Source organism: Chiloscyllium punctatum, chromosome 25, assembly GCF_047496795.1.
Source record: "Chiloscyllium punctatum isolate Juve2018m chromosome 25, sChiPun1.3, whole genome shotgun sequence".
Lineage (NCBI taxonomy): Eukaryota > Metazoa > Chordata > Chondrichthyes > Orectolobiformes > Hemiscylliidae > Chiloscyllium > Chiloscyllium punctatum.
In genome coordinates this window covers 49,678,351-49,966,708 of record NC_092763.1, presented here as the reverse complement: position 1 = coordinate 49,966,708, position 288,358 = coordinate 49,678,351, and the positions used below count along the sequence as shown (strand labels likewise).

The following is a 288,358-nucleotide window of genomic DNA, read 5'->3' as shown; positions in this document are numbered from 1 at the left end:
AGTTAAACATCCAAGGATTTACAATTTATCGAAAAGACAGGGAGGTGGGCAGAGGGGGCGGGGTGGCCTTGTTAGTCAAGAACAAAATTAAATCTATGGCACTGAATGACATAGGATCAGATGATGTGGAGTCTGTGTGAGTGGAATTGAGGAACCACAAAGCCAAAAAAACCATAATGGGAGTTATGTGAGGCTCATGCCCGAAACGTCGATTCTCCTGCTCCTTGGATGCTGCCTGACCTGCTGCGCTTTTCCAGCAACACATTTTCAGCTCAGTTATGTACAGACCTCCTGACAGTCGTCAGTACCAGAGGCACAACATGTACTGGGAAATAGAAAACGCATGTCAGAAAGGCAAGGTCACGGTGATCATGGGGGACTTCAATATGCAGGTGGACTGGGTAAATAATGTTGCCAGTGGATCCAAAGAAAGGGAATCCTTGGAATGCTTACAGGATGGCTTTTTGGAACAGCTTGTCATGGAGCCCACAAGGGAGCAGGCTATTTTGGACCTAGTGCTAAAGTAAGTTCAAAATCATTACGACTGTTATAGTAACGGCACCATCAGTGGTGCATCTGCCAGTGGGAAATGGCTCAAATTATCCCGTATGGTGTTCCAACTTGTATTTATATGCACTTAGTATTAGAGCCCACTGCTGAATTCAGCCTGAAGCTATGGGCACCACTGCCTTGCCCTCTTAAAATAGACCTAGCAAGGGTTTGGGATACTTTATTATTATAAATGTACATCCATAAAGGTATTGGTGAAATTTCTTGACTCCAAATATGAGCACCAAACCTTCTGTCTTTATCTGGACGTATCTACGCTCTGCATTAAAGTCATTATCGCATATGCCATTGGGCATTCTTCTCCATTGGGCCACATATAATGTAATACTACCCTGATGCCATAAGGCGAGGCATTGCCTATCAATACCAGATCTCACTTGGGATCATAATTTGCCAACACCTGAGATGATGGTAGCTGTTTCTTCACTTGCCTGAAAGCTAGTGGTTGGCTATCCGACCATTTTCAAGGCTGACCCCTTTTTAAGAGTTGATGCACAGGTACTATGATGGTGGTCAGGTTATGTATGAACTTCCCATAATACTTCACCAGCCCAACGAAAGACCTAAGCTCCAATACAGACATGGAAGACTGGGCACCTTTGACCTACCTCACTGTACCTTATAAAGGGAGTAACCCGGTCTTGTCGACTCTGTAGCCCAAGCAGGTCACTTGGGGTGCCTGGAACACACATTTTTCCCTTGGACTGTATTCAAGTTCTCTAAGTGCTCCTTATTGGTCTTCCTTGTTACTCGCACATCCCTTAGATAAATGGCGACCTGGGGTGGACCTTGTAAAATGTTATCCATCATCCACTGAAAATTGCACAGGCTGACGATACCCCAAATTACGGTATCGTATATTAGTAGAAGTCCTTATGGGTATTAATTGGAGAATACTTTTAGGAGCCCTTATCTTGCTGCAATTAGAAGTACACATGGTTCACGTCCAGCTTTGCGTACAAATCCTGTATGCGAAGCATTGGGTATTTATCCTGTTGTGAAAAGCAGTTTACCATTTGTTTAAAATCTCCATAAAGGCAAAATGACTCGTTGGGCTTCATAATTGATACATTTGATGCTGCCCATTTCACAAACTGGACTGGTTTGATGATTTGATGATTTCTTTGCTTTCCAACCTTCTGATTTCTGCCTGCACTTTTGCCCAAAAGGCAAATGGCACTGGGTGGGCCTTGCAGAATCATGGAATTGCTTCCTGGTCAACATGCAAGGTGGCCTTGGTTTCTTTGATAGTCCCTAGACCTTCCAGAAAAACTTCTGGATATTTAATGAAGTCTTCACTCAGTCAACTATTTTCTAACTGAAAACTGTTGAAGAAATCTAGGCAAATCTTTCTTAACTAATTTTGCTCCATCAAGCTTGGCTGTGACCATTTTGCTATGAGTGGTAACTGAGCCTTTCATAAGAGACCAAAACCAAAGTTGTTCCCTTAATCTGTAAACAGTCCCCGGTATAGGTTCTTAAGGGTTGGAGTCCAGAATGAATTTTGTTAAAAACCTGTTCTGCAAACACTGAAATGGCCCTGCCGGTATTGAATTCCATTAGAACCAGGCGACCATTTAACCAGATGTTTATTTTGATTGGTTCTAATTTGGATGATGCTTAGCAATTTAACTGCTCCAAACCAGATGTAGGTGGACTTTCCAAGATGTTGTACACTCTTGGATACTGGCCTATGAGTTTTCTTACTCAATCTAGGCCTAGTGGGCCTCTTTTTCTGTCTTGAGTCCACATGCCAGCAGCAACTACAATGGCTTGCCAACCTGAAGAAAATTTTAACCATTTGGCCAAAGCTTGGCTTTGTTTTGGGATTTTGTTATGGGCTGGCCTCTCTGACCATCCCCACCTCCATCCACCTATTGTACTCTTGGCTACCTTCTCCCCAGCCCCACCCCCCCACCCCCCACCCCCTTCCATTTATCTCTCCACCCTTGAGGCTCCCTGCCTTAATTCCTGATGAAGGGCTTTTGCCCGAAACATCGATTTTCCTGCTCCTCGAATGCTGCTTGACCTGCTGTGCTTTTCCAGCACCACTCTAATCTAGACTGATCTCCAGCATCTGCAATCCTCACTTTTGCCTGGCTTGAAGGTAGAAGACAGAGGGTGGTGGTGGAGCGACAAGGACTGATGCTGGGCCACTGCTTTTTGTCATTTATATAAATGATTTGGATGTGAACATAGGAAGTAAAATTAGTAAATTTGCAGATTACACCAAAATTGGAGGTGTAGTGGACAGCGAAGAAGGTTACCTCAAAGTACAATGAGATCTTGATCAGATGGGCCAATGGGCTGAAGAGTGGCAGATGGAGTTTAACTTAGATAAATGTGAGGTGCTGTATTTTGTACAAGCAAACCTGAGCAAGACTTATACACGAAATAGTAAGATCCTAGGGAGGATTGCTGGACAAAGAGACCTTGTTCACAGTTCCTTGAAAGTGAAGTCTCAGGTAGATAGGATAGTGAAGAAGCATTTGGTATAAGGTTGAAGCATTGAGTATAAGGATTGGGAGGTCATGCTGCTGCTGTACAGGATATTGGTTAGGCCACTTTTGGAATACTGTGTGCAATTTTTGTCGCTCTCCTATCAGAAGGATGTTGTGAAACTTGAAAGAGTTCAGAAAAGTTAGAGGATTTGAGCTATAGGGAGAGACTGAATAGGCTGGGGCTGGCTTCCCTTGTGCGTCTGAGGCAGAGGGGTGACCTTATAGAGGTTTATAAAATCATGTGGGGCATAGATAGGGTAAATAAACAAGGTCTTTTCCCTGGGGTGGGGGAGTCCAGAACTAGATGGCATACATTCAGGGTGAGAGGGGAAAAATTTAAAAGGGACCTAAGGGGCAACTTTTTAATGGAGAGGGTGGTGCTTGTATGGAATGAGCTGTCAGAGGAAGTGGTGGAGGCTGGTACAATTACAACATTTAAAAGGCATTTGGATAGGTATATGAATAGGAAAGGTTTTAAGGGATGTGGGCCTGGTGCTGGCAAATAGGACTAGATTAGGTTAGGTTACCTGGTTGGCATGGATGAGTTGGACGGAGGATCTGTTTCCGTGCTGTACGTCTCTATGACCTTGAGTCGCTTTGTTCAGGATATGTCCTGAGGCTATGAAATTGTCTTCACTCAAATGGTATTCCCCAAGCTTAGTAGGACTGGTGATGGTGTCCACTTACATTGGAATACCCTACAACTCATATGCTCTACTTGCCACATTTTCCAATAACAGAACCAGTTGTAGCCACAGTTTGAAGTCCATTAGGGCTTCAGCTCCTAGGCACTTTTGCATGTTTACATCATTAATCCAAAGTATCAAACTGTTTCTCAGCATCTTATTAAGGGTTAAACTATACCTCTTATACCTCTGCCAGTCATTTTAACCTAGTCAAAAATCCCGATATGGATTTCCTTGGTTCTCGATTTGACAAGTAAAACCAATAATATTCCAGAATTAGATGAGACTTGGTGTTGGAATATTCCTCAACTAAATCCATAAACTCTTGAAAGGTTTTAGTATCAGGTGCCTGAGGGAAATTTGGACTCCTAATAACCAAAAAAGCTGTGGGTCCACAAACTGTCAGGAGATTTACTTGTTGTTTGTCACCTGCCCCAATGTCATATGCCTGAAAAAACACATTCTTTCCACATATTGGGCCCAGTCTTCGATGGCAGGATGAAACGAGTCAAGCTTCCCAAGTAACGACATCATGCCTGAAATACTTACCCAACTCAAAGATGATTGTTGTGAACAAATTTCTTAAGGAGCGTGCTTGTCTCTCATTGCTACTGAAATAACTCCACAGAGGCCGGTACCCTGTCACCAAGTCACCCTTTAATAACATCTGGAGAGTCCTTCACACTGATCCAGCTTCCCCAGATTCAGCTCTCATAGTTAACAGGATGTCTAAAACTCCTGTTTATATCTATCAGTCAGGGCTCCCTGATTGGACCAGATTAACAGCCCCAATCAGGGAACACATATTCTACAAGATCCACTGGCTGACTTTGTTTCAATCATTACACTATTTATCTCTGCCTGAAAAATATTCAAAATTGTACAATCCCTGCTTTATCAGTGAGAGAGTTTTAAGATTCATGAATATTCTGCCACAAACAATTTATCATTCTCTCTGTCTTAAATGGGTGACCCAGTTTTTTTAGTTCTATATTCTCCTATAAAGGAAACATCCTCTCCACACCCAACCTGTCAAGACTTCAGATTTTATATGATTCAATCAAGTCACCTGTTAGTCAACAGACAATAGATAATAGGGGCAGGAGGAGGCCATTCGGCAGCACCATCATTCATTATTATCATGGGTGATCATGCACAATCAGTATCCTGTTCCTGCTTTATTCCCAGAGCCCTTGATTCCACTACCTTTAAGAGCTCTATCCATCTCTTTCTTGAAAGTCTTCTGAACTCCAGCAAATACAACCCTCGCCTATTCAACCTTACTTCTTTAGACAACCTATCTATTCTAGCTGTTAGTCCAGGAAACCTATCAAACTGCTTCCAAAATAAGGAGACCAATATTGTACACCCCACTTCAGATAGAGTCTTATCAGTTCCCTGTTTAACTAAAGCATAACCTCCCTGCTTTTGTATTCAATTCTCCTTGCAATAAATGTCAACATTCCGTTGTCTTTCCTCATTCATACTTTCTATACTTTTGTGATTGAAGTACGAGGACACTTAGTACCTTCTGAACCTCAAACGTCTGCATAATCTCATCACTTAGAAACTGTGCTTATTTTTACATCTGCCTACCAAAATGAACAATTTCACATTTTTCAAATCATTCTCAATTTGCCAGATCTTTGCACACTCACATAGACTGTCTCCATCCCTTTGTAGCCTCCTTTTGTTCACCTTCATAACTATCTTTGTGTCATTGGGAAATTTAGCAACCACACCTTCGGTCTCTCTGTCCAAATTATTTATAAAATGGTGAAACATTGAAAGCTGAGCAAAACTTTCCTGGGAGATTCCATTTGTTGCATCACTCAACCATTCAGCCAGAAAATTACTCATCTATGCTTACTGCCTGCTTTCCATTAATCAGCTTGTCTTCTATATATGCCAACATGCCACTTCTTATGTCATGAATTAATATTTTTCCTAAGAATCTTTAAAAGGCATCGAATCAAATACCTTCAGGAAATTGAAATGCCCTTTTATCCACAGCTCATGTTATTTAGATTCAGAGTCATACAGCCCAGAAACAGATCCTTTGGTCAAACTCATCCACACTGAGTAGACATCTCAATCCAACCTAGTTCAGTATTCGGTGCATCTTCCTCTAAACCCTTCCTATTCATAAATCCATCCAGATGCCTTTCAAATCTTGTAATTGTACTCGCTTCTTCTGGCAGCTCATTTCATACATGCATCACTCTCTGTACTTATTAATTGTTTCATAAAAGCTGATTTCCGAGCCTTATGCAGTTTCTCAGATTCCAACTTTGCCATGTGGTCATTCTCTTGACACTCTCTCTCCTTTGTTTTTAAGGTATCTTTGTTTTTGATCTTCCTTTCAAAAGTTCCAAAAACAATGCAACAACTTGTGAAAAACAGCAATTTCTGTCCCTACGAAGCGAGTAAATCCAATTGAACACTGATAAATCTCAAAATGAAGGGCAGGTCTCACAGCCACATTCCTCTCCTGCCCACCATTTCTTTTTCTTCAAAGAACTCGAATGAATTAATTAAGTATGATTTCTCTTTCAGAAAAGGTGAAGGAGTAGAAGAAGGAGATGGAAGTGCTTTGCAGTGGGGGAATTCTGGTTGCACAGAATTTTGACAATAATTGCTGACAAGTGGACAATGTGATCAAAATCCTGATGGTTGCTTAGATACTTACCCCTGACTGTTGCTTTGTGTTTAAGTCATCATCATTTTAGTGTCATCAATTCAAGTAGCAGCAGATTCCCTTCCAAAGTGACAGTATGGTTTGTTGTCAGGAATATTAGTCGGGGAAAAATGTCTTGAAATATAATCTAAAAATTACTTCATAGGTATTAGCTACTTTAAAATACAGTTGACTATTAGGAAAATAGAATCACTAGTTTTTAGATCAGAAGACCCATAATCAGCAATGAGGTATTCTATTATTGATTCCATTATCAGCTATGAAGTAACCTGTGTTTAGTACTGCTGATTTAGGGAGGAATAGTAACTCTTCTTCAAATAGTGCACCAGGACTTTTAATGTCAACGTGAATAAGGCAGGTAGCAGTGTAATATTACTGCAATTTTGTACTCAAGGTCAGGTGTAGGATCTCCCAAATCCCCAAGCTTTGGCTGAGAGATGGGAGTATGATAACTGAATAAAGGAAAGCACAAGCTGCAAATAAAGAAATCCTTACAGCATTGAGAGTTTTCACATAATTGAAAATGAATTTTGCAGTTCCATTTTCATCAAACATTACCTTTTCTTTCTTGCAAGCAAAATTCCTTATTTAAGATTTAGTTCCATATTTCCATTCTCTATTAAAACGCATTACTATTCCAAAAACTTTCAAATATGCGACACTAATCTCATTTCATCAAAAGCACAAAACAGAACCACTTACAGGAGCAAATTTAACTTGCTTCCTGTAGCGATTGGATCCAGGTGAACCTTGTTAACTATGAGGTTTTTGATTGGGGTTGTTATTCTGGGCTAATCAGGAAAGCCCTGCAAACCAGGAGATTAGAATCTCCTCAGGTGAGGACTGACTCTGAGCTGGCTGGCCACAGCCAGTGTACTGTGCATGAGTAAATAAAGGGTGACTTGGTGATGGAACACCGGCCTCCGCGCAATTATTTCACTTCCATATTTTATAGTTCCAGGTATCAATTTAACAAGCCTCAAACTGCCTATTTAATGCAGTTCATTTTGGTGAAGTTTGAACTTCTCGAACTTCATGCATTATTTAAGATTAATTTTTCTGCTCAGAATCCTGCTTGCAATATGTTTTACGTATTTGAGTGAGGCACATCATGGTCAGAATGAACTATTAAAGTAAAGGATTGAGTTCTATGATAATTTATGAACATCATCAAATAAATTGTATTTCAGGAGACTGTCATAAATTAGGGTCTGTTTAAAACTTAATATTTCTAGCATTATCTGTGTAGCAATTTGGTGTCACAGTTACCTAATTTGGCCAATCAAACATTTGTAAGAAATTTTCAGAAAGTTTATTCAATTTGTAAAGAAGCACGGCTTAGACATGGGACACTAGTTAATTGGACACAAAAAAAACCTTTCACAATTGAGGATGATTCACTGATATCAGAGGCTGAGCACCAGCTGGCACAGTAGATGTGGATCTAGTTAAAAGTTGTGAAGTCAACATCCTGCACGTTAGCCGAAGTGTTAGGGGACTCTTTGGCTCTTTCCTCAATCTGTTCTGGTCCATCTGAAGAAGACAACTGTCTGATGAGGACTGCTGTCTGATGAGGACTGCTGTCTGTTGAGAACTTCCCTCTGTCTCTGACATGTTGTTTCAGAGTGGTAATTTACACTGCGTCAATCACCCATTTGAATCCATCTAGCCATTAGACAAGGAACAACTGCTCACAACATTAGAAAATCCATTGCTCTATTTCTCACCTTCATCTGAACGTTAGATTTATTTCTTTTGCTGGGGACAAAGCATTTATTTTCCAAAGCACTGCATTGGTAATTACATACTTATGGTGCCAGGTAGTTATTTGATGCAATTCCACAGAACATACTTGCCTCAATGGTCCTGGTGGCCTTCATTGTACCTTCATTTTGACCTTGTTTGTGAGTGATTGTTTATATTTGGAAAAAGAAAATAGAGCTTGAGCAGCTATCACCTGAAATCTGATGCTACACAGATAATGCTAGAAATATTAAGTTTTAAACAGACCCTATTTATGACAGTCTCCTGAAATACAATTTATTTGATGATGTTCATAAGTTATCATAGAACTAAATCCTTTACTTTTATAGCACATCTTGCCTATACTGACATATTGAAAGTTAGCCAATCAGTCTCACTTCCTTGCCCCATCCACAGTGACTACACCTTTTTCCCCTTCAAATATTTGTCCACTTCCACAGGGAGAATGTGCAAACTCCACACAGACAGTTGCCCGCGGCAGGAATTGAACCCAAGTCTCTGGCGCTGTGAGACAGCAGTGCTAACTACTGTGCCACCATGCCACCTATTTGACTTTATATTTATATTTGACTTAATTTCACTAAGTTGAACATACTGTTGCCATTGGGTTAAAAAGTTGTGGGTTTGAGCCCACCCCAGGAATTGCCTGCATTATCCAGGCTGATAAAAGTGCAGTATTTCAGCATGTATGTTTAATTGAGGTAGACGTTAATTTGTCCAGGTAGATGTTAGGATTCTATGCCGCTTTAAAAGCAGACCGAGAGGTTCATCCTGTGCTTGAGCCAACATTCCTTGATTAATCAGAATCATCCAAAATCAGACAGCTTGAATATGAATACCTGCTGGCTGTCTAAGGTCAGATTGCAATATTTTAACTAATCCAGGCTTTGAAAAACTTGACAAGGGACAGAAGTTAGGACCTGAATTGGCCATAAAGGGTGAAACAAAAGCAAATTGGAAGCTGTATGGGGTAATTGTGAAGGAGAATAGGGATTGGAGTGTGGTGTCAATCAGGGAAATGCTGAGTAGGAAGCCGAGGGCGGGGGGGGATCCTGAAGGGATGACCGAGAGATGAGACAGAGACTTGGTGCACCGACAACCTGTAAAATATGCTGTTCTTTTAAAAGTTTAGAACTTGTAGAGCAGACAATCTGGGTAACAAACATGTAGAGTTAGGAATTAACTAATTAGACTTTGAGGTAAAGTTGTGATGTTACTCTGACTTCAGCAGTGATTTCTTCATCTTCTCCTAACACGTCAGAACCTGCCCAGCACAGAGCAAGTTGCTCGATAGCCTTACCATCATGAAGAATGATTGATACATGTTATTTATCAGCAACCTATTTCTGGTCTGAAACAGTATGAAGACCAGAGGAACACATATTAGAACAAGATATATCAAAACATAGCAGAGAGATCAAAGGAAGGAACATCAAATCCCAGGGCATTAGATCAGTGTGTCCTTCTAACAGAAATATAATGTAAGAGGAACATTTTTCTTTGGATTAGCTACTAAAGATCTGAAAAGAATGTGATGCAAATTTTCTGAAGAAGTAGCTTTAAACTCCAGGGCTCTTTTACAAATTCAAAGTAAGTTGAAGGAATGTCAAGGTAAATAGCTTGCTCCTTTGACTTTCCCTTACAGTACATGTTATACTCCAAATACTACTCTTACTGTGTGTAAAGCATTTGATTGTGTGGGAAATCACAGACAAACGCTCCTCAATCTGTAGCACAGTTCTCCAAGGCCATGCTCTAAGATGTTATATTAACAATGTTGGTTAAGTATCACCTCATGAATCCCTGATCACCATATTTGAGGATGAGGATGGCAGTTATAGAGGCATAGAGTCATGGAGAAGTACAGCACGGAAACAGATCCTTTGGTCCAACTCGTGCATGTTGAACAGATATTCTATCCTAATCTAGGTATTTGCCAGCACTTGGCCCATATCCCTCTCAACCCTTCCTATTCATATACCCATCCAGATGCCTTTTAAATGTTGTAATCGTATCAGCCTCCACCACTTCCTCTGGCAGCTCATTCCATGCACGGACCACCCTCTGCGTGAAAATGTTGACCCTTAGGTCCCTTTTATATCTTTCTCTTCTCACCCTAAACCTATGCTCTCTAGTTCTAGACTCCCCCATCCCAGGGAAAAGACTATGTCTGTTTATCCTAGCCATGCCCCTTATGATTTTACAAACCTCTATAAGGTCACCCCTCAGCCTCTGATGCTCCAGGGAAAACAGCCTCTCCCCAGAGCTCATATCTGCCAAACCTGGCAACATCCTTGTAAATGTTTTCTGAACCCTTTCAAGTTTCACAACATCCTTCTGATAGGAAGGAGACCAGAATTGCATGCAATATTCCAAAAGTGGCCTAACCAAAGTCCTGTACAGCTGCAACATGACCTTCCAACCTGTATACTCAATGCTCTGACCAATAAAGGAAAACTATTGTATCTACATGCAACTCTACTTTCAAGGGACTATGAACCTGCACTCCAGGGTGTCTGTTCAGAAACAGTCCCTCGGACCTTATCATTAAATGTATAAGTCTTGCTCTGATTTGCTTTTCCAAAATGCAGCATCTTGCAGTTATCTAAATTAAACACCATCTGCCACTCCTCAGCCCATTGGCCCATCTGATCAAGATCCCGTTGTAACTCTGAGGTAACCTCCTTTGCTGTCGACTACACCTCCAATTTTGGTGTCATCTGCAAACTTATTAACTATACCTTCTATGTTCACATCCAAATCATTTACATAAATGATGAAAAGTAGTGGGCCCAGCACCGATCTTTGTGTCACTCCAATGTTCACAGGTCTCCAGTCTGAAAAACAACCCTCCACCACTACCCTCTGTCTTCTACCTTCGAGCCAGTTCTGTATCCAAATGGCTAGTTCTCCCAGCATCCCATGAGATCTAATCTTGCTAACGAGCCTCCCAAGGGAACCTTGTTGAATGTCTTACTGAAGTCCATATAGATCACATCCACTACTCTGCCCTCATCAATCCTCTTTGTTATTTCTTTAAAAACTCAATCAAGTTCATTTGCACTGCAGATTCAAAAGTCATCTTCAGAATCAATATTCAAGATATATTCAACATGATACAGGTCTTCTAGTAACAATTATAGCCCTTTGAACACCTGTGTATGTCACTCCAAACATAAAGCACCTGAGAGACATTCAGGGCATTAATAATACATACTTGCTAGGCCATTTGAAGCTATTGATGAAAAACAGTCTGAAGGTATCCATTTGGTCATGTTTTTCGACTTCATGTACTCATTGATACTGATCATTGAGCCCTCATAGTTCTCAACATATAGTTTTTGAAATCACCTTCAAAAGTATGATTCTTTCTCCTAGTATGAGCTCAACTGGTTGTTTGAGTGATGCTCCTTGGATCTTTGCTCATGTTGGTATCAAACCTATGCATCTGCACTGATGCCTGCAGCGGCGTCCTCTTCACACTCCAAAGTCACGTTTCAGTTTTGAAAACAAAATTGCTGCTTTGACAAGGGACAGTAAATCATTATAACATTATGTATCAGAGCATATTCTATTACATACAAAATACAAGGTTTGAATTAGAATTTAGTATGTTCAAAGGTGAAAAAGTAAACAACCTTTTGGGGTGTGATGGAGGACGTACCTGAGGCCTCATTTGTGGGCAGTGATTCAGCAACTTCTCATTATCATCATTCTTGGTTAATTGGTCAGTCGCTAATCTAAGTTTTGCCTAAAATAATGTACACACTACACGATAACTGGTAATAATGAAGTATTTTCAATTTCAGTTGATCTGATTTCATAAAAAATAACTATCGATCCTTTAGTCCTTTTGGCCACGTCCGTGCAGAATACTGAACGGACTACAAATAGTTTACGACATCTGCAAATCTCACAGAGCTAGCTGAAGATTGGTATGAAATACAAACAAAGGCAGAGACCAGTTGGGCTGAACAGTTTATTTCCATAATGTAGATTCTACATAATTTCATGAAGCTGAGGATGTGTCCATTTTGACAAGAATCCATTTTATCACTATCCTGCCCAGTTCAATTTTACAGGGATGGAAACAAAACGTTGACTTTGCTTTTTCCCCACAGATGCTGCTGAGTTCCGCAAGTAAATTCATGTTTTTATTTCAGATTTCCAGCATCCGCAATTCTCTGTTTAATTTTTGTGTAAATTTCGATGCTTTTGTGATGCCTTCAGTGCTTTGTTGGAAAGAAGCTGAATGAGAAGGGACAATGCCGCAAAGATTTAAAAAAACACGCCTGTGCTTCCCCCAAAACATGAATGAATATTGGGCAGTATTTCTAAGTGATAATGCCTCGAGTGTGGGAATTCAGTGAATGAGAATATGAGGGAGGTGGGAAATTGGAGGGGAATGAGTAGGCCCGCCCCTGGTGACGTCATCGGATAGTTCACCTCCCGGCATGCAAAGTGTCGCCGGAAGTGCCGCCATTTTACTCTATTGACAAAACAAGTGGCCGAAATTTAGCGGAGGGTTTTGGAGTCGGTACTAATCTTGTTTTTTTTCCCTCCCCGTTTCCCCCGTCCCCGATTTTTTTTCATTTTCGATACCGGGGGTGTGTGAGCACGCAAGTTTGTTTAAAAAAACAATAGGACGGCGTCGGCTCCAAGTTTTCATGTTTCGAACGGGCCTCTCTTCACAAAATTCACCGCAGGAGGTGCGACAACAGGCTGATGTTAGTCCGAGGAAGCGAAAGTTAGCCGAGGCCGGCGAGTTCGAGCACCATCAGCACCAAACACCTCAGCCAACCCAGCTCTTCCCCTCCGCAGCCCCCAAGTCTTCCTCCTCTACCTCCTCCACTTCCACCTGCTGTAACCACCAGCTTCAGAAGAGAGTCAAGTTCGAGGACTCGCTAGACTTTGTTGGACTCGATGTGATGATGGCGGAGGAGCAGAGGAAAAGCAGCGGCTGTTCCGTGCTCACGGGGCATGCTAACGGCCTGACCAAATCCACCACCTTCGCCAACAGCAAGCCGGGGACGGCTAAAAAATTAGTTATTAAAAATTTCAAAGGTATAATAGGAGATCTTGATATTGAAAATAAATAAAATGTAAGTGAGGAAAATGCAGGTACTGTAATGATGGAACTCGGTTTTAAAAAGCCATTTCCCCATCCTCCCAACTCCAAAAAAATCAAGTAAACTTCACATTCGTTTTTTTCAGCTCCTACACAGGTAAATGAGTTGCAGAAGTAATCAAAATAAGTTAATTGTTTTCCACTCAATTATGGCAAAAGCTGGATTCCATGGCCTTTAATTGCTTGAAAGCCAAAATAAAACTCCATGTACATTCGGACCAATTCGTAGGCAATAATCACTGAAGTACAGTGGTATTGCAATCTTTGCTTTTTGAAACGTTCGTTAAGTTAAAAATTTTACCCACGATAAACACAATTTTAGGTTTTTGATTGACACTGGAGAACAACTCAAACAAAGTTGTTTTCTTCATCTGTACCTTTAAACTCACCTATTATCATTGTAAAAATATATTTTCCGTCACAATTGTTCCACATAAACAATGTCAATTTGCTGTTGCTAGAATAATTTAAAATGTAATTTAGGCTGAATATGCTCTGCTAATTCCCGTGATAGATGGAAGTTGCATGTTTTATAAAAGTATTGTAGATTGTAGCATTTGAAAATGTGGTACTTTCAACTAATAATTACACTTTTTATTCTGAACATGGCATGTTGGAGATTAGTTTGGATTTTATTTTACTTGCCTTGCCATTGTTCATGTTCAAAATTTGATTTGCTGTGTATGCAATCTGCAGAAGATAAGTACGGGCTGATGGTCAGATCTGAGATACTTTAGTGCTTTTGGCTGAAGTAGCATGGCTACTTTGGAGTCAGTGGTAGCACTCTCAAGGAGGATAGCTAATTGAGGTTAATTTATTTTAACAGCATGTGAATATGGGACTTGTGATCATCCTGGTTTGTAGGTTTGAGTTTTGGATGAGCAGATTGGTGGCAGTATCCAATGATGTTTACATTAGTTGGCCATGATTTGGTTGAGCTGGTAAAGGTAGTGTATTGGAAAGACACTAATGTTGTTCCAGGATTTGAATGTGTCCCTGTGCAATAATCTCCTGATGTTTGATCCAATTGAATCGACTCTAATACAATCTCTTAGGAGATGAACTGCAACACCTATGCTGCAAGCAACTGTTTGAACAAGAGAGAAAAGTCAGCAAATAGTTGTTAAAATAAGGATGTTATATTTCAGGAAAAGGGGCAGAATTTTCTGTGAAATAATTCATTTGTATTTGTCAAATACTGACCAATCAAGGATCTGTAATACAATGTTGAAGGATAGTATAGTATTTAATATTTTGAGAAGCATATCTAATGAATGGATGGGAGAAAGTTGCAATTTATGGTTTCGTATAGTATTATCCAGTACATTAACTGCATGTGACTAATTTGAAATCTTGTTACTAACTCATGCATATAAAACTACTAACAGAGACTTGCCATGGGTTTCTAATCTGAAGCTTGTAGCTTTTTTGGTCAAATTGAAATACAAAAGCTAAAATGCCAAGTTTTTTAAAACCTTATTCTTGTTTTACAAAGTCATTAAATGTTGTACACATTAAGTAAATATACAGTGCACTAAATTTATCTTGGTCAGCATGTGAAGGATTTTGTTTTGAAGTTATTGGATATTCCTAAGAGAAAATCTCAGATTAATTCTGCCTCCAGCTAATTAGCGATTTCTATTGGACATCACTGTCCTAGTTCCAAAGCTGTGAATCAAAATACGAGAAAAGAACTTTGTGCTCAAGAAACAAATTGCCATTTCTTGTACTTGGAAGTACTCGGACTGTTGTATTGGATGTCTCGACCTCAAAAAGTAGTTTTAGTGGATTCCTTTTTGAGTTTTGCAATTTGTTTACTAATTTGTCTTGATTCTGAATTTTTAACTCCAAGCATTAATTCAATTTTAAACTATCTCGTAGCTGGTAAAATGTGAGATGCTATGCTGAACGTTTCTGTTGTGGCAGGATTGATGCTATGGAGAGGGAATATTGCTGATTTGTGCTTAGAATAATTAGCTATTGGCAATATGAGTTGTATGAATGATGGTTGTCTTGAAATAACTGTTAAAAGCATTCCCTAGTGGAGAACTGAGTGACACAATCAGGTGCATTACAGTTTGATCCTTGGACTGTGCTGAGTTTGCTGACAACAACTTGATGTTAATTTTTTTGGAATGGGTGAGATTCAGTTTGGGTTTCTGCTTCTCATTGCTGACTGAATTCCAGATCCACTGGGGCTGAGTCTTAAGTATCCTCTGAAATTTAGTTCCTAAGTATCCTCTGAAAGCCATTTAGTTGAATCAAACCACTTCCAAGGCTGAAAAATGGAATGATACAGGGCAAACCACCCTGCATGGACCAAGGCACTGGAAATGACAAAGGTGCACGTAGCCCTGTTGACCTGGCAAAGTCTTCTATTCTGACATCTTTGGGTTTATGCCAAAATTGGAAGAACTGTTCTACAAACAAGTGAAGCAATATCCTGACATTTTCTGGAAGAGAGAATTTTTGTGAAAATAACTTTGTCCAAAGCAATACTACTCCTTGGGATGTCCTATTCCACCAACAGGGAATGTGGCAAGAACAATAATATACAGTGAGGAGGGAGATGCTTGGGAGTCCTTGACATTTGAATCTGGACTTGTTAATGTCTCAAGGCATCAGATTGAACGTGGATGTGGAAACCTGATTTCAGTCTGCCTTAGCTAACTTACTGAAGATGCCAATGTACTTGGGGTGGGGAACATCAATGTCTATCACCAAAAGATGGTTGGTATCCGATACTAACCAATCAGTAAATGAAACCTGCCAAGTTGGATTTGTGGTGGATGGTTAGGGAATTGTTGACAGGGAAAATATACTTGAACTTATCTTCACTAATCTGTATGTAGCAGGTGCATCTGTCCATGACTGTTGACAGAAGTCACTGTGGAGACAAAATCCTGACTTTGCTGTCAACATACAGTTGTGTTTCAGTATCTCCATGTGGAGTTAGCTCGATATCAAACAGATATAGCAAGTCAAGACTGAAGATCCATGAGACATTCTGGCCGTCAGGAGCGACAGAATTGTATTGAACTGCACTCTTTAACCTCATGACCTGGCATGTCCCCACTCTTATGTCAAGCTCGGAGATCAATCCAAGTGTAATGAAGAGCGCAAGAAGTCATTTCAGGAACAGCAGCAGACAGAGCTAAAATTGAGGTGTCAACCTGGTGAAATTACCAAACTGGATTATGACCGTGCCAAACAGCAGAAGTAGCATGCAATTGAAAGGCGAAGCAATCTGACAACCCACAATGATTTAACTCTGCAGACCTGCCTCATTCAGTTGGGAATGGTGGTGCCCAATGAAACAACTCACTGGAGGAGGAAGCTCCACAAATATATCTTCATCCACACTGAAAGAGAAAAACAGCATTTAAGTACAAAAAAAATTGAAAGAGACACAGCAAGAAGTGTCAAGTGTATGAGGCTGAGGTTTTGGGCATCTCATCACCTTTCAACCAAGTTGATTCATTCAGGTCTTGTCAAGGAATAGCTGAAGGTGCCAGATACTGTAAAGACCATGTGTCCTGACAGAAGTGCTCCAGAACTCCGCCCCAAGCCAAGTTCTCTGTTGGGTTTCAAGACTGACATACAGAGAACTATAGAAAATCCCCTGCCGAAAATATGCTTGCTTTGCAAAATGCAGGGCAAATCAAACCTGGCCAACGTTAAACCATGAAATTTACCCTCAATCAACAGCATAGTTGTAGAACGTATCATCGACAGTACTATAAAATGATACTCTCAAAAATAACCACCTCAATTCGGGTTCTGTCAGGGCCAATCTACAGTTGACTTCATTTACATCCTTGTTCAAACATGGATAAAAGAGCTGAACTAAAGAGGGGAAGCAGGATGACTGCCTTTGACATTAAGGGAGCTTTTGACTGAGTGGTATCAAGAAATACTTGAAAAGAATGGAGTCAGTGGGAATTGGTGGGAAGGAAACTCTCGATTAGAGTCATGGTTGGCACAAACAAGGATGACTGTGGTGGTTGTAGGTCAGATACCTCAGCCCAAGACGTAGTTTCAGGTGTTCTTTAGGGTAGTGCCTTGAAACCAAACATTTTCAGCTATTTCATCAATGACCTTCCTCCGTCAGGTCAGAAGTATGGATTTTTGCTGCTGATTATCCAGTGTTCATGTGTGACTTCTCAGATAATGAAGCATTCCATGTCCAAATGTAGCAGTACCTCTGCAACATTCTGGTTTGGGCTAGTGTGGCAAGTAACGTGAATGCCACTGAAGTGTCAGAAAATGACCAGAGCTAATTCGAGATTTTCCCTTGACATTTCAGTTTCATTGCCATCCCTGACTAACAACATTGTGGGGGTTATCATTGATCTGAAGTTGAACTGGACCAGCTATATAAATAAGTGGCAACATAACAATGTCAGAGTCTGGGAATTGTACAGCGAGTAATTCACTCAACTTCTCAATCTGTCCACCATCTTCAGGTGATGAGTGCGATGGAATATTTTGAAAGCAACTCCAAACATATTCAACATGATTCAGGAAAAAGCATAGATGATTGGCTTGTTATCAAAAAAAACACTTTCAACATTAACTCCCCCTCACAGCAACACACATGGCATTATAATGTACATCCGTAAGTGCGTTGCAGCCACTTTCAAGGTCCCCTCTAAGCCACATACTATCATAACTTGGAACCAGATTGCTGTTCCTTTACTGTTGCTCAAAATCCTGAAAATAACTTTCCAAAGCCATTGCCTAGCTGTATACCACACAGACTGCAGCCATTCAAGAAAGAGTCTCACCAATACCTTCTCCAGGTTATTAGGATGAAAAATAAATCTGGCTTCACTTGCAATGTCCACATGCTATGAATGAATTTAAAAAAAAACTGGAGAGGATTCTTTTAAAAATATTTCAGCAATCCACTCTTTGGAGTTTTAAAACTCTTAATCACATGGAAATGCTTTTAATCTTTTGAATTATGTCCTTCTCTCCACCCAAACAATCAAAAGATAATCTACAGTTGAAGATTCACTGAAGTGTTGCATTCCTCACCCATTCTCCACCTTGGGTGATTTAGCATAAAGAGTAACGGCTACTGATCTGTTTAGAATGAGACAAATTGTCATCATTATGGGACATTAAGACATAGTGAAAAGCTTAACATTGTTGTAATTCCATTTGCTATGCTTCATAACGGATTGCCAATCAAGTTTCAGTCTGGAATTAAGACTGGTAATTATGACTTGCAATTTGAGACAAATTCTACCTTTGTCTTTTATTTGCTTGGATAGTAAGATTTCTTCAGGGAACATTAGAAATTACATGATTGCTGAAGATTCAATAGTTCATCAGTCTATTACTAATAGCTAACTTAATTTCTCACTTATTTGAATACTTAACCAGTTCAACATATTTTGCTCCCATTATTTGCCGCAATACCTCTATTTCATGCAAGGAAAGTAGAAGGTAATCAGTGCAAGGTGAAAAGCTTCACTAAACTGTGTCTTTATGTCAGCGATATACTTTATGACACACAGTACAGGATGGTTAGAACCTTTTAGGATTAGAGGATCTTTTAAACTAAATTAATAGTTCTTTCCAAAGAAATAGATTGTGACTGTGATTCTGACACCTTCCCTTTCCACTCGACAGTATTGTGAAAGTTTGAGATCTGACTCCTGCAGAGCTTCCAAAATGTAGGAATCCCAAGCTAATAACGTTATTAATTTAGCTTTCTATACACACTTCACTATCCTATCTACCCAAGACTCCACTTTCAAGGCACTATTAAAAAAAAATGAAAAGACTTCACATTTTTGACAATCAATCAAAAATGTTTACAGTATGGAAAGTGGCCTTTGAGCCATCTTGCCTTACAACTGATGTCTGGTTTCTCAAATAACTATCCATACGACAGAACAACTTAAACAGCATTTGTCCAAAAAAAAATCTGCACCCTGCCTCTAAAATCAAGATGATTCAGCACAAATGACCATTCAGCCCAGCAATCTAATTAATCCCGACATTTTGCCCAGTGATATTTTTCCCTTTCAAGCTTTTACTCAATTCCCTTTTACAAAACTTTAGAATCTGCATTGAACAACCTTTCAGACAATGCATACCAAATCACCACAACTTGACGCATTAAAACTTTCCAAATATTGCTTTTGGTTCTTTTGCCAATCATCTTAAATCAGTGCCCTTGCATCACAACCCTTGTCACTGCAAACAGTTCTAATTTACTCCAGCAAATCTCTCCTTAGCTTAGTCTATGTTTGAAAGAATCCCAGATTCATATCTCCCAGGTGCATAATTTTCTGCATCAGCTCTAAAACTGAACCACCTTAGGGTCTCTTGTGGCACAGTGGTAGTTTCCCTACCTTTGAGCCATCTGGCCTGGATTCGCAAGAGCCATCTGTTCCACGCATGTTAAAACAGATCTAAACAAGGTGATTAAAAACTCTAACAGCTAACTTAGATTACTTGCCTTAATTCTAACAAAAATGGGTTACATCACAGGAACAGGATTAGGCCATTCAGGCTGTTGAACCTGCCCCATAATTGAATGAAATCATTACTGATCTGTGACCTACTTAAGAAATATTTATATATCCCAGATTTAAATTTAACAACTGATGAAACATCCACTGCTATTTGTGGAAGAGAGTTCCAAACATCAACACCCCTTTGCATGTACAGATGCTTCCTAATATCTCTCGTGAATGGTCTGGCCCAATTCTCAAACTAAGCCCCCTAGTTCTAGAATCCCCCACCAGAGGAAATAATTTATCTTTATCTACCCAGTCTTTTCCTTTTAATATCTTGGAAGACTTTGATCAGACCACCCCTTAACCGTCTAAATTTACACATAACAGGACAAATTTCTGATTTTGTTTCTAATTTGTATCATCTCTTCTTAACCCCTTGTCCACGCATCATACTTGTAAAACTCACCAAGGTCAATATATCCTTCCTAAGGTGTCATTTGCCACGTCACAGGTCATTTCCGCAATTTCTATGTGCTTTTAAATTCGACAACCTAAGTTTTCTTATGGCTTATGAAAATTTGATAACTGCCAAAGACTTTGTGAAAATTGTACAGCTTTGATTAGATTCCCTATAGTCTCAATGGTAGAATACTTTATACAATGATATTTCAACATATTAATATTCCTACAAACACTATTCTTATTTTTACATAACAAAACAATTGAAGTTGCAATTGCTGAATTGAAGACAATTTCACCTTAAAAGAATTTAAGTAGCTTATAGTTCGCTCATTAGGGAAAATATTTGATGGGATAAACTTCCACACTGTATCGTGGCCTACATAACACAATTTTAAAAAGATTCACCAAACAGACATGCTGTAATTGTGTGTAGAAAGGATATTGCATGATATACATAATATACCTATGGTCATTATCAAAAAGAAGGTAATAATGAATATTCACATTTTACAACTATAAATGTTCATTTGTTCAAATGTTCAAATATAAATTTGAAATTGATGTTAGTGCAAGTAAATAATAGTTAGCCCTTTTTGATACTGTAAGCAATTGCCTGCTTTTGAGTCTTCAGCAATAAAAGCAGGCAATTGGTGGTGGGGACTGTACAGAAAGTAAAATTACTTATTTTCTTCCAATACCGCAGGTTTCCCACCACCTCTATGTTGTGCCCATTAGGTCTGAACTAATTAATTATATAACTTCCTTGTCAATTGGGTTTGTGCTAGAACAGCAATCTTAATGAAAACTCCAACATGAAAGCAATATCAATATCGCAAAAGTAAGTACGGTGATGATGGGAGGCAGAACATATTTTAACTACATGATGTAAAATCAACAACAAGGAGTGGGATTTAACATGAATCAGTGTTGGTTTGTTGCTGTTGACTGTTTATATAAATGATATAAAGGATAGGACAGAAGTATTTAGTGTTTTCATTACCTGATGCTGCTGCTTCAGGGGTCCAAAGTATGCTCCATGTTGTGCACAGCAATTTCTTAATGAAAACTACTGCCAACAGCATGCAGGAAAGTTTCAAATTATCTGGAGTAGCAGATAAGGGTAAAGGGAGAATCAAAGTGTTAACAGGGCAGGGAAAAATCCAACAACACAGTATGATGTATATAGAGAGCTAAATTAATAACTTTATTAGCTTAGGATTCCTACATTTTGAAAGCTCTGCAGGAGTCAGATCTCAAACTTTCACAATACTGTCGAGTGGAAAGGGAAGGTGTCAGAATCACAGTCACAATCTATTTCTTTGGAAAGAACTATTCATTTAGTTTAAAAGATCCTCTAATCCTAAAAGGTTCTAACCATCTTGTATTGTTTGGTATGTTTTACTTTATTGGTCAGAACGTTGAGTATTGGAGTTGGGAGGTCATATTTCAGGACATTAGTTAGGCCACTATTGTCTGCAGTTCCGGTCTTCCTCCGAGAGGAAGGTTGTTGTCACACTCGAAATTGGCAACATCCTTGTAAATCTTTTCTGAACAAAGTTGGAGGATTTGAGCTGTAGCGAGAGGCTGATTTAGCTGAGGGTGATCTTATAGAGGTTCATAAAATCATGAGGGGCATGGATAGGGTAAATTGACAAGGTCTTTTCCCTGACGTGAGGGAGTCCAGGACTAGAAGGTATAGGTTTAGACTGAGAGTAGAAAGATTTAAAAGGGATCGAAGGGGCAACTTTTTCAAGCAGAGAATGGTGTGTATATGGAATGAGCTGCCAGAGGAAGTGGTGGAGGCTGGTACAATTACAACATTTAAAAGGCATCTAAATGGGTCCGTGATAGGAAGGGTTTAGAGGGATATGGACCAAGTACTGGCAAATAAGACTAGATTAATTTAGGATATCTGGTCGGCATGAGCAAGTTGGACCGAAGGGTCCATGTTTTCTTGCTGTAGATCTCTATGACTCTGTGCAGTGAATGTATTAACCAGCATATGAATGAACTGTGGATATTTTTGCCTGCGAGATTTGCATGTGCTTGTGTAATGATTTCAAGCCTACTTTGAGCATGTGTTGTCTTTCACTTCGTAGGTGTTATTGCAATGATCACACCAGCTTTAGAGTTTTTGTAATCACCATTGTCAATTGATGCAAAGTTCAAATACTTTTTTTTCCCTAATTTTGTTAGCTTCTTTAATTGCCGAGGCTTTAAAGTAACCTAACAGACTCCTCGTACTTCATTTGAAGTAGAGTGCTTCATTTGGACTGAGATAAATGAAAGCCAACATCTTTGCAATGCATTTCGGCAAGCCATGATTTTATCATCTGTTCACAATGAGTTATTTTAATTTGCAGGAAGGCTTCATTGAATAACATTAACTGTGAAGTAAATACATGAGCTTCTCTTGTTTGTCAATGCTAGTTAAAAGCATACTTAAAGCAAACATGCCAGAAGTGATTTCACGGAGCAATTTTCTTTACTGCACAAATGAAACTAAAGTCATTTCCTTGCACTTACTCTACTCGTGGGGTATGATCTGTTATACTTCTGACAAAGACCATGTTGCTTATAATACAACAAGAACCTTAATTCACACCCACCTACACATTGTCCAGGAGTAAAAAGGTTCAATTAGAATGTACTTCGTGGTTGTACTGATATATCACATTGTTGAAAACAAAATGAGATCCATCTTGTTATGGATCTAAATCAGTTTTGTTTCCAACTGTTCAATTCGTTTATTGATACGTTGGTCAACACTCCTCTGAACTTGCGCTGTCATTCCTTGTAAACTCCAAAACTGATATCCTAACATGCTCTGTTTCTTGCATCCTCCTTGATTTGAAATCAAGACTCCCAATATTGCCTGTTATTGTCACTTATGTGAATTTTCAAAAATTGGCTACCTCTGTCCGTCTTTCCTTCCAACAATCTTAAGGTTTGTAAAACCCAAAGCCTAGAAACATGTATTTATTTTTCTTGGTTTGCCTTGATAGTACCTCTTTTTGAATCATGCTACTATATTGGCTATTTGGACCTTGGTCTTTTATCTTGTTGGATCAGTGAACATATAGGCCTGAGCTCTTCTCCTCTGCATAGTTCAATCACACAGAAGCTTTACCAATCAAAATATGAGTGAGGTTTTCTAATTCCGTTCTTGCAACATTTCTTTTTTGAAAAAAACTGCCAGTCAAACAGAATGATGAATGTGATGGTGAAATAATAAATTTTTGTTGGAGTCAAATTTTAACTTTATTAAATGAGGTCCCAGGTTTGATCTTCAGCCTTTGCTTGTTGATAGGTGATAACAGGCGACAAATTGGCATAGCCAATGATAATCATGCTTCCAGGGGTATGGATGGAAAAATGGCAAAAACTATGTCATGTAATCATTAACTGTTACCAAAAAATGCATGTGAGCATTTGATGAGAACAGAATAATGTCTACAGTTAAATAGTCTGTTGATACAGAGCTCATATGGGCAACAAGATGGTTGTAGCGTAATGAGGGAAAGTATATATTTATTCATTTGGTCATAAGAATAGATGGGCAGATCCTAAGGGTGAAACTTGTACAGTGTTGCTGTTTAATGAGAATTGCGTACTTTGTACATCATACTGATGAGAAGTACTTAGAGCATTGTTAGTGTTTAATTCTCTTCCCCAGAAGGTAGTTGAGGCTGGGTCCTTACATTTGGTCAAGACTGATGAGATAAATCTTTAGAAGACGTGAGTTAAGAGTTTTGGATGTAGACATGCAAGTGCAACGGAGACTGAAACCAGATCAGCCTTGATCTCGTCTGTTCTGCTATTTAATTAGAAGTAGCAAAAAGGACCAAATGCCACATCCATTCTCTCTCGTCTGTTGCTGTGAAGACACTGTAGCAATTGGGAAGAAAAATAGCTTTTTGACTCTTGTTATAAGTGGATTGGAGTACAGGAACAAGTGAAACTTCGCTTTAGTTTTACAAGGCAATATTTGGAGTGCTGCATGCAATTTTGGTTTCCATGTTAAAGGAATGATTTGCCTCTCAGAATTTGAGTTTTCTCTTTCCTGTCCAGGATCATAACTTTATAAAGGTGTGTTTGTTACCCTCAAAGTGAGTGCCTCTAATAATTCAGAAGCAAGCAAATGGGTTTAAAAATAAACAATTAGTATTCTGACTCACTTCCCCTCCAAGTCGTGCAATCTTTTACTCACTGCCTCTCAAATTCAAATATTAGATACAAACAAAAGCAACATGTAGTTACAGCTTATAGTTATCTTTTATGATAGGCTGGTCATTTCTTCAATGATGTTGAAGATTTGATGTTGACGTTGAGGGTCTTGTGAAGCAAGCAAGTCTCAACTGACTTGAGTTTTCTTGTCAGTTTCAAGGAAACTAGTTCTCAGCTGAAGTCAGGTGGTAGTGGTATGTTGGGGGAGTTGTCTTTGCTGTGAGGATTTCTGAATTTCATGGAATATTAATTTCCTTGGCTTGCAGCTAATCAAATTAGATTCCCTACAGTGTGGAAACCGGCCCTTCAGCCCAACAAGTCCACACTGACCCTCTGAAGAGTAACCCACCCTCCAAAGAGTAACTCACCCAGATTTATTTCCCTCCATTTATCCCGACTAATGTACCTAACAATACGGGCAATTTTGCATGGCCAGTACACCTAATCTGCACATTTTTGGACTGTGGGAGGAAACCGGAGTACCCGGAGAAAACCCACGCAGACACGGGGAGAATGTGCAAGCTCCACACAGACAGTTGCCCGAGGCTGGAATTATTTAGCTTATTCATTTGGGGAATGCTGGCATTGCTATCCAGACCACTGTTTATTACCCATCGCTAATTGCTAGTTTGAAAGTGATTGTGAGCTGCCACAGTCTATTTGGAACATTTTAACCCAGTGACAACGGAGGAACGGTCATATACACTTTACTTCCAAATTAGGATCTTGAGTAGCATGTTCACAATATCCTTTGTACCCTGTCCTTTTAAATGATAGTTGTGGGTTTGGAAGGTGCAGTCTCAGGTGCTTCAATTTTTTAAAGTACTTCTGATTCTTCTAACACACTGCTACCGAACAATAATAGTCAAAGAAGTGTTTGTGATTTTGGTGCTATCAAATGGGCTGCTTGGTAAATTTCCTGGGTGTTGTTGGAGCTACTTTTATCCACAGAAGTGGAGAATTTGCTGTCCAAGTTTTGACTTGTGCCTGACAGGTAGTGAACAGGTTTTGGGGAAACGGGAAGTAAGTTATTCGGTGCAGGCTTCCTCCCCTCTGACCTGCCCTAATATTGGCAATGCTTACATGGCTAGTCCAGTTCAGTTTCTGGTCAATAATAACTATCTGCAGCAATAACCTGCTGATTTAAACCGGACAACAAATTAGTCTCCTCATCAAGGGACTAGCATAGGTTCAAAGTATGTTTGCAAACAAAGGCCGATGTATATTTTCGTTATAAATCTTGTGGTCTAAATTCACTATTTTGAGAATTTGAGACTGCCAGTGTCCTTTTGTTTAAATTGCTCATTCACTTTGGTAATATCCATTATTGGTGGTGTTTCAGGAGGTTCAGTTTCAGGCAAGGTTTTTGACTCCGATTCCGTCTAGATTGTTCCTTTTGTTCCATCTTGAAACTGATTTCAGACACCAGCAGCAATTGGGGCTACCAACCTTTGCACCCTTCTTTGTTCAGTGTTAAAAGTGAATACTAAAAGCTCGTAACATAATCTGACAAAATGTTGTATGTGCTCTGGTGGTGGTGCAGTGAGGGTTTATGAAGTTGGTTCCTTGATATAAGCTGGTTGTCTTGTGATGAAAGGCTGAGGAAATTCAGCCTGTATTCTCTGTATCTTTAATAAAAGGGCAGGCAGTCTCATTGAAGCATATAAAATTGCAAAGGAGCTTGATAAGGTAGCCACTGAGAAACAGTTTCTGCAGACTAGGACTTTTAATGTGGGTATGGATATTTTCAAATTAACCTGGTCAGAGATGTTATTACACCTGTCTGGAGCAGGTGAGACTGGAACCCAGGTCTTTTGACTCAGAGGCAGGGACACTACCACTGTGCTATGGCAGGCCAAAAAATGAGAGTTTTGTCCCAGGATAAGGGCCACTCATTTAGGACAAAGTGAGAAGAAATTACTCTAAGGGTTTTGAATCTTTGGGAATTCTTTACAACAGAAAATTGATGCTCCATTATTTAGAACATTGGTCCCTGAGTATTGAGTGTGCGAGTGGGCAGGGAATGGAGTTGAAGTTGAAGAGGTCAGCTGTGATCCTATTGAATGGTGGTGCAGACTCAACAGCTCATTTGGCTTGCTTCTACACCTGCTTATTGTGAAAAATGATTTGTTGGCCAAGGCACTGGAGAGTTGTTCATGCTAAGCTGGTTTTCTTCAATAAAAGCCTGTGCCTCTCAGTTGTAATTGAAGTTTGTTATATTAAATGGGATGGATTGCCTGTTGTAATGTGTGAAGTTTGAGCAATATTTGTTCACTGACTGGAATGAATTGATCATTTAAAATAAATAGATCCTTGTTTAAATTTGAGATTTTCTTCAGAGCCAAGTCTTGTGTTATATCGTATGTGAAAATATATATTGCTTTTGTATTCATTTTTAAAAAATTTAGCTTGTGAGTTTGAGAGAAATGACCGAACTCATTATAATGTTCCTCTCTCTCATTATTGCAGTGAACTGTGATAAAGCATTTTCTATTACAGATAAACCTAAGTTGCCTGATAATTACACCAATGAAACCTGGCAAAAACTGAAAGAAGCAGTAGAAGCAATTCAGAAGAGCACCTCAATCAAATACAATTTGGAGGAACTTTATCAGGTAATCGAAATGTTGCATGTTTTGTATGTAGCGAGTTAAATTACTTTGAAAATATTGACAAAGACAATGATTTCTTATTCAGCCATATTTTGTAGTGTTGCATATTTAAATATCAATTTTAATCAATTGCCAATGTAATTGTTACTGTCTTTGTAAGGAAAGCAATATTTCTGCCCTGCCACCCCTTTAAATGTGCTGAATATTGCTCAAGTACAAATCTCAGTGTTACGAATTTCTCAGGTTGAAATTGAATGTGATAATTTAATGAATTTAGTGATATCTGAATCATAAAACATTAGTATGCAGGTGCAGCAAATAGAATGTTGTCATTTATTGTAAGGGGTATGGAATATATAATGAAATAAATTTTCTGAGAACTGTATAATGCCTTGGTGATATCTCCCTAAGACATCACAGTTGTAAGAAACTCTTCTGGTATACGATATAGTTTTGGTCTCCATATTCAAGAAAGAGCATATTTACTTGAAGGGAGACAAAGTTAAAAATCTCACAACACCAGGTTGCAGTCCAACAGGTTTAATTGGAAGCACACTAGCTTTCGGAGCGACGCTCCTTCATCAGGTGATAGTGGTGACGTTGCCAAATCATACTTGAAGGGAGTTCACTGAAGGTTCGTTCAGCCACTCCTTGGCGTGAAGGTTTATCTTATCAGTTAAAGTTTAAACTACTTAGTTCTGTATCCTTTTGGAGTTCAGAAGATTGAGAGATGATGTTATTTAACGCACGATCCTGAGGAGATTTGACAAGATAATGTTGTAGGAATATTTCTCCTTTTAGGGAGAAGGAAGAGAGAGTAAAGCTAGCAGGCATATGCAATGGAAGCATGGCTGTTGAATATTTTTAAGACCTCATTAGATTTTTGATCAACAAGGACATCAAAGGGTATAAGTGGTTGGCAGGGAAGAGGTGTTGAGATCACATTACGATATCTAAGATCTTTTCAAACGGCAGGGTGGAGTAGGGTAGTGCAGCTGAATGGCCCATTCCTCCTCAATTCATGTTTGGATGAATGTGACTGAGAATCAGCTGACGTTCCTTCTCCTGATTATCATTAAGTCGTACACAAAAAAAACTCAGAAATGATATTCTTGACAGTCAGAATAGCCTACTAATCTTTACTGTCTTGGCTTGTGTAAGAAAAGTAGATTCTAGTCCACGGCGATTTGAACTTTCAATGTTACCATAACTGTAAATTCTGAAGTATTGGCAAAATAATCTGCAAGGTAATTTTATTTGATGAGTAGAGTCTAAGACTCGAGAGATGTACAGCACGGAAGCAGACCCTACGGTCCAACTCGTCCATGCCAACCAGATATCACAACCAGACTTCCAATTCATTCAGAAATGGGGATGTATATGTTTTTAAATAAGTCAAACATAATAAGGTTTTCTCTCTTGACATGCTTTTCCCATGATATGTTGCACTCTCATTTTAATTATAGTGTGATAATTGACCTGGTCCTCGGTGAAGACAAACTCAAAGTCTTCAAGATGTCCCTTACTAATTCTCTGCCTCCACAGATAGGTTGCCACTTTGATCGTAATATAGCTGACTTGTTGCTTAATTTATCCTTTCACTTTACATGCTTCTAACACAAAAAAAAGTTTTTGTTTTGGGTGTAGCTTCTCCATACGTTTTCATGATCTGTTTGCTTTTCTTTCCTGAACTACTTTTTGTAATTCATCTTTATGCTTATTGTATTATTTTTGATTTTCTGCAGTATTTTGTTTGCTTTGCCTGATATTATTTTTCTTGCTTTTTTGAAATTGGACCTTATTGCAGCTACTCAGTAGAACAACGTGTAGAGTTTGTTGTTCCATGTGTTTGATTGATCAGATCATGTTCAGCCTAAATTTCCTTACTCACCTTTCTGCCAGTGTCCTCTTGGACTGTCACAGATTTCTGTTATTGATGCTATTTCCAGCTCACTTGCTTCTCAGCCAAGCATGTTTGAACTCCCTTTCTAGGAAATTTATTCTTATTTTACCCTTTTTTCCCCACAATTATGCTAAAATATGCATCACCTACCACAAAAAAGAGCTGTCCTACTAATACTCATTTGAACTGTTCCATCTCCGTCTCTGAAATTTAAATGTGGAATTTCCAAACGTTGGCAGGTGCACCATTGGACGATGACAGACTGGTTAATACTGTTGTACATTTAAAGTGTGAAGTGGAGTATTCATGCAATTTCACTGACTATGTGCAAATTATGTGGGGGCTCATAATGTTACTGTTTTTGTATTCTTTTTTTCAACTTAGTGGGAACTTGCCTCCAACATGTACAATTCTCCTCCCTGAGCTCTTGCAAAATGAGCAATATCATGCTTCATTTTTTTTGAACGTGTCTCTCTTCCCTTGTCGATCTATCTAACATATCCCACCTTCTACTATTTTTAAAAACTTTTATAGAGTCATAGAAATGTACAGCATGGAAACAGACCCTTCGGTCCAACCCGTCCATGCCGGCCAGATATCCCAACCCAATCTAGTCCCACCTGCCAGCACCCAGCCTTTATACCTCCAAACCCTTCCTATTCATATACCCATCCAAATGTCTCTTAAATGTTGCAATTGTACTAGCCTCCACCACTTCCTTTGGCAGCTCATTCCATACACGTACCATCTTTCCCCCCTCACCCTAAACCTATGCCCTCTCGTTCTGGATTCCCTGACCCCAGGGAAAAGACTTTGCCTATTTACCCTATCTATGCCCCTCATCATTTTGTAAACCTCTATAAGGTCACCCCTCAGCCTCCGACGCTCCAGGGAAAACAGCCCCCGCCTGTTCAGCCTCTCCCCGTAGCTCAAATCCTCCAACCCTGGCAACATCCTTGTCAATCTCTTCTGAACCATTTCAAGTTTCACAACATCTTTCCCATAGGAAGGAGACCAGAATTGCATGTAATATTCCAACAGTGGCCTAATCAATGTCCTGTACAGCTGCAACATGACCTCCCAACCCCTGTATTCAGTACTCTGACCAATAAAGGAAAGCACATCAAACGCTGCCTCCACTATCCTATCTACTTGCGACTCCACTTTCAAGGAGCTATGAACCTGCACTCCAAGGTCTCTCCGTTCAGAACTATTGCTGCCTACAACTTTGGTTTTCTATTATGAAATCCCATGTGAAATTTCAGGAATTCAAAACTTTAAGATGACGTTCATTCTCTGCTCTAAGCTGTGATCTTAATCATGCCACACATGTACCATGCATTGACTATCACTAACAGAGAATCTAACCGTCACCCCTTGACAGTCAACGACATTGTCATCATTGAAATCTTCATTGGAAGCTTCTGGACCTTATCTATGATCAGAATCTGAACTGGTTTATCCATTTGGAATGGGTCTGGGTGGGTTATTCTTCGGAGGGTTGGTGTGGACTTGTTGGGCTGTAGGGCCTGTTTCCATACTGTAGGGAATCTAATCTTCTAACTGTGAGCGTAATTTCTCCCACCATGGATTCCTTTACACTTCCAGAGTAAACTGTCACTCATTTTAAATAACGTGGAGCGAATGTGATAATAGTTAGTATCCTAACCACTGAGCGGCATAAAATTAAAAAGAATGCATTTCAAGAATAAGTCCTCAATGTTCCTTTTTGGAGGAGAAGAATGAGAAACTGGATATTAGCCTGTTTTTGTTTTCAGTATTAGCTGCCTGAAGATAACTTTAAAATCAAATGTAGATGTTAAGAAACGTTAGTTAATGAATAGGTGAATGGATATGTGGCAGGTAATTTTGCGGAATGATGTTTGGGAAGTATAATCAGGTTGGTTTGGGTTATAGTTTCGTGGTGTTGGGTGAATAAGGTTTGCATGTTAGACTAGTCAGTTGGGTCAGTGATAACAATGGGGGATGATATTGTGAGCAGGATAAGTAGTCAGGTGATAACTTACAGTAGATCGTTAAGTTGGTTTTTGGGAGTAGTCAGTTGAGTTGGACAGTGGGGTGGTGCATGGTTGGGTAAAGGTTTTGTCGGGTTCTGAAGTCGGTTATGGGGGAGTTGATTGAGTGGGTCGTTGGAGTCATTGGGTCATGGTAGCAATTTGAGGGTCAGTTCTTCAGTTACCTGGAAGATTGGTTTGATTTTTGTCGTGGGTGTCCAGTGACATACAACAGGCTAGTCTGATGTCTTGACTCTAATTTGGGTGCATAATCTTTAAAAAATTCACTCATGGGATTTATTGCCCATTTCTAGTTCCTGTGGTGTTCGTATAGGTTGCTGTTGAGCAGGGAAATTTCCAGTCAGAAGTTCAAACTTCACGGGCTATTCCTGCAGAGATCGGTATGTTGTGACTTTGAAGACAAACCAGCATACATATTGGATCGTACCTCCGGTATATCCTAAACCAGAAATCTGAACAATCTTGGCCAATGTAAATTGTTGAGACTCCAGTGCTGATCTTTGTGGCACCCATTATTAGTTCACCAATCTTAAAGTAATCCATTAATCCTGATTGTTTCCCATTAGTTAGCCAGGTATCTATTCCTATATTAACCTTAAGACTTGCGGATATAGTCAAGACTGAAGAGGGCAGACACTTTCACTTTCATGGACCCTAAGATTCTCAGGAACAGGCAGAAAAATGAAATTGAGACCAAGGTCAAATCAACCATAATGTTATTGAAGTGACAGCAATTGTGAAAGGCTATATGGCTTCTTACTTTAATTTCCTATGTACTTATACTGATGGTAAATTAACTTGCTGATATCTGCAGTGTAGTCAATTGAAGAGCATCTTTTAGGGGTTTTGAGGGAGTACAATGGGTGAAATTCATCTCCCGCCAAATGTATGCAACTTCAGTTCGTATATTTTGATTCAATTCAGATAACTGTGCGCCTCTATACTGGTGTACGTTAATTTCTATTGACTTGGAAGATTATAACCCCTCTGTAATTCTTTGTTCCGGATCTCCAGCATATCATTTTTACATTTCAAAGTCCTATCTATAGCTATTTTAACTGTATAAAGATCTTTGGTCACTTTCTGCGGGTAAGGGTCAGAGGACAGTGGGGTGACTATCAAATCCCTTCAAGCACTATGAATTGTTAAATATTCTAAATCTTCCTTCTATGACTTTTTCTGTTATAGGCAGTGGAGAACCTCTGTTCTTACAAAGTATCAGCAAATTTATACAAGCAGCTGCGACAAGTCTGTGAGGATCACATCAAAGCTCAAATTCACCAGTTCAGAGAATATCCTTTAATTTATCTGATCAGAATGTTAATTATGTGAGTTATTTGAGTTAATTATGTGGTTGAAGAACCGTAAATTTGCTGAGTTCAGTTGCAACATTTCAAAATCTGTGCATGAGCCATAAACTTGGAGTATAAGTGTATCATATATCTTTGATGTAAATGGTATCATAGCTCAGGGGACCATACTTATAAACGATCTTTTAAAGTGACAGTTGTTTTATTCGTATGGCTGTGAAAGAAGTCCAAGTTACATTTTGTCTTCAGCTGGGACAATATAAGTGCTTATGAGGAATTGATCTCGGAACAGTATGCGGACAGTAGTTTGTCTTGGATGGCCACAGCCACAATTTGAGCTGTTCCACATTTTTCGCTTTTGGATAATTGACCTCCTCTTCCTCTGCCCAATCTCTAATGATTGCGGTTGTCCACATTTTATGTGGTAGGTGGAAAGCTGGGACTTAACTCAGGTTGGTGATATTTGTCGTCAACCAGGATGTGTGCCTTGTTGTGGAGTTCACAACTGAGGTGGGTCAGTTTTAAATTGAAAGATTTTCCGTTTGAGATTGGGGTGAGGAGATATTTTTTTCTCTGGGGATCTGTGAAGTTTCCTTACTCTGATAGCAGTGGAATCTGGTTAATATATTCTTGGGAGTTGTGTTCTTTGGGGAGGATGTTTTCCTGCAGTTTATTTGAGGGTGGAATGTAGATTGCTTCACAATAACTAGTTAGTTTGTCAGGTGGAGAAAAGTGAATGAAGGTTCTGTGAACTATGGTTTCCACAAGAATTAGATAGTTGGAAATTGCCAAATTCTAAAGCAGTGAGTACTATCATTGATTTTTTTGCTTCCTTAGCTTTGAGGCCCGAAAGGGGAATCTGATATTTTCGTTTGAGCTCAGACGAGGTCATACTTTTTTTTTGGCATCAAAATATTTACAAAATGTGTCAATATCTTAATATGCTTCCTCCACATATCACAGTTTTCAAGAGCTTTGAATTATCTTAATACACTGGTTAATATTGATGCTCCAGTCATCACCACAAACGATTGCCAGATGATCTCGATATTGATTTATGTTTTGTTTCTCTCTCCTTGCAGTTTGCAAATTAATGTCTACTAACAACATTGGTTACAATTTCTTAATGGAATTTACTGAATCTGAAGTGTTTGCTAACATGCTCAATTTTGTTTTTGATTAGTCAATGCTTACATTATACTTCAACTGCTCAATTGTATATGGATGACTTCAGACACTGCTGAACCCTGTCATTAAATCATGAATGCAGCATCAGTAAATCTTCAGAATTTTTCCACAAACGTTCAGAACTGATAATTCCTGAAATATGCTTTTTACCATGTATTTTGTACAGCTGGTAAGCAAGCATATCTAATGCTTTTTAAATTGCCTCCTTGCTAGATTCCCGCAATATGTATGCACATGCACAAAAATTTCTGAATTGAAATTGGAATTAGTTCAGGAATATGAAATAGGATTTCAACACCATCAAGGATGACTCAGTCTAATTGCATCATAAGAACATCATAAGTAAAGTCCCAACAAGTTACCGTCCTTCTCCTTCACTGGTAGATCTGTGTAGACACTTAAAATTGAAGGTCAAAAAATTATTAAATGGGACACTCAATTGAAGAGAAGTGATGATGAATGTTAACATTTGCTGGGGTACAGTGTATGCTAAAGGAATTTAGTTTCCTTGATTCATTGTAGAACTAACTTTGTATTTTCAGTTTTCTTTAACCATTCCTTTACGGATTCCTTAGATAGTGTCCTGTTTCTAAAGAAAATAGATAAATGCTGGCAGGACCATTGCAGACAAATGGTAAGTAAGGTCACAATTAATATTGGTGTACATATTTAAATTTTTGTCTCCATTTCACCCTTCTAATCAAGATATTGCCTGCTGAATCTCAGGAATCAAGCCATGCATTTTCTCGTTCTTTCAGACAATGCTCAAAGCTCCAAAACCTCAATTGTGCTAATGTAAAATATCCACAACTTATTCCTTTGCTAATTTGGTTCTGATTGATAATTTGAATTTACACCTCAAAGCTAAATAGAAAAGTAGTAGGCAAAATGAAAATGTCTTGTTGCTGAACTGGCGAGAAATTAAAGGCAAGTCATAGCATTTGTAGATGATTTTTTAAAATCTGTTTTAACCCAATGTTAGAATTTGTGGGTGATCTGAAAAAGGAGTAACAGTGATCCATTTCCCAAAACAAAGTTTGATGTACAGGTAGATCAGTTGCGTGACAGGTAATTTACAATTTTTGGCAGGAGTTTTGAGGCCACACAAGTGGCTTCTGAACCAAGTAGAGGTTATGGGATGAGTATTGTACCTTGCATTCCAAGTTCACAGATGATTAGCTGGAACCAGCTCCTTCAATTTCCATTGTACTGCTGGGCAGTCCCATCCCATCCCTTCTATTCCAAACCAAGGACTAGTATTGATAAAATATATCTTTGGCAAAACCAACCCCATATTTTTGATCTCCAGGCCTGACCACCTTGATGCTAATTAGATTATCTACAGTAAATTGTCATTGTTCACTTCCGGCAAATGGATCCCTAAATTTTTCAAACCTACTGTTGTTCCTCCTATTTTAAAACCTTACTGATATTGTTTAAATGTCAAACCAAAATTTACTCAGTTTGCTGTAATCAAATTTAAGCTGTTTCTTTTAGCTGCCAAAGCCCATCTAACCTAAGAATCATGGAGTTTTACTTCACCTCAAGCTCAGTTTCTAACACTACATTCAATCTGTCACCGACACCACTTCCATGCATATCTCAAATAACATCTCTCTGTCCTCCCCTTTCCTTCAGTTGAAACTTTAATGCATGTATTTTATTACTTTGTGGCTGACTTCTCCAACAATCTAAAGGTTGACTTGTGCATTTCTAGTAGTTTTAAACTTCTCAGTCATCCAATAGGCCATCGTCTATATCTCATACACATTAAATCCCAAATTCCAAGCCTTCCCAGTTTCATGGCTTCTTATCACACAAAGAATGTTCAGGTTTTCCAATAGCTTTTAGCTTTTATGATTTTGACCAAATGTATTTTATGGTATGTATTCTTCACTTCATCAATACTAGTCCTGTCTATTTTGCTGTTGGATGTTATAGAATCATAGACTCATACAGTATGTAAATGAACTCTTTGAACCAACCAGTCCGTGCCAAACATAATCTCAAACTAAACTAGTCCCACCAGCCTGCTCCTGGCCCATATCCCTCGAACCCTTTCAGATTCATATATTTTTTAAACGTTGTAATTGTATCTGCAACCACCACTTTTCTGGAAGTTCATTCCACACGTGAAACATTCTCTGCCCCTCATATCCTTTTAAAATCTCTGTCCTCTCACCTTAAAAGATGTGTCCCTCATTCTTTCACTTTACTCAGCATCTCTTGACTTGCTGTTCTTGACTTCAGAATCTCCTTTGCAATTCCTTCATGACCAGTTTTTTTTAAAAATTATGTCTTTCACCCTTTATCCCTCCATTTTAATGTCAGCTAGCAATCCAGTGATTTGGGATTTACTAGTACAATAAAAGTGTAATTTATTGGAAAAACTTCCTCTAATATTTAGTTTCTCACTCCTGGAGGTATGTCTTTTGCTGTTTCAACCATGGATTTCATCTTTGGCAGCCTGTTTGCAGGTTGAGAGTATCAAGACTGAATCTGAACTGCCTTCACTCAATTACTGTATAAGGTGGTTCATTGGACCTGAAACATTAATTCTGCTTTCTCTCCACAAATGCTGCCAGACCCGATGAGTTTTCGAATAATTTTTGTTTGTGTTTCTGATTTCCAGCATCTATAGTTTGTTTTGTTTACTGCATACCTTTTGTTTTCTGGAATAGGTTGAAAGACTGACACAAAAATCCTGTTTGGATACTTCCCCCTAATACTAAACTGAACCCAATTCTAACTATCTCAGTTTAGTGAGGCAGTACTAATGATTTGAATCTGGAACAATTATTTGCACATTTGTGTATCAGGCAGAAACTATTGCATGAGGTCATTGGGAAACTCCATACATATAATTTTGAAACCATTCCTCATTGTTTTAGTCCCCCTCTGTTTTAATTTGATGTTTACGACATATAGGTTAGTAAAAACGTTTGCTTCGCTAAGATTTAAAAATGTACACTTGTTTACTGGTTTATTTCTTCCAGATCATGATTAGGAGTATCTTCTTGTTTCTGGATAGAACTTATGTTCTACAAAATTCAATGCTTCCATCTATTTGGTAAGTTTAAAGATTTGATGGTCTTCACAAGAAAACTGATAAAGTTAGCTAGGCCAGCAGAATGGTCAGTACAACTGACCTTACCATCCTAATCTGGGGAAAGGACAATGAGCTAGATGCCTTGCTCCTGATCAATATACAGTTGAATTTCCTTTCTCTAAAGAGTTAATGCAGGTTTGGGCTTGATTGATCTCTTGTATGTGCATTTGGGATGCTCTATAGAGTGAAGTTTGAATAATGAGCCATTTTGATAAGTTACTTAATTGTCTAGTTCAGCAATCATTGATGCAAATTTGGCTTTGAATTATTTTGCTTCAAAATTACCTATTAACTAGAATTGTATGAGAACAGCATTCCTTCCACTTTTGCTTTGTAATATGGGGTGAAATATTTACCTGATGGAAAGAAACCCATTTTAATTAAAGGTGACTTTCCAAGGAAGGTGTTCTGAATTGACTTCAAAAAAAGTCCAAGTAATGTATCAAGAATTGATAACAATCTACATAGAATCATTCTGTTCCACTTGTAAAATAAGTCTCCCATCGCAAGTAAGTTTGAGGAAGGCCATTTCATCTATTTTAGTCATCTGTCTCAATCTGTAGTTCATCATTCTCGTTGAGTTATAGGAAATTTAGGCAGAATGAGTCTGCTTATTCTTCTGGTTTGCCTTGTCTTTTTTCGGTTGTATGTTGGAAAAGAGGTTGTTTTTTAATACGAACACCAATTAACTTGAAATATATGCGCATTAAGAACATCATGTTGGGCACAAGTAATGTTTAAATCCTAGAGTCCACATTGTAAACCTACGTCACATTTCAGATGATTCCAAAATGTTTGACTCGAAAGCTTAGCTAAAATTTCACTCCATCATGCCTTATTTTCTGTTTTTGTTTCGGATCTAAAGTTGTCCTTTGCTGCCTTGAGCTAATGCCCTGCTCAGTTACAGTCTAATGTTATGATCGACTTTGTAGGCTAGCTAGGTTTATATGTCTCTTGTTATTTCATTTTGAAGATCATTTTGATATTTTTGGCAAGTCTCTATATATTAGAGGCTGGTATATTGTATAGAATTTTTGGATGAGTTTGCAATTTTCTAAGGAGGCAAGTTCTCATTCATGGATAATTTATCAAAATAAAGGAAGCAAGAAAATGCAAATGAAATGTGCTGCAACTGAGGCCATTTCCTGTGATGAGATACAGTACAGTATTAGTTTCTCCTTTCATTTGAGTCAGTGGGTGTGGCTTAAGAGCAAGGAATACGATTAGAGAAAATTTCTATTTGGCATTCTCACTTTATTATCTCTTAAACTAGCATATGGCAAAAAGAAGCCCATTGAACTTTTTTTAAAATTAGCTTTGGTTCCTAATAGAATGAAGACTGTGCAACTTATCACTGTGTCTGGTGCAAAAGGACAAAAAACATTTTGAAATAATCAAGATGACTGCATCTGAGGATTAGCAAATGGAGTATCATGCTGAAAAGTGTTCGTCTATACTGCAATGGGAAATAGAGTATAAAATGTAGGGAAGCCTTGCTACAAGTCTACAAGATATGGGTGAAACCTCAATGAATACTATGTTCAGTTTTGATTCCCTTCTTTAAGGAGGGATTTGAGGCAGCTCAGAGATTTACTAAATTGATTACTGAGGTGGAAGGTTATATTATATGGAAATGTTGAGTTGTATGGGCTTTTACTCTTTGGCATTTAGAAGAACTAGCGGAGATCTAATTGAAATGAACAATGTTCCAAAGGATCATGATAAATACTGAGAGGATTACATTTGCTTTGGGGGAATATTTTCAGAATAAATGGACACTCATTCACAATGGGTTTGGGGGGAATTTACTTCTGGTAGAAGTCATGTATCTTTTTTATCCCGAAATCTCTGCCGCTTAGGTCATTGAATATATTCAAGCATGAGGTAGGGAGATTTTTGAACATTAGAGAAGTATGTGCTATGGAGAACAGGTAGGCTTGTGGAAATGAGGCTATTATCGATCAGCCATGATCTGTTTGAATGGTGAAGCAGGCTTCAGATACTGTATGATGTACTCCAGTTTCTTGTGTTGTTTTGAAAAAAAGTTCATAAAGTTATTAGAAATGAGAATTAATTCCTGTAGTTTTAATGTGCTTGTACATTGGGAGTTTCATCTCTCCAGTGTGTCTTTTTCTTCCCCACAGTTAACTTCTTGTTAGAGATGGTATCATACACATATCAGCAGTATTTTAAGACTTTATCCAAGAAACCAATTTTTAATGTGAAGATTGTTAATTACATTGGAGTACTTTTGATCTAGATGCCTCCTTGATCAATACTGGAATACTTTCAGGGAATCACTGAAAAATGAAGTTGAGAAGGGTCCGTAATTGATCATTGTCTCCACTCTTTTCACCAATGACTGACTTTCAACCATTGTTACGCACTGATGTAGTTGAAGTCATTTGTTGTTTATCTATTGCCAAGAAAGTTCACGTCATTTAAGATCTCAGACTTGTGTTGTAGTTGAGGTTTTTCTGATTTCATGTAGCTTAGCAATTGGGAAAAATAAATCTGTGCAGTGCAAGACAAAACCTAACAAATGTATCTAAATGTGTGAATGATGGTATTTAACACTACTTTAAAGATTGTGTTAATTGATCTGTTTGTGGTTGCACATTTGTAATTGCATCAAAGCAACATCAGAATTGAGTTAAAGCAGATGATCAAAATCTGCACTAAAAAGCAAATGCTCTTTTATTTCTCAAGTGTAAACACAGTTCAGGGAGCATGGAGGAATGTCTGCACTTTGCAAGATAAATGTTAATGTAAGACTTCAAATAAGTTGAAAGGAATTCAGATTTATACACCTCTTGATTTTTCTTAAGTTTAATTTTCTTCTTGGTCAGATCTTATTCTGTAGTCACCCCTTACTGTTTATTTTCAAATCCATGGGTAAGGAGGTGAACTGCTTACAGATGTTGACTGCTGACTGAGAGATGCACTTCAGATGAATAATTTCTCATCATTCTTGTGAAGTTTTTATTTTGCTGAGTATCACCTTTGACAGTATAATAATATTGATAACTCTGTCAAAGGAGACTTGATACAGAGCTGTGAGTTCACAAGAATAGCCTGAAACGGGTGGGAAATATAGAAAATTAATTTACTTAATGATTATAGCTAAAATAGATTTTAAATGGAATAAATAATTCCTAAAGCAAATCAATTGTTTGACCATGTTATGTACTGACAAGAGATAGCTTTAAAAATCAATTACTATGGATTAAATTTTGTCCTTCTAATTTTCATTCTAAAACTAGATCAAGTTTTTTGAAGATAACTTGCTGAAACTATTTGAAATGGCAAGTCATGTCTTGTCACTCACCCAAAGCCCTGAGACTTTGTTGTAATTGCTTGTTCGTCTAAACTGTGACACTGTCTTTAGACACTGAATAAATTATTTTCCCAATTTCTTTTCTTTCATCTCTTCCTCTTCAATCATTGATGTAATATTTTTGGTTTTCCTTGAAATCTGTTTATAGCACCTGTAGGCTCCAATACCTGAGATACAGATGGATGTTTTGTGCACCAGCTCACAAATGGTCGCTCCTTTTTATCTTCATTACCTTCTGCATGACCACAACATCGTCCATTGCAAATTCTGCTAGTTCTTTGAGATTGGTGAATAGATTTAGCTTAAAAGAGCACCAAAGATTTTCAAGATTCAGTGAAGGTGCACACCTTAGGTTGCTGAAGTAGAAGCAGCAACAACTCAAGGGATGGAGGCCATTTGGAACAATTTGCTCACTTTGTTGTTTCTATTGAGCAAATGACAAATGGGGAACAACCTACCTTAGTTTGAACACAGTTTTTTGTAAAGTATGTCAAATTCATTGAAGATCCATATTCACAGGTAAGAAAAGCATCCAAGAGGGAAAAAAATCTTTAGTTCGTGCTCTGAGTATTTTTTAGGTCTTCCTTCAACTAAGAGAAGAGGAACTTTGAGTACAAAGGCAAGCTATTTGAGTGCTTGATGCATTTTGTTTGGCAGCATTTCACCAATTGGAACCAGGATCTGTCAGCAAGGCACTCTCCTTGATGTTGGCAGGTGCTAGTTCATTCTTGTCTAAAGAACCTGTGACCTGTGAACCATCTTACTTCACTGCTGGTATGATTCTGCAGTGAGGTCTCCTCTTGAGCCAACGAGCCCCTCTTTTGGTGTGCCTTTCTTCAGCTGACATTAATGAAGAGCTAATGACATCAGATCATGGGGCGTCCTCCAGGAGCCTAATCCCAGCGCAGGTATCGTTCAATGCCTTCGGTGCAAAAGTCACTTCCACTTGAAGTATCAGCATCTCTTGATCCCAGGTGCATAAAGGGAACCTTGTAAATTCAGTCAGGTATATTGCTCCCCTTTAAGGGAAGTAGTCCTTACACTGATAAGGGTATACTCCATGTACAATATATTTCGCCAGTAATACCTAACTGGGACTTGTGTTTATAGTCCTAATGCTGGATTGACAAAGGTTTTGATCTTTTTTGTGTTTTATATGGTTCATGTCCCTGTATGTCAAAATATTAAGGCGTAGTACTATACAGTACAAATAAGATTGAGACAAACCGTATTCCCTCTGCATTGGTCTGGAATGTCTCGGCTGGGCATGGCAATTGATCTCCAGGCTCCTGAACTAATGTATGAATTGGCCGCTGATTCTGCTCTTGTTTGTTGTCCAGGGACATTTCTTAGACAGTGCATAACTGTGGATATCGGGTGACAGAGTTTGGAGGAAGATATAATACCATCCACAATAAAATAACTAGCATGGAATTGCTGTCTTGGCTCATAAGAATGTTAATTAGAAGGTTTGTTCAGATCACAATCAAAACATTGAAAATGATTTGTGAAGATGGCATTATAACAAACTGAAAGAAGGCTACTTGGTGTTCAGCTGATTTCTCCTTTAGAATTGTTTCATTGTGTAGATGATTAGGGCAAATTACTACTGACAGTAATATTCTAAGCTTAAATCATTTAGAATGGTTTATTGTTTGAATTTTATGATCAAGTCTCATGTTCTTTCAATCACGTGCACTCTCAACCTGACATGCAAGGATTCAGAAGGGAAGTGCAATGTTTTTGAGGTCAGGTAGAAGTATTGGGAACAAGATGAAACAGCAGTATGAGTCATGTGCTGAAGAGCCAAAGTAGAGACACTTATCTGGCAAGACATGGGTACTGCCACTCAGAATTTTCAAGACTTTGTGTTGTACTCAGTTTTGATGATCTGTAAAGTTTACTATCTGATCACTGTTTCTCAGTGATAACAATCCATCTTCTTTAATCGATATTGTGATTTCTTGTTTTGTAAAAATTCTTTGGTATGTCGGTATCGCTGACAATGCCAGCATTTGTTGCCCATCCTTTACTGCCTTTGATCTGAATGGCTTGCTGGGCCATTTTAGAGGGCACTTCAAGTCCCAGCCAAGTTGCTGTGGGTCTAGAGTCGCATTTAGGCCAGATGAGGTAAGAATGGCAGATTTTCTTCCTTTTAAAGGACATTAGTGAAGCAGCTGTATTTTTTATTACAACAATCAGTTGATTGACTAGTTTCCAATTCCAAGTATTCATTAATTGAGTTTAAATGCTACTTGATGCTGTGGTCTGATTTGAACCCAGACCTGAAGGTATTCACCTGGGCTCTGGATTGCACCATTTCCCTTGCTTTTGTTCATGAATTGCTTAAATAACTTGCAAGTTTTAGGATTATACATATTGAAAGTAAACTTTAAGAGCACATTGTATTTATTTCTCCAGTTCTCAGTTGATTTTTTAGCCTTTGGTTCAGACTCAAATCATGAATGAAGCTAGGTTGTACCAACATAAATAGACCACACAGCTGCGGCCAGAAAATAGCCAATGAAGCACCAGGCATTTTGCCTCTGAAAAATATTACTTCTCATAAAATCTCATTTGTCAGCATTTATTGTTGCTTATAATCATTGTGTAGAAAATGTCTACTTGCAGATGACTTGCTAAAGAAATGTAGTTTTGTTGCTCCTTTCTCTCAGTGTACTGACTCCCTCCAGGGAATGGTAATTTACAGATAATGACTGATGCTTTGCACATCATGCTCATTGGCGACTCTTGACAGCTTATTTGTGAAGGGCATCACAGTCTAATTTGATTGTCTCACTACCTGATAGCCAAAGGAATTTTCCAACAGGTGGTCACTGGATAATGATCAGGAACCAAAAGTCAAATTATATGGTTTCGCTTCCCTAACCATTTTCAGGTGTAGGGTCCATTGTCATGCACCAGTAATATGTTTTCATGTTACAATCGGTGTGATGGGATACAGACTTCCAGGTTTATTTCTGTAAAAAAACTGACTTTGTTTTCAAATACAGGTTTCCATGTCTGTTGTTTTGTTCACTTAATTCTGAAAGCATATATATAGAGTTAGGTATTCAGTTTTTGTTTTCACATTATATGTGTACGTGCATGTTTATTCCTACTAACTTGCACTTCTTGGATGAGGATGGTGAGCCATTCCGATATGTTAAACTAAAGACATTGATCTTATTGGTATTTGTGTTAAAGGAGGCCCTTGACTTAAACCATTAATCAGAAATCAGTGTACATAGCTGAAGTGATGCTGCGGTCTGAGTTTGAAAGGCAGCAAGCTTGAACGGTTAAAATATTGGCATTATTTTCCATATTTGCTATAATTCATGTGTTGCAATGTCCCACAAAAGGAAAATATGGCTCTTTATTTAGTAGATATTCGATTTGAAATGGATGTTGCAGTCCAGAAAATATCAAGTAATGTAATTGTTACTGTTGCCTAAAGCAAGAGTAGTCCAATATTGGCCTCCCCTGCACTGATGAGCTGGGAAGTGTATCAGCTCCAGTTTCTGTCCTGCTTCCCCTCTACTGAGTTCTTGTGTAATTACTGGTCGGGTGAGAGTGAATGCGCTTGACAAAGAAGCAGCATTTGATAGAGTGTGGCATCAAAGGTCCCTAGCAATGCTGGGATCAATGGGAATTGGGGGAAAAAACTGTCTCGATTGCTTGGAGTCACAGAGGAAGATGGTTATAGTTGTTTAAGGTTGATTATCTTAGTCTAACCATGGCTAAATGGTCAGCACTGTGGACTCAGCACGAGGGACCATGTTCAATTCCAGCCATGAGTGACTGTGTGGAGTTTGCACATTCTCCCTAGTGTGGCCTTGATGGGCCAAATGGTCTGCTTCCACACTGAAGGGATTCTATGATCTCCAACAAGGGAGATTCCTATCATTGTCCCTTGATATTAGCATGGCATTGCCATTGCTGAATCTCACTACCAACATCCTGGTGAATTGCTCGTGACCAAAAATTAAACTCTACCAATGATATGGCTACAACAGCAGGGTCAGAAGCTGGGAATTCTATGGTGAGTAACTCCCCTCCTATCTCTCCAATGCTTGCTCACTATCTCGGAGAAACAAGTTAAGAGTGTGATGCAGTATGCTTCACTTCTCTGGAATGATTTAGCTCCAAGAACACTGAATAGGTTTGATGCTATTGAGGATAAGGCGGTCCCTTTATTAGCACTCCATCCATATCATAAACAGCCATTCCCTTCCCCAGCAACTAAGTGGCAGAAGTGTGTTCTACCCAAAAGATATGCTGCAACAACTCTTCAAAAGCACTTTCCAACCCAGAGCCTCTACAACTAAGGAGGACAAAAATAGCAGATGAATGGGAATGCTACCATTTCCAATTTACAGAGCATCCTGACTGGAAAAATAGATTGCTATTCCTTCACTGTTAATTGGTCAAAATCCTGGCATTCTCTTCCTAATAGCACTATGACTGTTCCTACCTTGAAAAGAGCTGCAGAATTCAGGAAGGCAGCTAATCATGTGCTTTTCCTTGGCAGTTAGGGATGGACAATAAATGTTGGTTAGTAATGACCATGTTCCCTTGAAGTGGAAACAAAAGATAGAGTTAAGCTGTGCTGTGATTTTCTCTCTGCTCACTGTGTAAGTTCACATATAATAAATTATTTGGGTAAGGTCGCTTTTGTTCCATGATATCGTAAGACGTTGGAGCAGAAATTAAGCCTTTCAGCCCATTGAGTCTGCTCTGCCATTCAGTCATGGCTTATAAGTTTCTCAACACCATTCTCTCGCTTTCTCCCTGAAACCCTTGACCCCATGAACCTTTATTCAAGAACCTACCAAACTCATTCTTAAACATTCTCAATGACCTGGCATCCATAGCCTTCTGTGGCAATGAGTTCTGTAGATTGGCCACTCTCTGGCTGAAGAAGTTTCTCGTTACCTCAGTTCTAAAAGGTCTTGCCTTTACTCTAAGGCTGTGCCCGCGGGTCCTACATAAATACAAGAATTGCATCTAACTGAGAGGAAATAAAATTGTTTGCAATAAACAAATGGATACAAATGCAATGCTTAGACATTCTTGGATATAGAAAATATCAATTTAGCTTAATGGTCAGTTTCTGCAGAACAAATGATTAAAGAAAAGACTAGTGTTTGAGGTAAGTTTTCACTTGAAAACAAAATGGCATTTTAATGTGCCAGTTCTGTCAATAGTCTCCATGTGATCCTTAACAATCCATATTTATTTGAGCTGTTTTCATTTGTAGGGACATGGGCCTTGAATTATTCAGATCCCATGTAATAAGTGATCGGAAGGTTCAAAATAAAACTATCGATGGGATTCTTCTCTTAATTGAGAGAGAAAGAAATGGTGAAGCTATTGATCGTAGCTTGCTTCGAAGTCTCTTAAGTATGCTTTCAGATTTGCAGGTAAGATTTGAATCCTTTCCGATGATCTAGTTTAGTTATTTTCGTTTATAACAGTTAAATCTATTTTTTTTTCTCTCTTAGATCTATCAGGATTCTTTTGAACAAAGGTTTTTGGAAGAAACTAATCGTCTATATGCTGCAGAAGGTCAAAGATTGATGCAAGAACGAGAGGTATGCAGTCTGTTGGCTTTGCCAGTCCAGTTAGAGACGTTTGTGTGGAAGTAGCATATTGATGAATAAATAAATTGTGCCAAAGAGCTGTAGATATGATTTATTTGGGTTATTACCAGCGCATTGTATATTTTTATGGGCATGGGCCTATAATTGGTTATATATCCTAGTAAATAATTGGAAAATTCGGAATAAAATATTGATGGGATTCTTCCATTAATCAACAGAAAACACACAACTTATTTTTAGTTTATAGGAAATACATTTTTGCCTGATGGAGAAATTGGCACATGAGTAATTTTCCAAACATGTCCTGGTGAAGGAGGTTCCTTCTGCTGGTTAAGTTCCTAAATCAATTCAGTGTAGGTCATATCTTTTGAGATGTTGGTTAAGTTGCATGATCTTTATTCCATTTAGGTGCCAGAGTATTTGCACCACGTTAATAAACGTTTAGAGGAGGAGGCCGATCGGGTTATCACTTATTTGGATCAAAGTACACAGTATGTACAAATTTTGAATAAGATTGTGTTGCCATTGCATCTAATGTGTTATCTAACATAAGTATCCACAAGATACCCTTTTGGATATTTTCATTTCAACCTTACAGAATGCTAATTTGCTCTATTCACATTACAGTGACTGTTTTATGGAAATATCCAGGGTTTTGGCTCCAAGTTCTCTTTGTTTCCCTTACTGCCAGCTCTTTTCCACGATCTGTATAGACATCCTTTTGATATCTGCCCTTAATGTGCATTTTGGAGCATTAACCACATAGCTGCTGTATTGCACCGTTTGAAAGATCATATTAATTACTCTTTTCAAATCTATACAAGCTGTAATGGGCAGTAGCAGTTGACACAAAGGCTTTAGACTAGGGCTGGTGCAAATTGAAATCATTCGGTGCAAATTTAGCATGCTTCAAACTGAAACTTAATTGAAATAGACTCGAATGTAATTACTGATGTTTGATCCTTACTGAGATAGTGACCTATTAAGTGTCAATATTTTATTTTGGGCATGTATCTATCTCATACTGATCTATCAAAAATTGGGTAATAAGCAATAAAAAGAAAATACTGGAAATAGTAGGTCTGGCAGTATTTTTGAAGAGAGAAAAAGTCAGTGTCTCAGGTCTGTGACTGCTAAGTAGAAGGCAACTGTAAAGCTGTCCAAAGGCTGAGAATCAGCCAAAACCCCAGAACTGAACAAACATGATGGGTGGAGAAAGTGCATGAGATGCAGAGGTTAACCAATAACCACTGTGTGGGGTTTCTTCAGCCCAATCAAGACTGCCTACTGGCTATGCATCCAAACAACCACTACACTGTTGGTCAAGAAAACAGATGTACTAATCAAGGAGAGAAAGGTGTTCAGGGCCCATTGGAAGGAGCACTGCAACATTTTTATAGATAGATAGAATCCCTTAAGTGTGGAAACAGGCCCTTTGGCCCAACAAAACTACACCAACTCTGAAGAGTAATCTGCCCAGACCCATTTCCCTAGCCTATTTTCCTTTATATTTACCCCTGACCAATGCACACAATCTGAACACTATGGGCAATTTTGTATGGCTAATTCACCTAACCTGCACATCTTTGGATTGTGGGAGGAAACTGGAGAAAACCCACACAGACATGGGGAGAATGTGCAAACTCCACATAGATAGTCACCCAAGGCTGGAATCAAACCTGGGTCCCTGACGCTGTGAGGCAGCAGTGTTAACCACTGAGCCTTTGTGCTGCCTAGGAGGCCTTGTTTTCCAAGTCATGATCCTTGGCAACAAAACCATCACGGAGCCAATTTGTGTTCTAGCTTGGGTCAAGCAAGGCTGTTCGTGTACAGATGCTGTTCTTGATTTTCCTTGCTTTTGTGCTGCACCTCACTTACCTGAAGCTTATCCACAGTTCATGCTGGAACCTGTTCAGTCTCCGCTGCCTGCAGATGAAATCCAAGTGATTTCTAATTAAATAACAGGATGAGGAGACCTTGGAGTTGACCTGCAGGCAATAGAGACTGAACAGGTCTCTGTCATGGAACGAAAGTTTGTCATGCTTGCATTTGTGCTGCTTACAACCCAAGCTACAAGCTGTTGTCAACAGCTTCACTGAGACAATGGATTAAAGTCAATGGTGAGGGCTTGGACAACATGGGTTACTTTTCAGACCTTGGGATAGTACTGTCAAGAATGTCAAACATTGAGTTTCAATACTGCCTTCAATGTGTCAGTTCAGCTTTCAACTGTCTGAGAAAGTGTGTTTGAAGAACTGGATCTCAAATCTGACACCAAACTCATGGTTTACAGAACAGTAGGGATACCTGCCCTCCTTTATGACTCTGAGGCATGGATTGTATACAGCAGGCACTTGCAAACCGTGGAGAAGTTCCACTAATGGTGGATCTGCAAGATTCTGCAAATCGATTGGCAGGATTGACACACCAATGTCAATGTTATCATTCAGGTCAGAGTTCTCAGCGTTGAAGTGTTGATCACACTACATCAGCTCTGCACAATGGGCACCTCATCTGCATGCCAGGCAAATGACTACTGAAACAAGTGCCCTACTTAAAGCATTGACAACAAGTAACTCCCAGTCAGGCAAAGAAATTGCTTCAACAACTCTTAAAGCCACTTTGATAAAATGCGTTGTTTCTATCAACACCTGGGAAATTCTGACCGAACAAACTCCTAAGTGGGGGGAAGCCTTCCTTGAAGGATCTCTAGTTATCAAATCTTATTGCTGATGGCAAGCTCAAATCCAGTATCAACATAATGGAGCACGTGGCAACCCAGGCATTCCACCTGAGATATTTCTAATCAACAGGTTCAGTGATATCATGACACAGCTCTGGATCAGGTGAGACTTGAACCTGGTCCTCCTGATTTTGAGGTATGTATGCTACCACGGCATATCAAGGGTTATACCACCCAATTTCCTCAGCCATCATCTGTCTCACCTGTGATAGAGATACTCAGTCATTCATTTGACTCGTTAGTCTACTAAGAACTCATTTCCAGTGTCAAAATAATTCAACCAATTGAGGCTGCCTAAGAACTGACCTTTTCAACCTGGGAAAGAATATAGTTTTGAGGGTGGGAAGCACAAAAAAAAATCTGTGATAGGATGAGAGAATGATATATAATCAAAACACTGTCAACTGAAAGGGTCATGATTTATATTGGCTTGAGATTTTGTGCTCACATTTTTCCTTAACTACAAGGGGGTCCCTAATTTATGAGTGCTCAAAACAGTCATTCAGATTTAAGAATGTGATACCATGTAAAGGTGTGACTTTGAAGACCAGACATATGAATATTTCCCGTACTTTATATTGTTTGGTATTGTGTGTTGATTTGTGTAAAAATAGACTTTTGAACAGACTCCAGAGTGGAACTCAACCAGGGGACCGTCTGTATTCACAATGTTTGGGTATGCATTGAATTTGGGTGATGTTAATGTTTTGAAGCTATCAATGTGATACTTCTTCTGTATTTTAACAGTGTACATAATGGAAATAGAAGCAGAAGTGAGTTAATGTGTCCCTTGAACCTCGTTGTCCATTCAGTAAGATCATGGTTAATCTACCTTAATGAATTCTTGTAATAAGCCTTGATTCTCTCAGTATCCAAAAATTACCAATCTCTGATTTGGATGTAATTTAACAATAGAGCAATTCTCCAGGTCACGGTTTGAATAAAGACGTTTCTTTCATTTGTTCTGAAACTGTGATCCCTAGTTTTAGATTCTGGAAATAAGGAAACCTCTTTGCCTTGTCAATTCTCAAGAATTTGTTGTTTCAATGAGATCATCTCTCATTTTTCCTTGCAGAAATGGAAGATTGTTGCAAATAGACCTATTTAAATTTGACAGTGTTTATCGACCATATCGTCATATTTTCATTTCAATAATCTAATTTCCCAATCTATCTGAACTAATTGAGCTTGCATATCTATGTAATTTGCTTTATTCAGACTTAAGACTCAATTTCTGAACTTCACTAAAAACACTCATCTTAATATAAAATCCATCATGTTACAGGTACTGTTTCCCAGAGGTTTCTTTACTGCAGAGTTATTAAATAATTGTTATTAAATAATAACAATGAGTTATTAAATAATTTCATTGCATAAAAGTAGTCCTACCTTTGCTTCTTAGTTCCACCCAGCAGTTTCTGAATCTTGATTTTTAAATTCTGAACCTTCCTGCCATCTATTTCCTTCCATTTTTAATTGTTGGGCTCCTCTTCCTTTTTTTATTTTGACGAGCTCTTCCAGAGATCAAAAATTGTGAGTTTTTTCAATTTTCTTTAATGATCTTCATCACTACAACCATAGCTTTATGCACTTAGTTACAACACAATAATTTCTAAATGTGCTAATGATCAGCCATATATACTCATGTTCAAGTCAAATTTTTAGACTATTTTTAAAGGTTCAGTTGAGAGGGTCGACTATTACACGGGCACTAGTTTTGAGGGGCTGAAATTGATGCTGCAGTTCAAAATGCTGCATTATTAGCAAAAGTTGATTTGATCTCTCAACTAATTAAGAGTAACAAAAAGATGGGGTACTGGGCTAATGGTCGGATACTTGGTAGTGTGGAAGAGCAGAGGGATCTTGGTGTCCATGTACACAGATCTCTGAAAGTTGCCACCCAGGTAAATGGTGCAGTGAAGAAGGCATATGGCGTACTGGCTTTTATTGGTAGAGGAATTGAGTTCCGGAGTCCTGAGGTCATGCTGCAGTTGTATAAGACTCTGGTGCGGCCGCATCTGGAGTATTGTGTGCAGTTTTGGTCGCCATACTATAGGAAGGATGTGGAGGCACTGGAACGGGTGCAGAGGAAGTTTACCAGGATGTTGCCTGGTATGGTAGGAAGATCCTATGAGGAAAGGCTGAGGCACTTGGGGTTGTTTTCATTGGAGAAAAGAAGGTTTAGGGGTGACTTGATAGAGGTGTACAAGATGATTAGGGGGTTAGATAGGGTTGACAGTGAGAACCTTTTTCCACGTATGGAGTCAGCTATTACAAGGGGGCATAGCTTTAAATTAAGGGGGGGTAGATATAGGACTGATGTTAGGGGTAGGTTCTTTACTCAGCGAGTCGTAAGTTCATGGAATGCCCTGCCAGTAGCAGTGGTGGACTCTCCCTCTTTATGGGTATTTAAGCGGGCATTGGATAGGTATATGGAGGATAGTGGGTTAGTGTAGGTTAGGTGGGCTTTGATCGGCGCAACATCGAGGGCCGAAGGGCCTGTACTGCGCTGTATTCTTCTATGTTCTATGTAATCCCGGGTATAGAAGAAAAACACAGAGTTATGGTAAAGGTAATTTAATGGATAAAAGCAAGAGAAAAAAGATGAATTATTGGTAGTAAATTTTATTTATACATACTGGCACAAAAATTTAACGTGTCAAAGATTAATTGAAATCCTGCAGAATCACTGATCAGCATTGTCATGGCCTGGTGTAATGACACACTTAAAATGAAACGTATTAAATTCTGATTGTGTAAGCGTCTTCAACTTTCCCGCCAAATTCTTCAGTTTCTTTCCCCCCCCCCCCCCCCCATTTACTCTCATGTAATGAGCCTCAGCAACGTTAACAAATTTGTCACAGAATTAAAGATATATGTAGCTAATATATGTCACTTTTATTCAGATGTAATGGCAGAATTAAAATGAGGAACTTTTGAACAATATTAACTTTTGGATGTATAGTGAACGAAGTGCGATAAGTACCAATAGCCTTAGTGCTAGTCTGAATGAATGAATGAATCAAAACGTGCTTTAGTAATCCAAGTGGGCTAAGTAGATTTATGAATGGATGAATGAATGAGTGAATAGAGACGCAATATAATAGACAAAGAGTGATGAGTAGAGTTACCAGTATGAATTAATGCAATTTTGTATTAAGTAATGCAATTAAGTAGGTTAATGGGAACATGCAGTTTCCTTTGTAAAAGGTTGATAATGTAATGTAGTAGGGCCGACTTTTACATGAGATATATAGAAATTACAAGATTATTTGGCTAAAGATAAGGGGTTGACTTTTACACAAGTATGTAAGTATTTGATTTGTTGTGAATACTTTTCATATTCAGGACGGTGCCGTAAACTTGCTTTTTCTTGTTCCTCTAGCTCTTTTTCTTCATGAAACTTAGTGGGCGGCATGGTGGCACAGTGATTAGCACTGCTGTCTCACAGTGCCAGAGACCCGGGTTCAGTTCCCGCCTCAGGGGACTGACTCTGTGGAGTTTGCACATTCTCCCCGTGTTTCCTCCGGGTGCTCCAGTTTCCTCCCACAGTCCAAAAATGTGCAGGTTAGGTGAATTGGCCATGCTAAATTGTCTGTCGTGTTAGGTGAAGAGGGGTAAATGTAGGGGAATGGGTCTGGGTGGGTTGCGCTTCGGCAGGTAGGTGTGGACTTGTTGGGCCGAAGGGCCGGTTTCCACACTGTAAGTAAGTAAGCTAAGCTAATCTAATCATGAAACCCTTGTCTCACTACTCTTTCTGACATGCGTTTAGCCTTCTAATGTTTTTGTCCTTATGCTTTTTTACATGTGATCCGAATACCATTCAGGGTTTATTTTCGGTGAAATTCTGCATTTTAATATTGAGCTTCGTTTCTTTGCCTTCTCAGCAAATCCACATTCCTTGTTCTCTTTGTGTTGGTTCTTGCATGCAGTGTTTGAATCTTCATCCCCTCTCAGTTGTTTTTGAGCTGCAAGGAGATGACTTTAATCCTGGCTCTTGACAGGTGACACAGCATAGGAATTCATGGTTGCAGCTCGACAGAACAGTATCAGTTCCCTGATCAGTGTGTCCTATTTCATGACTTTATTCTTCCGCTTTGCCATTGACGTGTTCATACATTTTATGAACTGCCCTCATCTACATGGGGAGCAAGAACCTATAGCGTGTTGAATAAAAGCAAAGGCTCCTCCAGCATTGCAGCCTAAAAACAAAACACAAGAACTGCAAATGCTGTAAATCAGAAACAAAAGAAGATGTTACTGGAAAGGCTCAACAGGTCTGGCAACATTTGTGAAGAGAAATCAAAGTTAATGTTTTGGGTCTGGCGACCCTTCTATATCTTCCAAAACTTTGGTCAGTCACTTAATACAATACCTTGGACTCCAGCTCAATAAATCTGAGCTGCAAAGATACAGATATAGTTGTCCAGGATCACAGTGCTTTTTGCCAACGCGTGCTTGCTGCAATTGTGGCACACTACAGCATTCCATTACTATCTAACCATGTTTTATTAATGAATTAAGGTTGAGGTCTTGAATGAATTAATTTTATTTCTAAATAAATTACTTAAAGAGAAGTTACAATTCACTTAAATGTTTTCAGTTAGCTTAACCCCATTGACTCTCCTTGTGCTCTGATGTCACTTTTCTTCCTGTTCCACTATATCTCCTACATCCTGCTCTGCTGTGCATTTTGCTGAATTATTTTCCGTGTCTTTTGTGCACTTCCAACCCCCCCCCCCGACCTCCATATTTATCCTTGAACTTCAGGAAATAGATTTTTTAATTGTGTAAAATGGGATTTGCAGATTTTTATATAGTTGATTTTGCTTTTCATGATTTTTCTTTCAATTTCAATTTTAGGAAGCCTCTAATAGCTACCGTGGAAAAACAACTTCTAGGTGAACATTTACCAGCCATTCTTCAGAAAGGTAATCTGTATTTCTGTGCTTGAATGCACAAGTCTTTTGTATGTTGGACTGTGTGCACAGCAATATAGTCCTGTTGTTATAATAAGCTTTAATCAAAATAATTTTTTCATTCGTTTGTTGGAACTTGACGACAAATATCAATTAGGTTAAATTTTGATTTGTATGAGGTAGTTTATTCCATTATAGGATATTTGATTTTTGCAGTGCTAATTTATTATTTGTATCAGGCTAAATCAAACGTTATTAAATCCCTGCAGGCTTAAACAATCTTCTGGATGAAAACCGAATACAAGATCTTTCTCTTCTTTACCAACTTTTCAGTCGAGTTCGAGGTGGAGTGCAGGTTCTTCTACAACATTGGATTGAATATATAAAGGTACATTAAATACATTTATTGTCATAGTAGTTAACCGCCAGTATTAACCTCCAGGTTAACAGTAGTTAACCTCCTTAATGTCAAAAACTTGACCAAGATGTTTTGAAAGTTTTGTATCCGGCTCCTAATTGCCAAATAGTTTGTTGGCTGCAGCTTGCATTGCAAAGCTTTCAGTCTCTCAAGAGAGAATCTATTAAAAAATATATTTTATAAGGAGAAATTTCTCCTTTCAGTGGGTGACAAATGTTTGACATTCTCTGCCAGAGCGTTGGAGAGCTCTCATGAGTACATTCGAGACAAAGATCAGTAGATCTGGAGATGCTAAAAGCTATTATAGAGTTTGGGAATGGAATGAGGAAAACAGCTTTGATCTAGAAGGTGAGCCACAGTTTGGAAGGAGAACGTTGAAGAATCATACACATTAGAGGGTACAAGTCTAAAATTGGTGCAGGAGCAGAGAGGCCTGGGTGTACATGTACACAGAACATTGAAGATGGCAGAACAGGTAGAGACAGCAGTTAATAAAATGTACAGTATCCTGGGCTTTATTCAGAGGGGCATGGAGTACAAGTGCAAGGAAATGATGCTGAATTTATATTTGATATATGTGCAATTCTGGGTGTGCTGCATGGAGGAATGCAAACGCATTTGAGAAGTTTAAATTCTGAGGATAGATTGGAGAGTTTGGGATTGCTCTCTTCAGAAAAAAGTAGCTAAGAGGGGATTTGATAAAAATGCTCAAAATTATGAGAAGGCTGGAGAGAGCACATAGGGAGAAACTATCCCTGGTGTTAAAAAGAGCAGAAAAAAAGAGCCACCTGGCCTCTATCTGTACTGTAGCATGTCTGGAATTCTGTAGTTGAAAGCAAGCTCAGCAGCCAATGGCCTGCTCCTCCTGTTTCCTATGTTCTGATATTAAAGTTGATTTCTGCAAACACAGTCAACATTTGTGTTGTGATGTTTCACCAGAATCTGGATGAATATTTTCAGTACTTGGCCATTGATTTATTTAAACTTAATCTACAAGCTCCTGTTTGCTGTATTTGACGTGTATTTCTAATTCCTCTTAGTTAAGTGATTTTTCTTTTCTCCCCCGTGTATGTATGAGGCCTGTACAAATGTTTGTCATGGCATGCTATTAGTCCAAGGCAGTATAGCCCGAAGATGAGCGTTGAGTTTTAAGAATTCATATCCAATTGCCACTGAGCTAGTTGACCTTAACCATGTTAATTCGCTATTGTAGCAAGAAATGCTTTCTTTGTATTGACTTAAGTTGTCATTGAGTTCTGGCCTTAATTTTCTTATTTGGTATGCTGTGCTGTTATTGTTGCATGTTTGCATTCTCTGTTCTGGGGACTACCTCCCACATTTTTGTGAGGTTTCTTTGTTGAAATTGCTTGAAACAGAAGAAATCTGGCTGAGGAAGTTTGTTGCTTTACTCTGTACTGCCTCTCGAATTTGAAGCGTGAATTTGGAAAGCAGTTAGAATCAAAGTTAGTGTCATAATGGGTAAAAATCTAATAATATTCAAGTGTGTTGGTTGCTTCTGCTTGTTGGGTTTTCACACTGTTTAGAAACTGTGATTGTTAAGTAAAATAACTCTGTACGTCTTTTTCAGTTGGTCTCTAACTTGCATATACTTCCCTAGTGAAAAATTCCAAGTCAACCAAGGATTTGAATTTTTACTTTCTGTGTAGAGCAGTTTACATTTTTCAGTAGTTAACAACTGCCTAGGTGAAAATTCTGCCAATCTTTCTCTGTAAAATATCCAAGTTTCTGTCCGAGTGTACAGTGCCTTTCAACTTGGTATCTTTAGGAACACTGTGGTGCTGGAAAAATGTTTACAGGGCACGTATACTGGAAGCAGCTACATCCTGGGACTTGCATGCTCAGCACCCCTTATGGAAGCTTCCATTATAGTTTGTGCAATTGAACTGTGTACTCCTTTATTTTACCCCTGTTAAACAAGAAAGGTCCACTTCCATAGGCAAGCATGGACATCATCTATGTGTTAGTGTGACTATGCATCATACAGGGCATAATGTTCATTGGATGAACAATACTGCAATCTTTCTGACCAGGGTAGTGACACACTTGGATAAAACTCATACTGAACTATGAATCAGGGATTGATTAAGAAAGAAAATTAGGTAGAACAAAAGTTTAAGCAGTTAAGCAGTAGGTAGGTAAACGAGTGCTTTTTTTTTGAAATAATAAAACTTCTCAAAATTCTAGCTGTTCTAGACTTTGTCTTTGAACCAAAGTAAAAGAAGTGATACAAATTTTGAATTGTGCATTGCTGTAGCGACATTGTATAGTGAGTTCCACAACCTTCCTGTAGAGTCAAAGTTAGATGCTCATGCACTGAATTTAAAGATCAGCCCAAGAACTGGATTGGCAAACAGAAAATGACCATAGTTTTAAAAAAGATTATATTGGTCAGCAGTTATATTTCCATTTTGCTTTGAAACTTGAGCAAAGACCATGGAAGACCGAGTGACTATCACTGTTTAGTAAGGCTGCTAAATCACCAGGTCCATTCATCACGCATGTTCACATTTAAATCTCATGGTGAGCTGGTCAACTTCATTTTTGCTGGGCAATATAAGTAACTAATTGTTAGTGAGCAATAGTAATTACTTTGGATACATGTGCGAATTTTACATCTGTCATCTACGTAGCCAGTCTCAGCAGATATGGTGTGCTTTGCAGCAGCATTGTAGATGACAACTAACATTTATTTCACTAGCCTTATGGTGCAGTTGCAGTGTCCCTACCTTAGTTTTAAGTCCCATCTATGAAGGAGGTGTGTCATAATAGGTCCAAACCAGGTGGTTTTAAAAAGATAAAATATTTATGTCATACACATGCAGTGGCTTGCAATAAGCTTTACAACAGATAGCATCAGCTAATAAAATCCTATGAGGAAGTACTAAAAATACAGACTTAGCTGATTTGAACTAACATATCTGAGCAGCTAATGGCCATTCTTGTTTATTTCTTTGCTATCATTAATCCATGTTTTGTCATTGATAATCATTGACCTTAGTTTGTAAGGAAGTCTTCAGCAATGTCGAAGGCACTTTGGAAGCTGTAATACACTGTTGTGTCCTTCTCCTTTCACTGGTAATTTGGGATTTCATTTTATTCTGCACTGTCTATGGCAGGTTCATATTGTTATTTTATACTTGGTTTGTGTATTATAGTTAACATGATTTGGAGATGCTGGACTGAGGTGTACAAAGTTAAAAACCACACAACACCAGGTTATAGTACAACAGATTTAATTGGAAGCACACGAGCTTTCGGAGTGACGCTCCTTCATCAGGTCTATCACCTGATGAAGAAGCATCGCTCCAAAAGCTAGTGGGCTTCCAATTAAACCTGTTGGACTATAACCTGGTGTTGTGAGATTTTTAACTTTATATTTAACATGTAATTGTTGACTCTGCTGACATTGTGATGACTGAAGTCAGACTACAGTGTCTGTAGTTGCCAAGTTGCTTTTTTAAGGACAACTACATTTGTCTGGTTGCAGTCTATTTGAATATCCTCTGATGATGAATAAGAATGTGCAAAGTAGATATGTTGTTCTTGGTTACATAACTTATTCATTCCAGAAATTTATCAGTATTTTTTCACTTAAGCCCATCTAAAAAGCCCACTCTTCATGATAAGTGTTGATTTTAAATAGTATATTTGTTCATGATTGCCTTGGCAAATATGGCTGAGAACTAATTATGCAGCATATTATCAAAAATAACATAGGTCATGTAGCAATTTAATACAGAAAAAAGATTTCTGGCGAAATCAGGAAAATATATTAAAAGGTGGAAGAAGCTGTTCAGATAAGTGCCTAAATTATTTGGTTGTGATAAGGTTTAAAGGAAGTCTTAAATGAAATGGTGATTATGGAGTTGGAGGATTTTGTCGGGGGATTTATGGAGAGCCTTGTTGGCTGCATCTGTTATGTACCTGTCAATAATGGAGTGATAGGAAAGCGGTGATTCGCAAAAGGTAAGAATCAGCTAAATAGCACATGAGATGAATTGATTGTGGATGGAGTGGGATGGGGTGGTGAAATTGCAGTGCTTGAGACTAGAAATGGCTAGGGCTGAGCACCAAGTTTAATTTAAAGGAGATGGGTGAACAGGACTTAATTGACATGTATACAGATTGTTTTTGGAGGATGAAGTATGGGTGGCTGACCAGGAAGACATTGGATGGCTAAATTTGGAGTAGGAAAGACATCCAGCAGTAGGAGGGTTCAAGTAAAGGCACTGGTATGTGATAGTACAGAGGCGGATGTCTGTGGTGTTATGGACCAGGCCAAACCCCCTCATAACATAGCAAGGAGGTAGCCTAGACCCTAACTTCTATCATATTTCAAGGCAAGTGCTGCATTCCTGATTTGATTCAATTGGTCATGCTAATAGGCTTTAAGCAAAGCACACTTTATTCTTAACCACAGTTAAAATATTTTCAATAAAAAAGAATTGACCTGACTTTAACTCTATAAAAATAACGATATATAATTTAATTACTTCTCAGCTGTTCTATTGTAGCAACGTCATAAACATGTCGTTGATCAAGACAAATTCAGACGTACCAGTTCACTCACATGCTGTGTCCAGTCCAGGAGAAAGGAAAAACTGCAAGAATGAATATTGGAGCAGAGACAGAACTCTAGCTTTTTGCAGCAGCAGGTGGAGAGCTGTACCTGGCAGCTTCAACTTCAAACACCCCAACTTCAACAAATGCAGACTCTATGTCAGTGAGAGCCTAACTCCACCCATTGCTGCTTTTGTCTAATTTTTAAAAACTGAAGGTTATTTACACTGCTTTCCATGGAGCAGACATCTTGACGCCAAGTTTACCATACACCTCTTCAAGAGGAACCAGACAGAACAAATGTCTTTTAAAAGCACATCCTGTCGTAGTGGTTTTTGGTAATAGGAAGAATATGGAATTTCAAGCTCACATATAGATCCAAATGGATTCTAAGCAGTGACCAGTTGCAATCAGCTTCAGATGATGTCTTGAAGAGGAAAGTGAATTGATGCCTTACTTCATAATTTTTACCTTCCCCATTCCTTCTTTCTGTTCCTTCTAATTTCCACTCGTCTCAGTTCCTGAATGCTTGTTGTCCTTGGAAGTGAATATAACTTAAATCAATCTAGATTAGTCACCTGTATAATTTTTAATTACATTATAATCACTGGTTACCATCAATGTGCCAGTTCACCCACTTGAATTTTGAATGCTTACTTTCTATAAAGTGCATCTGAAGTGAATCCTTAACCATTGTTTGTTTAATGTTAGACTGCCTGTGTTTCTGCATTCTGGTTTCTCTATCTTAGTCCCTCGAATTCCTCCACCATAACATTTAGACCCAGCCTCATTTCTGTGTTGGTTGCAAGTCTGCTTCTGCTAACCTCAGAAAACTAGAGCCTGTCTCCCCATGTCAACTTTGTTTGTTTTGCATAATATGGCTAGTCATTGATTTCCCTATTAAATGTGACTGTCTCACCTCTCATTCTTCTCACTATGTCCATGACTGTCGCATTTCAGCTGCTCAAAATAGTCAGAGTCTAGAGAATTTATTCTTAACTGGATCAGGAAATACTCAGTGACATCTGGTGTTCAAACAGAGGTTTTGATGCTGTTCGGTGTTTCAGGAACTGGAGGGCAGATATTATAAGATTATTATTTCAAAAATTAAGCAAAAGATTAGGTGTTTTAGTTTTGCATATTGTTAGGACATGGGAGGACTCTAGCAAAAACTCTGATGAAATCAGACTCTAGCCTCTTTCAGAAGGAAAACAGGTAAACCTTTTTTGGAAGATAATTGAATGGCATGCTCACCCAGTCCTGTTTATCTGACCTTTTGAATCTGTGTAAATTTGAGTTGATAGTGGTCATGAATACGTGTGAAGCAATTATTCCTGACGAAAGGAATGAAACATGGGAATGCATCCAATGAGGTATGATTTAACCATGGGAGAAACTGCTCTGATGGTCTTGTCCAGAAATCTGAGTTGTGGGGATGCTTTATTTGTGCCATCTTGGGTCCCCACAATTAAATGTTTATTAAAGAGAGTCTGTCTGTGCACATCAGTGAATGGGAATTCATTTCCCCCTTTCCACATGTCAACAGAACTAATGTTGATGGTTGTGGCTGTTGTCTGAGTTATGGTCTCTTCAACAGAATAATTGAAGGGATGCAAGTGATATACTATGCAAGCAATAATTTGCATGTTGAAGCAAAGAAAATTGGAGTTCTTAACTCTTGAAATGTAACTGAAGCTGTTCAATATGTTGTACTCCAGATGGCAGCTACCAGATATTTTTCACTGCTAAATGGTGTAGTCATGTAAATATTTCCAATTTCTCAATATTGATTAAAATTGGTTGATTTTCTTTTTTCCTCAGACCTTTGGCAGTACAATAGTAATTAATCCTGAAAAAGATAAAACAATGGTTCAAGAACTATTAGATTTCAAGGACAAAGTGGATCACGTAGTCGATGTCTGCTTCCTGAAGAATGAAAAATTTGTCAATGCAATGAAGGAAGCCTTTGAAACGTTCATAAACAAAAGACCTAATAAACCAGCTGAACTAATAGGTATGGATAACAATTTTTAGTAGAATTTATGTAGAGAATTGAGACCTGATAATTTAAAAGATTTTCTAATCAAACATTTTTTTAAATTGGCTATCCTGACTTGTTTATTACATAGCTAGTTTTTACCTTGAAAATGCACAGCTGCACCTTGGAGTAGTAGATGGCACAAAATGTAGTTTAAAATTCCTGTCCTTTTAAAACAGCAATTTTGGAGCAGGTGACATCATGATCATATCTCTTGATCTAGAAATTCACACCTGTTCTCTGGCAATGGGTTTGAATCCCACTATGGCAGGTTGTGAACTTTGAATTAAATCAATAAATCTGGAATTATAAGTTTTTCAAGTTGTGATCGTGAGACCATTGTTAGTTATTAGACAAACCCACTTGGTTCACAATTCAGGGAAAGAAGATCCGCTGTCTTGTTGGGACTCTATCATATGCATGTCCCATCCCCACAGAAATGTAGCTGCCTCTTAAATACCTCTGAAATGATATGACATGACTCACTCAGTTGTATCAATCCATGACAAAATCTAAGGAAGCAGATGAATCTGGACAGACCACTTGACATTGACTGAGGCACTGGAAATGACAATGGCAAACCTATCAACCCTTTAGAGTCTTCCTTTGTAACATCTGGGGGCTTGTGCCAAACTTGGGAGAGCTGTTCCACAGACTAGTTGAACAGTTACATGGTACAGTCATAATTGTGTGTCATACCACATATGAAGCACATGTCTCATTATGATGATGGCCATTCCTGGGTTTTGTTCCACCAACAAGACAGACCCACCAACAGTAGCAGGACAGTGATGTATAGAGGGGAGAGAATTGGTCAGGGAGTCTTCAGCATTAACTCCAGATGTCAGGAAATATCATTGCATCAGAGTGCACACACAGACACACAACATTATTTTCCCCCACTTGCTGATGAATCCTAGGTACTCTATGTTGAACATGCATTGCAAGTAGCCCTAAGGATGTGAAATCCATGTCTGTCACCAAGCGTAGCTTGAAAGCACCACTCCTGACTGTCCAAAAGAATGTTTCGTGAAACTTGGTCATTGGCTGTTGTCAAAGGAACCAATGAGAGGGAAAAATGTGACTTGAACTTGTGCTCACCAATCTAACTGTTGCAAATGCAACAGTCTGCTCTTGGCAGCAATAATGGGAGTGTACACTGTATAGTCCTTGTGAAAACGTAGGTACCTTTTATCCTGTTCTGTGGCACCACAACAACTGTCCCAGATGGAACAGATTTCAAATAGGCAAAACAAATTGAAAACTGAGTGTCTATGAGATGTGAAAGTTATCATAGCAGAATTATATTCAACCATAGTTTGTAAACCTTTGGCCTTGCACATTCTCCATTGTATCATTACCATAAGGCTGAGGAACAGTTCCTGGTTTAATGAAGAATGCAGGTGGGCATGCGAAACAGTGGAAGCAACATGATGGGGTAAAGCGATCCCACAACCAATGTATCAGATTTAGAACACAGAACAGTACAACATAGTACAGGCCATTCAGCCCACAATGTTGTGCTGAGCATTTATCTTAATTTAACATCAACCTCACCTACACAGCCCTCAATTTACTGCCGTCCATGTGCTTGTCCAGCAGTCGCTTAAATGTCCCTCATGTCTCTGACTCTGCTACCACCGCTGGCAGTGCATTCCACACACACATCACTCTCTACGTAAATAACCTACCTCTGACATCTCCCTATACCTTCCTCCAATCACCTTAAAATTATGACCCCTCTTGAGAGCCATTTCTACCCTGGGAAAGTCTCTGGCTATCTGTCTATGCCTCTCATTATGTTGTACACCTCTATCAAGTCACCTGTCTTTCTTCCTGCTTTCCAGTGTGAAAAGCCCTAGGTCACTCAACCTCTCTTCATAAGACAAGCCCTCCAATCCAGGCAGTAAATCTCCTCTGCACCCTCTCTGAAGCATCTGCATCCTTCCCATAATGAAAAGAATAGAACTGTACGCAATGTTCCAAATGTGGTCTAACTAGGGCTATGCAGAACTAGAGCAAAACCTTGTGGTTCTTAAACTCAATCCCCCTGTTAATGAAAGCCAAAACACCATATGCCGCCTTAATAACCCTATCAACTTGGGTGGCAACTTTGAGAGATCTATGTATGTGGACCCCAAGATCCCGCTGTTCTTCTACGCTGCCAAGAATCCTGTCTTTAACCCTGTATTCTGCATTCAAATTCAACCTTCAAAAATGAATCAGTTTGCATTTATCCAGGTTGAGCTCCATCTACCATTTAGTTCTCAGCTCAGCTCTGCATCCTGTAAATGTCTTGAGGCCTGCAACAGCCCCTGACATTATCTACACCACCGACCTTTGTGTCATCGGCAAACTTACTAACCCACCCTTCCACTACTTACATTTATAAAAACTACAAAGAGCAGAGGCCCAAGAACACATCTCTGCGGAACACTACTGGTCACCAACATCCAGGTGGAATATTTGTCATCCAGTACCACTCATTGTCTTCTTTTGGCCAGTCAATTCTGTATCCAGACAGCCAAATTTGCCTGTGTCCCATACCTCCTAACTTTTTGAATGAGCCTACTGCCTAACTCTGCAAAGCTGCCATATCGAGTTCTGATTAGAGGTGGGCATTTAAACAACAAATGGAAGGAGCAGACTTCACAAATCTACAGCCAGCATTACCAAATAGATGGTCCTCTTCCTAGGACCCAGCATCACAGTTACCAAATATAATTCACTCCAAGTGACAGCAATAATGGCTCAGGATACTGGGTATTGCAAAACTGTGGACCCTGATCACGTTCCAGCAATAGTGTTGAAGAGTTGTGCTCCAGAAATGAGTTTCTGGCCAAGCTATTCATGTACAGCTGTGTCGACAAATTTCCATGTATGGCCTGTGCACAAAATAAAATACAAATCTAATCTAACCAAGTAACACTGATCAGTCTTGAGTTGATCAGCAGCCAAGTAATGGAAGGAGTCGTTGACGCAGCTTTCGAGGGTGTTTGGCAAAGTAATAGTTTGTTCAGTGATGTTTAGTTTAGTTCTGCCAGAGCCGCATCTCCTGACCACGTAACAACCTTGATCAGACTTGTGCAAAAGAGCTGAATTCCAGAGATGGAGCAAGAACAACTGCCATTAACTTGAAGGCAATATTTGGCCATCTGTGGCATCAAGGAAACCCAAGCAAAATTGGAGTCAATGGGAGTTGGAAGAAAAGTCTTACAGCTAGTTCAAAGTAAAATGGTTGTGCTTGCTGAACGTCAATCGTGGCATATCACTACAGGAGTGAGTAAGGGTAGTGTCTGGTGCCTGAGTATCTTCCGCTGCTTCATTCATGACCTTTCTTTGCTCCAACTCCAATATATGTTCAGAAATGAAGATATTTGCACTGTGTGCAACACCATTCCCAACCTGCATATAGTGCAACGGACCATGTTCATTTTACAGCAAGACCCTGACAATGCCCTTGGGCTGATCATTGCAAGTTACAGTCCTACCATGTAAATTTCCGAGACTGACCATTTCCAATAAAATTACCATTGCTGAATTATACATTATTACCATTCTGGGCATTACCATTCACCAGACACTGAACCAGCCAAATAAATACTGTGGCTACAAGATCAGATCAAGTGCTAGGAATTCTGTGTCAACTAACTTAGCTTCGAACTCCTCCTAAATCTGGTCCATCATCTGAAAGGCACAAGTATGAAGTGCAGTGGCAAGTTCTCCACATGCCTGGATGGATGCAGCACCAGCAACGTTCAAGAAGCTTGACTCCATCCAGGGCAAACCAACCTGCTTGAATGGCATCCTACCCACTATCTTAAATATGAACTTCATTACCAATGCACAGTGACAGCAGTGTGTATTGTACAAAATTTACAGCTGCAACTCTCCAAGACTCCGTCAACAGTACTTTACAAATGGACAACAGATACATGAGATAATCCTTTGCAAGGTCCCCCGAAAACAACCCTATGTCCTGACTTGGAACTGTTATACTGTTCCTTCATGGTCATTGGGTCACAATCCTAAAACTCTATTTCTAACAGCACTGTTGGTCTATCTACAAGAAGCCTGTGATGGCCACATTCTCAAGGGCAACGAAGGATGGAGGATAAAAGGTGTCCTAGCTGATGATACCTACAATCCATGAACAAACAATGAAATAGAAACTTGTAAGCTAAAAAGAAATTCACAAAATGTTTGCTTGTTGCTGACTGAGCCAACATAGAAACGTAGTAATTAGGAGCAAGAGTTGATCATTTAGCCCTTTGGGGCATCCAACTGAACAGCCTGTTCCAGCTTTTCCCACATATCCTTTAGTCACTTCAGACTCAAGTGCTGTAACCACCTCCTTCATGAAATCATACAATGTTTTGGCCTCGACTGCTTTTGCTCATAGTGAATTCCTAGGCTCACCACACTTTGGGTGAAGAAATATCTTCTCATTTCAGTCCTGAACCCCTGGTTTTGGATACTCCACCACCACCAACTCAACCCCCCACCCCACCTCATCATTGGGAACATTATTCTTGCATCCATCCTGTCAAGTCCTGTTCGAATCTAGTAAATTTTTTGTAAGATTGCCCTTCATCCCTCTGAACTCCAGTGAGTATAACCCAAACCCATTCAATGCTCCTCAAGCATCAGTCCACCCGTCTCCCTCTCTCACAAGAACATTCTTCCTGTGATAAGGAGACCAAAATTGTGCACACTATTCCAGGTGTGGCCTTAATAAGGCACTGTATAATTGCAGCAAGAATATCCCTGCTCATGTACTCAAATCCTCTTGCTATGAAGGCCAGCAAAGCATTTGCTGCCTTGACTGTCTGCTGTACCTTATCTTCAGTGATTGGTGTATGAGGACATAGGTCTCATTGCACATTTCCACCCTCTAAATTCATTGCCATTCAGATAATCTGTCTTCCTGTTTTCACTTCCAAATCCAAATTTATCCACATTATCCAGCATGGATTTGTCCACTCACCCAGCTTGTCCAAATCTCAGTGAAGTACCTCTGCATCATTCTTACAGCTCACTCCTCTACCCAGTTTTGTGTCATCTGCAAATTTGGCATTATTGTACTCAGTTTCCTCACCCAAATCATTAATATATATGTGAACAGCTCGAGTCCGAGCTCTGATCCCTGTGGTTTCCCACTAGTCACTGCCTGCCTTTTGGAAAAAGACTTGTTTAATTCCTAATGTTTGTTTATTATCTGCCAGCCAGTTTTCTGTCAATCTTGAAATACTACTCCCAGTCCCATGTGCTTATCTCTTACGTAGGACTTTGTTGAAAGCCTTCTGAAAGTCTAGATAAATCACATCCACTAACTCCCACACGTCACCTCTACAAGCTACATGCTTGAAGAATTCCAACAGTTTTGTCAAGCATGATTGCCCTTCAGTAAATCTATGCTACTCTATCTGATCATTCCATTTTTTTCCAAGTGCTCTGCTATTAAATTTTATATAAAATGGACTCTAGTGTTCTCCTCCCATTGACAGCAGCCTTTACCATCAATAATTCGAGTTTTCTTGCTGCCTCCCAAAGAGGGAGGCATATTAGCTATCCTCCAATCTGTAGGAACTGTTCCAGAAAGTATAGAGTCTTTGAAGGTGGACACCAATACATCCATCATTTCTCGGGCTACTTCCTAAAGTACTCTGGTATGCAGATTATCAGACCCTGAGGATTTATTGACCTGCAGTCTATTAATTTCTCCATCCCCAATTTCCCAACTCAAATAGATTTCCTTCAGTTTTTCCCTCTCCCCAAAACCTGTATTTCCCAATATTTCTGATATGTTTCTCAGCCCTCCCTCAGTGCACTTGAGCAGGTTGTGGCAAGCTGCCTCCTTTAACTGCTGCAATCCATTGACATTGAGACCAGTCTCTTGTGACCTGTCCTGTCCTGCTAACCAAGCCTCCCCAGGTCTGTAGGCTAATTTAAAAGATTTATTCATTTCACTTGTATCTGGTAGGTATTTCGAGGTTGATAATATCTGTGACAGGCAAATGTTACTTGAAGTGAGTGTTATTTGACAACAACATTACTCGGCTTGAAGTGCGGGAGTGTGTTTGTAATTGATATTTAATATTCTCTGGTGCTATTTGAAGTGATGACTGTCAACTGTAACTTTTAAAAATAATGTGTTCTGTGTGTAGCAGAAGTATTTTGACCTCTAAAGATTTGGGATACGGAGTGGGAGAGAGAACATGCTGGTGAGGGCAGTTAGATAAATAAAATTAGAAAGTTAATTATAAGTTGAGTTAGGCATGCATCTTGCATTCATTTTGTCAATCATGCCTTTAAAATACTTCATATTGTATTTCTGTGCTTGTTTGTGAGCCTGCAATGTTAGCTTAAACATTTAGGTTTTTATGTTTGGCATGTTTTGTACTTGAATTTTTACAATTTTTGAGCATCATTGCATTGGTCTTGTTAGGTCTGTTAATGTGTTAAGAGCTGCAGTTGTAGATTTTTCTGTTGGTCTTGATCTTGTGATCTTTGTGTTCTCGGGGAGTGCAGTTCTGATTCCAACCAATTATTGACTAAAAACAATGTCGTTATGTTGACAATGCATCTTTTGCTAATTAAATCTCTGCCCTCTGGTTCTCTATCCTTCCTCCAATGGGAATAATTTTTCCCTATGTACTCCATCTAGACCTTAGTTTTGAATATCTTGATTAAATCTTCCTTCAACCTTCCCATCTCCAAGGAAACCAGTCTCAACCTCACTAATTAGAGAGAGAGTCATAAAGTGCAGAAGAGACCTTTTGGCCAATCCATTCTGTGCTGGCTCATCTACACTAGTCTCACATTTCAGCACCTGGCCCAAAGCCATGAAAGTTATAATGTTTTCATTGCTTATCCCATCTACTTTTTGAAGGTGGCGGTCTCCTGCCTCTAACCTATTCCCAGGCAGTCCAGTCCAGATTCCCCCAACTCTCTGGTTGAAAAAAGGTTTCCTCTGAACCACTGAGTTTCTCTTTAAAATTGCCCCCTTCAACTAAGGGGAACAGCTACTTGCTGTCCTCCTTGTCCTGGGTACCTCCTTAGCATTCTCTGCTCCAAAGAAAACAACCTGAGCCTCTTTCATAGCTGAAGTAGTTCAATCCCAGCAACATCCAGTGCATCCCCATTACGCTTAATATCTACCACCCGCCCCTCAAATTTTCACTAATATCCTTTATATGACGAACAGAAAGGGCCCAGCACTGATTCTTGTGATACGCAACTGAACAACACCAGCCTCCAGTCATACAAGCAACCACATCCTCTGTCTCCTACCACTCAGTCAATTTGGATCCATAGTGCCAAGTTACCCTGACCTTGGTTACTGAATTGAATCATTCTTGGAACTATTCTTTTTCTTTTCTGTCTCTTTTTAGATTTTTTTCTAAAGTGTAGTGCTCAGACTGGGTATAAACACAACTTATTTGCTTGTATTCTACAAATGTATTGTTTAAACCCAGTATGGCTTTTACTTTGTTAACTACTCTCTCAACCTGTTGTGCCATCGTCAATGATTGATACATTTCACCACTTAGCTTCCTCTGGTCCTGCTCACTCCTTTTAGAATTGCACTTTTTAAAAATGTTGTCTCCATGTTCTTCCTACCAGAAGTAATTACTTGTACTCCTCTGCATCAAAATTCACCTATCTGTTGGTCTAATCCTCCAAACTACGATATCCCTGAAATTCCATTTCAAAGTTTCCCTGCCCATCACCATCCTTCCCCTCCTTAAACATTCACCACTGACCAAACCTTTGGTCAGACTTCCTAATATCTCCTTTTATTTGGTTTCCTCATTTTGTCTGATGTTATCACTGCTGTGGAGCAATATGTCACTGGTGCAATATTGTTTTGAAAACTAACTTCAACTCTATTCATTTTAAAATAGTGATGGAAAAGGATAGACCAGATCTAAAAGTTGAAATTCTAAATTGGAGAAAGGCCAATTTTGACGGCATTAGGCAAGAACTTTCGAAAGCTGATAACAAGATTCCACAGAAAGTATATTCCTGTCAGGGTGAAAGGGAAGGCTGGTAGGTATAGGGAATGCTGGATGACTAAAGAAATTGAGCGTTTGGTTAAGAAAAAGAAGGAAACAGATGCCAGGTATAAACAGGATAGATCAAGTGAATCCTTAGAAGAGTATAAAGAAAGTAGGAGTATACTTAAGAGGGAAATCAGGAGGGCAAAACGGGGACATGAATAGCTTTGGCAAATAAAATTAAGGAGAATCTAAAGGGTTTTTACAAATATATTCAGGAGAAAAGGATAACTAGGGAGAGAATAGGACCCATCAAAGATCAGCAAGGCGGCCTTTGTGTGGAGCCACAGAAAATGGGGGAGATACTAAATGAATATTTTGCATCAGTATTTACTGTGGAAAAGGATATGGAAGATATAGACTGTAGGGAAATAGATGGTGACATCTTGCAAAATGTCCAGTGCTGGATGTCTTGAAACGGTTAAAAGTGGTAAATCCCCAGGACCTGATCAAGTGTACCCGAGAACTCTGTGGGAAGCTAGAGAAGTGATTGCTGGGCCTCTTGCTGAGATATTTGTATAATCGATAATCACAAATGAGGTGCTGGAAGACTGGAGGTTGGTAAACTTGGTGCCATTGATTAAGAAGGGCGGTAAAGACAAGCCAGGGAACTATAGACCGGTGAACTATCTGACCTCAGTGGTGGACAAGTTGTTGGAGGGAATCCTGAGGGACAGGATGTATGTGTATTTGGAAAGGCAAAGGCTGATTCGGGATAGTCAACATGGCTTTGTGCGTGGGAAATCATGTCTCACAAACTTGATTGAGTTTTTTGAAGAAGTAACAATGAAGATTGATGAGGGCAGAGCAGTAGATGTGACCTATATGGACTTCAGTAAGGCGTTTGACAAGGTCCCCCATGGGAGACTGATTAGCAAGGTTAGATCTCTCAGAATACAGGGAGAACTAGCCATTTGGATACAGAACTAGCTCAAAGGTAGAAGACAGAGGGTGATGGTGGAGGGTTGTTTTTCAGACTGGAGGCCTGTGACCAGTGGAGTGCCACAGGGATCGGTGCTTTGCCCTCTACTTTTTGTCATTTACATAAATGATTTGGATGCGAACATAAGAGGTACAGTTAGTAAGTTTGCAGATGACACCAAAATTGGAGGTGTAGTGGACAGTGAAGAGGGTTACCTCTGATTACAACATGATCGGACAACAGATGGGCCAATGGGCTGAGAAGTGGCAGATGGAGTTTAATTCAGATAAATGCGAGGTGCTGCATTTTGGGAAAGTAAATCTTAGCAGGAATTATACACTCAATGTAAGGTCCTAGAGAGTGTTGCTGAACAAAGACCTTGGAGTGCAGGTTCAGAACTCCTTGAAAGTGGAGTTGCAGGTAGATAGGATAGTGAAGGCGGTGTTTGGTATGCTTTCCTTTATTGGTCAGAGTATTGAGTACAGGAGTTGGGAGGTCATGTTGCGGCTGTACAGGACATTGGTTAGGCCACTGTTGGAATATTGCGTGCAATTCTGGTCTCCTTCCTATCGGAAAGATGTTGTGAAACTTGAAAGTGTTCAGAAAAGATGTACAAGGATGTTGCTGGGGTTGGAGGATCTGAGCTGCAGAGAGAGGCTGAACAGGCTGGGGCTGTTTTCCCTGGAGTGGCGAAGGCTGAGGGGTGACCTTATAGAGGTTTGCAAAATTATGAGGGGCATGGATATGATAAATAGGCAGTCTTTTCCCTGGGGTCGGGGAGTCCAGAACTAGAGGGCATAGGTTTGGGGTGAGAGGGGAAAGATATAAAAGAGACCTAAGGGGCAACATTTTCACACACAGGGTGGTACGTGTATGGAATGAGCTGCCAGGGGATGTGGTGGAGGCTGGTACAATTGCAACATTTAAGAGGCATTTGAATTGGTATATGAATAGAAAGGGTTTGTAGGGATATGGGCCGGGTGCTGGCAGGTGGGACTAGATTGGGTTGGGATATCTGGTTGGCATGGGCGGGTTGGACTGAAGGGTCTGTTTCCATGCTGTCCATCTCTATGACTTGCCCAAAGCTTCCACCTGGTATGCAGCATTAAAGGCTGTCTCAAAGTCACTCCTCGCTCTCCAGCAGAGGTTTACCATTGGTAGCTAGGTCCAGTCAAAACTTAGAGTCCTTCAATTCTCATTGCACTTTAAGTTTTTCTGGATGCCATTAACACCAGCAAGATCCACCTCAAAAAGTTCCACACTCCTTCGAGTAATGATGGTCCTGATAGCCCTATTTGGATGGACATGGTATGCTGAGATCTGGGAAAAGGCAGGAGATTGGCACTAGGTAATAAAGTCAGAATGGGTGTGATGGGTCAAATAACCACTTTGTGCTGTGACAATTCTGTGATTCTTTGAAACCAGAATTCTAAAGATTCCCATAGTTAAGTGGTTACATTGACTCTTGGAAAACAGTCTTTCTAATGTAGAGCTCCTATGTATTCTGTACAGAATAGAAAAAGCCTGTTCCTGGGAGAATTACAGTTCTCTTCAATTGCAATTGCAAGTCTGTTTCCCAACAGCAGCAGTTTGTCTGCATCTTTCCTCTGTTCTGAGAGAGATGCAAATCACACCTCAAGTGGTTTTATTTTACTTTCAATATATCCACAACCCCCCCTCAAAAAACAACCAAGGCCAACATAATGTGATACAGGCAATCCTCCAGACTGAGGAATTTACCAAGAATTCACCACTCTTTTTGCAAAGCTGTCTGTTTCTCTTTGATTCAAAGGAATATTTTGAAATAGAATTGTCCAATGATGTTGTATTTGTGACACTTGACAGTACACCTCTGTGAAGAACCTGAGCTGTTTTCCTAAGTTCAGGGGCACTATTTAAATGCATGGCTGTACAGGAGGAAAGATCAACACAGTTTTTTTTATTAAAGGCTAAGGGATGAATTAATCAAATCTTTAAAATATGAAAGATTTTGATTAATATTTATCACTTTCTGATGGACTGCAGAGTCACCTTTGTATCTGTCACTTGATATCTGGTCTTTTGAGATTTTATTTGTTTAATTTTACTTTATCCTATTACTTGATGTGCCTTGTTTGGCTTCAGGACTATTTTTATTTAAGTGGAAATGTCCTTTTCCTGCTTATGATTGACCTCATTGGAAGCATGCTTACGTAGTTGTGTAAAATACTCTCTGACAAATCTAAGAGGGGCAGTGCCAAAAAGTTTGACTGAAGGAGGGAATGACGGTGTGAAGATTCTAAATATAACCGTTGGTTACATATTGACGGTGCGATGGATAGTGAAGAGTGCTGTGTTTCATAACTAAAGCAGTGGGTATCAAACTCATGACACATTTGCAGCTCTAAGTAAATTTTCAGTCTGAAAAATCCAGCAAAGGAATGGCTCTTTGCCATTTGGTACTTGGTAACTTGAGTGCTTGTTTGAGCCTGCTTGTTTTTTTTCTTTGCAGTGTGAATGTCATTCTTGGGACAAACAATGTACTAAAGTGTGACACTTCAGAATTTTGATTTCTTTAAAAGGAATATAGATATGGTTTTTTGCTGAGTGCAGGCTGTAGGACCATAAGTGCCCCAAATCTCTTTATGTTGCAGCTTTTCTTCCATTTAAATAATAGTCTATTCTCTTGTTCTCCCTTCTAAATTGAACATGTAAAACTCAGAACAACTTTTGAAAAGCTTACCATTTATTTGTTTGGAAAATTGACCCCAAATCTCAGTTTTTGTTCAATCAATCTCAAATTTGCTTACTTGGCTTATCTACCAAAAAGCGCACCACCTCAGCTTGTGAGTGAAGCATGATTAGAGTTGCTAGAGTTGTGGTGTTTATGTGGCAGTGCAAGACCACTGTCTTCTGAGGAGAGATGAAAGTAGTAAGATTTAATTTTTTTTCAGAAAGATCAAATATGTAAATTTGCAGTAAACCAGGATAGTACAGTCGGTATTTGGGTGAATCTTCAAAAGCCTTTGGATAAGATATTACATAGCATGACTCGAGTTTGAAGCAAATGGAGTCAGGAAATGCTTAACAAAATGGATTTAAAAAACTCTACATGTAGCAACGCAGTATGGCTGAAGGTAGAACATGATGTTCCACAGGAGTTGCTGATGTGTCCAACTACTGATTCATGAATTACTACATTAACAATTTGGTGTTGAGAATCGCAACAGTTTCAAAATTGAGAACACTAAATTGAACAGATAATTAACACAAATTAATATAACAAAATTGGAATGGCATCAATAATTTTGTAGAATGAATGGATTAATTTCAGGAAAGACATAGGGAAATGGTATGTTTTATTAGGAGGAGTAATGAGTTCAAATATTGTTTGGAAATCGAAGAGGGGCAGCACACCAAAGTATAAATTAGTACTAAACTGGTTGACAGAATAATTTAAAAATAATAAACATGAAAATGATAAGCATGCAAATCCATTGCTGGAACAGCTGTTTTGAAGCTGTGTTCTGCAAAAAAGGTGGGAGTTACTTAATAGGGATTTTTAAAATTCCTCATGGGTTTGACACCTTGTTTAAAAAGCAGCTCTCTTGTATGTATGGGGAGGGGTGGGAGGCAGTTGCAGAAGATAGAACAAGAGCCTTCGAACAACTAAAGGGGCATTTAAATAGGCTTAGTGTTAATATAATGCAACAAGGAAAGGAAGGCTTTTGCTTCTCTTTACTGATCAGGTTGGCAGAAGCAAGTATGGATCATTTCGCACCAGCCAGTTGTGTTGAATGCCTTGCTACTTGTGTTATGGATTCGGTATAAAAGAAATCCTAGGTTCAAAGTGTGACTCAGCACTGAACTTGCAAAGTAACCTCAAGAGGTCTGTACTTTTTCTGTTTCAGCCAAATATGTAGACTCGAAGCTTCGAGCTGGCAATAAAGAAGCTACAGATGAAGAACTTGAGAAGATGCTGGACAAAATTATGATAATATTTAGGTTCATTTATGGTATGTGTGAAATTGCTATTAATTTATGGAATAACATGGATTTTAAATATTACTACACTTCTATCACTGTTGTGTAAAGCTAAAGGTCAGCACTCAAGAGTTCTTCAGAACAGAACTTTCTTGACCATAGCTAATATCAGCTATAATAATTGCTTTTTCTGCCAGCAAGTACTGACGAGTGTGTGGTGATTAGTAACTTGATTGAGGTATCAGCGGATGATTGCTGTGAAATTAGAACCATAAGAAAGATACGATGCACAGAGGTCATTCAAGATTAGAATGGTGCTCGAAATGCACAGCAGGTCAAGCAGCATCTAAGGAGAAGGAAAATCGATGTTTTGGGCAAAAGCCCTTCATCAGGAATGAGGCAGGGAGCCTCTGGGGTGGAGAGATAAATGGGAGGAGGTGGGGCTGGGGAGAAGGTAGTAAAGAGTGCAATAGGGGGATGGAGTTGGGGAAGAAGGTGATAGGTGGGAAGGAAGATTGGCAGGTAGGACAGTTCGGCAAGCACTGAGGAAGCAGATGTGGCTCTGGTAGCGAGTCTGTTTCAGGACATGGTTGAAGAGCTTCAGGGTAGAGGAGATGACCTGGGGGTTGCAGTGAGCAGGAGACTCACTGAGATCTTTGAGGGGAAACCAGTGTTTCCTGTCAATTCTGTCCAAATCCTTCACCATTTTGTATGACTCAATTAAGTTACACTCAGCCTTCTCTGTTCTAAGGAAAAGTGATACCGAGCAAGGAATCAGATTTCTTCAAGAGGAAAGAAAACTGGTAAACACATGAGAGGAATAGGTTTCATCTAAAATATTCTTCTTTTGTGTTGCAAATTACATGCAAATGGTAATTGGGTGGCACAGTGGTTAGCACTGCTGCCTCACAGCGCCAGAGACCTGGGTTCAATTCCCGCCTCAGGCGACTGACTGTGTGGAGTTTGCACATTCTCCCCGTGTCTGCGTGGGTTTCCTCCGGGTGCTCCGGTTTCCTCCCACAGTCCAAAGATGTGCAGGGCAGGTGAATTGGGCATGCTAAATTGTCCGTAGTGTTAGGTAAGGGGTAGATGTAGGGGTATGGTGGGTTGCGCTTCGGCGGGGCAGTGTGGACTTGTTGGGCCGAAGGGCCTGTTTCCACACTGTAAGTAATCTAAGTAATCTAATCTAATCTAATTTAATCCTAATCTTCTAATTTGTCTCAGAAGTTTTATTTTCAATTATCTTTACAAAATATTTTGTTGGATACTTGCAAAAATGTTGCTTGTAAATTGATAGATATGTGTTTAGTTTGATTGAGGCCTTTTTGTTCACTGAATTATCATGTAGTGTTATGATTAACATTCCAGATTTTAGCTAAAGAAAGTAATAGATGTCTTCGAATCATTTCTTTTCATATGTAATCAATTAAATTTTTACTCTCTTAAAACAGGAAAAGACGTATTTGAGGCTTTTTATAAGAAGGACTTAGCAAAGCGACTGTTGGTTGGAAAGAGTGCATCAGTAGATGCTGAAAAATCAATGCTGTCCAAATTGAAACATGGTGAGTTTGCTTCACTAGCATATATATTACCATTCCTTGTCCACTGATGTATTTGATTTATGAAGTTTTGGTATGATTTTCTTATTTATTGCACTTCTCACAGCTAAGTTGTTTCACAATTATTTTCATCAATCAGAGAAATATCTAGACTGGCAGTTCATAACCCTAAGTTGAAAAGGTTTGTTCTTCAAGTATAGGTATGCCAAAATAAGTGACAATATGCCTTTTATTTGGATTTAATTATAAACTGCCAGGCATTTGAAACCTTATTCTTGTGTTGGGGCCAGCTCATGGTCAACATGAATGTTTCTGCAAATATGTAAATGAATGTGTCGGTTTTCACTAACTCATTGTTCCGTACACCAAGCTATTGTCACATTTTGAGTTGGTTACTCGTTTGCTGTGTGTGACTTTGTTCTGATTCACTTGCATGTGAATGATGAGCAAGTGAATTCCATAGGTAAGTTTCTTCTTATTTTCTTGGTTTTCAGTTTAGGCTGTCAATATGAAATGCTCACTTCCTTTAACTTATCAATAACTTGTTGACTTCTGTGTAATTCCCCTCTCTCTATCTCCATTTTCGTCACATTCACCAGAAAACTGACTAAATAATTCAAAACCAGCCAGCCGTGCATATTCTTCATCTTGAAGCACTTGAGTGAGAGGGTGGCAGAATGGTAATGTTACTGTAGTAGTAATCCAGAGGCCCAGACTAATGCTTTGGGGGCATGGGAATAAGTTCTATCATGGCAGCAATTGGAATTTAAATTTTTAATTATAGAACTATTAATTTAATTTGCCTCATGGTGACCACAACCCTTTTGTTGATTGTGGAAAAGCCCATCCAATTTGCAAATGCCCTTTGGGAAAGGCAATCTGCTATACTTAGCTGTTCTAGCCTACAAGACCCCCCCCCCCCCCCTCAGTGAGACTCCAATCACAGCAATGTGCTTGGCTGTTAAATGCCTTCTGAAATGGTCTAGCAAATCACAATATCAAAACTGCTGCAAAGTTTTAAATAAAGGAATAAGATCTGACAGACCACTGAGCATCGACCTAGGCATTGAAATGACAGGCAAATCCAGCCCCATTGAACTTGTCAAGCCTGGGTGTGTCGTCTCTCCCCCCGCAAGACAGACCCATCAAAGTTGGTAGCACAATGGCTTACATTTGGGAGAGAGTTGTTCTAGGCATCCTTATAGTGATTCCAGAGCCTATGAAGTCTCTTGGGCAAGTCTCCTCCTGAATGTGGAGTTGAGGTCACAATTAGATCAGCCATGATTTCATTAAATGGCAGAGAAGGCTGAAGGGACCAAATGGCCTACTCCTGATCTTAACTCATTCTTTTATTGGAAACTCTCCATTCTCAATCAATATTTCGCCATCAGAAGAGGTACTGAGGGTGGCAAGGTACGGAATGCACTCTGAGCTGTGACTTCAGTGTCCCTCACCAAGAGCAGCTTGGTATCACCACTACTAACCAAGCTGGCTGTCCCCTAAAGGTGTTGTGACAGATGGTGAGAAACCAATAAAAAGAAAAAAACATATTTGACTTTGTCTCACCAGTCTCTCTCTCTTCCAGATGCACCTATGCATGACAGTATTGTTATGGCACTTCAGCTGTATCTAGCTGAGAGTGGGATGGACAATCAAACAACTGGCAGATGGAGCTGGCTCCACAAATATCTTCCTCCTCAAATGATGGGGAAGAACTTGCATCAATATTCAGCCAGGTGGATATTTGATCCCCTCCTGAGGTTCCTGGCATCACAGATGCCAATCTTCAGCTCATCTGATTTACTCCATTTGGGAAAAATAAAAACTGCAGATACTATAAATCAGAGACAATTAAATACAAATTGCTGGAAAAGCTTAGCAGGTCTGGCAGCATCTGTGGAAAGAAATGAGAGTTCATGTTTTGGGTTGAGGGACCCTTCCTCAAAACCAGTTAGACCTGAAACCTTAACTTTGATTTCTCTCCACACTTGCTGCCTGACCTGCTGAGCTTTTCCAGCAATTTATATTTTTGTCTCTTACTCCACTTGGGACCTGATAGCATTCCAGTAATAGTATGGAAGACTTGTGCTGCAAAATTAGCCAAGCTTGTCCAGCAAACCTCTAACACTGAAACCTGCCCAGTGCAAACAAATGCCAGCCAATTACCTGTTGCGTCAACCTATTCTCATTCTTCAGCAAACCAATAAAAGGAGTCATGCAGCAGTTGGTGTTGATATGCAACAAGATCTGCATAGCATTTGAGTTTAGGCTGATTGGTTTGAGTTACAAAAATTCCAGGCAATGACCCTCTTCTTCAAGAGTGAATTTTGCCATTTCCCATGGCATTTAATGATATTACCATTGCTGATTTCCCCATTGTAATTATCCTGAGGTTGATATTGACAAGAAGTTGAACTGGACTATTACCTAAACACTGACTATAAAAGCCAGTCAGATGATAGATGTTTTGTGGCAAGTAAACTGTCCAAAGTCTGCCCACCATCAATAAAGCACTTGCTTTGATGTGTACAGCAACACAATCACTTGAGAATCATGACACCATCCAGAACTAAAGAACCCACTTGATTGGCACCTCATCCACCTTCCATGATAAAAGTGCAGTGGTGGCAATGTATACCACAAAGAATATGTTTCAGTAGAATTTCACCCTTGCTGCTTCAACAACACCTCCCAAACCCATAGCCATCATCACCTAGAAGTACAAGGCAGTCACTGCATGGAAACCACACCTGAAAGTTCCCCTCAAGTCAAATATGAACCAAGAAAAACAGAAATTGCCAGAAGAACTCAGGCCTGGCATCATCTGAAATAGAGAAAACAGAGTTAATGTTTAGAGTCCATAACCTTTCTTCAGAACTAGAGCTAGTCAGATATTATCCAGACTCTGGACTATATCACCATTCCTTCATTGCTCTGACAAAATCCTGGATCTCCCTAACAGCACCTATACCTGGTGGATCACAACGGTTGAACAATGAAGCACTCCATGACCTCCTCAAGGGCAGTTAAAGGTGGGCAATAAATATTTGCTGAACAGTAGTGCCCTTGCTCCATGAATGAATCAAAATAAGCTAAGATGTATGAATAGAACAAAGCACAATGGAGCACAGGAGCAACCCCTTTGGCCTTCCAAGCCTGCGCTGACACATTTTGCCCTGCTATATTAAAAGTGCCATCACCTACAGGATCTGTGCCCCCCATTCCCTTCCTGTTCATGCATTCATTCAGGTGCTTCTTGAAAACTGCTATTGTGATTGTTTCCACTTCTGACAGCATGTTTCAAGCACACTGCACCCCTTGGTGTGAAAACGTGCTTTGCACATCTCTCTTGCACCCCCCCACCCCCAAATTTGATGTGTTCCAATTGTGTCCTAATTAAAGTTCTATAAAGTTGCACTGTAACTTGTCTGTCTTTATACTTGCTTGCCTTCATTGGAAGGGGCATTGTGTCATAGGCCTTTTTTATTATCTTATCTACCAGCGCTGCCACATTCGGTGATCTGTGGACCTGCACACCCACAAGTCTCTGAATATCATCAGTACTCCTAAGGGTTCTGTCATTCACTGTATAATTTCCATCTGTAGTGACTTTCAAAAATGCATCACTTCAATTTGTCCAGATAAACTCCATCTGCTGTTTTTCTGTCCATGCCTCCAACTGATCTGTATTCTGCTGTATCCTCTGACAATCCTCTTCACTATCTGCAACTCCACCAATCTTTGTTTCATCCACAAACTTGCTAATTAAACCAGCTACATTTTCCTCCACATCAGTTATGTAGATCATGAACAGCAGAGGGCCCAGCACTGATCCCTGTGGAACACCAGTAGTCACAACCTTCCATTCCGAAAAGCCGCCTTCCATTCCTACCTTTTGTCTATGATGACTAAGCCAGTGACTAATAATTAAAGAGAGTGCATATCACTGCATTCTTAAGGGCAGCTTGTGATGGGCAACAAATGTTAATCTTGGCAACATTGCCTGTCTCCTAAGCTGCATGTGTTAGTTTGTTGTTCCTTTTACACTTGCATGTAACCTTGTGTATACTCTTGTTCCACCAACCCCACAACATGCTGAAGTTTTCTGAAGTTGTATACACAGCGTTATATGCAATCTAAGATGACTGACCTAGTTGTTTAGTTTGAAATACTCGCGCTCTCTCACACTTTGATATCATTCATGAAGTTAAGAATGGTTCCATTCAAGTTCCCTTTTGGCCACTCCAAACCATGCATGAATTGTAATCATTTATTAATGATAATCCTCTCAGTTTTGCATTTTCAACAAGCTGTTATCCATTTTAATGTCCTATTATCCCACACTTGATTGAATAAAGCCTGTGCTACTCTATCAAATATGATCAGTGTGTCAGGGATTATCTTAATCATTAACTTTATCAGTTGCATACAATTCTGATTTTCCTGAAACTGCCTGACTAATAATTGTTGGATACTTCAAAGCACTGGTGCCATATAAAGAACTGGAATTTTCTTCAATTACCATATTCTAAATTTTTCTTAAACAGTCTTAGATGAAACAAAAAAGAACTATTGTCTGGTTGGATCTGCTTGTGCTGCTTGTTTTGTTTTGCAGACTCAAATGATTATTTTAATGGCATATTTTAAAATTGCTCAGTGCTTTGCATTCATACTTTTTTGGTGCTGTCTAGTTTGGGATTACCTACAAGTATTTCTTAAACAGCTGCTCTTGGCTTAGTCAGTGAAAGACATGTCAAGTGCTATCAGATATGTCAATCTTGAAAGTCTGCTGCTATTTAGCTGTAAAAGCAGCATTTGTCACGAGATTTCAGCTAGTCAGCTAACAGCTTTAATAAAAAAACAATATTACAGATGCTGGAAATTTAAAATAAAAATAGAAAAGCTCGAGATACTCAGGTTTTTGTAGCACCTATGGAGAGAAACAGAGACGTGGGATGGATAGGGTGGGGAGACGGATGGGGGAGAGAGGAGGGTGGGACGGGTGGAGAGGTAGGAGGGAAGACAGGTGAAGGACAGAGGGGGGTATCGTGAGAGGGAGAGGCGGGTGGGCAAAGAGAGAGGGAGAGACGGAGTAGGGAAACAGATGGAATTCAAAAGACTGTAAAATGCCTAATTGAAAGCTATGGTATTTCTAAGCTAATGAGCATTTTTTGTTATTAACAACAATTTATTCTTTTCATGAAATGTAGGTGTTGTTAGATAAAGTCCATAACCCATCCCTAACTGCTCTTGAAAAGTAGATGTGTTGGCAGAATTTCAAAGACTTTTCATTATTTGCTGTGATCTTCTGGCTCCTACAGAGAGGATGCTGTCTGCTTTAGACCTGACTGAGTAGGGTTTCTGCTTTCGGCACATGCAGCAAAATGGATGCAGTTTTGAAGTATTTTATTTTTTCTTGGGATTTTGCTCAATTTTGTTTGTGTATTTCTAAGAACAACATCTACAATTTTTCAAATATGTATAATTGTATTTAAGTGACAAGTCGATACAGTTAAGGTAATCTGTTGAATTGGATCTATCCCAAAATAGAATCTGCCTTTGAGTAATACTATTTTATTGGAGTTTTTTAAAAATTTGGAAAACCATTTCCAATGGGGCAGCACAATGGCTCAGTGGTTAGCCCTGTTGCCTTTCATCACTAGGGACCTGAGTTTGATTCTAGCCTCCGGTGACTGTGCAAATTCCACACAGACCCACTCCTTGTATCTGGGTGGGTTTCCTCAGGGTGCCCTAGTTTCCTCCCACAGTCACAAAGAAATGCAGGTTAGGTGAATTGGTCATGCTGAATTGCCTATTGTGTCCAGGAATGTGCAGGCTAGGTGGATCAGCCATTGGAAATGCAAGTTACAGGGTTAGGCTAGGGGATGAGTCTGGGTGGGATGCTGTTCGGAGAGTCAGTGTGGACTCGGTGGGCTGAATGGCTTGCTTCACTACTATGGCATTGTGATTACCTGATTATATTGGGGTACTTGGGATGGCAGTAATTTCTTAGTAACTTAACCTTTTGAATGTGATCTTACAAAAAAAAATCCTATAGAGTCTTTTGAACTGAAAAGCAATACCTGTTAATCATAGGTTTCTTGAAAATGAGCACAGTTGACTCCCAATCCAGGGAAATTTTGTCAGTTAATGGTCCTAGTTCTCCGGGTGGGGCTTGCTTTTAAAACAATGTTTATTTGAGTGGCACTGATTGGAATATATATGTTTATGTCAGTTTTGGCTGAATTAGATTTTGATTTGGTTGCACTGGCTTTTTAAAACTTATCAAGTCATTGTGAAACTAATGCTACACTTGCAGCAATGAGTACCTATACCTTCAAAAGCGATGTACTGTGGAAACTGCAAACCTGTAATAAAAGCAAAAAGCTGAAAATGCTCAGTTGTTGGGTAATGTACAATTGTATCCATGGTTTTGTTTTCAAGAATGTGGAGCTGCGTTCACCAGCAAACTGGAAGGAATGTTTCGAGACATGGAGCTCTCAAAAGATATTATGATCCAGTTTAAACAGGTATCACGTTATTTTAAATGGATCAAGCAGTAAATATGTAAATTTTACTTTTTTTTTAATCGTTGCTAACAATATATTGTATTTTGTTGCCTTAAAGGCCTAGTGCAGGAGATTCTATTATTAAATTATTAATTAGTCTCTTTCAATTTATTCAAGGCCCAAATGTGATGTTACTTCAGCTACTGTTTCATGCAGTATTAAGCATTCTCTCTTTACTTCAACTCAACTTTTCACTTTTCTCGCCATGAAGGTTTATGATTATTTTTAATGTTACAAAAATCTTCTAATTTCAAATTTAATTTTGTTCACTGTGGTGCAATATAAGCAGTTATAAAGTTCTGTGGAATACTTGGCAATGTAAAGAGAGACCTTGAATGCGCAAATAGGGCAGTTTTATTTCACCTTGCAAATCTGTGGTTGGCAATTCTGTGCACGGCACTTCAGGAAGGATGTCAAAGCATTGGAAAAGATAACCGGATGATACCAGTGATAACGGACTTGAGTTAGATGGTGAGGTTGGCAGAGCTGGAATTGCTTTCCATACAGCAGGGAAGACTAAGGACTAAACAAGTATGAGAAATTCTAGGAGCTTTTAATAGATTAAGTAGAGGAAAAGATAATTCCTTGGCCAAGTGAACCAATAAAAAGACATCATAGATTTAAACATCATTGGCAAAGAACTGGAAGGGAAATCCCTTCTCCCATTTTTTTCTTCCTTACAATTATAACTAACACAGAGCAAGTCAAATTAAGTTTGTTTTAGTAGGCAGTGTATAATTGGGGGTTTTGTTGCTTACCAAAATGGTACTGTACTTTTTTATGTGTGTCTCTTTGAAATTAAAACTGCCTTCATGCTGGGCTTTTCTTTTTTAACCATGCTCCTTTAATATTTAATATATTTCAGGAGAAATCCTCCAGTTGAAAAGTTCCACTCACCTGCCATATTGATTTTAACGTTCATTGTTTCCACCTCTGTTGAACATAAATCCTCTTAAGACACCATATATTTCAAGGGAAAGCAAAAATGTGTTTATTTCCAGTAGCAATCTTGTAATTCTGTTTATAGTACAATCACAAGTATAATCATGACCACCAGATGAAGTGACAGTGTTAACACTAGATTAATATACTGATGCCAGTACTTTAAAAGGTGGATCGTCCTGGAGCCAAGAAATATACAAAAAAAGTCTATTGCATAATATCTGTGAATCTCTCAATTGATTGACATTACAATTCAGGGTGTTGTTACCTCACTTTTGAAACATCAGTACAGCCAATGTGACTTAAGTGAAAAGAAAATTCAGTCTAGACCCCATCATCTGGCAGTAAGAAACTGCATTTTTGAAAATGAGATCAGTTCTCATACCTTTGAAGTTAACTTATGCATTTGATTAAACTGCCAGATTTCTCAGTACGCTGTCTGTACAAAGGCAAGGTGAATGTTCCTCCCTTCCCTGCATTGTTTTGGTTATATCCAAGTAAACACAGAGTTTGAAAGGATCCTTTTGTTTGCAGAATTCTCATGGCACTGTTTTAAAAGGTGGAAACTTTGACTACTTGATCAACTGCAATTTGCATTTATTTGGAGTTTTCAGTAGAAAAATCCTTTCAGTATTTCACAGGACGATAATCAGTGCATACTTGACATCAAATTACGCAATCTATCAAAAGGACATGAGTGTCCTCAGAAAGAAGAGGAGATGAAAAGTTGAAAAGAGGGAATTTTCAATGCTTAGAGGCTTGATATTTGAAGGCAGGACCACAATTGAGATGTCAGAGATTCATAGGAGTCCAGAATTGGCAGAATGCAGACTACTTAGACGTTCACAGGGTTGATGGATGCAATAGAGATGGGAATAGAGATACTAAACTTGGTTAATTGCATTAGGTATCTCAAAAGACTTGTTTGAATATTTAGACTTTATCAGTCTTTTTAAGACATCTTCTTACTTTTTCACAGTACATGCAGAATCAAAATATACCTGGCAACCTTGAGTTAACTGTAAATATCCTCACAATGGGCTACTGGCCAACTTATGTACCTATGGAAGTTCATTTACCCCTGGAGGTTAGTGTTATATTATCAGTGTAAGCTAAATCCGGCAATAAAATTCTGATCAAATCATAAACCTTGGAATTAACCTTTGCATGAGTTTTTTTTTACTGCTGTTAACTGGTTGAATGTATATTTGTATTTACAAGTTAAATACTTTTCAATCCTGTTTGCTGATGAAAGTTGCAATATTCCAGTTCCAGGGAGAATAGTTCTGTGTTCCCATGCACTTTTCTCCTCCTGCAGCTGCCCCAAAAAAATCCAAATAACTGCCTCAAGCAGTTGCCTTTTGAAAATAGTGATTACAGATCTTTAAGATCTGTACTATCTTGTGTACTTTGGTGGTATATGACTTTTGTACAACTGAAGAAATGCTTTTTAATTCAAGATTTTCTTTTAACCAGTGAATGGGGCAGGTAGGAGGAAGAGAGAAGAGAATTCACTGTCCACCTGTGGAGTTTTTTTGACTATTCTGTAAGATTGTAAGAGTTTGATAATGTTTAAATAATTTTAATGTGCTAAATTTATCTCTGAAAAAATGAGAGATTGCTCTGAAAAAGTGAGGCTTCATATAAAAGTTGATCTGTCCAAGTAAATTTAATTGAAGAAATGACAGTTTTAATTGCAGATATTTTTGAAGACTAGTCCGTCTCAAATTGATGAGAATCTGGGTGTGGGGTGGGGGGGAGTAGGAGGTAGAGCAAGGTGGGCGCAAAAAACGAGCTAATGATATGTTAGGCATGAAGGGTTGAAGTTGGGTGGAGTTTTGCTGCAACTGGATAAAGCTTGAGTTTGATCACATTTGCAGTAATTTGTACATTTAAAGTCTTGCAACAAAGATGCATTTGTCTTTAAGCAGAGCAGTGTAGATTCAGCAGAACTTTAACAGGGCTGCAAGTCATAAAATATGAGTTGAGATTGCTACTCAGTTGGAACAACAGTCCATTACGTTGTCCAAATGACACTTTTTTGAGTTAATAAGTAATTGGAAAATATTTGGCATTGATGGAAGAGCTAAATCTTAGCCTGTTCACACCTGAGGTCTGCATGCACAATCCTTCCAACAGGTCTAAGATATTAGCACACTTGAGAACACTGGCTAGAATTTCCCTCTGAGGAATTGGCAGCATCTCAAATGATCCATAATTAAGGTTCACGCAAACCAAAAGTCAAATCTGATACCATTAGGTTTGAATAATCTAGTTTATCCTTTAACACATTTTATGGATATTCAAGAATGATTGACTGAAATGAAAAACTACTTAATTTGAGCGATACAAAACAGCAATGTATTGATGTTAAAATGTGGATTTGCTTACTTGTCCTACACTTAGACGGTGAACCATCTGACTGGAGCACTTGTGACCATGGTGAAGTCCTTGGGCTGCATTCATATACTCCCAAAAGCTGACTAAGTAGCTTTAAGCCACTTGATACATAGCTAGAAGGACACAACTAGCTTGAAAAGGATGATTTTAACAGAAATTTTACTTTTTTTTTGTTTAGATGGTAAAACTTCAGGAGATTTTCAAGACATTTTATCTTGGTAAGCACAGTGGTAGAAAGTTGCAATGGCAATCAACTTTGGGTCATTGTGTATTGAAAGCAGAATTTAAAGAGGTGAGTTTTTAAAGGATTGGACTGCTGTAAAAGAAAATAAAAAATGAAGTTGTTATTGAACTAGTTAAAACAGAAATCATTAAAAGCGGAAGCGTTTGGTAAATGAAACTAAGCTCAACGTTCAATGTCGTGCTGAGTGTACTTTATCTTGTGTACTATCTTGTGTACTTTAATTTGTTGGTGGTGTATGACTTTTGTACAACTGAAGAAATGCTTTTTAGTACAAGATTTTCTTTTAACCGGTGAATGGGGCAGGTAGGCAGAAGAGAGAAGAGAATTCAGTGTCCACCTGTGGAGTCTTAATGATTATACTGTAACATTGTAAGAGTTTGATAATGTTTAAATCACTTTAATGTGCTAACTTTATTTCTCAAAAAAAATGAGAGATTCTCATAGAATCCTACAGCATGGGAATAGACCCTTTGGTCTAACCAGTCCATGCCGAACATGATCCCCAACTAAACTAGACCCACCTTCCTGCTTCTGGCCCATGTTCCTCCAGACCTTTCCTGTTCATGTTTTTATTCAAATGTCTTTTAAATGTTATAATTGTACATATATCCATCACTTTCTCAGGAAGTTCATTTCACACTTGAACCACCCTGTGTGTGAAAATATTTGCCTCATGTCTTTTTTCTTCTCTGACCTTAAAATTGTGCCCTCCAGCCGAGGAAAAAGACAATACCATTAACTCTGTCTATACCTGTCACTATTTAATAAACTTCTGTCAGATCATCTGTCAACCTCCTATGACCCAGTGAAATAAAACCCAGCCTATCCAGCCTTTCTTTATAATTCAAGCCTTCCACCTCCAGCATCATACTGGTAACTCTCTTCTGAACCCTCTCCAGCTTGATAATATCCCTTCTATAACTGAGCAACTAGAGTTCTACACACAGATTTAAGCCACACTCTCGGATTTAGTTACTTAATTTATGCTGACCCTTCACTTGAGTCTTTGGCTTTTCAGTTGTTTTTGAAAGATCAGAAGGCATTACTTGAGGAAGAAGGGTGTCCTCCCAGTGCTGTGGCTGATGTTTATCTAACCTTTTTTGAGCACAGCCAACATAGCTCAACTAGTCGTCTAGCTCATTGCTGTATGAGGCCTTGCTGGGTACAAACTGGCTACTGTCTTATCAACATAGGCAGCTTGATTCAGAAGTAATTCACTTGATGCCTCAAAGATGTGAAATATGTCCCACAAAAGTAAGTTCGTTCACATCTGCAAAGATTTAAACAATAACTTTCTCTGGCTATTTGAATCCAGTTCATGATAATTGAACAAAGGTGTTCTGTTCGTTTTCACCAGGAGTCCTCAATAGAATATATTTATCCAATCCTAACCCAGTTCCTTGTGAACAAATGCTCCAGTGTAAAACTGTGCTTCAGGATGGCTGGCATGGAAGCTTGATACTTGTCCTACAGGTGCAATGGAAAGGAATCTTACAGTTTAATTGTACTGTCAGTGAAAAGCAAAATAGTTTTGTTTAGTTAATTTAATACATGACAGGTTTTCTAAGATTTAAATTCTGTATCCTCATTTTGTGCAAAGACTTTGAAGAATATGTTTTGTAGAATATTCAAATTTGCAGCTTCTAGTTGTTAGTACTTAATATGCAATAATAACAATCTGACAGATTTGAGATGCATTTGTGGCTGTTTCCACAAATTTCTTTTATATTTGTTTTCTCCTTTGTCCCTGCTAGTGTTAAAATACAGCATTATCAAACATCTTTTCCACTACATGAGTTGCAATCTGACAAAATCTCCAGCCATCACAGCTAAATGCTCAAACATTATGTTAATGGGGAATCTGAACACACAGATTAAGAATCCAGAGACCATGGAGAGAGGACAGGGCTCCAGTTAGTTGGGTGACCACCAAAGCTTGTGTATAATTAATAAAATTTTATAACTTTTTAATATGTTTTTTATCCTGGCTGTTGAGGAAAACAAGGTTTTGGATTAGTGGTGCTGGAAGAGCACAGATGTTCAGGCAGCATCCGAGAAGCGGCAAAATCGACGTTTCGGGCAAAAATCCTTCATCAGGAATAAAGGCAGAGAGCCTGAAGCGTGGAGAGATAAGCTAGAGGAGGGTGTGAGTGGGGAGAAAGTAGCATGGAGTACAATAGGTGAGTTGGGAAGGGAAGAAGGTGATAGGTGGAAAAGAAGATAGGCAGGTAGGACAAGTCATGGGGACAGTGCTGAGCTGGAAGTTTGGAACTAGGGTGAGGTGGGGGAAGGGGAAATGAGGAAGCTGTTGAAGTCCACATTGATGCCCTGGGGTTGAAGTGTTCCAAGGTGGAAGATGAGGCGTTCTTCCTCCAGGCGTCTGGTGGTGAGGGAGTGGCGGTGAAGGAGGCCCAGGACCTCCATGTCCTCGGCAGAGTGGGAGGGGAAGATGAAATGTTGGGCCACAGAGTGGTGTGGTTGATTGGTGCTGAGGAAAACAAGATGTTTTTCCAGTTTAAACAGCAGAGGCTGACCTCATCAATGGTCTGGTCTCCTATGATGAAATTGGCCTCAATTCATCTGAATTTGGACAATAAATTATAATCCATGGTCTTCATTCTTGACCACTGTCTAGTGACTTGCTCTGGAAATGCACAAGTGGTCACATTCGCGAGGACAGGTTGGGTCGTGCAGTGAAACTTTCTGACCTATGCTGGGCTTACATGTCGTCACTGGCTACAATCCTGAAAAGTTGTTATAGCAAAATGAACCAATGTTGTCAGACACATTTTTTGCAGGAGGGAGTTTTTAGACTATGTCACATTTTCCTCATTTCCCCTTACTTGCCAAACTACAACTTTTGCAATGCACTCATGTCTAATACAGAGCTTTCTAAAGTAAACTCCCAGGCAGCAATGGCTGCTGCAGACCTGCCCCCCAACTCCGTGCCCCCCCCCCCCAAAAAAAAATAGTTTCCCCCTCTACTGTTGAGTTCTGACTGAGCAATGTTAATAGTTTTTCAAAGTTTGAAATGACATTGTGGTGAAAAACATTTCAGGAAGCACTGGTCTCATGAAATCATGATATTGTATTTTCTTATTGTTTTAAGGTTGAGAAGGGGAATATCTGAGTCTTTTAAGTACTGAATTGCATTGGTGTGTTTTGTCTGGGGGGGGTGCAATTCAGCTGTAAACACAGGTTGAGAAGAATAATATTTTGGTGACATTGTTTACAATTTCAAATTATCATTGTTCACAATGTAAATCAGACTCATTTATATTTCATTTTAAAGTGCTTATATCAGCTTAAATTCCCAAGTTTTCTATTTCAAATTGCATGCTGTTACCTTAAGACAATTCAGTTTTAATTCAGGTTAATTGCTGGAATATTTTGATTCAAAAAACATTTTTAAAAAAGTAGTATTTGCTTTTATGACAGGGTAAGAAAGAGCTTCAAGTGTCGCTTTTCCAAACTCTGGTACTGCTCATGTTTAATGAAGGGGAAGAATTCAGTTTGGAAGAAATTAAAACTGCTACTGGAATAGGTTTGTGTTCTTTTGTTTGTGGATGGGAAATTAAGTTGACTATAAAATGTTACTGATAAATGAGGCCCTGCTGTACATAACAGTAATATATATCTGGTTGAGATATTCCTTTTTGAACAGTGGGTGAAACGTTAAAGAGAAACACCAATTTCAGAAATTTATATTCAGTTATATTCAAATTTATTAACTGTACTCTAAACTGAAACAAAAAGTAAATGCTTAAATGCAGGACTAATGTATCTGCACTGCATGTGATTATCTCAAGCGAAAGACATATTGAATTGATATTATTTGTTAGATGATCTCAGCTGAGACAGTTAATTGAGTCAACAGCAATAACCTGCACAGACCCAGATGAATCAATCTCTCCAAGTTCAGTTCTGCCATGTTTTTAAAAAAAAGCTATTCATTCATGGATGTGGGTGTCGTTGATTAGGCCAGCATTCATCATCCATCCTTGATTGCAAAATTGCAGTTAAGAGTCAGGCACATTGTAAGTCTGGAGTTACATGTAGCCAGAGAGGATAAAGTCAACTGTTTCCTTCCCTAATGGATATTAGTGAACCAGATACATTTCTCAGACAATTGAGGATGGTCAATGTGGTCATCATTAGATTCTTCATTGCATACTTTTGTTGAATTCAAATTTGACTGTCTCCCAGGTCAGGATTTGATCCCGGATCCTTGGAACATTACTTCATTCTGCCCTTCGAGCCAGCACCACCATTCATTATGATCATGGTTGATCATCCTCAATCGGTATCCTGTTCCTGCCTTATCCCCATAACCCTTGATTCCACATCTGGATTAATAGTCTAGTGATATTACTACGAGATCATTGCCTCCCTGAGAACATTACCTGGGTGTCTGGATTAATAGCCGAATGATGATATCACTAGGGCATAGCCTAGACCATTACCTCCTTTTTACCACTTGTGCTATCAATCTAGTGAACCTCTACTGCATTTCCACTATAGAAAGTATATCATTTGTTCGGGTGGGAAGATTACAACTACACAAAACATCCTGTAAGGGGACATTCTGGAATGTTTCACAGTCAAATTATTCAATTTTTGCACAACAAAGTAATTGGAAGCAGTCAACAAGAGAAAGTAACAAACATGAGGCTCAGTGGTACGCACTTCTGCCTCACAGCACCAGGGGCCTGGGTTCGATTCTCGCCTCAGGCAACTGTGTGTGTGGCATTTGCACATTTCTCCCCATGCCTGCATGGGTTTCCTCATGGGTACTCTGGTTTCCTCTCACAGTCCAAAGATGTGCAGATTAGGTGAACTCAACATGCTAAATTGCCCATAGTGTTCAAGGACGTGTAGGTTAAGTGCTTTAGTCAGGAGTAAATGTCAACTAATGGGAATTGGGTTTGGGTGGAGGAGTCTTCGGAGGGTCGGTGTGGACTTGTTAGGCCGAAGTGCCTGTTTCCACATTGTAGGGATTCTATGATATCTGTGACGATGATAATACTCCAGATGTGGTCACACCAAGGCCCTGTATAACAGCAGTAAGACATCTGGCTTCGAAACTCAAATCCTCTTGCAGTTAAGGCCATTTGCCTTCTTGATTGTTTGCTGCACCTGCCTGTCTCCTTTCTGGTGTGCAAGAATACCCAGATCCTTTTGTACATCAATCTGTATGAACTGCTCCAGCATGTGTACAAGTTTGGAAGAATACCACCAATACATACATTATTTCCAGGGACACTTTCTTTCGTATTCTGGGAAGATCAATCAGGTTTATTTTTACTTACTGGTATCCAGTGAATTTTGCAAGATGGCATGAGACTGCATACATTAACATCATATGTGATTAGAATTAGGGTTATGAAACCCCTTTGACAAGCCTGCTTACATTTGTTCTCTGGGCCTCAGTGTAAGAATAACCATTTAGGCAAAATACTGGAGGGTGTCTGTGATATTGTGTCCAAGTAGGAGTTGGCACTTTGAAGGTGAGAGGGATAAAATATCTCTCAAATATTTGTTAAAACAAATTAATAATTACTAACATCTCTTCTACCAGAGGATGGAGAGTTGCGAAGGACATTGCAGTCTTTGGCATGTGGCAAAGCGCGTGTACTGACCAAAACTCCAAAAAGCAAAGATGTGGAAGACTATGACAAATTTACCTGTAATGATGATTTCAAACATAAGCTGTTCAGGATCAAGATTAATCAGATCCAGATGAAAGAAACGGTATGTAAGACCTCTTATACCTCAAGGATTGTTTGTGTTGTCAGTTATAATCCATGGAATGCTGCACTTTGTGATGTTTTGTGAAGTATTGCAGTGTTCAATGTAAGCGTTGCTGGAGTATGGAATACTTTTTGGGAAACTAATACTAAGAGTGCTGTGGGCACCTGATAATTAGGTGTTTATTATTAATGGGAAATAATAGGAGCAGGTGGGACTCGAACCTGGGCCTCCTGGCTCAAAGGTAGCGACAGTACCACTGCTCCACAACAATCCCTAGTTTATCAGGATAGTTCCCTGTGCCCAAGTATTTTCAGCAGCTTCACAAATGACCTTCCTTCCCTCATGACATCAGGAGTGCACTGATTACATCCCTCCAGCCTTGATCATACATATTGTCGCTTTGGTCCCGCTGCTCTACTAGTCTCAGTTTAAAATTTTAAAAAAACTTGTCTCTGTTCCAAACTGACTACTTAAATATTTCATTTATGTCAAGTTTTAAACAATGTTTATCAACCAAATATTGATTGGAACAAGCAGATTGTGGGCTTATCAAAACAAAGCCTATTTTATGAAGATGAACTATATGGTTAACAATTACATTCAGTAATGTAGAAATACAATTGCTTACCCCTCAAAATATCCCCACAGTGTATGAATGCATACACTTCTCAGGAAATGGAAAAAAGTTACTTTTTTTTCAGGTGGGGTTAATTGTAGAGGTCAGTGCGCCAAACTACTATAGCACCCCCTCCCACCCTTGTCTGTGGGTTTGATGGTGAGGTTGGGGTTGGAGCGGAGGGAGTGGAGACCTACACGTTGTGAGGGTGAGAGGTTGGAGGAAATGTTCAAGGTCGCGACGCGTGTCAAACTCATTAATCTAGGAGCGTAGAGGGATGAAGGTGAGGCCTTTGCTGAGGACTAAACGTTTGTCCTCAGTGGGGTGTAGAAATTCCCCCTAACCCCACCTCCCTCCAATTTATTTCTCAGATACCCTCCCCCTGCCCAGAAGCATCATTACTGACATTTCCCCCTCGCACCCCCCCCCCTTCCCATTTATCACTCAGCCGCTGAACCCACAAGCATCATTCCTGATCAAGAGCTTATGCTCGAAATGTCAATTCTTTTGCTCCTCGATGCTATCTGACCTGCTGTGCTCTTCCAGCACCCCACACTTTTTTTTTCAGCAGAGATTAGCTATCTGAACAAATGAAATCTGGCCGATGGGTTATTCTTAAATGCAAAAGGATAAAGTGCAGGATGCTCCAGAGTTTATTCCAGCGATGTTCAGGCATGAATGATCAAGTTATCAATCCTATACAGTTGTTTCTGATACTTGCAGGCATAACTTGCTCAAGAAATATAATCTTGAGGTGTTACTTTAGTCACTCTTACAAAATAATTTTCTTTTTCATAAATGACAAAAATCAACTGACCAGTTTTTCTTTAGCAAGTTTTTCTCCAACTCAGCTTGTTCTTAGCAGGTATCCCTCTAACTGAAACCGATAAATATCTCTTCAAGCTGGTTACTGTTCAAAACAGCCCTAGGAGGGATTTACAGCAAAGCACACAATCATGAGATTTGTAAGATGCCTTGTTTGGAAAGCAAATTTCTATTGTCTGCAATGAACGATCAGTTACCTCTTTCAAAGAAACTATTCCAGGAGTTTCTACAAAACTTGAAGTCCATTTCTCACAATCATTCAAAAATTGAAGTCATCCGAGCAATTTCAAACGTAAAGCGTCAGTAACCTCCACACAATGTTCAGCTCCATGTATAACTCTTCAGATATTGAATCTGTCGGTGTCTAAATGCAGCCTGATGCTATTCAGGACAAAATGGCCTGGTTGATTGCCACTCCATTCCCCACTTCAACATTCACTCCCATTTTCATTGAAGATGCATCATGACCATTGTTGTCACCTGTACAAGATGAGCTGCAGTCACTCAACCTAGATTCCTTTGACAGCACCTTTCACCTCATGACTTCTCTACAGAGGAAGATGAGATGGCAGATGTCTGGGGTATGACCAGTGGTGTGTTCTCCCCAAGTGACACACCATTCCATCCTGACTTGGAAGTATATTACTGTGTAAAAATGCTGAAGCTCCTGAACAGGATTGTGGGTATACCTATACCCCATGAACTGCAGCAATTCAAGAGAGCAGCTCACAAGACAATTAGTGATAGGTTATCAATGCTAGCAAAGTCAATGACTCTCTACTTCCAAGAATGAATGTTTTCAAAAAATCAGTTAACAACCTGTGGCTGAGATTAATACTTGCGATTTGAAGTACAAGCACTTAACCCATTTTATGATTCAGTCGAAATTGAGGAACATGTTCACTTATTGAACATTTAATTGAATGGAATCATTGGCTTTAGTGTTGCCAATATTTAATTCATTGTTTTCTATCTTTGTTACTGACTGGTATCTGAGGCTGAACCAAATCATATTCTCTCTTTCATCTAACCACACATTCCTTCATCTGTCAAGACTTCCTATGTCAGCTCTGTGCTTTAATGTGAATGACTGTAATCTAAACAATAGCACTTCACATCCAGATAGTCATTTAACATGTTTTAAAATGCTATGCTATTTCAACTTGATTCAGTTGTATTTAAATAATTAAATTTTAGGTTAGTATTATTAACATTCTTTCATTCCAGTTGAATTATCACCAATGTAACATTTGTCATTTTTGATAGGTTGAAGAACAGGCCAGCACTACTGAAAGAGTGTTCCAGGACAGGCAGTATCAAATTGATGCTGCTATTGTCCGAATCATGAAAATGAGAAAGACTTTGAGCCACAATCTTCTTGTATCTGAAGTGTATAATCAGCTGAAATTTCCAGTCAAGGTATGGGTTACTGTTATTATCTAGGTCAGCAAAGACAGTCATGTGAGAGATGTAATAACATGCAATTTAAAGGGAATCATTTTGTTATAACTCCACACACGCAGAAATCGTACAAGTGTAGTCATATCTTGAAGAAATACTAAGGTATTACTGATAAAATACAAATTTTCTGCAAGCTTTCAGACTTGCACTCATTGGGACAATTTCCAGGAAATGCAAAAATATTATTGCATTCATAACGTCAAAAAATCACATGACAACAGGTTATAGTCCAACAGGTTTATCTGAAATCTCAGGCTTTCAGAGCAACGTTGCTTTGTCAGATGAAAAAGGAGTGTTGCTTCGAAAGCTTGATTTCAAATAAACTTGTTAGACTATAACCTGGTGTCATGTGATTTTTGACCTTGTCCACCCCAGTCTAACACCAGCACCTCCATGTCATGCATTCATTATGATCAACACTTAACTGCCCAGCTTTGTTTACATTGTAAACCATGCAGATAGAATTCTGATCGAAGTCATTGCTCTGAGAAATGAGCCAGACAGTGGTTGTTGCCTGTGTTGATGAATTGAGACTACTGGTGTGTTTGCATATTCTTTCTGCAGAGAACAAAGTAATTTGCAGTAACATATAGCTTTCAATATATATAAGTGCACCTCCTCCAAGCCCAGCTGATAATCCTAAACTGACTGTCAACTGATTCTTCACACACCGAAGATTATTTACCAGATGTTCTCTAATTGTGGCATCACATTTAATGCTGAATCATTGAGTTTTGCAAGCTGATTTCATATGGTCAGTACCTTGCTTGGTGTGCACAGCTGAAGGGAATATGCTGTTTGATACTATCTGTCAGGTCTTTGGGGCGTATAACCTACATATCTAACATCACACTGGTACTAAAATTCATATACCAAAATACTCATTTGAATGATGGACCAAATGTCTTTTTAGCTTGATGGCAATATCCTGTTAGTGGTGAATATCACTTGTGTTGTTGCTTTATGATAGGAGCATGAAATAGTTACCTTTGCCTGTTGTTCAAACTTTTGAGATACCCTTTCAGGCCAATCTGAGGTGGACTGGACACTGAATCCAAAACTGTGGCATATCACGCACAATCCTGAATGGGCCTACATGTAATTGTTTGAGAGCGTTGCATACTTGCTTGTCTGTTAAACTATCAAATCTTTCCAGTTGAAAACCCAATGTTTCAAAACAAATCAGAAATTACGGCTCTACTTGGAAGAGCATAACTTGAATATTGCTTAAAGCTGATGTGTTGCCAAAGCTTTGCATATTTTACTTTGCAGGACAAATTCAGAGATATCACTTTTTTGCTTGTAAATTTGACATGGCAATTGACTTGTAGAATTGACATGGCAATTCTAGGCCAATCAGAATCAACTTGGCAAACAGCACCTGTAATACTGGGTATTTTCATTGTTTGAAATTCATCATTGTTGCATTTGTCCTGATGTGTGCAAGCTTCAGCAACATGTCTGTCTCTCCAGAAGTAGTTAATTACTTACTATGTTTCAACCACACGTCCCTTGTGTGGGATTTTCTGGCAAAGCCAGCATTGTTAACCTACACCTGATTATCACTGCGGAAAGTATATCTAATGCAGGTACAGCCAAAGTGTTGTTGAGAAGGCTGTTCACGCACTGTGATCCCAAGACAATGAAGGAATGGCAATATAGTTCCACATTTGGATGGTCTGTGGCTTTGAGGAGCATTGGCAGGTGATGGCATTCTCCTGTATCTGCTGCCTATGTCCTTATGGGCCGTAAAAGGTTTCAGAAGCTCTGTGATGGGACCTTGATGAGTTGTTGATGTGCACCTTGGATATCCGATTAGACTAGATTCCCTACTGTGTGGAAACAGGCCCTTCAGCCCAACAAGTCCACACCAACCCTCCGAAGTATAACCCACACAGACCCATTTCCCTCTGATAATGCACCTAATACTGGACAACTTAGCATGGCCAATTCACCTGACCTGCACATCTTTGGACTGTGGGAGGAAACCTGAGCACTTGGAGGAAACCCACGCAGACACTGGGAGAATGTGCAGACTCCACACAGGCAGTTGCCAGAGGCTGGAATCAAACCCGATTAATTTTCTACCATGTAAATAATTATTTAATTTCCTTTCTTTCAGCCTGCTGATCTAAAGAAAAGAATAGAGTCGTTAATTGACAGGGACTACATGGAAAGAGACAAAGAAAATACCAACCAATACAACTACGTGGCATAGAACTTCAGATGAAGAAAAGCTTCATAAAGCACTTCTAATCTCGGATGGTCAATGGCTTAACGCTACAGTGTTGATCCCAGTGAATGAGTTTTTTTAGTTCGTATTGCCTAGAAATATATGAAAAATGGCATTACTGAAATAACTGGGAGAGAACTTCTCTGAAGGAAAACGTGGCCATCCAGAGAGTACTTCGTGAATCTCTGCTAATGCTGTTGGACTTCCACATATTTGAGGTAGCAGTGGACACCAAAAGCAAATACAACTCCTTCCCCAACTTTCAAATTAACTTTTGGTAATTGTGAAGAACAGATGCAATGCAAAACTGCACCTCATCAGTTTTATCTTGATTAGCCACGTCATTGTTGAATCATTTTGAGTTGCTTCCATGTTATTTCTTTTGGAGGAAGAGCTTGTTTTATTTTCTCATTTTCTTGTAAAAGCACGAGTCTTCAAACTTCTTGACATCAATAGACATCCACCTATGTTGTTCACACTTGAAACTCTGCATTGGGAGAAGACTAATCGCTCACCACTTCTGGAAGTTTTATTTTAACATTGATTTTAGAATTTCAAGGAGTAAATGGTATCAATCCTTAGTTAAGAACATTATCTATACATGTTTTATTTTACAAATGTGGATTTTGTTCTTTTTTTTTTGCCAGCGTTTTTTGACAACTAAAGGAGGTGCCAAAAGTGGAACGTGGGTAATAAAATATTGTGTGTAATGCAGTGATGTCTGTTTTGTATTTTGACCCTGCTGGAAAATTTTGAAGCATTTGCCATGTTGTATTTACCATTTATCACAGCAGTAATAGTTAACCACTGAGAATGCAATGACTTTTGGAGACTGGCGGCAGTTTCATCAGGATGTAGATCCTGAGGAAAATACAAATTGTATTTTTATTTCAAACTTCATTGTCAGCTCACGTGTATAAACTTTTGATTATTTACTGCATTATTAAATCATTTCAGTTCGGGGGAGCAAGATTTAAAAGTGAGAAGAACTTGTTAACGTCTTAGCCAGGCTGCTCTGTTCTTTTAAGAATGTGAAACTTAAAACAATTAGCGCACAATAGGTTCCCTTTGTAATTACAAGCTGGCAACAGAGGTGCACAAAGACTACTGTGTCTTTTCCAAATGAGTTTGTTATATATGTACATATTTGTCCCTTCATAAAGTGGAAGCGGTCCATATTCAAGGTTTTTGTGTTCAATAAATATTGAATAACTAGTCCCTGTGTAATAAGCTTTATAATTAATCTCCCTTTCTCATCCCTTGTTTCCAGGGATTAGGGGGAGTTTGTTCCTTTCTGTCCATGTATTTACACTGACTTTTTAACCTAAAGCTTTAGATTTTGGAACTGGAGGGAAAAAAAAGCCAGGATTTTTTATTTAAATTTCTAGTGGGAAATGTATGTGTTGGATGGGAATAGGATTTGGTTTGGTTGTGATGCTCCTTTTGTTTGTGTAGTCTCTCAATACCATCTGTCTGGATTATTTCCCAGAGGGTTACATGATGCATCAGACTACCTCAGATGGTATTAATGCTGTCTGTAGAGTTGGGAAGAACAAAATCAGTAGCTTAATCAGCCTTGGCTTAAGCTGTCACATCACTCTTGCAGTTGATAAATTAGCTTCTGACAATTTATTAAATTCTGTGTTTACTTATTGTACTAGATTACATATTTTGGCTATTAGTAAAACTCTGAAGAACAATAAGACTTATAATATTGGTTATATCAACTTAAAGGGAGGAATATGTAACTTTAAATTTTTTTAATAGTTTGCTTGTCTCTAAGTTGAGGTGGTGACTCTAAAGATGTAAGGTGCAACCAACTGAATGACTTGTAGGACCTCAGAAATTTGTGTTCTAATATGAATTCTTAGTTTATTCAGAATAAGACATCAGAGCAGAAGTAGGCTATTTGGTCCATTGAAACTACTGTTATTCATGGAGGACATGGCTGATCAGCACTTTCAACTCCATTTCCTGCCTTTTCCTTATAATACTTATTAAAAATCTCTCTCAGCCTTTAATATATTGGATGACGTGATCTCTGCAGTAAAGAATTCCACAGATTCCCTGAAAGAAGAAATTCCTCTTCATCTGTCTTGTCAATGTGTAATCCCTTATTCCTCTGGTCCTAGACTCTCCCACAAGGGGAAACAAGCTTTCCCGTGTACCCTGTCAAGTCCCCAAAGAATCTTTTATGTTTTAGTCAGGTCAGCTTGGATTCTCCTTAATTCCAATGAATACAGGTGCAACCTACTCAACTGTTCCTCATAAGATGGAGATTCCCCCCCACCAAAAAAAAAGACCTGGCATCAACCTCGCGAACCTTCTCTGGATTTCCTCCAATGCCATATATCTTTTCATAAATAAGGGGACCAAAACTGTTTACAGTATTGCACCTTTGGTCTTGCCTCTTGAATGGTTTTAACAAAACTTCACAAGTGAGTATTCCATTCCCTCTGAAATCAAGCTCAAAATTCCATTTGCTTTCCATCGTACCTGTTTGATATATTAGGATTCATGCACAAGTGCTTCCAAATCCCTCTGTTCCTTAGCTTTGTACAGTGTTTCCATTTCAGTAATAATCAACTTCTATTCTAACAGTTGAAGTATCTAACCCCATTTTTTTCCACATTATATTCCATCCGCCAAGATTTTGCCCATTTGTTTAACCTGTCTATATCCCTCTGTAGAGTCTTTGTGTCACTGTCACCATTTGCCTCCCATCTATTTTTGTCATCCACAAACTTTCCTTATCCAAACCATTTATATTGTAAATACTTGTGACCCCAGCATTGATCCCTGTGGCATTGGGTTGGTTTCTTGAAAATACCTCGCTTTTCCCAATTCTTATCTTCTATTAGTTAACCAATCCTCTATCCATGCTACCTTTGTCATCACTGGCTCTTAAGTATGCTCATACTTGGTATCTTAAATACCTGAGAATACAAATCTATAAATTTCATACACTACTTCCTCTTTATCTCCTAAAAGAATTCTAGTAAATTTGTGAACGGTGATTCCCCTTCACAAAACCATGCTTTATCATATGTATTTTTAAATGTTCTCCTATTGCATTCTTTATAATGGATTCCAACATTTCCCAATAACAGACAATAAGCTCACTGACTAAACTAACTGTTTTTGGCTCCTTCTCTTTTTACATTGGCTGTTTTCTGATCCTGTGGGACTTCTCCAAATCTAAGGATTCTTGGAAGGTTATGACCAGAATATCCACTCCTCCTGTAGCTTCATCCTTTCGTATCCTAGGATGTGTTGCATCAGGTCCAGGAAATGTATTTCCCGAGAACCTTTTCTCTGGTGACTATTGTCTTTATTTCCTTTACTCATTTTGTTCCTTTTTTTTAGTACTTTAAGAATGTCAGTAGTCTTTTCTACTGTGAAGATTGATGCAAAGTATTTATCCATGTCTATGCCCTCAATTTTATGCACCTTCATAAGGTCCCCCTGCAACTTCTCGGCTCCAAAGAAAAACAGCCCGAACTTATCCAGCCTCTCTTCATAGACACAATGGTCCAACCAGTGCAAAATCCTGTTGAATCTCCTCTGCACCCCCTCTAGTGCAATCTTCTCCTTCCTGCAGTGAGATGACCAGACTATGTGCAGTAGTCCAGCTGTGACCTAACTGAAGACGTGCAGCTCCAAAATAACCTTCCTGTTCTAATAATTATGCCACAATTGATAAAGACAAGACTGTTTTTCTAACCCTCCTATTAACCTGTCCTAATGCCCTCAGGGATCTGTGGACAAACACTCAAAGATCCCTCTGTTCCTCTGGGCTTCCTAGTGTACTACAATTCATTGAGTATTCCCATGACTTGTTACTACTTCCAACTTTTCAGGGTTAAATTCCATCTGTCCATCTGACCAACTTGTCTATATCTTCCCGTACTTGAGACCTTCTTCCTCATTCTTAATTACAGAGGCATCCCCCAATTTTCATCTATATTGCTCACATTTATCACAAACAGGAAGCGACCCAGCACTGAGTCCTGTGGTATACCACTGAACACTGACCTCCAGTATTGCAGTCTTTTCCAATCTCGCTGTGTCTCCTACCAATTAGCCAATTTAAATCCAACTTGCCAAGTTATCTTGGATCTCTTGAACTTTCATCTTGATCAGTTTTCCATGTGGGACCTTGTGTGGACTTTGCTGGAATCCATCTAAACAAATCAAGTGCAGGCACTATCCTCAAGTACATACCTGATTACTTCTCTGAACTATTCTGTCAAATTTGTTAGGCATGACTTCCTTCTGGCAGCATTGTAGGTCAGTATTCCTTTCTAACTGACTTTGTTTAAGCTTAGCACTGTTGCTTCCAACCCTATTTCCAGAGTCAAAACCTGCGACAATGGAAAAGCACAACCGTTTAAGCAGCATCTAAGGAGGAGGAGAGTAGAAATTTCGGGCATAAGTCCTTCATCAGGAATGTGGGAGGCCCCCCTCCCAGCCCCAATGTTCCTGATGAAGAGCTTATGCCTGAAACGTCAATTCTCCTGCTCCTCAGATGCTGCCTAACCAGCTCTGCTTTTCCAGCACCACACTTTTTTTGACACTGATAAAGACAAGTGTTCTCTATGCTTTCTTAATCACCCTAATAATCTGACATGCCTCCTTCAGGGATCTGTGGACAGGCATATCAAGATCTCTGTTCCTCTAAGCTTCCAAGTATTCTGTCATTCACTGAATACTCCCTTGTCACTTAGTGTAAAGTGCATCACAACACATTTCTTGTTGAAATTCCTTCTGTCACTGATCTGCCCATGTAATCAATCCATTTATATCCTGTAAGCTAACAACAACATCCTCACTAAATCACCTGGCCAAAGTTTATGTCACCTGCAAACTTACCTTTCTTCCCCCACCCCCAGAATATTCTTATATACGTAGTTTATGAATATCACAAAGAGTAAGGGACCCAAGTACTGTATACCAGAGTCCAGTCACGCAAAACTACCTTCTGTCATAACCATCTCTCCTTATACTAAGTCAGTTTTGGATCCAACTTGCCATGAATTTCTTTTTCAGTTTCCCATGTGGGACCTTGTCAATTCCGTTGCTGAAATCCATATAAACTCACCTATCCTCCTCAACCCAATGAAAATTTAACCAGATTTGTCAGGCATGGCTTATTTCTGACAAAGCTAGCTTCTCTAAATGGAGACTAGTTTTCTCTTTCACTATTTTCTCCAACAGTTTCCCTACCACTGAAGTTCACCTCACTGATCTACAATATCCTATCTGTATCACCTTTCCTGTAAAGTAGAACCATATTAACTGTCCTCCAGCCCTCTGCCATCTCCACTGCAGCTAGAGATCATTTATAAATTTTGGTCAGGGCCCTTGTTATTTCCTTCCTTGTCTCCCGCAGTGGACTGGGATATAATTCGTGCAGACCTGGAGATTTGTCGACTTTTCAACTTGTCAAAACCTTCATACTCTCTCTCTCTCTCTCCTCTAAATCTGCTCAGAACTTCACATATCTCAAATCCTATACTTGCTTCCTTCTTCTCCTAAGCAAAGACTGACATGAAGTACTTGTTTAAAACTGTAACAATGTCCTCCAGCTTCATGTACAGTCTCCTTATGGCCCTACTCTTGCCCTAATTATTCACTTCCCCTTGATATACTTATAGAATGTTTTGGGATTCTTACAAATTGTACCTGCTGTCCTTTATTCATGCCCCCTCTTTGTACTCCAAATTACTTTCTTGAATTGTGCTATGTTCATTTCGGCTCTCTGTTTTGTTTCTTTTGTACTCATTATATGTCTGTCTCTCCCTTCCTTTCCAGTCCTGAATATTCCTGGACGTCCAGGGTTCTCTGGGCCTGTTGCTCCAACATTGCACACTGAAAGGAATATGCTAGGCTTGTACTCTTTCCAGTACCTCCTTGAATGCCTCCTACTGTTCTGCTGTAGAATTACTCTCAAGTAGCTGTTTCCAGTCTATTTTGGAGAGATTTTGCTGCCTTTTAATAAAATCTGCCTTTCGTCAATCAAAAACCCTGTTTTTGCAGACCACCTTCTTTTCCGTTACACAGTTAAAACATGTGGTGTGATCGCTGTCACAAAAACCCATCTCAACTGTCAGCTCAAACATCTATTGGACTTTGTTGCCCAGAATTAGATCCAGCACTGCACCTCCCTTGTCGGACCATCTACATGTTGATATAAAAAGCTCTCTTGTACACATTTCAAGAAAAATGGTCCCCTCACTCCTTCATACTACGATTATCCCAATTAATACTGGTGTAATTGAAATATTCTTCCAGACATGCACTGAATTCTTCCTCATGGCTACTTCTGATTTGATTTTTCCCATCCAAATTAAGATTAAAGTCACCAATGATTAACATACTGCCTTTGTTACATGCCCTCATGCATCTCCTGATCTACACACTATCCCACTGTAAAGCTACTCTTCGGGGGCTTATAGACTTCTCCTAGCAGAGACACTTCTCACTTCTTATTTCTTACCTCAATCCATATAGATTCTACATCATCCCATCCAAGATTATTTCTTGCAATCCATACCATACCAAACCAACGGTGCTACACCACCACACGTGCCTTTCTGCCTGTTCCTTTGAAAAGTCATACTATCCTCAAAATTTAGTTTTCAGCTTTGTTCTTCATGTAATCATATCTCTCTCTAATTGTTACTTCATACTCCTTTTTTTCCCCTCCTTTGGCCTTATTTACTGCTCTTATACAGTCATATAGCATGGACACAGACACTTCTGGCCTGACTTGTCCATGCCAAACTGGTTTCCTGGACTGCTCTAGTCCAATTTGCCAGCATTTGGCTCATATCCTTCTAAACCTTCCTATTCATATACCATCCAGATGCCTTTTAAATGCTGACACTGTACCCACTTCTACCACTACTTCTGGTAGCTCATTCCATACAGACATCACCCTCTGCATGAAAATATTGCCCTTCAGATCTCTTAAATCTTTCTCCTCTCATTTTAAACCTACGCCTTCTAGTTTTGCACTTCCCCAACCAGGGAAAAAGACCTTATCTATGTACCCTATCCATACTCCTCATGATTAATAAACATCGACATGGTCGCCCCTCAGCCTCCTGCACTCCAGGGAAAAAAAATCCCAGTCCACCTCGTCGCTCCTTACAACTCAAACTTTCCAGTCTCTATAATCTTGTAAATATTTTTTGCATCCTTTCTAGTTTATTAGCATTGCTCTTTTTGCAGGGTGACCAAAATTGTACACAGTATTCCAAATGTGACATTCTCAATGCCTTGTACAGCTGTAACATGATGTCACAACTCCTGAACTCAATACTCTGACTGATGAAGTCCAGTTTCACCACCCTGTCTACCTGCAGCACTACTTTCAAGGAACTATACACCTGCACTCCCAGGTGTATCTGTTTGACAATACTCCCCAAGGCCTTACTAATAACTGTCTAAATTCTACCCTGTTTTTTTTTTCAACAAAATGTAACACCTTGCATTTATCTGAATTAAACCCCATTTGCCATTCCTTGGCCCACTGGTCCAGTTGATCAAAATCCCATTTTACTCTTCGATAACCTTCATTGTCGACTATACTGCTAGTTTTGGTGTCATCTGCAAACTTAGTGACCATGCCTCCTACACTCTTATCCACATCACTTAAATAACAAACAGCAGTGGACCCAGCACTGACCCTTATGGTATACCACAGGTCACAGGCCTCCAGTATGAATAACTACTCTTTATCACCACCTCTGGCTCCTACTGTCAAGCCAATTTTGTAACCAATTTGTACTCCTACGTTCTGAATATCCAGATACACCATATTCACTGGTTCCCTGTTGTCCACTGCACTCAATGAGGTTAAGAAGGCATTTAGCACACTTGCCTTTATTGCTCAGACTTTTAGTACAGGAATTTAGCTGTCTAATTGAGGTGATACAGAATGTTGCTGAGGCTATTTTTGGAAATATGTGTGCATTTCTGGTCGCCCTGCTGTAGGAAGTACATTATTACATTGGAGAGGCATCAGAAAAGATTTACCAGGATATTGCTGGGAATGGGGAGATTGAGTTATAAGGAGAGAGTGGATAAGCTAGGACTTTTTCATTCTAGTATAGGAGGTTGACTGATGACCTTATAGAGGTTAATAAAATCGTGAGGGTTGTAGATAAGGTGGCAGCAAATGTCTTTTCTTTACAGTGGGGGAGTTCCAAACTAGAGGCCATATTTTTAAGGTGAGAGGAGAAAGATTCAAATTGGAACCTGAATGACAACTTTTTCCCACAGTGGGTGGTGTGTATATGGAACAAGCTGGCGAAGGAAGTGATAGAGGTGGGTACATTTAAAATATTTAAGAGACATTTGGACAGGTACGTGGATAGGAAAAGTTGAGAAGGATATTGGCCAAATGCAGACAAGTGGGACTAGTTTAGTTTGTGAAACTTGGTTGGCGTGGACAAGTTGAGCCTAAGGTTCTGTTCCCGTGATGTATGACTCTATAAATGACTTTACTGGAATACTGACGATTACTTGATCCCTCCGCTCCCTCTCCTAGTTCTTCCTTTCTTCCAAGGAGACATCCTTAACTCTGGTAACGGGCAGGCGACACAGACTTCAATATTCATGCTCCTGGCTGCAGAGAACTGTATTTATCACCGTAAATATGTCCCCTATGGCTACCACATTCATATTTCCTTCCCCTACTTGAATGGCTCCTTGTACAAAAGTGCTGTGGTAAGTTTGCTTCCCTGGAGCATCAGAGCTGAGGGGTTTATAAAATCATGAGGGGTATGGATCAGGTAAATAGACAAGGTCTTTTCCCTAGGGTGGTGAAGTCCAGCACTAGAAGGCATAGGTTTAGAGTGAGAGGGAAAAACTTTTAAAGAGACCTAACAGGCAACTTTTTCCACACACAGGGTGGTGCATGTATGGAATAAGCTGCCAGAGGAAGTTGTACAGGTAGGTACAATGACAACATTTAAAAAACATCTGGATGGCCTAAAGCCTACTAAACCTGTCCTATCCATTTACTTGTCCAAGTGCCTTTTAAATGTTAATGTACTGGCCTAAACCATTTCCGCTGGCAGCTCATTCCATGTACGTACAAACCTCTGTGTAAAAAAAAAAGTTGCTCCTTAGGTTCCCTTTTATTCTTTCTCCTCTAAACTTAAACTCATGTCCTCTTGTCCTCAATTTCCTAACCCTGGGTAAAAGACTGAGTGTATTCACCCTAGCCATGTCTCTCATGATCTTATACACATCTGTAAGATTCCCCCCTCAGTCTCCTATGCAGTAAAGAAAAAACCTCTCCCTTGAGTCCTGGCAACATCCTTGTAAATTTCATTTGCACTCTTTCCAGTTTAATAACATCCTTCCTCTAACATGGTGACCAAAACTGAACACAATACTCTTAAGTGTGGCCTCACCAACATCCTATGTAACTGCAATATAACTTCCCAACATTTATATTCTATTCCAATGACTGATGAAGACCAGTGTGCCAAAAACCTCTTTCACTGCCCGTCCACTTTCAGAGAACCATGCACCTGAACTCCAAAGTCTATCTGTCCCACTACATTCCTTAAGGCCCTGCCATTCACCATGAAACTCCTATTTTAATTTGACTTTCGAAAATGCAAGATCTCATACTTATCTATATTAAACTCCATTTGCCATTTCTCATGCAATTCTCCAGCTGATTAAGGTCCTGCTGCAATTTCTGATAACCTTCCTCACTCTCCACAATACCACCAATTTTGGTGTCATCTGCAAACTTACAAAGCATACGATGTATATTCTCATCCAAATCATTGTAAATAGCAAACAGCAATGGACCAAGCACTGTCTCCTGAGGCATATCACTAGTCACATGCCTCCACACTGACAAGCGTCCTTCCACTACTACTCTCTGCTTCCTACCATCAAGCCAATTGTGTATCCAATTTGCCAGCTCCCTCGGCATTCCATACAATTTAACCATCCCGAGCAGCCTACCATATGGAACCTTATCAAAGGCCTTACTGAAGCCTGTATGGACAATAACTGCCGCCCTGCCCTCATCAACCATCCTGGTCACTTCATCCAAGAACTCTGAGACATGATCTCCCACACACAAAGCCATGCTGACTACTCCTAATCAAACCTTGTCTTTCAAAATGCACGTACATTTTATCTCACAATCTTCTCAAGTAACTACAGATGTTAGGCTTACTGGTCTGTAGTTCCCAAGTTTTTCTTTGCAGCTTTTCTTGACTAAGGGCATAACATTCACTATCCTCCAGTCTTTTGGGACCTCACCTGTGGCTAACAATGGTGCAAAAATATCAGCCAGAGCCCCTGCAATTTCTCCCCTAGCCCCTTGCAGTGTTCTTGGATATATCTGGTCAAGACCAGGAGATTTATCTACCTTCATACATACTGATATGTTCAAATCCTCTTGTACAGTGATCTGGACTGTCCCCAAGATATCATCACTAACTTCCCCAAGTCTTCATGTTTTCTCCACAGTAAACATAGAGGCGAAATATTCATTGGGGTCCTCACCCATCTCCTACAGTTCCACATATGCATGTCCACTATGGTCCTTAAAGGGTCCTTTTCTCTCTCTAGTTATTCTTTTTCTTTTAATATACTTAAAGAAGCTCTTTGGATTCGTAACCTTGTCAGCCAAGGCTATCTCGTGTCCCCTTTTTGCCCTCTTGATTTCCTTTTTCAGTAAACTCCTATATCCCCTATAAATCTCCAAGGATTCTCTTGGTCCCAGCTGCCTGTACCTGAATCATGCCTCCCTTCTTTTTCTGGTCAAAGCTATCTCTTATCATTTGGGGTTCCCTACTCCTGACAACATTGCCCTTCACCCTCACAGGAAAATATAGATCTTGAAGTCTAGCTATCTAATTTTTAAAGACCTCCCATTTGCTGAAGGTCCCGCAAGCTCCTGTCTAATTTCATTAAAATTCACCTTACCCAATTTAAAACCTGAACCTATGGACCAGTTTTACCTTTCTTCATAAGTATTTTAAAATTAATAGAATTATAATCACTGGTTCCAAAGTGCTCCCCCACTGTCAGCTCAGTCACCTATCCTGTTCTATTTCCCAAGAGTAGGTCAGGTTTTGCCCGAGTAGGACCCTCTATATACTGCTTGAGGAAACCTTCTTGAACACACTTGACAAATTCAACCCCATCTAAGCCCTTAATGCTATAGCAGTGCCAGTCTATGTTAGGAAAATTAAAATCCCCTGCTATGACAACCCATTTCTCCTGCAAGTCTTCCCAGTTTCTCTGCATAGTTGTTGCTCTAGTTACTGTTAGCTATTTGGGGGGCTATGGTACAACCCCAGTAATGTCACCATCCCCTTCTTATTTCTTGGCTTCACCCACAAAGCCTCACTGGATGATCCATCAGTTATTTCATCTCTGATTACTGCTGTGATACTTGCCTTAATCAAAAATGCAATTCCTCCTCCCTCCTCTTTCTGCCACTTCTGCCCCACCTGAGGCATCTGTACCTTGGCACATAAAGCTGCCAGTCCTGTCCCTCCCTTAGCCATGTTTCTGTAATTGCTATAATATTCCAATCCCACATATCTATCCACGCCCTGAGTTCATCAGCCTTGCCTGTCAGCCCTCTTGCATTGAAATTGATGTGATTTAATCCAACAGGCCTTCCTCGCTCACTGTCATTCCAGCCTGACATATCTCTTCAATCTACTATTTCTAATTACTGTTTCTCCTTCCAGCCTCGCATTGCCTTCCTGCTGTTGAGGATCCCACCCCCTCCCAATCTAGTTTAAACCCTCCCTTGTAGCCCTAGCAAACCTGGCTGCTAAGATATTGGTCCCCCTCCAGTTCAGGAGCAACCAGTCTCTCTTGAACAGGTCACCTCTGTCCCAGAAAAGATCCTAATAATCTAAAAATCTGAATCCCCGCACCCTGCATCAATTCTTTAGCCACACGTGGACCTGGCATATCATCCTGTTCTTACCCTCACTAGCACAGGGCACTGGAAGTAATCCAGAGATTGCCACTGTCGAGGTCCTGGTTTTTAACTTTTTTCTTAGCTCTCTGTAATCACTCATCAGGAGCTCATCTCTATTTCTACCCATGTCATTTGTGCCAACATGCACAATGACTGGCTGCTCACCCTTCCCCTTGAGATGACCCTGGCACCAGGAGGCCACACCATCCTGGATTCCCTTTTCGTCCACAGACTCTTCTGTCTATCCCCTTACCTATCAAGTCTCTATCTCTAAGGTCCTGTTTACCTTTAACCTTTCCCACTGTGCCCCAGAGCCTAGTGCCACTGACCTGGCTACTGCTGCTTTCCCCTGAATGGTCACACCCCCCACCTCCCCCACAACAGTATTCAAAATGGTATACATGTTTTTGAGGGGAATAGCCACAGGGGATTCCTGCACTCCCTTTGCCTTTCCTGGTGGTCACCCAGCTACTCTCTGCCTGCACCTTCAGTGTGACCACCTCATTAAAATTCTGCTCTATGTTGGGGGGAGGTGGGGGGAGGCAAAAAATTAAAGAATAGGAATAACTGGGTCATTTTCTGAGTGGTGGCCAATAACTAGTGAAGTACCTCAGGAATCGGTGCTTAGACTCCAGTCATTGATCAGAAAACTGATAGACAGAAAAATCAAGGGCCAGGATCAAACAGGAACACAGTGAAAAATAGAGGGAACAGGACAAGTAATGTTAGAAAGACTAGCTTTAAAACTTTGTGCCTTCATGCATGGTGGATTAGCAATAAAAAGGATGAATTGATCATGCAAATAGCTGAAAACAATGATGATAAAGTCAGGATTATAGATACATGTTTGCAGGGTGACCAGAGATGGGAACCGAATAGCTAGAGCTAGTTTGTATTTAGGAAGGACAGATGAAATGGAAAAGATGGTGAAGTTGCATTGCTAATTGAAGAGGGAATTAATGCAATAGTGAGGAAAGACATTTGCTCCAAAGATGTAGAATCTATGTGGTTAAAGCTGAGAAACACCAAGGGCCAAAAAACACATTAATGGGGATTGTGTATATACCTAAAAGTTATAGGGGTGATGTTGGCAATGGCATTAAACAGAAAATTACAGGTGCATGCAATAAAGGAATATCTGTAATTATGGATGTCTTTAATCTATATATAAAATGAAATTAATAACAATCCTATAGAGGAAGCATTCCTGCAGTGTAAATGGGGTTTCTGGACAATACATTGTGGAACCATTTAGAGAAAAGGCCATTCTAGACTGGCTATTGATTAATGAGAAAGGAATAATCTGCAAACTAGCTGGGCAAGGCCTCCATGGGCATAAGTCAGGGGTGGGGAACCTGCAGCCTTAAGACCATTGTGTATGGCCTTTTGAATGAATCCAAATTTTGCAGGACAAATCTTTTATTTTTTATTAATATGTTTTTTTCGTCCTTTATTATTTTTATTTTAACCTTAAAATGAATGTATTTAAAATACCAGACAGTAAAAGAAAATTCAATGAAATAATCCTCACAGACTGACCGCCACAATTAAAATAATGTGAATTTTGAAGAATATATAATTGAAGTTTCTTGGATGCGGCCTTGTTAGATTGCGACTAACAGAATGCGGTCTTCCATCACCTCTAGTGTTCATAATATGACAGAGTTCCTCATCAAGCTGGAGAGTGACATCATTGATTTTTTGAATAGGGTACTGAATCTAAATAGAAGGAACTATAATGGTATGAGACACAATTTGGTTATGATAGATTGGGAAATGTTACTTAAAGGGGTGATGGTGAAAAGACAATGAAAAACATTCCAAGAGGGTGTGGCATAACAGCAACAATTGTTCATTTCTGTCTGGCGCAAAATTGTCCAACCATGGCTTACTAGAGAAATTACAGATAGTGTAAGATCCAAGGAATAGGCATATAAATTTGCCAGATAAAACAACAGACCTGAGGAGTGGATGAAGTTTAGAACTCAGCAAACGAGAACAAGTGATTGGTTAAGAAAGGGAAAATAGAATCCAAGAGTAAGCATGTGGCAAACATAAAATCTGACGAAGGTTTCGAGAGAAGGGAAAAAGATTGGTGAAGACAAACGAAGGTCTCTTACAATCAGAAACAAGAGAATTAATAATAGGGAATAAAGAAATGGTTGACCAACTAAATACATACTTGTGTTCACAAAGGAAGACACAAACAGCATATCAGAAATCTTGGTGAACGCAGGGTTTTGTAACTGAAGGAAGTCAGTATTCGTCAGGAAATGATGATGAGGAAATTAACGGGTTTGAAGCCAGATAAATCCCCCAGGTCCTCATAATCTACATCCAAAAGTATTTAAGGAAGTGGCCTTAGAAATAGTGGATGGATTGGTGGTCATCTTCCACAATTCTATAAGCTCTGGAATAGTTCCTAATATAACCTAATTAAAAAGGAAGGCAGAGGAAAAACTGGGAATTACAGACCAGTCAGCCTGGTGTCAGTAAAGGGGAAATGCTAGAGTATTATAAAATAATTCATAGCAACACAACGGTAGGATCAGACAGAGCAGCATGGATTTACAAAAGAGAAATCATGCTTAACAAATCTGCTGGAATTCTTCAAGGATATAACTAATAAGGTTGTTGAAGGTGAGCCAAAGGATGTGGTTTATTTGGACTTTCAGAAGATCGCCTGAGAAATTAGTATGTAAGATTAAACAAGATGGAGTTAGGGTTAGTGTATTTAGATGAATAGAAAACTAGTTGGCAGATAAAAAACAAAGAATAGGAATAAACAGGTCTTTTTTTCAATTGGCAGGCAGTGACTATTGGAGTATTGTAGGGATCATTGCTGGGAATCCAGCTGTTCACTATATATTACTTGGATGAGGGAACTAAATGCAACATATTCAAATTTGTAGATGACATAAAGCTGGGTGTGAGGGTGAGCCATGAGGAGGATGCATGATTTGAACAAGTTGAGTGGGCAATGCATGGCAAATGTACTATATTAGGGATGAATTTGGTTATCCAGTTTGGGAGCAAAAACAGGAAGGCAGATTATCATCTCAATGGCTATAAATTGAGAGAGGGAAATGTATAATGAAACCCAAGTGTTCCTGTCCACCAGTTGCTGAAGGGATGCACAGGTGCAGCGAACAGTCAAGAAAACATATGGTATGTTGCCTTTATAGCAAGAGGATTTGAGTCGAGGAGCATTGATGTTTTGCTACAATTATTCAGGGCCCTTGTGAGACCGCACCTGGAATACTATGTGCAGTGTTGGTCTCCTTAACAGAAGAAATAAGTTGTTGCTATAGAGGGACTACAGACTTACCAGATTGATGCCTAGGATTGCCAGACTGACATATGAGAAGATATTGAATCAGTTAAGATTATATTCACCGGAGCAAGGAAGAATGAGAGAGTATCTCATAGAAACCTATAAAATTCTAATAGAGCTAGACAGAGTAGCTGCAAGAAGGATGTTCTCAATGACAGAGGAAACCAAAACCAGGAATCACAGTCTAGGAATATGGGATAAACAATTTAGGACTGAGATGAGGAAATATTTCTTCATCCAAAGAGTGACCAGCCTGTGAATTCGATACCACAGAAAGCAGTCAAGACCAAAATGTTGTATAATTTCAAGGAATTGGATATAGCACCTGGGGCTGAAGGGCTCAAAGAATATGGGAAAAGCTGGGAACTGGCTACTGAGATGGATGATCAGCCATGATCATAATGAATGATGGAGCCAGCTCAAAGGGCCAAATGGCCTACTCCTGATCCTATTTTGTATGTTTCTATGTACCTTTGTAGCCTCCTTATATCCACTTGACACCTTAAATTCCTACCTACCTTTGGGCCATCAATAACTTTAGCAACCATACCTGTGGCCCCTACATCTAAGTAACTTAAGTGAGTTGTTAAAAGTAGAGGCCACAGTTCTGAACAGTGTGGCACACCACTTATTACATCTTGCCAACCGTTTATGTCCATTCTCTATTTCCTGTTTGCTAGCCAATCTTCTTTCCATGCCAATCTGTTACCCCTAAAATTAAAAGATTTTATTTTTATGCAATAACCTTTAATGTGGCATTTATCAATGGGTCTGGGTTGGTTACTCTTTGGAGGGTCAGTGTGGACTTGTTGGGCCAAAGGGCCTGTTTCCATTCTAGGGAATCCAATCTAATCTACTAGTTCCATTTTACCTACAACATGTGTTACGTCCTCAAAAAACTAGAATAAATTGGTTAAACGTTTCTCTTTTGCAACACCATACTGTTGCCTGGTGGCCTTGAACTTTTCAAAGTGTCTTTCTATAACATCTTTAATAATAGCCTGTAACACCTTCCTTTTAACACATATTAAGCTGACTGTCCTATAGTTTCCTGTTCTTTGTCTCCCTGTTTTGAATAAAGGAATCATTACATTTACTGTAGTCCTAAGTTTCTGTAACTTGTGAGGGGATTTCCTCTTCCATCTCCTCCCAAATATGGTGGACTAGAACAGATATGCAATATTATTATAGCTCATATATGTTACTCAATTCTAACCAAATAGATTGTGTCTTTGATCTCTCCAGTTGTAAAACATTCCTTTGATCAAAACTGCTCACTGTTTTTTTTTTACACATTATTTTCCTGAAATATTTTATTGACAGAAAGAGTAATTCCCAATCCTCCCAATCTTTAAGCCAGATCTCAGGTTTTGCTACCATATAATGTTTGTATAGAACTTGTGTGTGCAGCTTCAAACATTATTTAACACACACTGTGTACTCACATACTGCACTTCAAACCAACCTGACTTTGCTTCACATTTAAGACCATAAGAAAGAGGAGCAGAAATTAGGCCATTCAGCCCAGAGTCTGCTCCACCATTCAATCATGACGGCTAAGTTTCTCAACCCCATTCTCCTGCTTTCTCCCTGTAAACCTTGATCCTCTTGACAATCAAGAACTTATCTCCATCTTAAATATACTCAATGGCCTAGCCTCCACAGCCTTTTGTGGCAGTGAATTCCACAAATTCACACTCTCTGGCTGAACAAATCTCTCCTTATCTCCATTCTAAGAGGTATTCCCTTTACTTGGGTCCTAGTCTTTCCTACCAATGGAAACATCTTCCCAATGTCCACTCTGACTAGGCCATTCAGTAATCTGTAAGTTTCAATTAGATCCCCCTCATCCTTCGAAACTCCATTGAGTACAGACCCAGAGTGCTCAAATGTTCCTCATATGTTAAGCCGTTCATTGCTTGGACTATTCTCGTGAACCTCTTCTCAACCAAATCCAAAGCCAGTACATCTTTCCTGAGACATGGGGCCCAAAACTGTGCACAATACTCCAAATGTGGTTTGACTAGAGCCTTATAGAGCCTCAGAAGTACATGCCTGCTTTTATATTCATTTCCTCTCAAAATAAATACCATAATTGCATTTGCCTTCCTAACCTCTGACTCATCCTGCAAGTTTATGTTGAGAGAATCCTACACTAGAACTCCCAAATATTTTCTCCCCATTTAGAAAATAGTCCGTGCCTCTATTTTACTTACTAAAGTGCATGACCTCACACTTTCCCATGTTGTACTTCATCAGCCACTTCTTTGCCTACTCTCCTAACCTGTCCAAATTCTTCTAAAGCCTCCCCGTCTTCTCAATACGACCTGTCCCTCTACCTATCTCTGTATCATTTGCAAACTTAACCAGAATACCCTCAGTTCCTTTATCCAGATCATGAATGTAAAAAGTGAAAAGTTGTGGTCCCAACACTGACCCTTGTGGAACACCACTTGTCACCAGCTGCCATCCTGAGAAAGACATTTTTATCCCCATTCTCTGCTTTCTGTTGGACAGTCAATCTTCTATCCATGCTAGCACCTTGTCTCTAACATCATGGGCCCTTATCTTACTCAGCAGCGTCCTGTGTGTCACTTTGTCAAAGGCCTTTTTGACCCTCCTGTTTTTAAAATTAATCTTTACGTTAGTTTTACTTCCTCAATTCTCTGTGCACATTGGATAGGGCATTCACCCTCAATTAGAGCCAGGAATTGAGGCGGCTGAGCAAGCTTGAAAAATAGCAACACAAATCTACAAGCTTGTTTCCCAACTCTATTCCACTTCTAGACTTTCTTTTCCCCCAAGAGGTGGGCTTCAGTGGAAGGCAGATGAGGTCTGAGCACAGCATTCCCCACTTCCTCCCTCCCTCCCCCACACCTAAAACAGTAAGAACATGAGAACTAGCAGGAGTAGGCAATTCAGCCAATCATGGGTGATCTCACCTCAGCCTCAACTCCATTTTCCGGCCTATTCTCCATAACCCTTCAACCATTGCACAAAAAAAATCAATCTGTCTCCACCCTAAATTTACTCAATAACCCAACATTCTGGGGTAGTATATTCCACAGATTCATGACCATTTGAGAAGTAATTTTTCTTCAGCTCTGTTTTAAGTCTGAACCCTTATCCTAAATTTTTGACCCTCTTGTTTTAGATTTCCCCACGAGGAAACATCTTTTCTGTCTACTTTGTGAATTCCTTTTAGCATCCTACATCCCTCAACTAGATCTTCTTTCATTCTTCTTAACTCTAGAGAATATAGACCTAAACATCTCAATATTTCTTCCTAAGACAAACCCCTCGACCATAAGATCATAAGAAAAGGAACAGGACAAGGCCATTTGGCCCCTCGATCCTGGTCTACCATTGAATAGGATCATGGCTGATTTGATATTCCTCACATTCACTCTCCTGAAACCCCTTAATCCCTTTACTGATCAAGAATTTATCAATCTTATCCTTAAACATAGGAAAGAACTCTGCCCCCACAGCTCTATGGTAAGGAGATCCAAATATTCTCAACTCTCGAAGAGAAGAAATTCCTCTTTGTCTCAGTCTTAAATTGGTGCCCTTTCATCTGAGTTAATGCCATGGTCCTAGACTCTTCCATGAGGGAAACATTCTCTCAGTATTTACCCTGTCACGCCCCTTAAGGGTCCTATACGTTTTAATGCGATCTCCTCTCATTCCTTTAAACTCCCATGAGTCCCAACCTGTTTAGCTTTGGCTCATAAGACAACACCTCCACCACAGATCTTTCTCATGAATCACCTCTGAACTGCCTCTAATGAAATATCTTTCCTTGAATACAGAGACCAAAACTGCTCACAGTACTTCAGATGCAGTCTGACAAGCACCTTGAACAATTTCAGTAAGACTTCCCCACGCTCATAATCCAACCCAATGAAATAAGGGCCAACTTTCATTAGCTTTCCTGATTATCTGCTACACTTGTGTGCTAACTTTGTAAGTTTTGTGTGCAAGTACCCCTCAAATTCCTGTATTGCATCTTTCTGCAGTTTTTCGCTATTTAAACAAGATTCCATTATTTTGTTCTCCCCTCTAAAATGAACAACTTCACATTATACTCTATTTGCCAATTTTTGCCCAGTTATTTAATTTAGCAGTATCTCTCTGTAAACTATTTGTATCCCTCTCACATCTATCTTTCCACCTATATTTATATCATCTGCAAATTTTGCTACATTTGATTTCTGCCTCCAAGTCATTAATATTTATTTGTTAGTTTCAGTCCCAATACTGATCTCTTTGGAACCCCACTGGTCACAGATCGCTAACCTGAAAAAGAATCCCTTATTCCCCTTGCTGTTTTCTGCCCATTAGCCAATTCTATACCTATGCCAATATACTACCTCCAACATTGTGGGCTCTTATCTCTGGAATCAATGTAGTTTGCAAAAGACAAAATTTACAAACTAAAGGCTCAGTATGAAGGTGGTTCTGGTCTCTTTTTGATTTGGAGGTGCCAGTGTTGGACTGGGGTGTACAAAGTTAAAAATTACACAACACTAGGTTATAGTTCAACAGGCCTTTTTGGAAGTACTAGCTTTTGGAGCGCTGTCCCTTCATCAGGTGATTGTGAAGAATAAGATTGTAAACGTTTACACAGTGATGTAACTGAAATCATATATTGAAAAAGACCTGGATTGTTTGTTAAGTCTCTCATCTTTTAGAATGACCATGTTGGTTTCAATTCTTTCATATGTAAATTGCAAAACCATTTATAAAAGTCACATTCTCAAGTGCACTTTAACAATTGGTGTCATGTCAGTCCAGATAAGGTACTGAAGGTGTTAAATCCCTGTGAGGCTGTCTGTGCCACAATAGTCAAACTGATTCTAATCTAAAAAATGGATTTACAGAATCTTACGTGGATTCATGCAGTTTTTTGAGCGAAGTAAAATGTAATTCTGCAAGTACAAATTCAGCCCACAAACGTATATGTGTGCATGTGGGTGTGTGTGTGAGTACAATTCACACTGTAAACTTTTTCAGTGCTCCGAAAGCTAGTGCTTCCAAATAAACCTGTTGGACTATAACCTGGTATTGTGTGATTTTTAACTCTGGCCTCTCTAGGCAGTGACATTGATACAGCTGCAATCCTTTGAGTTATTCAACTATGTGACCTGGATAGCAGATTTTCAGAAGAGGAATAAATGGACGGGCATGCATTTTTCCTGCTGCAACTGTCAAGACAACCAAATACAAATTTGGAAAAAAAACATTATCTGTGACTGATATTGAAATATTTCACTCCTATCCCAAGCTATTAAGAAAATGTGATCATAAAGATCTGTGAATAACAGTACAAAACTGCAAACTGATTCCATTCTGATATTTAAAGATTTGGTGGACTTCACCTAAAAGTTTCAAGAAATTTCTGTTCTTTTGGACACTTATTCAACATTACAAACATCAAGAGTCGTGAGCACAGATTTAGCCTCACGAATTTGATATCCTGAAATAGATCACTTGGATAAAATAATGCAAGTTGTACATTTTATCTGGACAAGTTTTCAACCTGATTGTGATATAAAAATATTGGGCAAAAAAATAAAGACGGGCATGAAAAGCTGTCGAAGGAGTGGAGAAATTATCAGTATCATGTTTTGATACATATCGTACTCAGTGTATATAATGCATACTTTAAACAGGCCCTCAAACTGCTGAGGGGGCCCAAACATAGAATATTGTTTTATTTCAGCAGGTAGAAAGAGTGTCTATAACAGTACAATAATTTAAACATACACTTTTAATTACAGATATTTTAAAAAATCAAAATGGAAATAGTTAAAATTCAGACAATAGAACAGATCGAAGATTAAACCTACTGGTACAATTGTTGCAACATTATTAAAGAATGAAAGTTTAATCAACTATTGTACAACATCACATGACATCCACCACCTGATTCAGTATCCTGGCTCGTGATCATTCTGACATCAGCAGGTGTCAGAGTCCAAAACATCAATACCACAAGGGAAGCAAATGCCTTACATTTCTGTCAAAGTTTAGAGACTTCTGTATTGGCTGCCCTTGAGCTGCTGAAGGCTCTAAGAGATTGTCAGGGATCTGCACAAGGGCGAACTTGCCCACAACAGACTCGAGCCAATTGTACTTTGTCAGATACCACCCTTCGACAGGAGACCTGTGATTGGTGAATGGGTGGAGATTCTCGCGTGTCATTGGCCAACACTCCGCCAGCCGGACCTGTGTTTTGAGGGAGACACCGACGGCGCACGGGCCGCCTCCCATTGGCCATCGGGGTTGCGGGCCGCGCGGCGATTGGCTGTGCCGCGGCACGGACGGGTGAGGCCGCTGGAGGATGATTGGTGGGATGGGGCAGCCCGTGGGCGGAGAGAGTCACGTGCGGGTTAAGGTGGGGAGGCCGTCGGCGGTATTGAGGGGTCTCCTGCCAAACGCTGCTCTGCTGTCAGGATACCCGCTGGTAGTTAGTCGCCATGCTGCGGTTCGGAGCCTCTCATTTCGTTGTGCTGCTTGTTGCCGGTACGTCTGGCCTAGTGGGGATTGGGGTGGGAAGTAAAGCCAGTTGGAGGGCGCTGAGGTGCCTTGCTTTTGACTGACCTTTTGAGGGGGGGGGGAAGAAAGCAGCACCGGTGCCCCCCCTCTCTCTTCACACGCCCGCCCCTCACCTTCATTCCACCCCTTTCCCCTCTTTTTCCCCACCCCCACCCCCACCAACACCCCCACCCCCACCAACCACCTCACCTTCTTCCCCCCCCTCACCTTCTTCTTTCTCCTTCCCCCCCCCCCCCTCACCTTCTTCTTTCTCCTTCCCCCCCCCCCCTCACCTTCTTCTTTCTCCTTCCCCCCCCCCTCACCTTCTTCTTTCTCCTTCCCCCCCCCCCCTCACCTTCTTCTTTCTCCTTCTCCCCCCCCCCCTCACCTTCTTCTTTCTCCTTCCCCCCCCCCCTCACCTTCTTCTTTCTCCTTCCCCCCCCCCTCACCTTCTTCTTCCTCCTTCTTCCCCCCCCCACCTTCTTTCTCCTTCTCCCCCCCCCTCACCACCTTCTTTCTCCTTCCCCCCCTCACCACCTTCTTTCTCCTTCCCCCCCTCACCACCTTCTTTCTCCTTCCCCCCCCCTCACCACCTTCTTTCTCCTTCCCCCCCCACCTTCTTTCTCCTTTCCCCCCCCACCTTCTTTCTCCTTTCCCCCCCCCACCTTCTTTCTCCTTTCCCCCCCCACCTTCTTTCTCCTTTCCCCCCCCACCTTCTTTCTCCTTTCCCCCCCCACCTTCTTTCTCCTTTCCCCCCCCCACCTTCTTTCTCCTTTCCCCCCCCCACCTTCTTTCTCCTTTCCCCCCCCCACCTTCTTTCTCCTTTCCCCCCCCCACCTTCTTTCTCCTTTCCCCCCCCCACCTTCTTTCTCCTTTCCCCCCCCCACCTTCTTTCTCCTTTCCCCCCCCCACCTTCTTTCTCCTTTCCCCCCCCCACCTTCTTTCTCCTTTCCCCCCCCCACCTTCTTTCTCCTTTCCCCCCCCACCTTCTTTCTCCTTTCCCCCCCCCACCTTCTTTCTCCTTTCCCCCCCCCACCTTCTTTCTCCTTTCCCCCCCCCACCTTCTTTCTCCTTTCCCCCCCCCACCTTCTTTCTCCTTTCCCCCCCCCACCTTCTTTCTCCTTTCCCCCCCCCACCTTCTTTCTCCTTTCCCCCCCCCACCTTCTTTCTCCTTTCCCCCCCCCACCTTCTTTCTCCTTTCCCCCCCCCACCTTCTTTCTCCTTTCCCCCCCCCACCTTCTTTCTCCTTTCCCCCCCCCACCTTCTTTCTCCTTTCCCCCCCCCCACCTTCTTTCTCCTTTCCCCCCCCCCACCTTCTTTCTCCTTTCCCCCCCCCCACCTTCTTTCTCCTTTCCCCCCCCCACCTTCTTTCTCCTTTCCCCCCCCCACCTTCTTTCTCCTTTCCCCCCCCCACCTTCTTTCTCCTTTCCCCCCCCCACCTTCTTTCTCCTTTCCCCCCCCCACCTTCTTTCTCCTTTCCCCCCCCCACCTTCTTTCTCCTTTCCCCCCCCCACCTTCTTTCTCCTTTCCCCCCCCCACCTTCTTTCTCCTTTCCCCCCCCCACCTTCTTTCTCCTTTCCCCCCCCCACCTTCTTTCTCCTTTCCCCCCCCCACCTTCTTTCTCCTTTCCCCCCCCCACCTTCTTTCTCCTTTCCCCCCCCCACCTTCTTTCTCCTTTCCCCCCCCCACCTTCTTTCTCCTTTCCCCCCCCCACCTTCTTTCTCCTTTCCCCCCCCCACCTTCTTTCTCCTTTCCCCCCCCCACCTTCTTTCTCCTTTCCCCCCCCCACCTTCTTTCTCCTTTCCCCCCCCCACCTTCTTTCTCCTTTCCCCCCCCCACCTTCTTTCTCCTTTCCCCCCCCCACCTTCTTTCTCCTTTCCCCCCCCCCCCTCTCTCTCCTTCCCCCCCCCCCTCTCTCCTTCCCCCCCCCCCCCTCTCTCCTTCCCCCCCCCCCTCTCTCTCCTTCCCCCCCCCCCTCTCTCTCCTTCCCCCCCCCCCTCTCTCTCCTTCTTTCCCCCCCCCCTGTCTCTCCTTCTTTCCCCCCCCCCCCTCTCTCCTTCCCTCCCCCCCCCCCCCTCTCTCCTTCCTTCCCCCCCCCCCCCCTCTCTCCTTCCTTCCCCCCCCCCCCCCCCTCTCTCCTTCCTTCCCCCCCCCCCCCTCTCTCTCCTTCCTTCCCCCCCCCCCCCTCTCTCTCCTTCCCCTTCCCCCCCCCCCCCGGTACACAGTGTGATCGAGTGGTTATGTATTTCCCGTGATTAAAGGGCTGGAGTGCTGTACAAGTGTAAGCAATAATACGGGCTTGCCTGCCTGCCACCAGGTTAACCCTGCTGTTTCTGCACTTACAGCATTTGTAATTTTCTTTTGTGTACTGACTGTGTCTGCGCACCAGCTCTGGATTTGCTCTTTCCTACCCCTTCAGCTTTGTCATTATCTGCGATGGTTCTAAAAAATGCAATAAATCTTATCTGAGGGAAAAGCTTTGACTATTCTGGAGTTCTTAGTGGTTATTTTCCATCTTGTAACTCTTAAATATTGTCCAACTGTTTTTAGTTTCCTTAACTTGTGTTCCCGTTTGAGTTTTAAGGGGGGGGGGGGGGGTTTGAGGGAGAATCTGTGTAGGGCTGGGGCTATTTTCCACTGGTATTGGAGTTTGAGGGGTAACCTTTACAGTGGCTTTTAAAATGAGTGGCATGGTTAGGATGTGCAGCTGAAGACCATCCCCGAGAGAGGGGGAGCCAAAAATTGGACTGCGTAGGTTTTAGGTGAGGGGTGGAGAAAATTTTAAATGGCACCTGGTAACTTTTCAGAGGGTAGTGTGTATGGAACAAGTTGCCAGAGCAAGTGGTGGAAGCTGGCAAAATTAGTGTCTAAAAAGCCATCTTGATATCTCTATAAATAGAGTTGAGGGATGTGGGCCAAAGTTTAGTAAAATGGGATGAGATCAGATCGGGATGTTTGGTTGGTGTTAATGAGTTGGACTGAAGAATCTTTGTGCTGTGATTCCATAACCTGGAGAATGTAAGAGCAAAACTTGGCCAGTCTGCTCTGCCATTCTATTTACTTTCTCAACCTAATTTGTTCTGCTTGTAATCCTGAATGGCTTGCTAATCATGAATTGAGCTATCTGTCTCAAATACACCATGACTTGGCCTCTACAGAAAGCTGCAATAAATTAGTGTTAGATAAATTATTTTTCAGCCAGCATTTGGTGAACACTATTACTTTTCTAGGTTGTAAAGTTCATGCCTTTACTGAGGCTGTGTCCTTGTCCATGATATCCAGGCTTCTGTGTTCTAAGTTTTTAATCGGATCCTCTCTCCTCATTAACTCGTGAGTACAAACCCAGAGTCTTTAACAGCTCTTCATCCCTGGAATTGTTCTTGTAAAACTCCCCTGGGACTCTTGACAATGTCAGCAAGTCTTTCCTTTGCTGTGAGGCCCAAAACTGTTCATGCTTCAAATACAGTCTGACCAGAGCCATATTTCATCTCAGCAGTACATACCTGCTCTTGTATTTTTTTAGTCCTCTTGAAATGAATGTTTAATGTCACATTTGCCTTCCTGTGACTTGAACCTGCATGTTTAACCTTGATTCCTCAGTCCCTTTGTGCTTCAGATTTCTGAAGCCTTTCCCATTTAAGTCTATGCTGCTTCCTATCAAAGTGCATATTCTCACTTTCCCACATTGTATTCCATCTGCTATTTCTTTGTTCATTTTCCTAGCCTGTCCTTGTAGAGCTTATCTGCATCCTCAATATTACCTATCTCTTCACCATCTTTGCTACATTTATGACTGCCTCATTCCTATATTGTGACCACCTAGTTGTACCAATATAGGCCCCTGCAGAATTCTACTCAGGTTCACTGCTGTCCTGAAAAAGGCTCCTTTTTATCTCTCTGCTGTATTAGTCAGCCAATCCTCTATCCATGTCATATTTTGCTTGCAACATCATGGGCTCTCACTTTACCTATCTGCCACATGGGAAGCTGCTGAGACCCTCTAAACCCTAATAGATCATGTCCACTGGCTTTGCTTTGGTAAACTTGTTACCATTTCAAAGAAATCTAATGGATTTCAGGAATGACCTCTCCTTGACTCTGCCATGTTGACTCAGCCTTATTGTACCAGGCAATGTCAAGTACTCTGCAATCTCTCCCTTCGTAATGGACACTCAAACCTTTATCAGTAACTGAGGTTAGGTTAAGGGGTTATAGTTTCCTGTCTTCTGCCTTTCCTCCCTCAAACAGAGGTGTTACATTAGCCATTTTCCAGTTGAGATCCACCCTGATTCGTGATTCCTGAAAGAATACCCCTACAGTCTCGCTATCTTAAGAATTCCAGGAAGTAGTCCATCTGGTCTGGGTGACATATCCACCTTCTGACCCTTCAGTTTCCCCAGTACCTTCTCCTTAATGATGGCCATTACACACTCTCTTTTTATCCTTGACTGTTCTGGTATGCTGTTGGTGTCTTCTGCTGTACATGTGCAAAGTACCTGTCATTTGTTCATCATTACTAATACTCCAGCCTCATTTTTCCAGTGGTCCAATGTCCACTTTTGCTCCTGTCTCCATTTTCTTTTCACCTTCTAGATTACACTCATTTCACCTTCTCCCTGTTATTACTTTTATGGTTATCCACTGGTGAGTTTCGAGGCTTCCCAATCATTTGGCTCCCCACTAATCTTCACCATAATGTCAGTCTGCAGCATGGAAATAGGCCCTTCAGCCCAAATTGGTCCATGCTGACCAAAATGTCCATTCACACCAACCCAATTTCCCTGCAATTGGCCCACAGACTTCTAATCCTTCCCTATCCATGTATTTGTTCAAGTGCCTTTTTAAATGTTAATGTACCTGCCTCAACCACTTTCACTGGCAGCTCATTCCATATGCATGCCACCCTGTTGTTTTTATAAAATGTTGCATCTCAGGATCCCTTTTATTGTTTTTCCTCTAACCTTAAACTGACACCCTCTAGTCCTCTCTTCCTCATCCCTGGCAAAAAGACTGTTCACCCTAACCATGCCTCTCAGATCTTAACATCTAAGATTTACCCCCAACCTCAGTCTCCTGTGCTCTAAAGAAAAAGTCCTAGCTTGTCCTTTCAGTCCTGGCAACATCCTTTTGTACTCTTTCCAATTTAATAACATCCTGCCTATCGCAAGATGACCAAAACTGAATGCAATACTCTAAGTGCAGCTTCACTAAGGTCCTGTGTAACTGCAACATAACTTCCCAACTTCTATACTTACTGCCCTCAGTCAGGGCATTATGTCAAAAGTTGCCTTCACTGCCCTGCCAACCTGTGACTTCTTTCAGACAACTGTGCACCTGCACTCAAAGGTCCCACTATATTACTTAAGGCCCGACTATTCACCATGAAACTTCTACCTTGATTTGACTTTGCAAAATGCAAGACCTCTCATTTATCTATATTAAATTCAATTTGCCATTTCTTGATGCAATTCCCCAGCTGAAGATCCTGCTGTATACTTTTTTGGCTCTTATGCTATCCCTGACTTTGCTTATCAACCGTGGTTACGTTCTCCTCTTAGTATGCTTTTTCCCTTGGGATGAATCGCTACTGTGCCTCCTGAATCCCATCCAAAACTCCTGCCATTGCGGCTTCAGTGTCTCCCTTCAATTAACTCTGGCCAGCTCCTCCCTCAGTCTTTGTAGTTAACTTTAGTAAGTTGTCATACTGTTACATCAGATTCCAACTTCTCTCCCTCAGAATTCACCCTGCAGTTTATCATATTGTCAGTGCTCCATATGAGTTCCTTCACCTTAAGCTCCCTAATTATGACTGCTTTACTACATTGCACCAAATCCAGACTTTTCTGTTCACTAGTGGGCTTAAAGACAAACTGCTATAAAAACTGACTCTTGGACTGAATCTTCCCCTTGTGATCTAATACCAACTTGGTTCTTTTCTGCAATCCACCTGTATGTAAAACCTCCCCATGATCTGTCATGTGCTTTTCTTGCATGCCTTTTCTATTTCCTGATTTTATTTTCCTCCCCATATCCTGACCACTCGAGGTCTGTACACAATTGTTATCAGGGTCCTTTTACCCTTTTTGGCTCCTCAACAGATTCCAAGCCATCCAACTCTTGTCTCCTGCAACTTCATAAATGTATTTCTTAAAGATGACATTCTGTGCTTTTAAAAAAATTAAGCAAATTCAAGTTGACACTTTTTCTGAAATCTTTTAGATAAACCTGACAGCATTTGGCTTAGTCCCTGCAAAATGACTAGTGTCACTGCTGCATGATGCTTAGGCTCGTTTTCACACAGTAGCAATCTCCTTTCACGATGGTGGTTTAGCACAGGATGTTTGATTGTTCCCCTCTTTTGACTGAATCTAGCCTGTTGACATTATAAATTGTATGTAGCCTCTTGCATTTAATTTGTTTAAGGTGCAACATTAATTTGTTGACGTACTTGTCACAAGTCAGAAATTATTTTGAATCTTTTAAAATCATGGTGGGCTATTTTTCTGGCTTTTCCATGTTATGGAATTTAATTCACTTTTTTTGCTTTAATTTCTGATTTGTAATTGTCTTACTTCACAAAGGAACATATGGCTAACTGTATTCCCATTGAGCAAATTTCAGCTTATGCAGGCAGTCACCTTGGGAGGAAATGCTTGAAGAAAGGAAGCAATTCTGCTTGAATCCTTTACTTCCTACCTAGTATCCATAAGTTAGGTGTTGCTGCAGGTTTACTATTGTATTTTTTTAGGCTTACTTTATATGGGGGGCAAAGATTTAAAATATCCTATGTAGGTGTATTGCTTATTACACTTTGTTTCCACTTTTGCTATATGTGGTGGCCAATGCTTTGCCTTCGTGTTTTGCAGTTTGGTAATCTACCTATAGTTTCCTTTTGAGGGAAGGAACTGTTTTAAGTACAAATTTCGCATGCCAAAATTAACTGAAAGATTAATCAAATATTTTTGGTCAAGATGTGTATACGTTTTTATCACTGGCAACTGTTAAAGTAGCAGTTTCAAATTCACAACAAGTAGTTAAAATATCCTAGCTTTGATTGGCATACTATGTACAATCAAGCTGCAAGTTAGTTGCTTTGGTTATAAACCAGAAACTTGAGTTCTTATAGTTACAGCCTACCTTCTATCATGAGTTCAGAAATGGGTTATTTGATTACATCAGAGTCATCAGCACTGCAGTGTAGTCTATATCCAGGAATACAGATATCCCAAGCTACGGCTGTGGCAAAAAACATTTACCATATGCCACTTCCATCCAGATAATCTAATCACCTACCCTTGATGTGCATTGGTGTACATTAGCAGCTGTGTACGTAAGATTCTTTGCAATAAATTACTTGGTCTCCTTGAACAGTGTCTTCTGAACCCCCTCCCTCCTAATGGAGGGGGTTCAGATGTGCAAGACTACCAATTCAGTAAATTCCCCTCAAATCACCATTCATTCAATGCCACTGGGTCAAAAACCTGAACTCTTGCTTTCTAACAGCACTGGGGAATGGGGTATTCCAACATCCTGGTAGTGAAGCTATCCATATCTTGGATGGAGTGAAGTTGAAAACATGGAATCTTTTTGGTGACTTTCACTGGTAATAGAAATGGACTTCTGCTGTTGACATCACTGCATTGCAAACAAGCTAGCCAGAAAGTTTAGCTAACCAATCCAATCTTTGCCTTGACACCTGCATTGCATGAAGCAGTTTCAACTACACAATCATTGCAGGTTGATCTCCCACCAAAGGTTAACTGAACTAAGAACTAGGTTAATTGTTGCCGTTTCTCACTCCAAATGTTTAACTGGTAAATTCTGGTGAATAATGTTACAGCAGTTACATCTCTGGCATAAGATGCTAACCTGAGGAAGTCTGTATTGTAGAACTGAGATGAGTACATTAAATTGCCACCATCTTTGTTCTGAGGTTTTCTAGCAATTTCTGCTTTTCTTTAGATCTGGCACCATCTGTGGAGATATTTTGTTCAAGATTGTTCAAAGATTACCAAGGCAGCCTTTGTGTGGAGCTGCAGAAAATGGGGGAGATACTAAATGAGTATTTTGCATCCGTATTTGTGGAAAAGGATATGGAAGATATAGACTGTGGGGAAATAGATGACATCTTGCAAACTGTCCAGATTACAGGAGGAAGTGCTGCATGTCTTGAAATGGGTAAAGGTGAATAAATCCCCAGGACCTGATCAAGTGTACCCGAGAACTCTGGGAAGCTCAGCCTCTTGCTGAGATTTGTATCGTTGATCCTCACGGGTGAGGTGCTGGAAGACTGGAGGTTGGCAAATGTGGTGCCACTGTTTAAGAAGGATGGTAAGGACAAGCACTGGAACTATAGACCAGTGAGCCTGACTTTGGGCAAGTTGTTGGAGGGAATCCTGAGGGACAGGATGTACATGTATTTGGAAAGGCAAGGACTAATTAGGGATAGTCAACATGGCTTTGTGCATGGGAAATCATGTCTCTCAAACTTGATTGAGTTTTTTTTTGAAGAAGTAACAAAGAAGATTGAGGGCAGAGCAGTAGATGTGATCTACATGGACTTCAGTAAGGTGGTTGACAAGGTTCCCCATTGGAGACTGATTAGCAAGGTTAGATCTCATGGAATACAGGGAGAACTAGCCTTTTGGATACAGAATTGGCTCAAAGGTAGACGGTGGTGGAGGGCTGTTTTTCAGACTGGAGGCTTGTGACCAGTGGAGTGCCACAAGGATTGGTGCTGGGACCTCTACTTTTTGTCATTTACATAAATGATTTGGATGTAAGCAAAAGAGGTACAGTTCGTAAGTTTGCAGATGACACTAAAATTGGAGGTGTCGTGGACAGTGAAGAAGGTTACCTCGGATTACAATAGGATCTTGACCAGATGGGCCAATGGGCTGCGAAGTGGCAGATGGAGTTTAATTCAGATAAATGAGGTGCTGTATTTTGGGAAAGCAAATCTTAGCAGGACATATACACTTAATGGTAAGGTCCTAGGGAGTGGTGTTGAACAAAGAGACCTTGGAGTGCATGTTCATAGCTCCTAGAAAGCAGAGTCGCAGGTGGATAGGATAGTGAAGAAGGCATTTGGTATGCTTTCCTTTATTGGTCAGAGTACTGAGTACAGGAGTTGGGAGGTCATGTTGCGGCTGTATAGGGCATTGGTCAGGCCACTGTTGGAATATTGCGTGCAATTCTAGTCTCCTTCCTATTGGAAAGATGTTGTGAAACTTGAAAGGGTTCAGAAAAGATTTACAAGGATGTTGCCAGGGTTGGAGGATTTGAGCTACAGGGAGAGGCTGGACCTGCTGGGGCTGTTTTCCCTGGAGTGTCGCAGGCTAAGGGGTGACCTTTAGAGGTTTACAAAATTTTATGGGGCGTGGATAGGATAAATAGGCAAAATCTTTTCCCTGAGGTGGGGGAGTCCAGAACTAGAGGGGAAAGATATGAGACCTAAGGGGCAACTTTTTCACGCAGAGGGTGGTACATGTAGGGAATGAGCTGCCAGAGGAAGTGGTGGAGGCTGGTACAATTGCAACATTAAAAGACATTGGATGGGTTTTTGAATAGGAAGGGTTCGGAGGGATATGGGCCGGGTGCTGGCAGATGGGACTAGATTGGGTTGGGATACCTGGCTGGCATGGATGGGTTGGGTCAAAGGGTCTGTTTCCATGCTGTACATCTGACTCTATTGTTTCCCAACTTGAGAGCTTCCTAAATTCCTGTTGACTGTTTTGTTAGTGCTTCTTAGTGCCATACTTGGTTAAATGCTACCTTGATGTCAACATGTGTCTTTCTCACTCTTTGGCTTCCTTTTTTTTTGGGAAGTTAAAGTTTCTAGTTTTAAAATTTAGAATATTTGTTTCATGAAGTTTCCATTCTTGTAGCCTTTTGGCATAATTGTGTATTGTAGGAACTGACTTAAGCTTCTGGTCCACACAATTCTGCTCTACAATTCAAATGTTCTCCATGAAGTGCTGTGGTATCTGCAGTTGTGCCCAAGAATTTCTGAAGGAAATTTTTTGTGCTGCTATGTCAGGTCAGATGCTAACCTTGAGTATGGTACATGTAGTGAGTACAAGACTGAAATGTGAAGGATTTTCATGTTAGTGTCTGGTAGAAAGGGTGTGTTAGCATCTGGAGAGAATCAGTTGATCTGTTAAATGATTCTGGAAAATTTTCAGAAGTATGCAACATCAAGTTTATTGGTACCAAAGAAAAGTTGAAGTTGACCTTCTAAATGTTGGTTTTTTTTTCTTAAGATTGGCCTTTCTGCCCTGAGCCCTCTGAATTGAGGAGTTACCAGTCATCCTGTGGCTTTAGTATAACCATTGGGCTACGTGTTGGGATGTCAATCCACTTGAAACAGCATCTCCAGTCATAAATTGAGCAGCCTTGACACAATTTAACTTAACTCCACCTGTTGCTGTAAGCATTTTATTGTGTTTGAAGCTGGTTCAGACCTGTCTCTTTAAGTGGCCATATTGTAGATGGTGTAACATAGCTGCTACAGAGAAGTACAGAAATTGCTTATGAAACTATTGTGTACAAGCGGAACCTTTTACATTGGCTGAAGTGCAATTTGACCACTTTTTTTTTCCAGCAATTTCAGTTGCTCAAGCAGTCAAGATTGAGGTCCATGGCAAGGATAACAAAACCTGTATATATGCTGTACTGTCTGTCAACTTTACTGTTCTTTATGAAGGAAATGGGACAATGGTAAGTAATTTGCAGTACAAAAGTAAAGCAATCTGTAGCTTACAGACAGGAAGCTCATAGATTTAAATTTTAATTTTAGATGATCAGTTTGTGTTCATATGCTACTGTTTAGGCTCAGTGCTGTTGCTTGAAATTTGCTTAAGTTTTCGGGTCCAGATTGTAATTTGCAGATCTGTGAATCATTTTTCAGCTGTAATGATCTAGTCACCTGTTTTCAACTAGCCCTTTGTGATCTCAATGTTGAGTCCTAAAGCCATATTCTTTAAGATATTGTTAGGAAAAGCAATTACGTGGTGGTGGTGGGGGGGGAGGAGAAAGAGGGGCGGAAAGGAAGAAATGAATGACCTGGTTAATATTCAAAAACAATTGAGTGGGGACTAAGTGTGCCAATTCAACTACTTGCAAGGTAAAATGAAGTTAAACTTTTGCCATCAGCTGTCTAAACTATCTTGAACTGGCTTATAGTTGAATGTTAGATTTGAGTTGTTTGGATTAATAGTCAAACTCCCTTCAAGTGTAGCTGTACAGTAAATAGAAATAAACAGATTACAGAAAAAAAAACACTTGTGGTGCACATGATGATCCTTCTATTAGAACATCAGCTTGGTTTTTTTAAAACATCAATTGAAGAGACTTAACTTGTCGTTAACATATTCCACAACTATGGTGTTATATCAAATCAATTTTGCTTCACTGGGTCAATGCTACTTTGCAATTTAGGTAATTGTCCCAAAATGCCAACAGGAGATTTAATAAACCCCATGAAGTCTTTTATCTCCTAATCTTGCTCAGCATCTACCTTCAATATAGTGACCACAGAATATCATTTTTATAAGCAGGACCTTATTGTTCATGGGTCATATGTATAAAAGATTTGCAAGTCTTTAATCTCACCTGTGACATGGGTACAAGAACTGATTAAATTTTCAGTGAATTGGTGGAGGGACCTAAATACTGAATTTGAATATTTGTCAAATTTTTGAGCAATTAAATAAAACACTTCTAGCCCATAATAAATTTTCATGGTGGTTTACTTGCCTCAACTTGGGCTTATCATACTCTAGCTCCCTATGAAAGATACTTTTATTTAATGCACACTTTTCTCAATTCAATTGCCCCTTTTTAACTTGTAACATCTGAGTGGAGGTGGTCAACTTTGTGGTCCAATCCTGCTGGTCTTTATAATGTTGGGTTGTACATTTTCTCAACAGATCTTTTGTGGCTGATTTTAGCCTAAAATGGCAGTTCTAATAGAATGAGTCATAGCTCTAGTTATGATTGTTACTCATTTCAGTTTGGACTAAAATTGATTGCAACTTGGTCAAGGTGGTTATTTGACCATTCTTAGGTTCAGTCATTTAAAAATAACTTTCCAAAACACATTCCATGATTGAGATTGTCTGTCTGTTTTTGTTTTTAATTCCATGGGATGACGATGGAAGATACTTGATTGTCTACCAGTTCTATAATGTGCCAAATTAGCTTAATTTAACCAATTTAATTTTGACTTTTCTTTATTTTAGGAAAATGCAACTTTCCAGTTGCCAGATTCATTATCATCCAATGGAAGCACATGTGGTGGTAACAATTCAGCTCCCTTGTTGAACATGGGCTTTGGGACTGGTCACTCCTTGAGCTTAAACTTCTCTCATACTGATGGCAAATTTAGTGGTGACGTACTGACTTTCACTTATAACACCAGTGATGCAAAACTCTTTCCTGGAGCAAAAAACAAAAGTATGACTCTTATTAATTTCCTGTTTATAACATGGATTAAATGTTCATCATGGAATAATATTTGCTTCTTAACTAGTTGAGCCACACATCTCTAAATTATTAGTCATAGAGATGTACAGCATGGAAACAGACCCCTTGGTCCAACCCGTCTATGCTGATGGCTTTAATTGAGTTGTTGACAGGCATCAGCAACAGATTAAGTGCCTGGTTTTAGTGGAAAACCCACTTGATGTTCTTCTGCAGACACTAGAGCAGAATGTGGGATGATGAAGTGTTAATGAACCTGCATTGACATTGTGCAACTTAAATACTGTGAAAAATAGTAGATTGCATTAAACTTTAAATTTCATGAGGGTGGTTGGGTAATATGTTCAAATCCCAGAGTGGATCTTGAACCTCCTCAACTAGGTTGATAGTTGAAAGCAGATTGAATGTCAGATGACAGTAAAAAGTCATGTGCTGTTTGTCACTGCAATGATACCATGACTGGGAAAGCAGAGTTCTCCAGTCATCCAGTGGCATCAAAAATAACAATTCTTATGTGCCACATTATTTAAACTTGTTCACAATCTATTTCACTCAGATGAATGACTGAAATATTTAAAATCCAATGAGGAAACAGTTCTTGGTTGGTGCAGTATTCTAATCAATCCACTGATTTAACTAATGATAGGTTGCATAATTATAGGCACTTACTTCCTCAATGCTAAACAATGTTTATGCATGATAAATTATGCACAGTGCAAATCAGGAAGTATACATGTTATACTTGAAACTGTTTAATGTTATGAAAGCCTTGCTCAGTGAATTGATTTCAATTCTTTCTCAAGACCATGAGACAGGAGCAGAAATTAGGCCATTCAGCTCAACAAGTGTGCTCCACTATCCAATAATGGATGGTAAGTTTCTCCAAGGGGAGAAAGTGAGGACTGCAGATGCTGGAGAACAGAGTCCAGAGTGGGGTGTTGGAAAAGCTCAGCAGGTGAGGCTGCACCTGTGGAGCAGGAGAATTGACGTTTCGGGCAAGAGCCCTTCATCAGGAAGCCCTGCTCAGAGGATGCTGCCAGACCTGTGCTTTTCCAGCACCCTATTCTCCCACCCATTTTTTTTTTTCCCCCATAACCCTTGATACTCAAGAACCTATCCATCTCAAATATTCATGATTTGTTTCCATGGCCTTCTGTGGCAGTGAATTCTATAGTTTACCACTTCCTGGCTAAAGAAGTTTCTCCTAATCTGTTCTAAAAGGCCTTGCCTTTACTCTAAAGCTGTGCTGTTGGGTCCTAGTCTCCTACCAATGGTGGCATTGTCCAAACACTGCCTCTTTTAATTAATCTCACCCCCCCCCCCCCCCCACCCCCGGACCCCCCCCTTAAATTCAGTATAAAGTCCTCAAACATTCCTCATATGTTAAGCTTTTCATTTCTGGGACCATTCTTGTGTACCACCTCTGAACACGCTCCAGGGCCAGTACATCCTTCCTGAGATATGGGGCCTGAAACTGTGCACACAACACCAAATGTTCTCTCCAAAACCATACAGCCTTAGATATACATGCCTGCTTTTTTTATATTCAAGTCCTCAAAATACATACTATCATTGCATTTGCCTTCCTAACTACCAACTCCACCTCAAAGTTCTTCTTGAGAGAAGCCTTGACGAGAACACTAAGTCTCTGCACTTCAGATTTCTGGATTTTATTTCCCATTTAGAAAATACTCCATGCCCCACTTTGTACCAAAGTGCATGACCACACACATTCCCACATTGTACTCCGTCTACCACTTTGCCCACTCCTAACCTATCTAAATCTTTCTGCAGCCTCTTGCCGCCTCAATGCTACCTGTCCCTCTCCCTATCTTTGTATTGTTGGCAAACTTGGCTAGAATGCCCTCTGTTCCTTCATCTAGATTGTTAATGAGACAGCTGGGACTCTAAATGTTTGTGACTGACTAAATATTGTGCTTATTCCTCAGAGTTCACTATTTAGCACTTTGCTCATTCTTCTCTGGTTGGCTTCCTGGTATGTCCTCCTGAAATCTTGTAGCCTTAAGGACATGTAAGCCTTTATTGATAAAGGATGCACCCAAGTTTGTCAATTTATGATTCCAAATAGTACTAGAAACAGTACTAACCAGCACCAAGGGACCAGCAGTGTGCCAATTGATCAAAAAATCCATATAATCAAATTCTGATCACCCTGCTATAGGAAGGATGTTAAACTGAAAGGTGAAAAAGGACTAACTGTTACTGTGGCTAAAAGGTTTGAGTTAAGGGTAGGCTGGTATTTTCTTTACTGGAGTGGAGGAGGCTATGGCAGGACCTTTTTTTAAAAAAGGTTTATAAAATCATGAGTGGCATAGATGAGGTGAATAGCTGAAGTCTTCCCCAGAATAGAGTCTCAAAACTAGGTCGGGGGGGGGGGGAAGACATAGGTTGAGCTGTGAGATTTAAAAGGAACCTAAGGGGCAACTTGTTCACACAGGGTGGTGCAAATGTAGAAAAGCTGCCAGAGGAAATGGTAGTCAGGAGCAATTGCAATACTCCAAAAGCCATTTGAACTTCTACTTGAGTAGACAAGCTTGAGGCCAAATGTGGGTAATGGAAGTAGCTCAGCTTAAGAAACCTGGTTCATATGGAAAGGCTTCTTTCCATGCTGTAAGACTGACTCTTATAGAAATGTAAAGTGGGGGTATATACCACATTTTTATTTACAGCATAAGTCTGTTGAATAATATTGTCAACTTTGCTTTAAGTCTTAACAGCAGCGAGTCTTTTCAATCTCTCCTTCGACTGACTACTTGGAAATTGCCGTGATTATTGTGCAGTAAATTTCCAGTATTTTAGATGTATAACTTATACCAGCTTATAGTTAAAGCTTGCTGTACTATTCTGTGTCTTCCCTCAGAAGTTTGACAGTTAATTGTCCTATGTTGTTTTGTTTTTTGTTCTCTTTACTGCAGGTGTAAAACATGTGGCTGTGAATTCCCTAATGGAACCTGTACCCCTGAACACAATCTACACATGCAGAAGTGTTAGAGCTATTGCAAGTGAAGCGGTTGTCATGGTTTTTTGGCATGTTGGCATTCAAGCCTTTGTGGAGAATGGAACAATTAGCAAAAATGGTAGGAAAATAATCCATTGATTGTGAAGTAATTTAAAATCAATTGGGTGGTGACCTAAATCTCTAGAATATCAATATGATCTAGTTTTGAGTTCAGATCCCTAATGGTTATGTAGCCTTAACTTTAGCTAGGCTTCACAGGGAAAACTTGGTTCTGGTTGGCTGGAGTGTTGCATGAACTTTTGTCAATACACAGATTGTGTGAAAGAAAGCTTGAGCAATGACTCAAATGGAGTTAAAAACAATGTTTTATAAACTGGTTTTCAATTAGTTTCCACATTATGTTCTGGCTGTGGGGACAGGGAGTAGACAAGTCGTGTCCAGCCACACTACATTGGAAGAGTTGTCCAAAAACTTGTTCTACTCATTCCTGGTTATAAATCCATTTTTTGGTCAGAAAACTGGGTACTGTAGTCAATAGCTTCACTTGCATTGTCAGGCACTTCCTCTATTGCTTGTAGCTCCATTCTCCAATGGCATACATGAAAAGATGTTCAATTTTTAAACCTCACTGAACATAATTTAGAGTATTAAACCTTAGTGAAGTTACTTCTCCAAGCACAGGAAGAAAACTTTCCTGTGGAATGATCTTGTATAACTGGATGTTTGAAGCTGTTTGGGCCAAGTAGTAACGGGCTAAGGAACTAACCTGGGAGATTGAATTTCAGACAGAGTAAACTGACCTGTTAATCACTTTTTCCTTCCAAGAATCCTTCTGTAAAGCAGATGTGTCAACCACTGTCTCACCAGTTACAACACAGACAACTTCTACTGTGACCCCAATCCCAACTAAGCCACCTCCAGATCTGCCAGCAGTGGGCAACTACACTGTTAAGAATGGAAGTGATCCTTGTCTTCTTGCTAATATGGGACTACAGCTAAATATTACCAACACAGAAAACCAGGTATTTTTTTTTCTGTACTTTGAATTCCCATTTGCATTACAAATGAAACTCTTAACAACTCTTTCCTCCCTTAGATACATGTAATTAATATAAATTCCAATTCTACTGCCAGTGGACGTTGTGGGGATAAACATTCAGTCCTCCTCCTAGAAGATACAGATGCAACTATTCAGTTTCATTTCTTTGTGGTGAGTGTTGATTTTTGTAGATCCATTATTCTACAAAGTAATATACTGGGTTTAGAACAATTTGAGCCACTTTAGAATCATTTAGTTTCCCTACAATGTGGAAGCAGGCCATTTTCCCATCATTCTCTCAACCCTCTGAAGAGTATCCCACATTTTACCCAGTGCCTGTAACCCACACTTCCCATGACTAATCACCTAGACTAAAATTCCTGGACACTAGGCAATTCCGTATGGCCAATCCATCTAACCTTTATTCAGAACATTGACAAATTTGAAAATAGTATAAGCAATTCTTGATGGACTGGATTTAAGCTAATAACAAAGATTGTGTTTTAGGTCTTGATTTCAATTGTTTGTTTATACATACATTGGTGAGGTATATTTAACTTGGTGCTAGTTTGTTCCTATTCAGGTGTGTATATAATTTTTTTGTTTCAGCAAGCACATCAGCAATGGGAAGCTTGAGCAACCACCTTAACCCAGGGGTATGAGTTATTGCTACAACCAACTGTTGAAATCTGTATGAACACTCACTGACTATATATTTTTAGTGTCTCCTGTCATTGTTTAAACTTCTCCCACAATGTGGGAATTTGGCAGTCTTTAAAATCAATTTTTTTTTCTGAGCCTTGTCTCCTTTAATCCAGGAACAATCCAAATTCTTCTTGAAGGAGGTGCAGGCTAACGTAAGCTTGCTTGTAAATGGTTCAAGTAAGTATTGGCTATTGAAGCCCAAAGATTTTTTTCTTATTTTTTTTCTAGTTAAACCTTGTATATTTTGAGGACTTGAATGAATTTGTGCTGAATCTACTAGGAAAAAATGCTTTGCGTGACCAACTACCAGCAGTGACACCGCGGAAATCCAACCTTTGGTCCAACTCCTCCATGTTTCCCAAATGAAACTGGTTCCATTTGGCCCATATCCCTTAACCTTTCTTTAGTAATTATCAAATAGTTTTAAAAGGTCTTAACTGTAGCTACATTTACCACTTCATCTGGCAGTTCATTCTGTCTATGAACCATTCTGTGACAATAGAACTACTTTGCTTTCAACTACCCCTCAATTCAGTTGTTAGCATTTTCCAAGTTATAAACTACATTTTCATAAAGACTACTGTTCCAGCTGATTTGCTTTCCTAATCCTTAAGTTTGTTAACCTGTTTTGGATTTTTAAAAAAAAAAAATTTCTTCTTGGGGCTGAAGACTTGTTTGTTTGTTTGTTTGAACCTAGCAATTCTAAATAGTGGTAGCTTGTTCTGCCCAATTGTTCTCAATCTAGTTCTGTCCATGACTAACTATTATGACAAGTCCTGTTCAAATTGTGGAACATCTGGTTAAATAGACTTGCTGGCTTACTTCTGTTTTAAAACAAGGCCTTTTCATGGTTAGCCACTTCTTAGATTCTAGTTGCTGTACATAATTACTGCTACATTACTGTAATGGAGGCAGTGTCAAAAACTGTGCAGATGAGTAGTTGGTGCATATTGACACTTGAGTGTCCTAATCATTATGGATGAGCATAAAATTCAAGTCGAACGAATTTCCAATCTGAATTTGTGTAGTTTTGTTACTCTGTGGAATGGTTAACTGATTTTATTTTCTCATCAGCAACTACACTTAACAGCAGCAATGGCAATCTGAAATATTGGCAGGCATTTGTTGGAAGTTCATACATCTGTCGCAATGAACAGAGGCTAGTTGTGACTGACAAGTTGGCTATTAATACATTTAATGTGTGGCTCCAACCATTTGAGGTTAAGAATGGAACCTTTTCCAGAGGTAGGTTTTTATGAACAAAAGCTAACTAGTTGTCTTTTCAAGTTAACCTATACCTAGGAGTTAGACTTTTTTGTATCCTAAAATATAGGAATCTCCTAAATATTTACCTGATCCAGCTACAATTGGTGCTTCATTTTATGACCCAGAATATTTTGTCCACTTCCATCTATAGCTGCTCTCTCTTTTTTAGTTTGCAAGATATGACAACCAAAATCCATTGAATTAAATTGGGACACAAAATGTTCATAAATTTTTGATCCCTGACTGGAATGCTAGGAATGTATGCTAATTTCAAATATGCTATGTTCCTTTTTAGGGATAGGAAAGTCCTATTTCCATTTCCCATTCTGAAAATTGATTTGCAGGGCAGAATGTAATCAATCCTACCTATACCAATAAGGATTACTTAACAAGGAGTGCACTTGGAGAAATCCTGCAATTGTCAAATCAAAATTGCTTGGAAAAATGAAATGTGCTGGAGAAGTTTTGGGTCTTCCAACATCTGTGGAGAAAAATGGAGTTAGCATAGTCTGACTCTTCAAAACTGAAATCACATCAGACTCATTAACTTTGTTTCTCTCAGCAGATACTGCTCTGCCAGACCTAGGTTTTACCATTGTTTTTAGGTCTCCAGCATCTGTAGCACTTGCTTTTTATACAAGTTATTTATGGCTAATGCATTTTGAGCAGTACCTCGCAATTCATCTGATTTTTTATTTTTTTGTCCACAGCTGAAGAGTGTTCTCTGGATGATGACAGCATCCTTATCCCTATTATAGTTGGTGCTGCTCTGGCTGGCTTAATTGTGATTGTTGTGATTGCTTATGTGATCGGTAGAAGAAGAAGCTATGCTGGATACCAAACACTCTAATGATTTTGATTCTCCAAATCTTAAGACATGATTTTTTTGCTGTTTACTATAGTAGGTGCAAGTCCTTGCCTCAATTCCCACTTCAATTGCACTAGATTTTTGCTAAGTCTTGGGGCTAGTGAACTTGCATCCATGCTTGACACACATGAAATGTTTATGTAATGCTGGCAGATAATCTTGTTTCATTGTGGCATTGCTGCCAGGCAGTTAGTGTTCTGCAGAAGGTGACTTTAAAATTGGTAAGCTTGTCTGTGATCCTCAAAATTAACTCCTGCTAATTTGCCAGCACTACTACCAGCATTTCCAACAGTAACTTGATGAATTTCAAATCTGAAACTGAACATGTATTTACCAAGATCTCCTGTAGCTTGTTTGGATGTACTGTGGAAATTGTACAAATGTGAATAGTTTGTGTATATGTTTAACCTGCTTCATAAGGAAAATGGGTGCCTTGGAATGTGGAAGGAATGTTCTCCAATTTGCATAATGTACATTCTAATTGGCACATGCAAATACTATCTAATGTTGACCACTGACTTTCTAATTTGGAGATCTGGAGTCCTTCACACTGCACTCTAGACACTGGAAATTTTGAATGTTGACTTTTATCTTGGAAATTTATAGCTTTGAAAAGTTTCTTTATTCCTGTGCCTCATTTGTATGTAAAATTTAACTTTGCTTTATAATAAAAAATCTTCACATAAGCTGATGTAGCATTTATTTGAGGCTGAGGAATTTGAAAGCTTTGCATATTTTTTACTTGACATTGCACTAACTAGCTGTTGTAATTAGCCAATGAATAGAAGCTTCACCATTCTTTTTCCTCGTCATCTAGTTGAGCATTATTCTTGCAGATATGGGTCATGTTTGTTGTTGCCCATTCCTAGAAGCAGTGCAACTAGACATTTCACTGTGCTATCAAACTTCAAAATTGGAACTAGCTTTATTTCCTGCTAAAATGGCTTTCACACTGGTTTCAAGATGACCAGAGCTGGCCGTCATGGAGTTGACATCTTAATTTGGCACTTGCAGCAGAACTCTGCTTGTGGTATCAAATTCTTTTTTTTTGTAAATTGAACACCAATTGAATTTTAAGCTTGAGGTTTTGCACTTGTAGCACTCATTGTAAAGGCTGTAAACTCTAACCAATGCCACAATCAAATTTAGATCTACCCCTCTGAATTCTTTATGGTTAAGTTGCTACATGCTTGATTTTAAATATAGCACAACTTTACTAAATCTAATGTTATGAAGCTAATTCAACTTTGATAGCTAAAACCAACATGTTTCTGTTTAGATCTATAGTGATATTCCATAATGGGAGATTTCACTTGTCTGTGTTAAGTTTGAGAAATTGTTTTGGGGATGTAAACACTAGAATCTTGTATATGTTGGCTTGCCAGTAATGAAACTAAAAATTACTCGAGCTTAAATTGAGGTATTACATTTGGTTAAATAGGTATTTTTGAGCTAGTAAATCTAAAGTGACTCAAAATACTAGTTTGTTGTCCATTTTAAGGAATGGAGCATAGCTGGCTCAGTCTAAGATTGAAATAGCATGTTACAGTTTTAGCTGTGTTTGAGTTGTGTGGCTCATTCTGAACTTTGAACTGTGCATCTGAAAATGTAATTTTAAACAAATTCAGCTGAATTTCTTTAATCAAAATTTGATCTTGCTGCAATAGCAGACTTTTTTTTCCATTTACTAAATGAATTGATCAACTGAATTCAGACTTGTAATTTTGCATTCTGGCTTCAAGTTCAGTCTTGATTTTGATTCCAAAGCACTTGCTGATGACATGTAAAAATCAACAACTATTGTGGTACTTGCATTTTAAATGCAGTCCGATTTTAGTGATGGATTGGTAATCTTCACAGACTTTTTAAAAATATTCAGATGAGTGGTTTTGACTGCAGTGATGCCAAATGTGGGTTCAATTCTCATACCCTACCCCCCCCCCCCCCAAACCCGAACATACCTGAGATGTGGTGATCTCTATTGCAAGCAGCCTAGGGTTCTCTGGAACAGTGACTTTAATTTCCAAGTGCCCAGTATAAACTTTCATTTTGATTTCAATTTTTTTGCAGTCTTCATTATGATTCTTGCAAAGCATTGTTTAATAATCTTTATCTACAATGCACTAGTAGTAAGTATTGAATTTCTATAATTGCTGCACTAAATGCACAATTTAACCTTGATCAGTTGCCTTTATTTAAAAATAGAATGTATTGGGTTTAATTCAGCTAGTTTTTAACTTTGCTACTGACTTTTTTTTAAATGGGCTGCTTCTTTTTTTTTTAAGTAGGTCTTTCGGATTTTACCTCTACTTTTTTTTTAGGTTACTGACATCACCAACTTTTATCTAATTTCTTTAAATCCAGCTGAAGACTGCAAAGCAAATGAGAACTACATCGTGCCCATTACAGTTGGAGCAGCGTTGGGAGCACTAATTTTGGTTGTGCTGGTGATCTACATCATTGGTCGTAGGCAGAATCACCATAATGGATATGACCACTTCTAAGTTTTTCAGCTCTGGAATTGTCCAGCTATTTGGCTTTTATTTACAAGTGTTAGTATTTGTTGTAAACCAATTTTTGCAGATGTAAATTGAACTTTACTAATGTCTAGTTAAGAACACAATGCTCTGAATTACATAAATCTGGGACAATCATTGGATGATTATACAGTACTCAATCTTTAATGTTACTACCAACTATAAACATCTGAAGCCCATTTCAGGTACTTTAATATCCCATCACTCATTTTGTGGTTTTTAAAATTGAGAAACCTGTGATTTTAATTTACTGTCAAACCTATGAATTTTAGATAACACTTTAAATGTTTCATTTGAATGTGTGCAGTAGAAAATACCATCTTGATTGCAGACTTCTCCAAATTACTTTTCGAACTGATAAGTATACATCACTAGCAGCATTTCAAGCTCATCTGCACCTGTCTTCAGTTTCCCTTGTATTTCCAGTAGGTCTCTTACTTGTCAAAAGGACTTTGAACTCTGGCAGAACTCTGCAAGCTAATGATTGACAGATTTTGGTTTAGTTGACTGGTATTCATTGTCAGACCACAAGTTGATAAAGACTCTTGCTCACTTTCATCTAGTGAAGCCTTTTTTATTTTCTAAACATCTCAACCCAACTGATGTCAGCATCCACTTTATTTTAATTCTGTTTTTGAATGTTTGACTGTTGTAAATGGATATTGTTTGTTTGAAGTGGTTTGGTGTTCACTTTAATCCCTAGTATTGGTCCTTGATTGCACTTGGACAAAGTTTCTTACTAGTGGAAAGCTGAAACTTCCAATAATGTTGACTTGGCACTCAGTACTGCAAAGCTTGCAATAGTTGATGTGCCACAATTAAGGTTATGCCACAGTGCCTTAGTCTGTCACCTGTACAGAACTTGGGCATGATTATTGAGAATCAATTAGTTCCTCCCTCTGAACAATGGGAATGCTTTAATGCATTTCAACTGGCACACTACAGAACAGGTTTGTAAAATTCTAGATAACTCAGTTGATATTATGTAATTTCATGCAAAACATTCAGTTTTGGGCATGCGTAAATACAAGAAACTTGGTTTCATGGGATAGTGTTGCAACAAATGTTTTGGCAAATGCAGCAATTCAGTTGCATGCAGACTTCAATTTGCACTGCCTTTTTTGAGGGGAGGAGTCATCTCCCACTTTCAATATCACAATTTCAGTCATTGGCTACAAATTGTATACACATTTTTATGAAGTCCTTTGTCAAGGATAGTCTTGACCGTTTTTGTGCAACAAAGTAAAGGGATGACTGGGGTAAAAATCATTTCAGAAATCGCTCTTATTTTGCTAAATGGTTTTTGTGCACTGAAATTGGGCTTTTGCATGTTTCTCACCTGTCCTTAAATTAACAATCTCTAATGTGTTTGTCACAGCTGAAGAATGTCTTGCTGATTCTGACCTGGGTTTTCTGGTAACAATTGCTGTTGGAGCTGCACTGGGCCTATTATTTCTTGTCATATCTTATGTAATTGGACAAAGGAAGAGTCAGAATGGCTACCAATCTGTGTAATTAGTTCCTTCTGAATGTTGTTATCATACACCTTGCAGTCTATTGGCTTATTTTCTTTTGCAATCTGTCCCAATTTTTTTGACAATGAAATTCTGACTTGTAGGCTTTTTGTCATGCTTCCTTAACCATGTGTAAGCCACTAATGTGGGGAACTGATCAATTATTTCTAGTAATATTTCCCCTTGATTTACAGGTTCAGGAATGGATTGAATGTTTAAATTCAGTAATTGGTTTAATTAACAGCTCCCAGGACACCTTTTGATATTTTATCTGCAAGCTCAAGCAGAAAACACTTCACCTACACTAAATTTATAAGAGCAATAAATGGAATTGGCTTGTGACAAATGTTTGATTTCTGTACCTTTAGAACAATTTTCCATATTAATATGGCATTGCATTTTTCAATAATGAAAATGTGAATGTTACATGTGATAACATTCACCTTCACTCACTGAAGCTTGGTATAACAGTTGTCATTAAATGTAACCAACCACATTGCAAAAATTCTCTTGATAGTGATCACATGTCTCACATCCCTTGAATAGTTCTGTAGGATCTTTACCTATTATTGGATATGACTCCCTTCTGAGGGGAAATCCTAATCTTTCTAGTTGGAAGACCTGGAAAGATTTGATCTTTAATGATAAACTAAGTTATTTGACATGAATGGCTAATGTATTTTGATGTTGCAATTTAAGCTTGCAGAAGTTCAGTGGGAACAGACTGGTATTTAACTTTTTTTTAGTTTAATCCTGATTTTGAGGTTGGTCCATCCATACTGTTCTGTTAGATCAAATTTTTTGGTTCTTTGATCTACCAAGTTGAAAAAGTCTGTTTTGGTTAATCTTTGAAGCCGGTACTATTTTACTTCTACCTATACATCCTACCCTTCGTTTGTTTTAATTGTTTCACATTTTTCTTGCTGACTTGCCCAACCTGAACTGCTTCAAAATCAAGCATCAACAGTTCATCCTGACTACTGGGCAACACTGGCTCAGTGCCAAGGACCAGGGTTTGATTCCCACTTCGGGTGTCTGTTTGTGTGGAGTTTGCATATTCTCCAGTGTCTGAGTGGGTTTCCTCTCATGATCCAAAGGTGTGTGGGTCAGGTGAATTTGCTATGCTAAACTGCCTATAGTGTTAGGTGCACTAGTCAGGGGTAAACAGAAGGTAGGGGAATAGGTCTGGGTGGTTTCCTCTTTGGAGGGTTGGTGTGGACTTGTTGGGTCAAAGGGCCTGTTTCCATAGTGTAGGGAATCTAATCTACCTCCAACTTTAAACTTGCCATATTTTAAGCTTTTTTTGTATTTGTTCTGGTCTACTTTCTCTAAGGCACCTCAGTTTCTCATTGTACCCTGTTAAAACCAATTTCTAATCTTGTTAGTGTTATTTTTAACATCCTTTGCTTGATTCAGGATCCTTTTTTGACTTTTTGTTTCTCTAATGTAATAAAATTTGTTGCTTCAATGTAATAAAATTTGATATCAACTCAATCAGGGTAGCTGGCTAAAGACTCCACTCTGAAGCCTCTATTTTTGGAGGTATTGGTGTAGCTGCTGATGGAGGGTGCTTCCATTGTAGATGTTGGCTTAGACTAGAACAGACCAAAATTTGCATGTAAAATTCCTGATGTAGCTCTTTAAACCAGGAAATTCTCACTTCCTTTTATTGTAATCCATCTCAACTGTTTGTTACCTAATGTGAGCTTCCAAAGGCTGGAGGTCATTGTGACCACTTGCCAGATCACATGTACATATCTATCATGTCAGGAAGTTCATGATTTGACTCAACTTTGCAGCAGTGTAGTTTTTAAGAAGTTTAACAACTAACCTAAAATGGCCATAAATTGCTTACTACATATTTTGGATGCATAACCACTCTTAGTATTTTTTTAAACAACAGGGAAAAATAAAAATCAGTAGAATTTTATATTTGAAATCAGTTTATTTGCAGACATACAATCTACAAAAGCAATATGCACAATAGACAGAATCCAAATTGTTTTGTTCTTTGCAATAACTAACATTATTATTTGGCCTCGTGTGGCTGCACAGACTAAATGAACATTTAAAATGTCTCAATGGAGAATGATACGGAGTGCACTGTGGAAAATTAGTGTTTTTTAACCTGCCTTGACTGAACCTGCCTCTTTCAATCGCCATTTAAGACATGAAAGAGCTTTCTCATTTGCCAAAGCTGCAAATGTTTTAGTTCTTGATCCTTTTCATGAGTTTTTCATTCATCATTTTGAATACCTCTCTAAACAACTTGGACTTTCTCTTAAGGTTCCTGGTCTGATTTTAAATCTCATCTCCTCCATCCTTACTTCCCCCATGGTCATTTAGCAATGGGGGGCAGCTAGGCTTCTGATCTTCACTAATGCCTTTGCTGAAGGTTGACAATTCTGGTTGAATCAGTCACCCTATTTTTCCTCCATTTCTCACTAAATATTTCTTTTTCAATGCTACTGCTAGTCAGAACTCTATACTGCCTCAATGGAGAGGCATTTTTAAAAAAAAACATCTTGAGCTAATTACAAAATCACAAGTTGGCTTTTTTGACATTGCTTCTAGTTCCAAGACACAAGTTAGGAAATTTCATACTAGTTTGCATAATCGCTCCACTCACTGAAACAGAACAAACTGCTAAGGCAGCAAAACTACTTCAGGACAAGAATATATTTGCATGAGGGCTCCAATCTTATTTCACAAGATAGAATGTTTTGTATTCTCTGCCATTTCAATAAAATATGGCAGATCTGTTTATTCCATATCCTCACCTGCCTTATCAAGAATCTATCCACCCCTGCCTTCACTGCCACTTGGGAGAGTTCCAAAGACTCCACCCTCTATCAGAAAATGTTTTCATCGGGCAAACTGTTATTTTTAAGTTGGAATCTAGATTCTTCCTCCGTTTTCAAAAAGAAAACTTTCCCCACATGTGAAGGCCCCTCAAGGACTTGTAGCTCTAAGAGGCAATGTGATTGAAATGTATAAATTTCAGCAGATACCCTAAGTCCAGTCTATCCAATCATTCTTCTTAAAAGTAAGCCAATTCATTTCTGTCCTTTTAGATAAAGCCAATACTGTATATATTACTTCACATCTGGTCTTATCATAACTAAAGCATTATCTTGCTTTCAATTCTTGCAATAGACAATAACATTAATTACTTGGTGTATTGCCATACTATCCTTTTGTACCAGGCCAGCCAATGCTTTCTGCATCTTGAGCCGTCCCTCAAGATGGTTTTGGTCCGGAGTGTCAGAGGCTGAGGGGTGACCTTTTAGATGTTTATAAAATCATGATGGGTGTAGAAGAGTAGGAGAAAGTGAGGACTGGAGAAAAGCTGAAAGATGTGTTGCTGGAAAAGCGCAGCAGGTCAGGCAGCTTCCAAGGAGCAGGAGAATTGACGTTTTGGGCATGAGCCCTTCAGGAATGAGGAAGGTGTACCGAGCAGGCTAAGAAAAAAAGGTAGGGAGGAGGGACTTGGGTAAGGGGTGTTGGGAATGCGATAGGTGGAAGGAAGTTAAGGTGAGGGTGATAGGCCTGAGAGGTTGGGAAGAAGATTGTAGAGTCCGAGGGTTGGGACTGAGATAAGGAGGGGGGGGGGGAAAGAAGAAAGGGGAAATGAAGAAGCTGTAGAAATCTGCATTCATCCCTTGTGGTTGGAGGGTTCCTAGGCGGAAGATGAGGCGCTTCTCCTCCAACTGTCGTATTGCCATGGTCTGGCGATGGAGAAGGCCAAGGACCTGCATGTCCTTGGTGGAGTGAGAGGGGGAGTTGAAGTGTTCAGCCACAGGGCGGTTGGGTGGGTTGGTTGGTTATCAGAGTCCAAAACTAGGAGATCAGTGTGAAACTCCACTAGTCATAGGCTGAATTACTTATCCTCACTTGCTGATTACAACAAATTAGCCAATTCTCTAGCCATGCCAATAACTACCTCTAACACTGTGGACTTTTGTCTCATTACTTAACCCTTTGCAAGGTATCTTGCCTTCAGGAAGTCCAAATAAAAAATATTTATTGGTTTCCCTCTATTCATTTTGATTGAGACTTTGTATGTGAATGAGCTGCCAGAGGAAGTGGTAGATGCAAGTACAGTTACATCTTAATAAAATTGGACAACCAAGTGAAAAGGAAAGGTTTAGAGGGAAATGGGACTAGTTTAGTTTTGAAAACTTGGTCAACATAGGTACGTTAGACTGAAGGGTCTGTTTCTGTGCTGTATGACTCTAATATCTAAGTTTGGGCTGACAAGCGGCAAGTAACATTTGTACCACATAAGTGCTAGGCAATGACCATATCCAAGAGACAATCTAACCATTGCCCCTTCAGTCAAAATGTCATTATGACTGCTGCATCCCCCACTGTCAATGTTCTGGGGTTACTATTGAATAGAAACTGAACTGGACTAGCCATATAAATAGTGTGGTTTTATGAGCAGGTCAGAGGCTTTAAATCCTGCCAGATGTAACTTCCTAAGCCTATCCAGTGTGATGGAATGCTCCTCACTTTCCTGGATGTGTGCAGCTTGTACAATACTCAAGCTTGATATCATCCAAGATAAGAGCAGCCTGCTTGGATTGGCAACATATCCACAAATAATCAAGTTCAAGAAGATAGCTCGTTTACTCCTCAAGGGCAATTAGGAATGGGAAATAAATACTGATTGAGTCTGCAATGCTGACACCGTATGAATTTCTTTTCAAAAATCTCAGCTCTGTGATTTCTCATCAATTATATAATATGCTTGTTCATTCTTATCAAATGTTAAATTTCACATTTTCTCACATTACATTCCATTTATCAGATATTTGCCTAATTACTTTATCTATACTGCTTTGTAACCTCATGTCTTCTTCCCTATGTTTTTTTTCACTACTTTGTTTCACTGCTTATCTTTGTATCATCAGCAAATTTAGTAACCAAACTTTTGGTCCCTTCATTTTAGACATTTAAATAAGTTGAAGTCCCAACAATATTCCCTGTCAAATTCAACACATACCTTGCCAACCAGAAAATTGCCTATTTGTGCCTAGTCTTTCTTTCCCATTAGCTCGTTATTTTTTTATCCATGCCATATGTTCCTCCCTATACCACAGCTTTTAGTTTCCATTGTAATCTTTGATGTGGCGTCTCATTAAATGACTTCTGAAAATCTAAGTATAGTACATCCTGTGGTCCCCCTTTATTTACCACATATTACTTCCTCAAAGAACTCAAACAGATTAGTTAACTATGAGTTCCCTTGTACAAAATCAAATCTACAACTTGTTCCTTAAGTTATTTTACTCTAGGATTACAGAATTGCCTGTAATTCTAGATTATTCTAAGTTTTTTTTTTGTATTCAGACAAGAGTATCTTCGAATGTGTTCACTGTACAGTCCATTGGATTTGTAATGTGTTCAATAGTGCATATGAATTCTGCATAATACGATATCACACTCATTATCACTTGGCTGTTTGCAGGACATTGCTATGCCAAAAACTGTGGTGCATTTCTTGCATTAAAAGTTTTAAAAATACTTCATCAGCTGTGAAACACTTTGAAAAGTTCAATGATTGTGAATAGCACCATTTAAGGGACGGGCAATAAATGCTGGCCAGCCAACAATTTTATTGTTATTCATTCCTACAAATGAATAACAATAAAAATGCAAGTCTGTGTTATATCTGGAAAGTTCTATCCCTAAGTTTATTTAGGTCTGTTCTAGCGAAAAATTGCTTTTGCACAATGCTACCACACTTGGTTTATTAGTTTGAAACCCAGCATACATGATGTTGAGAGCTTGGGCTTCCCTGAATTTCTCATGTCTTCTTTCATTCAAGGGAATACTTTGTATATCAGGTTTCCAGCCATAAGAAAAATAAGTTTAATGGTGATACTTAGGAATAGATTATTACATTCAGTTTCTTTTCTACTCACGAATAGTTATAAGAGGCATGAACTTCCATGGCTCCAGTTCAAAGTGTTATGACCTATTTAGAAAAGTGCACTGATTCTCAAGCTCCAATCTCCCCAGGATCACCATAAGAATTTGATGAATAGTGACAGAATTTTGTTTAAATTTAATCTTTTTCCATTCAATCTGGTCAGCGATGTTCTAATTTGAAGCTGGGTTCTTTCGGCCATGGGCAGGGACACTACACCTGCAGCACAAGAAACTCCCTCCCAGGGTCACCGCAAAACTGATGATTTAATCAAAGTACACAAATACTTGACTTACCTGTCCATTGGAATCAAATTAACGCAAATACCGATTAGAATCCTGTACTTAACAAGAACTGTATTACAAATAAGTAAATCGTAATTAACATTTTATGAACTATCAACATGTGGCTCTATTAGTTAAAGCTTTAACCATTTTAAAACCACACCCGTTTGTAGACAAAAAGAAGTTTTATTCTGGGGGTAGTGGAAGGCATAGGGAAGCCCACTTCACTAGCCCCACCCACAGAGTTGTTGAGATGTTCTTTTTACTTGCCAGGACTTATGCTCAATTTCCTTTCTCTGGGGCTTTTCACTTCTTTGTAAGAGGCACAATGCCTTTAGCATACTAACAACAAAACTTACAGCACCTGGTGAGAAAAAAAATTAGCTTTCTTCAGGTTCCAGGTCTTCTTTTACTGCAAAGAGAGTGAGACATGCACAACCTGCCCTTCCAGATGGAAGGCTGCATCCTTGGTGGCTTAGTGAAGTGGGGATAGATGAACACAGGTAGAGGGTAAGGCCTGGTTGGTCGATGGAGGAATGAACCCTGTTGGTGGCTAGAAGGGAGGGTTGATGAGAGAAATGGAAGGGAGGGGGGAGGGGCTGGGTAGGAATTTGGGTGATGGAAAGGGAGATTATTTGATATTGGAAAACTCAATGTTGAGTCCTCTGAGGTAATGTTCCCTTAGTTTACGTTTGGTCTCTCTGATGTACAGAAGACCACATTGGGAGCACCGGATACAGCTTACTAAGGGAATGGTTCACTGATCATCTCAGCGGGTCTGCAGGGGTTGGCCTGACCTCCTAGTCACCGCCCACTTTAATTTTCCTTCTCACTCCTTTTCCGCCATGAACATTTTTGGTCTCCTTCATTACCCCAACAAATCAGACCATCTATTGGAGGAACAACACCTCATCTTCCACTTGAGCAGCCTACAGCCCAGAGGACTCAACATTGAGTTCTCCAATTTCAAATAACCTCCCTTCCCAGCCCCTCCCCCTCCCTTCCATTCCTCTCATCGACCCTCCCTTCTAGCCACCAACAGGATTCATTCCTCCCATTGACCAACTAAGGCATACCCTCTTCCTGTGTTCATGTATTCCCACTTCACCATCCTGCCCTACCCACTTTATCTGCAGCTCCCCTTACACCTAACCTGAGTCCTGAAGAAGGGTTAGACCCAAAACACGGACTTCTTCACCCCCTGATGCTGCCTGGTTTGCCATGTTCTTCCAGCCTCCTGTTTGTCTACCTTGGATTTCAGCATCTGCAGTTTTTTTTGTCTTGCACAGATCCGGACAGTGTTCATTTCCAGCCTTGGGTCACTGTCTGTTTGGAGTTTGCACATTCTCCCTGTGTCTGCATGCTTTTCTGCTGGGTGTTTTGGTTTCTTCCTACATTCCAAAGATAGATGGATTGGTCATGCTAAATTGTCCCATAGTGTCCATGGACTGGGCTTACGGGCAGAAATTGGGATGCTGTTCGGAGGGTCAAATGGCTTTTATCTGCATTAAGAGATTCTATGATTCTGTATCATTCACATCACTAGCTCTCCAGAAACGGAAACTTTTTAAAAATTTAGTTCACCATCAAAAATAAAGAAAACCATTAGGGCTTAATTCAGACATTCATACCCTCCAGGCATGTTGCGCGTGCGCTGACCGTCCTGGCGCTCTGATCCCACCCCTTTTCCTATTGGATAAGCTAATTGATCGTCAAAGCGCATCTGTTTTCTATTGGGTAGTACCTGCATGGTCCCCGCCCCTCCACTCACGCAGCGCGCGGGTTTAGCAGATGATTGACAGGCTCCGCCAGTGGTTCCCACCCACAGCTTGTGTGGAGCATGGACTTCAGAAACAAACGGTATTAAACGCGAATTCACCTACTGTATTGGGAAGTAAACAACTGCAGTCATCACAACAGGTTTGTCTCTGTGGGGAAAGAAGTGCACTATTTAGAGAGCTTGGTGGGAGAAGTATCCTGTGAACTCTGCAATTTCTTTTGAGAAATGAAGCAAAATTGCAATGTACCCGCGTTTTTAAGCAAGTTATGGACCTTGGTGGAAGATCCAGGGACAGATGATCTAATCTCCTGGAGTCGAGTAAGTAATTTTGAAACGTTAATGCTGTGTGCTAATAGTGTGCCTTATATACGGATCGTGTTGGCATGTTTTGTCAGCTCTTAATAAGATCTGAATTGTTTTGTTTTGGTTTCGTGTATAGAGAATTCTTTGGGGGAAATCAAAATATTTATTTAAATTTTTAACAAGTTGCTGTCTTGGAATGTATTGAAATGTCAACTGAATTATGCATTGAGGAATGGACTCTGAATTGAAACCATATAATAATTCTACTTCTTTCACGTTGTTTTGTTATATTTACCTCTGCAGATTACGATTTAAATTTATTCTTAATCACCACCATTAATAAAATAAAAGTAGAAACTAGGTTTTAAATGCATATTGGACATTAGGTTTCTTCTTGATCACAGCAAAATGCGATAATAAAAATGATTTAATTTTCCAATTGCAGCACCTTTTAAAATTATACTCTGTATAATTAATGTTGTAACAACAAACATTGCAACCAGAAAACGAAGAGCTTTGAAATTCAGTATTCGTTGAGCACACTGGATTTTTAAAAAATATATTACTCTGTTTGAACCAATGTGTTTGGAAGGACAGTCATTCCTCAGTTCAGGCCTTTAGTAACTCCCAAACCTGTGTCGCACTTTTAAAACCTCGTTGCACTGTAATTCCTGCCAAGTCGTATCGAGGCAGTGGGAAATCAATGAGTCGCGGCAGAATTTTGGAATAGTTGGATAATCCTGACTAAATATCCTACTATTATTTTTTCATTAATGTTTGGCTTCCTCTGGTCTACATTGAGGGTCGTGCTACCTTAATAGCGAGAGCGTGGACGGGACAGGGTGAAGGTCGCCGCCTCCCCCACGTGGGGCCTGTCCAATGCCGTGCCCCCTTCTCTGATTTGCTATTGTGTTGCTGTTACTCCATCTGGTTGGATACCTGGTATATTTTAGAACGGCACGTGCTACCCGAGTGCCACTGTGATTGGCTGTTGTGTGTGTTTTGTTACAGTCGGCAGTAGCACACGTGTATGGCTGGGATCACAGGGAAACAGAGAGGAGGCGGGGCAAGTGTCATTGACAGAGGTTGTGCGTTCAAGTGGAAAAAGGCGAGGTTTCTAACCATGGTATTACCAAGCTGCAAGTCCTCTGCAGGCCAGGCAGTGCCGGTGAAGAAGCAGAGAAGTAGATGTTTCACGATTTAGACCCCATCTCAGGACGGGACAACATTTACATTTACAACATTCAAAGCAGGGACCAAGTAAGAAAGGGGAGAAAGCAGACAGGAAAATAAACAGAATGCCCTGTGCAGCATTTGGTTAAATGGCAGGGTTTTTTTGTGGTATTTGTTGCCCATCTGTAATTAGAGTCATAGCGATGTACAGCACGGAAACAGACCCTTCGGTCCAACCTGTCCATGCCGACCAGATATCCCAACCCAGTCTACTCCCACCGGGCAGCACCCGGCCCATATCCCTCCAAACCCTTCCTATTTGTATACCCGTCCAGATGCCTTTTAAATATTGCAATTGTACCAGCCTCCAGCACTTCCTCTGGCAGCTCATTCCATACACGTACCACCCTCTGTGTGAAAACGTTGCCCCTTAGGTCTCTTTTATATCTTTCCCCTCTCACCCTAAACCAATGCCCTCGAGTTCTGGACTCCCCCAATCTAGGGAAGAGACTTTGTCTATTTATCATATCTATGCCCCTCATAATTTTGTAAACCTCTATAAGGTCACCCCTCAGCCTCCGATGCTGCAGGGAAAACAGCCCCAGCCTGTTCAGTCTCCCCTTGTAGCTCAAATCCTCCAATCATGGCAATGTCCTTATAAATCTTTTCTGAACCCTTTCAAGTTTCACAACATCTTTCCGATAGGAAGAAGACCAGAATTGCATGCAATATTCCAATAGTGGCCTAACCAATGACCTGTACAGCTGCAAAATAACCTCCTATTCTCAAACCAGTTGACTCCATAAGCCATTTAAGAGTTGACTACATTTCTGTCGGTTTGGAGTTACATATTTGCCAGACCATGTAAGAGTGTGGTGCTGGAAAAGCACAGCAGGTCAGGCAGCATCTGAGGAGCAGGAGGATTGACGTTTCAGACATAAGTCCTTCACCTCACATTGTCCATCCCAGTCCAACACCGGCACCTCTGCATCAGACCATGTGAGGACCGTAGATTTACCTCCCGCCATTATTGAACTTTTTCCAACAATGGTTAACATGATTATCAGTATACGTAGCTTTTAATTCATACTTCATCAACTGACATAGTGAAATTTGAGCCCATGTCCTCAAAACGTTTTTAAAAAACTGCAGATGCTGGAAATCTGAAATAAAACAGAAATTGCTGGAGAAACTTAACATGCCTGGTATCATCTGTAAAAAGAAAATAATTAATGTTTTGGGTTCTGTGATCTTTCTTCAGAACATGTCAGATATTATCCTGACTTGGAACTATATTACCATTCCTTTAGAACTGAAGAGAGGTCACGGGACTCTAATGTTAACTCTGTTTTCTTTCTACAAATACTGCCAGACCTGCTGAGTTTCTCCAGCAAATTATTCAGAACAATAGCCTAAGTTTCTTGATCACCAACCCAGTGATATTGTCAGAATATGACTGCCTTCTTTTCTAATATTATTAGGAAGAAAAAAGCAGATCTGAGAGAAATTAAATTGCCGAGTCTTACACGTTTAATGAATAGTCCAAGAGGGTGACTTGTAAGAAAGCATGAAAAACTAAAATCCCAAAGAAACTTCTTACAATTCTCATTAAGTCTGTCAGCATTTGCAGGAGCTTGGAAAATGCATGCTTGGAAAATCATGATCTTGGTTAGTGTTATTAGGTCCCAACAACTTTAGAACATGAAACAATTTCAGGGGGTGAAGCAGCAACTATCATCTCTCCAATTATCAGTTTGCTGCCTTGCTAACAATCATCAAAGCAACATTTTGAGATTTTCAATCCAGAATCATAGCCAAAACATTAGGGATATATTGGGGTGCAGAACCACGAGCTGTGAGTCTTAATGCTTCACAACTTTGAGTGGCAGGCTATAAACTCAGCTGCCCAAGCAGTAACATAGAATTAAGATGGCACTATGGTTAGTATTCGGAAGCCTGTATTTGCAAACGTTGAGCAGTGGGACTCTTGAGAGGGATCAACAGATGCTGACATCACTTGGCCATTAGAGGTTTGTAGAACCTATTTGTAAGATGTTCACATATGTAGGCATCTGTCGTGAATGTAGGTAGGCTGTTGGAGAGAAACACAAATGTTAATTGTGTTTCTCTATCTACAGATACTGCCAGACCTACTGAGTTTCTCTAGCACTTTCTCCTTTTATTTCAGTTTTCCAGCATTCACAGTATTTTGCCTTTTTCCACCTTGTCAAGCCATTCAGGATCTCACTCAATCAAGTCACCCCTCGCTCTTCTTAACTCCAGTGGAAACAAGCCCAGCCTCTACTCATAAGACAACAAACTTATTCCAGGTGTCAATCCAGTAAATCCTCTCTGAACCTCTCTAATGCATTTACATCTTCTCTTAAATAAGGAGATTCCAAGTGGATACATTTTTCGATACCTAGTCTAACCAATATGATATATAAATGAAGTATTACATTCTTACTCTTTTGGTCAATTCTGCTTTAATAAAGGATAGCATCCATCAGCCTTTTTGATTATGTGTTGTACCTACATACTAATATTGTGTGACCTTTGCGTCAGAAAACCTAAATCATGCAAACAAGGAACAAGACCAGGCCACTGAACTATTCAAGCCTACTCTGCCATTCATAAGATCATGACTGATCTGATTTTAACCTCAACTCTACATTCTTCACCCCCCCCGATAATCTTTCATCCATTGGTAAGCAAGAATCTATTTATTTATCCCTTAAAAATATTTAAAGATATGCATTTACTGCCTTTTGAGGAAGGGAATTCCAAAAACTATCAACTTTCTGAGACTTTTTTTTCCTTATCTTTGTCTTAAATGGACAAGCACTTATTTTTAATTTTGATCTCTGGTTCTAAATTTTCCCAGAAGAGAAACATCCTTTCCACATCCACCTGGTCAAATCCCCTCAGGATCTTCAAATTACCTCTGATTCTTGTAAATGCCAGAGCACATTCTTTTGTATCCTGGAATTCTGCAATATATTTTGGGTAATGCTCTATTTTTTAATTCTTTCTGTCAAAGTAAACAACTTCATATTTTCCCACATTATACTCTTATCTGCCAGATTTTTGCCCACTCACTCAACTTATATATAACCATCTGCAACTTCCTTATGTTGTCTTCACACCATACTTTCCCACCTCTGTTAGAGTCATCTACAAATTTAGCTACTGTGCTGTGCTCACCTCTTCAAAGTCACTGATGTAAATTGTAAACAGTTGAGGTCCCAGCACAGTCCTCTGTGGGACTGGCAGAAGAGAGTGGAGATAAAAGGCTGGCAGCCAGTGACTAGTAGAATTCTGCAGATGTCAGTGTTAGGACCACAATTATTCATATTAGACATTAATGATCTGAATAAAGGAACTGAAGATGTTGTTGCTAAGTTTACAGATAACACTAAAATAGGTGGAGAAGCAGGAATTGTTCAGGAAGCAGGAAGAAGGACTTAAACATGCTAAGCAAGAGGGCAAAGAAGTTGCAGATAGAATACAGTGTGGTAAAGTAAGGCTAGACATTTTGGTAGGAAGAATCGAGGCATAGATATTTTCTAAGCAGAGAAAGTCTTTGGAAATCAAAAGCACAAAGAGACTTGTTTCTCTTAAGGTTAACACGCAAGTTTAGATGGCAGTTAGGAAGGCAATGCCATTCATTTCAATAGGGCTAGAAAACAAGTAGTACAATGATGTCCTTTATTTAAGAAAAGATGTGTTGATGTTGATGGGGATCCAGAGGAGATTGACAGGAATGATCCCTGGGATGAAGGGCTTGTCATATGCGGAGTGGTTGAGGACTCTGGATCTGAAGAACCAGAGGGGAGATCTGATTACAACTTACAGAATACTGAGAGGCCTGGATAGAGTGAACATAGAGAATGTTTCCGTAACCTGGAGAGATTAGGAGTCAGGGGCTCAGCCTCAGCATGAAGGGATGACCCTTTAGAACTTAGATAAGGAATTTCTTCAGGCAGTATGTGGTGACTCTATGGAACTCATTACTGCGGAGAGCTGTGGCGGCCAAGTTATTTAGAGTATTTAAGACAGAGATGGATATGTTTTTCATTAATAAGAGGATCAAGGTGTAAGGTGAGAAAGCAGGAGAATGGGGTTGAGAAACATATTGGGCAATGAATGGCAGGGCTCTATGTCTTTAGGCCTTACTTACTTTGTACCCACATTTAAAAATGGTTCAGGTTTTGGAGGTTTTTCGTCATAATATATATGCTGCTGTCATCAGAGTTCCAGAATGTTTTAATTTATTATAAGTACCATTTGAAGAATCAGAATTAATTGTAGAGAACATGGAAGAACCTGAACTGACATTAAATGATTCAGATTTTGTAGATGATTAATGAGGACAAGGTTTTCAATTTGAAAACTTGGCAACTAAAAATGAATTGAATTCTAAGCATTTTCTCAGGTAAAATATTTTAAAAATATTTTTAAAACCTGACAACCACGTGCACACACATTATAATTAACTCTCTAGCACCACCAGACACACATACACGCTCCTTTTCCTCATCTTCCTTTCCACTCAGCAAGCACCCACCCCATCCTGCTGGGTGAGACTCGTGTCCAATCAGCATCAAAGCCCACTCTGGCCAATACTTGTGCCCAGCCAGCAGCTCTTGCATTCCACAGCTGAGACTTAAGTTGCTCCTGCTGTTTTGTTCAGTGCCCAAACCTAGCTGTAGAGAGATGTTACACAAAGTCATTTGCTAACATGAGCTTGCATTGATTGGGCCTTTGGGGTCTGAAGATGTAGTTCTGTGATGGTGTCTGCTTTCCAGCCAGAGTATCTCAGTGTGGCCATTTTCTGTATACTGCCCAATGTGATTATACAGAAAGGTCTGGAGCTGGAGAAAGGATGAATTGGACCGCCATTCTTCCTCAGTGGAACGTAAAGATGATCCTCCAGATGTTGGAGGAAATTCACTGAGGCTGTCCCTGTGTTCACAATGATGACTCAGTTGGCATAGCCAAACTAATTCAATGTTTCATTAAATGAACTCTAACCCTAGATGACTGACAGAGTCATTTGTCATTTCAGTAAGGACAGTTATTCAGCTTGCACACACATCTGAACAATTCCTTCATCACCCACTTTCACACTGGTGGCCTCAGTCTGAATAAAAAAGATTCCCCTCAACATTGACTTAGCTCTCAAGCATAATGTACAATGTATGAAAGGAGAATTCAATGGGCATAAAACTGAGAAAATATCACCCAACTGACCCATAGCAACATGACCCCTGGTGATTTTTATTCAATTGTTCATCCCCTTGGTGGAATTTTCCTGGCTGTTTTGGGGATTTTTGGGGGCAAGTTTTCCCCCTGCTTCTACATACTTTGAATATTCCTGTTGTGACACCTCCACAGGAAGCTGCCCCTTCATTATTGCAGGGGCTATCTATGCAGTGGGGAATGTTACAGAGCAGGAGCGGCCAAGGAGGTGAGGAAAGATGCCAGTGTCCAAAGCGGATGGCTCCCTCATCAACTTCTTAGCCTGTTTCTCTCCTTTCATTATGTCATTGAATGTTAATGCACCATTTCCAGATATTTCTCAGGAATTACATGCTGTCTTTTGCAGGGTGAAGAGAGAAAGCTATATGAGAAGGCTGCTCTCCCTTATCCATTCTCCTATGACATACAATTGAGATATTGCATTTTGCACTGATGCCGCCTGCTAAATTACACTCCATATGTGAGGGTTGCTAACACTTCATTAATGCAACAGGCTGCCTGATCTGAGATTATTAAGGAGAACTATGGGCACTTTGGCTGCTTAGTTGTATGTACACTTGTTTATGCAGTGTTAGAGATCTTTCTCAGGGGTGACACTGCTGTTCATTTTTTCAGAGACCATTAGAGCACTGACTGTAGACATGTTGACTTCCGTGGTCATTTTCATTCACCCTGGTCTCTCTTAAAAGATTTCTTCTGCAGGATGAATGGAAGAGCATCTTTCTCCATCCAGTGTCAGTGTCTATTAAAGCCTCAAGGGAGGCATTTGAAAAACATCAGGCCTTCTATGGCCCCTACTACTGCATATTTTCAGGCCATAGCAAGACCAGTTATGAGTTTTGTTACCCTTAGAAATCATCTTCTGGTTATGAAGTTCTGCCTTGGGTTGCTTTCTGTGCCTCAATTTGGCTGTCAAACCCATCTTCAGGCTTGTTACAAGTTTTCCATGTGAAAATCATAATTGCTGAACTGGTGAGGGGTCAGGATTGGATTGACTCCAGATTGACAGTGTTTCAGCTTGGCGGCTGTGCCCTTATGATCTGACCAGCCTCCCATGTTCTACATTCGCTAACCTTGAGGCCATCCAAAATTCTGCTACCTCTATCAGCCTGCACCAAATCCTGCTGCATCTATCATCTCTGTGCTCACTAATTTACACTGCTACTGTACTGGCCATTGCCTCCAGCTTAGGGTTTAGGTCCCTGTATTAAGTTTCTCCCATGACTTTACCCTAATTGCTGTAATCTCCCATGACCCTCTGAGATATTGGTGCTTTGCTAATTCTGGCGTCTTCTGTAACTCTGATTTTAATTCACCATTATGGTTGGCTGCACCTTCAGTTGTCAAGGCCATAAAAAGTGCAATTCATTGCATAATCCTCTCTTACCTCCATATTCCCTCAAAACTTGTCTATAAAGCCTACTTCTTTGATCAAACGTTTGATCATCTGCCCTGATTCCACAAACAAATTGTGCTTGTGAAATACCTTGAGCGTTTTATTACTCTGAAAGGTAAGTTATTGAAGTTGAATACTGGCAAGGGCTCATGCATACTTTATTGTAACGGTGTTCAATTGAAGTTACCAAAAATATTGACATCCTTTCCTAATGCTTACCATCTGCTCCCAAATTCATAACATTGCCTTCTGAAGGTATGGTAAACTGAGGAGATGGATATAGCTAAAGAGGAACAATGGAGTAATGTGATGATTGCTATGATAAAGAAATGTAGTTTGTTCCTCTGGGCTTGGGTGTTTGAAAAGATTGTATACATCATAACTAATTTTATTACTTTGCATTGTAAGAAATGCTTCATCTATCATCTCTGTGCTCACTAATTTACACTGGTACCCTGCTGGTCAGTGCCTCCATCTTAGAGTTCTATTATTAAACATTATTAAATTTCTCTCATTTATTCATTCACGGGATGAGGACATCACTGACTCGCCAGCATTTATTGACTATCCCCAAATGCCCAGAAGGTAGTTAAGAATCAACCACATTGTTGTGGGTCTGGAGTCAATGTAGGCCAGACCAGGTAAGGATGGTAGTTTCCTTCCTTAAAGGACATTAGTGAACCAGATGGGTTTTTCCAATCATGGTCATCATTAGACTCTTAATTCCAGATTTGTTTGTTTATTTGAATTTAAAACTCCACCATCAGCTGTGGCAGGATTTGAACCCTGGTCCCCAGAGTATTATCTGGGTCTCTGGATTAATAGTCCAGCAATAATACCATTAGGCCATTGCCTCCCCTTAATTATGAGTTAAAAACAAATGCCACAGTCGCTGAAAGTCTTGAATACAAACAAAAAGAGCTGGAAACATTCTTCTCTACATAAATACCTGACCTGCTGAAAGTTGAAATAATATTTCAGTTCAAACTTCTTCCCCACAGAAGCTGACTAACCTGCTGATTGTTCGAATTCTGGAAACTATAATTTATTTTAGTGGGAATAATTGCTTGTTTATGTTTTCATTTATTTAATGTCCTGCACACAAACACAGAACATAAAGAACATTGGGATTTTCTGCTTTGCAGTCTGATGTAAATTGTACAGCTTTTCATAGATCTATGTCTTAGAAGTGAGGATGTCAGAAAATTCTTATTTGTAGTTTTAACTTCAAATTTTGTTGGTACATATCACAAGGCAGTTATATTGTAAAGAGCAGCAGAGGAGAATTGCAGTGATCAGTACAGCAGAATGGTGCCTAATAAGCTCCAAATGATCAATTCAGAAAAAAATTTATTGTATAATTGATCTCAAGTTGCACTGTAGATGAGCAGGCCAACTAAAAACAGTAATCACTTCAAGTGAGGTTAGAGGGCAGGCAGATAGAACATAGAACATAGAAAAGTACAGCACAGAACAGGCCCTTCGGCCCACAATGTTGTGCCGAGGTTTAATCCTAATCTAAAACAAAATAACCTAACCTATGCACCCCTCAACTCACTGCTGTCCACGTGCATATCCAGCAGTCGCTTAAATGTCCCTAATAACTCTGCTTCCACCACCACCACCGCTGGCAACGCATCCCATGTATTCACAACTCTCTGCGTAAAGAACCTTCCTCTGACATCTCCTCTATACCTTTCTCCTAAAACCTTAAAACTATGACCCCTCGTACCAGTCAGTCCTGCCCTGGGGAAATGTCTCTGGCTATTGACTATCTATTCCTCTCATTATCTTGTACACCTCGATCAGGTCACCTCCCTTCCTCCTTCTCTCCAGAGAGAAAAGTCTGAGCTTAGTCAACCTCTGTTCATAAGAGAAGCCCTCTAGTCCAGGCAGCATCCTGGTAAACCTTCTTTGCACCCTCTCCAAAGCCTCTGTATCTTTCCTATAGTAGAGTGACCAGAACTGGTCACAATATTCCAAATGTGTTCTCACCAGGGACTTGTAGAGCTGTAGCAAAACCTCGCGGCTCTTAAACTCGATCCCCATGCTAGTGAAAGCCAAAACACCATATGCTTTGTTAACAACGCTATCTACTTGGGTGGGAACTTTGGGGGATCTATGTACTTGAACACCAAGATCCCTCTGTTCCACCACACTGTCAACAATCCTGTCTTTAATCTTATATTCAGCATTCGAGTTTGACCTTCCAAAATGCATCAATTCGCATCTATCCAGGTTGAACTCCATCTGCCATTTCTCAGCCCAGTCTGCATGCTGTCTATGTTGCACTGCAGCCTGCAATAGGTAAAAACAATGACTGTAGATGCTGGAAACCAGATTCTGGGTTAGAGTGGTGCGGGAAAAGCACAGCAGTTCACGGCTGTGCTTTTCCAGTCGATTTTCCTGCTCCTCGGATGCTGCCTGAACTGCTGTGCTTTTCCAGCACCACTGTAATCCAGAGCATGAAATAGCCCCCGAAACTATCGACGGCACCTCCAACCTTCACTAAACAACCTCGAAACCTCCTCATCCAAGTCATTTATAAAATCTACAAAGAGCAGAGGCCCAAGAACAGAGCCCTGCGGGACCCCACTCAACACTGTCCTCCAGGCAGAATACTTTCCATCTGCAACCACTCTCTGCCTTCTGTCAGCCAACCAATTCTGAATTCAGATAGCCAAATCTCCCTATCTCATACCTCCTGACTTTATGAATGAGATTACCATGAGGAACCTTATCAAATGTCTTGCTGAAATCCACATACACCACATCCACTGCTCAACCTTTGTAGACCTGTCTTGTCACCACCTCAAAGAACTCAATAAGGTTAGGTAGGCATGACCTACCCCACCACAAAGCCATGCTGACTGCCTTTAATCACGCTATGCTTTTCCAAATACTCATAAATCCTATCCCTCGGAATTCTTTCGAAAACCTTGCTGACTACAGACGTAAGACTGACTGGTCTGTAATTGCCAGAGATTTCCCTATTACCCTTCTTGAAAAGAGGAACAACATTCGCCTCCTTCCAATTATCCAATACGACTCCCGTGGAGAGTGAGGAAGCGAGGATCTTCGTCAGCGGCTTAGCAACTTCCTTTCTCGAATCCCAGAGCCAATGTTTGCCAAGATTTCCAGAACATCAACTTCATCAATCTTGATCTGTTCAAGGCTGTATCCCAGCTCCTCAAAGTTCTCATTCACAACAAGTTCCTTTTCCTTAGTGAAAACCAAGGCAAAAAACTCATTTAGGGCTTCCTCTATTTGATCAGACACCACGCACATGTTCCTTACGCTATCCCTGACTGGCCCTACCTTCTCCCTGATCATTCTCTTATTCCTCATGTATGAATAAAATGCCTTTGGGTTCTCCCTAATCCTTCTGCCAAGCCTTTATCGTGCCCCCTCCTGACACTCCTCAGTCCATTTCTGAGCTCCTTTCTAGCAAGCCTGTAATCCTCTAAAGCTGGGCTAGATCCTTGCTTCCTCCACCTTACGTAAGCTGCCTTCTTCCTTTTGACTAGAAGCTCCTCTGTTCTCACCATCCAAGGCTCCTTAATCTTACCCCTTCTTCCCTGTCTCAAAGGGACAGATTTATGCATCACTCACAACTGCTCCTTAAATGGTCTCCACATGTCTGCTGTGCCCCTTTCTGTGGAATAATTGCTCCCAGTCAGTACTTCCCAACTCCTGTCTGATACCATCATAATTTCCTTTTCCCCAATTAAATATCTTCTCTCGGTAACTGCTCCTTTCCCTCTCCAAGGCTATGGTAAATGTGAGGCAGCTGTGATCACTGTCACCAAAGTGTTCTCCCACCGTGAGATCTGACACCTGAAAGAAAATATTATCAAGCCTCAAGAAAGAAAGGGTTGATATAGCTCTCCTACAGGAGACACACTTATTGGATAAAGAACACTTGAAATTACGACAGGGTGGATTTGATCAGGCCTTTCTTTCTTCTTTTAGCTCAAAAAGCAGGGGAGTTATTATTCTTATTCGGAAGAATTTCCCTTTCAAAATCCTAAATCAGATAAAAGACGAGTCTGGACGATATATTCTGATTAAAGCCCTTATAAATGGAGAGGAATATGGGATTTTAAATTTGTATTGCCCCCTGGCACGTCCTTTTAAATTTATAACGGAAGCCTTCTCAAAATTGATGGCTCTCGGTGCTCGTCATACAATTATAGGGGGAGACTTTAATTGTATTGTGGATCCGGAAATAGATAGGATTCCCAAGAGTACTGCAGGAGTATCTCCCAGATCTAGACAATTGGTGGCTCTGAACAAAGAGTTAGGAATTAGCACCTAGTCAATAGGGAGAGGAAGGGGATTATTGAGGGGCAAGAGGGTGAAGGGGAAAAGAGCCACATTGGGAATATCATTAAAGGAAGTGGAATATTGTGTCTAAGAGGGAAAGTGAAGACAGTGAAGAAATGAAAAACATGTTTGGCACAGGATTCAGACCCAGATAAATCAAACAGGTCTGTCAGAGAGACAGGCTATTTGGACCTGAAAGATTTTTCAGTGCTTCAAATATGAGGAAGGAACAGCCAAAATGTGAGCAGGCCTGGTAATCTGAAAAGCGGAAAACAGGAGGAATACAGGATGGTGCTGGGTTGAGGGGAGGTTTGAGTTGATTGGGGGTTGGGTTGTACAGGTTTCCAGTAACCACTGAAATAAATTATAATGAGTTAGGGTGAAAGGAATTGTGAGAAGAAACAGTCACCTTCAGTTATGGCATCAGAGCATTTGATGATGGGATAGTTTACAGTCTGTTAGTTGGTTCTTCTACGGTTTAGCATTTGAAAGCCTGCAGATGTTTCTTTGCATTGCCACCCAGTGGTATTGTAATGGAGTTGCATCAAACTGAGATGTTGACTTGAGCGAGAAGTACTGTTTGAGTCATACAGAACAGAAATAGATCCTTCAGTCCAACTTGTCCATGCCGACCAGGTTTCCCAAACTAAACTAGTCCCAATTTACCTGTGTTAGGCCCATATTCCCCTAAACATTTGCTATTCCTGTACCTGATCATTGTTGTAAACTGTAACTGTATCTACCACTTCATCTGTAGTATTATATGTTTTTAAAATCTGAATTGCAATCACCGCCTTCTACAGAATGTATATTCAGCATATCTTGTCACTTTTAAAACTAACCTTTCCTAAACTCTGAAATAGTATTTCTTAGAGTTTAAAACTGTGTGTGGTAAAAATGGTCAAGTCAGCTTGGTCCTGCCTTCTCACTGGAGAGAGCTAACTGGTACCAGTTTAATCTGCAGGTTACCACACCTCAAGCAAAGGGAGAGATTGATAGGAGGGTACTTCAGCGTAGTCTTATCTAGTGCAGGAACTGAACCCACACCTTTTGGCATTATTCTACATCACAACCCAGCCACTTGCAGAGCTGAGCTAACTAACCAACCCTTTGCATGCATAATCAGTATATCTGTTCAATTTATATAGTCCATTTGTTTGGCCATGTTCGCATCACTTCTGATCTTATTATGAAAAGGATCTAGCACATTACAGCAGGTTCAAAAATAGGTTTGTTATGATAGCAGAACTAAGATGTTATACCTAATACGAAATCTTGAAGAATTTTTTTAAGATTATGAATGAGTTTGGTAGGACTTACCTTCCAATTAAGGTAAGACCAGAACTAGGGGTCATACATATGAGATAATCCCAATCATCAACATGGCTTTATGTCTGGGAAATCGTGTCTCACTAACTTAATTGAGTTTTTGAAGAAGTAATGAAGAGGATTGATGAGGGCAGAATGGTGGACATGACCTATCTGGACTTCAGTAAGGTGTTTGACAGGGTCCTTTATGGTCGACTGGTTCGCAAAGTTAGATCACATGGAATACAAGGAGAATTAGCCATATGGATACAGAATTGGCTTGAAGGTAGGAGACACAGTGTGATGGTGGAGGGTTTCTTTTCAGACTGAAGGCCTGTCAATAGTGGTGTGCCACAAGGATCGCTGCTAGGTCCATTGCTTTTTGTCATTTATGGAAATGATTTGGATGTGAACACAGGAGGTATAATTAGTAAGCTTGCAGATGACACCAAAATCGGAGGTATAGTGGACAGTGAAGAAGTTACCTCAGAGTACAACGGGATCTTGATCAGATGGCCCAATGGGCTGAGGAATGGCAGATGGAGTTTAATTTAGATAAATGTCACATGCTGTATTTTGGAAAGGCAAATCAGGGCAGGACTCATATACTTAATGGTAGGGTCTTGGGGAATATTATTGATCAAAGAGACCTTGGAGTGCTGGTTCATAGTTCTTTGAAAGTGGAGTCATAGGTAAATAGGAAAGTGAAGAAGGTGTTTGGTGTGTTTGCTTTCATTGTTTAGTGCACTGAGTATAGGAGTTGGGAGGTCATGTTGTGGCTGTACAGGACATTGGTTAGGCTACTTTTTGAACACCACATGCAATTATACTGCATCCAAAAATGTGCAGGTTAGGTAAATTGGCCATGCTAAATTGCCCATTGTGTAGTTTATTAGTTAAGGGTAAATATAGGGTAAGGGAATGGGTCTGGATGGGTTACTCTTCGGTGGTTTGGTGTGAATTTGTTGGGCCGAAGGGCCTGATTCCACAATGGAGGGATTCTAATTCTAATTCTGGTCTCCCCAGTATAGGAATGATGTTGTGAAACTTGAAAGCGTTTAGAAAAGGTTTACAAGGATATTTACAGGAGTTGAAGGTTCAAGCTATAGGGAAAGGTTGAATTGACTGGGGCTAATTTCCCTGGAGCGTCGAAGACTGAGGGATGACCTTATAGGGCTTTATATGAGGGGCATGGATAGGGTAAATAGATAAGGTCTTTCCACAGGATGGGGGGAGTCCAGTACTAGAGGGTATAGGTTTAAGGGGAAAGATTTAAAAGGGACCTGGGGGTAACTTTTTCACGCAGAGAGTGGTGCATGCATGGAACGAGCTGCCAGAGGAAGTCGTAGACTCATGGAGATGTACAGCATGGAAACAGGCCCTCGGTCCAATTTGTCTATGCTGACCAGATATCCTAAATGGTGGAGACTGGTACAATTACAACATTTAAAAGGCATCTGGATGGGTACATTAACAGGAAGGGTTTAGAGGGATGTGGGCCAAATGCTGGCAAATGGGACTCGATTAACTTAGGATATCTGGTCGGCATGGACAAATTAGACCGAAGGGCCTGTTTCCATGCTGTACGTCTCTATGACTTCCTCTGGCAACTCATTCAATACACGCACCACCCTTTGCATGAAAAGGTTGCTCCTTCGGTCCCTTTTAAATCTTTTCCCTCTCACCCTAAACCTGTGCTGTCTAGTGGTGGAGGCTGATACAATTGCAATATTTAAAAGGTATCTGGGTGAGTATATGAATAGGAAGGGTTTGGAAGAATATGGGCCAAATGGGACTAGACTTACTTACAATATCTGGTTGACATGGATGAATTGGACTGAAGAGTCTGTTTCTATGAAATCCTGTATGGAATTCAGAAAAAAGCTTCTTTCCCTGAGAGTGATGAGAGTGCAGAACATGTTCCTGTTAGGAATAGTTCAGGTGAATAGCATTGATTCATTTCATAGGAAGTTAGTAAACACACACAGGAGAAGTGGCTAGGAGGACTATTGACTGGGTTAGATGATGAGGCTTGTATGGGTATAAGCATCAAGATGACTTTTTGGGCCTAATTACCCATTTCTGTGTTGTATATTTTTTGTAACTTTGAACTTCTGATATTTTCAGAACTTGTAATGTTTGTATGAGTCTTAACCTTGAAAAATTCTAACTTTTTTAGGACAGTGGGCTAAGTTTCAGCTGTAATGTTGAACAGCTGCTCAACTTTGCTTAAGCCTTTGATACTTTTATTTTGGACCAGCTACACACAGGTTTAAAATATGAATCACAAATTCTTTTTCTGTGTGCAATACTTTGTATCTGTTCATGGTCTTGGGTGGAAATACAAAGAAAGGAGATGTGTATTTCATCAATTGTAATGCCACAGGTTGTCATTTGATATTATGATGTGCCACCCCCTTTTAACTTTTTCACTGAATATTCATATTTGCTGAAAGGGTCTACATTTATGAAGTTAAGGATAAAGTCTCAAGCCACAGTGAGGTAAAATGGGAAAGTAAATTTAAGCATAGAATTATAACATATTCCTTACAGAAAGAATCCTGGAATCCCAGCAGAATATAGACGGTACCTTTCTGTCATGCTATATAATCCACTAAAATAAACCAAAATAAAGTTCCACCAGGCATCTGTAAAACCAGGCCTGAGCACTACCTTCATAAACTTTCATAGTAATACACTTGATTAATGGGCAAACTACAGGATTTCCTGTGACTTGTCTGTAAATCCCACTCTCGTGTAGATTAAAGGGAGGACATTTGGCTCGCTGAGCATGGTATGCCATTCAATAAGATCATGGGTAATCTGGTTGTTGTGCTAATTGCACTGTTCCTGTGTGAAAATCATTTGCTTTGAAGTTAAGCCAAGAAAATGTTTTGACATTTGGCCTCCCTTCTAATAAGGGTTGTCCCCAGTGTCCCCACAAGTTTTTCTTTCTCTACTGCCTGTTTATAGCATTATGTGGTACATTCTATACTGCTGTACATTACTCCAGGAGGACTAAAGTTAAACATGAGAATCCAGAGGCTAATACATTTGTAATAAACCAAGCTGTATGTGCTTCATAGACTTGTCCTGCATCCACAGATTGTAGATAGGTCAACATTAATGTACCCTCTCATTAATTTTCCATATAATATAATGAATATCAATGTGTTACGTGTCACAACTAAAAGAAAAATTGTATTTTGTAAGCCATAGTTCAAAAATGATTTAAAATCATTGACCTAGAAAATTCCCACAGAGTGTTAATTAATCAGGCAGTATCTGACATGTCAAGTCATGTAGGCAGTAGCATGGGAAAGTTGAACCTGCATCCCATGATTCTGTTTGATGAGTTGCTGCAATCCCTCTGCCATATCTGATTTCACATTTAAAAATGACAAGGTTACTCATTTGAACTGTATAAGTATGACTGACAGTTAGTGTATTTATCTCTTACAGAATGGCACCTGCTTTCAGGTATCTAATGAGAGACGTTTTGCCAAGGAAATCCTCCCCATGTACTTCAAACACAACAATATGGCAAGCTTTGTCAGGCAGCTGAACATGTGTAAGTACATTTGAAATTTGGAAATTAATTTGTCTTACAGCCCCTTCCAAAACTGTGGGCTAAATGATTTGTCGCTATAAGTTTTCAAATGAAATGGAATTGCAGAATACAATCTCTCAAATCCTCTAAAATCTAGTAATCTGTGTAAATTTTTTAAAAAAAACTGAATTTGATTTCATTCTGCTATGTTTATGCTTCTTACTAAATTCATAGACTATGGACATGTATGTTATGCTGGCCTACATCTGATTATATGTTTTTGGTTTGTCAATAGGGTAATCAACGTAGTACAGCTATACAAACATACAGGCACAGCTACAAGTTAGGATGGGCACAAAGCCCATTGAGACTACGCCACCATTCTAAAATGACCGTACCTGATCTGATTACACTACCTTCCTGCTCATCCCTGTAACCTTTCACCCCATTGCTTACCAAGAGTATGTCTACTGTAAAGATTTTCAAACATTCTATTTCTACCACCTCTTCAGGAGAACAGTTCTGAAGAATCACAACTCTCTGTCAGATATTGCTCATCTTTGTATTAAATGGGCTACTGCTTATTTTTAAACAGTGATCCCAAGTTCTAGACTCAGTAGCAAGAAGAAATGTCCTTTCGACATCACCCTGTCAAGTCCTGAAGATCTTGCATGTTTCAATCAAAGCACCACTTATTCTTCTAAACTCCAGTGGGTACAAGTCTAGCCTGTCCAGCCTTTCCTCATAAGACAATGCACCCATTCCAGGTATTAGTTGAGTAAACCTTCCCTGAAGTGTTTCCTTATGGAAGGAGACCAACATTTATAAATTATATAAAGCTATAAATTCTGACGTGGTCTTATTGATGGCCTGCATAATCAAAACATATATTTTGTGTTCCATTCCCTCACAACAAATAATAATATTCTATCAGCTTTCCTAATTACTTACTGTATCTATATACAAATGTTTTCTGAACCATGTAGCAGGACACCTTGATCTCGCTGCATCTTAAGGCTCTGCAATCTCTCCATTTAGATAATATACTTCTTCTTTTATTCTTCCAAGTAAAATGGACAATCTCACATTTCCTACAATATATTTCATTTTCTGTTTCGAAACTTGGAGTAGGTTAGTTTGGAAATTGAGGAGATGTGTTGTAGTAGTCACATTTAAAAGCATGATGAGTCTCATTTGGGAAAGGATAATAAACAAGATGTTGAGCTGCTGTCAAGTTTTCTATTTTCTATTGAGAAAAGGAAACTTTGGTTCAAGGAAGTTATTGGTTGGAAATAAAGTCATATGGAGATATTTCAGTAATTGGGTGGGACATAGGATAAAAATGAAGCAAGTGGATTGTGTAAAGATGGGAGATGGTTTGAAGAACAGTAATAAATGTGGGGAAGTTTTGGTAAGAAGAGAAATTGATAAGGGAGCAGCAGAGTAACCATGCCAGCAACAAAATCAAGTGTGGGCAAGAATGTAGGGAGTCAAACTGAAAACAGCAGAATAAGAACCAGGTAGAGAGATGGAATTAAGCTTGAATAGTGAGGCCTTTTCTGGCTTAAGAAACCTAGTTGGAACTTTGATGGATTTTAACAGAGGTTAATATTTAATCTGTCACCTTTTGCTAGTTTCACACAAATGGGATGTAATTAGAGAGTGTGTGACGATCACTTGAGCCAAAATGTAGAGGAACCCATGCTATGTGAGGGCAACTAAGCAGAAAGGGAGCCTGGCTGAAATTTAGAGGGGAATGCTGCATGGAAAATACCTGGAGAGAGCCAGCAGTCAAGATGGACAAGATGTGTAGGCAGCAAAACCAGGGAAATTGATCTGAATAACTTTGCCAAACTTATTTACTTCTTGGAAAGTTGAACAAAATACTTTGCTATGAGTCAGTAAATGTCTGGAACTAAAAAACAACTAGTGCTTGCAGACCTGTTTTCAATGTAAATTTTAGTAGCTAGAAACCTGGCTTTAAAATGTACCTTGGAGTAAGATGACCCAAACCTATTTATGGGCTGTATCTTGTTATTTAAGATATACACTCTACTACTGAAACTTGCATAAACATGATACATGCAATGGAGAGCAGCTGGGGCTGCTGTGCCTGCACTTCTTGAGTAGGCAGATTGATAGTATTAGTGATAGGAGTGCTCCTTTTTCATTCCTTCTCTCTCTCTCTTCTGTTTACTACCCCCCAAAAATCTGGCTGAGTAGACAGAGAGTTATAATTACGTAAAGTAAAATTTTATTGCACTTCTACTGATGAAAGACCTTATTTCTTTAACTCTTTTTTTTCAACAACAGATGGTTTTCATAAGGTGGTTCACATAGGGGTAGGTCTGCCTCGAGATTTGGATGATATAATTGAGTTTCAGCACCCACGCTTCAGACAAGGAGAACCTCAGTTACTGGACCACATCAAGAGGAAGGCAAGTGTTTCTCACTGATAATTGTAGGTGATTTTAAATCTTTTTCATAAAACTGTGTGAAAGCAAATCACAGTGCCCTGTGGTCAAAAGTGATGGTGAGATGACTGAATGATTCAGCTGAAATCAGATATTGTAGTAGTATGTGAGACAGATTTTAGTTATCACTCGAGATTGGCATTGTAGCTTTGATTACAATTAAGTGGTTTCATGTATTTAACATTCACCATACCTGATCTAGGAGGTTTTGTGATACAATTGATAGTGTCTCTGCCATTGAGTCAGAAGCTCCAAATTGGAGTCCCAATCCAAGACATAATGGCCAATCCAACATCTGATCCTTATGTTCTGAAGTGCTAGAGAGTTGTTCGTCTCTAGCACCTCCTGTTCTTGGGGCAGAACTGCTGCTTCCAGTCTACTAAATGGTTGTGGGGCAGGTATTATTGCCCTTGCTGAGCTTCCTTATCCTGGCTTTTTGGAATCTGGGAAGATAGGCTAAATGATGAAGCCTTTTACTGATTAAATACATTACAGGAGTTTACAGATCAGTACTGCAATTGACAAGTACACATATAGATTTATATCTTGAGTTGTAAACTGAAAATTAGGACTTTTTTTAAAGCAAACTCAAAATATTTTACCTGATTTCAAAACAATAAAATGTTTGCAATAGTTGCAAATCTCAGTAAACAGAGTATTTAATCTCCTCGACCAATTGTAATTATCAGGGCGGGCGAGTTTGAGGGCAGAGTTTAATTGAACCAGGACATGCATTGCAACTCAGTCCTCATTTTTAAGTTTTGCACTGAGGTCAAAATACAATTTTTTTCAACTCTCCACTTAAGGTTTTCTTGAGGGATCCTTTTTGATTTTCAGACGTTTCCTTTTTTTATTCTCACTAACTCCTTTATTAGATCATGCAGTCACTTGCAATATTATTGTCTGTATTTATGTTGAGAGATGGGGTATTTGAACTTACACAGAAGCAGGATTTAAAGAATTTATCAAAATCCTCAATAGCCATTACAGCTCTATTTAACGTAAAGCCATAACACAAAAGGATAACATTATTTCCTAGACACCACATTATTTACATTGGCACAAGACAATGGTCATAATTCAACAACAGATGCTTTTTTAAACAAGCACATATACTTCTGCACACTGAAAGCTGTACTTTGGATATGTTTTTGGTGGAACGGAGGTCACATAAATGGTACATCAGACAAGAATTAAGAACAAGGTTGGGCCACTTTTGTTTTGGATGTGTTCATGAGATGTGGTGAAGCTGGCCAGGGATTGTCTGGAAGGTAGTTAAGAGTCAGCCACATTGCTGTGGGTCTGAGTCACCAGACCAGATAAGGATAGCAGATTTTCATCCCTAACAGACATTAGGTAGTGAACCAGATGGATTCTTATGATATCAACTATTGTTACATGGTCACGTTTTTGATTCCAGATTTTTATTGAATACAAATTTCACCATCATGCCATTGTGGGATTCAAACGCCTGTCCTCATTAGCCTGACTTAAATGACATTACCACTATGCAACCCCCTCCCAGCCTTACTCCTTCAAGCCTACTCCCCCATTTAGGGCAGCTCAGTGGTTAGCACAGTGCTCGGCACCCAGATTCGATTTCAGCCTCAGGCAACTTGTATGGAGTTGGCATGTTGTCCTTATGTCTGTGTGGGTGTCTGCTGGGTGCTCCGGTTTCCTCCCACAGTCCAAAAATGTGTAGGTTAAGTGGGTTAACTATGGTAAATGTGGGATTATGGGAATGGCATTGGATGCTCTGCGGAGGATCAGTGCAGACTTGTGGGCTGAATGGCCTCTGTCTGCACTGTAGGGATCCAGTAATTCATTCAAAAAGGTCATGGCTGCTGTGATTTCTTTGTATTACTGCTTGCCCTCGATATCCTTTTGCCCCTTGCTTATCAAGAAGCTGTCTAGCTCTGCCTTAAAAGCATTCAAAGACTGTTCTACCACCTTTTCTGCAAGGAAAAAGAAATCTCCTAATCTCTGCCTTAAGTTGGCCATCCCATATTTTTAAACTGTAACTCCTAGTTCTAGATTCACCCCACAGTGTAAGCATCCTTGCCTTATGTACCATATCAGGACCTCTCAGGGTGTTATATGTTTCAGTCAAGTTGCTCATGATCCTTCTAAACACCACTGGATGCAGTTGTCCAATAAATTCTCACTAGACCATTTGCCCATTCCAGGTATTATTCTAGTAAATGTCTGAACTACTCCCAAAGGACTTTTTTAATTTAAAAAAATTTGCTTTATTCATAAAATTATCTGTGAGTACATACAAATGTTCTAAATCAGTTCTGTACAAACTTTGCAGAGAAAAACAAACAAGACATCGGAATTTTGACATTTCTCAGATTTTCTGTACTGTTGCAAAAACTAAAGGCATTTGCACTTGTGCAGCAAACTATTTATTTGGAGGAAACAACAAAGACTGCAGATGCTGGAAACCAGAGTCTAGATTAGAGTGGTGCTGGAAAAGTATAGCAGGTCAGGCAGCATCCGAGGAGCAGGAAAATCGACGTTTCAGGCAAAAGCTATTCCTTATGAAGGGCTTTTGCCCGAAACATCAATTTTCCTGCTCCTTGGATGCTGCCTGACTTGCTGTGCTTTTCCAACACCACTCTAATCTAGACTCTACTTATTTGGAGAAACCAAGAGGGTCTGACAACTGAACAGATCCTCGTAATACTTCGGCAGAAAGACCTAGACGGTAGTCTTTCCCCAGTACACCTTGGCAACACCTGCTCCAAAATTGAGCGGATCCCTCAGCACGTCGTCCAGCAGCTTGGAATCTGCCGGTCTGCAATACTCAGTCTAGGTCAAATCTTTAGACTGAAAGATCAACAAGATTGAAAGCATTCTTCCTTAAAAATAAATATACAATGCATAAGATGCCTTACCAATGTCCTGTGTTAACTTCTCAACTTTTATATTCAATGCCCCTCACAATAAACTGCTGCCCTCTTGAGACTCATGTACCAGGACACCAGATTCATCTCATCTCAGAGCTTGGCAATCTCTCATCATTTAGATAATATGTTTCTCGTTATTCTTTTGACAAAAGTGGCACTTTCATATTTGCCAGATCTTTGCTCACTGACTGAACCTATCAATTTCCCTTTGTAGTCTGCAAATATCCTCTTTACAATCTACTCTTCTACTTGTTTCTGTACCATCAACAAATTTAGCTATCATACTTTCTGTCCCATCATCCAAGTCATTCATAAAAACTGTAAAATGTTGATGTTCCAGCACTGATCTCTGTGGCACACTCTTCATTACATCTCATTAGCCTAAGCATGACCCATTTATGCCTGTGCTCTATTTCCTGTTAGCTAGCTAATCTTCTATCCATGTTACCACCTACACAGTGAGTGTTTAGTTTCTGCCATAACCTTTGAAATGGCATTTATCAAATGCCTTCTGGAAATATCATACAGCATATGCACCGGTTCCTGTTTCTCCACAGCACGTGTTATTTCCTCAAAAGAAATCCAATAAATTAGTTAAAAATAATTTCCCTTTCATAACACCATGTTGGCGCTTTCTGATCACCTTGAGCTTTTCTAACACCTGTTATAATAGATTTAATAATAAATTCTAACATCTTCAGGTGACAGATGCGAAGCACAGCTGGAGTTTCCTGCTTTCTGTATTCCTTTTTGAATAAAGAAGCTATGTTTGAGATTTGACAATCTAATGAAACCTTCTCCGAATCTAGGGAATTTTGGAAAATTGTATTAACTTTTGTGCTAGGCATTTCTTTTAAGACCTTAAACAGTTGCATCTCAAGTATTTGACAGTCGGTGAGCAACTGCGTTATAATATAAATGGAGCTGTTCAATAGTAAATTAGCCAGCTGACACAGTGTTCATTACAATAGAAGTCACTACATTTCCCTCCAATAGTAGTTGGGCAACTTCAGCACCCTGAAGCTAGAGACTCTGCATGCATTTGCAAGGGATTCATCACTTCAGTGACTTCAAGTTTTTCTAGTTCTTAGTTATCTCAGTATTGTTCAGTGTTTTAAAACCACTTTGTAGACCTCTCCCCTTTATAGACCATTTGCAATATTTCTCTTTCCCTCTTTGCAGCACCTCTTACTGACCCCATCAACCTTTTGCAAAGTCTCACTCTGTTTTGCAGCACCTCTTCCCTCTCTTGCAGATCTGCCACCCCCACCACTTTGCAGTCATTTTCTCCCCTATTTTGGCCTATTACTTCCCTTTTGCAACTCCTTCCTCCCATTATACAACCCCTTACAACCCACTTTGCAGGCCTCTCCCCTCCCTTTGTGGCCCCTCTTCCCTCAGTTGCACGCCCTCTATTCTTTTGCAGTCCTTCTCCCCTATTTTCTATCCTGTTTGTAATCCATTTGCAATGCAGCCTGTCTTCTTGCACCTTTGCTGCCTTTCATCTCCCACCTCCTGCAGTCTGGTTCCATCTCTTTTTCCAAGTTGTCTCTCCCCTACCCCCCCACCTGTAACCTGTTTTGCCCACCCGCCACAGCCCAGTCCCCCTCCCACTCCCACCTTTTCCCCACCCGCCACAGCCCAGTGCCCCTCCCACTCCCACCTTTTCCCCACCCACCACAGCCCAGTGCCCCTCCCACTCCCACCTTTTCCCCACCCGCCACAGCACAGTGCCCCTCCCACTCCCACCCCAGCCATTGCTACCTGAATCCCCAATTTCCAGCCCTTCCCGTTTTTGAGCAGCACCCCATTCTGCATCCTCTGTACACCGAAGAATGTGGTGCTGGAAAAGCACAGACAGTCAGGCAGCATCTGAGGAGCAGGAAAATCGACATTTCCGGCATAAGCCCTTCATTAGGAATGAGGGGGTGGCCCAAGGCAGCTGAGAGATAAATGGAAGGGGGGTGGAGCTAGGGGGAAGGTAGCTGGGAATGCCTTAGGTAAATGAAGGGGGGAGTGAAGGTGATAGGTCGGAGAGGAGAGTGGAGCGGATAGATGGGAAGTAAGATGGACAGGTAGGACAGTTCAAGAGGGCAGTACTGAGTTGGAAGGTTGGGTTTGGGATAGGGTGGGGGGAGAGGGAAATGAAACTGTTGAAATCCACATTAATCCTGTGTGGTTGGAGGGTCCCAAGGCGGAGGATGAGGCGTTCTTCCTCCAAGCATCAGGTGGCTAGAATTTGGCGGTGGGAGGAGGCCCAGGCCTTGCATGTCCTTGGCAGAGTTGGAAGGCAAGTTAAAGTGTTTGGCCACAGGCTGGTGGGGTTGCTTAGTGCATGCGTCCCAGAGATGTTCTCTGACACATTCTGCAAGTTGGCATCCTGTCTCCCCAGTGTAGAGGAGACCACATCGAGAGCACCCGACACAGTGATGACATGTGTGGAAGCACAGGTAAATCTCTGTTGGATGTGGAAGGATCCTTTGGGGCTTTGAACAGAGGTAAGGGGGGAGGTGTGGCTGCAGGTTTTGCACTTGCTATGTTGACAGGGGAAAGTGCCGGGAGTTGGGTGTGGGCTGCTGGGGGCGTGGATCTAACAAGGTTTCGAGGAGGGAATGGTCTATCCGGAACGCTGATAGGGTGGGGAGGGAAATATAACACTGGTGGTGTGGTCTGTTTGTAGATGGCCAAAAATGCCAAACAGCAACCATGATCACTTATTCTGTTGCTCAAGTCACACGCTGCTTCTCTTCCACATCTACACAAAAGGAAGAGTGAACCAACCAAGTTCTCTTGGCATGGTGGCTCAGTGGTTAGCACTGCTGCCTCACAGCACCAGGGTCCCAGGTTCAATTCCAGCCTCAGGCGACTGTCTGTGTGGAGTTTGCACGCTCTCCCTGTGTTTGCATGGGTTTTCTCCGGGTGCTCCGGTTTCCTCCCACAGTCCAAAGATATGCAGGTCAGGTGAATTGGCCATGCTAAATTGCCCGTAGTGTTAGGTGCATTAGTCAGAGGGGGGTGAGTTGCTCTTCGGAGAGTCAGTGTGGACTTCTTGGGCCGAAGGGCCTGTTCCCACACTGTAGGGAATCTAATTGAAAACCTGTGATTGGAGGAGCAGATCTGCAGAGATTCTGATGTTTCTTCAAATGCATTATTCTGCCAGGTGTTTTCAGGACTTTTAGAGATGAATTCATCCGCCATCATCTTACATGTCATGAGCATTGTATTTGGAAAGAAAGGGTGTTGAATATGTTGGAGGATACAATTCCCCAGCTGACGAGCGGTCAAATTCAAAACTAAAATGCTGCTGGTACAGGAGCATGCAATTGCAACTGTGTAATACAGTTTTATAGGGCCAATTTCAGTCTAAATGTGGATGTAAGGATTTATCACTGGAAAAGCAAGGATCTGTGTGAGATTTTGTAGACAAAGTGCATGCAGGCAGAAGATTTTCATTGTAGCACAGGCTTTTATGATCTTCAAACAAGCCATCTGCTACTTAATGATGGGCACTGTGTGATCTCTTTGATAATGTAAAACACTTAAATTTAGGAATTATATTGATGTTCCTTGGTGTGCAAGTATATCAATTCACTTTCATCTGTAACCACAAGAGAATTAGGGTTAAAAAGTGAAATTCATTTATACAGCAATTAGTGTTTTATTTAATATTCTTTCCAACACACTCATGTGTTTTGAAAAAGTTATGTCTGAAAACAGTTTATATTCTCTTAGCTTATTAAATCATTATACATTGTCGAAGAGTATTAATGTAATTTATTATAGTATTAAAATGTTGTAAGGACAGTTTTCTAATGTTAAGCAAGTTCATTCTGAAAAACAGCTGATGAGGTATTTGTTGCATATACAGTCTTCAACAGAAGGAAAGACAAAATCTTAAGGATTCTTGCTCCTGATCTCTATTCAATGACTGCTTAAAATGTGTACTTGTGTAGGTGTTATGTAAGGACAAAATCAGACTTATTTGTGATATTTACAAATAAACAAATAACCCATTGCCATTTGATTGGCAGCCTTGCAGATTAGTGCCCATTTGGACAAGATACCAGCAAACTGCTGGTATTTGTGGAACCATACTATAGCATTGATTTCATCTTTACTGGTTATTTGGGTGAAAATTGGACTAAAATCTCGTCCAACCTTAAAAAACAGAAAGGCAGGATAATGTAATCACCCAGAAAAGTAGTAAGGTTTGATTGAACAGGATGAAAATGAATTTGCAATATCTAATAATGTGACAATAATCTTGATCCAAAATTGTTTTGTTTGGAATTTTGAGTTGAGTGTGCAGCTAGCACCTTTAGATAATTTCCTAAGATGTGATTCTTCTTTCTGTTTGAAGGTTTCTGTGAGCCGAGTGGACGACTTTAAACTGAGACAGCAAGAAGTATTAAAACTCTTGTCAGATATTCACCAGATGAAGGGAAAAAATGACTTGGCTGACAGCAAAATTCTAACTATTAAAAGGTTGTGTTTTCGAAAAAAAAGTTGGATATTGTCAGATGTAAAGTAATAATGTTTGTTTGTAAGAAACTGAAGTGAAAGACCTACTCCCAGCATGATTGGATTAACTCCTCTAGCTTTTGCACAATGTATTTAAATTTCAATGCAGTATGTATTTTAGTTCAGAGCTGTGCTGATAGAGTGCTAATCAGGTTTACAATGTGGGAAAAACAAATGGTGGAGTGGGCAACCCATTGTAACCCTCCGTGTGGTTGATCTAAGAAACAGTGTGTTGTTTAAGGATACACAGAACAGCAACATCCCTTCTGTCCTTCTATCTTTGTGACCAATAGCCCTGAATAATCCCAATCTTCCCTCTAATCGCACTTCCCTCCAGATTTCCATTCCCAGCCTTCACCTTGCACCACTCTTTATTCAATTCACATTCTCCATTTCCAGCATATCTAATTATTCCATTGTATTTTCCACCCTAAATTTGCAGTTTCCACCAATTCCTTGTTCCTTTGCTCCACACTGTGATTTGCTTCTCTGCATCCCAATTTCCTCCTTCAATTCCCTAAGATCCTTCCACTGCTCATGACAACTGTACTTTTTGAATTCCATTCCATATCATTTCTTATTTCTTAATCCATCTCTAGTTGAACTTCTGGAGTTTTGCCTCATTTGGGTCCATGTGGCTGCCTGTTTTAGGAAAGCATGCTGACCCAACCTGACTTTACCCCTCACACTGTAAGTGTTTATGCAAAGAAACAGCTTGGTTATGAAGGAGCCAAGTTCCTGAAGAAGTTGCACTCGCTGAGCCTGCCAGATACACACTCCATATTATTAGACATAGTATAAAGTTGGGTTTGTGAACACACTGTTTTTGGCTAACAAGGTTTATCTATGAAAGTAATCCGAGTGTGCTGGGGTGTATTTGTGGCATTGGAAATGAATGCATAAAAGGTTTCCGACTATCAAAGTCAGGAAAGCTGATTGCCTGAAAGATTCAGAGAGATACATATCAAGGTTTAATCTGCTGATAGAAAACTGACTTTTTGCTTCTCATTAAGTTAGATTCTATACCCTCCTTTCTAAGTATTCTGGGTGGGTTCAAAAATTCCAGCCACACTCTCTATGCCTTCTCCAATAAAACTGTCAATTAATATATCCAAAAATATCAGACATAAACCCTCTAAATCACTTGTGCTCTCACCAATGCCTCTATGCTTTGTAAGGTATGACTGACCAGAGTTGTACACATTATTTCAAGTGTTGTCTAACTGTATACATTTAGCATAATTTTTCTAACTTTTCAATTCTATTCCTCTACAATAAACCCAGTGCTTGTTTTATTTATTTCTTTTTTTGCATTACTGAGTGACACCTTTCAGTGATTTACGCATTTTTACTTTCATCAATGCCCATTTAGACTCTCATTTTCCAAATAATATGTAATCTCCTTATTTTTCTTACCAAACAGGCCTCAGTGTTGATGTTTGTTTTTATAGTTATATATCAATTCTGCCAGCTCATTAATGCCTTCTAAGACTTGGCATTTGTAATTAGTTTTTTTTTCATTTAATGGCTATCCCTTAACTTGTCATCTGCAAAGTAAAGAATTACATTTTTTGAATCTGAAGTCCCAGTATCAATCCTTGTAGACCCCACTTACTCCACTCTGAACTCCAGTCTCCCAGGTCGCTCCATCCTGGTTCTGTCTTGCAACCAGCTAGCAATTCATTCTCCTACTTATTCCTTCAGCATGATCTGACTTAATCATTAGCTCTTTTGTGACAACTTATCAAAGACTCTTTCGAAATATAGGGAAATTGAATCTACTACATTACCCTTATTTAGTGAAAGCAAGACCTAGCCTCTAGAAATCCATGCCCTGTATTTGCTCCTACTTCCATTCCTGCTGGATGTCGAGCTTCTGCATTTGTGAAACAGCTTGGGACCTTTGGTTATTTAAAAGATTTGTGTAACTTGCTCATTCTGGCATAATAAGACAAATTCCTCAAGTTACTGCAAACCGATTAATTTGTTGTTTTGGGTTTCTAGGGCTGAAATTGGTGAGCACTTCAGTGCACTGTAGCTCAACAGTAATCCATTGATTGTGAAGCACTGTCGAGTATCCTGAGCATATGGTCAGGTGTTGCATAAGTCACATTCCCTCCCTACATGTTTTTGCATTCAGACTCCCTGACTTTACATTGTAGGACTTTGTTTATACTGGTTCTGTGAGTACAGTATCACTAAATACTGGCCCTGGGTCAGTGATTCGTGGGGCCTCAGTGTCTGAGATGAAGTGGAAGTGGGCATCTGTACAGAGTGAAGTGAAAAGAATAATGATATTATCTTTCACCCATGATGAGGGGAAAGGATCTGAAGAGAAAGAAAATCTCAAATTGGTTGAGGGTGATGGAAACATAAAATAATATCATCCAGGCAAAAATGGAAAGACTTCTGCATGAGTGTTTCACACTGAAACATTTGCCAATCTAGACATTGGCAGTGTTTGCTATTTCAGATTTCATGATGAAATTAGCAACTTTCAACACAGCACTCCTTTTGTAGGTGATGAGAGTTACTTTTGTCACTTGCTGAGAGTCAAGTGAGGCTTTCAATGCAGATATTGTCTGTTTTACAGAGAAAATGAGGCACTTTGGAAGGAGATATCATCCCTGAAACAGAAGCAGCTTCAGCAACACAAAGTTATCCGGAAGGTGTGTCATCATCACATGTTTTAAGTAAATGGAGTTGCTCAGTTTCTCTTCAGTTGGAAACTTACAAGAGCGATTATTCTTCTTAGAGCAGTGAAGGTTAAGGGATTATTTATTGAAGATGTTCAAAATTATGAGGGATTTTAATAGAATAGATTGGCAGGAACTCTTTCCACTAGCAAGAAGGTTGGTAACCAGAGGTCACAGATTGAAGCTAAATTGCAAAAAGAAAATCTAGAGAGGGGGAGAATAAGTATTTTGCACTGATACTTGTGATGATCTGAAATACATTACAATGAGAGTGGAAATAGATTCAATTGTAACTTCCAAGTTTTCAGAATTCTGGAAACAAACAAGAGGTGGGTTTAATAGACTATTCTTCCAAAGGACTAGCATGGATACCATGGGCAAATGGTTATTCCTGATTTGATGACTTGCAATATATTCAGATTCTTTATTTAACCTTCTCTGCAGATCCTTCACTTCATTGCCACGATGGTTCAGTCAAACAGTGTAGCTGGAATCAAGAGAAAAATGTGAGTTTTCTTCTTTTATTCTGGATGCTTGCTTTATGGGCAGGAGCTTTGAATTTACCAAAACAAAAATCATTCCATTAGGGAAGGGGCAAGAAGCAGTGGAGTGAGTGACAGTAAACCTAGGGCTGCGACTTGCACCTGTTGCTTGTGAGCAAATAAGTGCAGCCTCTATAAATCTATGTTAGTACAAGAGGTCTGTGGCCAGCAGCCTAAAGGGAAAAAGGCCTCTTTTCTCTTTTTATCCTTTTCTTTGACTGACACCTTATTTGTTTTCTTTGCTTTTTGGGAAAGAGGGACTATTATTGAAATGCAAGTTCAATATGCATGAACTAGCTCCATAGAGGCCAGTATCCCATCACCAAATCACCCTTCATTTACACATGAAGAGTCCTTAAACTCTAAAGTTGCCTTTCCAGAGTCTGCTTTCAGTACCAGAATCTCTGGTACTCCTCTTTTTATCTGTCATCTAGGCCCCCCTGATTGGGCCTATTGTTCTGCTTCAATCAGGGAACTCATATTTGAGGCTGACCTAGTTACAATCACTACATTCACAGTCTCAGCAGCTCAGACACTTTCCACAAAATTGACACCTCCGATGCACATTTCTGGTGCAGGTCATGTCAGACGCTGTTTAGGTAGTTTCTTAGGTTGGATGTTGGTAGAATTTGCTGAAAGAATTTCGAGTAGACGTATCATGACGTTGCTGTTACTTGTCTCTCTAGCAGTGTCAATGATCTGTGTGCTGCACCCACCCAGTACTGTTTAAGGGAATTATTTGCCACTTCCAGGTTAATTGTTGATTGACTTTTTTTTTCCTGGCTGTTTGTGAGTTACTCAAAGTATTTGGAGTTTTGTACTGCTAATGTCAAGTTGCAGGACTCCACAGGGAGAGCTGTGGCAAATGAGGTGATCAAGACCTCATTTCCCTCTTCAGTGGTTCTGCTCCCAATCATGGATCCCGTAGTTTTTATTCCCCTCGGCTTGCAGCCTGACCAGCAGAATGAGTGAGCGTGGCACAGAAGGAAAAAGGCTTCTCAAAAAGGGAGGAGCAGAGGGGGACAAGAGCCCTCATGTGGATGCATACCCAGCTACTGCCTTTCGGAAGCATTTCTCTTATGTCCACCCGAGCCAGGAATGTAGTATGTGATGTTTATTGCACAGAAATAATAGCAAACCAGCTTGCTATTCCATACTGGGTGGTCACTAGGCTCCAGTCAGCACTAAAAACTTGTTATTTACTTCTACAATGGTGAAGTTTTCATTCCAAAGCCATGCAGTCTGTAAAAGCTCAAGCAAGTATGAACAAGCCCATGAGCACAGTCTGAACACTTAACAGTGTCATGCCACTCACCTCATTAGGGACATTGTCCCAACGTAACCAACTATAATGCATAATACTGTACTTCCAACTTCAGAGCAGGATGAGGATGGCATTGCTAGTGGCTACAACGTGATTGTGGTCATTAACTTCTTTTTGTCTGCCTCCTCTCAGGTTAGAGGAGGTGGACATTGAGAATATCCTGTTGTTTCCTTTCCATTGTTGTATATGGAAGAGGACTGACTCTATATGTGCAAGGAGAGTGTATTCTGCCTTTCTAGAGAGAAGCATACAGAGAGAGTATGTGGATTTGCCAGAGTATCAGACTTCACTGCAATGCAATATGCCATTGATCACCTCGATGCTACTTTGTGGATGCCACATGTAAATTCAGGGATACACATGTCCTCAATTTCCAACCTGGTGGATGATCATACTCTGCCATAGCACAAGTCAATACTCAGTATCCTTCACAACCCTTCATTCTATGGCAGCCCCTGTTTCATCCACATTTACACTGCAACGAGAAACCACAGGGTGGTTACAGATTGTTCACTGACCATTTAGTCCATGACTCTGGTTTGTAATCCACCCACATGTGGTTAGCATGTATATCATGAGAGTCACGCTGCCACACAAAGTTTCATCAAGCAGACCATATATAAGGGTGCTTAAGCAACACATCTACAGCCTGCATTGTTCTGGAGGAGCCCTACAATTCTCTCCATGACACATGGCATGAGTTGTTTACTGCATCCTCTACAATATTGTTATCATGAGGGCATCAGGATCTGGTGATAATTTGAAGGTGCTGGTGTTGGACTGGAGTGTACAAAGTTAAAAATCACACAACACCAACTTCTAGTCCAACAGGTTTAATTGGAAGCACTAGCTTTCGGAGCGCAGCTCCCTCATCAGGTGGTTGTGGAGGACACAATGCATCCCTTTCTGTCTGGGCAGTGCATGAACAGCTGATGTAGGCCCCAATTTCACATTAACTAGATTCAGTCATCTCTTCCTTATCCTTTATAATGCACCGTCACCCTGACCTCTAGGTTACAAGGCTGAAATAAAAGCTGCCACCAAACAAATATTTAAAACCAACTTCAAGCAAACCTCAAATGTTCTATACAAAAGTGAATGTATTCCCTTAGTGCTTGCCTTGGGAGTACCTTTGTCTGACCTAGACCTTCTAATACAGTGCTTCCAAATGCCTGCAGCAGAGATCCTGGAAAGCTGCTGCCTTTCAGTGGGAGATGCTGTAGATGGCTTCGAGGATGACCTCTTGCAGCTCTGATATTGAGATTTTACACAATATCACTTCAGTGTGGGGATCAGCCTGTGTTGATTTGCCTGACGAACAGCAGCAAGATTACTAGTAGAGGGGTGGCAGGGAAGGGAGAATGAACTATATCGTCCTTGAACGCTCGCCATTTCCTTGGGGAGTGCCGTTAATCTGTTAGATAGATTGCTGTGAGATCCAGTAAACCTTTTCAGTACAGGCATCTGTGACCACTTTTACAGCTGCCTGAATGTACACAGTACTATCAACCTTTTATATGACGGCAGCACCCCTTGCTGGCTGCTTTCTTTTAGTGTTGCAGTGGATTGTGCTGCATCATGATTGTGTCTAATAGTGTTCACATGGAGTTGGCTACCATTCTATCCTGGAAAGCCTGGCTTCCAAGCTTTCTGCAAAATTTGTGCTGACCTCCTCTATGTTCCTTGACAGTGAACTGCAGTGCTTTCTGGTGGATCTGTCAGTGTACCAGGCATTTCATTGGGCATGTCTATTTGCTTTTATTTCTGTATGTGACCCCAACAAGGTCCTCATCTGAGTCTTCTGCAGAACCTCTTGTGTGATCTCACCTTCTGGCAAACTGACATCTAGATTAGATTACTTACAGTATGGAAACAGACCCTTCGGCCCAACAAGTCCACACCGACCCTCTGATGAGAAACCCACCAGACCCATTCCCCTACATTTACCTCTTCACCTAATTGGCAATTTAGCATGGCCAATTCACCTAACCTGCACATTTTTTTTAGACTGTGGGAGGAAACTGGAGTACCTGGAGGAAACCCACACAGACACTGGGAGAATGCGCAAAATCCACACAGACAGTTGCCTAAGGCGGGAATTGAACCCAGGTCTCTGGCTCTGTGAAGCAGCAGTACTAACCACTGCCACTATGATGCCCTTTCCCTGTGCTCTAGCTGTAGCACTCCTGTCTGACATTTCACCTGATCATTACTGTAAACTACACTCAAAGGCATAGAAACTAGCAATATACATGTTATTAGCTGCAAGTTGAGAGCAAGTAAGTGCCTATGTTACTTTATCAGTCTCGTCCTCTGTACAGCTTAGTCAGGTCACTGTTCTTGTTATCAGAAAGAGATAAATAGAGGGGAGGGTTGTTGCAGGTAGAGGAGGAGGGAAGCAAGGGTTATGTCCATAAACCAGCTACAACTTGTGTGTCAGAAGCTGTACAACAGGGTAAGTAGGTTTTGAGGAGCATTAGACATGAACATGCTGCCACTGCCTGCAAATCCAAGTCATAGTTGCTGCAATAGACACTGAGCATTACCTCCTTCATCGAGGCAAGGACATGCAGCCACTGTGTCGTGCAAGAGAGCAAAATAAGGTGAAATGTGTTTGAGTGATGGATGACTAGCCGGCAGAATCTGCAAGCTGAGAGATGTGGACGGAAGGTATACAGTAGTAAAAAAATGTTTGGAGGTAACGTGAGGCATATGAATGTTAGTTTTGAGTTATGATTTATGAAAGTTATTGGTAGTTGAGTGATTAATGATGTGATTCATTGAGCACTGTGTGGGGCTAGTTGTAGCTGGTGGGATATGGCATTTTTATAATGCATGGACTGATCTTGACTACTTTTGTGAAGTCATTGAACATTTTCTGGCACTGCATCCAGGACCTGGCATTCACTGCAGTAGGTACCCAATCCCAATGTCTTCTGAGAACATGGCTGAAGGGTCTTCTCTGGAGAACGATGTAATCTCTCTTCCTGTGTGTATCCAAGCCTCTATGCAAAACCTTGGACCTGCTGTCTGCCATGTTGTACTATCATCCATCTTGCTTGCACTCTCTCTGCAACTGGCTTCAGTACATACTCCCGCCACCTCCTTTAAGAGTTGTGACTAGGTTTAAGTGACGCTGGACTCTCGCGATTTTGTGACTCTTGCTAATGCATGATGCCACTTAACATCAAGCGTAGTCCTAGCTTATAAGTAGACAGCACAATGTTTACATGCAGCCTGTCTCAGAATCAGCAGCCATAGTTGATGGAGTATTGTGATCTTTGTGCTTATTTTTGGGCCTTCTTGAATTTTGTGCTTGTGTATTGATGATGTAGCCTAGTAACAAATCTTGTTGATTATTCGATACAGTCAGAAGTACTCAATAGTGTGCCTTTTACAAATTGTTTTCATGCACCTTTAATAAATGGTTCCAAATGATTCTTCTAGGCCTCTGATGATTGGAACTTCTGGTATGGCTCCTTCCTACCCAAAATATAGTCGGCCCATCACTATGGACAGCAGTCAGGATGGTGCGGCTGTTCACGGTATTCCGGTAAGTTTGAAAACTATTTGTTTACTGAGAATTCAGATAAAGACAAGGAGCAACAGTGAAAGGCAGAATCAATTCATGATGAGATGTTAAGTTTGGTTTGGAAATCCTGAAAATTGTGTTAGAAGCTGTGGGACTTGAAGAATTCTGCCAATTTTGAGCTAGAAAGAAACTAATTGGATCAGATATAGAAGACATTGCAATTTCAAAATCATGAAGCAAAGAAGGAAAGTTTGTAAGTTGTGCTATTTGTAGGTGCATGGGAATAGCAATGTTAATAAAGTTGAAACTGAAAGACAAATTGCTTATAGATGGAAATTTAACAATTCTTTGTCCCTTAGTTCATCAAAATCAAGTTATCTCACATATTCCAGTTTGAGTTGATTATATGCTTCCCCAGCGGAACACAAAATTAATTGGTACTACATTCTGTAGCATTTTTGGAAGGAGAAAATGAGAACTGGGTCTGGCTTTGAAGCTCAGAAATAAAAATCTTGAGCGAAGCTGTTATCTCTAATATATAGAGTGCACCCAGCAGTGAGTGGAGTGGTTAGTAAGTATAGAAGTCTTCGAGTTAATCTCTTGCCTTAGAACTTAGTACTAATTGCTGCTAGTTCTTTAACATTGTTTAGTGGGGTTTAATTCTAAAGGATAGATAGTTAAATCTCTTTTCGGACTGAAGGGAGCAGAGATCATCTCTCCTGGTGGCTGGGGTTGCTGAAGCTTGATTAGTTAATTGGGGTTCACAGTTAATCTGTCTTAACTAGTTCCTGAAACAGTTGAGGTGGAAAATATTAAATAAAGGGCCTTTGTGTAATCAGTATTAAGTGGATTGTGGCAGTTTGGTAAATAATGGAAGTTGGGTGAAGTGGGGTAGGAAGGGGTCTTTCTTTTCTGTGCTGTTTTGATTTTCTATTTTTACAGATAAGTGGGGGCAGAAGATGACCAAGGCTAGGAGATTATTAAAGAATTAACTGAAAATCATCAGGGATAAGTAAAAATCAATGAATAAGAGAAAGAAACTGAAGTTAAGCTAAACGAAGTATCTTTAAGATTAAGTCATTAGAAAAGTTCGCAAGTAAGACTAAGTAAGTTGAAGTCATGGCAGGTGAGGTCAGCCGAGTACAATGCATGTCTTGTCATATGTGGGAGGTCAGGGCCCAAGCAGCGCCCTGGGTGACCACGTGTGCAAGACTTGCTCACAACTGTAGAAGCATGAGCTCTACGTTTCATAGCTCGGGTGGCAGCTGGAGGCTGTGTGGCACATCCCGAGCCTGAGAGTTACAAAGGTGGCACGCATAGAGACGGCACTGGAGGAAAGAAGGGAACGGGCATCCACCAGGCTGTTAAGGAGAATCAGGCAGGTTATGCCAGAGTACAATGCTGTACATTAACAGTTTGTTATGGAAAAGGAAAAAGACAGTCTGACAAAAGGGTTTTGCATCGAGGTAAAGCAGATTTTATTAAAATGAGACTGCATCTGGCCAGTGTAGACTGGGAACAGCTACATCTGGATAAATTTACAGCAGAACATCCTGGGAGCGGGGGCAGCATTCAAAATGGAATTGTTGAGGATGCATGTGCAACATATTCCTATTGGGGTGAAATGTAGGGGCAACAAACCTAAATGTCTAGCAATATTCAGGATTGGAGAATAAAGAAATGAGAGGTGCAAAGGGAACAAATCAACAGAGGTCCTATTGGAATATAGAAAGTGGAGGGGTGAACTTAAGAAAGCAATTAGGAGAGCAAAGAGGTAAGGTTAGAGAGAATTTAAATTTTTAAAAAACCAACAATACTTCTCCACTCACTATGTCAAACCACTCAAAAAATCTCACAGTCCCTCTGTCTGAATTCTGTGCCTACATCTTCTTTCTCCAAGGTGAAGACAGATATGCAGTGCTCATTTACCATTCTAGCAATGTCCTCTGGCTCCATGCACAGATTTCCCCCTTTTGAAATTTTCCATGCGATGTGGACATAGCTGGCTAGGCCATTGAATGTATCAAGGGGAAAAAGATAACCAAGGGAAAAGTAGGTGCATAAGGGACCAAGGGTGAAATCTGTGCATGGAGCCAGAGGACATTGGTGGGATGTTAAATGAGCACTGCACGTCTGTCTTCACCTTGGAGAAAGAAGGTGTAGGCACAGAATTCAGAAAGAGGGACTGTGAGATTCTTGAATTGTTTGACATAGTGAGTGCAGAGGTATTGCTGGTTTTGTCAGGTTTAAAAGTTGACAGATCTCCAGGCCTTGATGAGTTGTATCCCAGGCTGCTGTGAGAAACAAAGAAAGAAATTACAGGAGCTCTGACCCAAATTTCATTCCTCTCTGGCCAGAGGTTGGAGGACAGTTAATGTCGTTACAGTTTTCAAGAAGGATGGGAGAGATTAACCAGGGAATTACAGGCCAGCTTCACATCACTGGGAGGAAAACTTGGAGAAAATTCTGAAGGAAAGAATTAATTTTCAGTTGGAGAGGCAAGGTTTGATCAGCAGTAATCAGCATGGCTTTGTCAGACGAGGTAATGCCTAACAAATTCGAATGAAAATTCAAACTGGTGACCAGGCGTCCAGATGCTGTTATTCCATTTGATGTAGTTTATATAGATCTCAGCAGTATCTTTGAACAGATTCCACATGGTGACTGTTAAGGAAGATAAACTCATATAGGATCCAGCGTAACTTGGCAAGTTGGATCCAAAATTAGCTTAGTGAAAGGAGACAGAGGGTGTTGGTAGAAGGCTGTGTGACTGGAGACCAGTGCCTAGTAATGCATCATAGAGATTAATGCTGGGTCCTTTATTGATTGTGATATACATAAATGATAGAGAAGAAATTGTCAGACGAATGATAAGTAGCTTTGTGAATGACACGAAGATTGGTGAGGTGATTGAAAGTGAGGAAGAAAGTCCAAGGTTACAGCAGGATATAAATAGATTGGTCAGATGGGTAGATCAGTGACAGATGAATTTAACCCTAAAAAGTGTGAGGCGATGCACTTTGATGAAAACTCAAGACAAAGGCTTACTTGATGAATGGCAGGATGCTGTGAAGCTCAGAAAATCAGAGTGATCTGGGAGTGATTTACCTCCGATCCCTGAAGGTGCCAGGGTAGGTTATAAGGTGGTTAAGACGGCAGACAGGACTCTTGCCCTTATCGATTGTGGCATAGACTGTAGGAGTAGAGAGATTTATGGAGCTGTACAAGACTTTGGTTAGGCCACAGCTGGAGTACTCTACATAGTTCTGGTCACTGGATTATACGAAGGATATGATCATTCTGGAGAGCGTACAGAGGGGATTCACCAGGATATTGCCTGTATCGGAACATATTAGCAATGAAGAGAGGCTAGATAGAGATGTACAGCATGGAAACAGACCCTTCGGTCCAAGACATCCATGCCGACCAGCTGTCCCAACCCAATCTAGTCCCACCTGCCAGTACCCGGCCCATATCCCTACAAACCCTTCCTATTCATATACCAATTCAAATGCCTCTTAAATGTTGCAATTGTACCAGCCTCCATCACTTCCTCTGGCAGCTCATTCCATACATGTACCACCCTGTGTGTGAAAAAGTTGCCCCTTAGGTCTCTTTTTTATATCTTTCCCCTCTCATCCTAAACCTATGCCCTCTAGTTCTGGACTCACCAACCCCAGGGAAAAGACTTTGCCTATTTATCCTATCCATGTCCCTCATAATTTTGTAAACCTCTATAAGGTCACCCCTCAGTCTCCGACCTTCCAGGGAAAACAGCCCTAGCCTGTTCAGCCTCTCCCTGTAGCTCAGATTCTCCAACCCTGGCAACATCCTTGTAAATCTTTTCTGAACCCTTTCAAGTTTCACATCATCTTTCCGATAGGAAGGAGATCAGAATTGCACGCAATATTTCAACAGTGGCCTAATCAATGTCCTGTACAGCCACAACATGAACTCCCAACTCCTGTACACAATACTCTGACCAATAAAGGAAAGCATACCAAACGCCGCCTTCACTATCCTATCTACCTGCAACTCCACTTTCAAGGAACTATGAACCTGCACTCCAAGGTCTCTTTGTTCAGCAACACTCCCTAGGACCTTACCATTAAGTGTATAAGTCCTGCTAAGATTTGCTTTCCCAAAATGCAGCATCCCGCATTTATCTGAATTAAACTCCATCTGCCACTTCTCAGCCCATTGGCCCATCTAGTCCAGATCCTGTTGTAATCTGAGGTAACCTTCTTCGCTGTCCACTACACCTCCAATTTTGGTGTCATCTGCAAACTTACTAACCGTACCTCTTATGCTTGCATCCAAATCATTTATGTAAATGACAAAAAGTAGAGGGCCCATCACCGATCCTTGTGGCGCTCCACTGGTCACAGGCCTCCAGTCTGAAAAACAACCTTCCACCACCACCACCCTCTGTCTTCTACCTTTGAGCCAGTTCTGTATCCAAATGGCTAGTTCTCCCTGTATTCCATGAGATCTAACCTTGCTAATCAGTCTCCCATGGGAACTTTGGACAGGATGGATAGAAAGGAACTGTTCCCCCTCGTTGAAGGGTTAATAAAAAGGGGATGTAATATTAAGTTGAAGGGCAGAAGACATAGATGGCATTTGACACAACTCTTTCACCCTTGAGGGTGGTGGGAATCCGGAATGCACTGCCTGGGAGGTTAATTGAGGTAAATAAGCAGGAAGCTGGAGGAACATAGCAAACCAGGTAGCATCAGGAGGTGAAGTTAACGTTTCAGGTGTAACCTAACTGCTAACTTCACAATTTAAAAAAAAACTTGAATAAGCACTTGAAATTCAAGGCTATGGACCATGTGCTGGAGAGTGGGATTATTATAGATTTAGAGTAGTTTTGTCTTGGTGCGGACACGATGGGCTGAAGGACCTCTTCTATGCTGTATGTTTCTATGATTCTATCTATAAAAGATGCCTTAATAGATGCTAAAATGTTTTTCAAACTCCTCCACCTAGTGGCTGTGGCAGGTACTTCCAGGTGAGGTACAACTTTTATCATTCATGTACAGTATAAAGCTCATGCTGTATTTCCCCACTGACCCATCTTCATATTGTATAAAATATCATTTGATGTGATATTTTGTTCCCCTGCTAGTCACCCTTATGGCTAGTGCCATTGGCCATCAGTGTCATATTTTATTTTACTGTTAAATCTGCCGATACTATGTATCCCTGCAGAGGTTATTTGGCTTATCTTTTACTTGTACCACACATTGCTCTCTTCCTTCTTCTAATATGGTGACTCTAGGAGGTTGCATGCTGTAATTTGAAATTTCCTATTCTCAGAGCAGCTTCACAAAAATCAAAAAAATCCTGCCCGTGGAGTGCAGCAAATTTTGATTTTGTTTTACTTTCCTCTCACTAAGAGAGAGGCAGGACTTGTTGTGTGGACTTCGAAGAAGCACTGTTAACAAGTTGAAGAGGCAGGAAATTGCCAACATAAGTTTGAGAGTGGGGGGGGGTGTACAGGAGAGAGGAACAGAGCAATGTGATTTCAGGATTTAGAAGGAAAGATGGATTAATAATCGGGCACGACAATGAAGAAAGTTGATACATACTTCAAATAGGCCACACTTTCTTTGCAAAAACTGGGGACATTTTTGAATCTTTGCAATTTCTCGGTGGTTTTGCTGGCTTAAATTTTAGCGCTATAGATTTATGGAATCTGAATTGTGACTCTGGCCATGTAAAGTTGAGCTAATGGTGAAACCTCTTGTGAAATGCACAGAATTAAATCTTTGTCTTTTTATTTCATTTCACCAAGAAATGTGAAACCTGTGAGAAAGGCAGTGTTTATCCAGGAGGTGTTATCATCTCTGAGATCACACACCTGATTGGGAGTCCCAGTCTGCCTGGCGAAGAGCAAAGGTAAGCCTTTGTGTCTGACTGAATGTTTGCTTTTTTCCCCAAATGTAAATTTAAAACTATCAACCTTTCAGGACTGACTCCTGACCATTTTATTCACCTGCTGTTGTCTCACAATGACAAGTTAGCAACTTAATCTCTTGCCTTCTGTCAACTTAGCCTGGGTAAGGATTGGCCAGTAAACTACCAATTAAACTGACATTTCTGGATGTCCCTACTCCATTAACACCTCTCTTGTGCTTGCGCTTAATCAGACTATCCACTCTCCTGATGAAGTAAGCTTAGGTGATTTACAGAGAAGAAGTTAAGCATGAACACCTAATCCATGTCTCAAATGATGTCTGACTTTATGTCTAAAGCTGAAGTTATTTGTAAGCAGCAGCAGCACTCCACAAATCTGCTCTTCCTGCTGGATCTACATGAACCTTTCACTCTCCCTTACCCCAAACTTCTTGTTGCTGCTGTGGGAATTTTAGTCCCTTGAACTAACTTTAATTAGTGATAACATTTTTAATATAATTCCTCAATAACCTTAAAGATAACACTTGTTTTGTTGACTTTTAAATTTGTGTTGCAGTTACTGTCTCCCTCTGATCAGTGCAATAATTGGAGAGTATTGTTTTTAATGCAAAAAAAGTTTTGAATTTTGAAACAATAATATTGAACCTCTTAATCTTATTCTAATGCAGAGTTCAAATATTGCTTCATAATTTAAGACTATCATCCCTGGTTTCAAATTAATTACACTCATAGCATTGACCTGAGAATTGTTATATTTGATTGTTTATATTTGTTTCTTTCACCCTGCACAGCTTTGTGACTGGAAAGCTGAATTCTGATGAAACATTGTTCAACACAGACACAGACAATGTAGTTGCCACTTCAAGTACAGCATCCTCACCGTTTGCATCACACAATCTGTACGACGATCTCTTGGATGAAAACTGCCAAACGGCTGCTGAAGAAAGTTCTGACCAGTGAGATTCTACTTAATAGTTAATCCACAAAAATTACAGATTATTTTTGCCTTTCTGTGATGATGCAGGCCTTGGAAGGAGTGGGTTGCTCGGCTGCTTTGACCTTCTATGACTGTGTACCTGATCAGGTACTCTAGAGGGGAGTCAGTAATTGTAGGGAGCAACTATTTGTGGAAGATATCATAAGCAAGTTAAATGGTGGGTGTAAGGACAGATAAATATTCTCAAGATGCATGTTCTAAGAGCTTCATGGTAGTTGTTGATCTAATCTATCCACTTGTCAGATCTGGTTATAGCAGTGGTACATACTGTTTGCCCAGGATTAATTATTTGTTTATGTTGCTGATTTTCTCACACATAGTCTACACTGAGGAACTTAGTAACAATAACTTGTATTTATATAGGGCATTTAACACAGCAAAATGTCCCAAGGGCAATATCAGGAAAAAAGTTTTTTGATACTTTTCCAACACATCATAGGAGGAAGAAAGATGACCAAAAACTTGATCAGGGACCTTGCATTTTGTTTATGGAACATCTTAAGAGCAGGGAGGGTTAGGGAGGGAATTCCAGAGCTTAGGGCCAAGGTAGCCGAGAGCTTGGCCACCCGTGGTAGAACAGTCAAACCCAGGGTTGCTTAAGAGGTCACATTGGAGGAATGTAGAGTTTAGAAGATCAATGGGATGGGTGCAAGCTAAACAAATCGGGATAGGGGAAGCTGAAAGAGGAATGAACAACAGTGTTCAGTATAAAAACTGATGTGTTGTCTGACTGGGAGCTATTAAAAGTCAGCAAGCAAAGGGGTGATGGTTGAATGACATTTGAAGTGTGTTAAAGTACTGACAGCAGAATTATGAAATCCACAATGAATTGGCACAAGTAAGGCATAAAATATTTTTCTTTGCTCCAAGGGCTACTTTTTGATTTTCAGAGATTGCTTTTAATTTTCTGCTGCTCCTCATTCATTTCTCACTTACTCCTTTATGAGGGGGTGCATAAATGTAGTTACCTACCTTCAGTATTTATATTGACATTTTGAAGCACACAGTCACAGAGTTAGAAGAAATCATTGATAGCCTCAATAATCATTGTCACTCCATTAAACTTAAAGCCACAATGTACAGAGAAAGCATTAATTTTCTGCATACTGTAGTATTTAAATATAATGGGCATAAATTAGCCAGAAGTGTTTTCTTATTAAAGGTAGATACACATTACTATTCACAAAAAAAAACCATCACCTGAAATTTCCTTCCAGACTAATGAAATCATGAGGAAAGTATTGCATGTCTGTCTAACAAAGTCACTGCACCTCAAGTGAAGCACAGAATGTAAGATGTGATAACACATAAATGCAAATCTTTACGAAGTAAAACTGTTCAGTATTAAATGATCCAACCAATGCAATGTTCATTACAGTAGCATCTACAGATTCTTTATCTACAAAGTGAAATAACTCCACAAACCAGTATCGCATTACCAAGTTAACCTTTAGTTACACTTGGAGAGTCCTTACCTCTGATCCAACTTCCTCAGAGCCAGCTCTCAAAGAAAACAGAACCCCTGACACTCTTGTTTATATCTGTCAGATACCCAGATTGTTACTTTGGTCCAATCAGGGGAAAAGAAATTCTGAGGTCCACCCGGCTGACCTCATTACAATAACTACATCAAGCTTCCTGGTTCCCAGATGATGGAATATTCCATTGCTGAAAGTTTTAAAACTCTTCTCTCTCCTTTGCTCTGTCTCTCTCTTCACTTGCAATTCCTCTCTCACCTTTGCAGATCCTCCCACAGCAGCAGTTGAACTAGTGAAGATTGGAGCTAAACAATACTAGGAGATGGAAGTAGCTTTAGTTCTGGTATTCATCTGTCATTGAAAGTTCAACTTTGGGTCAAATTCAACATTTAAGTTGCAAATGATAGTTCTCAGTTTAAGATGGCTATGCAGAATGGAAACTGCTGACAGTGAGCGGGGTTTGGAGTGGGGAATCAAAAACAAAAACTTAGTTTTCCCATGAGAGAAATAGAATAGATCTTTGGGGAACTCTCTCGATAACAGAGCAAGATTGGAAGCAGAAGCCATTACATTCAATCCATTCTAAGTGAAGTGTAAAACATCTTGAACACTGCTGTGACATTTCATAGACCACTGCCCACTCTCATTATCATGTTTTCTTTTTCTGTACCAGCTGTTTTTGTGGTTCTACTGAATGAGATTGCCAGATTGGGCAGACTTATTGCTGTGTATCTTAGCCCAGAGTGGTTTACGACAAAAAACACCTGCCACAAATTTAACAATATAGGTACTGTTACTGTGATGCTGCAACCAAGAATAATGGACATTTTTTAAAATAAAAAGTTCTTGCCCTGAAGCAGAGAATCACTAATGTTTTTCTGGGTTCTGAGGATGAAGGTGATTAATGGCTGCAATTTAATAGATTGATAGCTTCTACTTTATTCTTCCTTTGCTCTGTAGGAATGAAATCATTGATCATTTGGATATGATTGACAACAGTTTGGCTCAAATACATTCCTCGCTCAGCAACACACGTTTAAACACAAATTTGGATTTACTGAAAGACGTGAGTCAAAAAGTTATTTTGAAATTAATGTGATATCTAGAACTGTATTTATCCTGTTAATTGTGCGAAGATGCAATTTTATCTGTTTCCAAAAACAAAAGCCTGATATTAGTACTAAGCATCCAGTGGTCATTGTGAATGGAGACTTCAGCTGAGTGAGACAAAAGCTGAATGAGTATATCTGAGAACTTGGTTCAGACAGGGAAAGAGGAGGTCTACGTAAAAGTGTACTGCAGAAAGTAAAGTTGCCAGAGCAAGTAATGAGTGGAAAGGATAAAAGGCATCTTGTGATTACTCCCTCAGCCACCAGCAAAATGTCATAGAGTAAATATATTCTGGATTAGTGGTGCTGGAAGAGCACAGCAGTTCAGGCAGCATCCAAGTAGCTTCGAAATCTGCCTGAACTGCTGTGCTCTTCCAGCACACTAATCCAGAATCTGGTTTCCAGCATCTGCAGTTATTGTTTTTACCTCATAGAGTAAATATAGTTAAGGTGTTAAGTGTGGGTGGAATGGGTTTCAGTTTATGGGGTACTGGCATCAGGACTGAATTACAAGAGAGCTGTTATGGTCAGATGGACATCACTTAAACTATGCAGGGACAGTATTCTGGTGAATTGAATAACTAAGGCCATAGAGATGGCTTTAAACTAATTAGAGGAGGAGCATGAGGGGGTGGTGTACTGGAGAGTGGTTTGCAAAGCAAGAGGATGTGGCAGCATTGGAGGGCAGCTTTTAAGATAATGAGACTGGGTCAGGAAAGGACATAGATGACCACAAATAGTGTCAAAGTAGATAAAAATTGTAAGCAGTCAAAATTAATGTGTTTTTTTTTTAGTTACATATGTACAAAATTTGGTACAAAATAGTTGAGTTATCAGCACAAGTAATAGTCAATGGGTATGATTGTTAGTCATTGTGGAGACATGGTTGCAAGGAGATCAAAGCTGGGGATAAACGTTCAGGAAGGAAAGGAGGTTAGGTAGCTTTATTGGTATGAGATAGAAAATGTACAATGATCTTGCATCAAAAGATGTAGAATCCATATGGATGGAGATAAGAAATAACAAGAGAAGAAGACCTGGTGGGAGTAATTATAAGCCCTGTAACAGTAGCTGTTCTGTAGGACTAAAAATAATTCATGAATTGAATTGAATTGAATTGAATTAGTTTTATTGTCACATATACTGAAATGAGTACAGGGAAAAATTTAGTCATCACTTACAGCACCATCTTAGGTACAGAGTACCTAGGTACAAGGTTCGATTACAGAATAGAGAAGTGAAGAAAAAAAGTTACATTACAGCTAAACACAGTGACATTACAGCTATAGACAGTATAACCATAGATCAGCAAAACAAGAAGCAAAGTTAAAAAGACAAACATCATAATCTCTCTCCAAGGGCTGTCTACAGCAAACCAGTGCAGGGGGGCCTCCACGTGGAAATAATGAAGACATGTAAAAAAGGCAGTACACCAGTTATGGGTGACTTTAATCTTGTAGATTGGGAAAATCAAATTGGCAGAGATAACCACAGGGAACAATTCATTCAGTGTGTAAAGGACAGTTTCCTAGAACATTATGACGTGATTCAATCGGGGATTAGGTTAATGTGTGTTAATGTCAATTTGATAAAGTAATGTCAGAGTAAAAGATTCGCCAAGAAACATCAGGCATAATATGGCAGAATTTAGCATTCAGTTTGAGAGAGAAATTTTGGAAAGAAACAACTATGCTAAGCTTAAGCAAGGGTCACTACAGAGGAGTGAGGGCAGAGTTGGCTGGAGTGGACAGGGAAAGGAGTGTAGCAGAAAAGACTGTTGAGGAATAATTGCAATAGAGGTTTCCCAGTAAGGAAGAAGGATTTCAGGAGAGATAAACACAGGAACAAAGAAATAGGAGTAAGCTTTTCACTCCATCGAGCCTGCCCCATCATTCATTACAATCATGGCTGATCCAACACTTTTATCCACCTCGTCCCCAAAACCCTTTATGCCATTGGTTTCTGATAGACTTTAGATAACCAACCGTGGTTGCCAAGGAATTGAAGGATAAAATCAAATTGATAGGAAAAGCATACACAGTGGCAAAGAATACTGATAACTCAGGGGATTGGGAACTTTTTCTTTAAAACCAATAAAAGGATTTTTTTTTTAAACTGCTGAAGGTCGTAGAGGCTGGCTTGTTAAATATGTTCAAGGCTGAGATAGATATCATAAGTTAGAAGGAAAAATCAAGAAATTGGTGTTGAGGAATATCAGATCAACCCTGATCTCATTGAATGGCAGAGCAGACTCAATGGGCTGAATGGCCAGTTTATGCTCCTCTATCTAATGGTCCAGAAACTCTGTACGACAACAATACAATGTAATATGAGCAGCGTTCATCCTTCAGTACCATTACCTTTTAGAACAGGAACATCTGAACAAAGCTCTTCTGATGGATGATGTACAGGCCAGAACATTCCAATTCTGATTACTATCTGCTCAGTTAGATGACCTCAATGGCATCTGCACGTGGGCAGTATGATTGACAGCTGTATCTATGGATTCGATAGTGGAAACATGCATCCAGGAGTTCTGTTGCTGACCACCATCCATTTCAGTGTTGTTGGAAAGTGATTATGGAAGCTTTTTTTATGATCAGAATCTGCTTGATCATGTGCGAAGTCAAAAACATGCCCTGAAAAGGGTATCAAGTGCTTGATGGCACCTGTGATCAGTCACTTGTTGTCACTTGTTTCAAGATAATTATCTTTCATTATACATTTTATTAAAATGACAGAGGAGTGAGATGTGATTTAACTTGAGAATTATGAGGTAATTTGCAAATAATTAGTAAAAATCAAGAATTATAAATTAAAATGTGGAAAACGTCCAAAAGCTGGTAGCGTGTGGAAAGAGATACAGAGTTACCAGTTCAGATTGATGACCTTTCATCAGAACACAGGCGTAGACATTCTGAACAAAATGGCTTTCATTGATTTAAATATACTCTATTTAAATTTTGGACTCTATTTAAAAGGTATCTGGATTGGTATATGAATAGGAATGGTTTGGAGAGATATGGGCCGGATGCTGGCAGGTGGGACTGAATTAGGTTAGGATATCTGGTTGGCATGGACGAATTGGACTGAAGGGTCTGTTTCCGTGCTGTATATCTCTATGACTCTATGACTCTGCTTCGTAAGGAGTGTTAGAACCAACCTGTGAGAGACAAAATGCTTTGATAATTTAACAATTCTGCAACAATTCACCAAATCCCAAGAAAATTTGATTGGGGTTAGGATTGGTTTCGAAACATAAAAGAGCTATTTCTCCACTTAAATGTTGCCAGTCAAGCCACATGAGGGTTTTGAAACTTAAGCAAATTTTCTAATTTGTTGCAGAAAGCAGCTTTCATAACTGAGGATTTGCAAAATCTATGGACAGAATTATCAGTTTGCTTTTTATTTTGTTAAATGAAGTGAAGCAAAAATCGTAACCTTCAGGTACCTCAGAAAAAAGTCTTATAATGTTGTGCTCATATTTGACTGCATCTCAAAAAACCTGATCCAGGAATAAGTAGAAACATTTTAATTCTGGATATTCTGCATCATGCATCAGATTGCCACAAACTGATGTGCACAGTACTCCGATTATGAGATCCTTCATATTGAGACAAGCGCACAAGTTAGGTAGCATTAGTGAGAGCTGATTACGTCTTTAATACACCAGAAATATCTCTGATTACTTAATATTTTTTCCTAGCTGTTCAACCCATCAACTGGAGGATTAATAACATCATATCCTGAAGTAGGACCGGATACCACCAAGGTACGTAAGTCATAGCAATTATATATTAAGCAGCTAGTATTCCTGCCAACTAGTTCAGAGAGATAAGAAGAATGGTTCATTATTCCGTATCAGGGATTAATGAACGTGAGCAGAGAGTTTGAAAAATTCACGTCATAATCTTCAGAAAGATAAACAGCAAATGCTGGAAATGAGAGCAAATCTAGCACATCTGTATATAGAGAGAGAAAAACAATTAACATAAGACTCCTTGCCCTTACTGAGAAATTTCAGCTCCACCCTCTTGTTTCATTTCACTTACTGATGATATTCCAGCAGGGACTATTTGAGTGGAGTCCAATAGAGAGTGTTGAGCTTTTTAAAGCATATTTGAAAGTGATAATTCTAGACGGGAAATTAGATAAATACCTCAAGACTCAGGAACTTTTGGTAAGCGCTTGTTTTTTCTGAACTAGAATGGCTTAGATTCCTAGGTGGAAATATCGGCCTTAGCCCAGGTTGTTTATCCGGCTGGGAGTGGACAGGTTGGTTAGAAACAGATCAGCTGTTTGTTATATCAAAAACGCATCAGCGCTCATGGCCTAGTCTCACATTGACATTATTAATAAAATTGCTGCAAATATTTGTCCTACTTTCATTCTTGTCTCATTGGTGTGGAAGATTATAGGTTATAACTAAATTTCTGGATCTGTTTTTGTAGAAGGTGAATGGGCAAAAATGCACAAGTGTACAAGAGGAACAAGATTACACAGACTTACAGACTGAACGAGGTCAGCTGCTCATATTTATTTTGGAGTGAATCACTAACTAAATATTCTGTTTAAAAAAATAGAAAAATGACTTTATTTGAATTTCAGAATTTTGATAGTTGGAGTATAGTAAATGGGAAATGCCAGTTTGATTGGGTTGGAACTTCGGGAAGTCCTTGGCTCATTTGGTGTCAGTTGACTATATATATATGTTCTGTGTGTCTGGTTAATTAGAGATTGCCCACCCATCTGTCTGTTTCTGTGAATTATTCTTTTCCCTTTTGCTTTCTCTTTTCAGGTGAAGTTGAAAGGAGAGATTGCAACATTCTGCCTCTGTCAAAGGAGGATGTGAAGGGGGCAGATGAGACAGATATGTTGCCAACTTTGTTGGAACTGGCAGAAGAGGCCAGTGATACCTTTTTTCCCAGTGACATCTCCATTTTTGACACTGATGCTTTAAACCAAAGATCCAAGCTGATCTGCAGCTAAATGACACCTAATCGTTCACTAAGATGGGTGCAATCCATTGAAATGGACAGCAGCTATCTAGACAGTGTGTTCTTTTAGCTTGGGCTTATTAAGCATAGCATTGTAAAGCTTTCCAGCCCTTAAACAAGCAGAAGAATTTACAGCCAATAGCCTAAAAGTGACCTTGCATTTTCTTTTTTTCTCTTTTGTTGCAACTTAACCTAATTAGAAAATAGACCAGAATGTACAAAGGGCAACACTGCATTAACCTAGCAGACTATCAAATTTCTGCAACACTTACATCTCCTCCTACATACTTTAACCAATCTGCTACTAAATTCTGGCAAGGACATTGGTAACCTACAGGTTTAGTTGATGACGTATTATTTGCAGTCTAGTTCAATGCTGATTCAGTGGAGGATTGTTCAGAAATTGGAAGAGGGCAGGCACTGTGTTAGGTAGAAAGTTAACTTACTTAAATTGAGTGTCCTTTCCATTGATACTGCTGATTTTGAATGAATGCCAAATTGGCTGTTGTTGCTGTGCATACTTGAATGAATCATAAAGTAATATTTAGTGAGTGTGAAATAGACTGCATACATTTTCCATTAAACAGTCCATCAGCATAGAAATCATTACCTATTTGATTATCCAAGTCTGAACTTCTGTTCCTGATCTAATATTTATTCAGCTTTTTCTTTCTGAAAGGTTTTCATTCCTGCTTCATTTTGTCTTTGTTTTCTCATGTTGCATTATATTAAGGTGTCTGTGAATTCTTGTTTTTTATTAGAGGAATATGAAATGCCTTAAATATGATTTGGAACAAATAGAGAAGCTTAAAATTCTAAAGTAAAAAGAAAATTGCTGGAACTACCCAGCAACTTCATCAACAGCAGTGTAAATAATCTTGAATGCTATTGCATCTTTACATTAGATTCCTAGCATTCATTTTTTTTGACTTGATTGCAACTTCATGTGGTTAAAGTAGATATAGAATTTATTACATTTGTTATCACAAATCTTACCCTTTATATTTCACTGCACATAAGTCATTTTATAACCCAGCCTGGAATTTTATCTCATTGTATTACGTTCTAATTTGCACAAGTGCCTAAGGCCAAACTAAGCCCAGACAAAAAACACTGAGCTGCTACTCTTGCTGTCGTCTGGTTCTGTATTATTAAATACTCAGGCTCACCATCATTTAATGGGGAGTCCACAAAAATAAATGCAGCAATTTCTTCCTGAAAGTCTAGAAATTGTCAAGGTACAATAGGGGTATCGAGATAGATACATCATTAAAATATTACAAATAGTTACAAAAGGTAATTAGAAATTCTAATGGGTTGCTAACTTTTGTATCTAGAGGATGACAGTGCAATGGGGTAAAAGTTATGCTTCAACTAAACAAGCCCTGTTAGACCACAATACTACAAGAACTCTGGGCACCATAACTTAGGAAAGAGATACTGGCCTCAGACAGAGATTAGCTTAAATTTGACAGAATGATACCTAGCTGCCAAGGGCAAAATTACAAAGAGATGTTATAACAAGAGTCCAGATACAGTATCTTCCTGTGAGGGTGAAAGGAAAGGCTAATAGGTGTGGGGAAAGCTGGATGACTAGAGAAGTTGTGGTTTTGGTTAAGAAAAAGAAGGAAGCATATGTCAAGTATAGACAGGAGAGATTGAATGAATCCTTAGAGTATAAAGGCAGGAGGAGTATACTTAAGAGGGAAATCGGGAGGGCAAAAAGGGGACATGAGATAGCTTTGGCAAATAGGATTAAGGAGAATCCAAGAGGATTTTATAAATACACTAAGGACAAAAGGTAACTAGGGCAAGAATAATGCCCCTCAAAGATCAGCAAGGCAGCCCATGTGTGGAGCCGCAGTAGATGGGGGAGATACTAAATGAGTATTTTGCATCATGGTTTACCATGGAGAAGGATATGGAAGATATAGAATATGGGAAACTAGATGGTGACAACTTGAAAAATATCCATATTACAGAGGAGGAAGTGCTGGATGTCTTGAAATGCATAAAATTGGATAAATCCCCAGGACCTGATCAGGTGTATCCTAGAACTCTACAGGAAGCTAGGGAGGTGATTGCTGGGCCCCTTGCTTGAATGTTTGGATCATCAATAGTTACAGGTGAGGTGCCGGAAGACTTGGTTGGCTAGCGTGGTGTTACTATTTAAGAAAGGTGGTAGGGAAAAGTCAGGGAACTTTAGGTGAGCCTGATATCAGTGGTGAGCAAGTTGTTGGAGGTAATCCTGAAGGACAGGATTTACATGTATTTGGAAAGGCAAGGACTGATCAGGGATAGTCAACATGGCTTTGTGCATGGGAAATCATGTCTCATGAACTTGATTGACCAGTGAGCCTGTCATCAGTAGTGGTCAAGTTGTTGGAGGGATTCTGAAGGACAAAATTTGCATATATTTAGAAAGGCAAGGACTGATTAGGGATAGTCAACATGGCTTTGTGCATGCAAAGTTATGTCACACTAATTTGACTGAGTTTTTGAAGAAGTAACAAAAAGGATTGATGAGGACAGAGCGGTAGATGTGATCTGTATGGACTTCAGTAAGGCATTTGACAGGGTTCCTCATGGTCGACTCATAGCAAGGTTAGATCTCAAGGAATACAGGGAGATGGATGTAGAACTGGCTCAAAGGTAGAAGATGGAGGTTGGTGGTGGAGGGTTGTTTTTCAGACTAGATGCCTGTGACCAGTGGAGTGCCACAAGGATCGGTGCTGGGTCTGCTACGTTTCATCATTTATATAAATGATTACAGCCAGACTTTTCAGGAGGGAAATTAGGTAATGCTCATATACACAATGGGTGTTCTTATTTTGGAATATTACTGTATTCCTTTAATGGCACTTGATAATGAAATTTTAATAGGTAGATAGTTTGATATATTTTTGTTAACCAGAGGTACTAAGGGACATAGCCCAGTGGTGTATGTAGAGATGAGTAGGAGATCTGTGTCAATCTCATTGAATAGTAGGACAATCCCAAAGGGCGTGAATTCCTACTCCTTTGTGCTTATTACAAAATTTTCAGTTCCAGTTTATGATCTTGTATAACTTATTTGACTTTTTTTTAATACCTCTTACTTGTCAGTCTTCTCCCTCCTTTACTTGAAGATTTAAAACCTGCTTGAATAAGCTTTCATATTTTGGCAGTCCACTGTTTGCAACAGAAGTCTTCGCATAGTGATCAGGAACAGAAAGCCAGGAGTATCTCTGGAACTTTATCACTACTCCCAGCTTAATTTACAATCCAAGCATTGACTGCCGGTTCTGCATGCTTGGTGTAGCTTTAGCAGCTTCTTCCTAACCAGATGGCAAATCTATTACTCAGTCGATAAGAACATGTCCAAAGAAGAACTTTTGGATGTACAGCTTGCTTTTTGGGAATAGCAGAATATACTGTCATGTCTAAAACAAATGATGAGGTTAAAGCATTGAAGGTTATCATGGATGGCCATGATTTTCAATAAGAGTGAGTTACAAAGATGCTGCTTCTAGTATATTAAACTGAACAACGATTTTATGCAGTTCAATAAGTACGTAGTCATTTAAAGAGTTTTGCTGTCCAGGCAAAATTTGGTCTTCATGTGTTTTGTTACTGCTTTGCACTGTGCATTGCCACAAAAAACTCCTCCCAGAGAATCATTAGAGTTTGCATGTTTTCTCTGTGTCTGTGTAAGTTTCTGTTGGGTGCTCCAGTTTCCTCCCACAGTCCAAAGATGTGCAGGTTAAGTGGATTTCACTTGCTAAATTGTCCTTAGTGTCTAGGCTAGGTGAATTAGCCATGGTAAAATACAGGGATGGGGTAGGGGGTCGCATCTGGATGGGATGCTGTTTGGAGAATTTGTGCAGACTCGATGGGCAGAATGGCCATATTTTGCACTCTAGGGATTACATAATTAGGGTTCAGATAGGGATGAGGTGTGAATGTTATGACCTTATGATGTAAATCTCTATTTATGTCTTTGAATGCATTTGTCATGTGAACAACGCCATCAGTACAGTTGGTCTTTGGAAAATTCCCCTTAAATGTTGGCATCCAAAAAGATTCATTGAAATTAGCAAACAAATTAAGTGAGGGAGGATGGGGCAAGTTCCATCTCCATTGTTCTAAACCTGGTTGAGCTAGAATGTGCCCTTGTAGCCTCACTGTTCAGCATTTTGTCTCCAGCTGTGTTTCTTGTGGCATTCACTAAAGGCTGACGGGAGATTAAAGTCAGATTCAGGACTAATGGACAGTTCTTCAACTATAGAAGACTACACACTAAGCTGCTAGAAGAACGTCTTTATTTGTTCCTAATTTGTTAAACACTGCTCTCGTGGTGCATTCCAAGATGATGTACAGTCATGAACCACCTTGCACCAGCTAGCCTGCAATTTGGCATGACCAAGAGTATTAAAAAGATGGTGGCAGTCTTCCAGCTGTTTCCAGACAAAGATTACATTTATTGGTTTTCTCAATTGATGATCACAGGATTCTAGCTTTGGACAGATTTGCCCATTTGTCTGGGGACGTCCATATTAATACAGAAATATTCAGTTTAAAGTTTTAACTTCTGCCAAAGTTTAGCTCTTGAACTCCATGAATGCCTCTGGGACAAGAGGGAGAATCAGCCTGTAGATCAAACTCTATATCTTTAGGGCAGCTGTTCACTCGACCCTGCGTTATGGCTATGGAACATAGATACTGTATTTATACTACATTGAGAAATGGATTCACTTGCATTTCAGATACCTGAGACAATAAAGATCAGATGACAAGACAGGATTCCTGACACCAAAGTTTTTTTTAAAAAAAACAAAAACGCTGGTGTGCCAATCATGGATGCTTTGATTATGAAGGTACAGTGGTGATGGTCAGGTCATTTGATGTGAATGTCTGATGAACATTTCCCGAAGAAGATCTTTTTTATAGTGCAATGGCAGCAGAGAAACTACCTTGTGATGAACAAAGGAGAGATTGTTTAAAATAATTCTGAAACAGCGTCAAGTGCCGTACATAAATGGGAACAAGTTGATCAAGAAAGCAAAACATGGTGAAAAAGCATCCAGGAACATATCTCCATGACTGAGGCCTGTGATATAGCTGATGCTTAAATCCCAAATGAGGAAAGTTTGCTTGAACAATTGATCTTCCCAACTTGGTGTGTCTGAGATTCATGCTGAAAATGTGTTGCTGGAAAAGCGCAGCAGGTCAGGCAGCATCCAAGGAGCAGGAGAATCGACGTTTCGGGCATGAGCCCTTCTTGCTTTTATTTATAAATGCTCATTCTTCAATAGGTTTTGTGAGTCAACACAGCATTTATCATTTTCACATGCAGGAACATGGGAAACTTTCCCTTCTTTAGACCAAAAAAAAAGTCCTTCTGTTCCCAGAAATCAAACATGAAAGCGAGACCCTCAGCTCTTCAAATGCCTGCAGGACCAATTGGTATAACAAGGTGTCCTTCTAACTTCACAGATACATCAAGGATCCTACGGTTTTCCTGTCCAGGCCCAGGATTTTAAAGAGCTATAGTTGAGCTGTTCCTATATTAATGGCACACAGTAGATTTATTATCCATAATGTAAATTGACTGAACAATGTGTAATAGATGCTCCTTATGTAGCTCAGCAATGGAATAATTTACCAACACTGCATTTAAAGATAGAAAAAGAAGATTTTGTATATTTTTTTTCAATTCCCTCTTGTTAAAATTTTAGTCCTGTCTGATTTTGTGGTTGTTGGTCAGGAGGAGCAAGAATACTTAAGGAAATAACTAGCTTAAACTGGCACCTGTCCATTGTGTTCACCTGATACAAATCCAAAGAAATATTGGCTTGAACCAGCCATTCTGAAACTCTCTTATTTGTATAAGTTCTGCTTTGTGGTGATGCCCCTAAAATGAAATTGTGACTTTACAAGTTTGCTGCTGTCCACTTTCTGCTTAGTATTTTCTAAATCTCTGATTTTAATGCATGTTCCATTGATTCCATCTCAATGTTTAGAAGTAATGGCTTCAGAGATGTTGCGTGTTTGTAAGTGCATCTGTATTGATGTCCAGTTATACTGTGACGAGTGCAGGTTATCTTGCTGTTTTTGTTGTGTTCATAGAATGTCACATTTCAAAAGGTTTCAGGATTTTATTTTAATGCAATGTTCTGACACCGACTGTTGCCCCTCTCTACTTCCCCTCCAAATGCTCTACCCATCACTGCAACCTTTCCTCTATAGTACCCAAATGCTTATTGGGAAATCTTGTCTGTGTTCCCTAAGACAGTCTGAATATATTACGTTAGGAAAAATTAAAAAATTGGAAGCTTGCTTAAAAATGTTGTCCTTCATCAAGTTGTCCTGAACGTAGCTATAGGTGTAGCAAAACAAGTGCATTAATTTGCTAGTTCAGATAATTCTTTTGCAGGAGTTCTGTTACAATTGCCTCTGGCATACAAAAGTAAAGTTAAAATATCATTTATAAAAATAAAATATTAATAGCAATAGGTTACCTTTGGCATAAAATTGTACTTCATCAAAAACCTTGATAACCATACCAAAACCTTGATAAATGCTGAATCTACTAAATTAATATTTTCTTGCAAATTGAATAGCTGTCACCTGGATATCTCTGTGATCTTAAAATACTAGTAGTTGAAGGCTGAGTATTATGCAGCAAAAGTGCTGGTGTTTGCCTGCTTCAGTACATGGGATTGGCACTGAGAAGCTTCTGGATATTGAGACCAAAAAGTTCTATTTTCCAACTTTTGATTGGTGAAATGAGAATCTTGCGAATGTGTGACAAGAGGCCAATTTAAATGCATCAGCATGTATTAACATCTTTGTATGTCATCTTGCATCATTAAAATGCTTTTGCCATTCTCCCAACCGCCGTCTTGGTCACAAGGCATTGATATCTCAGCACGTACTCCAAGCAGGCAGCAGTCAAACAGTTCTGCCCCACATTAGCTGATTCCTGATAAGGTTCAATGCGAGGATTGTGTACAATAGCAAAACATCTTCTCTCGTGTGCTAGTTCAGTAACCAAGTTCTTAACTGATAAATCTTCATACAGTATCAAAAAAGCTTCCTTTTGCTCAAGCAGTATTATACAACATTTTGAAAGTTTCTTTTGTGGTCATTTCACTAGTGCTTAAGAACGAGTTTATCTTCTGCTTACCTTTCTAGATGTAAATAGGATATTTTTTCCAGAGAGCACTTTTTTTAAAAAGAGGATGTGGTTTTGTACAGGCAAGTCTGAAAAGTAATGTTTATTGTATCAATTTTGCACACTTAATGCTGTTTATGTGCACAACACTAATAAACTAATGTGTGTACTGGACAGAATTAAATCTATGTTATCAAATGTTTGATATCATATATATTTCCTACAGTGGCTATGTATTAATAAATGTATTGTAAAACGCTAGTGGCTTTTTATGTGTGTAATTCTTTATTGTAACTCAATCAAAATGTGGGTGTGAGGATTTTGCAACCTCTGAGCACTCCAGCAAGATGGTGCTGCAGGGTAAAGCTCCTTATTTTCTCAGGTCAAACAAAGCATCTTGTGAAATTTCTCATTATTGCATAAAAATTTTGAAATAGCCGAAATCAAAATAGAAACCATCCTCTCCTTGCAAGATTCAAATTGAGAGCTCCCAGTCTGCCTAAAATCCTGAAGTTGCATCCATGTTAATCCATATCAGAATCATCTTTTCATTTCACAACCCAGAATTCAATGGAATGATAGAGTTACATGTGAAATTAAATAAGAAAAATGCTAGAACTATATCGACTTGTCAGTGTCTGTGTAAGACAAGTGTACCCAAGTCTTTTCCTATGGGATCCCACTTCAAAGTTGGAAAATTGTTGTGATGCTTCAGTAACCATTGTGAGGGGCGAAGGTTGGAGAGAGGATCTATAAGGAAAGATCCATAAGGAAGCTGCATTTAAGAGGGGTAAATATGGGATAGAGTGGGTTTTGAGAAGATTGTATTGGTTTCCAAAAACATGACCTTACTATTCCTACTGCTGCAGGAGCCAGGCCTTGAACTTATTATTAGGTGAAACCCACACATTGCATTCACGACAATGTAATTCATTAATAGTGCACATTGAAGTGAGTAAATACTTGATATCTATTTGGAGACATGGTTGCAGGATGACAGTTCTTGAATATTGAGAGTTATATGACATTCAAGAAGAATAGGAAACTCTATAAAACAGAGGAATAACACTCATAATCAAAGATGGTATTGGTACAATAGGTAGAAATGACCTTAGTTTGGGAGATCAGGATGTAGAATAACTTTGAGTGGAGATGAGCAATAATAAGGAAAGAAGTCACTTGAAGGAGTGATCTATAGGCTTCTGAACAGTAACTACAATGTGAGATAAAGTATACATTCAAGCGCATTTTGAGAAGATTTGTAGTTCAGGTTGAGGTTCTGATTGAAGGTTTGCTCGCTGAGCTGGAAGGTTTCTTTTCAGACGTTTGGTCACCATACTAGGTAACATCTTCAGTGGGCATAGGTGGTGTAGCTTGCTTTCTATTTATATGTTTGAGTTTCCTTGGGTTGGTAATGTCATTTCCTATGGTTATGTAATTTCCTGTTCTTTTTATCTGGGGGTGGTAAATGGACAACAAACAAAACTAATGTCATTTACAAAATACCTTGCAAGAACTGTAACACACACTACACTGGACAAACAGGCACAAAACTAGCCATCAGGATACATGAACATCAACTAGCCACCAAAACGACATGACCCCCTCTTACTAGTATCCTCACATATGGATGAGGAAGGAAATTACTTTGACCGAGACAACACATCCATCCTAGGGCAAGCCAAACAGAGACACGTATGAGAATTCCTAGAAGCATGGCATTCCAGCGGAACTCTAACAACAAATGCATTGACTTGGATCCCACTTACCACCTCCTGAGAAAAAGAACAGGAAATGACATCACCATGGGAAATGATATCAGCGCAGGAAATGACATCACCAACCCAAGGAAACTCAGACACGGGAACCTTGATTATGAGAACTTGATGGACGGGTACTATTTCGTTCAGATAATCGATTATTCGGTTAATTAATCAAATGCCTTTCATCTGGGGCTCAGAGCTTTTAAAGTCAGGAGACTAGCAGCAGCACACAGCATGTGAGGCCCTGCCCCCCCCCTCCCCAGCTCCCAACCCTGCCCCTTCCTGTGCAACAACTTCCCCCGCTCCCAACTCCCGTTCAACACCACCCTCCACCCCAACACCTCCCTACCACCTCCAACCCCATTCAACATCACCCCCCAACACCGTTCAACACTGCCCCGCCCTCAACACCTCCCCACGCCCACATGCCTGTTCAACACTGCCCCCAACACCCCCCCAATACCATGAAGCAGCCCCCCTGCTCCTGACCCCATGTAACACCGACCCCCCCACCCCAATCCCATCCAACACTGCCCCCCGACCTTGTCGACACTCGCCCCCTCTCTGGGGCAGCTAGACTGGACACTAACAACAAGACTGCTGCAGTTGCCTTCGTGAGATAAGTCTCCAAATAACACAGACACACAGCCACAGCCCCACACACAACGTTTTACTGCAATGTTTTGACAGGTTCCACCTCTTCCCTGTACAGGACAATGTTAGAGAGATTATCTGGGGAAGGGGGGGTAAGGTTAGGGTATACCCCTGTGTAGAACTCCAGGGAGAGTGTAGGGGGAGAGAGAGAGGGCACGAGGTCAGTCATTTGGCGATGGTGTCTGTTTAATCACTGTAAACAAAAGACACGATCACTGTTAGAAACACATCTTTGATGTAATGTTTCCCTTGGGACCTTGAGAACTATTTTGGATAATCCGATTTTCGGATAATTGGTATTCAGATAATCGAGTTTCCTCTGTAAATAGAAAGCGGGTTACACCATTGGTACTTCATTCGGAGGCTCACTGAAGATGTTGCCTAGTATGGAAATGAAACGTCTGTTAATGAACCTTCCAGGTCAGTGAGCAAACCTACATCTAGTATAAATTCAAGTCCAGGCTGTACCTTTTGTGTATCATAAGATCGCTGAGCATCTACAAAAAGAAATATAGGGCTCTTGTGGTGCAGTGGGGAAAACCCCTACCTCTCAAGCAGACAGCTTGGTTCATTTCCAAGCATGCTCTGGAAATGTACAATGACATGTCTGAGCAGGTTGATTAGAAAACATGTGGAAGAAGAAATATTGGGTGTTTATGACAAGGGAACATCTAAGTCTATGAGTAAATTTAACCTTCATAAAAACTGAAACAATCTGATTGGCAATAGTAACCTTGATAATGAGCTTATAGAATACTTATGTGATAGTTCTGCCTCCAAATCCTTCTCTGGGAGAGTACCAAGATCACACAATGCTTACAGCAAGCAATTTTCCTCATTTCTGCCCTAAAAAGTCAATCCTAATTTTCAAATGATGTCTCTCAGTTCTGGACTCACTTACCAAAGGAAACATCCTTTCCACATCCATCTTGATGAGATCATTTAGGATCTTACACACTTGAATCAAGTCACCCCTTTGCCTTCTAAACTCTACTGGAAAACAAGCTCTGCCTATCCAATCTTTCCTCATAAGCTCATTCACTCATTGCAGGTATAAATCTAGTAAACACCCTCTGCACCAACTCCAATGCATTTATGTCTTTCCTTAAATGAGACCAAAAGGCATACAATATCTAAGATATGATCTCACCAGTGCCCTTAATAATTGAACCACAACATGAAATTTACCTTTATGCTACCAGATCTGCTGAGTTTCTTCAGTACTTTCTGTTTTTATTATCCATATCTTTACACTCAATTCCTCTTGTAATAGGGTTAGCATTCCATTAGTCTTCTTAAGCACATAGTGTACCTGCATATTCACTTTTTTTTGTGATGAATGCTCTGCAGCCCTTAGATCTTTCTGCAGCTTGGAATTCTACAGTAATTCACCATTTAAATAATACTCTGATATTCTGTTCTTCCGGTCAAAGTGAAGAACTTCACAATTAACCACATTATACTCCAACTCTGGAATTCAGCTCTTTTTTTCCATGTTTGAACAAAGGCTGTAATGAGGTCAGGAGCTGAATGGTCCTGGTAGACCTCAAACTGGGTGTTACTGAGCAGGTGCCGATTGATAGCACTGTTGATGACACCTTCCATCACTTTACTGATAATCGAGAGTAGACTGATGGGGTAGAAATTGGATTTTTCCTGCTTTTTTTTTTACAGGACATAGTTGAGTAATTTTCCACATTGTCTGGTAGTTGCCAGTGCTGTAACTGCACTAGAGGAACTTGACGAGGGAACGGCAAGTTCTGGAACACAAGTTTTCAGTATTATTGCTGGAATACTGTCAGGATCCATAATCTTTGCTCCAAGTGCCTCCAACCGTTTCTTGATATCACGTGGAGTGAATCAAATTGGCTGTAGACTGGTTTATGTGATGCTGGGGACCACTGGAGGTGGCAGCGATGGATCATCCACTTGGCATTTTATTTGTTTATTTTTATTAGATTCACTACAGTGTGGAAACAGGCCCTTTGGGCCAACAAGTCCACACCTACACTCTGGAGAGTAACCCACCCAGATCCATTTCCCTCTGACTAATGCACCTAATACTATGGGCAATTTTAGCATGGCCAATTCACCTGACCTGCACATCTTTGGACTGCGGGAGGAAACCAGAGCATCCGCAGGAAACCCACATAGACACGGAGAGAACGTGCTAACTCCACACAGCCCAAGGTTGGAATTGAACCTGGGACCCTGGTGCTGTGAGGCAGCAGTGCTAACCACTGAGCCATCATGCCACCCTTTCTGGCTGAAGATTGCTGTGAATGCTTCAGCCTTGTCTTTTGCACTGTTGTGTTGGGCTTTCCATCACTGAGAATGAGGGTATTTGTGGAGTCTCTTGCTCCAGTGATTATTTAATTGCTGACCATCACTCACGACCAGATGTGGAATGATTGAAGAACTTAAATCTGATCAGTTGGCTATGGGATTGCTTAGCTCTGTCTACCACTTGCTGCTTCTGCTGTTTAGCATTCAAGAAGTCCTGTTTGGTAGCTCACGAGGTCATTTTTAGGTATGCCTGGTGTGATGACATGGTAACCCCTCCTGCTTAATTTAAAACCAGCAACACAGAAAAGATTTATCCCATGCAGTAATCTGTGAAAATTCGAGAGGCCCAAGAATTATTTAAAGTAAAAATGAACAACTTTATTGCTTAAAGTATAACAGACAATAATTAACTAACAACTATTTACAACTCTGTCCTCTAGCCTATTGTTTACCTTCCCCTTCCCCTTCCCCTTCCACAATATTAGTCCAATAAAACTCCCAATTAAGATTTACAAAACAAAACTTCTTATCTCAAAACCAGGCAGCTTTCGGTTCTTCTATTTGGATCTTCTTGTGTCTTCTTCTTAGAGTCATAGAGATGTACAGCACAGAAACAGACTCTTCGGTCCAACCAGTTCATGCCAACCAGATATCCTAACCCAATCTAGTCCCACCTGCCAGCACCCGGCCCATATCCCTCCAAACCCTTCCTATTCATATACCCATCCAAATGCCTTTTAAATGTTGCAATTGTACCAGCCTCCACCACTTCCTCTGGCAGCTCATTTCATACACATACCAGCCTCCGTGAAAAAGTTGCCCCTTAGGTCTCTTTTATATCTTTCCCCTCTCACCCTAAACCTATGCCCTCTAGTTCTGGACTCCCCAACCCCAGGGAAAAGACTTTGTCTATTTACCTTATCCATGCCCCTCATGATTTTGTAAACTTCTATAAGGTGACCCCTCAACCTCGGATGCTCCAGGGAAAACAGCCCCAGACTGTTCAGTCTCTCCCTATCGTTCAAATCCTCCAACCCTGGCAACATCCTTGTAAATCATTTCTGAACCCTTTCAAGTTTCACAACATCTTTCCGATAGGAAGGAGACCAGAATTGCACGCAATATTCCAACAGTGGCCTAACCAATGTCCTGTACAGCCGTAACATGACCTCCCAACTCCTGTACTCAAAATTCTGACGAATAAAAGAAAGCATACCAAACGCCTTCTTTACTATCCTATCTACCTGCGACTCCACTTTCAAGGAGTTCTGAACCTGTACTCCAAGGTCTCTTTGTTCGGCAACACTCTCTAGGACCTTACCATTAAGTGTATAAGTCCTGCTAAGATTTGCTTTCCCAAAATGCAGCACCTTGCATTTATCTGAATTAAACTCCATCTGTCACTTCTCAGCCCATTGGCCCATCTGGTCCAGATCCTGTTGTAATCTGAGGTAACCTTCTTCGCTGTCCACTACACTTCCAATTTTAGTGTCATCTGCAAACTTACTAACTGTACCTCTTATGCTCATATCCAAATCATTTATGTAAATGACAAAAAGTAGAGGACCCAGTACCGATCCTTGTGGCACTCCACTGGTCACAGGCCTCCAGTCTGAAAAACAACCCTCCATCACCACCCTCTGTCTTTTACCTTAGAACCAGTTCTGTATTCAAATGGCTAGTTCTCCCTGTATTCCATGAGGTCTAACCTTGTTAATCAGTCTCCCAAGGGGAGCCTTGTTGAACACCTTACTAAATTCCATAGCGATCACATCTACTGCTCTGCCCTCATCAATCCTCTTTGTTACTTCTTCAAAAAACTCAATCAAGTTTGTGAGACATGATTTCCCACCCACAAAGCCATGTTGACTATCCCTAAACAGTCCTGCCTTTCCAAATACATGTACATCCTGTCCCTCAGGATTCCCTCCAACAACTTGCCCACTACCGATGTCAGGCTCACTGGTCTATAGTTCCCTGGCTTGTCCTTAGCACCCTTCTTAAATAGTGGCACCACGTTAGCCTACCTCCAGTCTTCCGGCACCTCACCTGTGACTATCAATGATACAAATATCTCAGCAAGAGTCTCAGTAATCACTTCTCTAGCTTCCCACAGAGTTCTCGGTTACACCTGATTAGGTCCTGGGGATTTATCCACCTTTATGCATTTCAAGACATCCAGCACTTCCTCCACAGTAATATGGACATTTTGCAAGATGTCACCATCTATTTCCCTACATTCTATACCTTCCATATCCTTTTCCACAGTAAGTACTGATGCAAAATACTCGTTTAGTATCTCCCCCTTTTTCTGTGGCTCCACACAAAGGCTGCTTTGCTGATCTTTGAGGGGCCCTATTCTCTCCCTGGTTACCCTTTTGTCCTTAATGTATTTGTAAAAACCTTTGGATTCCCCTTAATTTTATTTGCCAAAGCTATCTCATGTCCCCTTTTTGCCCTCCTGATTTCTCTCTTAAGTATACTCCTATTCTTCTAAGGATTCACTCGATCTATCCTGTCTATACTTTACATATGCTTCCTTTATTTTCTTAACCAAACCCTCAATTTCTTTAGTCATCCAGCATTCCTTATACCTACCAGCCTTTCCTTTTACCCTGACAAGAATATATTTTCTCTGGATTCTTGTTATCTCAATCCTGAAGGCTTCTCATTTTCCAGCCGTCCCTTTACCTGCGAACATCTGCCCCCAATCAGCCTTTGAAAGTTCTTGCCTAATACCGTCAAATTTGGCCTTTCTCCAATTTAGAACTTCAACTTTTAGAGCTGGTCTATCCTTTTCCATGACTATACTAAATCTAATGGAATTATGGTCGCTGGCCCCAAAGTGCTCCCCCACTGACACCTCAGTCACCTGCCCTGCCTTATTTCCCAAGAGTAGGTCAAGTTTTGCACTTTCTCTAGTAGGTACATCCACATACTGACTTCTTCTTAGAAATTCTGCTTCACAGGTTACTGATTGGTAAAGATACTTTTAAGAGAGGTATTTTTCAGGCAATCTTTTAAAATGCTGGTAGCCCAGCCATTCTCCTCTCAACTGTTCAATTTTCCTGGGTCTTATACCCTCCCAAAGCAGCAGATTGTGTTATTGCCTTTTAAGATTGTCAATATACTAAATCCAAACTAGATTGGAGTTTGGTATTTAATTTGGGGTATATTTAAACTGATTAGCCTAATTCAAATCTGTTTTTGTCTCCAGGCAACTAACTACTCTAGCTACCCCAGTAGTTGGACCACATGTTTACATTGTACCTTACTGAGAGCACTCGGTGCTGTCACTGCTAGCTTTTAACTCTCTTAAAGGTACAGTACACTGACATCTTCATACCACCGGGTGCTGCTGCTGGCGTGCCCTCCTGCACTCTCCATTGAACCAGGATTCATCCCCTGGCTTGATGGTAATGGTTGAGTCGTGGATATGCCAGGTCAAAGAGGTTGCTGATTGTGCTGGTGTATAATGCTGCTGCTGTTGATGGCTCACACTGTCTCATGGATGTCCAGCCTTGAGTTGCTAGCTCCGTTCAAAGTCTGTTCCATTTGGCACAGTGATAGTGCCATATAACTTGATGGAGATAGTTCTCAAAATGAAGACAGGATTTTGTCTCCACAAGGATTGTGCAGTGGTCACTTTTACCAATGCTGTCATGGATAAATGGTTCTGAAGCTTGCAGATTGGTGCAGATGAGGTCAAATATCATTTTCCTTGTTGGTTCCCTCAGCACCTGCCACAGACCCAGACTAGCAGCAATGTCCTTTTGGACCCGACCAGCTCAACCAATCATACTGCTGCCAAGCCACTCTTGGTAGTCGACATTGAAATCCCCCACCCAGAGCACACTTTTCATCCTTACCATCCTCAGTGCTCTTTCCAAGTGTTGCTCCACATGAAGGAGTACCAATTCATTAGCAGATGGAGAACGGTACCTGGTTACCAACAGGAGGTTTCCTTGCCCATATTTGTCCTGAAGCCATGAGACTTCATGAGGTCTGGAGTCAATGTTAAGGCCTCCCAAGACAACTGCCTTCCTACTTTATACCACTATGCAGTCTCCTCTGCTTGGTCTGTCCTGCTGGTGAGACAGGACACACCCAGGGACATTGTCAGGTATGATTCCATGAGTATGATTATGTCAGGCTGTTGCTTGACTAGTCTGTGAAACAGCTCTCCCAATTTGGCGCTAGTCTCCAGATGTTAGTAAGGAAAGGCTGTTTCTGCCGTTATCTTTTCTGGTGGCTAAGCTCAATGCCAGGTGGTCTGTCGGGTTTCATTTCTGTGAGACCTCATAGATATTGATACAACTAAGTGGCTTACTAGGCCATTTCAGAGGGCACTTTAGAGTCAACCACACTCCTGTGGGTCTGGCGTCACATGTAGGCTAGTCCAGGTGAGGATAGACTAGATTTCATTAACATTCTGTTGGGCAGCTGCCCATGTATTTGAAGTTCTGGTTAACCACTTGGTCCAGCAGAAAGCCTGATGGGCCTAATGTAAACTTAAAATATTAAAGGGGAGCTTTTCAGTTCTGGTTTGTAGGGAGTGTTTTAAGTGTTGCTGAGAAGTAGGTCATCTAGGGTTTCCCTGTTTCTAACACTGCTATGAATGTGCTACTCAATGAGTAAGGAGGAACCCTTGCGTTCTTGGATGTCCGTGTAAACCACTTAGAGTTTGTACTGAAAACAGCAAATTCTGGAGATCACAGCAGGTTAGGCAGCATCCAGGAAGAAAGAGCAAGCTGATGTTTCAAGTCTAATGACTTTTCATCAGAGTTGTACTGCATAGCAATGCTTGCTTCATTACACGAGAATCTGACTGCAGTATACAAAGAGGCTCCTTGATTTGGTTCAATTGAAAATGTTTCTGGTCAAATGAAGCTGTGCAACACAACACATTTGTCCCAGATTTTCTAATCTCTCCCCCTCTCATGACACTTATGCTTCTTCTCCAATAACAACATGGTGCACCTTCTCCTGCTTCCAGTTATACATGCAACGCCAGCTGCTGCTTTCAGAACTGGCACAAACAACATTCTATGCCAAACCAGTTGCAACTGGAATGCTTTTCATTATTTAGCAGCCTACATTCACACATTAGACTGGAGGCATTTTCTTTCACACAGCCACTTCTACTGACTGCTTCTCTTTCTGAGTGTGCAGCCATATCAGAAATTTGCACGGCTCTCTGACACACACTAACTCACTCCCACATTTACCTTGCACCGTTGCTTATTCTGATGACTTCCACAGTCAGCCGTTCTTGAACTGCAGGAGCCTGATCTACAACTGCCTTCTTCCAATCACAAAGCAGTGGCCCGAATAGCCTTCATATTATGCAATACCCAATATCTGGGTTGGAATTTAAAGTAAATTCAAGCAAAAATCCAGAGATTTCCAAGACAAAAATGACTTTGAGTTAAGGAAGCCTTTTTTTCAGATTCCAATGATCTGAATACATGAAGATAAATGCATGGCTTTTTAAAAGGTGATGAAAATAGCCTGATTATAACCTAGGTAAAAACAATGACTGCAGATGCTGAAAACCAAATACTGGATTAGTGGTGCTGGAAGAGCACAGCAGTTCAGGCAGCATCCAACGAGCAGCGAAATCGACGTTTCAGGCAAAAGCCCTTCATCAGGAATAAAGGCAGTGAGCCTGAAGCATGGAGAGATAAGCTAGTGGAGGGTGGGGGTGGGGAGAGAGTAGCTATACCACTCATGTTACTTGGCAGATCTGGCAGTGGATGTTTGTCTTACTAACATGACAGGGCACCCAAACCACATATCAGGCAGAATCCCAACTTGTACTCTTTTAGACACAAATGAAGGCATTCTACAGTTACAGATTGAAATTATCTCAATGCTTTTGTAGCAGGCCTGTAGTTTCTTAGAGGTTTTCAAGATTTTAATGCTGTGGTGAAGCTGTTTAAAGAGAAAGGTTCTCAGCAGGCTGTGAGGTTTCTTGTAGTTGAATTTCGAGGAGGTTGGTTTTTAAGTGAACTTTAAATTACTCTCTCTTGGAATCTCCCACTTTCAAAGTATTGTTATGGTTACATTGGCTGCTTGCTGATTTGATGACAGATCACCACAAGGACCTAAACAACATGATGATCAGCAGTGGAAAGGGCTACACCAAGATTTTTATAATGTTTACATTAGATCAATGGTGGAACATGGTTCCCAGTGTTCCCAAAAAGTGGTCCTGGGTCAGGGATAAGAATGTTGAAAATAGCATATTTTACACATACAAGTATTACGTACAAATGGAGGCATTCCACTATTACAGATTAAAATGATCTCATTACTTTTATGGCAGGTCTGTAGTTTCTTAGATGGTTTCATTGCTTTAATATTATGGTGACGCTCTTGTAAAGGTCAAACTAAGGTAACGTCAAACCTTTCAGCAGGCTGTGAGGTTTCTTGTCGTTGAATTTCTAGTAGGTTTGTTCTCAAGTGAACTTGGCATTAAATTTAGGTAGATGAGTTGTTCTCTCTCTCTGTTGGGATCTCTGACTTTCAAGGTATTCCTGTGGTCCTTTGGCAGCTTGCTAATTTGCTGTTAATTTGTGTATTTGGACACCCGGTGCCCATTGTACTGCAGCATTCTGCATTCTCTCACCATTTCGATAACATATTGCTTTTCCATTGAAGTGGAATAACAACCTCACATTCTCTGATATTATACTCCCTTTGTCAATTCTTTTCACCCATTCAACTCATCTATCTGTATTTCTTTGAAGACTATGTTCCACCTGACAATTTACTCTTCTACTCATCTTTGGCTCCAATACAGTCAGTCCCTCATCCAAGTCATTAATATAAAATGTAAATTTTACTTAGATCAGGGGTGTGATGGAATACTCTTCACTTCCTGGATAAGTGCAATTCCAACAAGGCCAAGAAGTGTGACCAGACAGAACACACTGTTTTATCAGGACTCCATCCAGCAACCTAAATATTTAATGCCTCCACCATCAACACACAGTGGCAGCAGTGTGAACACTATAAAAGAGGCACTAAACATGATTTACCTATACAGTTCAAGAAGGAAAAGAAAGCATCTAAACAATGTTTATCTATCTAACCTCCCCTTTGAAGTTAAAATAATTAAAAGCAGTTATTACTAATGTAGAAGGCCATACAGCTGTCTACTAGAGAGAAAAAGGCCATGGGCAGTTTTACCATAAGTTAAATATGATGCAGGATCTTTAGAAGAACCCAACGCATGAAATAAGGAAAGACTATTCAACTCATTCGGACTATTCCTTCCAAAGATCATGAACAATGGCCATTTCCCTGCGGGTTGAAACAATATCATTCAGTGATATGAGCATGAGTCACCCATTCCAATGGCAAAAGAGGGACCATTCTATTGTAGACAAGTGGCAATTCCAACAACACCCAAGATGCTTTACAAGACAGTACATGCTGTTCATTCAGGACCCCATCTAGCAACCTAAGTATTTACTCCCTATACCATCAGACACAGTGGTAGCTGTGCATACTATATAAAAGGTGCACTAAATATGACTAATCAATATCGTTCAAGGAGAAAAAAGGAAGCATATCATTGCAACCATGCTGGCTTTCCTATGAAGCTTTTTATGCACAGCCATTGACCTGCCCTCTTATCACATCTCTGCACATAAGAATTTATAAAATTTAGAAAGAATTACAGTCCATCGTGTCTGCTTTTAACAAAGAACAAGCAGTCCAATCTATTTCTGTTTTCCAGCACTTGGTCACAGGTGAAGCCAGTAGAGAAATTTCATTGAATAAAAATGTATAAAGAGGATATACATAAACAGCCAGCAGCAGTCAAAGTAGAAAAGTCACCCAGTTCTAATGGGATGTGTCCTAGTTTGCTAAGGGAACTAAGAGTCTAGATAACGGATGCCTTGGTCATAGCATTTCAAGTCAATTTAGTTTTGGGAGCAAAGATAAGGAGAGATTTGAGGCAGATGTACAAAATCATGAATGGTGTTGATAAGGTAAAAGTGTTTCAAATGGCTGAAGAATCAATAAGCAAACATCTCAGAATTAAGTTAATTGGCAAAAGAACCAGAATGAGATGAAAATAACTTTTTTTCTCAAGCAGTGAGTTATTAAGATTGGGAATGCACTGCATGAAAGGGTGTGGAGACATTTTATAATGACACTCAAAAGCAATTTGAGTGTCATATATTTTGAAGCAAAACAAAATAATTCAAAAGAAGGGAAAAGGAACTTATTTGATGGATCTTTCAAAGGGCTGACACACACATGTTCGACTGAACAGCATCCGTCCTTGCTGCATTATTCTATGATTCAAACAGTAAAGATGTTGATTCATTCTGGCATAATTATTGTTCCATATATATCGTATGCTGAGTCAAAATTTTATTTGTATGTGGTGTATATTTGCTCATGGAGGCTCATTAGATGTGAAAGGGTATGAAGAGTGTTTGACTTACACCAATTAGCATATATACTGAGCTCTAAATTTGTCAGTTATGATTTCCTAGGGACCTCCTGGCTGAAAACAAAAAATTCCAGAAGGTATGCTTGAGGGAGAGGTGAAAGAGGGAGTGGTCCTGCTCAGATTGTTTTCTTCTATTGATGTTTTAACTGAGTCATATTGGTTTTTTGATTAAATAAAAGGTTCTAGGTACCGCCTGCCACAGTTTCAACTAAACCTATGGTGGGACTCCTCTATGTTGTAATCAAGGTGTGAGTCACTCAGATGTAGGCTCAGCAGGACCTGTTGTTAGATTTCTCCAAAGAAAAAGTCGTCCCTCATATATCTTTAAAAATTCTTCCAGCAGAATGAATAGGTTTGCTGTGGTGTATTAGGGCACATGTTCCTTGTTAATAGATTTGAAACTTCAACAGTTGATGCATAGTATCTACCTGACCGTCATCAATTACTTGTTCTCCTCTCCCCTCCTCTCCTCTCGTCTCCTAAAGGATCTCCCTCCTTCACCATATCTTATAAATGCCATTGCCCACTAGTTACCCAGCAATTTGATTTTTTTTTATCTGCATGTATGTCAGAAAATGTTGACCGTTTATTTAACTGGAAGTGATAGTACAAGTTAACTTTTTATCAACGGAAATCCAACCACATATATTTTATGGTATTTTTGTACTTTTGTATTAGTAAGGATGTGTGCCCATTTAACAGCTTATTTGAAAGACTGGCTGTTTAAAATATCTACCAAATGTCAGTGGTGTGTTACATGGTCAATGTGTTTAATGTAAGTTGTCCTTAAACTCTGTGAGAATTGCTCAATAGAATCAGTCAATTCTGACAGGACTCCAAAAGACATCTGAAGCTTTAGTTTCTCAATTTCAATGGGACCAGAAATTGTGCTGTTTTCTATTAGTACTTCTGGGCCGCAGTGTAAGTTTTCTTAACCTGGGTGACCAGCTGGTAAACTGTCCTTTCCTTGTGTCAACATCTTTCGGTAAGTGTCATTTTACTTTGCTGTGATGAGCAGGCTGTATAGTGAACACATTGAATAAATATATTTTCTTTGGAAGCTAACAGCTATCAAAAAGATCTGAAAGTAAGGGAACTCCTAGGAGGCAGCAATCATCATATGGGAGAGTTCTGTCTGCAGTTTGAAAGAGAGAAGGCAAAATCAGATGTGATGGTGTAACAGCTAAATAAAGGTAATTACAGGGGCATGAGAGAGGAACAGATGAAAATTGACTGGAAGCAGAGCCTACTGGGAAGACAGTGGAGCAACAATGGCAGGAGTCTCTGGGCATAATTGAGGACATAGTACAGAGGTTCATCCCAAAGAAAAGAAAAATTATCCAGGGAGGGGTTAGACAGCCCTGGCTGACAAAGGAAGTCAGGAAATATATCAAAGAAAAAGAGAGAGCCTATAAAGTGGCCAAGAGCATTGGGAAATCAGAAGATTGGGAAGACTACAAAAACAAACAGAGGATAACAAAGAGAGAAATATGGAAGGAGAGGATCAAATATGAAGGTAAGCTAGCCAATAATATTAGAAATGATAGTAAAAGTTTCTTTCAATACATAAGAAACAAACGAGAGGCAAAAGTATACATTGGGCCACTTCAAACTGATGCTGGAAAGCTAGTGATGGGAGGTAAGGAAATAGCTGAAGAAATTAATAAGTACTTTGTGTCAGTCTTCAAAGTGGAAGACATGAGTAATATCCCAACAGTTAAGAAGAGTGAGGTGGCAGAGCTGAGTATGGTAGCCATTACAAAAGAGAAAGTGCAAGAAAAGCTAAAAAGTCTAAAAATCAATAAATTTCCTGGTCTTGATGGGCTATATCCTAGATTTCTGAGAGAGGTGAGAGAGCGGAGGCACTGACTGTGATCTTTCAAAAATCACTGGAGTCAGGGAAAGTCCCTGACGATTGGAAGACCGCTGTTGTAACCCCCTTGTTCAAGAAAGGATCAAGACAAAAGATGTAAAATTATTGGCCGATTAGTCTAATCTCAGTAGTAGGTAAAATTCTAGAATCCATGGTTAAGGATGAGATTTCTAAATTCTTGGAATACAGGGTCAGATTAGAACAAGTCAACATGGATTTAATAAGGGGAGGCTGTGCCTGACAAACCTGTTAGAATTCTTTGAAGCGGTAACAAGTAGGTTGGACCAGGGAAACCCAGTGGATGTGGTCTATCTAGACTTCCAAAGGCTTTTGATAAGGTGCCTCACGGGAGGCTTCTGAGTAAGGTGAGGGCCCAAGGTGTTCAAGGTGAGCTACTGGCATGGATTGGGGATTGGCTGCCTGACAGAAGGCAGAGAGTTGGGATAAAAGGTTCTTTTTTGGAATGGCAGCTGGTGACAAGTGGGGTCCCACAGGGTTCAGTGTTGGGGCTGCAGCTGTTCACTTTATATATTAATGATCTGGATGAAGGGACAGGGGACATTCTAGCGAACTTCGCCAATGATACGAAGTTAGGCGGACAGGCAGGTAGTTCTGAGGAAGTGGGGAGGCTGCAGAAAAATTTAGACAGTTTGGGAGAGTGGTCCAGGAAATGGCTGATGAAATTCAACATGAGCAAATGCAAGATCTTGCACTTTGGAGAAACGAATACAGACATGCACTATTTTTTAAACAGTGAGAAAATTCATAAAGCCGAAGTACAAAGGGATCTGGGAATGCTAGTCCAGGATTGTCTGAAGGTTAGTTTGCAAGTTGAGTCCATGATTAGGAAAGCAAATGTAATAATGTCATTTATCTCAAGAGGGTTGGAATATAAAAGCAGTGATATGCTTCTGAGTCTTTATAAAGCTCTAGTTGGGCCCCATTTAGAATACTGTGTCCAATTTTAGGCCCCACACCTCAGGAAGGATATATTGGCGCTGGAGTGTGTCCAGCGGAGATTCACACGGATGATTCCTGAAATGGTAGACCTAAAGTATGATGATCAGCTGAGGATCCTGGGATTGTATTCATTAGAGTTTAGAAGGTTGAGGGGAAATCTAATAGAAACTTACAAGATAATGCATGGCTTAGAAAGGGTGGATGCTGGGAGGTTGTTTCCGTTAGGTGGGGAGACTAGGACCCATGGGCACAGCCTTAAAATTAGAGGGCATCAGTTTAGAACAGAAAAAGGAGACATTTCTTCAGCCAGAGAGTGGTGGGCCTGTGGAATTCATTGCCGCAGAGCGCAGTGGAGGCCAGGATGTTCGATGTCTTCAAGGCAGAGATGATAAATTCTTAATCTCGCAAAGAATTAAGGGCTACAGGGAGAGTGCGGGTAAGCAGAATTGAAACACCCATCAGCCATGATTAAATGGCAGAGTGGATTCGATAGGCTGAATGGCCTGCTTCCACTCCTACGTCTTCTGGTATTATGTTCTTAAATACTTCAATAATAATAATAAGGACTATGACCTCCCTTTAATCAAATGCTATTTCTGATTATTCCATGATTTTCTGTATAATTTTCTCATTTCACATCTCTCCAGATGGTTCCATAAATCCAGTTGGAATCTCGGTGGTGAACTTTCTTCTTCAATAAGCTCAGAGGCTTGTGTGTTTGCTAGATTTTTGACCATGCTAAACCTGATCTTGTCCTCGTCAGGTGTCCAAATGCGTGCAACACTTAGGAAGACTCAATGGGTAGCAAGTAGGAGGGGCATTCGTAGCAGGAAATTATAATAATAACAAATTGATTATGTGTGGAACTGGAAGTCAAACCCCAGCATTCAAATTCAAATAATTTAACTAATTCAGAACAATAGAGGACTATCAGTTATGGTGATTGTGAAGTTGCTCCTTTGCTGTAATTTGGTTTTGCATTTGGTTCACTACTGAGCTTTAGGAAAAGAAATCTTCTGTGGTTTTAAACTGATAGCAGTATGTCTGATTCTTAACTGCCCACTCAAATATCCTAGCAAGCACTTTTTTGTATCTAACCACTATGAAAGTGCCTAGTAAAATAATACAAGTTTAATCACCTGACTTTGACTTAAGCATTTGACACAGTAAAGGCACTCTTTGCCCATTAGAAACTAAAGTCCTCTCCTTAATAACTGAGGACTTTATGTCTCAATTCAGCGAGCTACCACAAAGTCTAACCAAGCAAGAACCTATTGTAGTCATACTCACCAAATCATTGAGGCAGCTTAAGTACTTGTATTTTGAAGCCTTGTTAGCTTTACCCTTTATCATTAAGATGATTTAAACACTGTCTAATTCATCAAAATTATTGCCATTCCACTGGCCTTACTGTACCAGAAGTATATTTTTAAAAATCCATCTATGTACAATAGAACAATAGTCCTTCTAATACAGTTGGAGTGGGGAACTCAAGTCCATATCACTGACTTCCATCTTTTCCATCAGCAGGGAAGTGGCCATTGTATATGATCTTTGGAACAAACAGTCCTAATTAACTGAATGTCTTTCCTTATTTCGTGCTTTGGGTCTTCTAGAGATTTTGCATTACATTTAGCCTATAGTAAAACAGTCCATGACCTGCTTCTCTATTCCATGGTAGACAGCTGTATTGAAAGCTATGACACTGACATATAAGGATGGGAAGGTGGTCCTAGTTATGGTTTCCAGAATGTGCTTGTTAATCCATCTTAAATAAGGAAGAGCTGTAGTGTTACTATTGGCCTAAGCACTTGTACGGCAGGGTTCTCAGGCCTAATTGTTATTTGGCCATTGCTCCTAGAAGGAGTTCATGTTGGATAAGAATGGGATTGGGTGTGACCAAGAGTAGCAATGAAGGATACTCTCAATCAGAAACCTATTATTATCTCAGCACTGTAGACTTTAGTTCGTGCATACTTTTAGACAAGTCTATTCGTATTTGTTAGACAGCACAGAGCAAATACTTAGAATTTCAGTCCATATAATTGTGAAGTTTAATACTAATGGAAGCAAAAATAAAATATGGAAATGTATCATGTGTTTGACTGAAACCTAGACACAAATATGATTGGATGTCTACAATTCACAACTGATAACGTGAAAATGTACACACCCTGGAAAATAAAAGCATATGTTTGTCATGGAGATCAACGCACGATAAATGACTGAACCACCCTTGTTAGCACAAACGGCTGCAGTACAGATTGAGAAGGACAAGCAACGAGATAGATTTTATTCTGTGCTGTTTTATGGTTCTAATTAATGCAAGCATGTTGACACTCAGATTCCGATTGTTAATGACTTTAATTGCATTTTCAGGTACGTGAAGAAAATTGACTTATTTTGCATCTTAGTTTGAATAGTGGATAGTATCAAATTTGCCCACCTGGGAATGTGTGTGGTTTGGCTATTTTTCATGTGAGCAGTCAGGTAAGGTTCTTATTCAGGTTAATCATGTAACATGTTTCAATGAATGCAATAGGATCCCTATCAGGTTGTGCAATTTTCATGATTTCTGATTGTCATTATTTCTGATCTCCTGACTATTGTTAGATCTCAAGCATGATTAGTAAAGTAAAATACAGGATATTTAATGTTTATCAATTTTCTTTGAAATATGAGTTTGTTGTATCTAATTTCTCTGGTTAAATCTCAGTTATTCTGGTCTTATGAGGTAAAGCGTTAACAGTGATTTTCACTTTAACAGTAGTACTTAGCTCTGCTTTTTTGTGATGATTATCTTTTTGATTCTTTTTCATATTATGGATACAGTGCTGTCTTGCTGTACCAAGGACACCTTGGGTACAATTGTCTTATTTTGGTGGAACTCTTTTTAAATTATTCAAGCTATTTGAAGTTGTGCTTTGAGTCAGTGCTGGACATTAAGCAGAAATAATCAAAACATCTACTTAACACTGAGGCATTTATCACTATATTGATCTCTTTCTACATCATGACCCTTAGCCTTTCACATAAGACCCTCAACAAAAATAAATTAGTACTTCAGTGGTTGGAAATTGTTGCTAAGAGTAGTTAAACAGCTAAATAGATGTGGAATTATTTTAGAGAGGTAGACATTTCCAATCTGTTGTTCTTTAAGGGTTTTTAGTTAATCATCTGTAGTCTTCATAATCATGTCCTGCTTTATTTTAGTACTTTTGGTTTAAAAAAACTTCTGTTTATAGATTGCTGATATAATGATAACATTTTCTTCTGAAAATCCGAGGATGCTGCCTGACCTGCTGTGCTTTTCCAGCACCACTCTAATCTAGACTCTGGTTTGCAGCATCTGCTGTCCTTGTTTTTATCTAGGTGATGCTACTCTTAACCAGTTGTTAGGTCAGATCAGTGGTACCAGTTACAGCTCCTGAACTTCTATCATTTCATTTGTGGTCCACCTCCCCTCCTATATAGCATGTTAAACACAGCAACCTGCCAAGTAAGAAGATTTTGCTGAAAACATATATACAAATCTTTTAACCTTTTCAACCATTTCAGCAACTGACCCCCAGTTCAGACACTTCTATTGAACAGTACACCAACGTTAAGAAACAACAAAGATTTTTTTGTCTCTCTATCACCAAACATGTTTCCATCTGATATTTTAATTATGAATTTATTTGAAAAAATAGTATAACTATATTGTAACTATGTTTGAAGACTGCAATGTGATTTGTATCGGTATTCTGTTGATCTGACTGTAATGTTTATCCTTTTAACAATGTCTTATTTCTAACTTACACTATGAATCACTGTAAGGTAATGCAATTTTTATCTTCTTTATTCCTCTTGTTGTATTTAAGATTTGTACATAGGTGCTTTGTACCTAAGATGGCGCCATGACAGGCAACGCTGTAAATTTTTCACTGTACTCTTGTACTTCTGTACTTGACTATGCATGACAATAAAACATAAGTCTAAAATATAATTCTAGATGAAAGAGAGAATTAGGTACATCAGTTATCTGAATTTTGTTTTAGACCATAATGGTTAAGCAAATACCCAAAATGTAAAGGGTGGGTCCAGAACTTAGAAATTTGGCACAGATATGATGAAGGTTCTATTGGAAGGAGTATCATACAGTCTTTCTGACCTTCCGTGGAGCTGATGTTTCTTTCCACAGAATACCATCACTTTGAGATTCTGGGAAAGAATGAGCAGGAGAGAGTAAAAGGCTATATTATCTCGTAAATTTGAAGCAGTAAATGGACAATGTACAGAGTATGAAGAATAGATAAATGGCCTGTCTCTATACCAAGGTAGTTATTGATCCAATTATCAGTCAATAAGAGATTACGTTGTTTATAAAAGAAGCAAAATTTTAAAAAGGGAAAAGCGAGAAAAGAAAATGCAGTAAAAACAAACAAAAATAAAAATGCTGCCAAATGTGAAGAAATTTGGTAAGTTGGGTCAGTATAAGTCAAGTGTTAATGATTCTCAATATAAGGGTGACATCATGACAAAGGAACATGCATACATGGATTTTTATATCTCCGCTGAAACAACTGCATCATAATATACATTTACCAGAGGGTCTCCGATAAATGTATATGATGTATAAAAGGGTATACTGTTTTACATAATGTAACATACAGCATATTATGAAGTCAACTATTTTGCAATTATTGTATTTGTTAAATTAACTTTTTCTTCCATAAAATTTAGCTACGACAACAGATGTGCTTGGGGTTTGAATTTATGTCCAGAGATCAAGTATTTTGATTATTATATTTGATTCAATTTTTTTAACCTTTTCTAAAATTTAGGATACAGAGGTAGATGATGCAGTTGACCAGAGCAATGTGGACATGAAAAGAAACAATTGTGTTTTCAGGTAGTGATTGGAGATGTAACTTGAATCTGAGAGAGGATAATGTCATATGGTTGAGGAGCAGAACATTTTGAAATTAGGGAGTAATAGATAACATTTTGGGATTCCGAATGGGGCAGGAACAGGAGCAGGTTGCTGGGATGTGGACAGACCATCTTATGGATCATAAGGCCATAAGGAATAGGAGGAGAATTAGGCTATTCGGCCCATTGGTATTTTCTTAATCATTATGGTTTAAAACAAACTTCATATAACTGATGTACCTAGTTTTCTCTTTCATCTGGAAGTACATTTTAGAATTAGGTTTCATTGTCACACGTACTCAAGTACAGAAGTACAAGAGTACAGTGAAAAGTTTACAGTGTTGCCTCTCATGGCGCCATCTTAGACACAAAGCACCTATGTACAAATCCATCATGGGCTGATATGTTTCTCAACCCCATTCTCCTGCCTTTTTCCCTTAACCCTTGATCTCCTTACTAATCAAGAACCTATCTACCGCTGTCTTAAACCACGTTCAATGACTTGGCCTCCACAGCCCTCTGCGACAATGTGTTCCACAAATTCACTACTCGCTGGCTAAAAACTTCCTCCTCATCTCAGTTCCAAGGGGTCAGCTCTTCACTCTGAGACTGGGCCCTTGGTTCCCAGACTTTCCTACTGTTGAAGTGTCTTCTCCACATCCACCCCATCCAGGCCACATAGTATTCTGAAATTTTCAATGGGAATCACCCTCATCCTTTTAGACTCCGTTAAGTACTGACCCAGAGTCTTCAACTGCTCCTTGAATGACAAGCCCTTCATTCTGGGATCATTCTTGTAAACCTCCTCTGGACCCCCTCCAATGCCAGCACATCCTTCCTTAAGTACAGGAATTCCAACTGTGGTCTGACCAGAACCTAATGCAGCCTCTGCAGTACGTTCCTGTTCTTGTATTCTAGAAGTCATGCTGACCTCTGCTCTAGAATTCCTGATCTGCAGTAAATCCCAGTCCTGTACCACCTCTCAGATCTCTGGTCTGCACTGCCTCCCTGTTAATCAGCATCTTGAGTTTAACATTCTGATCTCTGCTTAAATAATTCCATGGCCTTAATCCTCTCCAATTTTGTAATCTTCTTCACCCCTTCACTACTGGCCTGTTGAGCAATCCCATTTTTAACATACGATTTTTAGTGGCTGTGCCTTCAGCTGTCAAGATCCTAAGCTCTGGAATATCTCACAAATTTTTCTGTTTCTTTCTTCCAGTCTCTCTAACCTGCACAAACTGATAAAGGTCAAGAGACCCTGCCCAATCCCCACTTCCCCACCTCTTTACCAACCTCTTTTCTTTGAAACTGTCCTCTTTGATTAAGTTTTATGTCATCTGCCCTAATATCATCTCAAATGGTTGGTGTTAAATTTTGTTTGATAATGCATCTGTGAAACACATTGGAACAGTATAATATGATAAAGGCACTATCTAAATGCAAGTTGTTGTTGTACAGAGTTCTTTACTGGGAAACCTAACTTGGAGAATTGAACATTGAGATATACATGCATTGTAAAAGTCACCATAGCCCTATACAGCTTCACTCTCATTAGAAAGAAATGATTGGTGGTGGTTTTAATCTGAGATTCACCTTGGTTCATGCAAGGAGAGAGGTTGTGAAGGAAATTCTTCATGGTAACCTTAGCCGATGCAGGAATTGAATCCACTTCTGTTGATGTCACTGTGCATCGCAAACTGCTGCAGGGAGTGGCAGGGGAAGAAGAAAGTTTTAGCTGTTTGATCCTGTACAAGAACAAGATAGGACCGGTATGAACTGTGGGCTGTGGAGATGTGATGGCAGCAACCGGTCTGGAGTAGGGTGGTCGATGCCAGTTGCTAGGAGAAGAGACAGGATGTGAGAATGGAGACAGCAGCTAAGTGGCAGCTGCCAACAAGTATGGGGAAAGTCCGTGGGATTTGGGTTGAGTAAGTGACTTGAATCCCTATAGGGCAGTGTTTAAACTAGCAGATTAGAGACACAAACTGGTAGCTGGTATGTCTGATCCTGAAATGATTCATGTGGAAAAAATGAGCCAAACAGAAGTCTGTACAAGTAATGGCTTGAAATAGCAAAGCCAAGCATTACAGACAGATTGGTGTGATGAAAATAGAGCAACTGAAATAGAATAATGAGAAAAAGCATTCCAGAAATAGTATGCTGGAAATAGCATGACAGTAAAAGTGTTGCAGTAAAGTATTTCAGAAAGGAAATGTTTTCAGGACCTGTACAACTGAAGTCCAGGTAAACATGGATAACTGAGGCTTGAAGTTCCAAGATTCTGAGCAAAATTCTGAAATGTTCTTATCTTGTTCTTGGACTAATTTGGAAAGTCTGTTGGATCTTCCAGCAATTAGGTAGCTCACTGGCTGCTGGCCAACTCTCCACCAAAATTAGAACTCAGGAGTTTCTCGCTGCCAAGAGTTGCTGGCCAATCAGAAGCCAGCAACTCCAGAACATGGCAGTGCTACAATGGAGGCCATGTACATTAATTCCACCCTCCAACGCCAACCCTGGACTCCCAGGGTGGAACATTGACCAGGGGAAAGGTGTGTTATTTGGGAAATGGCAAGATCTTGGAGGGTGGGGTATGTGAGGAGAGAGAGGCATGAGTAGATGGAACAAAGCGCAGTAGTCTGGTCTTGGTGGACATCAGCTGTCATAGGTCCAGTCGCTCTAACCTGCACAAACTGATGAAGATCAAGAGAGTCTGCCCAATCCCCACTTCCCCACCTTTTTACCAACCCCTCCATATCCACAACCCCCTCCCCAAAACCAAACTGCCAGCAAGCCAGCACTGGTTAACCAGTCATGCAGGTCAATTCTTGCTCATCCTGCCTGGAGTTGAAGTATTTGCAGCCCAGATGGGAAGAAATTCTTAAGTGGTGATTAATCAATGATCATTAGTTGACCACTTAACATTCTCCGTTGGTGGGAAGTTAGGGCTTGGTATTTTTCATTCCGATCTTCACTTGGGCAAAGATGGGAGATTGGCAGGTTTATTGTGTGCCACCATGTGCCTAACTAAGTTCCCCTTCTGCCTCAGGGCCTGGAAGATTTCATCCTATATCTCATTCTTTTACCTTAAAATATCTAAAACCTTTTATCCTTTATATTTACCATATAGGAAGAGGGAAAAGCCACAAAACCAATGACACAGAGCAACGTTCTGTAGCTTTCACATGCATTACACTATGTGGGAATGTTTTGAAGGGTACCCAGTGACTCTTTCCTGATGTCACACCTTAATTTGCTGAAGCTCTGTCGGTCTTGCACCCAGACATGAAATGCTGTGGTCGGAGCTTACGATGCAAGGCAGTGTTTAGGTTACTCTGACGCCCACAAGTGCAAATAAGATACTCATTTCCGAGCACATGAACAAAGGCACAGTTACTGCTGAATGCTAAAATGTTTGATACTTTGTAACATATTCAGTCCATGGATTAATTATTAATAAAGAGTAGCCACACCTGCCAAGTTTTTAAATCATTTTCACACATCATATGATTGAAAAGAAATGGAAACTCAATTTATTACAAACTGACAGTATTGAAAACGTTTTAGAAACTATTTATTATTTTGTGCAATAAATGTATGTTTCTTTATTAAAAGTACATTGGAAGCCTCTAATGAATTTGTTCAGGGACTGATGACTATAATAATAAAATAGCAAAAAAAACTTATGATCTGTTAAGCTAGGTTTCACTCTGGGATTGTGTTTATCCAGTGTTACCATCAGCTGGGATCATTACAACAGCAGACCAATCAGATATTAAACAATAAACTTCACATAAATTACAGATGCTTCTAAAACAAAGTTAAAAATAACAATTTGTATCATCGATAGCCATAGATGATTTGTATCAACGGTGAGGTGTTGGAAGACTGGAGGTTGGCTAATGTGGTGCCACCGTTTAAGAAAGGTGGTAAGGACAAGCCAGGGAACTATAGAGCAGTGAGCCTGACCTCAGTGGTGGGCAAGTTGTTGGAGGGATTCTGAAGGACAAAATTTACATATATTTAGAAAGGCAAGGACTGATTATGGATAATCAACATGGCTTTGTGCATGCAAAATTATGTCACACTAATTTGACTGAGTGTTTTGAAGAAGTAACAAAGGAGATTGATGAAGGCAGAGCGGTGGACGTCATTAGATTACTTATAGTGTGGAAACAGGCCCTTCGGCCCGACAAGTCCACACTGACCCTCCGAAGAGCAACCCACCCAGATCCATTCCCCTACACCTAAAACTATGGGCAATTTAGAATAGCCAATTCACCTGACCTGCACATTTTTGGACTGTGGGAGGAAACCCACACAGACATGGGAGAACGTGCAAACTCCACACAGACAGTTACCTGAGGCGGGAATTGAACCCAGTCACTGGCGATGTAAGGCAGCAGTGCGAGCCACTGTGCCATAGTGCCACCCATCTATATGGGCATTCTATTAGGCATCCATATGTAGACTGGTTAACAAAGTTAGATCACATGGAATACAGGAAGAACCAGCTATTTGGATACAGGACTGGCTTGAAAGTAGGAGTCAGAATGTGGTGGTGGAAGGTTGCTTTTCAGACTGGAAGCCTGTCAACCAGTGGTGTACCACAAGGATCGTTTCTGGGTCCACTGCTTTTTGTCATTTATATAAATGATTTCAATGTGAACATAGGAGCATGTTTAGTAATTTTGCAGATGACATCAAAATTGGAGGTGCAGTGGACAGCAAAGAAGGTTACTTCAAGAGTACAATGACACCCTGATCAATTGAGCCAATGGGCCAAGGAGTGACAGATGGAGTTTAATTCAGATTAATGTGAGGTGCTGCATTTTGAAAAGGCAAATCAGGATAGGACTTATACACTTAATAGTAAGGTCCTGGGCAGTGTTGCTGAACACTTGGAGTGCAGATTCGTAGTTCCTTGAAAGTGGAGTGGTAGGTAGTTAGGATTGTGAAGATGGTGTTTGGCATGCTTGCCTTTATTGGTCAGTGTATTGAGTGGAGGAGTTGGGAGGCCATGTTACAGCTGTACAGGACATTGGTTAGACCACTTTTTAAATACTGCATTCAATTCTGGTCTCTCTGCTATAGGAAGGATGTTGTGAAACTTGAAAGTGTTCAGAAAAGATTTATGAGAATGTTGCCAAGGTTGGAGGGTTTGAGCTACAGGGAGAGGCTGAAGAAGCTGGGTCTATTTTCCCTGAAGGGTCGGAGGCTGAGGGGTGACCTTGTAGAGGTTTATCAGATTATGAGGAGCATGGTTAGGGTGAATAGTCAAGGTCTTTTCCCTGCAGTAGAGGAGTTGGAAACTAGAGAGCATAGGTTTAAGGTGAGGGGGAAAGATTTAAAAGGGACCTAAAGGGCAACTTTTTCACACAGAAAGTGATGTGTGTATAGAATGAGCTGCCAGAGGAAGTGGTGGAGGCTAGTACAATTACAACATTTAAAAGGCATTTGGATTATTTTATATATAGGAAGGGTTTAGAGGGATTTGGCACAAATGCTGGCAAATGGGACTAGATTTATATAGGATATCTAGTCGCACGGACAAGTTGGACCAAAGTTCTACCATGCAGAACCTTATTGTATGCCTTATAGAATGTCCATATAGATCACATCCATCACTCTGCCTTCATCAATCCTCTTTGTTACTTCTTCAAAAAACTCAATCAAGTTAGTGAAACATAATTTCCCAGGCACAAAACCATGCTAAATATCCCTAACCAGTCTTTGCTTTTCCAAATACATGTAAATCCTGTCCTTCCATGCTATACAGCTCTATGACTATGACTCTATTTTGTTACTCTGCCTTGTGGTGCCTTTCAAAGCTACTTTCCTTTGACGATATCAAGCTCTGTGGAATGGGAATTCTGAATAAGTATCGCATATTGTTGGATATATTGTATAAATATTAGTTGTATATTAGAGCTAGGAACTAATGTGTATGTATCGGCGTTTTAGGGAACATTTCACAGCTGATAAGCATAAAAGAACAGAAATGTAGGAACTGATTTCATATAATTGTCCAGAGCTTCTGCATGTCTTTCTCCCTTCTAACCTTCTAACCTGCTGATCTTCTAATGTTTCTGTTGCATGCAGTAATCTTGTTGATTTTCTCTTGTCTTAACTAAAGGTTAGTTGTCTAGATAGTTTCTTCCTCGCATGGAGCCTGTAAGAATTAAAGCAGATGGAATTCTCACTTCTCTAAATATGATATGTGAATATTCAAACATCACAGAACTCAGATCAACCTATAATGATGGCAGTGTTTTTCTGTGAGTAAGCCAGTAGCACTTACTGATACGAAAAACTCAACTCATGTCAGTGGCAGAAGACTGAACAAATCTTGCAAAATAACACAAAATGTCGACCAGCAGAGCGACATGCGCATAGCAAATCCAGAATGGATCGGGTAGCTGATGATCCAGTGGAGGCATTTGAGAAACTTAAGCAAAAATGCAAGTTGTCTTTCAGCAGACATTTATAATAAAGTGAGAACTAGCTAATGTCCTTTTGTAGGCAGGAGATCTAGGATTGCATTTGTTTGACAACTGGAAATGGACAACAAAAACCCAGATGTCATTTATGAAAGATTCAACACCCATTTCCAAATCAAACAAAATAAAATCTCTGGCATTATTGGTCTGAATAATGAGGTTTCAAGTAAGGTATAAGTGAAATAGCAGTTAACTTTGTAACGAGACTGAAAAACGGAACTTGCATGTGTTAGTTTAAGGACAGAGGTGAAAAGCTAATAGTTCAACTAATTGGGGTTCCATGCAATATGAATTACAGAAAACATTGATTGGAGAGTACAAACTCACAATATACACAGTGCTGAGTACACAAAGCAATTAGCAGACAGATGAACTATCACACTATCCAGACAACCAATCTTTCCTAAGCCAAGGAGAATTGCAACAAAAACATTAGAAGATTAGAAAGGGACAAGACATGCAGGAACTCTGGGTAGTGACAAGAAATCACAATCAGAAGGAAGTGTCCTGCATCTGGATTAATTAGTAGAGTTTGTGAGAAGTCCAGTTATTGGGAAAAGATGTTCAGAACAAAGCAACGTGATGGTCAATGAGCTTCCTTAGCCAGAACACCAGGAGAAATGGATAGGAAAATATTCTGGAAGATGCTGGTAGCATTGAGAATGTGATTGACATAGGAACCACAGAACTGTGTGAAATGTCTGGATGTGACAAATCCCAGAGGAAAGAAATCCACACTAAACATTCATATCAGAAAGAGTGTGAAAAATCAGGGTTCAGTGATAAATCTGAAGGTGAAGATGGACAATGCAATGCAGAGTAACATCATCCAGCTTATACTATATCTGAAGATCTTTTGTGAAAATTTGGAAGACAGCAGTTATTCAAAAGAAACATTCTGAAACTGAACAATATCATATACTAACTGGTACCTGAGAATGGACAGCAAGGAATAACTTACATCAGAGGCTGCACAAAGCAAAAATGTGAACCAAATATTCTACATCAGAAGCATACAGTCCTATTGTCCTCCGGTTGAGTAGTTGTGAAAAGCTACAGGTATGTCAGTGAAGGATGTGGCACTGGGAGTTGTACTCAGAGTGTTTCAGTGACATTGTTAGATGCATTGAACATTTTCAGTATCCCCTGACTATTTACCCAGCTAAACTAAGTGATTCATTCCCCCACATAAAGTGCTAGTGGAGCTAAAAGCAAAGCTTGCAAGAAAGCCTGACAGAAGAAAATCCTGGTGGCTTGCTTTCCGACAGTTCATGTACTTCTGCAAATTGTCATCTGCCACAGATGTAGACAGTAAGATTCAACAAAGGCCAGAGATGTGGAAAGTTAGAGAAAAAAAGAAAACCAAAAACATATAATGAGATTTTTTTTCAAAAGTGGAGAAAACCTTCTGTGAGTTTGCCAGCCAATGGTATGTGGACTGATGGATACAATGAGGAAGAGGGTCAGAGAAGGACAAGTGTTGCTGTTAATATGACATTGTTCATCATGTAGAATGGATGCAAAACCAATTACTGAACAAAAAAAGTTGTCTGAGCTGAGGCAAGTGATCCAAACAAATGGAATCACTTTGGCTTCATAGAGATTTATTCAGAGGAATTTCAATCCAAATGTGACCAAAAAGATAGCCACTGCCAATGGGACAAATGTTGAAGACTTTGAAACCAAATTCATAAAAACACAATAAATCAAGTAAATCAAACATGAGACAAAAATTTTGTCAAATGATTACAGAATCACATAGTTATTCAGTACAGAAGAGCTCTTTGACCTTTTGAGTGTGTACCTCCAAAAATACACAAAATCTACACGAGTCCCACTTTCCAACCTTGAATATTATGACATGATTGTGAGGAAGAAAATGTTTACTGTGAATATGTATGGGCCTACACTTCTTCTTCCCAGCCATAAACGCTCAGCATCAATAGCAAGGTGAGAGTAGTAATCGGAGAAGTGAAAGCTCAGAGGTGGAAGATTTTGATCAGAGAAAAAGGAGGAGCATTTCAACATGCCAACTGACCATTACAGGCAACAGGTGCCAAATCCGCAAGAAGGAAACACAATATTTTGTCATTTAAATGTCAATGGAAGGGTTAGAGAGGAAGTAGTGGAAAAGGATAAAGAACTACATGATTTAATAAACTAACAGCAAGGCCACAAGGAACTGGTCTGGTGCAAGCTTGACCAAGAAAGAAGCCTGCAATATGGCTGGAGTTTTCAATTAAAGTACTGTGTCAAGTGAGATTCATCGTGCCCTGTCCCCCATGGTATTGAGAGTGACTTTTCTCATGCAATTTTCACTCTATATCTCATTACTTAACCAGGCTGTACAGTTTCCTTCTCATGTAACCATTTAGTAGGAGAGGCTGAAGTGCTTGGCATGTCAGGAGTGTCCGGTGTTCTTGCGGCTGGTACCTTATTTTAAGCCCATCGACACATGACCTCAGATGCTGCAAGCCAACTAACTGCTCCTCATACTATGCTGCTGGACCATTATGTCAGAAGAAGGAAAGCTCACACTTTGTTTCAAGGACAGAGACCTGGATGTGCTGGTGAATAGGGTGGTGGAGAGGAGGGACATTACCCAGTTTGATCCATGTAGCTGTCAAAGGAAGCAATTCCACCAAACTCAACCAGCCTAGACCCAAAGAAAGGCCCAGATCAGTGCAGTGTCCCAGCTTAAAAGGAATGCTCAGAAGAAGGTCTGAAATCTTTTGTACTCTGCCACCATCTTCTCTCTGCTATCTCAAACTCCCAAAGCCCCTGTTCCCTCTAACTCTGCCATAACACATACCTCTCACCAAGGATCATGGATGAGAACTGCAACTAGTGCAGCAACTCAACAGCTTTCACCCACATCATTTCCCACATTATTAATCCTTCCTGCCATCTGCACTATCCACTTACATATTGGCAATTGCTTTGCATCTCTCTTGTTCGTGCAAAACCACTAACATACACAATCCCTTCCTCTTTCTCACTGTAGAAAAACCTTGACCCACAACCAGCGCAGAGACTTGCAGTTTGATGAAATCTCTCTCTAGGTTAGACCCAGGAGCACATCTGGTGAGCACATCACTGACATATCTCCACAAATGGTCATGGTAGAAATACCCCAGCAGTCTGGTGCCTGTGGGACTGCTGGAAACTGGGCACTGCTCATCCTGAGGCATAGGGCGATCCCATGGTTTCAACTGGTAATGACTTTGTCAAAATGCACAGGCAGACAGAGGAAGAGCAGGCAGGTTTATCAGAGACAATCAGTAAACTTAGGAGTCAAGGTATGGCTGTAGCATGTGGCACCTGGAGAAGCTGGCAACTGCCATGAAGGCCTAGGTCCAGCACATTCCCAGAGCCATGTCATACAACCACGGTAGGGGGATCGAGACTGCTGTAGGATCACTGAACCTTTGCCCCCATCCTTATTCCCCCTTATCATCCAAGAAAGACAGTATTGCATATAGGCACATGTTAGCAAGTACTCAGAGTTCAAGGCAAGAGGAAATCAGCTCCACATTCTTATACAATCTATGAGATATGAAATGTCTAGGTGACTTTCTTAAGGTAACCAATGATTGCTTCTATTTCCCAGAGATGACTGTGATCAATTTGTACTGACCAATGACATACTCATGTTTGCTTCCACCCAGGAATTTTGCATGCAGGAGTCCATGATAACAGATGTATTTAACCTCTAAGATGTAGAAGTGCAATGAATGTAATTGCCAGTTGCCAGGCCTGACATCACTGACAAGTAGAGTCCACATCCCCAAACAAGAAGAAACACTTCAGCCTACTCTCTGCCTGCTGGCAGCCAGTTTTCATTTTCATTGCATAGCTGCGATTCAGAAGAGGATGGAAGTCAATGCAGATTGAGCTCCACAGACTTGCAGGCTGAGCCTGTTAATTTAGATGAACTGGCCAAACTTTCATGTTCCTTTCTTCCTTGCACTCCATGCGGACCCAATCAGTTCTGGGTTTTCACACATTCCAACCTTACTCTTTCATTTATGTCTTCATCTCCTGAGCCCTGGGTGACAGGTTAGCCAGGCCAACCATGTGATGCAATATCTGCATTAAAGCCATGGTGCTGACCATCAATGACCAAACATCCTCCTTTCCCCACCCTGTGACAAGTTGCCTGGCTTTCTATCTGCACTAAGAGGCAAGGCAAGACAGAAGTACTCTGTGCTTATACGTTCTGAACGCAAGAAGTCAAGACAAGACAGAGATCCTGTGAGCACCCAAGCAGACCAAACAAAGAGCCCTAAGGTGCAGCTTGCTCCAATACGTAAGATGGGTGCCAGTCCCTTTGTACAAATGGCTTCGTAGAAGCATTACAATACAAGGAGTTGGTGTGCTCCAAATACAGCATTGGAGTTGATAACAATATTATAAGTGTGTCGGAGATGATGATTTGATGAGGCAAGTGTGTGTCTGATGCCAACTACCATGGGCTGAGGGTGCAGTCATTATCCATGGAATGTGCCCTGAGGTGTTGGAGAATGCTGGTCAAGGTGGAGGCCCAGAGCAGCAAGCATAAGCTGGAGTTGCCAGGTAACCTCTGAGACTTTCAGGTGGAAAATTGTCACTGTATAGTTTCTCTCTGTCACAAGTGAAGGGAGAATAGATAATTCTGAGATGTTGATACATGCAAATTGGTTACTCTCTGCACAGTAGTGAGATCCTTATCTCATTGCTCAAACTTTGGTACAAAGTTGGACTTTCTTTATCATTTAGAATTTTGATTTTCCGTTCTTGCCCCAATTTTCCAAGTGACTTACAATAACGTCCGCGTCATTCAGGAGCTAGAAGAATTCCACTTTTAGTCTTTAAAAAATGGTGTGAGGTTCAGTCAATAACAATTGAAACACCGTCATTTTCCTTCTTTCCATTTAAATGATTCATTTTCCATATTTCAGAACCTGACGGCGCACTGGGCAAATTTACTGTCAGTGTGGTATGAGCTAAAGAGGCCAAAATTCCATCTTTGGTCTGTGCCGGGAGTGACTGTAGTGGACTGTGAAATCCACCATTCTGCTGTATTGTCAAATCAATGGCAACTAAATGTCATTAATGAGTGCCATTTTGAGAGTTTCTGAATACTCTCACAGGAGGTTATAAGTGTAATATATTTTAAAAATATTTCTAATAAGTTAAACTTAACTTTCAGGTTGTTAGGCTAACAGGTAGCAAGCTATAGTGATGGCAGCATGCTGGTAAAATCACTGCATTAGTCATCTAGAGACCTAGACTAATGGTCTGGAGGCTTGGGCCAAACCTTACATGGCAGCTGGTGGTACTTAAATTCAATTAATAAAACAGGTCTAATGATGACATGAAATGCTTGTTGTAAAAACCCATCTGGTTTACTGATGTCCTTAGGTAATCTGCCATATTTACCTTGTCTGCTATATTGACCGGTCTGACATATTGACCTTGTTTGCCATTTTTACCTGGTCTGCCATATTTACCTTGTCTGCTATATTGACCGGTCTGCCATATTGACATTGTTTGCCATTTTGACTTTGTCTGGCCTAACTGTGGCACCAGACTAAAGCAATCTAATTGACTCTTAAATGCCCTCTGACATGGCCGAGCAAGACATTCAGTTGCATTTAACTTCTACAAACTCTAAAGAAAAGACTGGTCAATAGGAATTGGGGCAGGATTGGGGGTCAATGACCTATTCATTAGTTGGAATTATATCTTCCACAAAGAAAGATCGTTTTGGTTTTTGGAGTTATTTCAGCTCCAGGGTAGCTCTGCAGATGTTTCTCAGGATAGCATTTTAGGCCGAATCATTTTCAGCTGTTCCATCAATTCTACTTTACCATCATAAGCTCAGACATGCAGATGTTTACCAATGATTGCACAATTCAGCACCATTCACAACTCCTCAGATTCAGATGTAGTCTGCATGTCCAAATGTTACAGGACCTAGACAAAATTCAGGCTGATAAGTATCAAGTAACATCCATACCACACAAGCACTGGGAAATGACCATTTCCAGCAAAAGATAATCTATCCATCACAAGAATAGTTCCATTGTAACCTGGTGAAATCCCACTTCTTGGGTTCAGAATTTACAAAAGGCAGGGAGAGTCCGTCTTCAGAGGCAGAGCCAATAGAAATTAAGAAATAACATTGATTTTCTAAGTTAGAAACTTACCCATAAGATAAGAAAATTCACATAATGCACAATTGCTATTTGGGTTAGAATAATTTATTTTCTTGTCATGGAATCATAGAGATGTACAGCATGGAAACAGACCTTTCGGTCTAGCTCGTCCATGCTGACAAGATATCCTAACCTAATCTAGTCCCACCTGCCAGCACTTGGCCCATATCCCTCTAAACCCTTCCTATTCATATACCCATCCAGAAGTCTTTTAAATTGTACCAGCCTCCACCACTTCCTTGTGTTATCATGGAATATTTTGTAGGAAAAAGTTAGTGTTTGGCATGACTATTGAGGTTCACGGTTTGACAGTTAGATATCCTGTTGTTGCAAATGATCATGACCTGACACTGTTTTTTCCGCAAAAGAACTAGATTCTTGATTTGTTTTCAACCTACTGTGGCAAAATGTTCATCAGTTCCATTGGTAATGTTCAACAGTATTTGTAACTATACCTAAAACAAATGAAGAAAATTAATCTGAAGGATGTACAGTTAATCGACAGGAATATTTTAAATATTTTATGTTTCTGTTGATGAACAGCGTATTGTTTTGCAGTTTATTTTTTCTGTTTTATATGTATTATAATACAATATACAAGACTGTTTGAAAGATGGAGGAGCCAGGCTCTACTGATCATCATTGTTTGTTTCCCAGGCTGTGTGTTTGCTGTTGAAGTGACAGTGAAGTACAATCATTTGAATGCGACTGAAGGAGGAAATGTCACTTTGCAATGTACATACACAACCACGGTGGATAACTTGTCTGAACTTAACATCCAGTGGACTTTCCTTGGAACCACTACCAAGAAGCCCAAACAGGTAATCCATCTCTGTTCATTGGTGCAGAACATCCAGAGCCCTGCTAATGCCAGCATAGATGCAGCAGTGTGGAAGCATGCATTTTCTGCTCCTGATTTCTTTGATAATCCAGCACCATGATGTGCAGGATGGCAGCAGATACTTGTGTCACTGTGGACACAACTTTGAATATCCATGAAAGGATGAGGGCTGGTAACTTTGGGTAAGGTTGTTCATGTTATTAGACAATGTAGGACCAGGAATAGATCATTCAGCCCCTTGAATCTTTCCTGCTATTCAATAAAATAATAGTTGATTTCGCTTACTCCATTTTTCTGCCTTTAATCTATATTCCTTGATGTCCTCTTCCAAAATTAATCCACAATTTTCAGTCTTAAAAATTTAAATTGATCCAGCATCCACAAATTTCTCAAGGACATAATTTCATTTTCTCACAAACTCTTGACTGAAGGAGCAATTCCTGATTTTACTCCTGAATTGCTTACCTTTAATTTTAAGAATGTGCTCCCTCATTCTACGTACCCACCTACAGGAAATAACCTTTCCATACCTGTACAATCAAACATTTCCATCATTTCAATGACATCATTTCAATGAAATCTTCTAAAGTCAGGAGAATATCAAAAACCCATGCAGGGGACTATAAACAAAAGCTGAATTGGTAAGAATAATGTATGATGTGAGATTAGATTACTTACAGTGTGGAAACAGGCCCTTCGGCCCAACAAGTCCACACCGCCCCACCGAAGCACAACCCACCCATACCCCTACATCTACCTCTTACCTAACACTACGGGCAATTTTGCATGGCCAATTCACCTGACCTGCACATCTTTGGACTGTGGGAGGAAACCAGAGCACCCGGAGGAAACCCACGCAGACACGGGGAGAATGTGCAAACTCCACACAGTCAGTCGCCTGAGGCGGGAATTGAACCCGGGTCTCTGGCACTGTGAAGCAGCAGTGCTAACCACTGTGCCACCTTGCCGCCCAAAGATGCGTGATGTTATCCACTTTGGAAGGAAAAATTAAAAAAAAACAGATTTTGTTTTATTGGTGAGAGATAGAGAATTATTGGTGTTCAAAGAAAATCAATTGCCCTTTTTCACAATTCATCTAAAGTTATTTATTTCGAAGAAAGAGGTAATCTCATTAAAAAATATAAAAGTCTAAAGGGACAAAAACAGAGACTGCTAGAGAAGCTCAGTAAGTCTGACAACATCTGTGGAGAGCAAACAGAGTTAACATTTAGATTCCAATGACTCTTCTTCAGAATACCTCAATTCAAATTTCCAGCATCTACCATTCTTTATTTTATAAAATTCTTAAGAGACTTAATAGAGTAGATATTGGGAAGGCTGTTTTCCCTGGCTGGGGATAAAATTAAGGAGATCTAAAAAATATTAAGATAAATAGGTCTCTGGGTCCTGATGGGATCTGTCCCAGAATATTGAAGGAGGCAAGAGAACAAATTGCTGGAGCATTGACTGACATCTTTGTACCCTCTTTGGCCAAAGGTGAGGTCCCAGAGGACTGGGCAACAGCCAAAGTTGTCCCATTGCTTAAGAAGGGTAACAGGGATAATCCTAGAAATTATTGCATGTGAGTCTCATGTTGGTGGTAGGGAAATTATTGGAAAAGATTCTCAGGGACAAGATCTATACACATTTAGAAGCAAATAGACTTATTAGTCATAAACAGCATGGTTTGGTGCAGGGGAGGTCACGCCTCATTAACTTGATTGAGTATTTTGAGGAGGTGATGAAGATGATAGATGAGGGAAAAATCATTGATGCTGTCTACATGGACTTCAGTAAAGCCTTTGACAAGGTCCCTCATGGCAGACTGGTACAAAAGGTGAAGCCACATGTTAACAGGGTGAGCTGGCAAGATGGATGCAGAACTGGCTTAGTCATTAGGAGCCAGAGGGTAGCGGTGGAAGGATGTTTTTCAGAGTAGAGGGGCTGTGAATAGTGGTGTTCCACAGGGATCAGTGCTGGGATCTCTGTTGTTTGTGATCTACATAAATGATTTGGAGGAAAACGTGACTGGTCTAATTACTAAGTTTGTGGACAATACAAAGATTGATGGAGTTGCAGATAGTAGGAGGATTGTCAGATGATACAGCAGGTTCTAGATCAGTTGGAGGCATGGACAGAGAAATGGCAGATCGAGTTTAATCCAGACAAATCTGAGGTGATGCATTTTGGAAGGTCAAGTACAGGTGGAAATTAAACAGTGAATGGCATAATCTTAGGACTATCGATATGCAGAGGGATCTGGGTGTGTAGGTTTAGAGATCACTGAAGGTGGCAGCACAGGTGGGTAAGGTAGTAAAAAAGGCCAATAGCAGGCTTGCCTTCACTGGAAGGGATGTTGAGTATAAGGATAAACAGGTTATGCTGCAGCTTTGTAGAACTTGAATTAGGCCACACTTGGAATACTACATACAGTTCTGGTCACCACACTATCAGAAGAATATGGATTCTTTGGAGAGGGTACAGAAAACGTTTACCAGAATGTCACCTTTTCTGGGGGATTTTATCCATGAAGAAAACTTGAAGAGGTTGGGTTTGTTTTCACTGGAACACAGGAGGTTGAGGAGTGATCTGATAGAAGTTTACAATATTATGAATGGCATGGATAGAGTGGAAGGTATGTGGCTTTTTTCCAGGGTAGAGGGGTCAATTACTAGGGCACAGAGGTTCAAGGTGTGAGGGAGGAAGTTTAAAAGAGATGTGCAAGGGAAGCTTTTCACACAAAGGGTGGTGAGTGCCTGGAATGCATTGCCAGAGAAGGTGGTGGAAGCAGACACAACAGCAGCATTCAGGAAGCATCTGGATGAATAGGAAGGGAGTATAGGGATTCAGATCCTGTAAGTGAAGACAGTTTTAATATGGAAGGGCAAAATGGGTCAGCACAAGCTTGGAGGGCTGAAGAGCCTGTTCCTGCACTGTATTGTTCTTTGACGTTTGTATGTAGTTTCAGATGGGGATCAGCGTTTTGTTATGAAATGAAGATAATTTATTCCACTCAGAGGGTTGTTGATCTTCGGAATCCTCTTACCAGAAGACTGTAGATGTTCAGTTGTTGAGTATGTGCAAGATAGATCAATAGAATTTGGGATACTAAAGGTATGGAAATATGCAGAGAAATGAGGTAAAAAATCATTTTAAATGACAGAGTGGAACTGAAGGATTGAATGACCTATTCCTACTCCTATTCCTTCCCATAACCCAACCCGCTAAGCCATAGTATCAGGCTGGATCTGTACACCTCCTTTCTGAGATGCAGTTCCCAAAGCAATACATTCCAGATGAAGTCCATCTTAGACTGGGACAACTAAAGCATCACTTTCCTACCATTGAATTCCAACTTCCCAGGACAACACCCAACATTCCATAAATCCACATTTTTGTTACATTGTGCACCGGTGATTTATAGTTCTGACTGCTAAATCCCTTTACTCTTACATGATTTTGGATTTATCATGATTAAAAAAATATTTCTTGCTTCAAAAGCAGATGATATCACACTTCCCCATGATTTGTCTACTCAGTTAATTTGTCTCTGTCACTTTGTTACACATTTATGGTGCATCCAGTAAAGGCCTGCACATACAATTCTATTTCTCCATCTCATGTTTTTGTTCCCATAATTTAGCTTTCTAAACCCTAGTGTCAGTCTGGCACTGTAACCCCTCCTTTCTGAAATGCATTTCCCAAAGCCAGATGTGTTCCATCCAAAGATTAATGGTGATAAACTGAGGGGCCAAAACAGGTGCCCGGGGATTGCCAATTACAAAATCCCTCAAATAGTATCCAATTATGCCTCCTCTCTGCACCCTGTCTCCAAGTCCGTTTCTAACTCATACTTTCAGTATTATAGAATGTCCCTTCGTTTGACCATAACTTGTCCAGAACTTTATCAGAGGCGTTTTCCAAGTTCACATCATTACTTCTCTGCCTGCCATTCCGTCTGAAATAGAGGCGTGATATTTTCAACATTATGATCAAAGGCACAATTCCAAATCCAGAAAACTTTGAAAATTCATGATTAATTCAGATGCAATTTCTTACCTAATGCTTTTGATATCCACAATGGAAGCCATCGGTTCCTGGAGATTTGTTTGCCTTCAATCCCATGTTATTGAGTTAATGAGATCAAGACCAGTAAATGACCACTGCCAGTCAATTCAAATCAATAAAATGGTTTAAATCAATATAAGTGGGATCTTCACTAGTGTAGCATGACAAAATGTAAGCTTTTACACAGTCAGCTATCCAACCAGCACATTTCTACCAAATCCAGCAGACCTCCTGTGCTACTGGTTACAATGTGGATGACAACAGCGTGATGCTTTGCCCCAAGACGGTACACATGTTTGATAGACGAGGATTGTGTAGCTGGCAGCACCAGGTAAGTTCTGCTTCTGTGCTATGCACAGGCCATAGTGCAGAGCAATGTAATTAAACACCTCTCCATATTCTCCATTTTGAATGACAAGTCCACAGGATACATTATGATAGGAGGCAGGAAGAAAAGCATCTTGGAGCAATAACATTTGCAAACGTGTTTGTTGTACCATGAAAAGAAGTTCTCATCTCAAGCTCCACTTAAACCCTGCACCAACATAATAATTCTCTGAAACCACTTGTACATTTTTTTGGGGGGAGGGTGCGAAGGTGGTTTGCATGTTATGATGGGGACAAAAGGAAGCTACAATGGGCCATAGATAGGTTGATTGACTATGCGAAAACTTGGCAGAATTAGCTTAATGTAGGAAAGTGTCAGGTTGCCATAGGGCAGCTCTCTCGTTTAGAGAGAGACAACTAATGGTGATTTAATCTAAGGACCACCACACCTCAGGCAAGGGAGAGGTTGAGAAGGTGGGATTCTCATAGTAACTTCAGTTGATGCAGGAATTGAACCCATGTCGTTAGCATCTCTCTGAATTGCAAACCAGCTGTCTAGCCAACTGAGTGTGAGATCATGCACTTTGGTAGTTTGAATCAAACTATTATTTAAATGGAGAGCAACTCCAAAACAAATTGCAGTTTAGAAGGATCTGAGTGTTCTTCTGCAGGAAATTCAAAAGCGTTAGCATGCAAATACAGCAAGTAATTAATACAGCAAGTAATTAAGAAGGCAATTGGAATTTTGGCTTTTAGTGCCGGGAGTTGGGGATTAAAAATAGGAAACTCTTGTTACAAGTGTACAGGGTGTTGCTGAGGAAGTAACCTCAATTATATGAAAGCCCAGGAAGAGACTATCAGATTCTTATGACTGGAAGTTGAAGCCACTGTTAAATTAAACCTCATGGAGATGATAGAGAGGAGAAATTCTCTCTGATGTGAGTACTGTAAAGTATGCTTCTGTGATTACTTGGATTATATTTTTAATGTAGGCATCAAAAACTTTAAACTGTGTTGTATGAAACAGTTTGGTTTATTCTATTTTATATTAGTTTATTTTGTGTAATAAACTGATGTTTTATTGTTAAAACCAAATTTACAACATTGCATCCTCATGTTTTAGTGAGAGATTACCTCACTGAAACCAAAGAAAATGATCAATGAAGCCAGATTTCAGTCTGAGATCTAACTTGTCCAGTAATAACACCAGCTGAGAATATAACAATAAAAATTAGCCGAGTTTAGCTAACGATGAAATGCAGGTGTATGCTGTTCACTGGCAAGATTCAGAACTCATCATTTTAGAACCTAAGGGAATAATCAGAAATGTATTTCTCAACTTTGAGAATCTGGTTTCCATTTTTGCAAAAATTGCTTGACAGTGTCCATTACACTCAAGGGATTGTCAAGTCCACACTTTGCTTTGGAGTTCAAGGACACTTATGAGTTGCATGCTTCTGCCAGGTTACTTTGTAAGAAGGGACACACACACATATCATGCATTTTCACAGAATTCCTGTTATGGCTTTTAGATTACTTTCCTAGTGCGCTTTTCACTTACTTGGAGACTGCACGCCTCAGTCTCCTTTACATTACTCTCTCAGTGCATTCTCACTGACTTCAGTACTGACAGATAGAGAACCACTCCTGTGTAGCTTATATTGTTTTCTTAGCTCACAAGCCTCCATGGGTTGCATTGCTTGTTAGTGTAGAGAAGGGGGCAGACATCTTGCCACAGTTGGAAGTACCGTACAGCCAAAGGGATGCTCATGTGCCACAGTATGCTATGTCAATTATGTGCCAGCAATGCAAATGGCAAAAATATGTGCTTCAAGCAAATGACCATGTGTGAAAGTCAAAGGGCAACATTCTTAATAGAGTGAAGGGGGAACTACAATCAGCTAGAGGTACCACAACAGTCAATCAAGGGGCTCTTCCTATTCCAGTCTAGGCATTGGCCATGGTAAGGCAGGCACTTTGTTTTACCAGAGTATGCAGATCTGACCTTGTAATCGGGGATTGGGTCAGTTAGTTCAGCAGGTCCAGTCTGGAATTAAGTAAACAGGTTCAAGGATTGATTATGCTGAAAATGGATGGAAGAACTGTTAATGGTGTTGCAGGAACAGGATGAGGTAGTCACAATTAGTAAGAAGGAAGCACAAATGTAGAATAGCTCAATAGTTTGTGAGAATGAGGTGAGTGAGAGCCATTGAGTGGACATACTGCTTGCAATACTAAGAGGTGTAGTCCATGAGCCTTGGTGAGTAGTGTGTGAAATGACAGTTAAAATGATTGATGGTCCTGTAAGTATGAGGTGGCAGGAAGAGAGGTGTCACTTATGCTTGCAGAGTGCAGAAGAATTTCTTCACTGCTGAAAGTCTCACTAAACTTGGGATATTGCGCTGAGTTGGACTACAATTGGAGTACAGGTTAACTTTGTCTAATGGTATGGCCTCTTGTGGTAGTCCTGCAGCAAAAAGGACGGTCCTCTCCTTTCCACTTCACACCATCCACTGAGACCTCTAGGAACCTGTCCATGAAACAGTGAGTGAACGTTCCCCTTCACTGTTGGTGTCCTTGGAGATAACTGTTAAGGTCATTGGGGTAGTTCTTTGTTTGTAGTGTCTGCAGTGCTGTCAGGCTTTAAATATCACCCCAATGGCATGAATACTAGACGGGATTGAGGTTCACAAGGAGGAAGTGTTAGAAATTCTGGCAAGTGTGTAAATAGATAAATCCCCTGGGCCAGCTGGGATTTATCCAAAGATTCTCTAGGAAGTCAGGGAGGAGATTGCCGAGCCTTTAGCTTTGATCTTTATGTCATCATTATCGACAGGAGTAGTGCCAGAAGACTGGAGGATAGCAAATGTTGTTCCCTTGTTTAAGAAGGGGAGTCAGGACAACCCTGGTAATTATAGGCCAGTGAGCCTTACTTTGGTTGTGGGTAAAGTGTTGGAAAGGTTATAAGAGATAGGATTTATAATCATCTTGATAGGAATAAGTTGATTAGGGATAGTCTGCATGGTTTTGTGAAGGGTAGGTCATGCCTCTCAAACCTTATTGTGTTCTTTGAGAAGGTGACCAAACAGGTAGATGAGGGTAAAACAGTTGATGTGATTTATATGGATTTCAGTAAGGTGTTTGATAAGGTTCCCCATGGTAGGTTACTGTACAAATTACAGAGGCATGGGATTGAGGGCGATTTATTGGTTTAGATCAGAAATTGGCAAGCTGAAAGGAGACAGAGGGTGGTGGTTGGTGGAAAATATTTTCCTGGAGTTCACTTACTAGTGGTGTACCATAAGGATCTGTTTTGGGTCCACTGCTGTTTGCCATTTTTATAAATGACCTGGATGAGGGTGTAGAAGGATGGGTTAGTAAATTTGCAGATGACACTAGGCTAATACAGTTGTGGATAGTGCCAAAGGATGTTGTAGGTTACAGTGGGACACAGATAGGCTGCAGAGCTGGGCTGAGAAGTGGAGTTTAATGTGGAAAAGTGTGAGGTGATTCACTTTGGAAGGAATAACAGGAATGCAGAGTACTGCGCGAATGGTAAGATTCTTGGTAGTGTAGATGAGCAGAGAGGTTTAAGTGTACATGTACATAGATCCCTCAAATTTGCAATGTAGGTTGATAGGTTTGTTAAGAAGGCATACGGTGTATTAGCTTTTATTAGTAGAGGGATCAAATTTCAGAACCATGAGGTTATGCTGCAGCTGTATAAAACTCTGGTGCCGCCATACTTGGAGTATTGCGTGCAGTTCTGGTCACTACATTATAGGAAGAATATGAAAGCTTTGGAAAGAGTTCAGAGGAGATTTACTAGGATGTTGCCTGGTATGGAGGGAAAGTCTTATGAGGAAAGTCTGAGGGACTTGAGGATGTTTTTGTTAGAGACAAGGTTGCGAGGTGACTTATTTGAGACATATAAGATTATCAGAGGGTTAGACAGGATAGACAGTGAGAGCCCTTTTCCTTGGATGGTGATGGCTAACATGAGGGGACATAGCTTCAAACTGAGGGATGATAGATATAGGACAGATGTCAGTGGTAGTTTCTTTACTCCTAGAATAGTAGGGGCATGGAACACACTTCCTACAACAGTTGTAGACTCGTCAAATTTACATGCATTTAAATGGTCATTGGATGGGCATATGGACAAGAATGGAATCGTGTGGGTTAGATAGGCTTCAGATTGGTTTCACAGGGCCGAAAAGGAAGCCTGCAGCAGAAAGCTCTTCCTACTCTCCAGCTACATGATTCCCCAAAAAAAGTTCCCAAGAGCTCAGTTACCTCATTAATGAGGGGGACAAGTGGAAGATTGAGTGAGAAAAGTCACTCCCAGCCCTGGCAGACCAAGTGCAATAGATCTAACTCAACAAGACACTTTAACTGAAAATGGGGAAATTTCACCTGAGCAGAACATGGGATATTTCTGTTTCTGATATTGTATCCTTGTGACTTTTGAATAAAGTTGAATATGTGTCTGCTAGTGCTGAAAAAGGAAACTTTTATTTTCCAATGCTAACTGCCCAATAAGATTGGGTTGAGAGAAACTACTTTCAGTGTATTTAGGGTAGAGAAGAAATTTACATCTCATTGATCTGAACTGAGTTTAATCCATTCTCCCCAAGCAAAGTTCTAACCTGCTGTTTTACTGGAAAGGACTAGAGATTAAATTATGTCTCTCTGATAGGCATATTATGTGCTTTTTCACCTTTTAACCCTTAGCTTTCGGGCTGCTCAAAGAGTTATCCCATTATGGTTATTTTTCAATCACACATGGGAACACATAAGCCTGTCAAGCCTCACTTGTTTTGAATGGTTTCTTTATCTTCTTGTAAAGGAGGAGTGATACAAACTGCCTAGTACAACCCAAATATGCAAACAATTATATCTTTACACAGCAGAAGGCAAACAGTGCTCTTATTAATACACATTCAAACGAAGAAATTCAGTTTTCCACAGTTCTATGATGCAGCCCTTTTATCACTCATTCCACATCAGGTTTACAAACAATGAATTCACTGAGGTGTGTTACGTGCAATTAAAATACAGCATTGAATTCCTAACCGATGGAAACATTTCCTCAACCTTTCAAATAATACCTTGCTCCTTCCAGTTTACTGTTCAATTGATTTCTCTTTCTATCTGTCTGTTTTGCTTGTGTGATTTGTGTGTTCCTGAGAAGGTAAGAATGAATGAAGCCATGTGACAGGGGTGAACTCACTTAAACTGATTGCTGACCTCAAAATGCAATAAGCAATATTTTTGTAGCTATTTCAAAAACAATAAGATCACTTAAAAGCACAGATATTAGTTAGCTTCGTTGGCTTGATGGCTGGTTTACAATGCAGCATGCTCAACTATGCAGGTTCAATTCCTGTACCAATTGAGGTTATCATCTCAATCTCACCTCTGACCTGAGAGATGCTAATCCTTAGATTAAATTCACCACTGAAGGTCCCGCTGTCTCAGGAGAGCATAAGACTATGACAACTTTGCCTTTTATAAAATAACATTGAATAATGTACTTGGCTAATGAAAGAAGTGAGTAGTTAAATGCAGGATGGTCTCAGAGTCAATCTTTGGTCTGAGCTGACTTAATATTATGTCAACTAGAGATACCCTAGGAAATTATTATTGGACTAAATATCACAGAAGCTAGATCAGGACTTCTTTGCTTGAATGTGATCCAATTACTGCTGCTGTATGTCTATGTATGGATGTTAGGAGAGGCGATTAAAAAACCCATTATTTCTAGCAAGATAGAATTGCATGGTAGAGAGGTTATGCCAAAGTTGTATACAACCTTGATTAGACCCACACTTGGACTGTTATACATTGTTCTGATCCCAATGGTATAAGAATGTAGTGACAGTGGGAAGAGTGCAAAATAGATTCCTTACCATGATAACAGAACTGAGAGGTTATAATTATCAGGAAACATTGGCCAGGCTAGGAACTCCTCTGGGAAAGAGAAGGTGAGAGATGATTTGAGTGAGGTGGAAGGTTATGATTGGGTAAACATAGAAAAGATATCTCCACTGGTGGTGAAGACCAGAATGAAGGACCAAAAACATCTGGTAGGGAACTTGTATGAAGTTTTCTTTTAACTAGAAAATAATGAGAATATTGGGACAGGTTAGGTGAGGTGAGGTAGATGAGCAAGGCGCATTTGAGGTGACTAGCATAGGTAAAAATTAAAGTCACCGTAGGGTTTGTCTCTCATTAGAGAGACAGCTTATGGTGAGTTAAGCTGAGGGTCACCACACTTCAGGCAGGGAGAGAGTTTGCGAAGGAAAATCATTCACAGTAACCTCAATCAGTAAAAAAATTGAACTCAGATACTACTGGTATCATTCCACATCATAAACCAGCTATCCAACCAACTGAGACAAACCAGGCCCAAGCAGAAGTGTCAAGGAATCAATGGCTAGAAAAAGAGAAATCAACACAAACCAAACAACAAAATAGAATCTAAAGCCTGAATATTTTAAATTCCAGAATTAGGCCCGTGTCAGAAATAGACTAAGTTTGCATCTAAACCTCAAAACAGCAATCCCCAGTATTTTTTCTTGTTTTATAATCAATCTTCATGTGGTGCATTATTAAATTAGTGTTGTCTGTGCTGAATCAGGGGGCTGTTTCGTGCTGGGAGGAAATAATCCTGAGTTTGTGACTATTATTAATCCTTTGTCCATCCTATATATTCCTATTAATTCTGTCTTCCAACGTCTTGAAACTTTTCTTGTTTTCATTTACAGATATATTTTTCTGAAGGCAAACAGATATACATAAACGAAGAGTTCAAAGGCAGATTAGTGGCTACACATGCCCCAGGAAATGCATCCATTACCATCGAGAAGCTGCGTCCGTCTGACACTGGGAATTATTTGTGTCAAGTTGATAATCCACCGGACTTTGATGGCACTAACATCAGATCAATAGTGCTCACAGTATTAGGTAGCTCATCAGTCACCTGTATCAATTTTCTTCTCACCATTTCTCACTCAATTTTCAAGTCTGTGGTCATCAAATATGTGTTTTAAAAAATATGTTCATGGGGTGGGGCCATCCTCATTTATTATTCATTCTCAGTAGGCCAAAGGGCAGATATGAGTCACCATCTTGCAGTGAGTCGAGATTGAAACATAGGCCAGATCAGTAAAGGATGGCTGATTGCCTAACCTAAAGGAGTTGAGTGAACCACATGGGCTTTAACGACATTAACAAGGGCTACATTAGACTAGCCTTTCATTCCACATTTGTTTTAAATTTAATTCAGATTTCACTATCTGCCATTTCAGGATTTGAGCCCATGTCCTCTCATTAGCTAGGGCTGTGAAATACTAACCTAATTGCAGTAACGCAATACTATAAACTAGAACCCGTCCTGTCTACATTATCCCACACCTACAACTAACTTGTCAGTGAGCGTACCAAATCAGTGTTGATTCCATGCCTCTCTGGAGGGAATGGTTCATTTCATTTATGAACTCAGCAGGGGAGATCAATGTGAAACAAGGCTCGGAGATGTACAATAGGCAGCTCACATGTCCATTCACTCTTATAGTGCATTGCTCTGCTGAGGAAAGCTGCATAATGTACTGTCTCTCACATTTCAATTATGCCTTGGAGGAAGATTAAACATTTCAGGGCAATACAGGTTAGAGTCATAGAGATGTACAGCATGGAAACAGACCCTTCGCTCCAACCCGTCCATGCCAACCAGATATCCCAACCCAATCTAGTCCCACCTGCCAGTACCCGGCCCATATCTCTCCAAACCCTTCCTATTCATATACCCATCCAAATGCCTTTTAAATGTTGCAATTGTACCAGCCTCCACCACTTCCTCTGGCAGCTCATTCCATACATGTACCACCCTCTGTGAAAAAGTTGCCCCTTATGTCTCTTTTATATCTTTCCCCTTTCACCCTAAACCTATGCCCTCTAGTTCTGGACTCCCCAACCCCAGGGAAAAGACTTTGCCTATTTACCCTATCCATGCCCCTCATTATTTTGTAAACCTCTATAAAGTCACCCCTCAGCCTCCGACGCTCCAGGGAAAACAGTCCCAGCCTGTTCAGCCTCTCCCTATTACTCAAATCCTCCAACCCTGGCAACATCCTTGTAAATCATTTCTGAACCCTTTCAAGTTTCACAACATCTTTCCGATAGGAAGGAGATCAGAATTGCACGCAATATTCCAACCAATATCCTGTACAGCCACGACATGACCTCTCAACTCCTGTACTCAATACTCTGACCATAAAGGAAAGCATACCAAACGCCTTCTTCACTATCCTATCTACCTGCAACTCCACTTTCAAGGAGCTATGAACCTGCACTCCAAGGTCTCTTTGTTCAGCAAGACTCCCTAGGACCTTACCATTAAGTATATAAGTCCTGCTAAGATTTGCTTTCCCAAAATGCAGCACCTTGCATTTATCTGAATTAAACTTCATCTGCCACTTCTCAGCCCATTGGCCCATCTGATCAAGATCCTGTTGTAATCTGAGGTAACCCTCTTTGCTGTCCACTACACCTCCAATTTTGGTGTCATCTGCAAACTTACTAACTGTACCTCTTATGCTCGCATCCAAATCATTTATGTAAATGATAAAAAGTAGAGGACCCAGTACCGATCTTTGTGTCACTCCACTGGTCACAGGCCTCCAGTCTGAAAAACAACCCTCCACCACCACCCTCTGTCATAAAAACCTGACTGAGGTGGCATGAAAAACACTTGGCAATAGTACTTTCATTGCATGCTGCAGCAGTACAAGCATTTTATTTACAGACTTGAATGGAAACCTAAAGGAATGCTCTGAAAAATGATTGCAACTAATAGAAGCTCTGCTTTCATTTAGCCATGCATTTGATTAGAGTTTGAGCACACCGCAGGAGCTGCTGAGATTTGTAACATTGACATTCCTCTTGCATGCAAGAATCAACAATTTTACACAGTTGTAACACTTCAAGTTGCAGACTTTGAAATCAAAGAACAGCGATAATTAAGCTTGATAAAATATCTTTTTCCTTACTATGTCTTCTTCATAGTCTCAGAGGCAATCTAGCACACCATGATGCCCAAACCTGACTTAGGCCATTACTAGTAAAGAACACAAAAAATGTTGTGTAATTTTGGCCTCAATTATTTACAATAGTCATTAATAACTTGGAATAATGGCATAACAAATCAAATGTCCAAATTTGCTGACAACACAAAATTGGGCAGCATTGTAGACAGTGTTGGCGACAGCATAAAATTACAAAAGGATACTGACTGATTAGGTGAAATGGGCAAAGCTGTGGTAGATGGATACTTAAGCAAGTACGAGGTTATTTATTTTGACCAGAAAAGGGATTGATCAGGGTGTTTTTTTTTGTCAGAAGGAACAAAGTTAAATAAGTGACTGTCTGACGAGATTGGGTTTCAGGTGCATACCTCTTTAAAATGCCATAAACAGATGCAGAAAATAATTAAGGTGTCTCATGGAATGTATATCTTCATATCTAAATGGCTGGAGCATAAGGATACAGACATTATGTTGCACTTATACAAAACCCTAGTTAGATCCCACCTACAGTATTGTGAGCAGGTCTGAGAGGGATTCTGAGGAGATTTCCTCTGACTCTTCCATCATTTGTAACCCTTGAATGTTTCAGAGTTTGCTAAGTTTCACTGAAAAGTTTAATCTTTCTCCAAAACAGCATTGAAGAGTTACCAGTCTTGTAAGAGTCAAAAGGAAACTCCTCAGAATCTGTCTTAACCTGTTGACTAGTATGAGGCTTCACTGCATTGCATTCAGATAAGATTTGCTGACTGAAGCCTGAAGAGATTTGGTTTGGTGTATGACGCACTGAATACTGCTGTTTCCTTAAGGTCAGTAGGACATTTAGTGTGTAGATATTTGAAATGGGAATCACCCAAATGATATCAGGCAGACAATCAAATGGATACTGAGACATTTATGCGGCAACACAGAAGGTCAAAAACTGCAAAAATAGCAAGGTCCACATGTCCTTTGCACTAAACTGAGGCTGCTTGTCAAATTACATCAGAATGCTAATCAATTAAACAGGTCCAAAGCTGCTCATTCATCCTAGAGGCAGGTTTGAATGAGATTCTCTTTGGCCTCTCAGCCTCACTGATGAATTGCTCTGCCATGCTGTCTTGGATGTTACCCCTATCAATGCTATGATCCTCACCTTCATCCTTAGAAATGTTCTGCTTCCAGGAAAGTGCCTTTCCAATTGTGAGGAGCACAGCTTGCAATAATGATGCAGGACATCTTTTCGGGCAATACAGCAAGACTCCGCCAGAGCAATACAGACATCGAAACTTCATTTTTCGGAGGCCCGTGGTCTGTTCCACAATGGCCCTCATGGAAGCATGAGCGGCATTACGTCCATATTCTGTGTCACTCTAAGGGGTTCATCAAACTATCATGAGCCATGTTTGGAGGTTGCCTCTTGTAGTCCTCCCTGAATGGGTTGACGACCTTGGAAATACTCAGCAACCTGTGAGTTCTCTAGTATGTAAAAGTGTTAACATTTCCCAGGATATTTGGTGCAGACCTCCATAAGTTAGCATTGATGGCCCACAGGTTATTAAACATTGATGGAATGGAAGCCTTTTCTTTTGAATTGAATTTTTTGTCACGTGTACCGAGGCATAGTGAAAGGCTTTGTCTTGCGAGCAATACAAGCAGATCACAGGAGTTAAGTAGCATAGGTAAGTAAATAATAGGTAAACAGCAGCAAAAACAAAAACACAGATATAGGCGAATGTTAAGAGTTTGTGAGTCCATTCAGTATTCTAACAACAGTACCTTCTCCCTGATGGTAGATGTTTTAGAAAAACATTGCCAGGATGGGATGGATCTGTAAGAATGCAGCAGGCCTGGTAGATGGATTCTATTGATGGGAGGTTGGCCTTTGTGATTGTCCAGGCCGAGTACACCGCTCTCTGTAACCGTCTCTGATCTTGAATGGTACAGTTACCATACCAGGTAGTGATACATCCAGACAGAATGCTCTCGATTGCATACCTTTCAAGGTTGGCAAGGGTATTCACCGTCATGCAAAATTTCCTCAGCTGCCTGAGGAAGTAGAGACATTGTTGGGCCTTTGTAACCAGTGCGTCCACATGAAGAGTCCAAGAAAGCTTGTTGTGGATGACCACTCCCAAGAGCTTGACACTCTCCATTCGTTCCACCTCTGTGCTGTTAACATGTAGGGGGGCATGAGTAAGATCCCACTGAAAGTCAATAATGAGCTCATGGTTTTGCCAGCATTGAGAGCTAGGTTGTTCTCAGTGCACCATTTTTCCAGGTCTTCCACCTCCCATTTATAGTCTGTTTCATTGCCATCTGAGATTCGACTATGGTAGTGAACTTGTAAATGGCATTAGTCTAGTATTTGGTGATACAGTCATGGGTACACGGTGAGTACAGTAGAGGGCTGATTATGCACCCCTGGGAGGCTCCAGTTGTTAGTGAGGATGAAATATTGTCCCCAATCTTCACTGATTGCGGCCTGTGGGTCAGGAAACTGAGGATCCAGGAGCAGAGAATGGGGCTTAGTCCGAAATCACTAAATTTAGTAATCAGTCTTGAGGGGATAATAGTGTTGAAGGCTGAACTGTAGTCAATGAGTATGATTCTTACGTAGCTGTTCTTAGTGTCAAAATGTTCTTGGGAGGAGTGAAGGGCAAGCGATATGCCATCTGACATGGATCTGTTGGTCCGATAGGCAAATTGGAGTAGGTCAAGAACAGTGGGGATGCTGGAGTTGATTAATGCCATGGCCAGCCTTTCAAAGCACTTCATGACCACCAAAGTTAGGGCCACTGGGTGGTAGTCATTGAGACATGCTGCATGCGCCTTCTTAGGTACAGGGATGATGTTGACCCTCTTGAAACAGGCAACTTTGCAGGTTGTTACTCAGGTACTCTCAAAGCAACTGTGTGCAGTCAATAGCACACTGCACATGGGGGAAGGCAGCAGTGGTGGAGAAACCCACAACCTGAGCTAATTGACTCTCCTCATCGTGGGAGAAGGATATAATGAGCGGCTTTCTGGAGAAAATGACTTCAATCCTTGGGGTTAAAGTTTGGGAGCTGCTATATGAAATCCCAGATGCTCCTTGAAATGAGTTGCTGGCTTAAAAATTCACAAATGCTGATAGGATTGCCTTACCGTCTTTCTGAGTGACGGTGCTGCTCCAGTTTGGTGATACTGACCTGGGATACCTTTAAGCAGTCCCTGCACTCTCTTTCAGGTCATTGAAGAAAACAACATTGAGGCCTGTAGATTTGGGATCTTATCATTCCCTGCCACTTCTTTTATGGATCTACACTTGCTGTGTCTTTCTCTCGATGCTATGCAGCAGCTACTGGAGGTTGCTCTTCTTTACTGGCCTTGCTGATGAAGTTTTAATCATTGAGTCCTTCTATGTTGTCCTCAGAGTTGCATCATGGCCACAAGGACTCTAGCCATGGAAACAATCTCTATAGAGATCCATGAGTAGATCAAGCCTAGGAAATGCCAGAAAGATAATTCACTTTTTCTGAAGGAATCCATGTGTCCTCACATCCATCATATGTCACAGTGTGACATGAAGGCTTTCCAAGGTTCTCGTTGTCATTCCTCGATAAGGGCCATTAACATATATCACTTTATCCAATGCACTTTGCACACCTAAAGTTTGCATGCTACTTTTGGAGTAGAATTCTGACAGTAAGCCACCTTGATAGCAAAAAAAGCAAAGCTCCCTTATATAACACAGACCCTTCCGAATTGCAGTTCAATGTGTGAATGTGGCAACTGTGAAGTATTGTCTCCCATTATCAAGTATTGAATGTGCTTGTGAAACAAAAAATTCAGGCAACGCTTTTAAGTGTCTTCATCTCATTGTACTTGCTTAGCTGACACTGCAAGGAGGTGGTTGGTACATGCAATGTAATGGTTATGATTGCTTGAGTCTATCATATTTCTCCCACATTCTTGGATAATGACTGATCAGCCAATGAAGTATGAATTGAAACTAGATAGCTGGTATTACTGAATTAATGGAGACATGATTACTACAATTAGTCATAGCCAGGCCTCAAATTCCAAAAGTAGTACTTCATTCCCCAAAGAAAAAAAAGTAACTTAATCTCTGAAGAAAGGTCACTGAACTTGAAATGTTAATTTTGCTTTCTCTCTTCAGGTACAGCCAGGCCTGCTGAGTTTCTCCAGTAATGTCTGTTCTTAAGTAGCTTACTCTGCCTGCTTTATATGCAGTGCCAGCTATATTGTGTAGTTATTGTGTGATTGTCTCCTGCTGCAACATGCCAAGATTTCATCATGAATAATTTGCAAGTTCTGGCTGTGACACATAAATTATTCCCTTCGTTCATGTTCCTTTTTGTGCTGTGGTCCCTATGATCTTCCAACTTTCCCCTGTTTTCACTGTACCCTTTTACATTAATCTTAATTTCTTCACTTAACCCTGTGCTCATTACTTTTTACATTCCCTTGTTAGCCCCAGGTAGAGACCAGGGATCCTGTGACCTGTTTAAACCCTGCTTTCCAGAGTTTCTCTCCTTAACCCTTGATCCCCTTACCAATCATGAACCTATCTATCTCTGTCTTAAGTATACTCAATGTGTTGGTCTCGAAACAGCATTCTGCATCAATGGGTTTCCTTCTGGCTGAAGAAATTCCTCCTCATATTAGTTCTAAATGGTCGTCCCTTCACTCTGAGGTTGTGCTCTCAGGTCCTAGTCTCCTAATTGTGGAAATATCTTTTCCAGTCCACTCTATCCAGGCCTCTCCGTATTCTCTATGTTTCAATCAGATACCTCCTCATTCTATTCATTGTAAGGTCTCACCCTACTATTTATCATTTATTTCAGCTTTCCAGCATCTTATCTTCAGTGATGGTCACATAGTGACCATTCCTTCACTGACCCAGTACAATGAAACCCACTCCTTGAGTTATCTGCTTTTCCAGGACTCCATGCACTTACTCTGATAAGCAACCTGACTATTATTGAGCAAAACTCCAGGAAAGATTGCTACTTACCTCCTGGACACCCTTGACTGATCACAATCTCAGGCCCTGAACCCTGATTGTTCTTCCTGTAATCCCTAGACTGGTTACACTTGCAGGACTCAAACCTCAAGCCTCAATTTGTGCATAGGGACACACACCCTGATCTCCAAAGTAAAGTGCTAGATAGTTGAAATGGCAGATGAGTTGTATGGCATTAATGTCAATGGGAAAATTTTGATGTCACTGTTTAAGGGTTGAGGGGAAAATTGCAAAAATATCGCAAGAACACACATGCACAATTCTTTGGGTTGGCAGAATTTGTGGTCACCACATCAATTCCTTTGCTGTGTGGCTATGGGAAAATGATGAGATTTTTTGTGGCGCTGGGGAAATTTAAAGAGTCATAGTCAGGATAATTTTGAGCATCTTCCTAATAGTGGCACATACAGAACAATATTAGTAGAGGCTTCCAGTGTTGTTTCTTGTGTGGGATAATCACAGCTAGTTCCCTTTCCTCTGTAGAGCACAAGGGAACTTGTGTTTTATGGCAATCCCCCAGCTTCCTGTTTACCTTTATTGGTAATAGCTTTTTATTTCCAGATTTATTCAAAGTGAATTTAGATTGTTAAATTTCCATTGTGTGATTTGAATTTGCATTAGTCCTGAATTAATAATCCAGTTAGAGCACCATTATGCTGCTGAATGCAAATTGATACTTGGAAACAAAATATAAAGGCCTTGTCAAAGGCTTTCTGGAAATCCAAATAGGACATATCCACTGGCTCTCCTTTGTCTAACTTGCTCCCCAAAGAACTCTAACAGATTTGTCAGGCATGACCTCCTCTTGACAAAGTTGTGCTGAGTCAGCCCTATTTTACTACACACTTCCAAGTGCTCTGCAATCTCATTCTCTAAAATCTTACAAGTGATCAAGGTCAGGCTAACTGTCTTATAATATCCTGTTTTCTGACTCGAATGATTCTTAAAAGCTCACCACCTGTTTAAACAGGTGTGTAACATTAGTGATTTTCCAGTCTTCTGGAACCTTTCCTGACTCCAATGATTCTTGAAAGCCCACCAGCATTGCCTCCACAATCTCCTCAGCTATCTCTTCCGAACAGGATTGTAATCCATCTGGTCCGGGTGATTTATCCATGTTCAGGCTTTTCAGCTTTCCAGCAATTTTTCCTTAGTGGTGGCCACTGCACTCACTTCTTCCCTCTAACTCTCTTGAACTCTATGCTGCTGGTGTCTTCCACCGTGAAGATTCATACAAAATACTATAGAGTTTGTCTGCCATTTCTTTGCTCCCAATTTCTACTTCTCCAACCTTATTTTCCAGTGGTCCAATGTCCACTCTTGCCTCTCTCATCTTTTATATAGCTAAAAAAGCCTTACAATTTTCTTTTATATTACAAGTGAGCTTACCCTAATATTACATCCTGTTTCCACTTTTCGTTTTTTAAGTTATCTTCTGCTGATTTGTAAAGGCTTCCCAACCCTCTGTTTGAAATGGGTATCGCCACAAAAGACTCCTGCACTAGCTGCCAACCTGTCTTTCCTTACCTGAAATTAACCCATCTATGTGACTGTATCTGAAACTTTCCCCCCTCCTATAACTGCCATCCATCACATACTGTTGCTGTAACAAATTCGTCATTGATTCTAACTGTCTTTCCAACCAATCCATTCGATCTGATAAGATTCACAACCAACAGCATTTATGGCAGATATAATCTGCAGGAACCCTTAAACTTTCTTTAAGCTCCCACATTTGACAAGAAGTACATATCACTCGACAAAAGGCCATTTTTGCTCCTTCACAATCTACAGACCCAGAAAATAACACCATCTTATTCCTCAATAAACTCTGCCCCAGATTAAATTAATAGTTACGGTTTATGTTTTAAGTTCAATCTAGAGACATATCTCCAAATACATATAATCAAGAGAGAACCCACTTTAATCACTATTGCAGACTTTCTGTAGGCCACACTTAAAACAACAATTAACTTATCTGATTCTGTGCTGTGAACTTCGCCCAACAGTTCCTCCAAGATCAGTTGTGAATTTCACTGTTTGTTAATTTTCCCAGATACACTCCAATGTCCAGCGATACATGAATTCAAACAGCAAAGGCAGTGTCAGTTTCTTTCTCTCTCTCTCTCTCTCTGTCTTTCTCTCTCCTGCACTGGCCTCACCATATGCTTCCTTTGTCTGTTCTTCTCCCTTTTAAAATTGCTGTTGTTTTGACATTTTTTTCCTAAAGTTCCAAAACAATGCAACAGCATATAAAACAGTAATTGCTGCTCTTGGAATTCAAGGTGACTGAGGTATCAATGGGGGAGCACTTTGGGGCCAACGACCATAATTCTATTAAATTTAAAATAGTGATGGAAAAGGATAGACCAGATCTAAAAGTTGAAGTTATTAATTGGAGAAAGGCAAATTTTGACAGTATTAGGCAAGAACTTTTGAAAGCTGATTGGGGGAAGATGTTCACAGGTAAAGGGATAGCTGGAAAATGGGAAGCCTTCAGAATTGAGATAACGAGAATTCAGAGAAAGTATATTCCTGTCAGGGTGAAAGAAAAGGCTGGTAGGTATAGGGAATGCTGGATGACTAAAGAATTTGAGGGTTTGGTTAAGAAAAAGAAGGAAGCATATGTAAAGTATAGACAGGATAGATCGAATGAATCCTTAGAAGAGTATAAAGGAAGTAGGAGTATACTTAAGAGGGAAATCAGGAGGGCAAAATCAGGAGGGCAAAAAGCTTTGGCAAAAAGAATTAAGGAGAATCCAAAGGTTTTTACAAATATATTAAAGACAAAAGGGTAACTAGGGAGAGAATAGGGCCCCTCAAAGATCAGCAAAGTAGCCTTTGTGTGGAGCTGTAGAAAATGGGGGAGATACTAAATGAGTATTTTGCATCAGTATTTACTGTGGAAAGGATATGGAAGATATAGACTGTAGCGAAATAGATGGTAACACCTTGCAAAATGTCCATATTACAGAGAGGAAGTGATTAATATCTTGAAACGGTAAAGGTGAATAAAAACCCAGGACCTGATCAGGTGTACCCGAGAACTCTGTGGGAAGCCAGAGAAGTGATTGCTGGACCTCTTGCTGAGATATTTGTATCATTGATAGTCACAGGTGAGGTGCCGGAAGATTGGAGGTTGGCAAATGTGGTGCCACTGTTTAAGAAGGGTGGTAAGGACAAGCCAGGGAACTATAGACCAGTGAGCCTGACCTCAGTGGTGGGCAAGTTGTTGGAGGGAATCCTGAGGGACAGGATGTACATGCATTTGGAAAGGCAAAGCCTGATTAGGTATAGTCAATATGGCTTTGTGCATGGGAAATCATGTCTCACAAACTTGATTGAGTTTTTTGAGCAAGTAACAAAGAGGATTAATGTGGGCAGGGCGGTAGATGTGATCTATGTGGACCTCAGCAAGGCGTTCGACAAGGTTCCCCATGGGATACTGATTAGCAAGGTTAGATCTCACACAATACAAGGAGAACTAGCCATTTGGATACAGAACTGGCTCAAAGGTAGAAGACAGAGGGTGGTGGTGGAGGGTTGTTTTTCAGACTGGAGGCCTGTGACCAGTGGAGTGCCACAAGGATTGGTGCTGAGTCCTCTACTTTTTGTCATTTACATAAATGATTTGGATGCGAGCATAGGAGGTACAGTTAGTAAGTTTGCAGATGACACCAAAATTGGAGGTGTAGTGGACAGCAAAGAGGGTTACCTCAGATTACAACAGGATCTTGATCAGATGAGCCAAAGGGCTGAGAAGTGGCAGATGGAGTTTAATTCAGATAAATGTGAGGTGCTGCATTTTGGGAAAGCAAATCTTAGCAGGACTTATACACTTAATGGTAAGGTCCTATGGAGTGTTGCGGATAAAAGAGACCTTGGAGTGCAGGTTCAGAACTCCTTGAAAGTGGAGCCGCATGTAGATAGGATAGTAAAGAAGGCGTTCGGTATGCTTTCCTTTATTGGTCAGAGTATTGAGTACAGGAGCTGGGAGGTCATGTTGCGGCTGTATAGGACTTTGGTTAGGCCACTGTTGGAATGATGCATGCAATTCTGGTCTCCTTCCTATTGGAAAGATGTTGTGAAACTTGAAAGGGTTCAGAAAAGATTTACAAGGATGTTGCCAGGGTTGGAGGATCTGAGCTACAGAGAGAGGCTGAACAGGCTGGGGCTGGTTTTCCTGGAGCGTCGGAGGCTGAGGGGTGCCCTTATAGAGGTTTACAAAATTGAGGGGCATAGATTGGATAAATAGACAAAGTTTTTTTCCCTGGGGTTGGGGAGTCCAGAACTAGAGGGCATAGGTTTAGGGTGAGAGGGGAAAGATATAAAAGAGACCTATGGAGCAACCTTTTTCACACAGAGGGTGGTACGAGTATGGAATGAGCTGCCAGAGGAAGTGGTGGAGGCTAGAACAATTGGAACATTTAAGAGGCATTTGGATGTGTATATGAATAGGAAGGGTTTGGAGGGATATGGGCCAAGTGCTTGTACGTGGGACTAGATTGGGTTGGGATGGACATGTTGGACCAAAGGGTCTGTTTCCATGCTGTCCATCTCTGACTCTATGACTCTGACATTCCACTAATCATTACCACATTGTATGCTTTTGCTTTTATGCTGTCCTTGAATTTCCATTGTCAACCACAGTTGCTTCATCCTCCCCTTAGAATGTTTCTTCTTCCTTGGGATGAATTTCTATTGTAGCTCCCGAAACCCCTGCCATTATTGCTCCACAGTCTTCCCTGCTAGCCCTGCCCTGCTCCAATCAACTCTGGCCAACTTCTCCCTCATGTCTCTCATTACCTTTACTCAATAGTAATTCAGTTTGTAATCTGATTTCAGCTTCTCCCTGTCAAACTGCAGGGTGAATTCTATCACATTATGGTAACTGCTTCCACGGGATTCCTTCACTTATACTCCCTAATCAAGTCTATTTCATTATACATCACCAGATTCAGAATTGCTTGTTCCTTAGTGAGCTGTTCCAAAAAAAAGTTATCTCATAGACATTCTACAAGTTCTTTTTCTTGGGACCCACTATTAACCTGATTTTCCTCGTCCACCCCTTGGTCCCCAACCCTTGGTCCCCATACCCCAACAATCTAACTCATGAAACCCAAGCTTTCTTATTCAGCAATTTGTATTATGTGGCCTTGAGTCGTGAAAATGACTATTTTTAGTGCTTTATCCCACTGATTGATAATGTTTGTCACATCTAGTGACTTCAAATATAATATAATTGAATGAGAACACTAATGTAAACTTAATAGTTATCCATTGACATTCAATGTCATGCGTTTAAACAACCCATGTGGACCGTTAACTTGGAAAGACTCGGTTTAGACTGCAATATTTTCCTCTATGTATTTTCTAATCAATGTGTTCACCTCTGGAGCAAGTGAGACTTGAACCTGGGTCTCCTGGCGCAGAAATTGGGACATTACTACTGCACCATAAGGGCACCTTCAGATTTTTTTGTCCTGGAGACATTTTTAATCAACCTGCTCCGATATGCTATGACATAACTCTGGAGGAGGTGAGAGTTGAACCCAGATCATCTGGCTCAGAGATAGAGACATTACACTGTACCAGAAGAGCCTTCCTCAATTTCCTCTATTCATGGTTCCTAAATTTCTTCTCTCTACCTTGCCAATTATATAATCGTTCTATGTCTGGTCTCTAAATGTTGCTGTCAATTGCTCTGCCCTAATGTACATTTAATGATTAAAGAGAGTAAATTATAGATAGTGTTTGTGTTGAAGATTCTAATCGATTTGGCCTAATTCTCTCTCTCTCTCTCTAGATGGAAAAGACAATGGGCCTGACTGCAGTTTTAACAGAGAAGAGTTAGTAGCAAGAAAACATGCCCTTTTCCATTTTTAAAGATTTTCAATTATTCCTTGTTCTTGAAAATAACATCAGGAAGCAGAAATTATATTTTTAAAAACCTTGTAAAATAGTATTCACTGACGCTTAAATGTATTTCACGTACTTAAATTACCATAGAGAGATAATTCTTTCCTGTTAAATTCTCACAAGTAGGTCATCATTCTCAGCGAGAGTGAAACATGAATTAATAAACAAGGTTCTGCAGAACAATTTCACACCCAAAAAGATTTCAATAACATCAAATGTTCTATCATTTTGCCTCAATAATCTTTGTTTAATGCATTTCAGTTGAAGTACTTTAATTTTGTTATAGTTCCACCCTCAAAGCCAACGTGTGTTATTTACGCTCATCCTGCGAAGATCAATGCAGCAACACTATCCTGTCATTCTAACCAAGGTGTGCCGACTCCAAAGTATCACTGGGTGGAAATTGTTAACAATGTTCATCAAAATATTTCTGGTAAGAATAAAAAACAAATTATTTTAAATATTCAATAATACGGAAGCTAAGTACCAGTTTATTTTTTTCAGTTTTTCCCATTTAGTTGTTCCATGATTAGTCTTCTCACTCATTTTCTCACATTTATTTTGTTTTGTATTTAAGATCCAAGAACTGGAATATTGACCATTTCAAATGTTTCGGAACATGAACATAGTATTTACCAATGCATAGCATTCAATAGTTTGGGAAATGAGACATGTACTGTTGATCTATCAACACTCTGTAAGTATAGTTAAGACCTTGTTAAACTTGGGCATATAAGGAGAGTGGGAAAATTTGTTAATAAGATCATTTTTAATAGGAATGGAAACTGTAACGATTGTAATGAGGTCAGCCAGGTGAACCTCATAGACTATGAGTTCCCTGATTGTGACTGTTATTCTTGTCCAATCAGGGAGCCCTGGCTGACAGATATAAACAGGAGTGTCTGGCGTGGAGGGTGCTGCACGCAGCAGTCCCCTGCAACCGCAGATTGCGGTGATTCACAGACTCCCAGCCCAACTGCTTGTTCTGTGGAGTCCGTGGACCATGTATACATTGGGTGTGGGCGTTTGCACTCCTTTTTTGATTTTCTCAAAAACCTTCTCCTCTGTTTCTGGCTGCACTTCAGTCCCACGCTCCTGATCTTCGGGCACCCAGTACGGAGGAGGGAGGGCAGGTCCGAGGACCTCCTCTTGGGTCTGCTCCTGGGCCTGGCCAAACTGGCCATCAACAGGTCTAGGCAGCGGGCCGTGGAGGGGGTCGTTAGGGCCGACTGCCTGCCCCTCTTCCGGGGTTACGTTAGAGCCCGGGTGTCCTTGGAGAAGGAGCACGCGGTGTCCACCAACACCCTGGAGTCGTTCAGGGAGAGGTGGGCGCCGCAGGGAGTGGAGTGCATCATTTCTCCCTCCAACTCTATTTTGATTTAGTCCCTACCCTCCCCTTCACTGTTTTGATCACACAGCATTGCCCTTTGATGTGAAGGGCACTGCTTGTCACTGGCCACTCGGGTGTTTTCCTACCTTCCTGGTGGTGGCAATTGAATAACGATTCATGCACCTTGTGTCTTTCACTGTGTCTCACACCAGCACACAAATAAAAATAAGGAATGAAGGAAAAAACAGAAGATTGCCCTTTGATGTGAAGGGCAGTGCTTGTCACTAGCCACTCTGGTGTTTTGCCTGTCTTGGGAGTTGGATCAGTGTAAGACTAACAAAACAATGAAAAGAAAAAAAATAAATAAACAGGAGTGTCTGGGGTGGAGGGTGCTGCACGCAGCAGTCCCCTGCAACCGCAGATTGCGGTGGTTCACAGACTCCCAGCCCAACTGCTTGTTCTGTGGAGTCCGTGGACCATATGTATATTGGGTGTGGGCGTTTGCACTCCTTTTTTGATTTTCTCAAAAACCTCCTCCTCTGCTTTTGGTTGCACTTCAGTCCCACGCTCCTGATCTTCGGGCACCTGGTATGGAGGAGGGAGGGCAGGTCTGAAGACCTCCTCGTGGGTCTGCTCCTGGGCCTGGCCAAACTGGCCATCAACAGGTCCAGGCAGCAGGCCATGGAGGGGGTCGTTAGGGCCGACTGCCTGCCCCTCTTCCGCGGTTACGTTAGAGCCCGGGTGTCCTTGGAGAAGGAGCATGCGGTGTCCACCAACACCCTGGAGTTGTTCAGGGAGAGGTGGGCGCCGTAGGGAGTGGAGTGCATAATTTCTCCCTCCAACTCTATTTTGATTTAGTCCCTACCCTCCCCTTCACTGTTTTGATCACACGGCATTGCCCTTTGATGTGAAGGGCAGTGCTTGTCACTGGCCACTTGGGTGTTTTTCATATCTTCCTGGTGGTGGAAATTGAATAAAGATTCGTGCACAAAAAAAAAAGAAAAAAAAAAGAGAAAAAAAATAAACAGGAGTGTCTGGGGTGGAGGGTGCTGCACGCAGCAGTCCCCTGCAACCGCAGATTGCGGTGGTTCACAGACCCCAGCCCAACTGCTTGTTCTGTGGCGCTGTGGAGTCCGTGGACCACGTGTATATTGGGTTTGGGCGTTTGCACTCCCTTTTTGATTTTCTTAAAAACCACCTCCTCTGCTTTTGGTTGCACTTCAGTCCTACGCTCCTGATCTTCAGGCAGGTCTGAAGATTTGTGCACCTTGTAGAGAAAAAAAAAAGATAGACAGGAGTGTCACTGCTTGTCACTGGCCACTCGGGTGTTTCCTATCTTCCTGGTGGTGGAAATTGAATAAAGATTCGTAAACCTTGTATCTCTCACTGTGTCTCACACCTGCACACACACACCCACACAAAAAAACCAGGAGTGTCAGACATCCTGTTCTCTCTGAAAGCTGACCCTGAGGGAGCTGAATCATTGTCAAGGACTCTCCACGTGTAACTAAAGGTTGACTTGGTGATGGGATACCAGCCTTTGTGAACTTAGTTCAGAGCCAATTTTCAAAGATCAATAGAATAGTGCAGATTGGTAAAAGTAAAAATTTTAAGACCAAGACAGAAATTTAATGTCAACTTTTAATTGGGAGTTGAGAAACTGACAGGCAGAGCAATGTTGTATTGTTAATTTTTCATAACTAGATTTTATTTGTTGCACTATATATGTACATTAGTTACATTGAGGTTATGGGGGAAAGTAGAGTGATAGCTTGCTCTAGAAGCAAAGGGAGAAATGTGCCAGATTGATTTAAGGGAAATGAAAAATGAATCCAGTGAGAGATATTTCGTCCTCAATGGATTAGAAGGAGTTAACTTCAACTAAGATGAGAAGGACAGTGGAGAAATGTGAGAGAACAGAATGCCACAGTGAATGGGAATTACTTGTACAATTATCAATGAGAATGTTAGAAGTAGGAGAACAATTATTGATAACTTTTTGGGAAACGTATGGTTTGTAAAAATCTAAATATCAAATTCTTTGTTTTAGATCAATTTTGAAGGATAAGGATGTCATGTTAATCTATTAACAATGGGGAAATTTGGCTCACTCAGTTGGCTGGATAGTAGTTTGTAATGCAGAGTGCTGTCTACAGCATCAGCTCAGTTCCTGCACCAGCTGAGATTACAATGAAATGGCCCTGAGGTCCACCGATTCTGGCTCTGGCTCTGGCTCTGGCTCTGGCTCTGGCTCTCTCTCTCTCTCTCTCTCTCATTGCTCTCTCTGTCTCTCTAATGGAAGAGGAGCCCCATGGTCTGGTGAGGTTACAATGACTCTTACAAGTGTAACACTTTCTGGGAGAGTATATCCTTATATCTCTAATTTCATGATATTAATGTTTGAATTTTTTTCCTTTAAGCTATTATTATTTTCATCCTCCACATAACTATTCCTGGAATGATACAGAATGTTGAACTTCCTTATAGTATAGTATGTTACAACTTCAGCTCAAATATCATAAAATTGCAATTTTGAGTTGTCCCTTTTTATGAGGCATTTCCAAAACAATTCAATAAAGTTGCTAGTTTTCTCGGCAATGTAAGAGTGGCTGTTTGGTATTACAGAAGTTGAGTATTGCTGAAAGATAATATACATTTTGTCAAAAGTTTTTGCCTTGGAATCATCAGGGCAATTCACAAGAATTACTAAAGTAAAGGGAAAATAACATTAATACTGTATTACAGGAATGTACTAAACAAGTGGACTCTGGCTGCCATTGAAAAAGCATAAGTTAAATAATGATTGAAAAACCAAGTGCCAAGCTTTTTTTTAAGTTTTAGACAGGCAGGTTGACTCTGGTTAAGGGCAGCATGGTGGCTCAGTGGTTAGCAAAGCTGTCTCTAAGCATCAAGTTTGATTCCAGCCTTGGGTGACTTTTGTGTGGAGTTGGCACATTCTCCCCGTGTCTGTGTTGGTTTCCTCCGGGAGCTCCGGTTTCCTCCCACAGAACAAAGATGTGCAGGTTAGGTGAATTGACTATGCTAAATTGCCCACAGTGTTCAGGGATGTGCAGGTTAGGTGCAATTGGTCAGGAGTAAATGTAGAGTAATAAGGTTGAAGAATGGACCTGGGTGGGTTATTCTTTGGAGTTTCGGTGTGGACTTATTGGGCCAAATGGCCTGTTTCCATACAGTAGGGACTCTATGGTCAAGACTTTGGCCTGAAATATGAACAAGAAAATAGATATAATTAATTTTGTTGATTTGAAATAGGTAAAATGTGTACATATTCCTTCTGTTTGCAAAGGACAATGTCCTGTTTACTAAAATGTAATTTCTAGTATGTACAAGCAAGTGATACTGTGAATCCAACTCCCAATCCTAAACTAGCTGTTAGCATAATGCTTCTCACATTCTAGATTCACATCTAATATTGGTTGCATCAAGTATCTGCCAATAGCCTGACAGGATGGATCAAATTATTTACTGATTCTACTTTATCCCCATTTTCTTCTTCTTTGAAGTAGCTTCTGAGAATGATCACATTATAGGAGCCATAATTGGAGCAATTCTGGCAGCAATTGTGATTGGAGCAATTGTCTGGGTAATTGCAAAGAAGACAAAGAAGAAGGCTAAGAAAAATATGGAGAAAGATACTGAATTTCAGTGAGTATTGTTTTCGATTCTATTCTTAATATTTCAAACTTCAAGTTTCACAAAGGCTTTCTTTTGCCTGTTTTTTTTATCTGTTATCAACTCAATAACAAAAAGAGAATAAAGCATTAGATTTTATCCTCCCCTAGAAACATGCTTTCATTGAGTGCCTATCAGCTGAACTACCTTCCAGCCTGATTGTTGTGAACATCCCACAAACAGTTCCCATCTGGAGCACATTAGTTGATTGCACCCAGATAACAGTCAGGCTTTAATACCTGCCTGAGTTCTAATAGAGCAAGGAACTCAGGCATTAATTGTCATCAAGATTGAGACCATGCATTCAACTTCTCTCATTACCTCTGGTGATCAATCAAATATCTACTTTCTCTCCTCAATCCCCTATGTTATTTTGGAATTGGTATCTTCTCTCTAGCTGCTTCACTATCTTCATTCTCTATCTGTGAGCATCTTGTCCATGAGACCATATTCCTTGACCTTGAACATATTCCCACAAAAATGCTGACCATGAAACTTCCTTTCCTGGCCTCTACATTAACTGATACAATTAGCAGTTCTCTAGAGAATACAATCTAGGAGGTACAGTCTTAGTTTCGAAAGTACTTTGGCAATAGCCAATGCTACATAATCATCACTCCTCTCAACCTGTCCAGTAACTCAGAAACTATCACTGAAACTATCAGACCACTAACTAAGTACAGGATTAGTAGTTATTTGTTCCAGCTAATTATAGGGAAGACAATAGCCGATTTCTTTAGTTCTGCAATAAAATCTGTTCCCTAGCCATCGACTCCATCTCCTTATCTATGAATTGCTTGAGGCTAAAATAGACAGTACACTAGCTTCATACAGTTTATGCTCAGTTGAACTTCTGACTTCATATGTATCCCATCACTATGGCTGAATACTTGCACCTCCATAACATTGCACATAGTCCTATAGTATTGCTGATATTTTCTGGTTAGGCTCCTATCTTCAGATCATAATCTGGCTGAGAACCTTTGGCTAGCTCCTGTCAATAGGATTGCATTCCAGATACATACAATACCATAAGCTAGGATTGAAGTTAAACTTGAGGGAAAAATGTTTGTCAATTTGCTTTCTCACTCACACGGAAAATGCAATACACCTGTAAAGAATATCATAATTGTTCATTACTTCTTTTTTCTCAAGGGTCAAGCAAGAACCTAGGAAAGCATCTACTACATATGCATCTGTGCCCACTGATGATGCCTCAGCAGCAGCAACAAATGCGACTGATGCTCAGTTGTCAGAGGCATCTGAGGTACACAGCCATCCAAATGAAACTCCACTTTTGAGTGAAAATGTTGTCCCCTCTGGCACTGAAAAAACACCAAATGAAGAGATTGAGGGAGTTGGTACACATGCCGTTTAGTTTACCCTTTTTTTGCCATACTGGTGTACTACTTCAGCAGTGTCAGAATCTGAAGTCCTACACATGACATATTTTTATACACCAACACATTCCATTATAATACACATCTACTATTGACAATGACTCTGGCAATAAACTGACTTTCCATTGTAATTGCATTTGCAATAATTACGTCCAGGCCAAATAATTAAAATAACCATTCAAGTCAAAGTTAATTTGATGTAAAATTGACCGAGGTATATTTTGCTGTGTGTAAAGTTTACTTTTCTAAACTTTCCTAAAATAATAAAATGATTTTTACTTTACTTTGCACGCAGGCCAAATTATTCATACCCAAAAGTCATTTTTAAACATAAATGCCAGATATCCTAACACCCCATATCATTGACGTGCTACCTGATGTTTCTAGACCAATGACTAAAACAACATAAGTGTTTCAATTCAGATTTTACATTTGACTAATGCACAGAGTGAGTAGTGAGATCATACAATTCCATCAGTATTTCTCAATCAAGCAGGGGATAAATGAATCCAAATTCCCACTTCTCGCTAGTCTGTAAACACTAATTTTGAAATCAACTTGACTGAAATTCTTTTGTTGAATAATTTGTTAACATTCACTAACAAGATTTATACGGAAATAATATTTACTTCAGTGAATTATGTACATAGAGAAATTGTGAGTTGGCTTTTTAAGATATGTGCCGCTTAGTTAAGTAGGGAAAATATAGGTGGCATTTTTGGCCCATAATTCTTAGTTCTGAAAATTACTTGTACAACAGTGGAAATGGTTCCTGAATATGGAAATAATGTTATTTTAGACAAATCATTTAAAAGGTAGTTCAATTGCTAAATAAATATATTAAAGGAGCTGAAGAAAAGAATATCAAAATTGGATTTGAATAATTAGCTCCATGTAGTAAGCATAACAGCTAATGTGCCTTTTGGACACTGAAATCTTATTGCTTTTCAAATTCATTTCATCATATCTTACTGCATTTCAAAATCAATCTCATTTTGAAAATACTTCAATAATAGACTAACTAATGTAAATTAGAAACTGTACTAGCCCATGTGCGACTCCCTTTAAAACCAAATTAATCGGATTTAAGGCATAAGAAACTTAGAAGCTCTGCATACTGGATATTTTGTTCAGTGTCCAGCATTGCTTATTATTTTCATACAAGAACGGAAAAGTTAGTTGATGATAATGTAACCAATGTAATTTTTCAAAAGTAAAAGGGTTTCTATGTAAAGTTGTCCAGGTTTTAAAGATTTCAAATGCATACAAAATCATGTAATAATAATTTTACAAACGCATTTCCAGGTGATATCTTTTGTGACAAAGTGATATTTGAAAAGTGTTGAAAAAAATATAAGGTACCTTTCTCAAATTTTATAATAGCAATCCTACTGGATTAGCTGTGTGTCTGTATCAGTTTTATAAACTTTCTTAATGCACTGATGAAGAAAAAATGTGTTACATCTGCAGTTTAAACCATGCCATGGTACTTAGCAACAGGAGCAAGCCATTCAGCCCAGTGAGCTTGCTGCCCCACTTAAAATGAACGTGCTTGATTGAATACCTCAACGCCTTTTACACATAATCCTTTCCACAATGGTAATTGGAAATCTATCTATCTTTACCTTAAGCATATTCAAAGATTCAGCTTCTGCAGATCTTTAGGATAGAGAATTTCAAAGATTCACAACCCCCAACCAATAGGCAATGATATTCGTGAGGAAAGCTGTGCAGCAAAAGGGAACAGGCAAGACTGTGAAGTTGAGGATTATCAGACCAGCCATGATCTCATTGAATGGTGCAGCATACTCGAAAGGCCGAATGGCTTACTTCTGCTTTGATGTTTTACAGTCTTGTGGTCTTATTAGCATGCTAGGTAGAGTCCCACAATGCTGTCTGTCCCTGGGAAATGGGCATAATCTGCTTAGCAGCACTTCATGAATTAATTTCTCTCTCTATCATCACATATGGCTTTTGTACAGATACACATGCTGATACAAGAGCAGAAGTGGAGTAACCTGTGAGAATAGGAGATGTTTAAAAGCTTGAAGTGCTGTTAGCGTGAAATGATGTGTAGAAGTTATTTAAATAAAGCGAGACATTTTAAACAGACAATGAGCAATTAATTGATGTTGTGGTGTGGGTTCATGAGGGATACAGCAGGCAAGAAATGGAAATAGGAAAGTCTAGTATAATGAAACAAAGTCATGTTAATAAGATTATATAAAACAAACACAGAAAGCTAATATAGAAAAGTAGAAAACCTCTATAGAATATTGGTTAGACCATGAGTTTTGTAAACATTTCCGGTCTCGATATTAGTATGTAGAGACTTTGCAGAAGGAACAATAATGATGTATGAGAATGACATCAGAATAGACTTAATATTAATGGTTGAACAGACTGGGGCCTTTTTTTGTAGAAGTAAGAAAACTGAGTGATAAGCTGATTATGGCTGATACGCACACATCAAATACATTGAACATAACATAAGAACTAGGAGCAGGAGTAGGGCATCTGGTCCTTCGAGCCTGCTCTGCCATTCAATAAAATCATGGCTGATCTTTTTGTGGACTCAGCTCCACTTATCCGCTTACCCACTTACTCCACTTTAAGATTCTGAAAGGCTTTGAGAGATTTAAAGTAGAGAAGATATTTCCACTTGTGGATAAGATCCGAAATAGGTGCCATAAGTATATGATATTCAATGAAACGATTCAGGAAATCTTGTGGTGCAATGGGTAGCACCTCTGCCTCTAAACCAGAAGCTCTGGCTTTAAGTCCCAGTTCGGGCCTTGTTGACCATGGAAGGAGAATCCATGGCATTTCTGAACAGAGATAGTTAACTTGCTATTTCTTCCAACATATTCATGGCAGGCTGTAAGAATGGGAGAGTCTTATGGTCCGCCATGCCTGATGCAAAATGGCGCGATTCAGGCAATAAACATTTATCTCACTCTGAAACTGGAGATGCCCAGGGTTTCCTGTGGACTGTGGCTAATTACAGACTGTCTGGTATATAAATCAAACAGGAATTCAAGAGAAACATTTTTATTCAGACAATGATTAGAATGTGAAACTCATCACCTTATACAATGAATGGGGGAAATATTATAAATGCATTTGAGGGGATGTTATATAAATACACAACAAAGAAAGAATAGGAAAAATTCTGATGGGGTTAGATGACTATAGAAAATAAATACCAACATAATCTTCTTCTGCTCCTGTTCTGTAAATGCTTTATATTTCTAAGATGGACTCCAGCATCTTAAAGAAAGAGAATTTTTACTGTTACCAAGGATGCAAATTATTCTAATAGAGGTCTCCTGCCTCAACTGCCAACTTATCTTCCCCTACCATGAAATATCAGCAAAACCATGCTGATGATGTGACGTAAAAGCAGGAAGTGCTGGAGAAACTCAACAGATCTGGACACATCTGGGGAGCCAGAAGAAGAGGTAACATTTCAAGTCCATGAAGAGTTCCAAAGAAGTGACATATTGGACTTAAAGTGTTAAGCCTGTTTCTCTCTCCATTGGTGCTGTCTGACCTGCTGAGCTTGTCTCGCACTTTCTGCTTTTCCTTCAGATTTCTTCTATTTTGCTTTTACCCAATGAGGCGGCAGTTCTATACCAGCATTTCTGGGGCAATTTGAGGCAGGCGACTACTTGGAAGACAATATCAGTTTGTTAATAGTTCAATCTGCACCCTTAGTTTCAGCCTGCTTTTTTCTTCTCCTTAAGGTACTATATTCTATTTTACTTTGCCAACTTTTCCTGTTTCCATTTTATGTCTGCAATGTACTTGTACCATTCAAGGTATTCACAAGTTCTCTGTCTTACATGTATCTTTATTTTTGTGCTTTGCACTATTGTTTATTGTTCATGTTACTGAAGCTTTTTAAAGAAATCCTGTCTTCTACTCAAACAGCTTATCTATTTCTGGCCTTTCTTTGGTTTTGCCTTTTCTCAACACTTTCCTTGACAATAGAAATGTAAAATTGTCTTTTCCCTCAGGTTTCGAATTGACCTGCTGGATTGTTTCCAACATTTGTTTCTGATTTCCAGCAATGTGTTATCTACTTTTGGTTTATAACTAACAAACAGCTTTTTTAGTTCTGAGTTTTTAACATATTGTTACCAAATTGTCTACTGTCTAGGTATGGGACAGAGGTTTGTCTGACAAATGATAGCCATGACTTGTTTTTAAGGCACATGTAATTGATTAATTGCTTGTATTGCTACCAGGATTCTTTAATCAACTGTGTTGTACTTTATAATTTTATAGAGAGCAGCCTGAAATTAACATTTAAATAAAACAGAAGATTTTAAATAAAACATTTAGTTTTAATTTCAGCAATGTCTGATTGCATTTTTTACTATCAGCATAATTAATTGCAGTATTCATGCCATCAATAACTTTTCTGCCTGGATGTTGGACTGAGATGATTAAATATTTGACATAAAATTTGCTGCAGATTGGAATTTTTCAGTACTGAGCAGTGTATCATAGTTTAATAAAAATTGAACAAAGTGATCAATGTGTTGGAATTTTGCCTGTTCACCTTTGGAGTGGATGGTAATATATGGTCTAATTTGGCAGTAGTGATGGTGAAACCATTAATATTCATTGTTACCACCACTAAAACTGACAGCAATTCCTGAATCACACATGCATACGTTAACCTAGAATTCCAGCAGTTGTTGATTCTATACTGCTCCAGAAGATGTGCATCTTAGTGCTGAGGCACTACATCTCTCCATACAGCATTCATGTAAATCATTAGAATTATCAAACATTTGCATTTATATGCAGTTAATATTGCTATAAACGTTCCTGAAAATGTTACAATTTGTTGAAGTAGATGTAACTAGTAATATACTTATGACCACCCTCACTGGCACTGAAGAGTTAATTTTATAATTGTGGAATGATAAATTTCTCTGTAATGGTTTTAAAAATCCATTATTCTTTAAAATTTCATTTTGAAAATTTACCTTTATTTGAACTTCTAGCTTTATCCTTGTCATTTATTTTTGCTGTCTGAAAATTAAAAGTGAATTATTTTAACTGCTTTTAATTTCCTCATTTGTAGTATGTGACTACTTCAGTATGATTGGCTGTCTACCACCTTTCTGACGTCACTGCTGTCATTCACCAACTCATTTTGTGTTAGATTTAAATGATGCTCCACAAATGAAAAATCATCCCACAGAGATTGTTGAATCTTTGACGCCAGCTTTCTTTGAGACAAATGAGGAACATTTGCCTAAGTGCTGACTACAAAATGTGTTTAAAATATTTTGTGATGTAATCAAAATCATATCACATAAAACTACATGTGAAAGTTCAGTGTTTCAGGCAGTATGAGAATAGCCAACATTAAGCCAGGAGAATTTTGTTAACTTTTGTTATGTTTTTTTTTATGTTTCCATAAGTATCTTGAAAAATACCTGAAAAACTTCCTTATCAGAAAATCCCTGGGAAAGATAAAAGGAGCCTGTTAGAAGTTTTCAGTTGTTGGCAATGTTTGAAAAATGACACTGATATAGACGAGTATCTGCTCTTAGCAAGTTTTGAGAAGATTTGTAGCTCAGGTTGAGGTTTTGGATGTAGTTTTGCTCACTGAGCTGAAAGGTTCATTGAGGAAAACCAAACATATAAATATAAAGCAGGAATTTTCAGCATTGCTTTGCATGAGGTTCACTGAAGATGTTACCTAGTAAGGTAACGAAACATCTGGAAATGAACCTTTCAGCTCAGCGAGCAAACCTACATCCAGAATATATGCTCTACTCATTTTCCTTTGAAAACTGCAATTCACATCTCATAACAGCTATATGTTCAGTTTGCATATCTGAAAGACTTCCAGTTTGTTTTGTGGACACACCTTTTAAGGTATTACCAGAATTTGATTTCAAGCAGGCAATTAAGTTCCTAACAAACTTCTAGTTGCTGTTTGCCTTTTTTCAGTTGAAAATCAGGCAGCCAACAATTAAAAATATTTTCCTTCCAAACCCCTATGCATTCTGTACCCTGCCATAAGTCTCTTCCAAAGTTTATTTTGTCTGCTGAAGGAGGACAATTAACAAGAATGAAACATGTTTTTTCTTTATACTTAAATGGAATTGGCTGATACTGTCAATCTGTTTTTACACTATCTAATTTCCAGATGACATTTAAGAGAAATTAGGAACTTATCACTTATTTTGTTCTTTTTTTTTACAGTTTTCAATGCTATTCAGAACTGGTCTTCCATAAGTGATGCATTTTTAATTCTGAACATTGTCACATAGCTCAACCAATTCATTTGAGTCTTTTGTAATTTGGGGTCACAAAATCTGACACAGTCAGCTATTGGGATATTACTATTGAATCCAATTAATCACATATTTACTTCCCTTTTCCAACTTTTTTTTTCTTCCTTTACATTGCACATTTCTGGTGAGAGGTTGGGCTAATGATATGCCCCAGTTATCAAGCTGAGGTTAGGAGGTGGATATGTGACAGATTTTTTGATTTCCTCTCCTGTTGCAAAATGATGTTCAGTCATTACTGTCTATTGCGATGTCATGCCAATGTCATCTCATGCATTATGTTGTCATGAGCAATCCCCTCCATCCACTATAATGAGAAATAAAATTACTCCATCTTTTGAGTTATGGTAGCTTTTCCCTCAATTAGTCAATCATAAAAGAACTATCCTGCATGAAACAAAATGCCAAATTTCACTAAACTACTTCTAAGATCTAAGATGTACTCAAATGAACTTAGTAGCTTAAGGAGACATCAATGCTTGCAATACTTGAAGACATTGAGAAATTTTCAAAATGATGGACTTTACACTGTTTATTTGGGCGAAACACATGTTTCTGAAAATCTGATAACAGGTGACATCTTCTGCAGTATAGTCAAATCCAAGTCCCCATCAGAAGGATTGACACTGATCCACGCTGGGGGAATTAGAGGATGGGTTCCTTGGCAATACAGAGTCTTCTTCCAATCAAGAGAACAGTGGACATCTCCAAAGACTATAGGTACTAAAGAAGAGATTTTCAAAGAATTATGTCAAGTACTCAGCAAGTCTTATGGAAAATGCACAGTGGTGATCAAACCAAAACAAAGTGTTATTTCTTCAGGATTGAAGCACTATACAGATGACTCATCAGAAATTCTACCACAGAAAACAGATGTCATCCAGAGTGTACCATTACAGACTTCATCGACTATTCAAATAGATAATATTTCTTACTGTCCTAAAATTGCTCAAAATTATGGCCATGAGCTTTTGTACTTTCCTCTAAGTTACCCTCACCTTAGTCCTTTAGAATCAGCCTGGTCTTCACTCAAATGGGCTGTAATCAACAATAGGAAAGATTATACTGCTACAGCTTTTCCAAATATAAGTGACTACCAGTGTATCCACTTAAAAGCTCTGATTGAAAATGCCATTGAAGGAGTAACACCATACAAGTGGAAAGCAGCTTTTAGTAGAGTCAAGAAGTGGGAAAATCGTTATATTTACAGCCAAGCCTAGTAATATTCCTCTCATTTGAGAGATGCTAATAAATATAAATGAAACACTTGGAGCTGTTATTTTTAACTGCTTTAGAAAGGTTTTAAGAAAAATATATTTTCATTTGTAAAATTCACTGATATTTTTAACTCTCCCCATTTAAAGATGGTAGAATTCATAACAGCATCAAGGGTTCCACAACTGAAGATAAATGTTTTGTAGGATACTACACAGAATCTTCTTAACCAATTAATTTTTCATTCTGAGCTGTGTCCCTTTTTGTACAATCCATAGGATCTCACTAAGACTCCGTTGTGTTGACTTCCATCAGTCTCAGCCTATCCTCACTGACCTTTATTGTTTCACCCTCTATCTCAACTTAGAAGTGAAAAGCAAAATCTTCCTATCCCCTGAACAATTTGGGCATTGACGAGTCAGTTGGGAAAACAAGGCAAGATTAGCAGAAATGTCATTCACCAGGTTGAGAACAAAACTTTGAATTCTCCAACCAGGTTTTGAATGGTGAGGCAAAAATCTCAAAATGGGAAGTGATCCATAACACATTGTCACCCATGATTCATGCTCAAATGGTCTAGCAGAACATATGGTACATACCCAGCTCATTATGTATTAAGCTGAAAAACCTGACATGCTCATTGCAATGCCGCATTTTTCATGAAAAGCCAATGGAGAAAGAATGACCATCCCTAGTGCAACTTATACTTGGAAGGCAAGTGTAAATGATGTGCCTAGCAATCAACTGGAGAACTATTTTTAAACACAGAATGTTCTTCTTCAACGCCAGCATTGAGTGAAAGAAATGCACGACTGGTGAGTATGTAGAGAACTATCACAATTATACAGCAGATCAGCATCAGTGTGAATCAGAAGTCCTGTTACAAATACCTTGGCGTGAGCAAAGATTTCTCAGATATACAATCGGCTCAGGCCATATGAAGTCATTACCAACTTTGGTGCTACCTTGCAAGGGAACAAAAGTCAGCTCCAACCAATGTATAATGCGCCAATTGTGACTTTGGGGAGTGAGGATGAAACCTCCATTGACAATGTTTGTGTAAAGAAGCTGAGTCAGAGCAGCCAGTGGCTGGACAATCAAGTTTTCAGCCAGGACTGATACAGCATAACATACACGTCTCCAGATGGATTTACAACCACCAGATCAAGATGAGTTCAAACCTCTAAAACACTATATTGAAATTTGAATATTAATCTTGTTAACTGTTGAATTGACAGCACATGCCTATGTTAAATGATGTATATCTGTTTCAGATTTCTTTTGTGTGGAAAAAGGTAGATGTTGTGGTTTGCCTTGTAGCAGATATGTAGTCCACCTTTAAGGCACATGCTCATGATATCATGCCTATATCATGACATGTAACCTAATGATAGTAATTTTTCAGTCTCCATCTTACTGAGCAGTGTTCACTTGCAACATGAAAAGTTAAGCAAGACATGTTACTGTCTATCTGAATTGTTTAGCTTGAGCCTAGACATGCAAGTGTGTGTGATTCTAATACACCTGTACTTATTAGATTAGATTCCCTACAGTATGGAAACATGCCCTTCGGCCCAATAAGTCCACACCGACCCTCTGAAGAGTAACCCACCCAGACCCATTCCCCGACCCTATATTTGCCCTATATGGGCAATTTAGCATGGCCAATTTGCCTAATTTGCACATTTTTGGATTGTGTGAGGAAACTGGAGCATCCGGACAAAACCCGTGCAGACACAGGGAGATTGTGCAAACTCCACACAGACAGTTGCCCAAGGCAGGAATCAAACCCAGGTCCCTGGTGCTATGAGACAGCAGTGCTAACCGCTGAGCCACCATGCTGCCCATATTTTACTAAATGTTCATTGAATTTTTCTGTATTATGTGACCACATTTCATTCATATTTATTTTATGGGAGATAGCATAAATATCTCAGCATGACAATGGCAGATCATCAGTTTATCTTGCCATCTCACATCACCTATACATATTTCAATTTAAATATTGCTATTCAGATTTTGTCATATATGATTTGTGACAATAGGAAGTTAATAAAAATCCAGTAATGTTGATTGGACCATTTTAAAAATAAAACTATTCCAGTAATCTGTGCTATTTTAATTCAAATTAAAGTTCTTAATTCAAGCATCAATTCGAATATATTTTCTAATCCATTGCCAGTACTTTTAACTAATACTGATTATACCATTGCAGACAGTTAGATTCATCTGTTTACATTACACTTATTTCATCAAAGAAATTCCTCGGCAGAAATACTGTGTTTTCAGGACCATATTTTTCTTTTCTCATTCTCAGAATGTAGATGCCACTGGCTAGGCCAACATTTATTGCTTCTCCTAATTGCTTAGAGGACAGTTCAATATAAAGGACAGTCCGATGGGTCTGAAGTCACATGTACGCCAGACCGGGTAGGGATGGCAGATTTTTTTTCCTAAAGGACATTGGTGAACTAAATGGGATTTTACAATTAGTAATGCTTGCGTGGTTGTCATTGTGCTAGTTTATTAATCCAGATTTAAATTAAAAATTGAGATCAAATTTCAGCATCTGTTCTAGTGGTACTCAGACCCCCATGTCCTCAGAACATTAGTTGGGGTTCTGGATCACTAGAAAAGGGACATTACTACCATTTCCACTTGTATATAATATCAGTGCATGCTCAATACCTTCCTAAGTAATGGTTACCTGTCCAATCTATGGCAGTTAGACAGCTGGCCACAGAACATCTATTTGACTTATTCAAACATTTTAAAGTTAGATAATTCTGATCAGTTTCTAGCTTTCACTATGTTCCCAGAAGACTCTTAAATCCCCCATGGAATTAGTTAGTGGCTAGTTATTCCCTGACCTCTTGCATGCTCAGAGTTGAGAGTGTGTTGCTGGAAAAGCATAGCAGATCAGGCAGTGTCCGAGGAGCTGGAAAATCGATGTTTCAGGCTGGAGCCATTCCTGATGAAGGGCTCAGGCCTGGAACGTTGATTTTCCTGCTCCTCGGATGCTGCCTTACCTGCTGTGCTTTTCCAGCAACACAGTCTCAACTCTGATCTCCAGCATCTGCAGACCTCACTATCTCCTCTTGCATGATCAGTCTTATCCAGCAACAGTGGTGGAACTTTAACTGTTAAAGAGCACTCATGGAAGGAAGTGGTGAAATGCAGCTGAAGGCAGATCTGTCAAGTCCTGGAAAGTGGTATCAGGCTTGGAATCCAACATAAGCCCTCCTTCTAGATTTAGCTTGGAAGAGCTTGAAGGGCAGTGGATAAGCCGTGAAACTGTCAGGTAAATAATTAAGATATTTGATATCCCAGTTAAATTAAAATTTAGATCAGTACTTTTCCCTTAGCAGCTGGTGTAATGATTGTCTAGCAGCTTTTGTAATGTCAGAAGTCACACAATATAAGAAACTGGGTGTGGATATAGACATTAAATACACTGCAAGATATTTTTTGCAGCTATTGTGTACCAACATTACATTCCTCAGTCACAAAAGTGTCTTGGTTAATATTAAGCAGCCAGATTTCAACAGAGGAGCATACTTTCAGCAGTGTGTTATGCTTCAAGGTAAAATGGTACAGAAACTCTTTACCCAAAGATCACAAGGTTCTATACAGTGATGATATCATGAATATCTTTCTTAAAGGCATCCTGACAAACTGACCATTAGACATAACAACATGGAGGAGTTGCCTAAGGAGAGAAGATGTGTGAATTTGCGGGTCTGCTGTTCCAAGGGGTGCTGAGCAGGAAAATACTGGGTAAGCCAAGCTTGCAACTGGAATGTTTTGTGTCTCTCACTATACCCACTTCACTCTTTGATCTTATTGGATACAATCTCTAGGCTGGAGAGACCATACTTCCAATTACTTTCTTGGCCTTTTCTATCCACACTTACCTTGGTTTGAGAGGCTACCTTCTTTCCCCAATCCTTGATGAGCAACTATTTGGTTAGCTCAGTTGGCTGGATGGCTGGTTTGTGATGCTAATATCATGGATTGAATTCCCACACTAGCTGAGGTTACTATTAAGGACTGTCCTTTTCAACCTCTCCCCTTGCTTGAGGCGTGCTTTTCCTTATGTTAAACCACCAGCAGTAGTCTCACCTAACGAGAGAGCAACCCTATGGTCCAGTAGCATAAGGGCAACTTTACCTTTAGCTCACATGTCTTTAACAGGATAGAATATCAGACCATAACATAGATGAATAAAGTCAATTATCTGATCTTAGTTTATCAACTCAATATGTTTATTGTGTTCTTTCTTTAATTTGGAGTTAATCTTATTAAAGTTGTATAACTGGTTCCTTTGCCTGGAAATGTCTGAATGTTATATCAAGATAAACTTTTCATTCTGTTCTTGCTGTCCCCTCCCAAGAATGCCATGTCTTCCTTATCCCTGTGTGCTCTCAGAATCTGGTACAATCTCAAGCCAAGTTGTGCACTCCCCCTCTTCTCAGAGGATGATCACAATAAGCAGAGAATCATATTGGTAATGCTCCTGCTCCTTTACATTTATCCTGTCAGTGATGGTGGCTTGTTCTTTTCATCAAAAGGTGTTATTATTTGTCTTGGATTTCATTTTTGAAATGAATTATATTGTATTATGTAAGGTGATAACTTTTTCAATTGCATGTATAAATGAGCAAACAGGGCAATTGTTAACCCTCAGAAAATATGGAGAGAAATGTATACTTAGAGGAATTGCAGCTTGACTGTAGGGGGAGATAGAACCTTGCAAAAGATTCAGAAAATATACAATCAAGAAAGTTGGACTCTTTCTACACTCTCTGATTGATCACGCTAATGTCATATCCAGTATGGTAAACAATGTAATGCAAATAATTTCAGACAATGCCAAGTTACTGAAAGACCATGAGTCAGTAGCTACAAACAAAAGAGGGAGGAACCACTGTTGATCATGGGCTGTTCACAGGTCGTAACAAGAAGATAACAGCTTCTGAAACAGCAGGGTGCTTTACTGCAGGGTGTTTTCAAAACTGTATCCTTGTTGAGAGGCCTCTGTATTTTCATTAGCCCAACCTGTTGCACTGAACTTCCCTTCACATCATTAAAATAACAGGATTAAGGGTGAGTCCAAACATCTGTAATTATCTACTGATAGAGATAACATAGCAAACAATTCTGAAAATGGCAGCCTAGGAGTTTATTCAAAAGCTGTTTTACATGGATAACTTGTTTAAAAGAATATACACTTCTTTGATAAGGCAGGGTAGCAATATCAGGGATTCAAACAACCACAAAGCTGATTACAGAATTCTGTTAAGCAGGTCCAGGAGATCTGTGGAGAGAGAAGCAGAGCTAATATTTCAAGTCAAGGTGATTTCCAATTAAATGTCCTTGACATAAAATGTTAATTCTGTTTCTCTCTGCAGGTGCTGCTTCACCTACCAAGTATTTCCAGCATTTCCTACCTTTATACAAGGAATACCTTCCCTGTCGTGAAAAATGCTGTCACAAAATCTTTTACCTTTCTGGGAAAGCAAAAGTGTTCTCGTTCAAAGGATGCCATCACTGTGGCTCAGTGGTTAGCACTGCTGCCTTACAGTGCCAGGGACCCAGGTTGAATTCCAGCCTTGGGTGACTGTGTGGAGTTTGCACATTCTCGCTGTGTCTTGCGTGGGTTTCCTCCGGGTGCTCCAGTTTCCTCCCACAGTCCGACGATGTGCCAGTTAGGCGAATTGGTCATGCTAAATTGCCCATAGCGTTAGCTACATCAATCAGGGGGAATGGGTCTGTCTGGGTTGCTTTTTGGTGGGTCCGTGTGGCCTGTTTCCATACTATAGGGAATCGAATCTAATCTCAGACGGTGTAGCAATCCCTCTGAGTGACTCTGAAGTGTAATCCTGAATATAATGCTCAGGTTTCTGGAGTGGAGCTTAAACTAAAGCAGCTAAAATAGTCAAGAGCACTACCAATTGAGCCACATTGATAATACTGTTCATGAATACTGTACTGATCTAAGAATTAAGGTACACAGGGACAACCAAGAATGGGTTAAAGCAGATTTTTTTATATTTCAAAGACAGATTTGTTTTATTTAACAGTGTGTTGCAATAAAGCACAATAACAACAGCCAAAATGCAATCTTGGTGATTGAGCCAGTCGATAAAAAAAACTCCTCAAGGCTATGAAGGCGATTAACAAACTACATTGATTTAGCATCTTGATCCCAGCAGACAAAGCTCTGCCAATCAAATCTTCACTATAGTTTGGGTTGAAATGTATGGAAACAGAAGTTAAAATAAAGCTCAGAGTGAGAGTCAGGTTATTACTCCAATGTTGGTATGTAATAATTTTACCAAGAAAAGCTGCTGAAGTGGATAGTATGCCTGGTAATGCTCAAACATAACTTGACAACTTAAAGATCTCCTGATAGCTGTGCTCCTGGTGAAATCTTATACAGAATGAGACATACTGAAGGCCAGTAGAGAGGAACTGATTGCTTTTGTTCAAATTTTTGATTATTCCCAAATAACCTTGGAATACCTATTGACTAAGATGTTTTCCATGCTCATGGGTGCTCCTTTATTGATTTAACTTTCAAAATTATCATTTAAAACATTTATCGAGATTTGCTTTTACTTTGGTGAGCCACTTATTATTTATTAATAACCATCATCTGGGACTAATGGCTTTCATCTAAGCTTCCAAGTGATTTGGGCCTTGCCATCACTCATCAGCCTGCATAAATTAGGACAGAGATCCAATATGTTCATTTGAATCTTTTCAATTTGCCTATGTAGCTAACAAAACAATGTAAATTACTGATGCAATGTTAGAATGCAGCAACCTTAGGTTATTCTTAAAACATTACAGGATAGATATATAATAACAGATGTGTTTATGGGGTTGAATTACTAAATGTTGAACTGAGGTTTTTTTCTCACCCTGTTATGTTTTCTGCCATTCCACAGCATTATATCCTTCTATCATAATACTTCATTGAAAATAAAACATATTAGCAGTAAATATTTCAATTATTTCAACTTGCACATTCAAGTAATCGATTACAGTCAGTTGATAACTGGAGTAAATCTAGCTGATGTTTACGTGGGGAGAGGGGAAGAAGGAACCGCTTATGGGTGAGGCTGATTCAATTTAAGATTTTCATGTTGGATCATTTGGATGCATTTCCTGTGGCAGGCTCTGAAGCTGAAGGATCATATGGCAGCCTTCCGACTTCAGAGAAGCACCCGGATACACTGCAAGGTAAGATGCTCTTTCAGCCAGTCCTCCATTATTAAAGAAGTGGGGTTGGAGGAGGTAAGCTGCAGACAAGGTGGGTACCAAGGGTAACTGGAGTGCTAGCACCTCCTCCTTTGGGTGCTGGTCTCCAAACAGTTGGTCTGTCCCCATTGCATAAGGAAAGTGACGGCCAACTTAAAACCTATTTTGGTTTCCTTGAATTATCTTCATAAAGATTCTTAATGAGCCTTCATTTCCTCAGGGGTGTGGATAGCTTCCCTAGAGCCCAGATTCACCTCACCCCAGATGATAGGAAGAGCGGGCAGAATCTTCCCAGCCTCTAAACAACATGGGCATTGGTGAGGCAGTTAGGAGAATGGCGAGATCGATATTAGTGACATTTTTGACATCAAGAAAAGAACAATTCTGCAACTGAGTTTTGAACAGGAAGATGAGAATCCAGCTAGTAGGTGATGAGAGACTCATTTGCATGCCCTTGGTATCTAATGTTGCCTCATTAACATGTATTTTCATATTGTCCCATGGGCTGGAGAGAAACTGGAGATGGCAACAACTCTTGCCATTAAAGTCAGAGTGAGTATCTGACAGCTCCAGCTCAGCACTTTCTCCTCTGGGGATCTATCTTGGATTTCAGTCACCAACATCTCATGACACACTCCATGGGTAGTGACTGTGTGCACCCTCTGACCACAGAGATTAGCATCAAACAACTACAGTATCCCTGCATCCTCATCGTACATCTCTGACCTACTCACAATACAATCCTGTCCCTCAATGCTGCACTTTAGAGTGTGTTGGTTCCTATTATTGTAATGCTGCTGCCAGGACACTTTGCATGTAGGGACAAACACCCATTTGTCTCATGGATTCCACCAGTGTGTGTCTCAGGGCTGTTTACTTGCTGCCTTCACATTCACTCATTTTGTACCTATTTGGCGACTCGAAGCATCTCTGCCTTGTCTTGCCTTTTTATGCTTTGTTGTATCATTCAGATGTTACAGGTTCACAATATTTCTGTCTTATCTTGCCTTTCAGCTCAGACAGAAAGCCTGACAGTCTGTCATGGTTAGCAGTGGTCAATCAAAAGGTTGGACATCTTACTGTATGGCACCGTAATACCTCAAAGTTGCACCAAACCATGTGCCAGCAGTTTATGTGACAAACACACTGCATATGCTAAATGGCCATGTCTCAGAGTCTATGGGGAATATTTCTCAGACAAGTCAAAGACCAAAGCCTTCAGTCAGTGGCCCCCACTACATTAAGTCAAAGGCATCATCCAGTATCAGCCCAGAGCTTGGACCCAGTTAGTCGCTGCTTGGGCTGGTCAGGGTCAGGTGGTCCATATTGCTGCAGTCCTGGGAGGCTGCCATAATCAGTCTTGCAGATCAAGTGCAACCAATTGGGGAACTGCACAGAGATCAGTCAGGGACTTGATCACTGGGGGATGTCCATCCAAATTAATCAGTGGTGGGTTGAGCTATGGCTATTCCTGAGGATCAGCTCAATGAAAGTCAAGATGGGTTATCAGGAGCTGCAGTTGGAGAAGTCAGTTCTGGAGAGCGGAATCAGCATTCTAGGATGCAGAGATGACAAGAATTGTAAAGGGGCAGAAACTCAACATGTAAAGGTAGGAGGTGACGGTGCATTGGAGGACATGGGTTACTGCAAAATAGGAGACCATTGACAGTCACGGCCACCCAGCTTTGACGGGGGAATAATGTAGGACAATGGTTGTACTACTAAGTTGTAGGGCTTGGACTCACAGGTAATGTTAGGAGATAAAGTGGTAATTCAAAAAGATTTGTGGGAATATGGAAACTCAGTACTGATGGGTTAACTGAGAATGCCCAGGGAGAAAGGAACATGGAGGTTTCAGGGGGCTCTTGTCTACCAAGCTGAGTATCTGATTTGCTCCACCAACCATGACTGCATTGCCTTCTGTACCCATGCAACTCAGGAATGCACACTGGAACTGGAAAATGGCTGCAACTACACCCAGAGTGTGAGCCATGTGTAACTTTTCAAGGGGCAATTTCATTAATCAGAAACTTTCACAGTACAGGCTGGAGTCACCTATATTCATAATATCTTGCATGTGAAATGCATGCAGTGACCAACATTGTGGAACACAAGCAATTGTGACCATATAATTGGTCATTGTAGATCATGGTGAAGCAGAGGTAATCACAGCTGACTTTAA

At 40.0% G+C, this 288,358-nt stretch overlaps 4 protein-coding genes across 6 annotated transcripts; all 4 read left to right on the top strand.

The window, feature by feature from the left end:
• The first annotated feature begins 12,686 nt into the window (after positions 1–12,686).
• Positions 12,687–97,070, top strand: cul4b (cullin 4B). Its single transcript, XM_072595245.1, has 20 exons — positions 12,687–13,283; positions 27,012–27,127; positions 32,252–32,355; positions 34,126–34,195; positions 36,558–36,631; positions 45,268–45,430; positions 45,512–45,601; positions 46,019–46,101; positions 53,217–53,284; positions 53,542–53,660; positions 60,093–60,285; positions 73,182–73,286; positions 74,706–74,816; positions 81,258–81,343; positions 83,304–83,411; positions 84,903–85,016; positions 88,407–88,512; positions 90,547–90,719; positions 93,427–93,579; positions 95,744–97,070. Exons 1-20 carry the CDS (start codon positions 12,887–12,889, stop codon positions 95,837–95,839), a joined length of 2,529 nt encoding a protein of 842 aa, XP_072451346.1. The 5' UTR covers positions 12,687–12,886; the 3' UTR covers positions 95,840–97,070.
• A 20,475-nt stretch (positions 97,071–117,545) lies between these two features.
• Positions 117,546–140,144, top strand: lamp2 (lysosomal-associated membrane protein 2). Of its 2 annotated transcripts, none has more exons than XM_072595244.1 (9): positions 117,546–117,699; positions 128,315–128,430; positions 129,954–130,167; positions 133,131–133,292; positions 134,000–134,196; positions 134,271–134,384; positions 135,032–135,095; positions 135,993–136,163; positions 139,417–140,144. In XM_072595244.1, the coding sequence occupies exons 1-9, from the start codon at positions 117,654–117,656 to the stop codon at positions 139,554–139,556; spliced, it is 1,224 nt and encodes a 407-aa protein (XP_072451345.1). In that variant the 5' UTR covers positions 117,546–117,653; the 3' UTR covers positions 139,557–140,144. The 2 variants fall into 2 exon arrangements, with proteins under 2 accessions (XP_072451345.1, XP_072451344.1); XM_072595243.1 differs by lacking the exon at positions 139,417–140,144 and adding an exon at positions 136,895–137,738.
• An 8,991-nt stretch (positions 140,145–149,135) lies between these two features.
• On the top strand, positions 149,136–275,728 carry LOC140495929 (heat shock factor protein 1-like). 2 transcript variants are annotated; one of them, XM_072595241.1, is made up of 18 exons: positions 149,136–149,420; positions 166,333–166,441; positions 168,734–168,858; positions 176,167–176,291; positions 178,921–178,996; positions 179,468–179,529; positions 184,337–184,442; positions 190,222–190,325; positions 191,135–191,299; positions 193,779–193,884; positions 197,634–197,699; positions 198,379–198,448; positions 240,361–240,524; positions 251,710–251,908; positions 265,239–265,385; positions 265,530–265,649; positions 269,807–269,948; positions 271,131–275,728. In XM_072595241.1, the coding sequence occupies exons 1-18, from the start codon at positions 149,328–149,330 to the stop codon at positions 271,351–271,353; spliced, it is 2,202 nt and encodes a 733-aa protein (XP_072451342.1). In that variant the 5' UTR covers positions 149,136–149,327; the 3' UTR covers positions 271,354–275,728. The 2 variants fall into 2 exon arrangements, with proteins under 2 accessions (XP_072451342.1, XP_072451343.1); XM_072595242.1 differs by lacking the exons at positions 240,361–240,524; positions 251,710–251,908; positions 265,239–265,385; ... (1 more) ...; positions 269,807–269,948; positions 271,131–275,728 and adding an exon at positions 198,726–206,341.
• Positions 275,729–278,096: 2,368 nt separating this feature from the next.
• LOC140495637 (uncharacterized protein C21orf140 homolog) lies at positions 278,097–278,915 on the top strand. The gene has a single exon (XM_072594630.1). The coding sequence runs from the start codon at positions 278,097–278,099 to the stop codon at positions 278,913–278,915; it is 819 nt and encodes a 272-aa protein (XP_072450731.1).
• Positions 278,916–288,358: the final 9,443 nt, after the last annotated feature.

Excerpts from the sequence above, each read along its gene's own strand:
- cul4b (XM_072595245.1), top strand. The coding sequence starts at position 12,887 with ATGTTTCGAACGGGCCTCTCTTCACAAAATTCACCGCAGGAGGTGCGA. Across the intron at positions 32,356-34,125 it reads CAAATTCACCAGTTCAGAGA|GGATTCCTTAGATAGTGTCC; the intron begins ATATCCTTTAAT and ends CCATTCCTTTAC. Across the intron at positions 85,017-88,406 it reads TGAAAGCAGAATTTAAAGAG|GGTAAGAAAGAGCTTCAAGT; the intron begins GTGAGTTTTTAA and ends CTTTTATGACAG.
- lamp2 (XM_072595244.1), top strand. The coding sequence starts at position 117,654 with ATGCTGCGGTTCGGAGCCTCTCATTTCGTTGTGCTGCTTGTTGCCG. Across the intron at positions 133,293-133,999 it reads TGGAACAATTAGCAAAAATG|AATCCTTCTGTAAAGCAGAT; the intron begins GTAGGAAAATAA and ends TTTCCTTCCAAG. Across the intron at positions 136,164-139,416 it reads GAATGGAACCTTTTCCAGAG|CTGAAGACTGCAAAGCAAAT; the intron begins GTAGGTTTTTAT and ends CTTTAAATCCAG.
- LOC140495929 (XM_072595241.1), top strand. The coding sequence starts at position 149,328 with ATGAAGCAAAATTGCAATGTACCCGCGTTTTTAAGCAAGTTATGGACC. Across the intron at positions 149,421-166,332 it reads ATCTAATCTCCTGGAGTCGA|AATGGCACCTGCTTTCAGGT; the intron begins GTAAGTAATTTT and ends TATCTCTTACAG. Across the intron at positions 184,443-190,221 it reads CGGCTGTTCACGGTATTCCG|AAATGTGAAACCTGTGAGAA; the intron begins GTAAGTTTGAAA and ends CATTTCACCAAG.
- LOC140495637 (XM_072594630.1), top strand. The coding sequence starts at position 278,097 with ATGCCAAATTTCACTAAACTACTTCTAAGATCTAAGATGTACTCAAAT.